A 288,358-nucleotide genomic window follows, 5' to 3' on the forward strand; every position below is an offset into this window, starting at 1 on the left:
TGGGATTGAGAGAGATTGAATATGTTCGTAAACATGCCAGCCAGCTGGTCTGCGCATGCTCTGAGGACGCGGCTAGGGATGCCGTCTGAGCCGGCAGCCTTATGAGGGTTAACACGTTTAAATGTCTTACTCACGTCGGCCCTCAGGCTATGGCAGGCAAATGCTCCTTATTTTTAGTCAAGCTCACAGTCCTTGGTAGCGGGCCGCATCGGTGGCACTGTTTGACTGGAAGCAAGACGTCGGTGTCTGAGTCATTGAATTGCGACTCCACTTTGTCTCTATACTGACTTTTCGCTTGTTTTATTACCTTGCGGAGGGAATAACTACACTGTTTGTATTCGGCCATATTCCCAGTCTCCTTTCCATGGTTAAATGCGGTAGTTCGCGCTTTCAGTTTTGCTCAAATGCCGCCATCTATCCATGGTTTCTGGTCAGGGTAGGTTTTAATAGTCACAGTGTGTACAACATCACCAATACACTTCCTTATCTCACTCACCGAATCAGCATATACGTCAATATTATTCTCTGAGGCTATCTGGAACATGTCCCAGTCTGTGTAATCAAAACAATCTTGAAGCGTGAATTCCGATTGGTCAGACAAACGTTGAATAGTCTGCCTATAGGAAGGGAGGAGCAAAATGGAGTTGTGATAAGATTTGCCCAAAAGGAGGGTGGGGGAGGGCCTTGTATGTATCGCGGAAGTTAGAGTAGCAGTGATCCAGTGTTTTACCAGCGCGAGTACTACAGTCAATATGTTGAGAGAATTTAGGTAGCCTTGTTCTCAAATTTGCTTAGTTAAAATCCCCAACTACAATAACCTGTTAGGGCTAGGGGGCAGCATTGACACGGCTGGATAAAAAACATACCCGATTTAATCTGGTTACCACTCCTACTCAGTAACTAGAATATGCATATACTTATTACATATGGATAGAAAACACCCTAAATTTTCTAAAACTGTTTGAATGGTGTCTGTGAGTATAACAGAACTCAAATGGCAGGTCAAAACCTGAGAGATTCCTTTACAGGAAGTGGCCTGTCTGACCATTTGTTGAACTTCTTTTCCATCTCTATCATTTACTAAGGATCTCTGCTCTAACGTGACACTTCCCACGTCGTCCATAGGCGCTCAGAGCCCGGGAAAAAACAGTGTCGTCATTCCAGCCCCAGGCTGAAACACATTATCGCCTTTCTCAAGTGGCCCATCAAGAGACACTAGCTTATGCGCGTGACCCCGACCGCCCCCGCCTTTGGGATTTTTTCCTCTGTTTGCCGAAAAGGAGATTCCCTGTCGGAATATTATCGCTTTTCTACGAGAAAAATGTCGTAAAAATTGATTTTAAACAGCGATTGACATGCTTCGAAGTACGGTAATGGAATACTTAGAATTTTATTGTCACGAATTGCGCCAAGCGCGCGACACTTCTTTACTATTTCGGATAGTGTCTGGAACGCACGAACAAAACGCCGCTATTCGGATATAACGATGGATTATTTTGGACCAAACCAACATTTGTTATTGAAGTAGCTGTCCTGGGTGTGTATTCTGACGAAGACAACAAAAGGTAATGAAATTTTTATAATAGTAAATATGATTATGGTGAGTGCTAAACTTGCCGGGTGTCTAAATAGCGAGCCCGTAATGCCTGGGCTATGTACTTAGAATATTGCAAAATGTGCTTTCACCAAAAAGCTATTTTAAAATCGGACATATCGAGTGCATAGAGGAGGTCTGTATCTATAATTCTTAAAATAATTGTTATGCTTTTTGTGAACGTTTATCGTGAGTAATTTAGTAAAATGTTAGCGAATTCCCCGGAAGTTTGCGGGGGGTATGCTAGTTCTGAACGTCACATGCTAATGTAAAAAGCTGGTTTTTGATATAAATATGAACTTGATTGAACAAAACATGCATGTATTGTATAACATAATGTCCTAGGGTTGTCATCTGATGAAGATCATCAAAGGTGAGTGCTGCATTTAGCTGTCTTCTGGGTTTTGGTGACATTATATGCTGGCTTGAAAAATGGGTGTCTGATTATTTCTGGCTTGGTACTCTGCTGACATAATCTAATGTTTTGCTTTCGTTGTAAAGCCTTTTTGAAATCGGACAGTGTGGTTAGATTAACGAGAGTCTTATCTTTAAATGGCTGTAAAATAGTCATATGTTTGAGAAATTGAAGTAATAGGATTTTTAAGGTTTTGAAAATCGCGCCACAGGATAGCCGTGGCTGTTACGTAGGTGGGACGAATTCGTCCCGCCTAGCCTAGAGAGGATAAATGCAGTCTCAAGATATATGGTTTCCAGTTTGCATAAAGTCCAGTGAAGTTCCTTGAGGGCCGTCGTGGTATTGGCTTGTGGGGGAATATACACAGCCGTGACAATAACCAAGGAGGATTCCCTTGGAAGATAATACGGTCGGCATTTGATTGTGAGGAATTCTAGGTCAGGTGAACAAAAGGACTTCAGTTCCTGTATGTTGTTACAATTACACCATGAGATGTTAATCATGAAACATACACCCCCACCCTTCTTCTTCATGGAGAGATGTTTATTCCTGTCGGCGCATCTTACAGAGAATCCAGGTGGCTGTACCGACTCCGACAGCATATCGCAAGAGAGACATGTTTCCGTGAAACAGAATATGTTACAATATCGAATGTCTCTCTGGAAAGTAACCCTTGCTCTAATTTAGTCTACCTTGCGACTGGACATTAGCGAGTAATATACTCAGAAGCGGTGGGTGGTGTGCGCATGTCCAAAGTCAGACCAGAAGACCACTCCTTCTGCCTTTTCTCCGGTGCCGTTGCTGTGGGTCAGCCCTCATCATCATGTGGAGGATGAGGGCTGCAGTAGATATCTCAGATAGGGGGGAGTGAGGCTTAAGTGGGTTATATAAATTAGCATCAATCAGTGGGTCTTGCAACGGGTATATGGGGTTTACAGAAGAGTATTGTCACGTCCTGAACATAGTAAGATGTTATTTTCTATGGTAGAGTAGGTCATGGCGTGACGGGGTGTTGTGTTTTTTTTCTATGTTTAGTTCTAGTTTTCTATTTGTGTGTTGTTTTTTTGGGGTTGATCTCCAATTGGAGGCAGCTGGTCCTCGTTGTCTCTAATTGGAGATCATATTTAAGTAGGGATTTTTCTTCCTGGGTTTTGTGGGTTATTATATTTTGAGTAGTGTTTGTTTCTCTCTGCATCACGGTTTGTTGTTTTTGTCAATTCAGTTATTTATGTATCGCAAAGTTTCACGGATTAAATAAAATGTGGAACTACAACCACGCTGCACTTTAGTCTGCTCCCTTCAACAGCCGTGACAAGTATAAAGTGCAGCGATTTGTCCTATAAGGAGCATTGGTACTTTTAGCCAACGTACAATCACTGGAAAATAAATGGGACAAACTAAAAGCACGTATATCCTACCAACGGGACATTAAAAACTGTAATATCTTAAGTTTCCCTGCATTAAAGTCCCCTCCGCCTCTGGATGAGTGTTTTCTTGTTTGCTTATGGCGGTATACAGCTCATTGAATGCGGTCTTAGTGACAGCATCAGTCTGTGGTGGTATGGAGACAGCTACGAAATATACAGATGAAAACTCTAGGTAGATAGTGTGGTCTACAGCTTATCATGAGATACTCTACCTCGGGCAAGCAAAACCTTGAGACTTCTAACCTCCTCAGATATCGTGCATCAGCTGTTGTTTACAAATATACACAGACCGCCACCCCTTGTCTTACCAGAAGCTGCTGTTCTATCCTGCCGATAGAGTGTATAACCTTGCTCCTTACTTACGCACCTACTTTCACACAAACAGTAGATATCCTACGCACATACATACACACGAACAATAGGTGAGTTGTATCCTTCTCCAGAGTTCTCACCCCTGTGTATCACTACCCAGCCGACAGTTCCATTCCCCCTAGATTAGAGAAACCTTGAAAAGTACTCCCTGTCCTATCATAAGTTTCTCAGAGTTCTAGCCAGATCGAGTCAAACACAGTTTAATTGTTCTCGGTATTTTCTTCGGCACACACATACACACACATTTATCTCCCTCCCAGTCCAACCTAGTTGGACTTATGTTTAATACTTTAATTATTCCTTATACATGCTACTTAACCTCTCTTGGGTATGTGGCACGTGACCGTCCCACCTGCGGGACACACTATTCAACAGCCAGTGAAATAGCAGAGCGCCAAATTCAAAACGACAAAAATCTCATAATTCAAATTTCTCAAACATACATCTTTTATATCCCATTTTAAAGATAAGATTCTCATTAATCCAACCACAATGTCCGATTTCAAAAAGGCTTTACGGCGAAAGCATAATATTAGATTGTGTTAGGACAGCACGTAAACAAGAAAAACCACACAGCCATTTTCCAAGCAAGGAGAGGTGTCACAAAAACCAGAAATACAGCTAAAGTGAATCACTAACCTTTGATGATCATCAGATGGCACTCATAGGACTTCATGTTACACAATAACCCCATTTTACATTGGCGCATGATGTTCAGAAAATTTCTTGCCTCCAAAATTTCCGGTGAATGAGCACATCAATTTACAAAAATACTTATCATAAACGTTGATAAACTTTACAACAGTTATTGAAAGAATTATAGATACACTTCTCCTTAATGCAACCGCTGTGTCAGATTTCAAAATAGCTTTACGGTGAAAGCACATTTTTCAATATTCTGAGTACAGAGCTCAGCCATCAAAGCAAGCTATGCAGTGACCCGCCAAGTTCTGGAGTCAAAAAAAGTCAGAAATAGTATTATAAATCTTCCCTTACCTTTGCTGATCTTCGTCGGAATGCACTCCCAGGTCTCCCACAAGAAATGTTCGTTTTGTTCGCTAAACTCCATATTTATGTCCAAATACCTCCGTTTTGTTCGGGCGTTCAGTCGAGTTATCCAAAAGCGCCATGCTCGTGCATTTTGTTGAAATGATAAGTCCAAAAAGTTATACTACAGTTTGTAGAAACATGTCAAACGATGTATAGCATCAATCTTTAGGATGTTTTTATCATACATCTTCGATAATATTCCAACCGGACAAATCCTTTGTCTTCAGAAAGGAAAAAGAAAGCACCTCACGCTGACGGCCACACGCATGAATGATCTAATGGCACTCTGGTTGAAATGACTGTCATTCCCTTCCAGGTCACAGTAGAAGCCTGTACGTTCTAAAGACTGTTGACATCTAGTGGAAGCCTTAGGAACTTCAAAATGACCCCTAAGTCACTGTAGTTTGAATAGGGAATCAATTAAAAAAACTACAAGCCTCAGATTTTAAACTTTCTGGTTGGATTTTTCTCAGGGTTTTGCCTACCATATGAGTTCTGTTATACACAGACATCATTCAAACAGTTTTAGAAACTTCAGAGTGTTTCTATCCAAATCTACTAATAATATTCACATCCTACCTTCTGAGTCTGAGTAGCAGGCAGTTTAATTTGGGCACGCCTTTCATCCGGACGTCAAAATACTGACCCCTACCCTAGAGAAGATAAACTATAATCCCTAATGGTTATGTTTCAGGGTAGAATTATTTAATCATTATCTTTAAATATATAAATTATTTTATCAAAGCACCAGTGACTTGGTCAATAAAAAAGTTATGATTGACATATTTTCCTTAACATTATTTTGATTAATATATTGATACTATTTCATCCTTCCACAAGATATAGTTCCATCAAAAATCTAGGGTTGCTCCACAAGCTGGCTGGTCGCTTGTTCTATTGGTTTGGTTGCCAGAGATGTGACCCAGTCGTTCAGTCTTTTTTTTCTATATCTATGGGCGTGACCCAGTCATTCGTTCTAAATGTTCCATTGCCATACTGGCTGGCAACGTTCTTATTCCTTGCTTACTAGCTAGCCAACTACGGCTAACTTACAGTCAAGTCAAACAGTACAGGCAGAATATGAACAGTAGCTGCATTGGTTTATGTTGTTTTCTTGTGACATTTATTTTGATACATCCATAACAATGAGCTAATGAGGCATGATTTCGCCTGACATAGAAAATGTGCACTCTCGTTAGGACACTGTTGTTCAGAGGAGCTAGCCAACAACACAGCTAACACCATAACTTCAAACTGAAGCTGGAAAGACTGCAAACTAGCTGCACTTCATTTCGTTTCACAATTTTTTCAATTTACATTTCTTTGTATATATCCATAAAAATGACGCCAGCTGATTCATGATCTTGACTGGCTGAGAAACGCTGCATGCCTCTCCTCCCAACTCCCGACCCCTACACATTCAATACTATGGGACAGTTGGAGATTGAATTTGAATATTAAAACAACGTTGCAAATGTCAGAGAGACAGACAGCAAGGTTTATACAAATCTATGCTGTTGAAAACTACATTTGTCGAATGCTTTTGATATTAGATGCTTTTTATATTGGAGATCAAGTTCATGACTTCCCTGTCTGGGCTAATGAGACAGTGGAACAGTCAGGTGGAACAGAGTAAATAGGCATTTTAACATCATAGATTTACCCAGTGGTAACTTAGATTTAGCTGGTGGTAACTTGTGGAATAGACACCGGCTGGAATGCGCTTTTAACCAATCAGCATTCAGGAGTGCGTAATTCTGGGGAACCTGGCTCTTTCGAACGCCAGGGGGGGAAGAGCGGGAGCATGCGTGACATTACCCCCCCCCCCCTCCCCCCTGTAGGGGCGCCACCCTGCATCCCACCTGGGTGAGCCTGACGGGCCGGCTGTGGCACAGGCGCTGGACAAGCTGGCTGGGCGTAAAATCCTGACGATCCGGCTGAGGCGTGGGAGCCCGATGATCCGGCTGAGGCGTCGCAGCCTGACGAGCCGGCTGGGTGTAAAAACCTGACGGTCTGGCTGAGGCCTGACGTGGGATGGGCGTCTTCCGAGCCAACCGGGGAAAGGAAACCTCTCGAGCCAGCTAGGGCATGGAAGCCCAACAATCCAGCTAAGGCACCCCCGGTTCCATCGGTGGCAGTCCCCGGACCGGACGTCACCACCAACCAAACCGCCAGCACTCCCCGATGTTTAATTTGATGGCTGCGGCATTATGTAAGGACCGATGGAGAAGAGCAGCAGGTACGGGGAGTCAACATTTAATCAGAACAGACATGAAAACAGGACAGAACAGCGTCAGAACCAGGTAATACACAGATGTAAGACAACTAATGCAGCAGCGGGGAATAGAGCTGGAAAACTGACAAATATAAGGGAGGTAATAAACAGGTGATTGAGTCCAGGTGAGTCCAATAATACGCTGATGCATGTGACGAGGGAAGGCAGGTGTTCGTAATGATGGTGGCAGGAGTGTGTAATTTTGAGGAGCCTGGCGCCTTCGAGTGCCAGGGGGGAAGAGCGGGAGCAGGCGTGACACACACACCCCTCTGGCCCTCCCCACCACTCACTCACTCAACAACAGCCTGCCTCACTGCCTGATAGTCAGCAGGAGCAGGTCACAGTGAAATATATATATTTATATATATATATATTTTAAGAGAAATGCCATGGTGGCTGCGGTGCAACTTAGAAGTAGCCCAAAAACCTACAACCAATACATTTTCACCCGCGACAGCGTTTTCAAAGTTGCCCAATAGCACGAAAACCGTGAACATGGCAACCCTGCTTTCTACTTGTCAATGAGTTTGCATGGAGAAATGTGCCTTGAGGGATGACATCAAAGCTTGCAACAAGATGTGTAGTTCTGTATGATAGTAACATTAGAGACTAATTAGCATTTTCTTTTTGGAGGGTAATTACAGGCAAATATAATGATAAAAGTGACTTTGTCCGAGAGAGATTTGCATGGTTATCAAAACGTCACGCCAGGGTATGCCTACATGAAATACAGACCTTATAATTTATGAAGTAGTTCTAAAATCCTGATGGAAAAGTGAATGGGGAAAAAAAAATTGGAACCGTTTCTCGGGTTTACCTTTAGTTTTTATGGCTATTATGACTCATCCTGTGGTACTCGATAGGATTTGATTTCCTCCTTAACTTTATTTAATGGTGACAAGGTGGGAACAAAATGAGGGAAATACTTTTCTTATGAAACACCACCATGCTAGAGTGGCTAAATTCTAATCCTGGGCATTTTGTATCAAGTTCAGCCGATCAGGTTGAAACTATCAGACCAAATGTTCAGTTTCTTTTAAGAGAAACACCTACTGCTTTAGCAGCATCGCATTAATGGAAACCAAGCCTGTTCTTAGGGCAGACCTGGTTGTAGCTAGATATGTTCGAGTCACACTGGGGAAAATGTTTAGCATTTTAGCTAACCCTAACCCAATTCTCCTAACCTGCTGCGTAAATTCTCCTAGGCAGCCAAGAAAAGTCACTTTTTCTAGTCAAAAACTAAGTTAAACTAACAACAGATTAATATATCTCAAATCAGGTAAATATAAATCATAAATGTACGTACCTAATATTTCATGATATACATTCATATTTAATATATTACACAAACGTACATGGAACTCTGTATGTTCTGTCTTTTATACAAATATGTCCAAATCGGCTCTAACACCGGCAAACATGCTCTGAGAACAGACTGTGGCAACCTGATTGGCCGAACACGATACACAATATCCGGGATTAGCATTTAGCCACTTGAGCATAGTGGTGGAAAATAGTCTTTCATAAGGAAAGTATGCATACTTTCCGCATTTATTTCCACCTTCTTGTCATTAAATTAAATAAAGTTAAGGAGGAAATCGAAGCCTCTGCAACCTGAAAGGAGAATGTTTTAGGTTTTTTTCACATATAGTCCTCTTTAAAAGAACCAATTTCAGTTCTCTTTCAAGTGAAGCTCTCTTTGTATTCACATTGCCATTGCCTTTGAATGAGTACTCTTTTGCCAGTTCAATTCACTTATTTTGTGGAACGAGTCCTCTTTGCATTCACATTGCTATGTTATGTTGTCTATAAAGGAACCATGATCTTTTTCCAACATTCACTCAATGTACTGTGGGTTTTTACAAAGTGCAGGACAAGCCACTCCATCAGAATGTGTTATCGGACAGCTAGATATACCTACTTATATTTTGGAATCTAATATATTGCATTTAAGTAAAATATGAGACAATAATTGTAATCAGAAGATACTATTAACATCTACATTTTATTGCTAACAGAATACAAGCAATAGAATAACTGCAGAATAACTTCAAATTGTACACCCGAGGTTGGCTACTGACCCTTTAAGAGATAGATTTTGTACCCTATGTTGTGATTCTCACCAAATAGGTTGTCTTCTCACACTATTCAAACTCCACAATCAATAAACCGCTTATGAAGCTCTCTTAGCCTATAGATCACATATTGCAAACAAACAAACTGAACTAAAAACTCAACACATTTTGGAATTTCTGTGCGTCCTTGACAATCACTAATCAATATCCAAAATCAGCACATATGTTTTCTGGCGAACCTGCACATCATCATCTTGCTTCTTTTGAGGGGTCTGAGTTCATTTGGAGTGTTCACACCGAATAAAAAAAAAAATAAGCAAACTGCACATAGTTAACAATAGTTGGCTGAAAGGGACCAAGTGTGAAAACATCCTTAGGTATGAACCGGTCTATGAAGGATACGAATGTATTGCCTCCTGCATACAATGTTTGGACAGTCTACAACTGGGCAGCCCTGAGTTGAATCGGGTGCGAACCACCATATACTGAGAGAATAGAAGACCTGAAAATATTACAAAATCATTATTTATAATGTTTTTCAGAAACCTTTTCAGACAATGTAAATAATATTCTGCATATTCCTGCACCGACTTGTATCTGGATCGCACCCAATACATCACTCACGGGCTACCGTTGTCAGAGCACAGCTAACCTTGATGTACCATGGTTAGTGTGCTGAGGATAACCAGCCTCTGTCAAAGAGGAATCGAACGTAAGTTTCAAAACAGTATACGCCTTGTTTTATTACCAATGTCGATTGTCGTGAATGGATAAGTAACGCTAGACTGCTCGTCATGGCGAAACTAGGAAAACAGACGTTTCACCCAGCTTGTCTAGATCTCTATCGGCAAGATTTATTATTTATTTTTATTTTTATTTAACCTTTATTTAACCAGGAAGGGCTCATTGGGATTTAAAATCTCTTTTTCAAGAGCGTCCTGGCCAAGATAGGCAGCACCAAGTCATTACAAAAATTACAGACAAACAAAATGAAAAACTATAAGTAATCTAGTAAAAACCATAGAATTCACAAGAGTATAACAAAATCAAAAACAGCAAATTAAAAACATTGACAGGTCAGGGAATCAGTCTCAAGATCATTCATCAGTGAAATAAAAAATACCAATCGGGACAAGTTCTTCCAGTTTAAAAGTATTTTGTAAGGCGTTCCAAGATGATGGCGCAAAGTACATAAAAGCCCTTTTACCAAATTCAGTTCGGACATTTGGAACAGTTAGCAGGATAAAGTCCAGCAAATAAAGAGAGTACCCACCGCATTTCTGACCAATAAAAATGCCCAAATAAAAAGGTAGTAAACCCAAAATGGCTTTGTAAATAAAAGTATACCAGTGACTGAGCCTACGAGTGACTAGACAAGGCCAGCCAACCCTGGTATACAAAATGCAGTGGTGTGTAAGGGTTTTGCAGTTTAAAATAAATCTCAAAGTGTAATGGTAAAGGGTGTCAATTGATCTCAAACACTGAGCGGAAGCATTCATATATAAAATATCCCCATAGTCTAGTAAAGGCATAAATGTAGCTGATACTAGCCTCCTTCTGGCTTCAAAAGAAAAACAGGCCTTATTCCTAAAATAAAATCCTAATTTCAGCTTCAATTGTTTTGTAAGTTGTTGAATATGCAATTTAAAAGAGAGGCCGTCATCAATTAAAATTCCAAGATATTTATATGAGGTTACAACCTCAATCTCCTTGCCCTGACAGGTAGTAATAGGTGAAAGGTGCAGAGGTCTATTTCTTGCTTTAGAAAACACCATTAGTTTAGTTTTGTCAGTATTGAGGATAAGCTTCAATTGACACAAGGTATGTTGAACAGTATAAAAAGCAGTTTGCAAGTTCTGGAAAGCTTTTGTAAGAGACAAGGCACAACAGTAAATAACAGTATCATCAGCATAAAAATGAAGTTGCGCATTTTCTGACATTTTTGTCTAAATCATTTATATAAATAGTGAATAAGAGAGGACCAAGTACAGAGCCTTGGGGCACACCATTAAAGACAGACAATTTAACAGACATAAGCCCATCAAATTGAGTGCACTGAGTTCTATCAGACAGATAGTTAGCAAACCATGCAACTGCATGCTCTGAAAGACCTACACTCGTCAATCTCTGCCTTAGTATAGCATGATCAACTGTATCAAAAACCTTAGAGAGATCAATGAAAAGTGAGACACAGTGCTGTTTTTGTCAAGGGCTTCAGTGATATCATTTAAAACCTTCAAGGCTGCTGTAATTGTGCTATGCTTCTTTCTGAAGCCCGATTGGTACATTGATAAAATAGAGTTAGTAAATAAAAACTCTATTAGCTGTTCACTCACAAGGGTTTCAAGTATTTTCACCAGGGGTGACAGCTTTGAGATTGGCCTATAATTATTTAAAAGAGTTGGATCTCCCCCTTTTAAAAGTGGTAGGACAAATGCTGATTTCCAGATCTTTGGAATGTCATTACATTCCAGGGATAGATTGAACAGATATGTAAGTGGTTCAGCTATGAAATCAGCTGCCAGATTTAAAAAGCAGGGATCCAAAAGATCAGGACCTGCAGGCTTTCTCTGATCTAAGGATTTCAGGGCTTTATGTACCACCTGCACTGAGAATGGCAAAAAGCTAAAAGTTTGACCAGCTCTCACTGGTTCATCCACACAGGGTTGTACAGAGACAGAGGACACTGAATCAAACAGCCTACCAGATGATACAAAGTGCTCATTGAAAAAATTCAGCATTTCGGTTTTGTCAAAGAGCAACAGAGTCCTTCAAAACACATGACGGTAAATCATTAACATTACTGTTACCAGACATAGACTTAATAGCCTTCCAAAACTTTCTAGGTTCATTCAGGTTATCAGTGGTAACAGACATAAAATATTCAGACTTGGCCTTCCTGAGAAGAAAATAACACTTGTTTCATAACTGCCTAAAAACAAGCCAATCAGCATCAGAAGATGATTTCCTTGCTTTAGCCCAGGCTAGATTACAGTTGTGAATAATACAAGACAGCTCAGAAGAAAACCATGGATTATCCCGCCCTTTAACCCTGAACCTGCGGAATGGGGCATGTTTGTTTACTATTTGGAAAAAAACATCATTAAAACCTCTCTAGGGTAGGTGGGACGAAATCGTCCCACACTATTCAACAGCCAGTGACAAATCAGAGCGCCAAATTTAAAACCACAAAATGTCATAATTCAAAGTTCTCAAACATAGGACTATTTTACACCATTTGAAAGATAAGACTCGTTAATCTAACCACATTGTCCGATTTCAAAAAGGCTTTACAGCGAAAGCAAAACATTAGATTATGTCAGGAGAGTACCCTGCCAAAAATAATCACACAGCCATTTTCAAAGCAATATATGTCACAAAAACCAAAACCACAGCTAAATGCAGCACTAACCTTTGATGATCTTCATCAGATGACACTCCTAGGACATTATGTTATACAATACATGCATGTTTTGTTCAATCAAGTTCATATTTATATCAAAAAAACACTTTTTACATTAGCATGTGATGTTCAGAACTAGCATACCCACCGCAAACTTCCGGTGAATTTACTAAATTACTCACGATTAACGTTCACAAAATACATAATTATTTTAAGAATTATAGATACAGAACTCCTTTATGCAATCGCGGTGTCAGATTTTAAAATAGCTTTTCGGCGAAAGCACATTTCGCAATATTCTGAGTATATAGCCCGGCCATCACGGCTAGCTAATTTGACACCCACCAAATTTGGCCCTCACCAAACTCAGATTTACTATAAGAAAAATTAGATTACCTTTGCTGTTCTTCATCAGAATGCACTCCCAGGACTTCTACTTCAACAACAAATGTTGTTTTGGTTCCAAATAATCCATAGTTATATTCAAATACCTCCGTTTTGTTCGTGCGTTCAGGTCAGTATCCAAAGGGCGAGCGCATTTCGTGACAAAAAATGTCAGAATATTCCATTACCGTACTTCGAAGCATGTCAAACGCTGTTTAAAATCAATTTTTATGCGATTTTTCACGTAAAATAGCGATAATATTCCAACCGGGCGACGTTGTATTCATTCAAAGGCTGAAAGAAAAACATGGAGAATTCACATGAACGTGCATCTCCAGTGTCACTGTTCTCAGCCTGACCACTCACAAAATCTCCTGCTGTTTTTCGCCCAGAGACAGGAGAGACGTCATTCCACTTTCTGGCACCTTCTGGGAGCCAAAGGAAGCCTTAGAAAATGTCACATTACAGCAGAGATGCTGTACTTTCGATAGAGATGCCACAGAAGGAGAACAAATTGTCAGACAGTGATCTTCCTGTATGGAATCTTCTCAGGTTTTGGCCTGCCATATGAGTTCTGTTATACTCACAGACACCATTCAAACAGTTTTAGAAACTTTAGAGTGTTTTCTATCCAAATGCATATTCTCGTTTCTGGGCAAGAGTAGTAACCAGTTTAAATCGGGTACGTTTTTTATCCGGCCGTGCAAGTACTGCCCCCTAGCCCCAACAGGTTAAAGAATTTCCAGTCAGTTTCCACATCAGGGATAAGCTCAGTCTTGCTCCAGTCAAAATAAAACAAATCATGAAAGAAAGCCTGCTCATTTAAATACCTCAAATTTCTCTTACGAATAAAACGTGGGTTAGTCTTAGGAACCTTAGTATTTCTAACAGCAACAACAGCACAGTGGTCACTTAAATCATTACAAAAAACACCAACCGCAGAATATTTATGTGGAACATTTGTCAATATCAAATCAATCAGGGTGGATTTATCTGGGCATTTAAGATTTGGGCGAGTGGGTGATTTAATCAACTGGGTAAGATTCATAGAATTACAAAAAACATTTAAATCATCAGACACACAATCAGAGTGGTCCAGAGGATTGAATAGACAAGCTAGCCTTATAATGGACTAAAGGTGCCTTACGTTACTCCTTATAGTCCAAGGACCTTACATGTTCTGTTTAGAGGCGAATTGGCTCTGGCAGCCAAAGAAGTCAAATACTCCATCTTCCATCACATGAATCAATTCTCAATTGTGGTTAGGCTAGGCAGCCAATAGTGGCTGCTAGCTAGATCTATACTATCGTCTATGGATGTGCATTCCCGGTGTTGCGCTGGAAAGCTCCCCCCTGCCTATAACCCCCCCCCCTTCGTGTGAAAGCGCACCTACTCAATTCTTCATTGCTGCAACTTGCTTGCTAGTTGAGATTTCTGATCATGTTCGGCTGTATTTTTTATGTCGGTTTGATAGCGGGGAGGCACTAGTAATGTCGGCAGTTTTTGGTTTGGCTATTTGTTTCAAGTGTATTAGTCTATAAGTAAATCTCTTTGCCAAAATTCGTCATCTCTCCCCTGTCTTATTCAACTACTAGTTGTTCTGAAATGTTTATTGCTTGCCTACATTTTCAAATCAAATCAAATTCGATTAGTCACATGCGCCGAATACAACAGGTGTAGACCTTACAGTGAAATGCTTACTTACGAGCCCCTAACCAACAATGCAGTTTCAAAAACTACAGATAAGAAGAAGAGATAAAAGTAACAAGTAATTAAAGAGCAGCAGTGAAATAACAATAGCGAGACTATATTCAGGGGGGTACTGATACAGAGTCTATGTGCGGGGGCACCGGTTACTTGAGGTAGTATGTACATGTAGGTAGAGTTATTAAAGTGACTATGCATAGATGACAGAGAGTAGCAGTGGTGTAAAGATGGGGTGAGGTGGGAGGAGGGGGGCGCACTGCAAATAGTCTGGGTAGCCATTTGACTAGATGTTCAGGAGTCTTATGGCTTGGTGGTAGAAGATGTTTAGAAGCCTCTTGGACCTAGACTTGGCGCTCCGGTACCGCTTGCCATGCGGTAGCAGAGAGAACAGTTTATGACAAGGGTGGCTGGAGTCTTTGACAATTTTTAGGGCCTTCCTCTGACGCCTGGTATAGAGGTCCTGGATGGCAGGAAGCTTGGCCCCGGTGATGTACTGGGCCATTCTCACTACCCTCTGTAGTGCCTTGTGGTCGGACACCGAGCAGTTGCCATACCAGGCGGTGATGCAACCCGTCAGGATGCTCTCGATGGTGCAGCTGTAAAACCTTTTGAGGATCTGAGGACCCATGCCAAATCTTTTCAATCTCCTGAGGTTTTGTCGTGCCCTCTTCGCGACTGTCTTGGTGTGCTTGGACCATGTTAGTTTGTTGGTGATGTGGACACCAAGGAACTTGAAGCTCTCAACCTGATCTACTGCAGCCCCAACGATGAGAATGGGGGTGTGCTCGGTCCTCTTTTTTCTGTAGTCCACAATCATCTCCTTTGTCTTGATCACATTGAGGGAGAGGTTGATGTCCTGGCACCACACGGCCAGGTCTCTGACCTCCTCCCTATATGCTGTCTCGTTGTTGTCGGTGATCAGGCCTACTGTACCACTGTTGTGTCATCGGCAAATTTAATGATGGTGTTGGAGTCGTGCCTGGCCGTGCAGTCATGAGTGAACAGGGAGTACAGGAGGGGACTGAGCACTCACCCCTGAGGGGCCCCTTTGTTGAGGATCAGAGTGAAGGATGTGTTGTTACCTATCCTTTACCACCTGGGGTCCGGCCCATCAAATTGGAGTGGGTCTAGGGTTTCTGGGATGATGGTGTTGAGGTGAGCCATTACCAGCTTTTCAAGGCACTCATGGCTACAGACTGGTCATCTGGTCCTGCAACATTGTGAATGTCGCAGCATCCTTCACTCTGAATGTCGAGCTAGACCCATCTCCCATCTGAAGAGGTCCATCAGCCAGTTCTTGGGCATCAATACCTAATTTGCCAATTGGCCTGGACCTTTTTACTGCCGACATGGAGTCCCACCGATCCATCACGACTGGTCTGCAGACGTAACCGTCCGAGGGGGTTTCAACAGGCTCTTCCGTTGCGACGTTAAATGCAAGTAAGACTAAATGCATGCTCTTTTTGTTTGATTTGACCGATTGCTGCCCACACCCTCCTGCCCGACTAGCATCACTACTCTGGATGGTTCTGACTTAGAATATGTGGACAACTACAAATACCTAGGTGTCTGGTTAGACTGTAAACTCTCCTTCCAGACTCACATTAAGCATCTCCAATCCCAAATTAAATCTAGAATTGGCTTTCTATTTCGCAACAAAGCATCCTTCATTCATTTCTGCCAAACATACCCTCGTAAAACTGACTATCCTACCGATCCTTGAATTCGGTGATGTCATTTACAAAATAGCCTCCAACACTCTACTCAGGAAACTGGATGTAGTCTATCACAGTGCCATCCGTTTTATCACCAAAGCCCCATATACTACCCACCACTGCAACCTGAATGCTCTCGTTGACTGGCCCTTACCATATATTCGTTGCCAAACCCATTGGCTCCAGGTCATCTATAAGTCTATGCTAGGTAAAGCCCCACCGTATCTCAGCTCACTGGTCACCATAGCAACACCCACCCGTCGCACGTGCAAAAATCACTGAAGCTGGAGTCTTATATCTCCCTCTCTAACTTTAAGCATCAGCTGTCAGAGCAGCTTACCGATCACTGTACCTGTACACAGCCAATCTGTAAATACCACACCCAACTACCTCATCCCCATATTGTTACTTATCCTCTTGCTCCTTTGCACCCCAGTATCTCTACTTGCACATCATCATCTGCACATCTATCACTCCAGTGTTAATGCTAAATTGTAATTATTTTGCCTCCATGGCCCTACTCTTCTACATTTGCACACACTGTACACATAATTTTCTATTGTGTTATTGACTGTATGTTTGTTTATGTGTAACTGTGTTGTTGTTTTTGTCGCACTGCTTTGCTTTATCTTGGCCAGGTTGCAGTTGTAAATGAGAACTTGTTCTCAACTGGCCTACCTGGTTAAATAAAGGTGAAATAAAAATAAACCAAAAAAGTATCTGATCATCAATGAATTTGAGAAAAAGCCATTTGTTTTTTTTAACACAGCAACTGCATATCATCAGTTAGGCCTATATGCACTTGCAACTTTTGTTCATTTGGGAAAGTATCATTTTCAAGTTTATTTAATTTAATGATATTGTATTTAAAAATAGATTTGCGTTGACTGTGATTAGGGCATGGTAATATAAGAGCAGCTGCTAGGCTAAATTAACAAACTAGGCATGATCCTCAAACCAAAGACTGGCCAAAATTGTGTTTCTAAAACTGAATTCAAAGGCCGTGTAGAATGACTGTATAGCCAGGGATTTTTCTTTTCATTTTTTCATTCTAAGTAATATTTTTATTTATTTGTGCATTGGTTTTCAAGGAGTAGTAATAAATGTCCCAAGGTTCTACTGTACTACACTGTGTAGGCATCATCTGAATAGCCACAAGGGGGAGTTGTATGCTAGTATATCAGAGATGATCTGAACGTGTAACAGGTTTACACTGTCTTTGCGTGTAGCCTTTAGCCCATACACAGTGTATGTCCGGCCATATATGTTTGACCCACTGACTGAACCGGGGAATGTGAATACCCCCAGTGCACATTGACTGCCACCGGTCTATTCTCTATGTCCATTTTCTTATTTTATTACACAAGTATTTATGTTTTTCAGATATCCATAATTTGAACAGGCCAGCATCCTTTTAATTGATAAAAAAAAAATACACAATATATTGGTTTAAATGTCCAGTGAATGTATAGATACAGAGAACTATTATGCATTTTTCATTATAGTGCCATTAGAGAATAGTTGAATACTAATAGTAGATGTGTGTGTGTGGGATGAAAGCAATGAAACTCATTTGACCCTTGCCCCTGTGAGGTGAGGTAAGCTGTACAAATAGCCCAAATGAGGTCATAATCACTTCCCACTACAAGATGACTTAGCCTAAAGGTTCAAGTTCAAGCCTAAAAGTACTACACATCCTAGGAAACAACATGCAAAACAAATTAAAAAATGCTTAAAACTTCAAGAATTGCCTCTGAGATGCAGTCATTTCATTCAATTCAGGAAGTAAACAAAAAAAAGCACTACGGTAAAATAGGACCTATCGCAATGGTTCTCTGCCTCTATACATTGAAATTAACCCCCGACCCTGGTGTGAAGGTCAGAAAAGGGACTGTTCTATAACTGTCCCTGTATTCTCCTCCCTGAATGATGATGGCTCTCTTTCCACTCTCTCTCCCCTCCCTGTCCCTTTGTTCCTCAGCAATGGGTTATATACCAGGATTATATAATGCACCGCCTCCATATTGACTGCCAGTACAGTGTGTAGCTCACTAGCGAGCAGTGTAGAGCGCAACTAGCAAAAAAGCTTTCTTTATAAAAGGACAGTAGACTTCTGTAGCTAACTGAATTCCACACACATAATTCTTCGAACAGCAGCAGCAGTGTTCTAACTCAAGCCATGCCACCAGTAAAGCTTGAGGTATCAGGTAAGGTTATTCTCCTCTTTAATGGTTAATCCTATATATTGTTATTTGCTTTATCCATAACCTACAGCTACATATTACTTTTGTATCCAGGCTACAGCTGAATATGACCGTTTTTCCTTAAGCTACAGCTGTTGGCATATTAGTTGTTTCATAGTCTACATATTCCTGCATATTATAGCTGCATGTGATTGCTGTTTCCTAGGTTACATATTACTGCATATTATAGCTGCATGTGATTGCTGTTTCCTAGGTTACATATTACTGCATATTATAGCTGCATTTTACTGTTGTTTCCTAGGCTACATATTACTGCTTATTATATGTGCATTTTACTGTTGTTTCCTATGCTATATTACTGCATATTATAGCTGCATGTGACTGTTGTTTCCCTCTGTGTGGGTGTGTATCCTGTCCTTACTAAAAACAGTTGGCAAATACAAATGGTAGTCTGGAATAGCCTGTTTGACTGAAAGATAAGACATGTTGGTCATAGAGACTATAATAATGCTGGCTGTAAAGTATGTTTACTTTCTTGTTTGCAATGGGAGCATACAGTGCCTTCAGAAAGTATTTATTTTTTCACATTTTGTTGATTTACAGCCTGCATTTTAAATTGATTAAATTGGAATTGTGTGTCACTGGCCGACACACAATACCCCACAATGTCAAAGTGGAATTATGTTTTTCTATTTTTTTCTTTTTACAAATTCATTAATAACGAAAAGCTGAAATGTCTCGAGTCAATAAGTATTCAACCACTTTGTTTTGACAAGCCTTAATAACCTCAGGAGTAAAAAATATGATTAACAAGTCACATAAGTTGCATAGACTCATTCTGTGTGCAATAATTGTTTTTAACATGATTTCTGAATGACTGCCTCATCTCTATACCCCACACATACAATTATCTGTAAGTTCCCTCGGTCGAGCAGTGAATTTCAAACACAAATTCAACCACAAAGACCAGGGAGGTGTTGCAATGCCTCGCAAAGAAGGGTACCTAGTGGTAGAAGGGTATGAATAAAAAGGTATACCTTGAATATCCCTTTGTGCATGGTGAAGTTATTAATTACTCATTGGAATGGTGTATCAAAACACCCAGTCACTACAAAGATACAGGGATCCTTCCTAATTCAGTTGCTGGAAAGGAAGGAAACCACACAGGGATATCACTATGAGGCCAATGGTGACTTTAAAACAGTTAGAGTTTAATGGCTGTGATAGGAGAAAACTGAGAATGGATCAACAACATTGTAGTTACTCCACAATATTAACCTAATTGACAGAGTGAAAACAAGGAAGCCTGTACAAAATACAAATATTCCAGAACATGCATCCTGTTTGCAACAAGGCACTAAAATAATACTGCATAAAATGTGGCAAAGCAAATCAATTGTCCTAAATACAAAGTGTTTTGTTTGTGGCAAATTCAATACAACACATTACTGAGTTCCACTCTCCATATTTTCAAGCATAGTGGGTGCTGCATCATGTTATTGGTACGCTTGTAATCGTTAAGGACTGAAGAGTTTTTCAGGATGAAAAATATAAGGAATGGAGCTAAGCACAAGCAAAATCCTAGAGGAAAACCTGGTTCAGTCTGCTTTCCACCAGACACTGGGAGATGAATTCACCTTTCAGCAGGTCAATAACCTAAAACACAAGTCCAAATCTACACTGGAGTTGTTTACCAAGAAGACAGTGAATGTACCAGAGTGGCCAAGTCACTGTTTTGACCTCAATCTGCTTGAAAATGGCTGTCTAGCAATTATCAACAACCACCTTGAAAAATATAGTACAATGCAGGTTTGTAAATCTCTTAGAGATTTACCCAAAAAGACCCAGAATTGTAAATGCTGCCAAATGTGATTCTAACATGTATTGACTCAGGGATGTGAATACTTATGTAAATCAGAGATATCTGTATTTCGTTTTCAATAAACATTCATATCATTTCTAAAAACCTGTTTTCACTGTCATTATGGGGTATTATGTGTACATGTTATTTATTTATTGTTGTATCTATTTTGAATTCAGGCTGTAATGCAAAAGAAATATGGAATAAGTCAAGGGGTATGAATACCTTCTGAAGGATATGTTTTAAACACTGTCTTACGGTATGCCTTAATGCAGAAACATCTGTTGATAGAATAGAATATAGGGACGGGTACATTATAGAAATATTAGAATATCGGAATGGACATTGGTATTCGAAAACTTGTGAGAGAATTCATTTTTGTGCAAAAAAAGTGGTTCTGTGGGTGTCAACAAGTAGGCTGATACTTTATACCCTATTTCATAGCTTAGGCTGTAAAGTCCAATATGTATGTTCAATACATAAAATAGGCTGAATGCTTAATGTGGTTAATTTCGCACTGGTTTTTAGATTCCCAAAATAAGAGCTAAGACGCTAATATTTGTGTTAATCAAATCAAATCTTATTTGTTACATGCGCCGAATACAACAGTGAAATGCTTACCTACAAGCCCTTAACCATCAATGCAGTTTTAAGAAAATACCCCCCATAAAAGTAAGAGATAAAAATAGCAAATAATTAAAGAGCAGCAGTAAATAACAATAGCGGCGCTATAAACAGGGGGTACCGGAACAGAGTCAATGTGCGGGGGCACCGGTGTCGAGGTAATAGGTACATATAGGTAGAGTTATTAAAGTGACAATGCATAGATAATAACAAAGAGTAGCAGCAGCGTAGAAGAGGAAAACTTCAAATAGTCTGGGTAGCCATTTGATTAGCTGTTCATGAGTCTTATGGCTTGGGAGTAGAAGCTGTTTAGAAGCCTCTTGGACCTAGACTTGGCGTTCCGCTACCGCTTGCCATGCGGTAGCAGAGAAAACAGTCTATGACTAGGATGGCTGGAGTCTTTGACAACTTTTAAGGCATTCCTCTGACACCGCCTGGTATAGAGGTCCTGGATGGCAAGAAGCTTGGCCTCGGTGATGTACTGGGCGGTACGCACTACTCTCTGTAGTTCCTTTCCGGTCGGATGCCGAGCAGTTACCATACCAGGCAGTGTTGCAACCCGTCAGGATGCTCTCGATGGTGCAGCTGTAAAACCTTTTGAGGATCTGAGGACCCATGCCAAAACTGTTAAGTCTCCTGAGGGGGAATAGGTTTTATCGTGCACTCTTCACGACTGTCTTGGTGTGCTTGGACCATGTTAGTTTGTTGGTGATGTGGACGCCAAGGAACTTGAAGCTCTCAACCTGCTCCACTACAGCTCGTCGATGAGAATAGGGGCGTGCTTGGTCCTCCTTTTCCTGTAGTCCACAATCATCTCCTTTGTCTTGATCACGTTGAGGGAGAGGATGGTGTCCTTGCACTACACTGTCAGGTCTCTGACCTCCACCCTATAGGCTGTCTCATCGTTGTCGGTGATCAGGCCTACCACTGTTGTGTCATCAGCAAACTTAATAATGGTGTTGGAGTCGTGCCTGGCCGTGGAGTCATGCGTGAACAGGGAGTACAGGAGGTGACTGAGCATGCACCCCTGAGGGGCCCCGTGTTGAGGATCAGCGTGGCGGATGTATTGTTACCTATCCTTACCACCTGGTGGTCCCTCATCAGGAAGTCCAGGATCCAGTTGCAGAGGGAGGTGTTTAGTCCCAGGGTCCTTAGCTTAGTGATGAGCTTTGAGGGCACTATGGTGTTGAACGCTGAGCTGTAATAAATGAACAGCATTCTCACATAGGTGTTCCTTTTGTCCAGGTGTGAAAGAGCAGTGTGGAGTGCAATAGAGATTGTATCATCTGTGGATCTGTTGGCACAGTATGCAAATTGAAATGGGTCTAGGGTTTCTGGGATAATGGTGTTGATGTGAGCCACTACCAGCCTTTCAAAACATTTCATGGCTACAGATATGAGTGCTATGGGTCGGTAGTCATTTACGCAGGTTACCTTAGTGTTCTTGGGCTCAGGGACTATGGTGGTCTGCTTGAAACATGTTGGTATTACAGATTCAGACAGGGAGAGGTTGAAAATGTCAGTGAAGACACTTGCCAGTTGGTCAGCGCATGCTCGGAGTACACGTCCTTGTAATTCGTCTGGTCCTGCGGCATTGTGAATGTTGGCTGTGGAGAGCGTGATCACATAGTCATCCGGAACAGCTGATGCTCTCATGCGTGTTTCAGTGTTACTTGCCTCAAAGCGAGCATAGAAGTTATTTAGCTTGTCTGGTAGGCTCGTGTCACTGGGCAGCTCTCGGCTGTGCTTCCCTTTGTAGTCTGTAATAGTTTGCAAGCCCTGTCACATCCGACGAGCGTTGGAGCCAGTGTAGTACGATTTGATCTTAGTCTTGTATTGATGCTTTGCCTGTTTGATGGTTCGTCGGAGGGCATGGTAGGATATCTTATGAGCTTCCGAGTTAGAGTCCCGAATCCTTGAAAGCAGCAGCTCTAGCCTTTAGCTCAGTGTGAATGTTGCCTGTAATCCATGGCCTCTGGTTGGGATATGTACGTACAGTCACTGTGGGGACAACTTCCTCAATGCATTTTTTGATAAAGCCAGTGACTGATGTGGTGTACTCCTCAATGCCATTGGAAGAATCCCGGAACATTTTCCAGTCTGTGCTAGCAAAACAGTCCTGTAGTTTTACATCTGCTTCATCTGACCACTTTTTTTTATAGACAGAGTCACTGGTGTTCCAGCTTTAATTTTTGCTTGTAAGCAGGAATCAGGAGGATAGAATTATGGTCAGATTTGCCAAATGGAAGGCGAGGGAGAGCTTTATATGTGTCTCTGTGTGTCACGTCCTGACCAGTAAAAGGGGTTGTTTGTTACTGTAGTTTGGTCAGGGCGTGGCAGGGGGTGTTTGTTTTGTGTGTTTCGGGGTTTTTGGTTTATGTTTTCTATTTCTATGTGGGTTTTCTAGTTTTTCTATTTCTATGTTAGTTTTGTGGACGACCTCCAATTAGAAGCAGCTGGTTGTCGTTGCTTGTAATTGTAGGCCATATTTAAGTGGGTTTATTTTCTCTTGTGTTGGTGGGTGGTTCTGTCATAAGTTTCGTCTACTGAGGAGGAAGAAATATCGGACCAATACGCAGCGTGATAAGTGTCCATACTTATACTTTTATTAAAACGTGAACACTGAAACAAAACAAGAAGACAAAAAACAGTCCTGTAAGGTACATAGACTATGCATGGAACAACCACCCACAAACACACTGTGTGATGGGCACTTATTCAAATGGAACATAGGTCTCTAAAATAAACAGATGCTCATTTAAGTTCTGTGTCCATACCTGTTAAGACATCATAGAACCACATCAGTTAAATTAGTGAAAGAATTTCAACATGTTTTTAATTCTTTGTGAATTGCAGTATGCCATTTATTTATTAAAAAAACTTGTTTAAAAACTCAAAAGGATTGTACTCTTTTTATTTTTGTATTTATTTTTTGTAACTCTTTTTTTTATTTTATTTTTTTTTTTTGCCTCAAATGACATACCCAAATCTAACTGCCTGTAGCTCCGGATCTGAAGCAAGGATATGCATATTCTTGATACCATTCGAAACGAAACTCTTTGAAGTTTGTGGAAATGTGAAATTTATGTTGGAGAATATAACACATTAGATCTGGTAAAAGATAATACAAACAAAAAAACATGGGTTCAAAGCTGTTTGCAAAGCTCTCATCAAGACAAAGGGTGGCTACTTTGAAGAATGTAAAATAGATTTTGATTTGTTTAACACTTTTGTTTACTATATGATTCCATATGTGTTATTTCATAGTTTTGATGTCTTCACTATTATTCTACAATGTAGAAAATAGTAAAAAATAAAGAAAAACCCTTGAATGAGTAGGCGTGTCCAAACTTTTGACTGGTATTGTATATCAGGTTTATAACCAGTCTGTAGAGATATTTGATGCAGTTTAGCAATGTTAAAATTTTAACATTTATCTAAAAGTGAAGCTAGGTAATGGCTGCAAGGGTCAGTTGTAACAACTTGTGAGAAAATGTTACAACTAACCCAGAGTAAAACTGGATGTTTTTGGTACGTTTTCTTTTACTTTCAGCATGCCTAGATCCAGTGATGTGAAGTACTTGTCACATTCGTCTGAAGAATGGGACCAAGGCGCAGCGTGTGTATCGTTCCACATTTTATTATAACTGTGAAACTATGCAAGACATACAAATAAACTGCTAAACAAAATAACAAACCGTGACGAAGAGGTGAAACATACACTATCTCAAAACAATCTCCCACAAAACCTAGTAGGAAAAACAACAACTTAAATACACTGCTCAAAAAAATAAAGGGAACACTAAAATAACGCATCCTAGATCTGAATGAATGAAATAATCTTATTAAATACTTTTTCTTTACATAGTTCTATGTGCTGACAACAAAATCACACAAAAATAATCAATGGAAATCCAATTTTGGAGTCACACTCAAAATTAAAGTGGAAAACCACACTACAGGCTGATCCAACTTTGATGTAATGTCCTTAAAACAAGTCAAAATGAGGCTCAGTAGTGTGTGTGGCCTCCACGTGCCTGTATGACCTCCCTACAACGCCTGGGCATGCTCCTGATGAGGTGGCGGATGGTCTCCTGAGGGATCTCCTCCCAGACCTGGACTAAAGCATCCGCCAACTCCTGGACAGTCTGTGGTGCAACGTGGCGTTGGTGGATGGAGCGAGACATGATGTACCAGATGTGCTCAATTGGATTAAGGTCTGGGGAACAGACGGCCAGTCCATAGCATCAATGCCTTCCTCTTGCAGGAACTGCTGACACACTCCAGCCACATGAGGTCTAGCATTGTCTTGCATTAGGAGGAACCCAGGGCCAACCGCACCAGCATATGGTCTCACAAGGGGTCTGAGGATCTCATCTCGGTACCTAATGGCAGTCAGGCTACTTCTGGCGAGCACATGGAGGGCTGTGCGGCCCCCCAAAGAAATGCCACCCCACACCATGACTGACCCACCGCCAAACCGGTCATGCTGGAGGATGTTGCAGGCAGCAGAACGTTCTCCACGACGTCTCCAGACTCTGTCACGTCTGTCACATGTGCTCAGTGTGAACCTGCTTTCATCTGTGAAGAGCACAGGGCGCCAGTGGCGAATTTGCCAATCTTGGTGTTCTCTGGCAAATGCCAAACGTCCTGCACGGTGTTGGGCTGTAAGCACAACCCCACCTGTGGACGTCGGGCCCCCATACCACCCTCATGGAGTCTGTTTCTGACCGTTTGAGCAGACACATGCACATGTGAGGCCTGCTGGAGGTCATTTTGCAGGGCTCTGGCAGTGCTCCTCCTGCTCCTCCTTGCACAAAGGCGGAGGTAGCGGTCCTGCTGATGGGTTGTTGCCCTCCTACGGCCTCCTCCACGTCTCCTGATGTACTGGCCTGTCTCCTGGTAGCGCCTCCATGCTCTGGACACTACGCTGACAGACACAGCAAACCTTCTTGCCACAGCTCGCATTTATGTGCCATCCTGGATGAGCTGCACTACCTGAGCCACTTGTGTGGGTTGTAGACTCCGTCTCATGCTACCACTAGAGTGAAAGCACCGCCAGCATTCAAAAGTGACCAAAACATCAGCCAGGAAGCATAGGAACTGAGAAGTGGTCTGTGGTCACCACCTGCAGAACCACTCCTTTATTGGGGGTGTCTTGCTAATTGCCTATAATTTCCACCTGTTGTCTATTCCATTTGCACAACAGCATGTGAAATGTATTGTCAATCAGTATTGCTTCCTAAGTGGACAGTTTGATTTCACAGAAGTGTGATTGACTTGGAGTTACATTGTGTTGTTTAAGTGTTCCTTTTATTTTTTTGAGCAGTGTATGATCCCCAATTAGAGACAATGATGACCAGCTTCCTCTAATTGGAGATCATCGCATAAAAACTACAGAAATACAGAAACTAGAACCCCACATAGAAATACATAAACTAGACAAAATCCCCTGTCACGCCCTGACCTACTCTACCATAGACAATAAAAGCTTTCTATGGTCAGGACGTGACAGTACTTAAGTAAAAATACGTGAAAGTACTACTTAAGTAGATTTTTTTTGGGGTACTTGACTTGACTTTACTATTTATATTTTGTAGGCTACCATAGTGGAAACAGGGTCTTCATGGATGAGCAGAAGTTGTCAGTATCTCTTTAGGGCATCTGATTTATCAACTGTGCCCACTGTTATGCATCCCACCTCTCCAGCTGCCTCCCAGGCCATCTCTCCAGCTGCCTCCCAGGCCACCTCTCCAGCTGCCTCCCAGGCCACCGCTCCAGCTGCCTCCCAGGCCACCGCTCCAGCTGCCTCCCAGGCCACCGCTCCAGCTGCCTCCCAGGCCACCGCTCCAGCTGCCTCCCAGGCCACCGCTCCAGCTGCCTCCCAGGCCACCGCTCCAGCTGCCTCCCAGGCCACCGCTCCAGCTGCCTCCCAGGCCACACCTCCAGCTGCATTCCAGGCCACCTGTCCAGTCGCTTCACATGTATCAGGCTGTGGCTGGGAAACACCTCATTACTCTTCTGATTTCAACAAAGTTGAAATTACAGCAAGGGGTAGGAAGAGGAGAAAATGGATGCACCCGTCAAGGATGCACTGGAAGAAGAGAATAAAAAGTCAAGCACTCAGAAGGCAAAAATGTACATTGCCCTGCCTAAAAAACAGCTGGATAGAACCAAGCCAAGACAAACCACTCTGAACAACAACAACTGTCCTGCCTAAGAAAAAAGCCAAAACAAAGTACATTGAATCTGAAGATTCAGATTACTCCAACGAGGAAAACTTTTAACTATTCCAAGTCCAAGGAGGTCTGGGTGTAGTGCTGCAAATGCAAGTTATGGGCCCACACACACAGGCACACGCATCATAAAGGTTCAGGTGTTAAGCTTAGTTGTTGTTTGTTTGAGAAATACCATTTAGTGGAGGGGAAATTAATAAACAATGTATTATTTATTATTTCTGTAAAACAAAATGTTAAACAAGGCAATGTTGCTCTCATGGTCTCAAAGGCGTTCAATAATTAGTTGCATGTCATGATTTATGCACTTTTTCAATCTGTTACAATTCACCCCAAATACTGTTACAATTAATCCAGAACGTGGAGTAAATTTTAACACTTCAAATTATATTGGTGAGTGTAGCTTGTGCTTCTAGTTCCATCAGTGCAGTAATATCTAACAAGTAATCTAACAATTCCCCAACATCTACCTATTACACACAAATCTAAAAGGGGTGAATGAGAATATGTACATATAAATATATGGATGAGTGTTGGCCGAGCAGCATAGGCAAGGTGCAATAGATGGTATAGAATACAGTATAAACATATGATATTAGTAATGTAAGCTATGTAAACATTATTAAAGTGGCATTATATAAAGTGGGCGGCATTGTTTAAAGTGACTAGTGATCCATTTATTAAAGTGGCCAGTGATTGGGTCTCTATGTAAGCAGCAGCCTCTCTGTTAGTTAGTGATTGCTGTTTAGCAGTCTGATGGAATTGAGATAGAAGCTGTTTTTCAGTCTCTCGGTCCCAGCTTTGATGCACCTGTACTGACCTCGCCTTCTGGATGGTAGCGTTGTGAACAGGCAGTGGCTCGGGTGGTTGTTGTTCTTGATGAGCTTTTTGGTCTTCCTGTGACATAGGGTGCAATAGTTGTCATGTAGGGCAGGTAGTTTACCCCCGGTGATGCGTTGTGCAGACCGCACCATCCGCCTTGCGGTTGAGGGCGGTGCAGTTGCTGTACCAGGCTGTGATACAGCCCGACAGGATCATCTCGATTGTGCATCTGTAAAAGTTAGTCAGGGTTTTGGGAGACAAGCAACATTTCTTCAGCCTCCTGAGGTTGAAGTGGCACTGTTGTGCCTTCTTCACCACACTGTTTGTGTGGGTGGACCCTTTCAGTTTGTCTGTGATGTGTACTCCGAGGAACTTAACTTTCCACCTTCTTCGATATGGATAGGGAGGTGCACCCTCTGCTGTTTCCTGAAGTCCACGATCATCTCCTTTGTTTTGTTGACGTTGAGTGAGAGGTTGTTTTCCTGACACCACACTCCGAGTGCCCTTACCTCCTCCCTGTAGGCTGTCTCGTCATTGTTGTTAACCTCTTGGGGCTATGTGGGACGCTAGCGTGCCACCCGTGGTGCACCCTATCAACAGCAGGTGCATTTCAAGAGCGGCAAATTTGAAACCAAATAAATGTCAAAATTCAAATTTTTCAAACATACAACTATCTTACACCCTTTGAAAGATAAACATCTCCTTAATCTAACCACGTTGTCCGATTTCAAAAAGGTTTTACGGCGAAAGCATAAAGTTAGATTATGTTAGGAGAGTACATTGACAATAGCTGTGTGTAATGTTTTGTCAATTCAAAGACAGGCGTCACCAAAACCATAAAACCAGCTAAAATGATGCACTAACCTTTTACAATCTCCATCAGATGACACTCCTAGGACATTATGTTAGACAATAAATGCATTTTTAGTTCTATCAAGTTCATATTTATATCCAAAAACAGCGGTTTACTATGGCGTTGATGTTCAGGAAATTGTTTCCCTCCAATAACCGGCAGTCAAGTCAGCACCACAAATTAAATAATTTAAATTAGAAAACATTGGTAAAATATTATATTGTCATTTAAAGAATTATAGATTTACATCTCTTGAACGCAATCAACTTGCCAGATTTAAAAATAACCTTACTGGGAAATCACACTTTGCAATAATCTGAGCACTGCGCCCAGAAAAATACGCTTTGCTATACAGACAAATGGCCATGTTGGAGAGATCTAAAATCGAAAATACTATGTAAATAATCCATTACCTTTGATTCTCTTCATCAGATGTCACTTCCAGGAATCCCAGGTCCATAACGAATGTAGTTTTGTTCAAAAAAGCTCATCATTTATGTCCAAAAAGCTCCGTGTTCTTAGAACATGATCTAAGCCAGCCGGACTTCTCGTCATGAACGAGGGGAAAAAATATATTTACGTTCGTTCAAACATGTCAAACGTTGTATAGCATAAATCATTAGGGCCTTTTTTAACCAGAACATGAATAATATTCAAGGTGGACGAATGCATTCTCTTTTATAACGTATTGGAACGAGGGTACCCAACATGAACTCGCGCGCCAGAGTCTAATCGGCCATCACCGTTCCAAAGCTCTTGTTCGGTCAGATCTCAGTAAAAGACTCAAAACACTTTGTAAAGGCTGGTGACATCTAGTGGAAGCAATAGGAAGTGCCAAAACATTAATCAACCCCTGTGTGTTTCAATGGCATAGGCTTAAAGGTAATTCAACACATCAGGTATCCACTTCCTGTCAGAAAATGTCTCAGGGTTTTGCCTGCCAAATGAGTTCTGTTATACTCACAGACACCATTCAAACAGTTTTAGAAACTTTAGGGTGTTTCCTATCCATATATAATAAGTATATGCCTATTCTAGTTACTGGGTAGGATTAGAAACCAGATTAAATCGGGTACGTTTTTTTATCCAGCCGTGAAAATACTGCCCCCTAGCCCCAACAGGTTAATCAAGCCAACTACTGTTGTGTCTTCTGTAAACTTGACGTTGGAGGCGTGCATGGCCACGCTGTTGTGGGGGAACAGGGAGTACAGGAGGGGCTGAGCACATACCCTTGTGGGGCCCCAGTGTTGAGGGTCAACGAATTGGAGACGTTGTTTCCTACCTTCACCACCTGGGGGTCGGCCCGTCAGAAAGTCCAGGCCCAATTGAAAAGAGTGGGGTTGAGACCCAGGGCCTCCTGCTTGATGATGAGATTGGATGGAAATGTGGTGTTGAATGCTGAGCTATAGTCAATGAACAGCATTCTTACATAGGTATTCCTCTTGTCCAGATGGGATAGGGCAGTGTGATGGCTATTGCATTGTCTGTGGACTTGCTGGGGTGGTATGCAAACTAAAGTGTGTCTAGGATGGCCGGTAAGGTAGAGGTGATATGATCCTTGACTAGTCTCTGAAAAGCACTTCATGATGACAGAAGTGAGTGCTACGGGGTGGTAGTCATTTAGATCAGTTATCTTTGCCTTGTTGGCCATCTTGAAGCATGTGGGGACAGCATACTGGGATAGGCAGCAATTGAATATGTCCTGTAAACACACCAGCCAGCGGGTCTGCACATGCTCTGAGGACATGGCTAGGGATGTCGTCTGGGCCAGCAGCCTTGCGAGGGTTAACACATTTAAATGTTTTACTCACGTCGCACATGGAGAAGGAGAGGGGGGTGGTGCAGTCCTTTTTAGAGGGCCGCGACGGTTGCACTGTATGATCCTGTGGTGGCTAATTTCTCTATTACCAAATGAGGAGAGTTACAAACACAACAGTCTGAGTTAAACTGCATCTTTAATAATTAAGATACTTTTGCAAAAGCACTTTGACCTTCAATAATGCACTATCTCGAATGAACCATTGAAAAAGGTGATTACACAATGGCTACTGAGACATTTTATAGCAACGATCCACCCCTTCAGCGTACATGACGAACAACAGATCCCAGGAACAGTTCACAAAGGTTAAGTTTAGTATGAAAGACATCTATAAAACATAGCAGACAGCAATTGCTATATCAACAGTGTTCATTGTATAGACCGGTGTCTGGTCTCCCTAGAACCGTCCCTCCCTGGTACGGTATAGTACAAAAACACTATCTCATCCAATGGCAAATATCAATTGTCAACTCTAGATACTCCCATCTCAAGTAAACCCCCTCTTGACTCCACTCCTGGACAAGCTCACTGAGGGGAGTGACTTGCGCACAGACATTGTGGAGACAAATAATTGGTTCCCCATTAATCACGCCATCCCTTCACATGGTTTAAGAATAGGTAAAGACACATTCACATATGAAGACAATGTTTCATTCTGTCCTCCTCCCTGTCTGATATTCTGCATAGCAAGAGACATGAAAAAACCAGTCTGACCCCCCAGCTGAGGGAAACGTGCAACTGAAAGACACCAGTCCAAAGAGTCCAAAGGACACTTTCTAATGACTAGTATCTCACATAAGCATATTATACAAATAAAACATCTTAATTATCTATGTTACCCAACTAATTCTGATTCATCCGCTACAATCCTCAAAGCAAATCAAGGCAAAGAAGGTGTTAAGTTTGTCTGGAAGCATGACGTCGGTGTCCGTGATGTGGCTGGTGTTCTGTCTCCTAGAGTTGAACGTACTTTGGTGCGAAAAGTGCAAATCAATCCCAGAACAACAGCAAAGGAACTTGTGAAGATGCTGGAGGAAAAAGGTACAAAACTATCTATAAAGCGAGTCCTATATCGACATAGCCTGAAAGGCCGCTCAGCAAGGAAGAAGCCACTGCTCCAAAACCGCCATAAAAAAGCCAGACTACTGTTGGCAACTGCACATGGGGACAAAGATCATACTTTTTGGAGAAATATCCTCTGGTCTGATTAAACAAAAATAGAACTGTTTGGCCATAATGACCCTCGTTATGTTTGGAGGAAAAAGGGGGAGGCTTGCAAGCCAAAAAAGCACCCCCACAAGCAGTATCATGTTGTGGGGCTGCTTTGCTGCGGGAGGGCCTGGTACACTTCACAAAATAGATTGTGTGATATATTGAAGCAACATGTCAAGACGTCAGTCAGGAAGTTAAAGGTTGGTCGCAAATTGGTCTTCCAAATGGACAATGACCCCAAGCATACTTCCAAAGTTTGGGCAAAATGGCTTAAAGACAACACAGTCAAGGTATTGGAGTGGCCATCACAAAGCCCTGACCTCAATCCCATAGAACATTTGTGGGCAGAACTGTAAAAATGTGTGGGAGCAAGGAGGCTTGCAAACCTGACTCAGTTACACTAGCTCTGTCAGGAGGAATGGGCCAAAATTTACCAAATGTATTGTGGGAAGCTTCTGGAAGGATACCCAAAATGTTTGACTCAAGGCAATGCTACCAAATACTAATTGAGTATATGTAGACTTCAGATCCACTGGGAATGTGATGAAAGAAATAAAAGCTAAAATAAATCATTCTCTCTTCTATTTTTCTGACATTTCACATTCTTAAAATAAAGTGGTGATCCTAACTGAGCTAAGACAGGGAATTTTTAGTAGGATTCAATGTGAAAAACGGAGATTAAATGTATTTGGCAAAGGTGTATGTAAACTTCCGACTTGAACTGTATGTACTGACGAGAGCCTACATCAATGTTCCCTCTAAGCTGTGCTGTGCTGAGTGCGGGCACCCAGTTGTCAGAGACGGCCACACAGCTCCCTGGGACTGCCATGCAGTACACAGAAGAAAAATCAGCCCACTAAGAAGCACGAAATTGAACTTCACTCAGCATTCTAGAGCTTTCCCTTTTAGTTAACACTATTAATGTTTCCCTTTACTATGGCAATTGTGATCAAATCAACACAATTTTAGCCACTTTTAACCCCTGTGCGGCCTCCAGCGAAAAATCATATCGCCATTAGCTAAACAAAATGTAATAATAAAAAAATAAAAAAAAATTCTAATGATATCGTTTTATAGATACACCTCTCCTGAATCGAACCACGTTGTCCGATTTCAAAAAGGCTTTACAGCAAAAGCAAAACATTAGATTATGTTAGAGGAGTATATCGTAAAAGTAGCCACATAGCCATTTTCCGACCAACCACATGCATCACAAATAACCAAAAAACAGCTAAATGCAGCACTAACCTTTGACAATCTTCATCAGATGACACACCTAGGACATCATGTTACACAATACATGCATTATTTTGTTCGATAAAGTTCATATTTATATATAAAAACAGCATTTTACATCAGTGCGTAACGTTGACTAACTATTTTCCCTCAAATGCATCCGATGAAACAGAGCTACAATTTACTAAATTACTATTCTAAAACATTTTTAAAATGTAATATTGTCATTCTAAGATTTATAGATGAATATCTCTTGAAAGCACCTGTAATACCAGATTTAAAATTAACTTTACTGGGTAATCATACTTTGCGATGAAAGGGGATGCGATACTCTGAAAAATAGGCTAACGTTACATGTCAGCGCCATCTTGGAACAATCGCATATCACATCTAGTCTTGTATACTATTGTCAATAATCCCTTACATTTGTTTGTCTTCATCAGAAAGCACTTCCAGGAATCCCAGGTCCACAACAAATGTATTTTCGTTCGAAAAAGTTCATCCATTATATTCCATTAGCTTGTTCTGGTTAGCGCGTCTGAAGGCTGATCCAAATCCTCCGTCGGGCGCGGGACAGCCATTTCGACAAAAAGCATTTTTTTCCCATTTAGGTTCGTTCAAACATGTCAAACGTTGTATAACATAAATCTTCAGGGCCTGTTTCAACAAGAGAGCAAATCAGATTCGAGGGGGACGATTGCATTGTGTTTCAAAACGTTTCGAAAGAGGAGGGTAACCAGGGGCGCCGGCGTCATAATGGTGATGGCCCTCTCCGTGTGACCACGTTCCACAGCGTCTCATTCATTCAATTTTAACAGTAGAAGGCTCAAACCAATTTGTGAAGACTGGGGACATCTAGTGGAAGCAATAGGAAGTGCTCAATGAACCATAGCTCACGGTGTGATTAATAGGCAACGTGATGAAGTTGAGTTCGCAATTCAGAATTCCACTTCCTGTTTCCATCTGTCTCGGGGTTTTGACTGCCATATGAGTTCTGTTATACTCACAGACACCATTCAAACAGTTTTAGAAACTTTAGGGTGTTTTCTATCCACAAGTATTAATTATATGCATATCCTAGCTTCTGAGTTTGAGTAGGAGGCAGTTTAAAATGGGCACAAATTTTTTTCCAAAATCGCTTTAGCGCCCCCTATCCTAGGGGAACGCCAAGAGGTTAATGGAACATACCGAAACAAAACAAACTATGCAAGAGATTTTTCTGTAGACAGAACGCATCGCAGTAGAATTCTATTGCGCATGAATCAGCCCATACTCTACAGACCTGTGAGGCGTAACCAGTCAGAGCTGCAGTATTTTATTTTATATTTTAATTAACCTTTATTTAACTAGGCAAGTCAGTTAAGAACAAATTTTTATTTACAATGATGGCCTACCCAGGCCAAACCCGAACGAAGCTGGGCCAGTTGTGCGCCGCCCTATGGGACTCCCAATCATGGCTGATTGTGATACAGCCTGGAATCAAATCAGGGTCTGTAGTGACACCTCTAGCACTGAGATGAAGTGCCGTAGATCGCTGCGGCACATTTGTTTGATTCTCTTCAATAATGGTATGGGAATAACAACTCTTTTTTTTTTTTTTTTCTTGCAACATACACATTTTTTTCAGTCACCTCAATTAGGTATGAAGGTAAGACCCAGATGCAGACCACGTTGAATAAACATTTGTTTAATATTCCAACGGGGGCAGGCAATAGAACGGCAGGGGTCCGTAAACCAGAGGTGGGGCAACAGTACCAGGCGGCAGGCAGGCTCAGGTAGAGGTCGGTAATCCAGAGGGGGGTAAAGGTACAGGTCGGCAGGGTCAGGCAGAGTGGTCAGGCAGGCGGGCTAGGAGTTAGGACAGGCAACGGTCAAAACCAGCAGGGCGAGAAAAGAGACTGGAAAAAGAAGGAGCTGAGACACAAAATGCTGGTTAACTTGAACAAACAAGACGAACTGGCAACAGACAAACAGAGAACACAGGTATAAATACACAGGGGATAATGGGGAAGAAAGCCGACACCTGGAGGGGGGTGGAGACAATCACAAAGACAGCTGAAACAGGTCAGGGTGTAACAACCTCCTTGTTGGTAGGAAAAGTGGATGAACAGGTTAATGTCAAGCCCTGCATGTTTTTTTCCCCCCAAAGTCTAATGGAATGTAGGCCTACATTTAACTTCACACATTGGCTGCTACTGTAGGCTGAATGATATAACAGCTATTTCCATGTTATTAAAATGTTATGCATTTTCTCCATCGTTTTCGATGGTATACCATGTTAGGTCTACATTATTTTACATTTACATTTTAGTCATTTAGCAGACGCTCTTATCGAGAGCGACTTACAATAGTGAATGCATACATTTCATTTCACGCATTTAAAAAAATAATAATAAATTGTACTGGCCCCCCGTGGGAATCGAACCCACAACCCTGGCATGGCACACACCGTGCTCTACCAACTGAGCCACAGGGAAGACGGTTATGATCAAATAGCCATAGTAGCTTACTTGGCCACTGTTAAAACTAACTTGCAATCTACTGCAAAGTTAGCCTGCAGAGTTCCGTATTACTATCCAAGTCTGTACCCAAACAATTCGAGCTTCTACTTCTAAAAATTCACCTTTCCAGAAACAAGTCTCTCACTGCTGCCGCTCGCTATAGACCTCCCTCTGCCCCCAGCTGTGCCCTCGATACCATATGTGAATTGATTGCGCCCCATCTATCTTCTGAGCTCGTGCTACTAGGTGACCTAAACTGGGACATGCTTAACACCCCGGCCATCCTACAATCTAAGCTTGATGCCCTCAATCTCACACAAATTATCAATGAACCTACCAGGTACAACCCCAAATCTGTAAACATGGGCACCCTCATAGATGTCATCCTAACTAACTCGCCCTCCAAATACACCTCTGCTGTTTTCAATCAAGATCTCAGTGATCACTAACCTCATTGCCTGCATCCGTAATAGGTCTGGGACTAAACGACCACCCCTCATCACTGTCAAACGCTCCCTAAAACACTTCTGCGAGCAGGCCTTTCTAATCGACCTGGCCGGGCTATCCTGGAATGACATTGACCTCATCCCGTCAGTAGATGATGCCTGGCTATTCTTTAAAAGTGCCTTCCTCACCATCTTAAATAAGCATGCCCACTCCAAAAATGTAGAACTAGGAATAGATATAGTCCTTGGTTCACTCCAGACCTGGCTGCCCGTGACCAGCACAAAAACATCCTGTGGCGTTCTGCATTAGCATCGAATAGCCCCCATGATATGCAACTTTTCAGGGAAGTTAGGAGCAAATATACACAGGCAGTTAGGAAAGCTAAGGCTAGCTTTTTCAAACAGAAATTTGCATCCTGTAGTGCTAACTCTGGGACACTGTAAAGTCCATGGAGAATAAGAGCACCTCCTCCCAGCTGTCCACTGCACTGAGGCTAGGAAACACTGTTACCACCAATAAATCCACTATAATTGAGAATTTCAATAAGCATTTCTCTATGGCTGGCCATGCTTTCCACATGGCTACCCCTACCCCGGTCAACTGCCCGGCACCCTCCACAGCAACCCGCCAAAGCCCCCACCATTTCTCCTTCACCCAAATCTAGATAGCTGATGTTATGAAAGAGCTGCAAAATCTGGACCCATACAAATCAGCCGGGCTAGACAATCTGGACCCTCTCTTTCTAAAATGATCTGCCGAAATTGTTGCAACCCCTATTACTAGCCTGTTCAACCTCTCTTTCGTATCGTCTGAGATTCCTAAAGATTGGAAAGCTGCCGCGGTCATCCCCCTCTTCAAAGGGGGGTGACACTCATGACCCAAACTGCTACAGACCTATATCTATCCTACCCTGTCTTTCTAAGGTCTTCGAAAGCCAAGTTAACAAACAGATTACCGACCATTTCGAATCCCACCATACCTTCTCCGCTATGCAATCTGGTTTCAGAGCTGGTCATGGGTGCACCTCAGCCACGCTCAAGGTCCTAAATGACATCATAACCTCCATCGATAAGAGACATTAATGTGCAGCCGTATTCATCGACCTGGCCAAGGCTTTCGACTCTGTCAATCACCACACTCTTATTGGCAGACTCGACAGCCTTGGTTTCTCAAATGATTGCCTCGCCTGGTTTACCAACTACTTCTCTGATAGAGTTCTGTGTGTCAAATCGGAGGGCCTGTTGTTTGGACCTCTGGCAGTCTCTATGGGTGTGCCACAGGGTTCAATTCTCGGGCCAACTCTCTTCTCTGTATACATCAATGATGTTGCTCTTGCTGCTGGTGATTCTCTGATCCACCTCTACGCAGACGACACCATTCTGTATACTTCTGGCCCCTCTTTGGACACTGTGTTAACTAACCTCCAGACGAGCTTCAATGCCATACAACACTCCTTCTTTGGCCTCAAACTGCTCTTAAACGCAAGTAAAACTAAATGCATGCTATTCAATCGATCACTGCCCGCACCTGCTCGCCCGTCCAGCATCACTACTCTGGACAGCTCTGACTTAGAATACGTGGACAACTACAAATACCTGGGTGTCTGTTTATACTGTAAACTCTCCTTCCAGACTCACATTAAGCATCTCCAATCCAAAATTAAATCTAGAATCGGATTCCTATATCACAACAAAGCATCCTTCACTCATGCTGCCAAACATACCCTCGTAAAACTGACCATCCTACCGATCCTCGACTTCGGTGATGTCATCTATAAAATAGCCTCCAACACTCTACTCAACAAACTGGATGCAGTCTATCACAGTGCCATCCGTTTTGTCACCAAAGCCCCATTCACTACCCACCATTGCGACCTGTACACTCTCGTTGGTTGGCCTTCGCTTCATACTCATCGCCAAACCCACTGGCTACAGGTTATCTACAAGTCTCTGCTAGGTAAAGCCCTGCCTTATCTCAGCTCACTGGTCACCATAGGAGCACCCACTCATAGCACGCGCTTTGGTCACCCCCAAAGCCAATTCCTCTTTTGGTCGTCTTTCCTTCCAGTTCTCTGCTGCTAATGACTGGAACGAACTGCAACAATCTCTGAAGCTGGAGACTCATATGTCCCTCACTAGCTTTAAGCACCAGCTGTCAGAGCAGCTCACAGATCACTGTACCTGTACATAGCCCATCTGTAAACAGCCCATCTATCTACCTACCTCATCCCCATACTGTATTTATTTATTTATCTTGCTCCTTTTGCACCCCAGTATCTGTACTTGCACTTTCATCTTCTGCACATCTACCATTCCAGTGTTTAATTGCTATATTGTAATTACTTCGCCACCATGGCCTATTTATTGCCTTAACTTACCTCATTTGCACTCACTGTATATAGACTTTTTGTTTTCTTTTGTTCTACTGTATTATTGACTGTATGTTTTGTTTATTCCATGTGTAACTCTGTGTTGTTGTATGTGTCGAATTGCTATGCTTTATCTTGGCCAGGTCGCAGTTGCAAATGAGAACTTGTTCTCAACTAGCCTACCTGGTTAAAAAGGTGAAGATTAAAAAGGTGAAATAAAAAAATAAATAAAATATAAAACTTCTCTTCCTCTACTGCAACCACAGCCTACATAACACACACAGGTACCGGAGGCGGGACAGACAGTTTCCCCGTGATCATTAACTTTGTGACTGACAGGTGCCTGTCCTGTCAATAGATCACTAGGAGATGCATTTTGTTAATTCAAGCGCAGGGATGGGCAACTCCTGTCCTCGGGGGCCGGAGTGGTGTCACACTTTTTTCTCATCCCAAGCAAACACAGCTGATTTAAACTAATTGCATTCTAAACTGAAGATCATGATTAGTTGATTATTGGATTCTGGTTTGTTAGCTGGGGCTGATACCAACCGGGCCCCTAAGGACTGGAGTTGCCAATCCCTGTTCGAGTGGGAGAGGGCTCGGCTAACTTTTTTTCTGACTTGCGAATTGAAAAGTAGCCTAATTAATTTAAGTGGAAAAATAGGCTTTCTGGCTGAAAATGAGTGTGTGACCTGTATAGCAGACAGAAAGCGCTAGTGGAAAACACTCGTTAACACAAATATTAGCATCTTAGTTCTTATTGTGGTACAGCCGCGAGCTGCCCAGTGACACGAGCCTACCAGACGAGCTAAATCGCTTCTATGCTCGCTTCGAGGCAAGCAACACTGAGGCATGCATGAGAGCATCAGCTGTTCCGGACGACTATGTGATCACGCTCTCTGTAGCCGACGTGAGTAAGACCTTTAAACAGGTCAGCATACACAAGGCTGCGGAGCCAGACGGATTACCAGGACATGTGCTCCGGGCATGTGCTGAGCAACTGGCAGGTGTCTTCACTGACATTTTCAACATGTCCCTGATTGAGTCTGTAATATCAACATGCTTCAAGCAGACCACCATAGTCCCTATGCCCAAGAACACAAAGGCAACCTGCCTAAATGACTACAGACCCGTTGCACCCACGTCCGTAGCCATGAAGTGCTTTGAAAGGCTGGTAATGGCTCACATCAACACCAGTATCGCAGAAGCCCTAGACCCACTCCAATTTGCATACCGCCCAAACAGATCCACAGATGATGCAATCTCTATTGCACTCCACACTGCCCTTTCCCACCTGGACAAAAGGAACACCTATGTGAGAATGCTATTCATTGACTACAGCTCAGCGTTCAACACCATAGTGCCCTCAAAGCTCATCACTAAGCTAAGGAACCTGGGACTAAACACCTCCCTCTGCAACTGGATCCTGGACTTCCTGACGGGCCGCCCCCAGGTGGTGAGGGTAGGTAGCAACACATCTGCCACGCTGATCCTCAACACTGGGGCTCCCCAGGGGTGCGTGCTCAGTCCCCTCCTGTACTCCCTGTTCACCCACGACTGCATGTCCAGGCATGACTCCAACACCATCTTTCAGTTTGGAGACGACACAACAGTGGTAGGCCTGATCAACGACGAGACAGCCTATAGGGAGGAGGTCAGAGACCTGGCCGGGTGGTGCCAGAATAACAACCTATCCCTCAACGTAACCAAGACTAAGGAAATGAATGTGGACTACAGGAAAAGGAGCACCGAGCACGTCCCCATTCTCATCGACGGTAGTAGTGGAGCAGGTTGAGAGCTTCAAATTCCTTGGTGTCCACATCAACAACAAACTAGAATGGTCCAAACACACCAAGACAGTCGTGAAGAGGGCACGACAAAGCCTATTCCCCCTCAGGAAACAAAAAAGATTTGGCATGGGTCCTGAGATCCTCAAAAGGTTCTACAGCTGCAACATCGAGAGCATCCTGACCGGTTGTATCACTGCCTGGTACAGCAATTGCTCGGCCTCCGACCGCAATGCACTTCAGAGGGTAGTGCGTAAGGCCCAGTACATCACTGGGGCAAAGCTGCCTGCCATCCCGAACCTCTACACCAGGCGGTGTCAGAGGAAGGCCCTAAAAATTGTCAAAGACCCCAGCCACCCCAGTCATAGACTGTTCTCTCTACTACCGCATGGCAAGCGGTACCGGAGTGCCAAGTCTAGGACCAAAAGGCTTCTCATCAGTTTTTACCCCCAAGGCATTAGACTCCTGAACAGGTAACCAAATGGTTACCGGGACTATTTGCATTGTGTGCCCCCCCAAACCCTCTTTTACGCTGCTGCTACTCTCTGTTTATCTTATATGCATAGTCACTTTAACTATACATTCATGTACATACTACCTCAATTGGCCCGACCAACCAGCGCTCCCGCACATTGGCTAACCGGGCTATCTGCATTGTGTCCCACCACCCGCCAACCCCTCCTTTTACGCTACTGCTACTCTCTGTTCATCATCTATACATAGTCACTTTAACCATACCTACATGTACATACTACCTCAATAAGCCTGACTAACCGGTGTCTGTATATAGCCTTGCTACTCCTATTTTCAAATTTATTTTTACTGTTGTTTTATTTCTTTACTTACACACACACACACACACACACACACACACATACCTTTTTTTCGCACTATTGGTTAGAGCCTGTAAGTAAGCATTTCGTTGTAAGGTCTGCCCCTGTTGTATTCAGCGCAAGTGACAAATAAACTTTGATTTGATGAAAACAAGTGTGAAGTTAGCAGCATTAAGCATTATTATATATGCATTGACCATACATATTGGACTGTACATTCCTACCCAGTGACACCCACAGAACACAACTATGTAGAGTTTACGCATATTAGCGTCTTAGGTCTTATTAGAGAACTTTAGCTGTAGGAAATCAGCTCACTATACAGCCATTTGAACATATATATTTTACTGTACAGCCTAAGCTAGAGATTGCGCACCCATGAAATGGGGAATCAGCCTACTCAGTGATACCCATAGAACACAGCTGTGAAGAGTTTTCTCAAATATTAGCTTCATAGCACTTATTGTGGGACTTTGAAACTGTTGTGAAATGAGTCACATTCAGCTCATAAGTCAGTCTTCAATGTACTGAAAATGCATTTTCCAATGTGCAGCCTTAGGTATGGTTCTTGGATCCATGAAATAGGGTATCAGTCTACTCAGTGACATCCACATATTACAATTCTGAAGAGTTTACACAAATATTAGCATCGTAGCTCATAATAGGGAACTTTAAGTATGGGAAATCACCTCACTATAGACCTACAGCCTATTGCGCGTATTGACATTCATATTGCAATGTAGAACCTTACCTATGGATCTTGGGTCCATGAAATGGAGTATCAGCCTACTGTTCATGCAGGAACCAATGGGGTGCTCGGGGGGATTCATGCAGGTACCAATGTGATGCTCGGGGGGGGTGGGGGGGGGGGATTCAAGAGGAACAAAAGAGAGCTCAATCTCAGTCGTTTAAGTTTTTTTGCAAGGCAAGCATGAGGCCCCAACAGGATTTGTGAAAGTATTTTGTTGGTGATTTCTCTGGTGGTAAGACTATGCATCTGCTTGGTGTATAAACAGTTCACTGTGACTGAGGCCTTGTGTGGAGAACTAAGATGTATTTACTGAGGTTAATCAGAGCAAAAATCTCTTGCCAAGTCCAAACAGTCTTCATAATTACATTTTATAATTAAGCAATAAAGCACGAGGGGGTGTGGTATATGGCCAATATACCACAGCTAAGGGCTGTTCTTATGCATGACCAACGCGGTGTGCCTCGATATAGCCCTTAACAGTGGTATATTGGCCAACGTAATTAGAGCAGTAAAAATAAATGTTTTGTCATACTTGTGATATACGGTCTGATATACCAGGGCTGTCAGCCAATCAGCATTCAGGGCTCGAACCACCCAGTTTATAATTATAGTACCTAATGAATGTGTGTAAAAGTCATGTGCCTTCACGTGCACCAACCCCTTTAGCATTTATCCCACCTTCTGTGTATACACTGTTTGCTCTATGTTAACATTCTGTTCACCCTCAAACTTTTAATATACTGTGCTGGTGTATATGGAATATGTAGGCAACCGGATGTTCTAGAATATATAGGTGTCAAGGCTCAGTAGAAGACCCAGATGCAGACAGTTTCAAAGTAACAAAAGTTTATTACAAAAACAAGGGGGCAGGCAAACGACAGGTCAATGGCAGACAGAGGTCAGTAATCCAGAGCAGAGTCTGAAAGGTACAGAACGGCAGGCAGGCTCAGGGTCAGGGCAGGCAGAGGTCAGTAATCCAGGGTGGTGTGACAAGGTACAGAACGGCAGGCAAGCTCAGGGTCAGGGCAGGCAGAATGGTCAAAACCTGGAAAACTAGAGAAAGACAGGAGCACAGGGAAAAAATTGCTAGTAGGCTTGACGAAACAAACTAACTGGTAGCAGACAAACAGAGAACACAGGTATAAATACACTTGGGATGATGGGGAAGATGGGCGACACCTGGAGGAGAGTGGAAACAAGCACAAAGACAGGTGAAGTAGATCAGGGTGGGAATCATAGGACAGAGAAGGTGAGACGTGTAGCGAGCATTGGTTTGTGTATCGTGGGACTCACAGCATCTTAGAGGTTCAAGAGATACTTTTATTTTTGTGTCTCATTTTTTTGCAGATGCGACCATTACACCATCTAGTGATGCCAAGCCAAAGCAGCTCAATAAGTGTAACCAGCTAGAGCTGAAGGGTCTGGAGTCTATCGCCCCTCTGGTGCGGTCCGTGGAGGAGACCCCAGAGCCCATCGCCACAGAGGTGTGTGGGACCATCCCAACCTGGATCCGAGGCAGCCTCCTCCGCAACGGCCCAGGGAAGTTTGAGTTCGGAAACCAACAGTAAGTCACACCTTTAGTCACATTTTTAGACCTGCAGTCATTGGACCAATAGAATAAAACAAAAATAAGCACAAGTAGGCTACACATTGGAATAATAAGGATGGGGTTCAGAGACACATCAACACATATCCTTTTTAGCATTTCACCACCAAACGGTTTTACAAGTAACAAACAAATATAAGGACGTTGGGCTGTTCCCAGACCTGTTTGTGCTGTCTTGCCAACTCCTGTAGTGCTATGGACAACAACCATAGGAGTTGGCAAGACAATACAAACAGATCTAGAACCACGTTATACGGATGCATGATGACTCCACCTCCACTTTATTCATGACTAATCGAATCTTTCTTCACTGTCCTTTTCTATCCACTAACCCTGAACCTATCCCTAACCTTTAACCCATTAGAGTCTAAGCCATGTCTAGGGGGGGTTGCTACTAAGCTATATGGAATTGTTTTATGACGGTCGTACCAGGATCATTTTGCTATTTGATTTTGAATTTTAAGACTCCTTGAAGACCCCCTATTATTAGCCCATATGAACACATTGAATAACACATTCACTACATGGAACAACACATAGTCCCTATCTGATATTTTATTTACCAAAACCCTTTTTTTTCACTAAACAGACTCCATATATCCTTCCATACATTTTTGGGATGGGTAATTGGGCAAAACAACCGACATATTCATGAGACTCTGACCTTTACATGGATGGATCATATTAGTTTGTTGCCCAAACAGTTCGGACACTATAGACAGAAGTTGGTAGATCAGCTGTACCGACTTCAGACTAGTCCCACATCAGACGAAGTGTAGAGCAAAACAGAGAACACCATAATATTCATAAGAGTCTCATCTTTCCATAGAGGTGTCATACTAGTTTGTAGGCTAAACAATTCGGATGCTACAAACGATTTTGTGAGAACTGATTTTCAGGATGTCTCTTGGTCTGACAAACACTGATCTAGAGCTGTCACCTTTTTATTTTATTTAACCTTTATTTAACTAAGCAGATGTGGTGGATTGAGACGCATCCAATGCAAAAATACTGATGTCTCTAGCTTAAATTGGCAGATTTTTATGGGGATATTTTTATTATGCTAATTAGATTTATGCAGGGGCGCAGACATCAATCTTAGGGGGTTTTAGCACTTTCCCTTGCCCTTACCTATCCCCACTGTCCTTTATTCTTCAGCTACAACCACTGGTTTGATGGGATGGCCATGCTGCACCAGTTTAAGATTGAGGATGGCAAGGTGACCTATAGGAGTCGCTTCCTGCAGAGTGATGCCTACAAGAAGAACAGCGAGAGGGACCGCATCATGGTGTCAGAGTTCGGCACGGTGGCCATGCCTGACCCCTGCAAGAACTTCTTCCTGCGTTTCCTCTCTCGCTTCGAGATGATAGGTGAGTCAGTCACAGAGATAGTGGAGAGTGGGTGGATATAAACCAAGCAGCTTTACGAATGATATTTTGAGCAACACTTTACAGTTGCACTTACACCTAGTAACAGCATTGTCATTATACATTTCATCATAGTTTTGCAATTTCCTCAAAAATTCTAGCTTTTAGACAAAGACATAACTTACTCAGTGTGTTGTTGTACCATTCAGTGTCTATGTCTTCACTCCTAAAGTAAATGTAGGCTATGCATGCATTGCAGCTCAGGGAGATGTCAGGGTCAATGTACAACAAGTACAGGATGCACACACTATGTCTAAACTGAGTTAACTCCACACCAGACTTCAGAAACTAGACCATGTGGATCATGCAGATATTACGTATACTGTCTAGCCTTCCCTCTGAAGCAGATACTTTTATTTAGTCGACAGTTGCCAACCCATCCCTTACAGGATTAATTGACACATTGTTAAACAAACATTATAATGATTCGTACAATTATTCATCTAGTGTTCTGCGCAGTATGCACCGCATATTAAGAAATTAAAATATCAATACATAATAGTAGATACGGTTATCCAAGCAATAACCATTACCCTCAATCAGCAAAAACAAATAAATACAAATAAATGAAATGGAAGAAGTCATTTAAACCCGGTCTGGCCAAAGGCGAGGATTGAAGTGTGAAAGGTAGGCCTACCTACATGCAAACAATCTATACATATGTGCTCTTTTATGTCTGGAGTTAAGAATTACATGACAGATAGAACACAATGTATATCTACTGATGGTGTTAAATCAGGTTTCCTTTACATTAAGAATATCGACATGTCTGTCAATTTTTTTAACTGCACTTGTATGCCGATGATACTGTTGTGAATGCCTTCGCCCCCACGGTTGACCAGGCTCTATCTGAACTACAAAAATTCTGCCTTCATTGTATTGAAGAATAACATTATTGACCTGAAGATAGCACTGAATGCAGGTAACACTAAGTATATGTTGTTCATATTGATCGTGACTGTGCTATAAATAGCTGGTCATTTGCATAGTTAAAAAGCATATTGATGAGTTAGTTAAGAAAGTGGTGAAGAAAAGTGCTTCTTCTATAGAAATAGGTCCTGCTTCTCACTAAATAGTAGAAAGCAGATTATTCAGTCAACGTTCCTATCGGTCCTAGACTATGGCGACATTATCTATATGAACGCAGCTGCCACTTCATTAAAGCTGTTAGATGCAGTTTATCATAGCGGACTGCGCTTTATTACGGGTGACAATTTTGGTTGGTCCTCTTTGATGTCACGTAGGTTGATACATTGCTATGTTTTCATTTATAAAGCACTTTTACAAAAAGTCCCACATCAGTACTAAACTTTAGACATACGAGTTACCACACCCGGTCTCAGGGATGGCTTACTCTGGAAATTAATTTGAGTTATGTAGATCAGTTTTTAGATTCCTTGTACATTATTTGTCGAACAATCTTCAAAATGGTACCTCTATGACAATCCAGAAAGCTGATTGAAGACCTTATTACTGATGAATGTATTTGTTTTTATGACTTTGTTTCTTTTTTTCTGCTTGCATTTTGTATATATTATATTTTGATGTGTGTATTTTATATAATTTATGTAATTCAGGGCTATATAATAATGGACTGCCGTTTATCTTTGCTTATTCGAGCTGTTATTGCCATAATATGGATTTGGTCTTTTACCAAATAGGGCCATCTTCTGTATACCAACCCTACCTTGTCACAACACTACTCATTGGCACAAACGCACTAAAAAGGAAAGAAATTCCACAAATTAACTTTTAACAAGGACACATGTTATTTAAAATGCAATCCAGGCAACTACCTCATGAAGTTGGTTGAGAGAATACCAAGAGTGTGCAAAGCTGTCATCAAGGCAAAGGGTGGCTACTTTGAAGAATCTCAAATATAAAATATACTTTAATTTGTTTAACATGTTTTTGGTTACTACATGATTCCATACGCTTTATTTAATAGTTTTGATGTCTTCACTATCATTCTACAATGTAGAAAATAGTAAAAATAAAGAAAAACCCTTGAATGAGTGGGTGTGTCCAAACTTTTGACGTGTACTCATACATACATACATACATACATACATACATACATACATACATACATACATACATACATACATACATACATACATACATATAAACTCAGCAAAAAAAGAAACATCCCTTTTTCAGGACCCTGTCTTTCAAAGATAATTCGTAAAAATTCAAATAACTTCACAGATCTTCATTGTAAAGGGTTTAAAGACTGTTTCCCATGCTTTGTCACACCCTGATCGTAGAGAGCCTTTTTATTTCTCTATTTGGTTAGGTCAGGGTGTGATTTGGGTGGGTATTCTAGATTATGTAAACATCTCACAGAAAGAACTGGCAAATCTGGTGCAGTCCATGAGGAGAAGATGCACTGCAGGACTTAATACAGGTGGTGGCCACACCAGATACTGACTGTTACTTTTGATTTTGACCCCCACCTTTGTTCAGGGACACATTATTCCATTTCTGTTGGTCACATGTCTGTGGAACTTGTTCAGTTTATGTCTCAGGTGTTGAATCTTGATATGTTCATACAAATATTTACACATGTTAAGTTTGCTGAAAATAAATGCAGTTGACAGTGCGAAGACGTACATTTTTTTGCTGAGTTTATATACAGTTGAATTCGGAGGTTTACATACACTTAGGTTGGAGTCATTAAAACTCGTTTTTCAACCACTCCACACATTTCTTGTTAACAAACTACAGTTTTGGCAAGTCGGTTCGGACATCACTTTGTGCATGACACAAGTCATTTTTCCAACAATTGTTTACAGACAGATTATTTCACTTAGAACTCACTGTATCACAATTCTAGTGGGTCAGAAATTTACATACACTAAGTTGACTGTGCCTTTAAACAGCTTGGAAAATTCCAGAAAATGATGTCATGGCTTTAGAAGCTTCTGATAGGCTTACTGACATAATTTGAGTCAATTGGAGGTGTACCTGTGGATGTATTTCAAGGCCTACCTTCAAACTCAGTGCCTCTTTGCTTGACCACATGGGAAAATCAAAAGAAATCGGCCAAGACCTCCACAAGACCTCCCCAAGTCTGATTCATCCTTGGGAGCAATTTCCATATGCCTGAAGGTACCACGTTTATCTGTACAAACAATAGTACGCAAGTATAAACACCATGGGACCACACAGCGTCATACTGCTCAGGAAGGAGACGTGTTCTGTCTCCTAGAGATGAATGTTCTTTGGTGAGAAAAGTGCAAATCAATCCCAGAACAACAGCAAAGGACTTTGTAAAGATGCTGGAGGAAACCGGTACAAAAGTATCTATATCCACAGTAAAATGAGTCCTATATCGACATAACCTGAAAGACCGCTCAGCAAGGAAGAAGCCACTGCTCCAAAACTGCCATAAAAAAGCCAGAATACGGTTTGCAACTGCTCATGGGGACAAAGATCGTGCTTTTTGGAGAAATGTCTTCTGGTCTGATGAAACAAAAATAGAACTGTTTGGCCATAATGACCATCGCTATGTTTGGAGGACAAAAAGGGAGGCTTGCAAGCCCAAGAACACCATCCCAACCGTGAAGCACGGGGGTGGCAGCATCATGTTGTGGGGGTGCTTTGCTGCAGGAGGGACTGGTGCACTTCACAAAACAGATGGCATCATGAGGAAGAAAAATAATGTGGATATATTGAAGCAACATCTCAAGACATCAGTCAGGAAGTTAAAGCTTGGTCGCAAATGGGTCTTCCAAATGGACAATGACCCCAAACATACTTCCAAAGTTGTGGCAAAATGACTTAAGGACAACAAAGTCAAGGTATTGGAGTGGCCAGCACAAAGCCCTGACCTCAACCCTACATACATTTTTTGGGCAGAACTGAAAAAGCGTGTACGAGCAAGGAAGCCTACAAACCTGACTCAGTTACACCAGCTCTGTCAGGAGGAATGGTCCAAAATTCACCCAACTTATTGTGGGAAGCTTGTGGAAGGCTACCCAAAACATTTGACTCAAGTTTAACAATTTAAAGGCAATGCTACCAAATACTAATTGAGAGTATGTAAACTTCTGACCCATTGGGAATGTGATGAAATAAAGAAAATCTGAAATAAATCATTCTCTCTGCTATTATTCTGACATTTCACATTCTTAAAATAAAGTGGTGATCCTAACTGACCTAAAACAGGGGATTTTTACTAGGATTAGATGACAGGAATTGTGAAAAACTGAGTTTAAATGTATTTGGCTAAGGTGTATGTAAACTTCCAGATTCAACTGTCTATATACATATACATACAGTACATACATTCATGCATATACATATCTTTAAAAAAAATCCTTTATTATTTTCCACTAACCCTACCACCCCTCCCCTAATTGGACTAAACTAATGACCAACAACAATTACGCTTCTACTTCCAGCATACCATATATCTTTTACAGACACAATCTGTTTTACAATAGTTATATTTTGTTTGTTTTTAGTCTTGTCCTTCCTCTATCCTCAACCTCTCTAATCTATTTCTGATGTCCATCCAGTTTGATTATTATTTGGCATATATTTTTAACTGTGTTGTTTCACAAAAGGTCTGAACTTATATACATTTTACGGACACAGTATATTTTACACGAGTTCTTGTTGTTATTAGTACCACCCTTCAGCTCCATTCAACCCCTCCCATCTATCTCTTATTAACACCATCCATTTCGGATTTCTATATGCCATATATTTTTCAACTGTGCTGTGATGTTTCACAAAATATCTGAACCAAAATATCTGAACCTTTATTACAGATTGTAATTAAAGATAAACATTATTGCTAAAATTATTATTATATTATTGATCGATTGACTATGACTTTTCAAATCACCCAGTAGTGCTACAATATCTGCAGAGTTGGCTCCAAGTAAATGTTGCAATTCTTCAGCCATTCCTGGACCTGTGACCAAAAACAAGCCACATCAAATCAAATGTTATTGGTCACAAACACATGGTTAGCAGATGTTAATGTGAGTGTAGCGAAATGCTTGTGCTTCTAGTTCCGACCATGCAGTAATATCTAACAAGTAATCTAACAATTTCACAACAACTACCTTATACACACAAGTGTAAAGGAATGAATAAGAATATGTCCATATAAATATATGGATGAGCGATGGCAGAATGGGATAGGCAAGATGCAGTAGATGGTATAGAGTACAGTATATACATATGAGATGAGTAATGTAGGGTATGTAAACATTATACAAAGTGGCATTGCTTAAAGTGACTAGTGATACATTTATTACATCCAATTTTTAATTATTAAAGTGGATAGAGATTTGAGTCAGTATGTTGTCAGCAGTCACTCAATGTTAGTGATGGCTGTTTACCAGTCTGATGGCCTTGAAATAGAAACTGTTTTTCAGTCTCTCGGTCCCAGCTTTGATGTACCTGTACTGGCCTCACCTTCTGGATGATAGCTGGGTGAACAGGCAGTGGCTCGGGTGGTTGTTGTCCTTGATGATCTTTTTGGCCTTCCTGTGACATCGGGTGGTGTAGGTGTCATGGAGGGCAGGTAGTTTGCCCTCGGTGATGTGTTGTGCAGACCTCACTACCATCTGGAGAGCCTTGTGGTTGTGGGTGGAGCAGTTGCCGTACCAGGTGGTGATACAGCCCGACAGGATGCTCTCGATTGTGCATCTGTAAAAGTTTGTGAGTGTTTTTGGAGACAAGCCACATTTCTTCAGCCTCCTGAGGTTGAAGAGGCGCTGTTGCGTGTGGGTGGACCATTTCTGTGTGGGTGGACCATTTCAGTTTGTCCGTGATGTATATGCCGAGGAACTTAACTTTCCACCTTCTCCACTACTGTCCCGTTGATGTGGATAGGTGGGTGCTCCCTCTGCTGATTCCTGAAGTCCACGATCATCTCCTTTGTTTTGTTGACGTTGAGTGTGAGGTTTCCTGACACCACACTCTGAGGGCCCTCACCTCCTCCCTGTAGGCCGTCTCATCGTTGTTGGTAATCAGGCCTACCACTGTAGTGTCGTCTGCAAACTTGATGATTGAGTTGGAGGCGTGCATGGCCACGCAGTCATGGGTGAACAGGGAGTACAGGAGAGGGCTGAGAATGCACCCTTATGGGGCCCCAGTGTTGAGGATCAGCGGAGTGAAGATGTTGTATCATTCCCTCACCACCTGGGGGCGGCCCGTCAGAAAGTCCAGGACCCAGTTGCACAGGGTGGAGTGGAGTTTGGAGGGTACTATGGTGTTAAATGCTGAGCTGTAGTCGATGAACAGCATTCTTACATACGTATTCCTCTTGTCCAGATGGGTTAGGGCAGTGTGCAGTGTGATTGCGATTGCGTCGTCTGTGGACCTATTGGGGCGGTACGCAAATTGTAGTGGGTCTAGAGTGTCAGGTAGGGTGGAGGTGATATGATCCTTGACTAGTCTCTCAACGCACTTCATGATGACCAAAGTGAGTGCTACAGGGCGATAGTCATTTAGCTCAATTACCTTAGCTTTCTTGGGAACAGGAATGGTGGCCCTCTTGAAGCATGTGGGAACAGCAGACTGGGATAGGGATTGATTGAATATGTCCGTAAACACACCAGCCAGCTGGTCTGCGCATGCTCTGAGGAAGTGGCTAGGGATGCCGTTTGTTCCGGCAGCCGTGTGAGGGTTAACACGTTTAAATGTTTTACTCACGTTGGCTGCGGTGAAGGAGAGTCCGCAGGTTTTGGTAGCGGGCCATGTCGGTGCCACTGTATTGTCCTCAAAGCGAGCAAAGAAGTTGTTTAGTTTGTCTGGGAGCAAGACATCGGGATTCGCGACGGGGCTGGTTTGGACATTACTAAAATAAATGATCTAACGACTCTGTCTATTCGCAGCAAGAATCACTCTATAGATGGTAAGGTTGTATCCCTCATATATATATATATAACATTCAATTGTTTGCAAGAATTTTGTATAATAATTTACATTGAATTCTCAGTTTTGAATCCGGTGTTGTTTTGCGTATCAGTTCTTAAACCATGTGCCATGAAATCGGTACATCGAAAATATCTTCCCAACTATTTTGCAATCTATATGTCACAGCTGTACATTTGTTTTATCCTTAAATTGAACTGGTATACTTTTTTATATATCACAATTTTCTTGAACCAATTTTGTTCTTTAATGCAGGGCCGAAAGACAAGTTCTTTACTTTTCCCCCCTTCCACTTGCCTCTTTCATTTTTGTCATTTTTTTTTGCCATTTTTGGTTGTGATTTTGGGTAGAGCAAACATTTCCATATATTTTTGTTGGCTGCATGTGTGACATAACTCCACCAGTCCTATTTATGATATAATTTACAAGAAGAAGAAGCTGGATATGGAGGTCCTGGGCTGGCATGGCTGACATGGTTACACGTGGTCTGCGATTGTGAGGCCAGTTGGACCTAAATTCTCTCAAACAACGTTGGAGGTGACTTATGGTAGAGAAATGAACATTCAGTTTTCTGGCAACAGCTCTGGTGGACATTCCTGCAGTGAGCATGCCAATTGCACAAAACTTGAAACATCTGTGGCATTGTGTTGTGTGACAAAATTGCACATTTTAGAGTGGCCTTTTATTGTCCCCAGCATAAGGTGCACCTGTGTAATGATTATACTGTTTAATCAGCTTCTTAATATGCCACACCTGTCAGGTGAATGTATTATCTTGGCAAAGGAGAAATGCTCACTAACAGCAATGTGAACATATCTGTGCATAACATTTGAGAGAAATAAGCTATTTGTGCATATGGAACCGTTCTGGGATCTTTTATTTCAGCTCATGAAACATGGGACCAAAACTTTACATGTTGTGTTTATATTTTTGTTCAGTATATATATCTGCCATTTCCATTACACAAGTCACAATTATATTTTCTGTGACATTGCATTGAATAAACCTGGAGCAATGTAAAGCTGCCTATTGTCAATGTTGCAGTGCCATTTCATGGTGTAATCTTAAAATTATCCCTGTGGAGATTAAGTCAGTTCCAGTGTGGTTTGTAGATTCTGCTGATCTTTTCTGTTTAATAACAGTGAGGAATGTGACAAAGGACTTTATTCAAGATCTGGTTTTTATAAGACTATTTCAGAGAAAGTAAACTCAATGCAATGAGATGTGCCTCTTCAAACTAACTCAAGCTGGTCTAATGCCCGGGAAACTATGTTGAGGCCTCAGGGGCTTGGCTACAGTCAAAGGTTATGTAACATTTAAACAGGGGGATTGGAGGAAAGAAAGGAGGCTTTTCCTCTCAAGGGTTTGCAAGCCGCAACAGGAGTCTTTGCAAGCAACACAACATCGCAAGAAATATAACTTTGCCAGAAATGACTGTTTGCATGCAACTTTAAACTTGAATTGACCATGCAAGCCATGCACAGGCTATAATCATTTACCAAGGTTTATAAAGAGCTTGTCCAAAAATCTAATAAGTTATTCACCCATTCCTTTTGTGCACGTCTAAATCAGAAAATAAAATTAAGAAATATCAACAGCAACAAGATGCAGTTGCCCCCATCGAAATAGAATGATATATATTTCTGTTCTCTCCCTGCAGAGGCAACAGACAATGCCAGTGTTAGCTTTGTAAAGTACAAGGGAGACTGCTTTGTCAGCACTGAGACCAACTACATGTACAGGGTGGACCCAGAGAGCCTGGAGACACAGAATAAGGTGCAGTGATGCCATAAGAGAAGACAGCCAAAGAAACAATGAGCTCAGTGAGCAGACACATTTTACAATCATACCCTTGCACAAATGTACTGACTTATGTAAATGATGCCCTGTTTGAAATATACATTGATTGTTAGTGCCCAGACACCTGACATATTGGTATCTGCTGTGTACTTTATCTGACCTGTTCTACTACAGGTGGACTGGACAAAGTTTATTGCTGTGAATATGGCCACTGCGCATCCCCACACTGAACCAGACGGCACTACATACAACATGGGCAACTCTTATGGCAGAAAAGGTCAGTCTACATAGAAGCTCCACATGCTCCTAATTTGAAAAATGTAGGAGCATCATGGAAAATCATATTAAATGGTAAGAATTGCCAGCAATTACAAATTATAGGGTTAAGGAGCACCATGAAATGGTATTTTTGAGATTGAGATGTAGCCTACATATATATAATCTCCTAGAGAAGCTCTCCCTTTTCTCTACCGATAAAACTGGCTTCTAGCAAACAGGTGTGGCCAATTTGCCGCAAGCTCATATTTTCACATGCAAATGAGTTAAAATTACTGCCAAAGTTTGCATAATTTGTGGCAACTTGTCAACTTCTGGCAAACAATTCTGGGAAAATTGTGGCCAACATTCTGTTAACTGCAAACTCAGTGACAATATGAACATGAGTTTAGGTTTTTGGTTACTGTGTGATAACATTGACATCTACATAAGCCAAACAACTTTAAATGAAATGACTTCAGAGAAAAAAAAATGAACATACTAAATGTGCTAAACAAGTATTCAATGTCTTTAACAGATCAAAATAAATCCAATACAACTTGAAATCATCAGCATGGTAATGAAGAAAATAGCAGACTGGATATTTCCCAAATAAATGGTTTAATCTTTTTATGTAGGAACAACATTTACATGAGAGAAATGTTAACACTATGGGGATGTTGACCTCTGTCACGGCTGTCAAAAGGAGAGGTCCAAGGTGCAGCGTGTGTGTAGTTCCACATATTTATTTACTCTGTGAAACTATGCAATACATCAAACTGAATAGACAAAACAACAAACCGTGACGCAGAGGAGAAACGAACACTACTCAAAAATAATCACCCACAAAACCCAGGTAGAAAAACCCCTACTTAAGTATGATCTCCAATTAGAGACAACGAGGACCAGCTGCCTCTAATTGGAGATCATCCCAAACAAACCAACATAGAAATAGAAAAACTAGAACCTAACACCATAGAAATAGAACACATAGAATAAACCCCCCTGTCACGCCCTGACCTACTCTACCATAGCAATAGATTAACCAATGGAAGTTTTAAATAACTAACAGTTTAATAATTAAAAAAACTAAAACTAAATCAAACCCAGTTCATTCAGAACTATTGCCTTTTTGAGTAGACTTTGGAGATGACGACCCTGTGGAAATCTTTCGTCCAAACTTTGTTGAATGCATGCACTGAAACAATTAGGATACTCAAAACAATTTATATTTTGGCATCTAAAAAGTTAGAAATCGGGTTATGCCTAATATGGCAATTCATATCACTTTTCCTAAATGGGTTATTGTTACTCAAAAAAGTGCTGGTTTAAAAATAACCAGCGCTGGGTCAATATTAATATTGGACAAACACAGCATTGGGTTAACCTTGTCACATATGACTTCCAAATATCTCTAGCGGTCGGCACAGTATGAGTTTGTTATGCACGTGATGTCAGAATGTGCTCACTGTTCCAAAATGTGAACGTTACTCAACAGGACAGCCCTCAAAATAAGGCATGCTGCCTGCTTTGTTTATAGGCTGTTTTAACTTGTCAATTTCAAATTATTTTCTAACAAGTTTTATTTTCTAACAACAGTTTGAATTGAGGTGTGTTCCACCTCATTAATTCACATAAAATTAGGCCATTTCATATTTTTTAGGCATTACTGAGGCGGACAAACTTCCCCAAGCACTTCCCCCTTGTTTCTGCAGATCAAGCATGCAGACATTTGCCCATCTCCAGTCAGAACAGGACCTGCACAAACTTTTTCACATTTTCTGGCTGGTGCCCACTTCGCCTTCATTGTTGTTTTCATTACTACATGATAATAACTTTGGACATTTGTGTTTTTCTATCAAAGTAAGTGCCTTATTATGTTATAATACTTTATGTATGTTGTGTTATGTTGTTTCTACTGTAGCTCACTATGTATGGAGCATAATATATTTCTGTATATTCTTCGCGGACATGCGAGGTAACATTGTTAATTTCATAACCTTTATGGTGTTATACTCAATTGTGCTTATGTAGCTAGCTACATTCTTCCATTAGCTCTGTAAAACAATGCTAATTGTGTCAGAAGTATTAGCTTGTGTTTTCATATGTTTTGGTTTTTTTGGCCTGTTAAGCATTGCTCTGTTCTGCCCTGCCCCTTTGTGGAGCTCAACAGTTACTGTTTCTTATTGTAATATAACTAATTTTTGTGATTTTGTCAATGCAATTTATAATTTTTATAGCAGTGTTATGTTACTTCTTTGAAATATTGTTTTATTGCTATATCCTGATATTGTATTCTAATGACTTATAATTCCTCTTTATTCTGTACTTTCAGAAACCACACACACAAACTGTATTGAACATTATTTGCCAATATCATAACTGGAATGGACATCTATCGAACTGAAGATTGAGGCCAGCTTGTGTATGCTATCGTTGTCACGTCCTGACCAGTATAGGGGTTATTTGTGATTGTAGTTTGGTCAGGACGTGGCAGAGGGTATTTTTTTTATGTGGTTCGGGGTGGTGGTTTGTTTAGAAGGGTGTTTGATTTATTATTTCCGGGTTATATTCTATGTTTTTGTATTTCTATGTTCTTTCTAGTTTAGTATTTTCTATGTTAGGTATTGGGTGTTGGACTCTCAATTGGAGGCAGGTGTTTGTAGTTTCCTTTGATTGAGAGTCCTATAATTAGGGATGTGTTTTGTTTGTTAATTGTGGGTAGTTGTTTTTGCATTGCGTTGGTGTAGCCTGCAAAACTGTTTCCTGTCGTTTCTTTGTTTATTGTTTTTTGGTGTTCACATTTAATAAATTATAATGTTGAGCACGCAACCCGCTGCGCCTTGGTCCTCTCTTCACGAAGACAGCCGTTACAAGCGTACACTCCTTAACATTATTACTGGATGAAAACACAGCAAGATCACATATAGGAAAATAGGTAATAATATTGGTGGCGGTTAAACAAAAAAACTTGTTTTACTAGATGAAAATAAACTGCAAGAAAAGACTGACAACTTATGAATATGCATAACCCATATTCATCCATAACTCTTTTCACATGTACCAACAAACGGGTGCGATCGTTCTACATTGGTCCCTGCAGTGTACGCTCAAACCGGTCTGATTTATTTAGAACGTCCAGCATTTGAGCTGGCCACACTGTTTTTTCACAGAAACATTTTGCACAAAAACAGTCCTTACAAAGTTATGTCCTGAATGTGAACAGTTTATTTTTTCTATGCAATGTTCAGACATTCACAGAAGTAACTACAGCATAACACAATCATCCAAACCGGAAAATGTAGGCTGTGTTTGTCCTAGCACTAACTGAGGAAAAATTGATGTAACACAAGCGATCATATTTAGATAACTCTCGACTGACAGAAACTACAATATGAACTAGCTAATCGCAATTAGTATTTAAATTAATCACATCACGAGTGAGCTCACCATTGATAAAAATAATTCAGTTAAACACTTTCTAGAAATCAAAAGTTATCCGAAGATGGGAAGTTTGTGCTTGACGCCATGTTTGTTTTTTCACTTCAACCAAAGATAAAAAGAAAATACAAGATTAGTTTGGTCTGTTTGCAGTATGCATGTTGAAGGGGGTGTGTCGTCTACTTTCATTCCCATCCCATCATTCACTTCCAGAAGTTTACTCTGTGAACCCTCCCTCACCACATTTTGTTATGAAATCTTTGTCCGACCGACGTTTACGTAAAACCCAGAATGCATTGTATGTCAACAAACATGGCTCCGCACATAACTGGAATTAGCTTAGCTCATCATAATCAGTACAACCTTCAAAAGAATGTTTGACAAACATAATGTGTTCATTACAATGTATGCAAGAATCAGAATGCATGATTCGTCACCAGAACTTGAAATCCCAGTGGGTCAGAAGTTTACATACACGAAGTTGACTGTGCCTTGAAACAGCTTGGAAAATTACAGAAAATGCTGTCATGGCTTTAGAAGCTTCTGATAGGCTTATTGACATAATTTGAGTCAATTGGAGGTGTACCTGTGGATGTGTTTCAAGGCCTATCTTCAAACGCAGTGCCTCTTTGCTTGACATCATGGGAAAATCAAAAGAAATCAGCCAAGACCTCAGAAAAAGAAAGTCTGGTTCATGCTTGGGAGCCATTTCCAAACGCCTGAAGGTACCACGTTCATCTGTACAAACAATAGTACGCAAGTATAAACACCATGGGACCATGCAGCCGTCATACCGCTCAGGAAGGAGACGTGTTCTGTCTCCTAGAGATGAACGTTCTTTGGTGCGAAAAGTGCAAATCAATACCAGAACAACAGCAAAGGACCTTGTAAAGATGCTGGAGGAAACAGGTACAAAGGTATTTATATCCATAGTCAAATGAGTCCTATATCATCTTAAAAGGCCGCTCAGCAAGGAAGAAGCCACTGCTCCAAATCCACCATAAAAAAAGCCAGACTACGGTTTGCAACTGCACATGGTGACAAAGATCGTACTTTTTGCAGAAATGTCCTCTAGTCTGATGAAACAAAAATAGAATTGTTTGGTCATAATGACCATTGCTATGTTTGGAGGAGAAAGGGGGAGACTTGCAAGCCGAAGAACACCATCCCAACCGTGATGCACGGGAGTGGCAGCATCATGTTGTGGGGGTGCTTTGCTGCAGGAGAGACTCATGCACTTCACAAAATAGATGGCATCATGAGGCAGGAAAATGATGTGGATATATTGAAGCAACATCTCAAGACATCAGTCAGGAAGTTAAAGCTTGGTGGCAAATGGGTCTTCCAAATGGACAATGACCCCAAGCAGTTGTGGCAAAATGGCTTATGGACAACGAAGTCAAGGTATTGGAGTGGCCAGCACAAAACCCTGACCTCAGTTCCATAGAAAATGTGTGGGCAGAACTGAAAAAGCGTGTGCGAGCAAGGAGGCCTACAAACCTGACTCAGTTACACCAGCTCTGTCAGGAGGAATGGGCCAAATTTCACCTTGTGGAAGCTTGTGGAAGGCTAATTAAAACATTTGACCAAGTTAAACAATTTAAAGGCAATGCTACCAAATACTAATTGAGTGTATGTAAACTTCTGACCCACTGGGAATGTGATGAAATAAATAAAAGCTGAAATAAATCATTCTCCCAACTATTATTCTGACATTTCACATTCTTAAAATAAAGTGGTGATCCTAACTGACCTAAGACAGGGAATTTGTACTAGGAATTGTGTAAAACTGAGATTAAATGTACTTGGCTAAGTTGTATGTAAACTTCCTACTTCAACTGTATGCACACGGGTAGAGTTATTAAAGTGACTTATGCATAGATAAGAGGTTAGCTATTTCATTAGATGTTCAGTACGCTTATGGCTTGGGGGTAGAAGCTGTTTAGAAGCCTCTTGGACCTAGACTTGGCGCTCCGGTACTGCTTGCCTTGCGGTAGCAGAGAGAAGAGTCTATGCCTAGGGTGGCTGGAGTCTTTGACAATTTTTAGCGCCTTCCTCTGACAAAGCCTGGTATAGAGGTCCTGAATGGCAGGAAGCTTGGCCCCAGTGATGTACTGGGCCGTACGTACTACTCTATGTTGTGCCTTGCGGTCAGAGGCCGAGCAGTTGCCATAGCAGGCAGTGATTCAACCAGTCAGGATGCTCTTGATGGTGCAACTGTAGAACCTTTTGATGATCTGAGGACCTAATCCAAATATTTTCAGTCTCCTGAGGGGGAATAGGTTTTGTCGTGCCCTCTTCACGACTGTCTTGGTGTGCTTGGACCATGTTAGTTTGTTGGTGCGTGAACACCAAGGAACTTGAATCTCTCGACCTGCTATATAATAATGGTCTACATCTGGGTCAAGTTAAACATTGTTACACAGAACAAGTGTAAAATATTAAATTTGAAGGTCACTCTACTAAGGACATGCACTAACAACATTTCTTAATAACTATTCAATTCATAAAGCACTTTTCACAATCACGCACACACCCACATAACCAAGAATGGAAAACATTCGGAAAGTATTCAGACCCCTTCACTTTTTCCACATTTTGTTACGTTACAGCCTTACTCTAAAGTGGATTAATATATATATATATAATAATTTAATTCATTTAACATTTAATTGAATCCATTTTATAATATAAGGCTTTAACGTAAAAAAATGTTTGAAAATGGAAGGGGTCTGAATACTTTCCAAATGCACTGTATGTGCGAGCTGTTGGCTAGAGCGCATGGGCATATTTGTTATATAACGTAGCAGTTTGTGACAAAACCATCAGTACAGTTGAAAATGCAATGGAAACCCATTGAACTTGTTTTTTGGGGGGGATTTAACGACAAAAGTTATTTTTACGTGCACTACTTCATCACGCTCACACAGCCTTTTATCCGCAAAAAGTCTGTTTGCTGGAAACATCTCCGATGGGAAGATGCGCATATAGTTTAATGCAGATTTTAGAATATTCGGATGAAAATCTGTCACAAATTGGATGGAAACCTACCTAATGTCTTGGAGTGTGCAGTTATGAGAAACAGATTTTGGGAATGCTGTTCCTTCGTTCAAGTATTACAAAATGCTATCATCTAATTTCCCATCACTCTCTCTATGCCTAGTCACTATTTAAACGTACAGGCTAAGTAAGTCAATGGAGGACTTTCTGGTCTCATTGATGCTGGATCAGAATGTCTTCCTGCCTATCTTGTACTGGTGTTGGGAGGACCACTGGAAGATATCTTAAAGCGATGTCACATGTATCTGGAGAGAAGAATGTTTAGTGAATATCTTTATTGTTTCAGGCTAAAAATAAATGAGCATCTGCGGCACCACCAGCAGGGTCATTTCAAACTATACCTGCACTTCGGAAAGAATATCTGGGCCTGCTTCTCTCTGGGCTGGCAAAGGAACGTTTTTTTGTCCTTGAAGACCGAGTGAGTTTTCCCGAGCAGTCCAGTTTTGAAAGGTAGAAGTCATGAGCAATCTGTAGTAAAGTAGACAATTACATTTTTATGGTAATATTTTATTTTACTTTAAAAAAAAATACAAAAAAATAGACAACTTAACATTTAAAACTGCACATATCCACAAACATTAATGACGTCGCACTTGCTCAGATTCACATGTTCCCACCGTATTTACACACAATGCTGTTTCTAATGCTTGTGAGACTGCCCCATATGACTTCAAATTGTGTTATATTGTAGCCAGACAAACAATTACTTCTCCATTGCAGTTAATCAATGGTCTGGCTAACACCTAATTCTTGAAGTCCTCTTGACTTCAGAGTCTGAAATGGCTCTTTGATATTGTCGGCACCATGCGTTGATAATAAAGGGGGCTGTGCTTTTATTGGTTGGCTCTCCTCACTCAATCACCCACAGCCACACACAGCCCCTGAGCGCTGCCCCCTTCTATGACTTTCAAATCAAAACAATAAGAGGTCTCAACCCAGAGGAAAAAAATACATTTGAGAGAACCAATCAAATCCCGCCCAATCATTTATTAGCGAAAAATGCATTAAAACCCCCTTGAGTCGATTGACGCATCGGTGGGTCAATCTACGTAACATAATAAAAAAATCCAACTAAATCAGTCAGATTAAGCTAGAGATACTGTATATACAAAAGTATGTGGACACCCCTTCAAATTAGTGGATTCTGCTATTTCAGCCACACTCTTTGCTGACAGGTGTATAAAATCGAGGACGCCACCATGCAATCTCAATAGTCTAACATTGGCAGTAGAATGCCCTTACTGAAAATCTCAGTGACTTTCAACGTGGCACCGTCATAGGATGCCACCTTTATCTTGTGATCAAGCCATCAATGTTTTGTGATTACTGGTGTCGTAAAAATATTAGCTAACAGGTTAGCAATTAGTATGTTTGACATTTCAGTGGAAATACTATTACTATAAGCTTTTTGATAAGCGCTTCAGCAAAAAATATACCTCCCGTATTGTCGGCATACGTTCCCCAGTTTTGGGCCACTTTACTATTTTGTTCAATTACAAGGTATATCCATTTAATTTTGTTCAAAAAAGAGACACCACCCTCGTATCCAAAGTGTTTACTAGACAGTTGACTAGATGGCTAGCCTTCCAATATAAAAAAAAATACGTGCCTGTCAACTTTTCATTGTCTAGCCCGGTGCGCCCTCCTGTAGACTCTTAAAAATGGTTCTTCACCAACATCTTCTTCAGTGTTGTAACCAAATAATGTCATGAGACGGAGTCTACAACCCACACAAGTGGCTCAGGTAGTGCAGCTCATCCAGGATGGCACATCAATGCGAGCTGTGGCAAGAAGGTTTGCTGTGTCTGTCAGCGTAGTGTCCAGAGCATGGAGGCGCTACCAGGAGACAGGCCAGTACATCAGGAGACATGGAGGAGGCCGTAGGAGGGCAACAACCCAGCAGCAGGACCGCTACCTCCGCCTTTGTGCAAGGAGGAGCAGGTGGAGCACTGCCAGAGCCCTGCAAAATGACCTCCAGCAGGCCACAAATGTGCATGTGTCTGCTATCAGTGTGCATTCGGCAACACTCATAGCTTCCTTCAGCCCAGTGATCAGAGTCTCAATGTACTTGTTGCAATCCACAACACTGGAGTCGTCCAAGACATTGTGGAACATCACATCCACTGGTAGCTGAGGGATCCTACCAAACATGAGAAAGAATGGAGCATAGCCCGTAGTCTCATGAACAGTGGCATTGTAGGCAAATGTCAATGACTAGATTTGTTAAGGCCAATGTTCTTTGATTTTCAGGGGTAGCCTCCTGAGCATGCTGCCTAAAGTCCTGTTGAAGCGTTCAGTCGCTCCATTCCCCATTGGGTGATATGCCGGGGTTCTTGACTTTTGGACACCAGAGAGCTTAAACAGTTCTGCTATTAGCTCGCTGTCAAAATTCACACCCGGATCAGTATGGATCCTTGCAGCAAATCCGTAGACACAGAAGACATGATCCCACAGTTTATGAACTACTTGCTTGGCTGTCTGGTTTCTGCATAGCCATGCATGGGCAAGTTTAGTGAAGTGGTCAGTCACCACTAGAACATAAACTGAGCTCTTCTTACTGTCTTCCGATGTCCAAAAATCCAAACACACCAACTCCATGGGAGAGCAGGTTTTGATGCTCTCTAATGGGGCTCTAGCCACTGGCTCTGGAGTCTTTGCTATAATGCATCTCTGGCAGCAGCGCGCATACTCCTTGATGTCTCTCTCCATTGCAGGCCAGAAAAACCTCTGTCTGGCCAGGGCTAGAGTTCTAGCTTGGCCTTGATGTCCTGCAAGGGCGTGAATGCCGGTCATTGCTTTGAGTCTCAACACCTCTGGTAAGACATACTGGAACTTTCTCTGGTTTTTGTGACTCTCCTTAACCTCTCTAGGCTAGGCGGGACGAATTCGTCCCACCTACGTAACAGCCACTGCCAGCCTGTGGCGCGATTTTCAAAACCTTAAAAATCCTATTACTTCAATTTCTCAAACATATGACTATTTTACAGCCATTTAAAGACAAGACTCTCGTTAATCTAACCACACTGTCCGATTTCAAAAAGGCTTTACAACGAAAGCAAAACATTAGATTATGTCAGCAGAGTACCAAGCCAGAAATAATCAGACACCCATTTTTCAAGCCAGCATATAATGTCACCAAAACCCAGAAGACAGCTAAATGCAGCACTCACCTTTGATGATCTTCATCAGATGACAACCCTAGGACATTATGTTATACAATACATGCATGTTTTGTTCAATCAAGTTCATATTTATATCAAAAAACAGCTTTTTACATTAGCATGTGACGTTCAGAACTAGCATACCCCCCGCAAACTTCCGGGGAATTCGCTAATATTTTACTAAATTACTCACGATAAACGTTCACAAAAAGCATAACAATTATTTTAAGAATTATAGATACAGACCTCCTCTATGCACTCGATATGTCCGATTTTAAAATAGCTTTTTGGTGAAAGCACATTTTGCAATATTCTAAGTACATAGCCCAGGCATCACGGGCTCGCTATTTAGACACCCGGCAAGTTTAGCACTCACCATAATCATATTTACTATTATAAAAGTTTGATTACCTTTTGTTGTCTTCGTCAGAATGCACACCCAGGACTGCTACTTCAATAACAAATGTTGGTTTGGTCCAAAATAATCCATCGTTATATCCGAATAGCGGCGTTTTGTTCGTGCGTTCCAGACACTATCCGAAATAGTAAAGAAGTGTCGCGCGCATGGCGCAATTCGTGACAATAAAATTCTAAGTATTCCATTACCGTACTTCGAAGCATGTCAACCGCTGTTTAAAATCAATTTTTACGACATTTTTCTCGTAGAAAAGCGATAATATTCCGACAGGGAATCTCCTTTTCGGCAAACAGAGGAAAAAATCCCAAAGGCGGGGGCAGACGGGGTCATGCGCATAAGCCCAGTGTCCCTTGATCGGCCACTTGAGAAAGGCGATAATGTGTTTCAGCCTGGGGCTGGAATGACGACATTCTGTTTTTTCCCGGGCTCTGAGCGCCTATGGACGACGTGGGAAGTGTCACGTTAGAGCAGAGATCCTTAGTAAATGATAGAGATGGAAAAGAAGTTCAAGAAATGGTCAGACAGGCCACTTCCTGTAAAGGAATCTCTCAGGTTTTGACCTGCCATTTGAGTTCTGTTATACTCACAGACACCATTCAAACAGTTTTAGAAAATTGAGGGTGTTTTCTATCCATATGTAATAAGTATATGCATATTCTAGTTACTGGGTAGAAGTGGTAACCAGATTAAATCGGGTATGTTTTTTATCCAGCCGTGTCAATACTGCCCCCTATCCTAAACAGGTTAATGACACGATACAGAACTCCCTCTCTTAGGTTCAAGCGGTCCCACCGCTTCATCAGCAACAACAATTTAGAAGAAACAGCACATCGGTCTCGCCTAGTGGGCCGTTTCTTATTGAAGATGAAAGGGATGACCTTGGAAATCGCAGAGTCTTGCAGCTGGAGATCCCAAAGTTCCTCATACAAGAGTTCAGGCTAAGTGCCAATACCAAGAGAAAGCAGCTGTTGGAACCAAGATGGATTGCTTGCATCGCTGTTGAACATTCCCAGTCAATATGTAGCTGACATATGGCTTTCACTTCAGCAGTGGTCAAGGAGGTTATCTCCTGAGGATAAAAGCCTGCAGGAAGGCATCTTGGACACATCATCATTTAGCATCCCAACAGCCTCAGACAGAAGTGCTTGGTAAGACTCCCTCATCAGTCTCTGCGCAACAGTCACTGCAAAGGGGTCACAGCTCAGTGCATGTTCTTGCTTCAAATCGAAGTTGTACTGGGCCAGCTTGGCAACACATCTTTGCTCACAAGCGTCTAGCTTAGGTTTTGTCATGAGGTACGTTAATGGGTTACTATCTGTCCAGAACGTGAACTCATGCCCCTTAAGCCAGTGACTGAATTTCTCACACACGCTCCATTTCAGCACTAGAAATTCAAGTCTGTGTGCCGGATACCTTGCTCACAAATGCTATGGACCTTGCTTTATCTTCACCTTCAGGCACTTGACAAAGCACAGCCCCGAGACCATCCAAAGAAGCGTCAGTGAAGAGAATGAACAGCCTCTCAAAATCAGGGTGAGCTAGCACGACACAATTCAGAAGAACATCCTTCAGCTTCTGGAATGCAACGACACACTCCTCAGTCCAATCGGACATCGCCATTTCTTGGGTGCTAGATTGAGGTTGTTGGCACTAAGATGGCTAAACACAACTTCAAGTCGCTGCAGAGCCAGTTCCTCGGTGGGTGCAAAGACCAAGTCATCCAGTTAACAAAGGAGATTTGAGTAATGTAGGTCCCCAAATATTCTTAACATAATTCTCAGGAAAGAGGCTGGGCTGTTACAGACCCTGTGGCATGCAATTATACTCATAAAGTCCCATTGGTTTGGTAAAGGCTGTGTACTTTTGTTCTCTTCATGAACTTCATGAACATGTTATACAATCCTGAGATCAAGTCCATGGTGCTGAAAAATGCCCCGCCACAATCTGCTTGATGAGGAAGGGGATGAGCGTCCTTTCCAGTTCGTGCATTCATCCACCTGAAGTCAGTCACTAAACCTCAGACTTCTGTCTTTCTTCCATACCATGACTAAAGGGGAGACATACTCACTAACCAACTTGCATATAAGGACTACTTCCTCCATATCTGTTAACACCTTCCTCAGCTTCAGGTAATGAGCAGGCAGAACCCTTCTTTATGGTAGGCAGAAGGGTCTGTCATCAACCAAGTGGATATGGTGAACATAAACCCTGGCTCCTCCGCAGTCCAGATTATGTCTTGAGAAGATGTTTTCATATTTTGTGATGGCATTTACAAGTTTCTCCTTCCACTGGTCAGTCACGTGGCATCCATCAATGTCTATGTCTCCTAATCCTAGTTCAGACAGTCTTTGTTTCAGGTTGTGGCAGCCATGGTCATCCTGCTTCTGTTCCATTGGGGCTTTTCCCCACCTCATGAAGGCCCTGAAAGATCGTTGCATCCTCAACAGCCAAGCATGTAGACACATCGGCCAGCTTCATGTTATGTCTTAGAATGAGATGTTTATCTGAACAGTTTACTACCTTTAAAGGGACCCAGCCATCTCCCCACATCAAATCAAATGGTATTGTTCACACACATGGTTAGAAGATGTTAATGCGAGTGTAGCGAAATGCTTGTGCTTCTAGTTCCAACAGTGCAGTAATATTTAACAAGTAATCTAACAATTCCCAACAACTACATAATACACACAAATCTAAAAAGTAATCTAACAATTCCCCAACAACAACTTTATACTCACATATCTAAAAGGGTGAATGAAAATATGTACATATAAATATATGGATGAGCGATGGCCGAGCGGCACAGGTGCAGAAGGTATTAAATACAGTATATACATGTCAAATGTAAGATATGTAGACATTATTAAAGTGGCATTATTTAGAGTGGCATTGTTGAAAGTGACTAGTGATCCATTTATTAAAATGTCCAGTGATCGGGTCTCAATGTGGGCAGTAGCCTCTCTGAGTTAGTGATTGCTGTTTAGCAGTCTGATGGCCTTGAGATATTGAGAAACAGCTTCTCTCTCGGTCCCAACTTTAACATACGTGTGCTGACCTCGCCTTCTGGATGATAGCGGTGTGAACAGGCAGTGGCTCGGGTGGTTGTTGTCCTTGATGATCTTTTTGGTCTTCCTGTGACATCGGGTGCTGTAGGTATCATGGAGGGCAGGTAGTTTGCCCCCGGTGATGCATTGTGCAGACCGCACCATCCGCCTTTCAGTTGTGGGTGGTGCAGTTGCTGTCCCAGGCTGTGATACAGCCCGACAGGATGCTCTTGATTGTGCATCTGTAAAAGTTAATCAGGGTTTTGGGAGACAAGCAACATTTCTTCAGCCTCCTGAGGTTGAAGAGGCGCTGTTGCGCCTTCTTCACCACACTGTCTGTATGGGTGGACCATTTCAGTATGTCTGTGATGTGTACGCCCAGGAACTTAAAACGTTCCACCTTCTCCACTGCTAACCCTTCAATGTGGATGGGAGGTGCTCCCCCTGTTGTTTCTTGAAGCCCACAATCATCTCCTTTGTTTTGTTGATTTTGAGGTTGTTTTCCTGACACCACACTCGGGGTGCCCTCACCCCCTCCCTGTAGGCCCCAGGCCCCATTGTTGAGGGTCAGTGAAGTGGAGATGTTGTTTCCTACCTTCACCACCTGGTAGCGGCCCACCAGAAAGTCCAGGACCCAGTTGACCACGGAGGGGTTGAGACCCAGGGCCTCCAGCTTGATGATGAGCTTGGAGGGTACTATGGTGTTGAATGCTGAGCTGTAGTCGATGAACAGCATTCTTACATAGGTATTATTTTTGTCCAGATGGGATTGGGCAGTGTGCAGTGCAATGGCGATTGCGTTGGGGCGGTTTGCAAACTGAAGTGCATCTAGGGTAGCCGGTATGGTGGCGGTGATATGGTCCTTGACTCTCAAAGCACTTCATGATAACAGAAGTTAGTGCTACGGGGCGGTAGACATTTAGTTCAGTTATCTTTGCCTTCTTGGGTACAGGAACAATGGTAGCCATCTTGAAGCATCTGGGAACAACAGACAGGGATAGGGAGCGATTAAATATGTCCGTAAACACACCAGCCAAGTGGTCTGCGCATGCTCTGAGGACGCGGCTAGGGATGCCATCTGGGCCAGCAGCCTTACGAGGGTTAACATGTTTAAATGTTTTACTCATGTCAGCCACTGAGAAGGAAAGGGGAGGGCTGCAGACTTTGTTAGCGAGCCGCGACGATGGCACTGTATTATCCTCAAAGCAGGCAAAGAAGATGTTTAGTTTGTTTGGAATCATGACATCGGTATCCGTGACGTGGCTGTTTTTGATTTTGTAGTCCGTGATTTCCTGTAGACCCTGCCATATAAGTCTCGTGTCTGAACAGTTGAATTGCAACTTCACCTTGTCCTTGTACCAGCATTTCACTTGTTTGATTGCCTTGCAGAGGGAATAACTACACTGTTTATATTCAGCCATATCGCCAGACCTCTTTCCATGGTTAAATGCGGTGGATCGCAATTTCAGTTTTTCGCTAATGCCGCCATCCATCCATGGTTTCTGGTTAGGGTAGGTTTTAATAGTCACAGTGGTTATGACATCTCCAATGCACTTATTTATAAACACACTCACCAAGTCAGCGTATAGGTCGATGTTGTTCTCTGAGGCTGACCGGAACATATTCCAGTCCTCGTGATCAAAACAATCTTGGAGCATGGCTTCCGATTGGTCAGTCCAGCGTTGAATGGTTCTCGTCACTGGTATACATTCTTTTTGAGTTTCTGCCTATAAGCCGGGACGAGCAAGATGGCGTCGTGGTCGGATTTGCCAAAGGGAGGGCGGTGGAGGGCTTTGTATGCATCGCTGAGGTTAGTTAATATGCTGCTTACATTTTGGTAAAAACTTTTTACTTATTTTTTTAAAAACCTTCTTCCTAGGTTTTGGCCTTTCTAGGGAGTTTTTCCTAGCCACCGTGCTTCTACACCTGCATTGCTTGCTGTTTGGGGTTTTAGGCTGGGTTTCTGTGCAGTTCTTTGAGATATCAGCTGATGTAAGAAGGGCTATATAAATACATTTGATTTGATTTGAGGTAACATTGATCTCAAATTTCCTTTGTTAAAATCCCCAGCTACAATGAATGCAGCCTCCGGGTATATAGTTTTCAGTTTACATAGAGTCCAGTGAAGTTCCTTGAGGGCCATCTTGGTGTTCGCTTGAGGAGGGGGGGGGGGGGTGTGTAACTGACAATAATTATTTTGGTAGGTAGAATGGCCGGCATTTGATTGTAAGGAATTCAAGGTCAGGTGAGCAGAAGGATTTGAGTTCCTGTGTGTTGTTATGATCGCACCATCAGTTCTTAATCATAAAGCATGCAACCCCACCCTTCCTCTTCCCAGAGAGGTGTTTATCTCTGTCGGCGTGATGTATGGAGAAGCCCGGTGGCTGGACCGATTCCGACAACATATCCCGAGAGAGCCATGTTTATTTGAAACAGAGAATGTTACAGTCTCTGATGTCACTCTGGAAGGCAACTCTTGCTCAAATTTCGTCTACCTTGTTGTCAAGAGACTAGCCATTGGCGAGTAGTATACTCAGGAGTGGTGAGCGATGTTTCCGTTTACGAAGCCTGACCAGAAGAGACCCGTCCAAAGAGAGGATCTGCTTCGGGAAAGTCGTATTCCTGGTCGTAATTTTGGTAAGTTGACTCTGCTCTTATATCCAATAGCTCTTCCCGGCTATATGTAATAAGACGTAAGATATCCTGGGGTAACAATGTAAGAAGTAATACATAAAAAATTAAACACTGCATAGTTTCCTAAGAATGCGAAGCGAGGTGACCATCTCTGTTGGCGCCATCTTAATCTCTGCTCTATGCTGTCATGAGCGTAATAACTCTACCCACAAGTATGTTTCCCGGCATGACCTTTGACCTGGTAGGCTCGACTATTACAGTGCTGCCTGGAGACAATGCCACATTTTTAGGTAATTTACCCCAAACTAAGTGTTCAGTCTTCGGAAATATAGTCACAGCTTGAGTGAGCTTCACGGTCTAAATCTTGCCATCAACTTCCTCTCCCTTCCTTCTTGTGACACACTGGTGAGTGAGTCTGGCCATCAATGTTGTTGACTAGCTTCCAGTATTTGTCTGTGCCCTTCATCTCATCCAATATATGCTTGATGACATTCGATCCCAGTAGAAGATCATCACGCTGTCCAGGAACAAATAGGGTGGGCAATTTAACATCAATCCCATAGATTTGCATCTCCAAATCATAGAAATACTTTGGTGAGGCCTTCTTCCCCCCACAACCCACTAACACTAACTCTTTAGGAGGCTGATAATGCTGAGGAAAGGCACTTGCTTCCAAAAGTCTCTGCTCAGCATGTTCACTCAATGTACAGGCCATAAACCCAGTGTCAATCATACCCTTAAAACCTCTTACATCTAGACGTTCCGCTAGCGGAACACCTGCTCCAATATCCAATTATAGGCGTGGCGCGAATGACAAATTCCTCAAAAATACAAAAACTTCAATTTTTCAAACATATGACTATTTCACAGCATTTTAAAGACAAGACTCTCCTTTATCTAACCACACTGTCCGATTTCAAAAAGGCTTTACAGCGAAAGCAAAACATTAAATTATGACAGCAGAGTACCAAGCCAGAAATAATCAGACACCCATTTTTCAAGCTAGCATAATGTCACAAAAACCCAGAAGACAGCTAAATGCAGCACTAACCTTTGATGATCTTCATCAGATGACACACCTAGGACATTATGTTATACAATACATGCATGTTTTGTTCAATCAAGTTCATATTTATATCAAAAAACAGCTTTTTACATTAGCATGTGACGTTCAGAACTAGCATACTTCCTGGGAATTTGCTAACAATTTACTAAATTACTCACGATAAACGTTCACAAAAAGCATAACAATTATTTTAAGAATTATAGATACAGAACTCCTCTATGCACTCGATATGTCCGATTTTAAAATAGCTTTTTGGTGAAAGCACATTTTGCAATATTCTAAGTACATAGCCCAGCCATCACGGGCTAGCTATTTAGACACCCGGCAAGTTTAGCACTCACCAATATCAGATTTACTATTATAAAAGTTTGATTACCTTTTGTTGTCTTCGACAGAATGCACTCCCAGGACTGCTACTTTAATAACAAATGTTGGTTTGGTCCAAAATAATCCATCGTTATATCCGAATAGCGCCGTTTTGTTCGTGCGTCCCAGACACTATCCGAAATGGTAAATCAGGGTCGCGCGCATTGCGCAATTCGTGACAAAAAAAATCTAAATATTCCATTACCGTACTTCGAAGCATGTCAACCGCTGTTTAAAATCCATTTTTATACAATTTTTCTCGTAAAAAAAGCGATAATATTCCGACCGGGAATGTCCATTTAGCTAAACAGAGGAAAGAAAACAAAGCTTTCGGTCGACGCGGGCACGAGCCTGAGTCTCACAGTACTGTAACCAGCCACTACCCAAACACGCTACTTTGTTTCAGCCAGAGCCTGCAAAGCCACGATTCAGCATTTTGCCGCCTTCTGAGAGCCTATGGCAGCCGTAGGAAGTGTCACGGGACAGCTAAGATCCTCACTCTTCAATAAACAGAGACAAGAAGAACGACACCTTGTCAGACAGGCCACTTCCTGCATGAAATCTTCTCAGCTTTTTGCCTGCCATATGAGTTCTGTTATACTCACAGACACCATTCAAACAGTTTTAGAAACTTTAGGGTGTTTTCTATCCAATAATTATATGCATATTCTAGTTACTGGGCAGGAGTAGTAACCAGATTAAATCGGGTACGTTTTTAATCCAGCTGTGAAAATACTGCCCCCTAGCCATAACAGTTAAGCTGCACTTTCCCATGTACAGACACAGAGGTGTAAAACAAATCTGAAAAAGCCTCAACCTCTTGTGAACCTAACATAACAATTTTCTCTCCTTTCGCATCAGAGCACAACATCTCATATGTTTTCTCGAGATCATCGGATTCTTTCTTAGGGGCAGACAGTTGAACACCCACATCCCCCCCTTCACCTGTAGGCGTGTCAGTTTAACGGTTGCTGATGTGGTGGGTTTCTCTGCTGCTGTGTTAGGTGTCTCTCACAGCCAGGATTGGCATAGCGTTCCCCCTGTTATGGACAATTTGATTTACAATGATCTGGGGAAAGCATCAGTGGCACAGGTTATCATGTCTACAGTGCATCAGTGGAGTGATCTGTTGAGCCACAAACCCTCCATTCCCTACACCTGAAGGGCTGAGAGGGGAAAGATGGCACCTTCCTCTTCAAATATATTCTCATCAACTCATCCCATTCATGAATGGAGAATTTGTCTGTACCATCTCCTCTATATGTAGGAAGTTCCTTCACGTCTGATTGAATGATGAACTTCATTTTACTGAGGTCTACATATCCTGCTGACTCTGAGTGATGATCCTGCTGACTCTGAGTGATGATTTTCTCCGTAATTACTGGTGGCTCATGAGTGCTGGATCTGCCACTTTGTATTTCTTTCCTAATGGAGCTCCCTATTTCCTGGGTTAGCTGAGTGACCAGCTCTGCTTAAACATCTTCAAGGGCTTTGATTAAGACTATATGAATGGCTTTCATCAGATTTTTTTGTGGAGCAAAACATGGGGTGGATCTACAGTGGTTCCTCCTTTAAAAGTTTGAGCTTACACTGCAGGACTTAGAGGTACCCAGCGTCATGGCTTCATTGCTCCAGACCACCACAAGGGGGAGTTGGAGCACTCATTATGCATTTTGGTTCCCAAGGTTTTTATATGACCAACCATATTGAACGAATTTGATGCGGAGCAACCCCTACCTGCTGACTTTCTTGAGCAAAGGTGGCTGACAAAACATTACGGGGAGGGAAATGTAAGTAGTTATAATGTCATAATGAGTCAAGCAAAAAATGTACAATTGAGAGGAATATGTTAGTTAATGTAGAGACTAACGATTGTGCATATTTTTTTGTCATTAACTTAATTTATGAAAATCGCTATTTCGCAAGTTTTTTTTCTGCCATATCCAATACCAGGTGTATCAAACTCCATTCTGTGAATGATGCTGTCTGCATGTATGTATTACAATTATAGAATTCAACAGTGTTTACCACTACTGCTTCTGGGACATCAATGATTACACATTGTAACTATCCAATTGACTAGAAACATGATTTTGTGATTCATATATACAGAATAAAAAATAGTACATCCTGCGAATGACGCGTGGAAGAGAGCGAGGAATGAGATGGGAGTAACAATCCAGACTATTTGCTCTGAGACCTGCATAATAATGTAATGAAACAAACATATATGTGGTTCGAATTCAGGCTGTATCACATCCAACCGTGATTGGGAGTGCCATAGAGCGGCGCACAATTGGCCCAGCGGATTTGGCCGGGGTAGGCCTTCATTGGCCGGGGTAGGCTGGTGCTGAAAATATAGTTAGCTTGTTATGCAAGTGTTGTACACCAACAGATGGAGAAAACCTACACCAGTCGAGCAATTCATTTCAACATTAATTGAAATTGGCGGCAGGTAGCCTAGCGGTTAGAATATTGGACTAGTAACCAAAAGGTTGCAAGATCGAAACCCCAAGCTGACAAGGTAAAAATCTGTCATTCTGCCCCTGAACAAGGCAAAAACCCACTGTTTCTAGGCCATCATTGAAAATAAGAATTTGTTCTTAATTAACCTACTTGCCTAGTTAAATAAAGGTAAACCACTAATATTATGTTAAAATTTCTGTTGGTGAACACACTTCTATGTTAGTTAACCATAAACAGCACCCTCAATACATCAACAGGAAAGAAAATACACTGCAGTTCCGCTTTAGGCCACAAGGCGAGATGAGTACCTCAATGATGTAAACAGAGTCTATAGAGCAGCAGCTCCGCGGTGATTGAGCTGACGTCAATCAACGATGAATCCAGGTCTAGAAGGCACCAATGTAACTTGTGCTATACTGCACCGCTGTAACTCTGCGTTGAGTGTGATTGATTGAGACTATAGACGTGGACTTCGGATATCAGGTTGTTTATAGAATCAGAATTCTCTCTCTGCATCCAAAAGAAAAGACAAAACATTTGTAGAGCACAAATATGTTCTGCCAGTTGTCGCCTCTTTCTCTCATAGTGAATCAAAATTATTTTATAATACAAAAATGACTACAACCTCTCCTTATAATGTACCAGCACATAACATACATTTTACATCGATAAAACCACATACCTGCATCCAAAAGATAAGACAAAACATTTGTAGAGCATAAATATGTTCTGCCAATTGTCACCTCTTTCTATAACATAGACACACAATACAAAGGACTGGGATCATTCGAGGAGCTAGCCATCGTTCGCACATACAATACCTTAGCTAGCTAGTAACCGCATGATGAATTCAGAATGTTAATATCATCCTAAAAAGTACAATTACAATTGCATTTTGACAATACCATCCACTTATGAGTAAACTCTAAATATACAACACTATTCATAACAAAACACTGTGTCATGACATTGTGCTTAAAGGAATCTAACTTTTCTGAAGACGACAGAAAAAGGGTGCATACCTCAGTGCATCAAAATTATTTGAGCATGAGCACAGAGGACAAAATGCAAGTACACACTCCCCTATTCCCAGGACGCAGGCATGAATAATAACACATCAACATGCTATAATAATATATGAACCTGGTGAAATTCAAAGTATTTTAACAACTGTTACATTAGCAAGCTAGCTAACGTTACCACAGCCAGAGATATTAGTACAGATTTTTTTATTTCACCTTTATTTAACCAGGTAGGCTAGTTGAGAACAAGTTGTCATTTGCAACTGCGACCTGGCCAAGATAAAGCATGGCAATTCGACACATACAGCAACAGAGTTACACATGGAATAAACAAAACATACAGTCAATCCCATAGATTGGATAAGCTCTGGATAAGAGCGTCTGCTAAATGACTTAAATGTTATATGTAAATAATACACTAGAACAAAAGAAAACAAAAAGTCTATATGCAGTGAGTGCAAATGAGATAAGTTAAGGCAATAAATAGGCCATGGTGCCGAAGTAATTACAATATAGCAATTAAACACTGGAATGGTAGATGTGCAGAAGATTAATGTTCAAGTAGAGATACTGGGGTGCAAAGGAGCAAGATAAATAAATGAATAAATACAGTATGGAGATGAGGTAGGCTGTTTACAGATGGGCTATGTACAGGTGCAGTGCAAATGTTTAGCTAGCTACCATAACTATGATTGGACAAAATAAAGTTAGCTGTTTTTCACTGGTCAGTCACTCAGTCACACTAGAACTAGAATATTTTAAATATTCAGAACCCAACCTCAATAACCCAGCACCAACAACCCAACCTTTCTATATTAGCAGAAAACAATTGACCCAATGCTTGCAACCAAGCAATTGGGTCATCCAAACAACCCAACATGTTTTACATGTACCTTACATCTCAAATCTATGCATGGAAGAAGTCTTGACTTGTCTGGTGTACACATTTCTCTGTCCTCAGTTTGATTGAAGGCCTCAATCTGTATGTTTGCCTTGTAGCTAACCGATTGCAAACTAGAAAGAGTGAAGGAACAACACATTATTAAAATAAGCTAGCTACTAGTTTAAAACAATGAAATATCTAATTGTTACAAACAATGAATGTATGGGCTGCATTTATGAGAATTCATGCATTTAATTACCTTATCAATCTTGAAGACGATACATTCATTGTGCAAAAAAAGTGTTATGAGTGAGTTTACCACAAACATATTTCCAGGGTGTTGATGCATTCTCCTCCCAACACAGCGTCTTCCAACACCAAAGGAAGGGTATCCATCTGCTAAAGTAAAGTTTTGCTTTGATGTCAAATATACTCATATTGTTGCTAGCTAGCTAGCTGTTGTGCAAGCATGACACTAGCATATTGACATGCATATTGCTATTAAATTGCAAAAATATGATAGCTAACATTAGCTAGCTAAGCACTAGCGAGTCAGTCAGTGGCGTTGACAGATAGAAAATTGTATCAACAATGTAACACTCGTCGTTGAAGGGGGACCAAAACGCAGCGGGTAAAGTGCTCATCCTCTTATTTATTAAAGAAAATACTTAATCAACACAAAACAAACGACGAAAACAGTCCAGTAAGGTGCATAGACTATACTAGAAACACCCACCCAAAAACCCCAGTGGAAACAAACACAACTAAATATGGCCTCCAATTAGAGACAACAACAACCAGCTGCCTCTAATTGGAGGTCATTGACAAAACTCACATAGAACTAGAAAAGCTAGATAAACATAGAAATAAGAAAACTAGAACCTAAACCCACAATACCCAACCACACAAAACAAACACCCCATGCCACGCCCTGACCAACTACAATGACAAATAACCCATTTTACTGGCCAGGACGTGACAAACAAAATATGCTTCACTCTATCCCATAAAACATGACATTGCTAACTAGGCATCATAAAGATAATTTGTTTATTAGGAAGTTTAATTAATATGTTAGACACTCACCGGAGAACTTTAGTAGGTACTGTAGCTAGCTAGATAGCTTTGTTTCCATTTTACAATCATTTATTCTAATTCCGTTGATTGGTCTTCTTTGTTCGGAATAACTGTACGGTATGTGCATTCCGCCACTTACTGTCCACACATGTTCTATGGGATTGAAGTCAGGGCTTTGTGATGACCACTCCAATACCTTGACTTTGTTGTCCTTAAGCCATTTTGCCACAACTTTGGAAGTATGCTTGAGGTCATTGTCCATTTGGAAGACCCATTTGTGACCAAGCTTTAACTTCCTGACTGATGTCTTGAGATGTTGCTTCAATATATCCACATAATTTTCCATTCTCATGATGCCATCTATTTTGTAAAGTGCACCAGTCCCTCCTGCAGAAAAGCACCCCCACAGCATGATGCTGCCACCCCCGTGCTTCACAGTTGGGATGGTGACTTGGGCTTGCAAGCCTCCCCCTTTTTCCTCCAAACATAACAATGGTCATTATGGCCAAACAGTTCTATTTTTGTTTCATCAGACCAGAGGACATTTCTCCAAAAAGTACAATCTTTGTCCCCATGTGCATTTGCAAATCGTAGTCTTGCTTTTTTATGGTGATTTTGGAGCAGTGGCTTCTTCCTTGCTGAACGGCCTTTCAGGTTATGTCGATATAGGACTCGTTTTACTGTGAATATAGATACTTTTGTACTTGTTTCCTCCAGCATCTTCACAAGGTCCTTTGCTGTTGTTCTGGGATTGATTTGTACTTTTCGCACCAAAGTAAGTTCATCTCTAGGAGACAGAAAGCATCTCCTTCCTGAGCGGTGTGATGGCTGCATGGTCCCATGGTGTTTATACTTGTGTACTATTGTTTTGTACAGATGAACGTGGTACCTTCAGGAGTTGGTAAATTACTCCCAAGGATGAACCAGACTTGTGGAGCTCTACAGTTTTTGTTCTGAGATCTTGGCTGATTTCTTTAGATTTTTCTATGATGTCAAGCAAAGACGCACTGAGTTTGAAGGTAGGCCTTGAAATACATCCACAGGTACACTTCCACTTGGCTCAAATTATGTCAATTAGCCTATCAGAAGCTTCTAAAGCCATGACATAATTTTCTGGAATTTTACAAGCTGTTTAAGGGCACAGTCAACTTAGTGTGTGCAAACTTCTGACCCACTGGAATTGTGATACAGTGAATTATAAGTGAAATAATCTCTCTGTAAACAATTGTTGGAAAAATTACTTGTCATTCACAAAGTAGATGTCCTAACCGACTTGCCAAAACTATAGTTTGTTAACAAGAAATTTGTGGAGTGGTTGAAAAACGAGTTTTAATGACTCCAACCTAAGTGTATGTAAACTTCCAACTTCAACTGTACATTCACATCCATAACAACTATCAATAATGACATTTAAATTAAACTAAATCAGCTTGCTTTTCTAACAACATTCTAATCAGATCCCTACACAGGCTCAGAAGGATCCTGTGAGGGTGGGACATTTTCTGGCGACAGTTGTCCTTGCAGTGCTTCTGCCATGTCTTGGCGTTTTGGAGGCCCAAAAACTTCTTGGCTGCAAATATAATTTTATTTATTTATTTATTTATTTAACCTTTATTTAACCAGGTAGGCAAGTTGAGAACAATTTCTCATTTACAATTGCGACCTGGCCAAGATAAAGCAAAGCAGTTAGACAACATACAACAACACAGAGTTACACATGGAGTAAAACAAACATACAGTCAATAATACAGTAGAAAAATAAGTCTATATACAATGTGAGCAAATGAGGTGAGATAAGGGAGGTAAAGGCAAAAAAGGCCATGGTGGCAAAGTAAATACAATATAGCAGATAAAACACTGGAATGGTCGATTTGTAGTAGAAGAAAGTGCAAAGTAGAAATAAATAATGGGGTGCAAAGGAGAAAAATAAATACAGTAGGGGAAGAGGTAGTTGTTTGGGCTAAATTATAGATGGGCTATGTACAGGTGCAGTGATCTGTGAGCTGCTCTGACAGCTGGTGCTTAAAGCTAGTGAGGGAGATGGGTGTTTCCAGTTTCAGAGATTTTTGTAGTTCGTTCCAGTCATTGGCAGCAGAGAACTGGAAGGAGAGATGGCCAAAGGAGGAATTGGCTTTGGGGGTGACCAGAGAGATAGTATACCTGCTGGAGCGCGTGCTACAGGTGGGTGCTGCTATGGTGACCAGTGAGCGGAGATAAGGGGGGACTTTACCTAGCAGGGTCTTGTAGATGACTTGGAGCCAGTGGGTTTGGCGACGATTATGAAGCGAAGGCCAGCCAACAAGAGCGTACAGGTTGCAGTGGTGGGTAGTATATGGGGTTTTGGTGACAAAACGGATGGCACTGTGATAGACTGCATCCAGTTTGTTGAGTAGGGTATTGGAGGCTATTTTGTAAATGACATCGCCGAAGTCGATAATGATGTCCTTCTTGGACAATTGTGTAATACAAATAATAACTGTGGCTATGAATGCCAAAAAATCCACCTTTTTCACAATCAGTGTATCCAGACGTATAACATTTGCAACTGGTTGCGGTGCATCCACCGCCATATCTTCTTCAGCACTGTGGCCTCTTTCACCTTCAACTCAATCTCTCTTCACCGCCTTCAACTTTCTTCACGGCCTCCAACTCTCTTCATCACCTCCAACTCTCTTCACCGCCTGATGTGTTCACCAGAAACGGCTTCTGGTAAACCTAGTGGCAATAAATGTTGCTGCCACAGGTTTGCCACAGATACAAATAGATTCTTGAGAGAATTGTCTGCCAGAAAAAAATCACTGGTGAACTGTTTGCAACTAGAGGCAATAAATATTATAGTTGCAAAAGGTATTCCGCAGATTCACGACTAGTGGCAAAAGTTGGCAAACTTATTTTGTGGAACACTATTTAGTTTGCAGCAAATTTCCCACAAACTTGTGGGAAGTTTCCAGCAACAAATTCATTTTTGTGAAGGAGCAACTAAATGTTGTGTGATTTTTTTTTTTTTGTAGTTGCACTGGTGCTCCCAAATAAAAAATCCAGGTAGCACAGCAAAATATTTATGAGCATATGCGACCAAAATTGTAGGACTGTAGAGCCGTGATGGGGTTTTCATCAAGCTCACTGTAAGGGGCACTTCACCACTTCTTAACTTTGACAATATAGGAGGTCATTTTCTTAGGACCTTTTCTTCAGACTGTTTTCACGTATGTAGACACTGGTATGGTGCAGGAGACATAAAATGTTGAAGTGTCCCTTTAATGAAAATATTGTAATATACATATTATTGCACCTTAAACCTCAGTGTGACTTAAGACAGAATTAAGTGTGGATTTAAACCGGTAAGATATATTTTGCAAGCTTTATTTACATTTTGCCTATCTCAAATGGGTGAGGGGGTAACTATCTTCCTCAAACATACCAAGCTGTCATGACAACCCTATAGACAATAGTGGTTTTCGTGTTGAACAATGAGCACACACTGGTTGTTAATTTCCGACAACATATTATTTACTGTAATCTCTGTGAGATACTTATATACAACAAATTAATTGTATTTATATACACGTATTTCTTGTTTAAATACAAGTGTGTGTTTTACGTGGCTCTGACACAATATCACAGGGTGACAGGTTGTGTAGAAAGTGTTCCTGTGAGTGTAGGTGATTATTTATTGCATGCACCAGTGTTGTGACACAGTATTACAACACTGTGAGAGGTTGTGTACTAACTATGTCCCTGTCATTTTAGGTGCCTTGTATAACATAATCAAAGTGCCCCCTATGAAGAACAATCCTGAGGAAACCCTGGAGGGGGCAAAAGTGCTCTGCTCTATTGTCCCTGCAGACAAGGCCAGGCCCTCGTACTACCACAGCTTCGGTAAACCTATCAAACACGTGCAATACCTATGCAATTAGACCCAAAACAAAATCATGCCTGTGTCCCAAATAGCACCCTTGTCCCTTTATAGTGCACTTATTTTTACCAGGGCTGGTCAGAAGTAGTGCACTATACAAGATAAAGGGTGCAATTTGGGATGCACCCATTACTTAATGTTGCTGTACGTCTTTATCATATCCGTAAGGAACAATATGTACCCTGACATTAGTGTCTCATTTTAACTTGTGAGGGGGGGTGATGCTATTTTATTTAGAATTTTAGGATCCCGTTAGGTATCAAAATAAAATGTATTTTTTTAAAAGTCCATAGAAATGCATTGAATAACACTATCATAAATGGCAAAAAGGACATTCAAAAAATGTGAAATAAGAAACAAGGTTTTGAAGTGTCTGTCCTAAATCTAGGAGATATAAAATAAAACTTTGTAAATATATGTATGCATTTTTTTGACACATTGATTAGTCTTTCATGGCTTGGAAAGAAAGACTTTCATTACGCCAATACATCCCATCAAAGCCCCACAGATTTGGAGTCAGGTTTTTTGTTTTATGTGACCATCTGACAGGATATGAACAGGACCTGATCTACACCTGCACCACCACAGATAAGCCATTTTGAGGGTCTTGGCATATCTGGATCAGTGATGATCACCATGCTGCAGCCTTACCTCAGAAAGGGGCATACTGTATTTGTGGACAACTAGTACAGCAGCCCTACACTTTTACAGTAACTTTTGAGGGAGAACACATGGGCCTGTGGCACAGTGAGATCCAACAGGAAGGGGATTCCACTATTCAAAAAAATGAAAAAGAGCAAGGGGGAGGTGACGTTCCAAATGAACGGGGAGATGATGGCAGTGAAAGGGCATAACAAACGCGATGTCCATGTTCTGTCCACTGTGCAGACCTCCAAAATGTCGAACACAGGAAAACTGAACTATGTCACCTGACAGAAGAAAATTAAGCCAGAATGTGTCTTGGAGTACAACAAGAAGATGGGAGCAGTTGACAAAGTGGACATGCAGAAGTGTTTTGTTGAGTGTGCCAGAAAATACCTAAAAAAGTACAAGATGCTATTTTTCCACCTAATAGACATAGTCCTACTCAACAGCTACATTGTCCACTGGCAGGTCACAGAACAGGTGATCTCATACCAGCTGTTCAGGATAAACCTGATGCGGCAGCTCCTTGAAGACCACCACACTCCTCGTTGTCCGTCTGCTGGGGACCGGCCTGTCTGTGACAATCCTCTACGCCTCACTGAACACCGCTTTCCTAGCAATGTCCCTCAGACCACCCTGCAAGGAAAAAGCACAAGGAGGCATTGCAAGGTCTGTCTAACATCAACCCGATGACAGAAACAAAGGAAGTTGACCAAGTAAATGTCTGAACCATGTGACAGCCTTGTGTGCAGTTCCTTGCTTTGTCGAGTACCACACCCTGAAGCATTACTAGGTGGAAAATATTTTTGGGGACTCCTGGGTTCTATTTCTGAAATAAAACAGAACAAAAGTATGTAATCAACAATTGTGAAATGTATTGAAATGTATGACTTTATGTATTTTATGTGAGGGGGGATTGGAGAAATGTTCTTAAAAAAAGACAAAAAAAAGATAGAAATGTAATATATGGGTGTTTACTTTGTTTGACTCCTGGGCTCCATTTCTGAAATAAAACAGAAAAGGAAAAGTACGTAATCAACTTTTGTTATTCCTTGATTTGTAATGCATTCTTGCAATTATGTTTTATCATTTTGCCAAATAGTTGTTGGCTAGGGAAAATATGATTTGATTATTTCAATAAAATAATATCTTCCTTAGCAAACAACCTTTAGCCTAACCTGTAGACTAAAGAGAATGATTTGAGTTGTTACATTACATCGAGTTGTCCTAGAAATATACTGTATAGTTAGTAATACTTGAAGTTCATACAAATGTAACCACGTTTTGGAAGGAGAGCGATAACTGGTCCACCCACGTAACAGTCAGCCCATAGATGGCGCCAAAGCATAAACCTATATAATCCTGTTTAGCGCCATAGTTTAATATATCTACAACACCGCTTCCCTCATGCCAAGGTCTCTGCATACATTATAGCTGATTACACGCACGCACCATTCAATCTGATCAATCTGTTTACATGACTTTGTCCTCATTCTCCTCTGTCTCAACCAGTCTAAAACCTATCTAAGCCATAATACTCATCGCATTTGATGAGAAATATATTCCTTGCTTGGTGACAAGGCAGGCATCTGTAGGCTACATGTTCAGTGGTGATAATACATTGACATGGTTACGAATTGAAGCCACCGCTGTAGACTAGTTTTTCCAGGAGAGAATAAATGATACAATTTTTTTTTAATTAACAAAACTTTTTTAGGGTCCCAGCGTATCCCAGCCTTAGCCATGGTCGACATATGTAATATATGCTCATACCCTGCTCTCACTTTGTTTGTTCGCCACTATTGTGTCAAATACACCAGATTTAGCGCCTCAGGTTTCCCGCCCTATCTCACATGCGCAGCCCCTCAGACAGGCTAATACTAGAGCCTTTTTCAGATGATAATACAAGTAATATAGATTATAATAATTATAAACTAGGTGGTTCGAGCCCTAAATGCTGATTGGATGACAGCCATGGTATATCAGACCGTATACCACGGGTATGACTAAACATTTATTTGTACTGCTCTAATTACGTTGGTAACCAGTTTATAATAGTAATACGGCATCTTTGGGGTTTGTGGTATTTGGCCAATTAACCACGGCTAAGGGCTGTGTCCAGGCACTCCATGATGCGTTGTGCATAAGAACAGCCCTTAGCCGTGGTATATTGGACATATACCACACCCCCTCGTGCCTTATTGCTTAATTATACAATTATCAATAATACTATACAGTAGATACTCGCTGCTACTACTACAGGAATAATGTTTTATTAAGCCTCATATGAAGTAGACATTGTGGTGTCGATACAATGAGGAGTGTAGAGAATAGTGTCAAAATGCAACAATCTAATTCTAGAACAGCAGCATAGAATTCTGGAAACGCGTGCAAAAATAACTCACGATGTAAGGGCCGTTATTAATATTTAGAACTTAAGCGTTAAAAGGTTAACGCTCCCTGTACCCATGTACACACAATCTCACAATGTCACTACACAACCCTATCTCAGCAATGACAATCATTGTGAAAATGCCTTGTGTGGTTACAGGTATATGTACTGTATATCTTCCTCTCTTTCTGTAGCTAAAAAAATTCTGGAAGTGATTTGAATAGAAAAATATAAAAACCTTCAATTCAAATTGACCCCAACCCTGATGAAAACAATGTATTTGACATATATTTTCCCTTTTTCCTGTAGCAATGTCAGAGAACTATGTGGTGTTCATAGAGCAGCCTATCAAGATGGACCTACTGAAGATTGTCACAGCCAAGCTGAGGGGAAAGGGGATCAGTGAGGGGGTCTACTGGGACCCCAAACAAGATACTGTCTTCCACCTGGTAGACAAACACAAGGGACAGGTGGACAGGACAAGGCTTTTAAAGGCCTTTAAAATGCAAATAAATAACAAACGTGGTTCTATTACAAAGCCCTGAAGCCCAAAGCAAAAAAAATATACAAACGTAGAGTTTGAATTCTCTCGTTTGAACATCTTAGTATCTCGTTTGAATTACTTAGTTAAAAAAAAAGCCTACAAAAAATGTCACAATTCCTAAGTCGTTTCAACTACTTATCTCATTTGAACTACTTAATTGTTCTTTTGTCTAATTAGGCCTCATTCGTTATGCAGCTTGTCAGACCGTGCAAAGTTGCTGCACCCATTCATTCACTGATTCCATCCAGTGATATGATTATTCATTGTGTTTTTTGATAGCCTAAAGCAGGCCTGCTTTTGAATGCCAGAGCATGTAAGTGGGAGAGTGTGGAGTGAGTAGCAGAGCATAAATCGAGCATTTAACTTCTATGGGCTACGTGGGACGCTAGCATCCCACCTGCGGGACACAGCCAGTGAAATAACAGGGCGGCAAATTAAAAAACAACAAAATGTCATAATTCAACTTTCTCAAACATACAACTATTTTACACCATTTTAAAGATGCACTTCTCCTTGATGTAACCACATTGTCTGATTTCAAAAAGGCTTTACAGCGAAAGCAAAACATTAGATTCTGTTAGGAGAGTACATAGCCAAAAACAATCACACAGCCATTTTCCAAGCAAGCATATATGTCACAAAACCCAAAACACAGCTAAATGAAGCACTAACCTTTGATGATCTTCATCAGATGACACTCCTAGGACATTGTGTTATACAATACATGCATGTTTTGTTCAATGAAGTTCATATTTATATCCAAAAACAGCTTTTTACATTGGCATGTGATGTTCAGAACATGCATTCCCACCCAAAACTTCCGGTGAATTTACTAAATTACTCATCATAAACATTGACAATATACATAACAATTATTTTAAGAATTATAGATACAGAACTCCTTTATGCAATCGCTGTGTCAGATTTTAAAATAGCTTTTCGGCGAAAGCACATTTTGCAATATTCTGAGTACATAGCTCAGTCATCACGGCTAGCTATTTTGACACCCGCCAAGTTCGGCGCACACTAAACTCAGAATTACTATTAGAAAAATTGTATTATCTTTGCTGATCTTTGTCAGAATGCACTCCCAGGACTGCTACTTCCACAAGAAATTGTGTTTTTGTTCCAAATAATCCAAATAATCCATAGTTATGTCCAAATACCTCCGTTCTGTTCGTGCGTTCAGGTCACTATCCAAAGGGGCGAGCACATTGAGACAAAAAAACCAAAATGTTCCATTACCGTACTTAGAAGCATGTCAAACGCTGTTTAAAATCATTATTTTTCTCGTAAAATAGCGATAATATTCCAACCGCACAATAGTGTATTCATTCAAAGAGGAAAAGAAAAAATAGTGTGCTCACGTGAATGCACATATCCAATCTCTTTGTCACCAGGCAGACCAATGACAAACTGAGCTACTATACTCTGCCCAGAGACAGAAGACGCCTCAATCTGCTTTCTGAAGGCTTTAGAGAGCCAATGGAAGCCTTAGAAAATGCTACGTAACCCCACAGATACTGTAGTTTCGATAGAAAATCAAAAGAAGAACTACAAATTCTCAGACAGGCCACTTCCTGCTTGGAATTTTCTCAGGTTTTTGCCTGCCATATGAGTTCTGTTATACTCACAGACACCATTCAAACATTTTTAGAAACTTCAGAGTGTTTTCTATCCAAATCTACTAATAATATGCATATTCTCGTTTCTGGGCAAGAGTGGTAACCAGTTTATATCGGTACGTTTTTTCATCCGGCCGTGAAAATACTGCCCCCTATCCCAAACAGGTAAAAAAAAAAGTTCATCTATAAGCTCTGGTCGTGCTCTGCCTAGTTATTTTCCTTTCCGTTCCTCACTATTCTTAATCACTATTCTTTTTCTTACTGTGACCCCACCAACAGTAGCCTATATCTTGTGTATATTCCACTTTCTAAAAGTAGGATATGTAGTTTCTATTTTGAAGGACTTCAAATGTATTAACAGATATTTTAGGTTGGCAATACATATGCTACATTTTTTAATTATTGGAATAAAAACAATATAAATAAATGTAATTAAGCTAAAATATCAGAAATAAATCATAAATAACAAAGGCCAGTATTAGATTCTTTTCATAAATAACAGTGAATAAATATTCTCAAACTGCAGTGTTCAAATGAATTGCGCACCCCCGTGTGTGGATGCAATTTCTCCACATAAAATCATATTTCCTACAGCATTTTTTACAATTTCATTGGAGAAAGAAAACCAAAAATGAATGTACATTTTACAGTAGCCTATCTAAAACATATGTTAATACATTTGATGTCCTTCAAAATAGAAACTATCCTAATGTTAGAAAGTAGAATATCAACTAGATATACATTAGGCCATTGTGGGTGGGGTCACATTAATTAAAAGAACGGTGATAAAAGAAATAAAAAATGCTAGGCAGAGCATGCCCAGAGCTTGTGGCTGAGCAGTACCAGAGTGAAATTGGAGCAGGAGAGAAGGCTCACACCATTTTTAAATCTGCTTGAATAATGCTCTGCTCATCGTTACACACTCGTCCACTTGCATGCTCTGGTGTTCAAAAGCAGCCCTGCTTTAGGCTATCAAAGAACTGTCAATGAATAATCATTTCAATGGATGGAATCAGTGAATGAATGGCTGCATCAACAATTACACGATCTGACAAGATTCATAACATATTAGGCCTAATTAGACAAAAGAACGATTACAATACAGTGAAAAAGTATTTTCCCCCTTTCTAATTTTCTCTACTTTTGCATATTTTTGATACTGAATGTCATCAGTTCTTCAACCAAAACCTGATATTAGGTGAAGGGAACCTGCGTGAACAAATAACACAACAATTACATACTTATTTAATTCATTTCATAAAAAAAGTTATGCAACACCCAATGCCCCTATATGACAAATAATTGCCCCCTTACACTCAATCACACTAACACCACCATTCTTGACCGTTGTTGTAAGGTTCTTACTGTGGAGTGCAGTGTTTGGTTTTTGCCAGGCATAATGGGACCCATGACATCCAAAAAGTTATTATTTTGTCTCATCTGTCCATAGAACATTATTCCAAGAGTCTTGATGATCATCCAGGTGCATCCTGGCAAACTTTGGTCAACCTTTTGGATGAGATGGGTCCCATTATGTATGGCAAAAACCAAACAAGAACCTCATACCAAAGGTCAAGGATGGTTTGGGGATGCTTTGCTGCCTCAGGACCTGGACAACTTGCCTTAATAAAAGGAATCATGAATTCAGCTCTGTATCAGATAATTCTACAGGAGAATGTCAGGCCATTCATCTGTGAGCTGAAGCTGAAGCACAGCTGGATGATGCAGCAAGACAATGATCCAAAACACACAATCAAGTCGACATGAAAATGGTTAAAAAGCAACAAATTTGAAGTTTTGGAATGGCCCAGTCATTAGTCCAGACCTAATATCAATTGAGATGTGGCAGGACTTGAAATGAGCAGTTCATGCTTGAAAACACAGAAATGTCACTGAGTTAAAGGAGTTCCGCACGCAAGAGTGGGACAAAATTTCTCCACAGCGTTATGAGAAATGTTTATCTTGTCAGGGTGGCAGGTAGTCTAGTGGTTAGATCATTGGACTTGCAACCAAAAGGCTGCTAGATTGAATCCCTGAGCTGACAAGGTAAAAATCTGTCGTTCTGTCCCTGAACAAGGCAGTTCACCCACTATTCCCAGGCCGTCATTGTAAATAAGAAATTGTTCTTAACTGAGTTGCCTGGTTAAATAAAATAAAAAAATCTACAACTACATCCCAACCAAAGGTGGCACAACCAGTTATTGAGTGTAAGGGGCAATTACTTATTCACACAGGGGAATTGGGTGTTGCATAACCTTGTGACTTAAATAAATAAAAAATCATGCATTATTTTTTGTTGTTATTTGTAAACTCAGGTTCCCATTATCTAATATATGGTTTTGGTTGAAGATCTGATAACATTCAGTATCAAACACATGCAAAAATAGAGAAAATCAGAGAGGGGGCAAATACTTTTTCACGGCACTGTAAGTCGCTCAAACAAGATAATAAGTAATTCAAACAATTTATCATCTTGTTTGAACGACTTGAACAACATTTGAACGACTTTGAATGACATTTGTATTTTTACTAAGCCATTAAAACGAGATACTAAGTCGTTCAAATGAGATACTATGTCATTTGAAGAGACACTAATTCGTTCAAACAAGATACAAAGTCGTTCAAACGAGAATTCCAAGAGTCTGCATTTATTTTATTTTATTTTTTGGCCTTGGGCTTTGGTATTTTTCATATGGAAAGATAATTGCTTCACTGTATGGGAAGTACACAAGCGCTAATCTTTGATACAGTATCATAATTTGTTTAATCTATCATAAAAGTAGCACATAGCAGTCATGTTCACCAGTGAGTAATACACTGAATCAGTGATACAGTAGTAACTAAGCTACTTACTAAATTGCTAAATGACCAGTAAATTATCTATTTATTTTATCTAAACTTTGTCCCACATTCTATTATCTCCACTAGACCAACTCAGTGAAGTTATTTGTCCTGCTCTCTCTCCTCTAGACCAGCTCAGTAAAGTTCCACACAAAGGCTCTGTCAGTGTTCCACCAGATCAATGCTTTTGAGGAAGACGGCTTCCTGATGCTGGACATGTGTTGCTCTGATAACGGAGAGGCCATCAACAACTATCTCATCCAGAACCTACGCAAGTCAGGGGAGGCTCTCGATCAGGTCAGCATGGAAATATAGTGCCTTAAGAAAGTATTCACATCCATTGACTTTTTCCACATTTTGTTGTTACAGCCTGAATTTAAAATGTATTCAATTGAGATGCTTTGTTACAGGCTTACATACAATAAATACCCCATAATGTCAAAGTGGATTTAATTTTAGATACATTTTTTTACAAATTAATAAAAAATGTAAAGGTGAAATGTCTTCAGTCAACAACTATTCAACCCCTTTGTTATGGCAAGCATAAAAAGTTGGAGTAAAGTCACAAAATAAGATGAATGGACTCTATGTGCAAGAAGGGCACCTATTGGAAGGGCACTTATTGGTAGATGGGTAAACATGTAACATGTAAAAAAAAAAGCAGACATTGAATATCCCTTTGAATGTGGTAAAGTTATTAATTACACTTTAGATGGAGTATCAATACACCAGTCACTACAAATATACAGGCGTCCTTCCTAACTCAGTTTCCGGAGAGGAAGGAAACTGCTCAGGGATACCACGAGGCCAATGGTGACTTTAAAACAGAGTGTAATGGATGTGATAGGAGAAAACTGAGGATAGATCAACAACATTGTAGTCACTCCACAATACTAACCTAATTGACAGAGTGAAAATAAGGAACCCTGTAAAGCAGGTATTCCCAAACTGGGGTACTGGGTTACGCTCAATGCCGTCGGGGGTACGCCAAATAAAAATGTGATTCACATTTTTCAACAGTACATTTATATTTTCCAACAGGGCTACACATTTGGGTGAAGTAGTTTTCTCACCTGAGTAGCCTCGTTTCACTGCCAAAAATAATATTAAAACATCTAGTGTAGCTGACCATATAAGACGTTCCCTGGGTGCCCAGCGAAATAACAACACAATGTCAAATACAGTTAGCCTAGTCAAATAATTAACATCCAATCACATTAACCATTAGTCTCTCATGGGAAACCTTCACTCTTGCGCAGACATTTAGAAACGAAACATGACCATTTGAAAAATAAGCTACGTGAGTTTTTTGAGCGAGAATAAAGACGATTTTTGAGTAGTAAGACATGTATAAAAGCAACAGATACCATTAATAAGTGTCTTATATGGTGAGCTACCGTGTGGCTAGGACAGGCAAGCCCCATACTGTTGTGGAGGACTTAATTCTTCCTGCTGCTGCGAATATGGCTGGGACAATGCTGTGGGAAAACGCCCCAAAAAACTATACAGACAATGCCTTCATGAAACAACACTGTTTCACGACGCATTAGTGACATGGCAGGAGATGTTTTGAATCAATTACTGCTTCGCATACAAGCCAGTGAATGATATGCTTTACAGCTGGATGAGTCAACAGCTCCCGGTATATGTCCGTTACGTTTATGGGGAGTCCATTAAGGAAGACATCCTCTTCTGCAAACCACTGGAAACCAGGACAACATGAAAGGATATTGTTTAAGTACTGGAAAGCTTTGTGACATCAAATGGACTTTGGTGGTTAAGATATGTTGGTATCTGTACTGATGGTGCAAAAGCCATGACAGGGAGATATAATGGAAAGGTAACACACGTGCAAGCAGTTGCTCCCAACGCCACTTGGGTACACTACAGCATCAACCGAGAGGCTCATGCTGCCAAGGGAATGCCTGACAGCTTGAAAGATGTTTTGGACACTACAGTGAAAATGGTTAACTTTGGTAAAGCAAGGCCCCTGAACTCGAGTATTTTCTGCATTATGCAATGATACTGGCAGCGACCATGTAACGCTTTTACAACGTACAGAAGTGAGCTGGTTATCAAGGGGCAAAGTATTGACACATTTTTTTAAATTGAAAGACAAGCTTAAAGTTTTCTGACGACCATAATTTTCACTTGTCTGACCGCTTGCATGATGACGAGTTTCTCACACGACTGGTCTATCTGGGTGATGTTATTTTCTCATCTGAATGATCTGAATCTAGGATTACAGGGACTCTCCACAACTATATTTAATGTGCGGGACAAAATTGAGGCTATGATTAAGAAGTTGGAGCTCTTTTCTGTCTGCATTAACAAGGACAACACACAGGTCTTTCCATCATTGTATGATTTTTGTGTGCAAATGAACTACGGACTATGTCAAATGTGATATAGCGAAGCACCTGAGTGAGCTGGGTACATAATTGCGCAGGTACTTTCCCGAAATGGACGACACAAACAACTTGTTATCCATTTCATGCCCTGCCTCCAGTTCACGTACCGATATCTGAACAAGAGAGCCTCATCGAAATTGCAAAAAGCGGTTCTGTGAAAATTGAATTTAATCAGAAGCCACTGCCAGATTTCTAGATAGGGCTGCGCTCAGAGTTTCTTGCCTTGGCAAATCGAGCTGTTAATACATCTAGACGTTCCGCTAGCGGAACACCTGCTCCAATATCCAATGATAGGCGTGGCGCGAATTACAAATTCCTCAAAAATACAAAAACTTCAATTTTTCAAACATATGAATATTTTACAGCATTTTAAAGACAAGACTCTCCTTTAACTAACCACACTGTCCGATTTCAAAAAGGCTTTACAGCGAAAGCAAAACATTAGATTATGTCAGCAGAGTACCCAGCCAGAAATAATCAGACACCCATTTTTCAAGCTAGCATATAATGTCACAAAAAACAAAACCACAGCTAAATGCAGCACTAACCTTTGATGATCTTCATCAGATGACACACCTAGGACATTATGTTATACAATACATGCATGTTTTGTTCAATCAAGTTCATATTTATATCAAAAACCGCTGTTTAAAATCAATTTTTATGCCATTTTTCTAGTTAAAAAGCGATAATATTCCGACCGGGAAAGCGTGTATACGTACAAAGAGAGAGAAAATAAAAGCATGGGATCCCCTCGTGCACGAGCCTGAGTTTCATAGTACTGTGACCGGCCACTATCCAAACGCGCTACTTTTTTTCAGCCAGAGCCTGCAAAGCCACGATTCAGCTTTTTGCCGCCTTCTGAGAGCCCATGGGAGCCGTAGGAAGTGTCACGTAACAGCAGAGATCCCCTGTATTGGATAGAGATAATCAAGAAGGGCAAGAAATGGTCAGACAGGGTACTTCCTGTACAGAATCTTCTCAGGTTTTGGCCTGCCAAATGAGTTCTGTTATACTCACAGACACCATTCAAACAGTTTTAGAAACTTTGGAGTGTTTTCTATCCAAAGCTAATAATTATATGCATATTCTAGTTTCTGGGCAGGAGTAATAATCAGATTAAATCGGGTACGTTTTTTATCCGGCCGTGAAAATACTGCCCCCTAGCCATAACAGGTTAAGACACTGATGCCCTTTGCAACCACATACCTATGTGAGACTGGATTCTCGGCCCTCACTAGCATGAAAACTAAATACAGGCACAGACTGTGTGTGGAAAATGATTTAAGACTGAGACTCTCTCCAATACAAGCCATCCTTTTTGCTAGAGGTGCTAAAGTAATACTGCAAAACGATAAACCTTTTGTCATGAATACAAGGTGTTATGTTTGGGGCAATCCAATAAAACACATTACTGAGTGCCACTCTCCATATTTTCAAGCATAGTGGTGGCTGCATCATGTTATGGGTATGCTTTTAATCAGTGGTGGATCTAGCTTATATGGCTCCCTGGGCAAAACCCCCTTCAGCACCCCCCCATCCCCTCCTCAAAAAAAGCACCATTCTGCACTAACTCATTTTTATTCAGACATTTGGAACAATGCAAATAAATAATCATAACATTTAAAACTATATAAATATAAAAATATATACAAAAATAAGACTCATAAATATAAAAAATAACAAAAACAAATAGAAACAAATTGTAGTTAATAAATACAAATAAACCATTTAATCAAATGATTACACAATTACCCCATTGCTAACAAAAGACACACAAATAAAACTAAATTGCACAAATCCTATCACACAATACACAAATAGAATAACACACTTATAAAGTGTTGAAGAACTATTGTACATTGAACATATAATATAAAATATAGAACACAACATGCAACAATTTCAAGGATTTTACTGAGTTAAAGTTTATAAAAGGACTTCAGTCATTTGAAATGAATTCATTAGGCCCTAATCTATGGATTTCACATGACTGGGAATACAGATAAGCATCCATTGGTCACAGATAGGGTAGGGGTGCGGATCAGAAAACCAGTCAGTATCTGGTGTGACCACCATTTGCCTCATGCATGGAGTTGATCAGGCTGTTGATTGTGACCTGTGGAATGTTGTCCCACTCCTCTTCAATGGCTGTGCGAAGATGCTGGATATTGTTTGGAACTGGAACATGCTGTCATACATGTCGATACAAAGCATTCCAAATGTGCTCAATGGGTGACATGTCTGGTGAGTAAGCAGGCAATGGAAGAACTAGGACATTTTCAGCTTCCAGGAATTGTTTACTGATCCTTGTGACATGGGGAAGTGTATTATCATGCTGAAACATGAGGTGATGGCGGCGGATGAATGGCACGACAATGAGCCTCAGGATCTCGTCACAGTATCTCTGTGCAATCACATTTCCATCGATAAAGATGCAATTGTGTTTGTTATCCGTAGCTTATGCCTGCCCATACCATAACACCACAGCCCCCATGGGGCACTGTGTTCACAATGGTTCTCCTATGGGGACAGCCAAAGAACCCTTTTAGGTTCTAGATAGCACCTTTTTTTGAATAGGGTACACACACACACACTAACGCATGCATGCACGAACACATGCAAACACACACAACACACAGAAACCTAAACACAGAAACTCAAAACACACCCATTGATACCACACATTTATACTGTGACATTGTGATGTTTTGATGTTCACGTGCGCTGTATTTGTTCCTTAGGTGTACAACACCATGTACAGAGCATTCCCTCGGCGCTTTGTTCTGCCCCTCAATGTGACCAACAACACACCGACAGGTGTGAACCTCAACACACGTCCCGCCAGCTCTGCCACTTCTTTCAAAACAGCCATAGATAAGGTATGCTGAAAATGTGCAAGTTTCTATCTATATGTCTTGATGTTAGTGATATTTTGGTATGTTGGAAATGTCCATGTTTCTGTATGTGTTGTTGTTAGTGCTAGTTAGGTATTTTAGAAATGTGCGTGTTTCTGTACTCTGTGTCTTTGTTTTTCTGTGTTCTTTGTGTGAGAAAGATATGGCCAGGGGGATGAGTTTTCTTCACCTTTTGTTCGTGTGAGAACGATCAGGGTGGGGCGGAGTTACTGTACTTAACTGTCAACGTATTTTATTTTTGTATATGTTTTCGACCTTCTCAAGTGTGACAACAAAATAAGTGTTTGTGGAGAGTTCCAGTGTACTTATTATCGTACTGTGGTGATTGTAGTGCAACCTATCTAGATGCTCTGGAACCTTTCCCCTGCCAAGTCTGGTTGTTGATGACAGTTTTTTGAAACATGATAGTGGTTCTCAACATTACAGTTGTAAGTTTGGACTTATTCCATGTATTATACAATGGGGGGAAAAAAGTATTTGATCCCCTGCTGATTTTGTACGTTTGCCCACTTACAAAGAAATGATCAGTCTATAATTTTAATAGTAGGTTTATTTGAACAGTGAGAGACAGAATAACAACAACAAAATCCAGAAAAACACATGTCAAAAATGTTAGAAAATGCTTTGCATTTTAATGAGGGAAATAAGTATTTGACCCCTCTTCAAAACATGACTTAGTACTTCGTGGCAAAACCCTTGTTGGCAATCACAGAGGTCAGACATTTCTTGTAGTTGGCCACCAGGTTTGCACACATCTCAGGAGGGATTTTGTCCCACTCCTCTTTGCAGATCTTCTCCAAGTCATTAAGGTTTTAAGGCTGATGTTTGGCAACTCGAACCTTCAGCTCCCTCCACAGATGTTCTATGGGATTAAGGTCTGGAGACTGGCTAGGCCACTCCAGGACCTTAATGTGCTTCTTCTTGAGCCACTCCTTTGTTGCCTTGGCCATGTGTTTTGGGTCATTGTCATGTTGGAATACCCATCCACGGCCCATTTTCAATGCCCTGGCTGAGGGAAGGAGGTTCTCACCCAAGATTTGACGTTACATGGCCTCGTCCATCGTCCCTTTGATGAGGTGAAGTTGTCCTGTCCCCTTAGCAGAACCCCCCCCCCCCCCCCCCCCAAAAGCATAATGTTTCCACCTCCGTGTTTGACAGTGGAGATGGTGTTCTTGGGGTCATAGGCAGCATTCCTCCTCCTCCAAACACAGCAAGTTGAGTTGATGTCAAAGAGCTGCATTTTGGTCTCATCTGACCACAACACTTTCACCAGTTGTCCTCTGAGTCATTCAGATGTTCACTGGCAAACTTCAGACGGGCATGTATATGTATTCTTGAGCAGGGCAACCTTGCGGGCGCTGCAGGATTTCAGTCCTTCACGGCGTAGTGTGTTACCAATTGTTTTCTTGGTGACTATGGTCCCAGCTGCCTTGAGATCATTGACAAGATCCTCCCGTGTAGTTCTGGGCTGATTCCTCACCGTTCTCATGATCGTTACAACTCCACGAGGTGAGATCTTGCATGGAGCCCCAGGCCGAGGGATATTGACAGTTCTTTTGTGTTTCTTCCATTTGCAAATAATCACACCAAATGTTGTCACCTTCTCACCAAACTGCTTGGCGATGGTCTTGTAGCCCATTCCAGCCTTGTGTAGGTCTACAATCTTGTCCCGGACATCCTTGGAGAGCTCTTTGGTCTTGGCCATGGTGGAGAGTTTGGAATCTGATTGATTGATTGCGTCTGTGGACAGGTGTCTTTTTTACAGGTAACAAGCTGTGGTTAGGAGCATTCCTTTTAAGAGTGTGCTCCTAATCTCAAAACGTATTTCCCTCATTAAAATGCAAATCAATTTATAACATTTTTGACATGCGTTTTTCTGGATATTTTTGTAGTTATTCTGTCTCTCACTGTTCAAATAAACCTACCATTAAAATTATAGACTGGTAATTTATTTGTCAGTGGGCAAACGTACAAAATCAACAGGGGATCAAATACTTTTCCCCCCACTGTAGCTCCATAACATATATGACCTACAGACAAACAAATATATATATATATCAGTACCAGTCAAAAGTTTGGACACACATACTCATTCAAGGGTTTTTCTTTATTTTTACAGATTTCTACATTGTAGAATAATAGTGAAGATATCAAAATTATGAAATTATACATATGGAATCATGTAGTAACCAAAAAAGTTTTAATTTTAGATTCTTCAGAGTAGTCACCCTTTGCCTTGATGACAGCTTTGCACACTCTTGCCTGTCCCTTAGTAAACTTATGGAAAAATAGTGTTTGACCAGATACAATGCTATTTCACAGTAAACAAATTGACAACATACTTTCAGCACGCATATAGGGAAGGACACTCAACAAGCACGGCACTTACACAAATGACTGATGATTGGCTGAGAGAAATCGATGACAAAATGATTGTTGGGGATGTCTTGTTAGACTTCAGTGCAGCTTTGACATTATCGATCATAGTCTCCTGCTGGAAAAACGTAAGTGTTTTGGCTTTACTTGTCTAACAGAACACAGAGGGTGTTCTTTAATGGAAGCCTCTCATTTATATTCCAGATTGAATGGTTATGGGTCTAAATAAATAAATGCTATAGCCTACCGCCATTGCGCACGTTCACTCTTTCAAATTACCTGTGAGTTCTATTGGGCTGCTGTTTTTAACATTCAGCAAAAAAAGAGCTTGCATCCCTCTTCGCATAGTCTTTTGGTATGAGAAAGGAGAGTTTTCTAAGTAGAGGCCTGAGGAGCACAGGTGTTAATAATTTATTATAATTTATCTGTTTCTCTGAGTTATTTATCCCAGGAAAAGGGAGTGGTTTTGGGCGGTAAATCTCGGTAACCAGGTTCCTGCCATTCAACCCTAGTATGGAGACAGTTATGATATACAGGTAACTGCCAAAATAAAGGATACACCAATATAACGTTTCTTAATGGGGCGTTGGGCCACCACGAGCCACCAGAACATCTTCAATGCACCTATATGTATGGTATAGATGTGTCTGGAACTCTATTGAAGGGATGCAACGCCATTCTTTCAAGATTAATAATGACCACATTTGGTGTTTTGCTGATGGTGGTGGAAAACGCTGTCTCAGGCGCCACTCCAGAATCTCCCATAAAGTGTTCAATTGGGTTGAGATCAGATCCCTATACTATGAATCAGGTTTGAGGAGTTAGTACAACTCGGGATAACCGGTACCACAAAAGTTGCTTTTAGCGAGGTACATTTCTATGGCAACAAAACCTTCGGAACTAACCTGCTTTGGGTAGGCTAACTCAAGGCTAACTCCATTTATCCTGAATCAAGTATCACCTGCTCTTTTCATGACAGACTGGCCAGGTGAATGCTATGATACCAGTTGAAGCTCGCATCCGCTACAAGACCATGGTGCTTGCCTACGGAGCCGTGAGGGGAACGGCACCTCCGTACCTCCAGGCTCTGATCAGTCCCTACACCCAAACGAGGGCACTGCGCTCATCCACCTCTGGCCTGCTGGCCCCCCTACCTCTGAGGAAGCACAGTTCCCGCTCAGCCCAGTCAAAACTGTTCGCTGCTCTGGCACCCCTATGGTGGAACAAGCTCCCTCACGACGCCAGGACAGCGGAGTCAATCACCACCTTCCGGAGACACCTGAAACCCCACCTCTTTAAGGAATACCTAGGATAGGTTAAAGTAATCCTTCTAACCCCCCCCCAAAAAAGATATAGATGTACTATTGTAAAGTGGTTGTTCCACTGGATATCATAAGGTGAATGCACCAATTTGTAAGTCGCTCTGGATAAGAGCGTCTGCTAAATGACTTAAATGTAAATGTATGATCCCTTATTGATGTCACCTGTTAAATCCACTTCAATCAGTGTGGATGAAGGGGAGGAGACAGATAAAATAAGGGTTTTTAAGCCTTGAGACATGGATTGTGTATGTGTGCCATTAAGAGAGTGAATGGGCAAGACAAAATATTGTGCTTTTGAACAGGGTATGGTAGCAGGTGCCAAGCGTACTGGTTTGTGTGTGTCAAGAACTGCAATGCTGCTGGGTTTTTCACGCTCAACAGTTTCCCATTTGTATCAACATTGGTCCACCACCCAAAGGACACCCAGCCAACTTGACACAACTTTGGGAAGTTCTCCACACCCCAAATAATTGAGGCTGTTGTGGTCAAAAGGGGTCCAACTCAATATTAGGAAGGTGTTCCTAATGTTTGTAAACGCAGTTTATAATCCATAGATGGCAGTTCCGTTTCAAGTCAAGACTTGCAACCATTGCTAGTGTACAGTCAAATTGCCTGGGTTAGAGTTTCCAAAACCCTTCTATGGATTATATGTCTATGGCCACAACACAACAAGCTGTTCCACAGATAGAAGGAGCAATAGGAAAATAAATGTGCTTGCGCATTGATAAGCACATCAAAGACTGCATTAATGATAAGCAATAAAATAAAGACGAAACATCTAAAAGCTTATTTCACACCATAGCCTGCTGAAATTGCAAAAATATTGCACTGACTCACCCATGAATTAATTGTCTCAATGAAGAGTCCGGAGTTCGACTAGCCACGTGTGACATGCACGCGCAGGTACAAGCCTGCTAAAGTTAGTGGCAGGCGGGCGAGCAATATCCACTGTCATAATGCGGATTAAGCCTGACCTGGAATGTGAAGCTAACTGAAGTGGTCTAGCTTTATAAAAGCCTGAGTAGATCTAGCTTGCTCGTAGTACACAACTCTGGCGACTGAGACACACACGCTTTAAACCCCCTGTTCTCCTTTGAGACCCCTCTTTCAAAGTCACTGAGTACATTTACATGCACACTAATAATTCTATATGAAACTGATTATGGCAGCCAGCAGATAATACAATAGTGTCAGCTTTCTTTAAATCATTGAAGGGAATCAAGTTTCCGGCTTTTACCTATTATCAACTCTTGTTCAGCTTGGTCTCTTTGTGTCCTGGTCAGGTGGTGTGCCAGTTTGAGGATCTCCATGGAGAGGACCTTTATGAGTATGGAGGTCTGGAGTTCCCCCAGATCAACTACAGCAAGTTCAACACGCGGCCCTATCGCTACTTCTACGGCTGTGGCTTCAGACACCTGGTGGGAGACTCACTCCTCAAGATTGACCTGGAGGGAAAGAAAGTCAAGGTGAGTTTTGTAACAAAAGTAATGCTACTCTGTCACAGAGAGTTTCTTTTGGACAAATTCAGGTATGTTTATCCTCGTTTTGTTCCAGTCACTTCTGTTTAAGAAATGTTTTAACAAAATCGGCGGAATGAATATACCTCTGATCACCCGTAAACACAGTTCAGTTTCATAGCAGCCATGTTGTATACGTTATGCACCCTCCTCCTTTCACTTGTGGAGTTCAAATCACAACACATCAGCTGTATGTGACCAGGCAAAAAAAAACTTTCCAAGCCAAACTCCTACACACAGCCTACATCGTTGTTACCATATTAGCTAACGTAACGTCATAGTCAGCATAGCTAATAGAACTAACGCGTTAGTAAACCCACTACAATCATGCTGTAACGTTACAGTGTACAGTAAGTAAGCAGTTACACTGCCCGGCCCCGGTGACAATAAATTAGTAAAACGAAAAGCTTACCTTGACTTGAAATAGTTTGTGTTGTGTTGGATAATAATAGCCAGCTAGCTAACACAGCATCCCTCTGTTTGAGCAGGGTGTTTCAGTAAGCTAAACTAGCTAGCTGCATTTGCTAGCTAAGTGAGTGAAACTGAAAAAAATACTCTGTATTTCTCTTGCTTCTCCTTCATTTAGGAAGAAATGAATTTCTTCAACTGTTTTTCTTTCTCTCACTTTGAGTCAACTACTCACATTTGATGCACTGCAGTGCTAGCTAGCTGTAGCTTATGCTTTTGGTACTAGATTAATTCTCTGATCCTTTGATTTGGTGGACAACATGTCAGTTCATGCTACAAGAGCTCTGATAGGTTGGAGGACGTCTTCCGGAGGTTGTCATAATTACTGTGTAAGTCTATGGAAGGGGGTGAAAACCATGAGCCTCCTAGGTTTTGTAAAGAATGTACCCAGAGGAGGAAGGAAGCTGTCTGTCCTCCGGCTACACCATGGTGCTATCCTACAGAGTGCTGTTGAGGCTACTGTAGACCTTCATTGCAAAATAGTGTGATTATATTTAGTATAGTTTTATCTAGAAAAGGCTAACTTTAATGTTTTACAATTTACATTTTTCATGAAATTCACTGAGGATGGTCCTCCCCTTCCTCCTCTAAGGAGCCTCCACTGCATTGAAGCTGGGTCGGAATATCTTCCTGCCCATCGTGTAGACTGTTGTTGGGAGGACCAATGGCAGAAGTCTTAAAGCGATGTCACCTTGTGTATCTGGAGAGAAGAATGTTAAGTGAATGACTTGATTGTTTCAGTCAAAACATGAATTGGCATCTGAGGCACCAACAGCATGGAAATTTCAAACTATACCTGCACTTCGAAGCGAAGATCTTGGGCTTGCTTCTCTCAGTTTTTTGTCCTTGAAGACCATGATCCAGTCATCAGTGAGTTTCCCCAAGCAGTCCGGGTTTGAAATGTAATCCTGAGCAATCTGTAGTAAAGCAGACAAACAATTAATTAAGTATTTAACAATCAAAAACATAATTGACAAAAACAATTGACGACTTAGCATTTACCAACATTAATGACATCACACTTGCTCAGATCCACATGTTCTCACCGTATCCACACACAATCCTTTTTCTAATGTTTTGGAGACTCTGCCCCATATGACTTCAAATTGTGTTATGTTGTAGCCAGACAAACAAGTACTTTTCCATTGCAGTTAATCAATGGTTTAGCTAACACCTAACTCTTTAAGTCCTCCTGACTTACAGTGCCATCGGAAAGTTTGAAGACCCCTTGACTTTTTCCACATTTTGTTATGTTACAACCTTATTCTAAAATTGATTAAATTGCTTTTTTCCCTCATCAATCTACACATAACACCCCATAATGACATAGCAAAAACAGGTTTTTAGAAATGTTTGCAAAAGTATTAAAAATAAAAAACAGAACATTTACATATGTTTTCAGACCCTTTACTCAGTACTTTGTTGAAGCACCTTTGGCAGCGATTACAGCATCGAGTCTTAGGTATGACGCTACAAGCTTGGCACACCTGTATTTGGGGAGTTTCCCCCATTCTTCTCAGCAGATCCTCTCAAGCTCTGTCAGGTTGGATGGGGAGCGTTGCTGCACAGCTATTTTCAGGTCTCTCCAGAGATGTTCGGTCGGGTTCAAGTCCGGCCTCTGGCTGGGCCACTCAAGAACTTTCAGAGACTTGTCCCGAAGCCACTCCTGCATTATCTTAGCTATGTGCTTAGGGTTGTTGTCCTGTTGGAAGGTGAACCTTAGCCCCAGTCTGAGGTCCTGAGTGCTCTGGAACAGGTTTTCATAAGGGATCTCACTGTACTTTGCTCTGTTCATCTTTCCCTCGATCCTTACTAGTTTCCCAGTCCCTGCCATTGAAAAACATACCATGATTCTGCCACCACCATGCTTCACGGTAGGGATGGTGCCAGGTTTGCTCCAGACGTGACTCTTGGCATTCAGGCCAAGGAGTTCAATCTTGGTTTCATCAGACCAGATAATCTTGTTTTTCATGGTCTGAGAGTCCAATAGGTGCCTTTTGGCAAACTCCAAGCAGGCTGTCATGTGCCTTTTACTGAGACGTGGCTTCCGTCTGGCAACTAACATAAAGGCCTGATTGGTGGAGTGCTGCAGAGATGGTTGTCATTCTGGAAGGTTCTCCCATCTCCACAGATGAACTCGGGAGCTCTTTCAGAGTGACCATCGGGTTCTTGGTCACCTCCTTGATCAAGGCCCTTCTCTCCCTATTGCTCAGTTTGACTGGGCGGCCAGCTCTAGGAAGAATCTTGGTGGTTCTAAAATTCTTCCATTTAAGAATGATGGAGGAAACTGTGTTCTTTGAGACTTTCAATGCTGCAGACATTTTATGGTACCCTTCCGCAGATCTTTGCCTCGACACAATCCTGTCTCGGAGCTCTACGGACAATTCCTTCGACCTCATGGTTTGGGTATTGCTCTGACATGCACTGTCAACTGTGGGACCTTATATAGACAGGTGTGTGCCTTTCCAAATCATGTCAAATCAATTGCATTTACCAGGTGGATTTACAGGTGGACTCCAATTTGTAGAAAAATCTCAAGGATGATCAATGGAAACAGGATGCACCTGAGCTCAATTTGGAGTCTCATAGCAAACCAAATAAAATTGTATTGGTCACATACACATGGTTAGCAGATGTTCTTGCGAGTGTAGCGAAATGCATGTGCTTCTAGTTCCAACAGTGCAGCAATATCTAACATGTAATCTAACAATTCCACAACAACTACCTAATACACACAAATCTAAGTAAAGGAATGGAATAAGAGAATATATATATATATATATATATATATATATATATATATATATATATATATATATATATATATATATATATATATATATATATATATATGGATGAGCAATGACAGAGCAGCATAGGCAAGATGGAAACAGATGGTATAAAATGCAGTATATATAGTACATATGAGATGAGTGATGCAAGATATGTAAACATTATTAAAGTGGCCAATGATTTGTAGTCTGTATGTAGGCAGCAACCTCTCTGTTTTAGTGATGGCTATTTAACGGTCTGATGGCCTTGAGATAGAAGCTGTTTTTCAGTCTCTCGGTCTCAGCTTTGATGCACCTGTACTGACCTCGCCTTCTGGATGGTAGCAGGGGGAACAGGCAGTGGCTCAGGTGGTTGTTGTCCTTGATGATCTTTTTGGCCTTCCTGTGACATTGGGTGCTGTAGGTTTCCTGGAGGGAAGGTAGTTTGCCCCTGGTGATGTGTTGTTCAGACCGCACCACCATCTGCAGAGCCTTGCGGTTGTGGGAGGTGCAGTTGCTGTACCAGGCGGTGATACAGCCCGAAAGGATGCTCTCAATTGTGCATCTGTAAACATTTCTGAGGGTTTTAGGTGACAAGCCAAATTTCTTCAGCTCCTGAGGTTGAAGAAGCGCTGTTGCGCCACTGTCTGTGTGGGTGGACCATTTCAGTTTGTCCAGCATGTGTACACCGAGGAACTTAACTTTCCACCTTCTCCACTGATGTCCCATCGGTGTAAATAGGGGGGTGCTCCCTCTGCTGTTTCCTGTAGTCCACATTCATCTCCTTTGTTTTCTTGACGTTGAGTCAGAGGTTGTTTTCCTGACACCACACTCCGAGGGCCCTCCCCTCCTCCCTGTTGGCTGTTTTGTCGTTATTGGTAATCAAGCCTACTACTGTTGTGTTGTCTGCAAACTTGATGATTGAGTTGGAGGCGTGCATGGCCACTCAGTCATGGGTGAACAGGGAGTACAGGAGGAGGCTGAGCATGCACACTTGTGGGGCCCCAGTGTTGAGGATCAGCGAAGTGGAGATGTTGTTTCCTTTCTTCACCACCTGGGGGTGGCCATCAGGAAGTCCATGATCCAATTGCACAGGGCGGGGATGAGACCCAGGGCCTTAAGCATAATGTTGAGCTGGAGAGTACTATGGTGTTGAATGCTGAGCTATAGTCAATGAACAGCATTCTTACATAGGTATTCCTCTTGTCCAGATGGGATAGGGCAGTGTGATGGCTATAGCATCAACTGTGGACCTATTGGGGCGGTAACCAAATTGAAGTGGGTCTAAGGTGACAGGCAAGGTGGAGGTGATATGATCCTTGACTAGTCTCTCAAAGCACTTCATGATGACAGAAGTGAGTGCTACGGGGCGGTAGTCATTTAGTTCTGTTACCTTTGCCTTCTTGGGAACAGGAACAATGGTAGCCATCTTGAAGCATGTGGGGACAGCATACTGGGATAGCGAGAGATTGAATATGTCCGTAAACACACCAGCCAGCTGTACTGTTCATGCTCTGAGGACGCAGCTAGGGATGCTGTATGGGCCGCCAGCCTTGCGAGGGACAACACGTGTAAATGTCTTACTCACGTCGGCCACGGAGAAGGAGAGCCCACAGTGCCTGGTGCGGGCTGCGTCGGTGGCACTGTATTATCCTCAAAGCAGGCAAAGAAGGTGTTTAGTTTGTCTAGAAGCGTGACGCCGGTGTCCGTGACGTGGCTGGTTTTCATGTTGTAGTCTGTGATTGTCTTTAGACCCTGCCACATGCATCTCTTGTCTGAGCTGTTGAATAGCGACTCTACTTTGTCTCTATACTGACAGCTTGTTTTATTGCCTTGCAGAGGGAATAACTACCCTGTTTGTATTCGTCCATATTCCCAGTCACCTTTCCATGGTTAAATGCAGTGGTTCGCGCTTTCAGTTTTGCGTGAATGCTGCCATCTCTCCATGGTATCTGGTTAGGGTAGGTTTTAATAGTCACGGTAGGTACAACATCTCCAATACACTTCCTTATTAACTCACTCACCGAATCAGCATATACATCGATATTATTCTCTGAGGCTACCTGGAACATGTCCCAGTCCGCGTGATCAAAACAATCTTGAAGCGTGGATACTGATTGGTCAGACCTGCATTGAATCTTCCTTAGCACGTGTACATCCTGTCTGAGTTTCTGCCTATAGGAAGGGAGGAGCAAAATGGTGTTGTGGTCTGATTTTCCAAAAGGAGGGCGGGGGAGGGCCTTGTATGCATCGTGGACGTTAGAGTAGCAGTGATCCAACGTTTTACCAGCGCGAGTGCTACAGTTAATATGCTGATAGAATTTAGGTAGCCTTGTTCTCAAATTTGCTTTGTTAAAATCCCCAGCTACAATAAATGCAGCCTCAGGATAAATGGTTTAGTTTGCATAAAGTCCAGTAAAGTTCTTTGAGGGCCGTCGTGGAATCGGCTTGAGGGGGGATATACATGGCTCTGACTTTAACTGAGGAGAATTCCCATGGGAGATAATACGGTCGGCATTTGATTATGAGGAATTATAGGTCAGTTGAGGTCCAGTATGTTGTTACAATTACACCATGAGACATTAATCATGAAACATACACCCCCGTCCTTCTTCTTCCCGGAGAGATGTTTATTCCTGTTGGTGCGACACACAAAGAATTCAGGTTGCTCTACCGCCTTCGACAGCATATCCCGAGAGAGCCATGTTTCTGTGAAACAGAGTATGTTACAATCCCTGATGTCTCTCTGGAAAGCAACCCTTTTGTCTAACTTTGTCTACCTAATTTTGTCAACCTTGTTATCTAGAGACTGGACATTTGCAAGTAATATACTCAGAAGCGATGCGTGGAGTGCACGACTCCGAAGACTGACCAGAAGACCGCTCTGTCTACCTCTTCTCCGGCAGCGTTTTGGGTCAGTCTCTAGAATCAGTTCAAACGCCCTGGGTGGTTCGGACAAAGGATCCGCTTTGGGAAAGGCGTATTCCTGGTCGTAGTGCTGGTAAGTTGACGTTGCTCTGATATCCAAAAATTCTTCCCGGCTGTATGTAATAACACTTAAGATTTTCTGGGCTAATAATGTAAGATATAATTATTTTTTTTAACTAAATGCTGCAAAGTTTCCTAAATGACTAGAAGTGATGGAGCCCTCTCTGTTGGCCACCAAAGGTTCTGAATACTTATGTAAATAAGGTATTTCTGTTTTTTATTTTTAATACATTTCAAACATTTGTAAAAACTTTTTTTCGCTTTGTCATTATTTGGTATTGTGTGTAGCTTGATGAGGATTTTTAATTTTTTATCCATTTTAGAATAAGGTCGTAAAGTAACAAAATGTGGAAAAAGTCAAGGAGTCTGAATACTTTCAGAAAGCACTGTAGCGCCACTATTCCTATTCATAATAATATTAATAAATATACAATTATTTAAAAAAATGTAAATCAATCAATATATTTCAGTTTAACAATAATATTTGTTGTAATATTTGTTCTGTCTTTTCTGTAGAATAAAATGTAAATTGTAACCAGCTTTGTATGGCTTGTTTAAGAAAGGGTGATACTTTGAACAAAGTTTATTTTCAATTAATCAGAAATGAGAAGTTGTATTCTGTGTAAATGCAAAAAGGCCACATTTTTTACCAAGTAGGGGCACATTTTAGTAATCTACTGCACAACCTGTTTGGGTTTAAATGTAATTTATGTATGAGTGAAGTTTTTAGTGAGAGGTTTAATGCTTTAATATTTACATTTCAGTCCCCAAAACTCAGATTCATTATACAATTAGGCATGGTTCATTTTATCTAGCTTTGCTGCTAATTCTTTGTGGCTATCTAGCTAGCTAACAGTAGTAACTAGCCAGTTAACGTTAGCCCTATTGACTTACTATGGGCTTGCGAGCTACGCACACTACAGGGAGTATTGAAGGCAGATAAACATGCCATAATTAACACAGTGTTTATGTATTAATGTATCAAGAGAAAATATTGTAGACAGGCAACATATGAGATGTGAATGGGCAGCATTTCATTCCGAAGTCGTAGTTTATTTTCTCTCACTTCAGCTCAAATAATGGCTGCCATTGATTTCAAGAAATGTTGTGTAATTTTTTTTAGATGGTTGCATCATATTTCTGTGCATACTCGCCGTTGAAGCTTGCATCGATACATGCTACAAACGAGTATGTGTCCGAGAAATGCCCCTCTCTGCTCCATTTTGCATACTTTGATTTGGACTCTGACCCTCCCATGTTTCAATTTGCGTGTGGTCTCAGAGCGCAGTAGTATGCAGAGCGCAGTAGTAAGCATTTTGAGAAACACCCCCAAGTGCTTGTCTGCAAAGTTTGATAATGTAGTGCTGATCAATTCCATTCGAGATGTGTAACCATTTGTTTTCCTCAGCATGGCTCATGTCCTCATGGTAAGGGATCTTTTCCCGAATCCAGCTTGGATAAGCTCCAACTCTTTTGCTGGTGAGGGGGTAGTCTCTGAATTCCTGTTCAATAGGTTCACATTGAAACTAAAAGGCCTCCAGGCGTTTGCAGCTCTTCCAGGTGTCCAATAGGCATTTTGAAATCTCCTGCTGCCCTGCTGCTGCTGGACCTGAGCTGTATCCTGACTCAGAGTTTGTGTCAGCCCATTGTTAAAACTCTATTCTGCTGATACAATACTGGCATACTCCTCTTTCTGTTGAACACGAATTACAATGATTATTAAAAACATATGAATATACCCAGTGGGGAACCGTCAGGGCCCTCTACGAACTCAGAGGGCCTAAGGACAGTTACAAATCTGTATATATTTTTTTTATATTATAATTTGTAATTTTGTTTTCATTGATTTAATATTTTTTTGTCTTAATTGTATTCATCTTCCTATTGAATTTCTTCAGTTTGTGTTGGAAAAAGAAGGGACTACCAAATAATCTCTCTTTGGTAGTCTCTTGGTAGAAATAATCTAGCTGGGCTCAACGCTCATTGGCTAGGCCCTCAAGCTTTGAATAGAAGGCACCAGCCAACGTCATTGACATTGACTTCAATTAGAGCAGAATTTTGGAATGACAATAGAATCAACCAATCACAAATTGTCTTGTAAAAGGTGGCACAATTGTAGGATGCCTCAATGCCCTCTAGAGGCCTTAAGTATACGTCACTAATTCAGATCCAATAGCGAGCCTTATCTTGTTTTCTCATGCTTGAGCCTAGCTAGCTGGCTAGCTTTTTGTAGTAAGTGTATGTAATGATGGCGATGGCAACTTCAGAGAAAGTAATAGAGGACGATGTGGTGGCTAAATTTTTAGCATCGCCCTTTTCAAGACTAACTTTTAATGAAAAGTTAAATCTTGGACAGACCAGGAGACCAACTCCTGCACTGCCTGGTTTGGTGCAACAAGGAAAGAGTGTTGAAAGGCATTTTCAAGTTAATAATTATGAGAGCTATCCATGGATAACCAGCTGTGAGCTGACAAAAAAGCTTTACTGTTGGAATTGCCAACTCTTCAGCACCGATAATAGCTCAACCTGGACAACTGGTTTCAGAGATTTTGCCTGTTTGACAAAGTCAGCACTTCGACACCAAAACTCAGCTTAACACCTGCAAGCTACAGTGAGATTAAAAACATTTGGGGAAACAAGAGTAGACCTTCTTCTTAACGAGCAGCGGCGCAATGAGACACTTGCTCACAATGATAAAGTCAGGCACAACAGGGATATTCTAAAGCACCTTGTGTTTTTAGTTGTTTTTTAGGCAAGTAAGAATTGGCATTCAGAGGACATGATGAGTATAAAGAATCAGCTAATAAGGGAAACTACTTGGAAATACTGGATTTCTTGGCTGAGTATGACAGCACATTAAACTGCCATTCGGCTACGGCTACCATGTTCACAGGCACTTCCAGCTAAATCCAAAATGACCCAATACACGTGGTCACAAATGTAATGACAGATGTCATGAAGAAAGAATTGAAGAAAACCCCCTTTGTAACCATCATGGTTGATGAGACGACAGACATCAGCAATGTAGCCCATATGTCTTATGTGTTGCGCTAAACTACCAATGGTGGTGTGAAGGAAAGGTTTTTCAAATTTGAAGATGTAACGAGGATAAACAGGCAGAAGCTGTTGCTGCCCGAATTATCAGCTTGTTAGTGAAGTGTGAATGCACAGCCAAAGTTGTGACACAGTGTTAAGATGGGGCCGCAGTCATGGCCTCTGGTAAACGGAGTACAAGCCTAGGTGAAAGAAACTATCCTGCAAGCTCTGTTCATTCATTGCTATGCGCACACTCTTAATCTGGTGGAGTCACAAGGTGCTGTTAAACTAAAAGAATGTAATAATTTTTTTCTCATCTTGGTGGCCTAGCAGCGTTTTTCTCAAGATCTGTCAAATGAACAAAATGAACAAAACGGATGAAATATGCCAGCGAAGACTACCCAGAGTGCCGCCAACACGATGGAACTTCCTCACGCTTAATTAATTTGCACTGTGTACGAAAAAAAGGCGGAACTCATTGAACTCTCTAAATACATAGACCATCACTATGACTTTGATGAAGACACCGTTCACAGCGCAGATGGATACATGATGCACCTGACAAGCTTCGAGTTCTGCTTCCTGCATTCTACTCCATATTTGCATACTCCGACGTGCTATTTGGAATATTGCAGAACAGGGAGTTTGACATGCAGTTCTGCTTGTCCAGGGTGGACGACTTCTGCAACACCACAGAGAGGGAAAAAGGAACATTTGATTCCATCTATGAGGACACTGTGAGTGAGACCGGAGTTCCAAGGGGGCGCAGGACACATATGCAAGGAGAAGTTCGTGGGCGGTACCAACAGCTACGCAGTGCGATCATCAACAACGTTATCACTCAGCATGAAAGGCTCTTGTTCCTTGCCCTCCTTGACCCACAACAGTTCCCAATATATAGGGAAATGCCAAACTTTCCAAACGCTGCGTTCTCAAGTCTCGAGGAAAGATATGGCCCTAGTTTTGATTTGCCCTGGCTTAAAACACCGTTATGTACTCAATGTCTGACTTCGAGGGTAAGAGCCCGGATGATCTGTTCCACTTTCTCCAGCAGAAGAGACTAATTGATAGAATGCACCAATTGTATTTGTTTCCCCTGTCTAGTTTTGAACATTCCGGTGTCCACTGCATCAGTAGAAAGAAAAATGTTCTGCACTAAAAAGAATCAAGACATATTCCACGAACACCCCTGGACATGCCCGACTGTCAGCCCTGGCTTTGATCTCAATCGAAATATAATTAATTTAAAATAATTTAAAATCAAAAGACAAGCTACAGTTGAAGTCGGGAGTTTACATACACTTAGGTTGGAGTCATTAAAACTCATTTTTCAACCATTCCACAAATTTCTTGTTAACAAACTATAGTTTTGGCAAGTCAGTTTTAAAACATCTACTTTGTGCATGACACAAGTAATTTTTCCAACAATTGTTTGAAGACAGATTATTTCACTTATAATTCACTGTATCACAATTCCAGTGGTTCATAAATTTACATACTAAGTTGACTGTGCCTTTAAAACTTCTTATGGATCAAATCCCGTTAGAGGGATCGATTTGACAACATCCGGTGAAATGGCAGAGCGCCAAATTGAAAATAAATTATTTGAAATATTTAACCTTCATACAATCACAAGTGCAATACATCAAAATAAAGCTTAAATTCTTGTTAATCCAGCCACCATGTCAGATTTCAAAAAGGCTTAACGGCGAAAGCAAACCATGCTATTATCTGAGGACAGCACCCAATCAAACAAACACATGACAATCATATTTCAACCCGCCAGGCGCGACACAAAACTCAGAAATAACGATATAATTCATGCCTTTCCTTTGAAGATCTTCTTCTGTTGGCACTCCAATATGTCCCATAAACATCACAAATGGTCATTTTGTTCGATTAATTCCGTCGTTATATTCCCAAAATGTCCATATATTTGGCGCTTTGATTCAGAAAAAGACCGGTTCCAACTCGCCCAAAATGACTACAAATGATGTAATAAGTTACCTGTAATCTTGGTGCAAACATTTCAAACAACTTTCCTAATCCAACTTTAGGTATTTTAAAACGTAAATAATCGATAAAATTTAAGACGGGATAAACTGTGTTCAATAGCAGATAAAATCAAAGTGGAGCGAGCTTCAGGTCGGCGCCCCAAACAAAAAAGTACACTTGGCTCTACTCTCTGAAAGGAAAGGGCTACTTCTTCATTACTCAAAAGAAAAACATCAACCAATTTCTAAAGACTGTTGACATCTAGTGGAAGCCATAGGAACTGCAAGAATATTTCTATTAAAACGGGCTTGCCATAGAAGCCTAATGGAAAAAAGATTGACCTCAAAAAACAAATTCCCTGGATGGATTGTGCTCGGGGTTTCGCCTGCCAAATCAGTTCTGTTATACTCAGACATTATTCAAAAAGTTTTAGAAACTTCAGAGTGTTTTGGAAAATCAAAAGAAATCAGCCAAGACCTCAGAAAACAATTGTAGACCTCCACAAGTCTGGGTCATCCTTGGGAGCAATTTCCAAACGCCTGAAGGTACCACGTTTATCTGTATAAACAATAGTATGCAAGTATAAACACCATGGGACCACGCAGCCATCATACCGCTCAGGAAGGAGACGCGTTCTGTCTCCTAGAGATGAACGTACTGTGGTGTGAAAAGTGCAAATCAATCCCAGAACAACAGCAAAGGACCTTGTGAAGCTGCCGGAGGAAACAGGTACAAAAATATCGATATCCACAGTAAAACGAGTCCTATATCGACATAACCTGAAAGGCCACTCAGCAAAGAAGAAGCCACTGCTCCAAAACCGCCATAAAAAAAACTACGGTTTGCAACTGCACATGGGGACAAAGATCGTACTTTTTGGAGAAATGTCCTCTGGTCTGATGAAACAAAAATAGAGCTGTTTGGCCATAATGATCGTTATGTTTGGAGGAAAAAGGGGGAGGCTTGCAAGCCGAAGAACACCATCCCAACCGTGAAGCATGCAGCATCATGTTGTGGGGGTGCTTTTTTGCAGGAAGGAATGGTGCACTTCACAAAATAGATGGCATCATGAGGCAGGAAAATTATGTGGATATATTGAAGCAACATCTCAAGACATCAGTCAGGAAGTTAAAGCTTGGTCGCAAATGGGTCTTCCAAATGGACAATGACCTCAAGCATACTTCCAAAGTTGTTGCAAAATGGCATAAGGACAATGAAGTCAAGGTATTGGAGTGGCCATCACAAAGCCCTGACCTCAATCCTATAGAAAATGTGTGGGCATAACTGAAAAAGCGTGTGCGAGCAAGGAGCCTACAAATCTGACTCAGTAACACCAGCTCTGACTGGAGGAATGGGCCAAAATTCACCCAACTTATTTTGGGAAGCTTGTGGAAGGCTACCTGAAATGTTTGACCCAAGTTAAACAATTTAAAGGCAATGCTACTGTTAGGTTCTTATTTTTCAGAGTAAATAACCCACGTACACTAGAGAAGATTTAACCAAGTTGAATTCTTCCCAAAGTTGCTGTACCGCTGTAATCAGACATCCCAACATTTGTCCCATCCAGATATTTATATCCCACTTAAGACACTTCTCCTGTCCTCTCCAATCCTTACATTTTATGGTTCTACGGGAAGAAGGTAACCAGATAATAAACCCTGATTTCTCACTTAAGGGGAACTGACCTCACCCCTCATTTGCTGACCTCAACCCCTCCTTCATCTAATCAAGAGAGGTACATCTTTCTCCCCTGTATCAACACGTTGCTCTCCTCTCCTCCATCAAACACATTCCAAAGCCTTCTGGCTTTCCACAGAGAACCCTTAACTTTCTCCTTTAATTCTATGCTTCTTCTCTGTCATTTATTTCATATCTCAATGTTCAAAATGTTGAACCCAATGTGATGAAATGAATATGGGAATGTGATGAAATGAATAAAAGCTGAAATAAATCATTCTCTCTACTCTTATTCTGATATTTCACATTCTTAAAATAAAGTGGTGATCCTACCTGACCTAAGACAGGGGATTTTTACTAGGATTAAATGTCAGGAATTGTGAAAAACTGAGTTTAAATGTATTTGGCTAAGCTGTTTGTAAACTTCCGACTTCAACTGTATATGAACCTGCCATTGCCCATTTCATACAGAAGGACAGGAGAATGGACTTCGTTTTTATATGATAATCATAATGGTGAGTGGACTTTTTGTTTTCATCTACAGCTTTGTTTTTGTTGCTATGTCATTCATATCATTTTGAATACAATGTGTAAAATATTATTTCAACTTTATATCACTGGTTGTGTGGTAAAAACAAAGGTAATGATGTTGCTATTGGAAGTACTGGGCACATGACATTTTGTGTTGTGGTGCATTTTTTTTTATTGTTGCATGCTGGAGATAGAATACAGCACAACTTTTTTCTCTCTGACAATGTGTGTAGTTGTGTTTGAATTTATTCCGCCACTATTTGAGTGACTGTTTGTTTTGGCAAATGTTTATTTTCTTCTAACGTGGTTCCTGCTATCGATATTTGCAACTGTTGTGTACGTGTGCTGCTTCTGTGAGCCACAGCCGAGGCGTTTGAATCTGTCATCAAAGAATTGCTTCTCCTACATAGGTCTGCAAAAGAAAGGTCTTAAGTCATGCTCTGTATGCACAGGCATCCGAGTTCTCTATCTATATGTATGACGTCAGATATTTTTCCGCAACTGAGGGACTAGCTCCAATAGTCACAGTTCACCACTGGATATACCCTGAACTGGGCTAGGTTGCCCGTGGCCCTGTTAATGACATGATGTACCTGCTAGCCTAGCTAACTGACGTTACTTTTCCAGGGCAGCCAACTTTTGAAGATGGCTTGGAGTGAGATGTTCCATTTTGAATGTCATTGGCTCCACCCCTTCAATACAGCCTATTCTCATGACTTAGAAAAATGCATATTTTCAAAGACACAAGTTGGCATATCAGATTTCAAATAGCCTAATTAATTAATAACCTTTTTTTATGACTGTTTTTCTTTCTGCTGGCATTTTGTATTTATATTTTGAATTCACAGCTCATCTGAAAAAAAGAGCCCTTGGTCTCAGTATGACTCACTGATTTAATAAAGATTTAATAAAAAATGGGATTTGCTAAGCAAACTTTCCATTCTAAATCTTCAACCTTGTTCTTCTTCTGAACGCTACTCCTTAAGTAAAGATTGCACCGGAGGGGATGAATGTCGTCTTATCGGCTCTTGTTCATAACTTGTTTTGTACATAATGTTAATGCTACCGCCTCTTATGACCGAAAAGAGCTTCTGGACATCAGTACTGCGATTACTCACCTCAGTTTAGACAAAGAGTTTTTCTTCAATGAGTCGGACGGGAGGGATATACTACAGACACCCGACCAGGCCCAGATTCCCGTCATTCGCTGGAGAAGGAAACTGAGATTTTGCGGAAAAAGATCAGGGTGCCATGTGAGGATCAGGCGAAGAGTGGCTAATCTGCCTTTGCCTTCCATTCTGCTAGCTAATGTTCAATCGCTGGAAAATATATGGGATGAACTGAAAGCACGTATATCCTACCAACGCCACATTAAAAACTGTAATATCTTATGTTTCACCGAGTCGTGGCTGAAAGACGACATTAAGAGCATACAGTTGGCGGGTTATACACTCTATCGGCAGGATAGAACTGCAGCCTCTGGTAAGACATGGGGCGGGGGCCTATGTATATATGTAAACAACAGCTGGTGCACGATATATAAGGAAGTCTCCGGATCTTTCTGGCCCGAGGTAGAGTATCTCATGATAAGCTGTAGACCACACTATCTACCTAGAGAGTTTTAATCTGTATTTTTTGTAGCTGTCTTCATACCACCACAGACCGATGCTGGCACTGAAACCACACTCAATTAGCTGTATACCGCCATAAGCAAACAGGAAAACGCTCATCCAGAGGCGGTGCTCCTAGTGGCCGGGGACTTTAATTGCAGGGCAATTTAAATTAGTTTTACCTAATTTCTATCAGCATGTTAAATGTGCAACCAGAGGGAAAAAAAAAATTCTAGACCACCTTTACTTTACACACAGAGATGCGTACAAAGCTCTCCCTCGTCCTCCATTTGGCAAATCTGACCATAATTCTATCCTCCTGATTCCTGCTTATAAACAAAAACTAAAGCAGGAAGCACCAGTGACTCGGCCTATAAAAAAGAAAGTGGTCAGATGAAGCAGATGCTGAAGTACAGGACTGTTTTACTAGCACAGACTGGAATATGTTCCGGGATTCTTCCGATGGCTTTGAGGAGTACAACACATCAGTCACTGGCTTATCAATAATTGCATAGAAGATGTCATCCCCACAGTGACTGTACACACATACCTTAACCAGAAGCCATGGATTACAGGCTACATTTGCACTGAGCTAAAGGGTAGAGCTGCCGCTTTCAAGGAGCGGGACTTATAAGAAATTCCGCTATGCCCTCCGACGAACCATGACAGGCAAAGCGTCAATACAGGACTAAGATCGAATCATACTACACCGGCTCCGATGCTCGTCGGCTGTGGCAGGGCTTGCAAACTATTACAGACTACAAAGGGAAGCACAGCCGCGAGCTGCCCAGTGACGCGAGCCTACCAAATGAGCTAAATAACTTATATGCTCGCGTCGAGGCAAGTAACACTGAAACATGCATGAGAGCAACAGCTGTTCCGGACGACTGTGTGATCACGCTCTCTACAGCCGATGTGAGTAAGACCTTTAAACAGGTCAACATTCACAAGTCTGCAGGGCCAGACAGATTACCAGGACGTGTACTCTGTGCATGCGCTGACCAACTGGCAAGTGTATTCTTTGATATACCAACATGTTAAAAGCAGACCACCATAGTCCCTGTGCCCACGAACACTAAGGCAACCTGCCTGAATGACTATCGACCCATAGCACTCACATCTGTAGCCATGAAATGCTTTGAAACGCACATCAACACCATTATCCCAGAAACCGTAGACCCACTCAAATTTGCGTACCGCATCAAAAGATCCACAGATGATGCAATCTCTATTGCACTCTACACTGCCCTTTCACACCTGAACAAAAGGAACACCTTTGTAAGAATGCTATTCATTGACTACAGCTCAGCGTTCCACACCATAGTGTCCTCAATGCTCATCACTAAGCTAAGGACTCTGAGACTAAACCCCTCGCTCTGCAACTGGATCCTGGACTTCCACCCCCGGTTGGTAAGGGTAGGTAACAACACATCCACCACACTGGTCCTCAACACCGGGGCCCCTCAGGGGTGCGTGCTCAGTCCCCTCCTGTACTTCCTGTTCACTCATTACTGCACGACTCCAACACAATCATTAAGTTTTCTGATGACAACAGTGGTAGGCCTGATCACCGACAACGATGAGACAGCCTATAGGGAGGAGGTCAGAGACCTGACCGTGTGGTGCAAGGACAACAACCTCTCCCTCAACGTGATCAAGACAAAGGAGATTCTGGACTACAGGAAAAGGAGGACCAAGCACGCCCCCATTCTCAATGACGGGGCTGTAGTGGAGCAGGTTGAGAGCTTCAAGTTCCTTGGCATCCACATCACCGACAAACTAACATGGTCCAAGAACACCAAGACAGTCTTGAAGAGTGCACGACCAAAACCTGTTCCCCCTCAGGAGACTGAAAAGATTTGGCATGGGTCCTCAAATCCTCAAAAGGTTTTACAGCTGCACCATAGAGAGCATCCTGACAGGTTGCATCACTGCCTTATATGACAACTGCTCGGCCTCCGACCGCAAGGTACCACAGAGGGTAGTGTATGGCCCAGTACATCACCAGGGCCAAGCTTCCTGCCATCCAGGACCTCTATACAAGGCGATGTCAGAGGAAGGCCTTAAAAATTGTCAAAGACTCCAGCCACGCTAGTCATAGACTGTTCTGAGCGTTTGCATCTTTGTATACTACTATGCTACTTAAATCTGGCGTTTCAAATTGTATTCTGATAAAAAGGTACAAATCAAATTGTATTGGTCACATGCACATGGTTAGCAGATGTTAATGCAAGTGTAGCGAAATGCTTGTGCTTCTAGTTCCGACCATGCAGTAATATCTAACAAGTAATTTAATTATTTCACAACAACTACCTTTTACACACAAGTGTAAAGGAATGAATAAGAGTATGCACATATAAATATATGGATGAGCGATGACTGAACGGCATAGGCAAGATGCAGTAGATGGTATAGACTACAGTATATACATATGAGATGAGTAATGTAGGGTATGAAAACATTATATAAAGTGGCATTGTTTGAAGTGACTAGTGATACATTTATTACATCCTATTTTTAATTATTAAAGTGGCTAGAGATTTGAGACAGTATGTTGGCAGCAGCCACTCATTGTTAGTGATGGCTGTTTAACAGTCTGATGGCCTTGAGATAGAAGATGTTGTTCAGTCTCTCGGTCCCAGCTTTGATGCACCTGTACTGACCTCGCCTTCTGGATGATAGCGGGGTGAACAGGCAGTGGCTCGGGTGGTTGTTGTCCTTGATGATCCTTTTGGCCTTCCTGTGACATCGGGTGGTGTAGGTGTCCTGGAGGGCAGGTAGTTTGCCTCTGGTGATGCGTTGTGCAGACCTCACTACCCTCTGGAGAGCCTTACCGTTGTGGGCGGAGCAGTTGCCGTACCAGGCGGTGATACAGCCCAACAGAATGCTCTTGATTGTGCGTTTGTGAGTGTTTTTGGTGACAAGCCAAATTTCTTCAGCCTCCTGGAGGTTGAAGAGGCGCTGTTGCGCCTTCTTCACCATACTGTCTGTGTGGGTGGACCATTTCCGTTTGTCCATGATGTGTACACCGAGGAACTTAAAACTTTCCACCTTCTCCACTACTGTCCCATCGATGTGGATAGGGGGTGCTCCCTCTGCTGTTTCCTGAAGTCCATGATCATCTCCCTTGTTATGTTGACGTTGAGTTTGAGGTTATTTTCCTGACACCACACTCCAAGGGCCCTCACCTCCTCCCTGTAGGCCATCTCGTCATTGTTGGTAATCAAGCCTACCACTGTAGTGTCGTCTGCAAACTTGATGATTGAGTTGGAGGCGTGCATGGCCACGCAGTCATGGGTGAACAGGGAGTACAGGAGAGGGCTGAGCACGCACCCTTGTGGGGCCCCAGTGTTGAGGATCAGCGGGGTGGAGATGTTGTTTCCTACCCTCACCACCTGGGGCATCCCGTCAGAAAGTCCAGGACCCAGTTGCACAGGGCGGGGTCGAGACCCAGGGTCTTGAGCTTAATGACAAGTTTGGAGGGTACTATGGGGTTAAATGCTGAGCTGTTTCAGTAACCGCGTCATCATTTTCTGTAACTTTTTTGCAAACATCTGCCATTTTCACCACTAACCCAACAAGTTAGACAAAAAGTTAGAGGGAATGAAATCTTCCCATACTTCTCTGCATTTCAAATCCGAAAATGGATTAGGAATAATCTTTAGCAATCAGTAGATAGAGATGTTTTAGTAACCCATCAACTGCTCTCTTTCTAGCTGCAGTAAGTCATGTCAGAAGCTCGGATATTAATTATTTACCAACAACAGCTGCAAATTCTAATAAAACGACAATGTTTTGAAGTTAACTTTCCTTGCTTTGTCTAACAACAATATCATGTAAGTTCTGTGGGTCAGAGTGCAGTATTTAGTTAGTATTAAAGCAAAAACGTACTGTATGTTAGCAAACATCTAGCCCACATCTGGCCTGATTCCGGCATTCCAGATCTAAAACTGCTGGCCCGGGTCTGGCTGCTGGATCAGGCCCGAGTCAGGTAGTAAAATTATATTAAATATTATATTAAAGGTAGTCATATTGCAGCTATCAACTGAACCATGAACAATAGACATGACATTTTCTCATTTTAAAGTTTTATTTAAATAGATGAAATTGATTTGGTGTCTGTGTCATCCCTCAACAGTAGAATGGATGTATCCAAATAAATGTCACTAGAAAACTGCTTAAACAAATACAAATGCCGCATCTTTGATATTCTACAGTGCATTCGGAAAGTATTCAGACCCCTTGACTTTTTACACATTTTGTTACGTTAGCCTTATTCTAAAAAAATGTTTCCCTCATCAATCTAAAATTTGCACATTTAGATTAAAAAAACAGATGCCTTAGGTTTTCAGACCCCTTGCTATGAGGCTCTAAATTAAGCTCGGGTGCATCCTTTTTCCATTGATAATCATTGAGATGTTTGTAAAACTTGATTGGAGTCTTCCTGTGGTAAAATCAATTGATTGGACATGATTTGGAAAGGCACACATCTGTCTATATAAGGTCCCACAGTTGACAGTGCACGTCAGAGCAAAACCAAGCCATGAGGTCGAAGGAATTGTCCATAGAGTTCCGAGACAGGATTGTGTCGAGGCACAGATTTTTGGGAAGGGTACCACAAAATGTCTGCAGAATTGAAGGTCCCCAAGAACACAGCAGTCTCCCCAAGAACATAGTTTGAAACCACCAATACTCTTCCTAGAACTGGCCGCTCGACCAAACTGAGCAACTGGGGGAGAAGAGCCTTGGTCAGGGAGGTGACCAAGAACCAGATGGTCACTCTGACAGAGCTCCAAAGTTCCTCTGTGGCGATGGGAGAGCCTTCCAGAAGGACAACCAACTCTGTAGCACTCCACCAATCAGGGCTTTATGGTAAAGTGGCCAGATGGAAGCCACTCCTCAGAGTTTGCCAAAAGGCACCTAAAGACTGTCAGACCATCAGAAACTTGATTCTATGGTCTGATTGAACTCTTTGGCCTGAATACCAAGCGTTACGTCTGGAGGACGGTGAAGCATGGTGGTGGCAGCATCATGTTGTGGGACTATTTTTCAGCAGCAGGGACTGGGAGTAGTCCTGATCGAGGCAAAGATTAACGCAGCAAAGTACATGAAAACCTGCTCCAGAGCGCTCAGGAGCTCAGACCGGGGCGAAGGTTCACCTTCCAACAGGACAACAACCCTAAGCACACAGCCAAGACAGACGTGGCTTCGGGACAAGTCTCTGAATGTCCTTGAGTGGCCCAGCTAGAGCCCGGACTTGAACCTGGTCAAACAGCTATGGAGAGACCTGAAAATAGCTGTGCAGCAACACTCCCCATCCAACCGGATAGAGTTTGAGAGGATCTGCATTCATGAATGGTTGAAATTCCACAACTTCAGGTGTGCCATGCTTGTAATGTTATACTCAAGGCTGTAATCACAGCCAAAGATGCTGCAACAAAGTACTGAGTAAAGGGTCTGAATAGTTGCGTGAATGTGATATACACTGCTCAAAAATATAAAGGGAACACTTAAACAACACATCCTAGATCTGAATGAAAGAAATAATCTTATTAAATACTTTTTTCTTTACATAGTTGAATGTACTGACAACAAAATCACACAAAAATAATCAATGGAAATCCAATTTATCAACCCATGGAGGTCTGGATTTGGAGTCACACTCAAAATTAAAGTGGAAAACCACACTACAGGCTGATCCAACTTTGATGTAATGTCCTTAAAACAAGTCAAAATGAGGCTCAGTAGTGTGTGTGGCCTCCACGTGCCTGTATGACCTCCCTACAATGCCTGGGCATGCTCCTGATGAGGTGGCGGATGGTCTCCTGAGGGATCTCCTCCCAGACCTGGACTAAAGCAGCCGCCAACTCCTAGACAGTCTGTGGTGCAACGTGGCGTTGGTGGATGGAGCGAGACATGATGTCCCAGATGTGCTCAATTGGATTCAGGTCTGGGGAACGGGCGGGCCAGTCCATAGCATCAATGCCTTCCTCTTGCAGGAACTGCTGACACACTCCAGCCACATGAGGTCTAGCATTGTCTTGCATTAGGAGGAACCCAGGGCCAACCGCACCAGCATATGGTCTCACAAGGGGTCTGAGGATCTCATCTCGGTACCTAATGGCAGTGAGGCTACCTCTGGCGAGCACATGGAGGGCTGTGCGGCCCCCCAAAGAAATGCCCACCCACACCATGACTGACCCACCGCCAAACCGGTCTTGCTGGAGGATGTTGCAGGCAGCAGAACGTTCTCCACGGCGTCTCCAGACTGTCACGTCTGTCACATGTGCTCAGTGTGAACCTGCTTTCATCTGTGAAGAGCACAGGGCGCCAGTGGCGAATTTGCCAATCTTGGTGTTCTCTGGCAAATGCCAAACGTCCTGCACGGTGTTGGGCTGTAAGCACAACCCCCACCTGTGGACGTCGGGCCCTCATACCACCCTCATGGAGTCTGTTTCTGACCGTTTGAGCAGACACATGCACATTTGTGGCCTGCTGGAGGTCATTTTGCAGGGCTCTGGCAGTGCTCCTCCTGCTCCTCCTTGCACAAAGGTAGCGGTCCTGCTGCTGGGTTGTTGCCCTCCTACGGCCTCCTCCACGTCTCCTGATGTACTGGCCTGTCTCCTGGTAGCACCTCCATGCTCTGGACACTACACTGACAGACACAGCAAACCTTCTTGCCACAGCTCGCATTGATGTGCCATCCTGGATGAGCTGCACTACCTGAGCCACTTGTGTGGGTTGTAGACTCCGTCTCATGCTACCACTAGAGTGAAAGCACCGCCAGCATTCAAAAGTGACCAAAACATCAGCCAGGAAGCATAGGAACTGAGAAGTTGTCTGTGGTTACCACCTGCAGAACCACTCCTTTATTGGGGGTGTCTTGCTAATTGCCTATAATTTCCACCTGTTGTCTATTCCATTTGCACAACAGCATGTGAAATTTATTGTCAATCAGTGTTGCTTCCTAAGTGGACAGTTTGATTTCACAGAAGTGTGATTGACTTGGAGTTACATTGTGTTGTTTAAGTGTTCCCTTTATTTTTTGGAGCAGTATATAAAAAAACTGAATTATATACATTTGCAAAAATTCCCAAAAGCCTGTTATTGCTTTGTCATTATTGGGTATTGTGTGTAGATTGATAAAAATTTGAATTTTATCAACTTTAGAATATGGCTGTAATGTAGCAAAATGTGGAAAAGGTCAAGGTGTCTGAATACTTTCCGAATGCAGAGTTGAATTGACTGTATCAGCCACAGATGGCTAGCTAGCAAGCAAGGGATAAGAACATTGCCAGGCTGCATAGCAATCAAACAAATAAAATTAACAATCAGTCCACTTCTCTAGCAACTTAACTAACAACCAGGTGAGAGTGGAAGGATGAAATGGTATCAATTTGTTTCTCCTGACAGCACCTTTTGAATAATAGAAAAAAAAGACCGAAAGAAGTTGTTGCAACAATCATTCAGATTTGACACCACACAAAAATCATAGGAATCACAGCCCAGACCTCAAATGGGAAGCACATCAACACATCACAATAACCAGAGGTTTTCTATTTCCGCACTGAGTCAAACAGATCAAAATATGTGGCTGTTGTAGCGCCATCGTGTGGTCAATCTAAATCTGCTTGCATGTGTTGAGTCTTGACAGGGTTAAGAACGTGTTTACCAAGTTTGGTTACAATACAAATGTCTGTCTGATTTATATGCATTTATGTGCCAGACCATACCCACATTAATGTTTATTGGTCAGTTGTTTGACATACTAGTCTGGAAAATATTGCATTGAAAGACATTTATCCATAGATGCCATATTTCAAGTTTCATCCAGATCGGCCCTGTGGCTCCGGAGGAGATGTCATTTAAGTGTTTTTCAGAAATTCAAATTGGCAGAAAATCCATCATGGCAGACTTTGTGGGTCCATGAGGCAAATGTGTTCCTTGTGTGAACAGGGAACTATGTACAAAATTTCACAATTCTAGGTCAGGGATGGGCAACTCTGGGCCGCAGACCGCAAAGGCCTGGGATCAATTTCCCTGAGAATAGAACTATTTTCTGTGATCTATTGTCAGAATATGTCATAGAATTATTATTCGTAATTCTATGGCCAGGCCACTGGCTCTCTCACACCAGACTCTCATCTCGTGCCCCTGCCCAGTATTCATGGGTACAGATCTCAGAAAATAAACATACGGTCCATGCAATTCAGCATCCTTTGGACGTCCCTACCCCATTGTTAAAATGGTTAAGGTTAGGTAAGGGATTTGGTTTTGTGTAAGATTACGGTAAGACTTAAGGTTAGGGTTATGGTTTAGGGTAGGGATGTCCCAAGGATCTGTGTTAGCACTGACCATTAACATATAGGAGCTATGGATGCAAGGACTTAAAGTTTGAACCATGTTTTGAGTCTATACAGTGTTTTCAGTTAAACAAGCCTATATTTGGTTCTGATGGGGAAGAACAGTTAAACTAAGCTCGACAAGAATGTATAACTTATTTTCTTCAAGACTCAATGGCCTAGTGAAAGTCTACACACCCCTAAACAGTTTTCACATTTGAGATTGACTCCTTTACTGTCCGGCCACACCAGCTCAGGTTCAGGGTGCCAGCCTTCAAATTCACATTTTGAGTATTTGGCGCACAGTGGTGGAAGGTGGAGACAGTCCATCAGAGAGGCTGAGGTTGGAGAGACAGAATCTGCTCGTAGGGAGAAAAACAAGAAGACATACAATACCGGTCAAAGTTTTTAGAACAGCTACTCATTCAAGGGTTTTTCTTATTTTTACTATTATTCTACATTGTAAATACATATATTTTATATTTGAGATTCTTCAAATAGACACCCTTTAACTTGATGACAGCTTTGCACACTCTTTGCATTTTCTCAACCAGCTTCATGAGGTAGTCACCTGGAATGCATTTACATTAACAGGTGTGCCTCCTTAAAAGTTCATTTGTGTAATTTCTTAATGGGTTTGAGCCAAACAGTTGTGTTGTGACAGGGTAGGGGGTATACAGAAGATATTTGGTAAAAGACCAAGTCCATATTATGGCAAGAACAGCTCAAATAGGCAAAGAGAAACGACAGTCCATCATTACTTTAAGACATAAAGGTCAGTCAATATGGAAAATTTCAAGAACTATGAAAGTTTCTTCAAGTTTAGTCGCAAAAACCATCAAGTGATATGATGAAACTGGCTCACATGAGGGCCGCCACAGGAATGGAAGACCTAGAGTTACCTCTACTGCAGAGGATAACCTCTTACATCTAGACGTTCCGCTAGTGGAACACCTGCTCCAATATCCAATGATAGGCGTGGCGCGAATTACAAATTCCTCAAAAATACAAAAACTTCAATTTTTCAAACATATGACTATTTCACAGCATTTTAAAGACAAGACTCTCCTTTATCTAACCACAATGTCCGATTTCAAAAAGGCTTTACAGCGAAAGCAAAACATTAGATTATATCAGCAGAGTACCAAGCCAGAAATAATCAGACACCCATTTTTCAAGCTAGCATATAATGTCACAAAAACCCAGAAGACAGCTAAATGCAGCACTAACCTTTGATGATCTTCATCAGATGACACACCTAGGACATTATGTTATACAATACATGCATGTTTTGTTCAATCAAGTTCATATTTATATCAAAAAACTGCTTTTTACATTAGCATGTGACGTTCAGAACTAGCATACCCCCCGCAAACTTACGGGGAATTTGCTAACAATTTACTAAATTACTCACGATAAACGTTCACAAAAAGCATAACAATTATTTTAAGAATTATAGATACAGAACTCCTCTATGCACTCGATATGTCCGATTTTAAAATAACTTTTTGGTGAAAGCACATTTTGCAATATTCTAAGTACATAGCCCAGGCATCACGGGCTAGCTATTTAGACACCCGGCAAGTTTAGCACTCACCAATATCAGATTTACTATTATAAAAGTTTGATTACCTTTTGTTGTCTTCGTCAGAATGCACTCCCAGGACTGCTACTTCAATAACAAATGTTGGTTTGGTCCAAAATAATCCATCGTTATATCCGAATAGCGGCGTTTTGTTCGTGCGTCCCAGACACTATCCGAATGGTAAAGAAGGGTCAAGCGCATGGCGCAATTCGTGACAAAAAAAATCTAAATATTCCATTACCGTACTTCGAAGCATGTCAACCGCTGTTTAAAATCCATTTTTATGCCATTTTTCTCATAAAAAAGCGATAATATTCCGACCGGGAATGTCCATTTAGCTAAACAGAGGAAAGAAAACAAAGCTTTCGGTCGACGCGGGCACGAGCGTGAGTCTCACAGTACTGTAACCAGCCACTACCCAAACGCGCTACTTTGTTTCAGCCGAGCCTGCAAAGCCACGATTCAGCGTTTTGCCGCCTTCTGAGAACCTATGGCAGCCGTAGGAAGTGTCACAGGACAGCTAAGATCCTCACTCTTCAATAAACAGAGACAATAAGAACGACACCTTGTCAGACAGGCCACTTCCTGCATGAAATCTTCTCAGGTTTTTGCCTGCCATATGAGTTCTGTTATACTCACAGACACCATTCAAACCGTTTTAGAAACTTTAGGGTGTTTTCTATCCAAAGCCAATAATTATATGCATATTCTAGTTACTGGGCAGGAATAGTAACCAGATTAAATCGGGTACGTTTTTTTATCCAGCCGTGAAAATACTGCCCCCTAGCCATAACAGGATACGTTTATTAGTTACCAGCCTCAGAAATTGAAGCCCAAATAAATGATTCACATAGTTCAACTGTTCAGACGAGACTGTGTGAATCAGGCCTTCATGGTCGAATTGCAGCAAAGAAACCACTACCAAAGGACCACAATAATAAGAAGAGACTTGCTTGGGCCAAGAAACATGAGCAATAGACATTATACCGGTGGAAATTTGTCCGTTGGTCTGGAGTCCAAATTGGAGATTTTTGGTTCCAACCGCCATGCCTTTGTGAGATGCTGTGTGCGTGAACGGATGATCTCTGCATATGCATTTCCCACTGTAAAGCATGCAAAACGCCATCCCATCTGGTTTGTGCTTAGCTATAGGTTGTTTTTCAACTGGACAATGACCCAACACCCCTCCAGACTGTGTAAGGGCTATTTTACCAAGAAGGAGAGTGATGGAGTGCTGCTTCAGATGACCTGGCCTCTACAATCCCCTAACCTCAACCAAATTGAGATGGTTTGGGATGAGTCGGACCGCAGAGTGAAGGAAAAGCAGCCAACATGTGCTCAGAATATGTGGGAACTCCTTCAAGACTATTGTAAAAGCATTCCAGGTGAAACTAGTTGAGAGAATGCCAAGAGTGTGCAAAGCTGTCATCAAGGCAAAGGATGGCTGTTTGAAGAATCTCAAATATAAAATATATTTTGATTTGTTTAACACTTTTTGGGTTACTACATGATTCCATATGTGTTATTTCATAGTTTTGAATTCTTCACAATTATTTTACAATGTAGAAAATAGTAACATTGAACATTAAAACCCTTGAATGAGTAGGTGTTCTAAAACTTTTGGCAGGTAGTGTATATTGTAGAACACATCAGTTTACATAGAGTTCAAGTGAAGAATGTGGTCACCTGGAAACTAATCATTCAACCTGGGGGAGGCAGGTAGCCTAGTGGTTAGAGCGTTGGCCTTGTAACCGAAAAGTTGCAAGATCGATACCCTGAGCTGACAAGGTGAAAATCTGTTGTTCTGCCCATTAACAAGGCAGTTAACCCACTGTTCCTAGGATGTAATTTAAAATAAGAATTTGTTCTAAACTGACTTGCCTAGTTAAATAAAGGTAAAAAAAACCTATAGGATCTTTTACGTTATTATTAGTGGAAAGTTCAAATGTATTTTGGATCTTATCCCAGTATTGGGATTTATTGTCAAGAGACCATGGCGGGAAATTCAAAACTGCAAGAATCTAATAATTTCAATTTCTCAAGCAATCAACTATTTTTCACCATTTGAAAGATAAACATCTCCTAAATCCAACCACATTGTCCGATTTCAAAGAGGCTTTACGGCGAAAGCATAAAGTTAGGTTATGTTAGGAGAGTACATCGAAAATAGCTGTGTGTAATGTTTTGTCAATTCAAAGACAGGCGTCACCAAAAGCAGATAACCAGCTAAAATTATGCACTAACCTTTGACAATCTTCCTCAGATGACACTCCTAGGACATTATGTTATACAATACATGCATTTTTTGTTCCATCAAGTTCATATTTATATCCAAAAACAGCATTTTATAGTAGCGGTGAAATTCAGAATTTTTTTCCCCTCAAATGCTTCCGGTGAATCAACGTTACAATTTACAAAATTACTATTCGAAAACATTGGTAAATTATAATATTGTCATTCAAAGAATTATAGTTTAACATTTCGTAAATGCTACTGCATTGCCAGATTTCAAAATAACTTTACTGGGAAATCACACTTTGCAATAAACGGGGTGCTGTGCTAAGAACAATAGGCTAGGATATACAGGTTAGCACCATCTAATATCAATAATACTATTGTCAATAATCCCTTACCTTTGATTATCTTCATCCATTGGCACTTCCAGGAATCCCAGGTCCACAACAAATGTGGTTTCTTTCGACAAAGTTCATAATTTATGTCCAAATAACTCCAAGTTTTTCCATGTTGTTAGCGCTTCGGTAGGCTCCTCAAAAGTAGGGCGGGGGGGGGGGGGAAGTCACGACGAAAAGTAAAAAAAATAATCTATTTACGTTCGTTCAAACATGTCAAACGTTGTTTAGCATCAATCTTTAGGACCATTTTTAACGTGAAACATCAGTAATGTTTCAACCCGACCTCTCCTGTGTCTTGAAAAACGTTATTGAAAAATGTCTCAACTCACATGAATGCGCAGGTGCGGGCAATAATGAAGTGACGACATCCCAGGGACGTCAACTTCTCTTCCTTGTCATCCGGGTCTCTGTTCATCATAGACGCTTCAAACAACTTTATAAAGATCGTTGACATCTAGTGGAAGCCGTAGGAAGTGCGAAATGAATCCTTTGTCACTGTGTGATCTATTAGCAATGACTCGAAAAATAGTACAGCCACAAAATTCTCATTTCCTGGTTGTAATTTTTGCCTGCCAAATGAGTTTTGTTATACTTACAGACACCATTCAAACAGTTTTAGAAAATTCAGTGTTTTCTATTCAACTCTGTTAATAATATGCATATCCTAGCTTCTGAGTTGGTGTAGGAGGCAGTTAAAAATGGGCACATATTTTTTTTTTAATTCTCAATACTGCCCCCTATCCCCAACAGGTTAAATCAGAATGGATGGACTGTAATTGTTTTTCAACAAATAACATGTTAGTATGAGTGATAACAGATACGTTTCTGTCTGTGAACAGTAAGTATTTAGGGCATGATGGTGGAAGGTGGATACAGTCCGTCAGAGAGGCTGAGGGTGGGGATAGTCTGCTGGCAAGTAGACTAACAAGAAGACATGTATTGTCGAGCACATTGCTTTTTACATGGGGTTCAAGTAAGGAATGGGATCAGCTGGAAACTAATCATTCAACCTATAGAATGTTGTTTTACATTATAATTATCTTTTTTTATAGATTTGATTTTCAATGAAAGAAGACTGGAGCTGATTGACCCATTGACTGTATAGGGTCAGCCATGAATAGTTTCGCAAAACTAACTACATCCAAATAATGCAGGTAGCTAACGTTACACAGAACCACTGGGACCGTATATAAAAAAAGCTTCCATATTATACATGAAATGAAATAAACCATCATTTCATCTTGGAGTGCTCTTTGCCATCTCCACTTGAGACCAGTTGGGGTCGCGCAAGTCCTTTGTGACTACTGGACATAGCTAGCTAACTGTGACTGTTAGCTAGCTAGCTTTGCTAGCTGGGTGATTTTTTTCACGACTTCCACCGAAGTCGGCTCCTCTCCCTGTTCGGGCGGCGTTCGGCGATCGACGTCACAACAACCAGTTGGAAAGTCAGTCCAGCTCGAGCTGCAAAGCAGATGGCTCGAGCAGCAGATGGCTCGAGCAACAGAGGCCACCGCTGCTGGATCATGTGTTTTTGGTATCTTCAGAGGTAATGCTAGCTCCCTATTAAGGATACTTCAGAAAGCATTGATGTTGTCAATTGACGATACATGTACCCTATGCTGCTATTTGTAATGTTGAAAATTACAAGCACAGATTTATAAAACAGACAGTAGCCTATTTTTGACTTGATGTGCGGTCTCAATCTTGAAATAGACTTCATCTATGTTTAGGTTCAGCAAAAATGTGGCATGCATCCTTGTGTTATGACAAAGTTACAATTCATAACTTACCCGCTTTAGATACGCTGTTTTATTTTCTCCTGTCTTCTCAGAATGTGCAGTCAGAACATAGCTACTGTCAAAATGTTCAATGTCTCACAAATATGAGGTGTGCAAAAATAATACGTGACATTAAGCAGACGCTTTTATCCAAAGCGACAGTATACATGCATTCAGTTTCTGTTCGTGGCCCCGGAAATCGAACCCAATCATGACCTTCAATCATGACCTTTCGAGCACCATGATTTTTTCCATTGCCTGTCAAGGTCGTTATTTATTTAGCTATTTTAATAGGCAACAGACTAAATTTGTAACAGTTTAATAGGCTATTGCATTAATTCAACATTCATGGTTGTAGGCTGCATCGCTCCTTTGGCCAGGATTTGCCGTGGGACTAAAATTAATATAATTAGTGTGAGTGGGGTTCCAAACAAAATCAGTAATCAAATCTAGTTCATTTTTAGCATAGATTCTCTAGGGTCCTTCTCCATCTAATAGCATAATAGTTCGAATTTTAGCTTGCAAATTCGAGGAGAAATGATTACATTCATTAAAAAAAAATCTTTCATCACCTGCAGAATAAAAACATCATACCCTACTTCTGAAACAGTTAATCGGGTCAGATATGTTGAGGTGGACTCGGCCCGAGTACCATTAGCCAGAACCCAGAGTAATATGATTCTGCCGGACTTGGGAAGAGCTCGGCCTGTATGAAGCCCCCCGAGTCCGAGTCGATTCCGAGTCCCCAGAGTCTCAAACGGAATAGGCCCAAACCCAGCGTGTTGAATGGGATGTTTATCACACTTCAAATTTGCCATAAGGGAGCAGTGTTGCCAAGGCTACTGTTGTTTAGCAACGCTTGACTCTCAGGAGAGAATATCTGTGTTCGAATACCCATACTAACATATTGTATACTACATACTTAATGAGTATATACTATAAGTTCATTTTAGTATACTGTAAACGAACGTATCATTTCAGTTGAGCGTACTAGCGCTACACTTGTAGTTAGTATGAGTATTCGAACACAGCTAATGTCTTCCTAGCTCCACAAATTCCCATGATTTGTGAATCTGTTTCTAACTGAACGGCAATCGCCAAGATTTTGAATGCTTCCCCAGTCTGGGCGACCAAGAATGACAAAGAGAAGATTTCTAATGCTCACTAGGTTTGTCCTCCTTCTCAGGATCATGCTCCGTGCTTTAAATAACTCAACTGGATAGTTTGCCTGTCTCTAAAGAGGAGGGCGGGCTGTACCCCACTGATTGGATGAAGCAGATTAGGAATGGCTTCTACCAATAAAAAGTTACAGTTGTTTGTCAGAGTTTAGAGTGACAAAAAATGGCTAGCTAATGTATTCTAACAGCTCTGTATCATCATTGGGCAGCCCAAACGGAGCCTTTGCTAAGGGTACTCACAGACGCAAGAGAGCAAAAATTATGACAAGGGTGAAGAGGGACCACAATTACTGACCACAAGCACACAACTGAACCACACAACTACAGACCACAAGCACACAACTACTGTCCACAGCCACACAACTACTGAACAAAACTACTGACCACAATTATTGACCAAACCACACAACTTCTAACCACACAACTATTGATCACATTTTGTGACCACAACCACACAACTTCTGACCACACATCAAATCACCATAACGACTGGCCACCACAACTACTGACCACAACCACCTGGCCACAACGACTGACCACAACCACACAACTTCTGACCACACAACTACTGACCATTCAACTGCAGACAACACTTCTGACGACTCAACTTCTGACTACTCAACTACTGACCACAACCACACAACTTCTGACCACATCCACAAAACTGCTGACCACATCTAGTGACCACAACCACACAACTTCTGACCACACAACTGCTGACAACACATCGAATCACCATAACTACTGACCGCCACAACTACTGACCACCCAACCACTGACAACAACTACTGACCACTGCTGAAGATAACTACAGACCACAAATACTAACCACAACTACTGATCACAACCACACAACTACTACTCTGGTCTGCCCAGGCTTTGGTCCAGCTCAGGTACTGGGTGTAGCTAGCTACAATAGCTCTGGCTCGCACTAGCGCTGGTCTAGCTCTGGTCTGTGCTATAAATTATAACTACTCAAATGTGCATAAGTTCGCATATAATCGCAACAATAATTTATCCTTTCAAACTTTGACAGGTTCATGCTATCCTAACTTCAAATTCTTTAAAACGTTGATAAACTATATCAAATGTATTTATAAAGCCCTTTTTACATCAGCAGATTTCCCAAAGTGTTTATACAGAAACCCAGCCTAAAACCCCAAACAGCAAGCAATGCAGATGTAGAGGCACGTGGCTGGGAAAAACGCCCTACAAAGGCAAGAACCTAGGAAGAAACCTAGAGAGGAATGAGGCTCTGAGGGGTGGCCAATCCTTTTCTGGCTGTGCCTGGTGGAGAGTATATATTTGCATAAATTAGAATAATATATCTCACCAACAGTTACTCTTGAACCGTTCAACCTAGATACACCAAACTAAGTTTCACATGTTTAAGGCTATCCTAAATTCTAAATCCTTAACATGTATTCATTTCAAGCCATTGGGGAAGAGAGGTGGAGTGCTAATCTGACATATGGAATTGTTTTAAGATAGCTGTAACGGCCGTCTGAAAGAGTCGACCAAGGCGCAGTGTGGTTAGTGCTCATCATGAAATTTATTTGAATGAACACTGAATCAAAAAACCAAAGTGCAACAGCTAAACAGTTCTGTCAGGTAACAAATGACTAAACAGAAAATAAGCACCCACAAAACCCAAAGGAAAACAGGCTGCCTAAGTATGGCTCCCAATCAGCAACAACGATATACAGCTGTCCCTGATTGAGAGTCATACCCGGCCGAAACAAAGAAATACCAAACAGAAAAAGGGACATAGAATGCCCACCCCAACTCACGCCCTGACCAACCAAAATAGAGACATAAAAGGATCTAAGGTCAGGGCGTGACAGTACCCCCCCCCCCAAAGGTGCAGACCCCACTCCACCGCTGGCTCACCCCACTTTAATGGCTCCCCTAGAGCGTGGTCTCTTGCCGCCGACCACGGACTGGGGACCCTCGCAGCGGGCCCCGGACTGGAAGGCGACTCTGGCTGCGCCCGGCTGGCGGGCGACTCTGGCTGCGCCCGGCTGGCGGGCGACTCTGGCTGCGCCCGGCTGGCGGGCGACTCTGGCTGCGCCCGGCTGGCGGGCGACTCTGGCTGCGCCCGGCTGGCGGGCGACTCTGGCTGCGCCCGGCTGGCGGGCGACTCTGGCTGCGCCCGGCTGGCGGGCGACTCTGGCTCAGGGCTGAGGAGTGTCTCTGCAGGCTCCGGACTGTGGGCCGTCTCTGCAGGCTCCGGACTGTGGGCCGTCTCTGCAGGCTCCGGACTGTGGGCCGTCTCTGCAGGCTCCGGACTGTGGGCCGTCTCTGCAGGCTCCGGACTGTGGGCCGTCTCTGCAGGCTCCGGACTGTGGGCCGTCTCTGCAGGCTCCGGACTGTGGGCCGTCTCTGCAGGCTCCGGACTGTGGGCCGTCTCTGCAGGCTCCGGACTGTCGCCGGAAGCTCTGGACGGGGAACTGTCGCCGGAAGCTCTGGATGGGGACTGCGCACTGAAGGCCTGATGCATGGGGCTGGCCTTGGAGGCGCCAGACTATTTACACGCACCACAGTGCTAGCCCGAGGAGCAGGAGCAGGATGTACTGGACTGGGCTGACGCACTGAAGGCCTGGTGCGTGGTGATGGCACTGGAGGTACCAGACTGGAGACCCGCACCTCAAGGCTAGTGCGAGGAGCAGGAACAGGACTGTGGGGTCGCACTGGAGATCTGGTGCGTAGGCTTGTTACCCATCTTCCAGGCTGAATAGCCAACCTAGCCCGGCGCGGGCGGAGCGCAGGCACAGGACGGACTGATTCATCCCAGCACTCCGGAGACACAGTACGCAGTGCCGGCGCAGGATAACCTGGACCGAGACAGCGCACCGGAGACCAGACGCGCTGAGCTGGAACACTCTGTCCCGGCTCAATGCCCACTCTCGCCCGGCAGATGTTAGGAGCTGGGATGTAGCGCACCGGGCTCTCAAAGTGTACTGGGGACACCGTGCGCTCTACCGCATAACACGGTGCCTGACCAGTACTACGATGCCTCCTGTAAGCACGGGAAGTTGGCTCAGTATTCCATCCTGACTCAGGCCAACTTCTCGTGTGCCCCCCCCAAAAAAAAATTGGGGGCTGCCTCTCGGGCTCCCCTAGCTCCCGTAACTTGTCCTCCCAGAATCTTCGCTCCTTCTGCCAAGTCCATTCGTCAACCCGATGCTCCAATCCACGCTGCTTGGTCTTCTTATGGTGGGTGGTTCTGTAACGGCCGTCTGAAAGAGTAGACCAAGGCGCAGCGTGGTTAGTGCTCATCATGACATTTATTTGAATGAACACTGAATCAAAAAACCAAAGTGCAACAGCTAAACAGTTCTGTCAGGTAACAAATGACTAAACAGAAAATAAGCACCCACAAAAGCCAAAGGAAAACAGGCAGCCTAAGTATGGCTCCCAATCAGCAACAACAATATACAGCTGTCCCTGATTGAGAGTCATACCCGACCGAAACAAAGAAATACCAAACATAGAAAAAAGGACATAGAATTCCAACCCCAACTCACGCCCTGACCAACCAAAATAGAGACATAAAAGGATCTCTAAGGTCAGGGCGTGACAATAGCTAAATGATCCAGTATGACTATTTGATTTAGAATTTTAAGACCCCTTAAGGTATCCCCAAAAAATACATAATTTGAAAAAATATTGATTTTGGCCTTTAATACTAAAGCCTATAGAAGCGCATCGAATAACACATTCATGAATGTCAAAAAGGACATGCAAAAATAAATCATAAGAAACAAAGTTTGGAAGTGTCTGTCCTAAATTAAGGAGATATAAAAAACTCTGGAAATATATACATACACTACCGTTCAAAAGTTTGGGGTCACTTAGAAATGTCCTTGTTTTCCATGAAAGCATATGTGAAATTAGTTGCAAAATGAATAGGAAATATAGTCAAGACGTTGATAAGGTTATAAATAATGATTTTTAATTGAAATAATAATTGTGTCCTTCAAACTTTGCTTTCGTCAAAGAATCCTCCATTTGCAGCAATTACAGCTTGCAGACCTTTGGCATTCTAGTTCAAATCAAATGTATTTATAAAGCCCTTCTTACATCAGCTGATGTCACAAAGTGCTGTACAGAAACCCAGACTAAAACCCCAAACCGCAAGCAATGCAGGTGTAGAAGCACGGTGGCTAGGAAAAACTCCCTAGAAAGGCCAGAACCTAGGAAGAAACCTACAAAAGAACCAGGCTATGAGGGGTAGCCAGTCCTCTTCTGGCTGTGCCGGGTGGAGATTATAACAGAACATGGCCAAGATGTTCAAAGGTTCATAGATGACCAGCATGGTCAAATAATAATAATCACAGTGGTTGTCGAGGGTGCAACAGGTCAGCACCTCAGGAGTAAATGTCAGTTAGCTTTTCATAGACGATCATTCAGAGTAGCTCTACTGCTCCTACTGTCTCTAGAGAGTTGAAAACAGCAGGTTTGGGATAGGTAGCAAGTCCGGTGAAAAGGTCAGGGTTCGATAGCCGCATGCAGAACAGTTGAAACTGGAGCAGGACTCCAATGCCTCCACCATGCTACAGCATCTTTAAATTTTTTCTGCATCTCACGAATGTTCTTCTTTGTGATCCGAACACCTCAAAGTTAGATTATTCTGTCCATAACACTTTTTTCCAATCTTCCTCTGTCCAGTGTGTCTGTTCTTTTGCCCATCTTAATCTTTTATTTTTAACTAGACACTCTAATGTACTTGTCCTCTTGCTCAGGTGTGCACCGGGGCCTCCCACTCCTCTTTCTATTCTGGTTAGAGCCAGTTTGCGCTGCTCTGTTAAGCGAGTAGTACACAGCGTTGTACGAGATCTTCAGTTTCTTGGCAATTTCTCGCATGGAATAGCCTTCATTTCTCAAAACAAGAATATACTGATGAGTTTCAGAAGGAAGTTTTTTGTTTCTGGCCATTTTGAGCCTGTAATCGAACCCACAAATGATGATGCTCCAGATACTCAACTAGTATAAAGAAGGCCAGTTTTATTGCTTCTTGATTCAGAACAACAGTTTTCAGCTGTGCTAACATAATTGCAAAAGGGTTTTCTAATGATCAATTAGCCTTTTAAATTGGTAAACTTGGATTAGCTAACACAACGTGCATTTGGAACACAGGAGTGATGGTTGCTGATAATGGGCCTCTGTACGCCTACGTAGATATTCCATGAAAAAATCAGCCGTTTCCAGCTGCAATAGTCATTGACAACACTAACAATGTCTACACTGTATTTCTGATCAATTTTATGTTATTTTAATGGACACAAAATGTGCTTTTCTTTCAAAACAAGGACCCCAAAATGACCCCAAACTTTTGAACAGTAGTGTATATATACACAGTACCAGTCAAAAGTTTGGACACTCATTCAAGGATTTTTATTTTATTTTTACTATTTTCTACATTGTAGAATAATAGTGAAGCCATCAAAACTATGAAATAACAATGGGCCCTTTACTTTTTCTGTATTAGCGGACAGATATAGCAGTATATAGCACAGGATTGAAATCAATGCGTGTGAGTGTGTAAAGAGGGTCAAATACGTGTCTCACAGCCAGTGTGTGAGAGTTGGCAGCACTGCTTTCTGATATCAGTTGATGATAGAACTTAGACAAGTTGTAAATGCAACAAGTACTAATATTGTATCATATAATATCCTTCACAGCTTTTCAAGATAAAAAAATCTGAGATATTTATGGTCTTTTTACATGTATTTTCGAGGCAATTTATACAGGGAATGTGTATTAAACCCATATAAACTGAATTTAAAATCAAATTTACATTTTTTTAGGTTAACTATAATTCTAATACACAATTTCTGATACATCACATGCCTTACTTTTATTTTCCTGCATAAGTAAAAGTAGGAAATGCATCACCTATGCGTTCCTGCCATAAATTTAAATTAGATTCATTTTTGGATTTCTCACTGACCAAGATGGCTGCCAGTTTAGCCCCATTATTGAACTTTGAGGGTTTATGACCAATCCCCTCTTGGCATTTTAATTTGATCTCTATGGTTTAAGCATTGTTGTGGACTTAGAACATCCAATTTGGTTTTGTTTCTATTAAAAAAGTGTGATTACGAGAGTGACAATCTGAAAAAAATCCCAAACCTGGAAAAACAAAACTGACAAACAGTAATTTGGCAGAAAAAATAAGATGTAATTGTGCCTTATGTGTTCCTCTCTGGGAAGACTGAGTTTATCGTTGCATGTCATGATAAACCTTAAACGCAGACCAAAGAGCCCAATTATCACGGGTGTCGTAGGGTGTAGACCAAAACGCAACGGGAAAATGTATACTCATCTTCTTTTTATTTAGTGAAGAAGGAAAAACACAAACAACGTATACAAAAAACAAACGAACTAGACAGTCTCGTCAGGCATACAGCAAAACAAGAAACAATCTCCCACAAAATCCCATGACAAACACATTCCTATTTATAGGACCTTCAATCAGAGGCAACGATAGACACCTGCCTCCAACTGAAGGCCCCAACACCAATTAGCTAAACATAGAAATACAAACAACTAGACTGAACATAGAAATAAACTAACATAGAACAATAACCAAAACCCTGGACTAATAAATCAAATACCCCTCTACATACACAACCACCCCGAACCATATAAACCAAATACCCCCTCTACATGAACACATACACACCCTGAACCACATAAAACAAATACCCCCTGCCACGTCCTGACCAAACTATAAGAACAAATAACCTCTTTAGTGGTCAGGACGTGACACCAACTCTCTGTCTATTGTGGTTTGGGAAGTTAGGAGTAATGAGACTAATAAAATGTATATTATGAACTTGTTGTTCTCTTTCTTTTCAAAGATTGACCATGTTTACTTTTTGGGGTCCCACTTTGCATCCCTGCTTTCTCTGTCTCAAGGTGTGGTACCAGAAGGGTTTGTTCCCCTCAGAGCCTGTGTTCGTTCCCTCGCCGGAGGCCGTGGAGGAGGACGATGGGGTCATCCTGTCCGTGGTGGTCACGCCCACTGAGGTAAAGGTTATGGGTCATTATATCGCACACATGACTAGCGAAATTATAAAATATGATCTTACAGTGTTAGGCTTTCACAAGGAAATTCAGAGAAGCAGATTGTAATTTTGTTGTGCATAGAATGAAGTCATGAGTGCATTCTGATGTGTGGTCTGTAGCAAATTTTCCTCACAATAAAACAAACAGGTTGTTCTGTTCAGGACAACCCAGGTATAACATCATGTCATCTTGTAACTGTACATGAAAGGTAGTCATCATAAACGTTACATGACTTTTATGATATGGAAATGTATAGTTCACATTTGGACTCATGCTTGTATCATCAAATCTGTATTTATTATAATCCTCAACATTTTATCTTCCAAAATGCACAGAGTCCTTGTAATTTACAGCATTTTCCTCACTCAGACAACAAAATTCAGGCCAACCGATATGGGAATTTAGGGAGGCAAAAGTCACCAATTACCAATATATCTACCGATTTATATTACTTTTTTAGAAATGGAATGAAACACAAACTGTCTTTATTACACAATGTGCTCCAAACGATCATTTATTAACTAAATATTCAAATTGATATTCAAATTTTACATGATAACCACCAAAAAGCAACTATAGTGCCTTCAGAACGTATTCAGGTCCTTGACCTTTTCCACATTTTGTTGTGTTACAGCCGGAGAGGTTGTGTCACTGGCCTACATACAATACCCCATAATGTTGTAGTGCGATTCTGATTTTAAAAATGTTTTACAAATTAATGTCTTGAGTCAGTAAGTATTCAACCCCTTTGTGACAGCAAGCCTTAATACGTTCAGGAGTAGAAATGCGCTTAAGTCACATAATAGGTTGCATGGACTCACATTGTGTGCACTTATAGTGTTTAACATGATTTTTGAATGACTACTTCATCTCTGTATCCCACACATACAATTATCTGTAAGGTCTGTCAGTTGAGCAGTGATTTGCAAACACAGATTCACCCACAAAGACCAGGGAGATTTTACAATGCCTCGCAGAGAAGGGCACCTAATAGTAGATGGATAAAAATAAAAAAAAAGCTGACATTGAATATCCCTTTGAGCATGGTGAAGTTATTAATTACACTTTGGAGGGTGTATCAATACACCCAGTCACTACAAAGATACAGGTGTCCTTCTTAACTCCGTTGCTGGAGAGGAATGAAACCGTTCAGGGATTTCACCATGAAACCAATGTTGACTTTAAAACAGAGTTTAATGGCTGTGATAGGAGAAAAATTAGGATGGATCAACAACATTGTAGTAGTTATTTCACAATATCAACCTAAATGACACAGTGAAAAGGAGGAAGCCTGTACAGAATACAAATATATTTGCAATAAGGAACTAAAGTAAAACCGCTAAAAATGTGACAAAGAAAATAACTTCATGTCCTGAATAGAAAGTGTTATGTTTGGGGCAAATCCAACACAACATGTCACTGAGTACCACTCTTCATATTTTCAATCATGGTGGTGGCTGCATCATGGTTATGGGAATGATTATCATCAGCAAGAACAAGGGAGTTTTTCAGGATAAAAATAAAAGGAATAGAGCTACGCACAGACAAAATTCTAGAGGATATTCCTTGTTCAGTCTGCTTTCCAACAGACACTGGGAGACAAATTCACCTTTCAGCAGGACCATAACCATACACTGGAGTTGCTTACCAAGATGACATTGAATGTTCCTGAGTGGCCTAGTTAGAATATTGACTTAAATTGGCTTGAAAATCTAACCAACTTGACAGCGCTTGAGGAATTAAAAAAATAATAAAATGCAAATATTGTACAATCCAGGTGTGCAAAGCTCTTAGAGACTTGCCGATAAAGACTCACAGTTGTAATCGCTGCCAAAGCTGATTCTAACATGTATTGACTCAGGGGTGTGAATACATATGTAAATTAGATGTCTTTATTTAATATAATACATTTGCAAAAATGTCTAACAAAACATTTTTTCACTTTGTCATTATGGGGTATTGTGTGGAGATGGGTGAGATCTATTCAATCCATTTTGAATTGAAGCTGTAACAATACAATGTGGAATAAGAATTCACTTTATATATAAATACAAAACCCTTGTTCAGTTTACCTTCTTAGACACATGTTTAAGTTGTACCTATTTTTGGCAGTGGATAAGAATGCAGAAGTGTTTATGCTGAAGCACCACAAGCACACTAATAAACAAGAAGGGCTGAATGAATTAAACTTTGTCTCAAAGTAAATCTGAAACTGCACCAAGTTCAAACTATGCAGTAACATTCAGTTCCCAATGTCACCACTAGATGTCAGTATCATCATTTTTATTGAGTAGATTCACTACTGTGCTTTACAACAGTCAAAGGTCATGTAAAGAAACACTTTATGGCAACCTTGCAACAACAGCTTGTTATGACAAGCACAGGCTAACTGTTCATTATAAAAATGTTTTCTAACTGAAATCATAGTGTAAATTACACTGTTATTCAATACAAAATGTATTTGCTATATATTTCTTATATATAGTGCTGTGAAGTGGAGACTGAGTTCTGACATCATGCAAAGCATGTTACTGTACAGCCGCTGCGTTCAATTTAGGTGCTTTTCATTGTCCAAATCTGCCATTTTATTTTATCCTTATCCGGGTACAAGTGTATAGGGCTACAGAAAATGTGAAAAACATTTAAACAGGGTGGTTTTGACAACCATTGTCAACGTAATTAAAAAAAAAACTTGTCATCAATAATATTCACACAACGAGCGTGTTCAGATTGTTTACCTTTCTCATCCGCTCATTAGGGTCAAATGGCGATATTCACTGGGTTTCAACCTCAGTTATTTTAGACACAAGTTACAGCATTTCAGAAACGTGCCATATGGATATGGTATTAATAGAGATTAATTTGGAATGTTCTACAGTGTTTATGTAGATTAATCTGGAAGGTTCTATCTCTCTGTGCAGGATAAGAGTACATTCCTCCTGGTTCTGGATGCCAAGACATGGGAGGAGCTGGGGAGAGCAGAGGTGCCTGTCAATATTCCCTACGGTTTCCATGGTACCTTCAACACCACTGCCTAGATCAGCATTACTGACATAACAATCACCCATTCCTTCCTTCCTCCATCCCTCCCTCCCTCCCTCAGATTATTTTGTGCCCAATAGAAATTAATGGTAAATAATGTATTGTGTCATTATGGAGTCACTTTTATTGTAAATAAGAATAGAATATGTTTCTAATCACTTCTACGTTATATGTTAAAATGTGGATGCTACCATTATTACAGATAATCCTGAATGAATTGTGAATAATGATGAGTGTGAAAGTTAGATGCAGAAAGAGCATAGCCCCCCAAAAATGATAACCTCCTCTGTTATTGTAACGGTGAGAGGTTAGCATGTCTTTTGTGTGTCTGTAACTTTCTCACTTGTCATTATTTATGATTCATTCAGGATTTTCCATATTCATGGTAGCATCCACAATAATGTACAGTGGAAGTGTTTAGAAACATTCTATTCTTATTTCCAATAAAAGTGACTCCAAAATGACAATACATTATTTACCATTCAAGTCAAGGGGTCTGAATATGCTGTATACACATATTTTACATATACATTTTACACACATGGTACTTTTATATAGCGCAATCACATAATAATAATAATAATAATAATAATAATAGTAATACATTACCAAACACAAGCTCTTTAATCACACATGAATTTTGAACCTTCCTAATCGCATATTATCCACAGATTGTAAGCTAAAGATGAAAACCTTTCCTATGATTATTCTTATATTATTGATTGATTGACAATGGCTTTCCAAATTGCCCAACACTGCTCTTTGTAAGGTTAATGTTAAGTCAATGTTGTGATTGGAAACAAGCTACTGTACATAGGGGCAATACCATAATAAATGATCTCTTCGCAGAAAAATCTACAGTGCTGAGATTGTTGTATGCCCTATTTATACAGCATGAAATTGGTGGCAAGAATTTGGTATAATAATTTTAATTGAAAAAGTCAGTCTTGAATCAAATGTAGTTTTTTTGTATCAGTTCATATACCATGTTTCATGGAATCGGTACATCGAAAATCTCTTCCCATTTATTTTGCAACCTGTATGGCGCAGCGGTCAACATTTTTGCCCTCAAATGAAACTGGTATATTTTTCTATTTATGCCAATCATTTTCAGCCAATTTGTATCTTTAGTATATGGCAGACAAACAAGTTCCAAACATTCTCCCTCTTCCCCTTGCCCTTGGTAATGCTGCAATCAATTGGTTGTAACTTTGGATTGAGCAGACATTCCCATATATTTTTGATAGCTGCATGTGTTACTTAACTCCACTATTTCTATTCATATTATCAATAATACATATAATACTTTTTTTTTCTTCCATAAATAACTTTTTTTTATTAATCAGTATTTTAGTTTAACCATAATATTTGTTCTGTCTTTTCTGGAAGGTAAAATTGAAATTGTAACCAGCTTTGTATGGCTTGTTTATGAAAGGGCACACTTTAAACAAAGTTTAATTTTCAATTAGTCGGAAAAGAGAAGTTGTAATCTGTATAAAGGCAATTTTTGAACAAGGATTAACCTTTGTTAATAACCTACTGGAGAACCATTTCGGTTTTAAGTATAATATATATATGAGTGAAGCTTTTAGTGAGACGTTTAATGCTTTAATATTTAATATTTTTAGCCCCCAAAACGCATATTAATTATTTTGTCTGGTTTAGCGTTCCAAATTAAGTGAAATATTTTTTGCTCATATGATTTTTTTTTTTACATTTTACTAATGGCAATGCCATGAGTAAGTAAACTGTGATAGGACCAAAGAGTTAATAAATGTGATTTTTCCATAAAGAGACAAGTATTTACCTCTCCATGGTTGCAGAATCCTATCTATTTTTGCAAACTTTCTTTTGAAATTGGTTGTGATAAGTTAATTTATATTTTTTGAGATATGAATACCAAGTATGTCTACTTCACCTTCCTCCCATTTTATTGGTAAACTACAAGATAGTGTAAACAATGACTTTTAACGATCCAATGCGTTATATTGTACACTTGTCATAATTAGGTTTTAGTCCAGAGAGGCTAGAAAAGTGATCTAGATCTTCAATGAGACTGTGCAGGGATCCAGATTGCAGACTTAAGAAAAAAACTTGAGTCATTGGCATACATTGACACATTTTTGTTTCTAACCCCTTGATGTTTTTGTTGGATCAAATTTTAATAGCTAGCATTTCGATGGCCATAATAAATATATACGGAGACAATGGACAGCCTTTTACTACTCTTAAAAGCTCAATACTTTCTAACCATTATTTACTATTTTACACCTGGGGTTGCTGTACATAACTTTAACCCATTGTATAAGAGATTCACCGAAATTAAAGTAATCCAGGCATTTATATATCAATTATAATTGTACTTATTCAAACTCCTTTTCGAAACCTGCAATTAGGGAGACTAAGTGTGTACATTCACTACAACAAATATCAATGTTCAAGTAACTTCAATCGTTATAGATCAGAATACATCATGCAATTTAGTTTCAAAAAGTTCATAAAACATTAAACAGTTAAGTATTTACAACTTAAGAAGACCATATGGGTGGTGATACCACTTTATTACTTTAAGTATTGAACACTGAAATACTCTGAGTTGGGTTACTCAAATGGTTCTAGGCAACTGGTTTCCACATAAACTAATTGTTAGCAGAACAAATTACTTTTTACAGTGCAGAATCTGATGCCTTACTTTACATTAAGTTACGCATGCATATCCCAAGGGTGCATCTTTAACCACTAACAATATTTTTTATTTTTTGTACATTTTATACAAATGATTTTACTATGTTCTGTGGTACATTTTTTATAAAAAAGTGATACTATAAAAGTTTCTCATTTGTTTTCTGACCTTTATCAGTCATTGATATTATTGATATATAAATTGAATTAAATGTTAGTGATAGTAAAGCCACCAGTGGCCTGGGGTGGTTTAGCTGCTCTAACGGTCTAAACTGCTTCCTCTAGAAAACTATATACCACTGTGTCAGAGCATGAATTGAAATCTGACCAAGTGTTCTTTCAGCACACTCTTCTTGCCTCTCCTGTCTCTCTGTTTCCAAACCAATAAACATAGAAACTCTGTTTTCAGTCCAGTGGGTGTATTATTGTACAGTGCTGAATGTTTTTCCAATCAACCTACATGCATGTCCTATGTAAATAAAAGTAAACATATTTCTTCTAGGCTTCTCAGGTATTATGAGAAGCCTTGAGGGAGTGTTAGTGGTCCAGGTGTAACAGGGTTATAAATGTCACTGTAAGTTGTGACTTTCTCCAAAATGATTTGTTTTTCATGTTACTCATGTGTTATGAGTGATCTCTACTGGCGTAATGCGGTACTGCAGTTCGGTGGTCGCAAAGACCAGGATGTAATCTCCAGATAAAAGGCTCTGCATGATCAATCCAATGTCTGAAGTGGACGTACAGAATTTACTGCGAAAAAGCCTTTGCAGACATCAGGGCTTTCATACGAAGCCTCCGACCACATTTTCAGATCAAGCATAAATTGGCTTTTAATTGAATTTACCATAGAACCCCACAGTGGATGCATCATAATACCCATAAAACCTAGCAGTCAAACATGTAAATGGTCTCAATTATTTTCATAAATGTTTCTCATAGGGGATATTAAAACCACTTCAAACAAGGTGTGTGTTTCATGTAGGCTTTCCTTGGCGTTATATTTTGATAACTGTGTTAAAACCTGTTGGGGCTACAGGTTAGCAATGAACCCCGAGCCGGGATTGCTAACAAGGCTGGAAATTAAAAACATCAAAAATCTAATAATTTCAATTTCTCAAACAATCAACTATTTTACACAATTTAAATGATAAACATCTCCTTAATCTAACCACATTGTTCGATTTTCAAAGAGGCTTTACGGCAAAAGCATAAAGTTAGATTATGTTAGGACAGTACATAGCCACAAAAGTACAAACATCCATTTTCAATTCAAGGTCAGGCGTCACCAAAAGCAGAAACCAGCTTGAATTATGCACTAACTTTTGTCAATCTCCATCAGATGACACTCCTAGGACATTATGTTATACAATACATGCATTTTTTTGTTCCATCAAGTTCATATTTATATCCAAAAACAGCATTTTACAGTAGCGTGAAATTCAGATTTTTTTCTTCTCTGAAATGCTTCCGGTGAACATAACAAAATTACTATTCGAAAACATTGGTAAATTATAATATTGTCATTCAAAGAATAATATATTATCATCTCGTAATTGCTACCGAATGGCCAGATCTCAAAATAACTTTACTGGGAAATCACATTTTGCAATAAACGGGGTGCTATGCTAAGAACAACAGGCTATGCTATACAGTTAGCATCATCTAAAATCGATAATAACATTGTAAATACCCCCTTACCTTTGATTATCTCCATCAGAAGGCAGGATCCCAGGTCCGGAAGGCATTCCAGGTCCGGAACAAATGTGGTTTCTTTTGACAAAGTTCATAATTTATGTCCAAATAACACCAAGTACTTAGCGTTCATTATGCTCCCACAAAACGTGGTTGGGGGCTGGTAAAATCACGCCGAAAAGCTAAAAAAAACTAGTAAATAATCTATTTATGTTCGTTCAAACATGTCAAATGTTGTTTAGCATTAATCTTTTGGTCCATTTTTAACGTTAAACATCAGTAATATTTTCACACAACCTATCCTATGTCTAGATAAAAAATGATGACAAACTCACGTTTCTCAGATTTATGCGCAGGCGCAAAAAAATGAAGTGATGACATGTCAACTTCCTTGGATTCTAATTTGCTCTCTGTTTATCATAGACGCTTCAAACAACTTTATAAAGATCGTTGACATCTAGTGGAAGCCGTAGGTGTTGCGAAATGAATCCTTTCTCACTATGGTATCTATAAAACAATGACACTAAATAGTACAGTCACAAAATTCACATTTTTTTGGATCTCTTTTTCACAGGTTTTTGCCTGCAATATGAGTTTTGTTATACTTACAGACACCATTCAAACTGTTTTAGAAAATTCAGAGTGTTTTCTATCCGAATGTTAATAATGTTAATAATATGCATATCCTAGCTTCTGAGTTGGTGTAGGAGGCAGTTAAAAATGGGCACATATTTTTTTCAAAATGTCTCAATACTGCCCCCGAGCCCCAACAGGTTTTAATCTCTCTTGGACAAGAATACTTTTATCGATATATTCGGCTCTACAGTGGCTTGCGAAAGTATTCACCCCCTTGACTTTTTTCTATTTTGTTGCTTTACAACCTGGAATGAAAATTGTAAAAAATATTATATATTTGATTTACACAACATGCCTACCACTTTTAAGATGCAAAATATTTTTTATTGTGAAATAAGACAAAAAAACAGAAAACTTGAGAGTGCAGAGCTATTAGTGTTTTCCTTGATGGCCAAAAAGCTCAATTTTAGTCTCATCTGACCAGAGTACCTTCTTCCATATGTTTGGGTAGTCTCCCACATGCCTTTTGGCTAACACCAATGGCTTTTTTCTGGCCTCTCTTCCGTAAAGCCCAGCTCTGTGGAGTGTACGGCTTAAAGTGGTCCTATGGACAGATACTCCAATCTCCGCTGTGGAGGATTGCAGCTCCTTCAGTGTTATCTTTGGTTTATTTGTTGCCGCTCTGATTAATGCCCTCCTTGCCTGATCTGTGAGTTTTGGTGGGCAGCCCTCTCTTGACAGGTTTTATTGAGGTGCCATATTCTTTCCATTTTTGAATAATGGATTTAATGGTGCTCCGTTGGATGTTGAAAGTTTCATATATTTTTTTTATAACCCAACCCTGATCTGTACTTCTCCACAACTTTGTCCCTGACCTGTTTGGCGAGCTCCTTGGTCTTCATGGTGCCGCATGCTTGGTGGTGCGCCTTGCTTAGTGGTGTTGCAGACTCTGGGGCCTTTTAGAACAGGTGTATATATACTGAGATCAAGTGACAGATCATGTGACACTTAGATTGCACACAGGTGGACTTTATTTAACCAATTATGTGACTTCTGAAGGTAATTGGTTGCACCAGGTCTTATTTAGGGGCTTTATAGCACAGGTGGTGAATACATATACACGCACCACTTTTCCGTTTTTTATTTTTGCGAATTTTTAAAACATGTTATTTTCTTTTCATTTCATTTCACCAATTTGGACTATTTTGTGTATGTCCATTACATGAAATCCAAATAAAAATACATTTAAATTACAGATTGTAATGCAGCATAGAAGGAAAAACGGCAAGGGGGATAAATACTTTTGCAAGGCACTGTATTAACTCTCCGATTTGAAAATGCTAATTAGCGTAAGTAGTAGACATCATGCATGTAGACATCATGCATGACTACAAATCCCTGCAAGCTCCTGCACATCTTTGCTGTCAGCTAACTAGCTACTATCTACCTTGATTGAAAAAGAAAGATACTGAGCATTTTCATTTGTTCCATATTTGATTTAACTAATTTTTGTTGTCTTATTTATGCATTTGGTCTGGTACAGAATACTATCCTAGTAGCAGTCAGATATTTGCAATGAATACTAGGATAGCTTGTTGCAAAGAAGCTAGCTAGCTAGTTACAATAGCTACTTACCGAGATGATGTTAGCAACATACCCTTATTTTACCAGATCGTCTTCTCCTTCAGCCAATCGTCTATATTTAATCCCTTATAATTTCTGCCAACTATATGAACAATGTGAAATCTACAGTACCAGTCAAAAGTTTGGACACACCTACTCATTCAATGGTTTTTCTTTATTTTGAATATTTTCGACATTGTAGAATAATAGTGAAGACATGAAAACTATGAAATAACACATAGTAACCAAATAAGTGTTAAATCAAAATATATTTTATTTGAGTTTCTTCAAAGTAGCCACCATTTGCTTTGATGACAGCTTTACACACTCTTGGCATTCTCTCAACCAGCTTCACCTGGAATGCTAAATGATTCCATATGAGTTATTTCATAGTTTGATGTCTTCACTATTATTCTACAATGTAGAAAATTGTAAAAATAAAGAAAATCCTGCAGCATTGAAGGTCCCCAAGAACACAGTGGCCTCTATCATTCTTAAAAGGAAGAAGTTTGGAACCAACAAGTCTCTTCCTAGAACTGGCGGCCCGGCCAAACTGAGCAATCGGGGGAGAAGGGCCTTGGTCAGGGAGGTGACCAAGAACCCAATGGTCAATAGAAGGGAGGACCTTCCAGGAGGACAACCATCTCTGCAGCACTCCACCAATCAGGCCTTTATTGTAGAGTGGCCAGACGGAAGTACAGAGGAAAACCTGCTCCAGAGCGCTCAGGACCTCAGACTGGGGAGAAGGTTCACCTTCCAACAGGACAATGACCCTAAGCACACTGTCAACACAATGCAGGAGTGGCTTCGGGACAAGTCTCTGAATGTCCTTGAGTGGCCCAGGCAGAGCCTGGACTTGAACCCAATCGAACATCTCTGGAGAGACCTGAAAATAGCTGTGCTGCGACGCTCCCCATCCAACCTGACCGAGCTTGAGAGGATCTGCAGAGAAGAATGGGAGAACCTCCCAAATACAGGTGTGCCAAGCTTGTAGCGTCATACTCAAGAAGACTCGAGGCTGTAATCACTGCCAACTCCACATCAACAAAGTACTGAGTAAAGGGTCTGAATATTTATGTAAATGTGATATTTCACTTTTATTTTTTATACATTTACACAAAAATCGAAATTATTATTTTTTATTTTGGCCAGCAATTTTTGGGATCCTCACGCTGCTACCTGTGCACACTGAGAGCTAGTGCTCATGTGATGTTCCGTATTAAACCCAATGCAACTCAGATATAGACTGTTCATGAATCAGCCTATGTGAACGTGAGTAGATTAGATTACCTTGAAAACAAGTTGGACCTCTTGTGTCCAGTTCTTATTATACCTCAGTGGGTTAGACTGGCCATAGCCAGGTGCACGTCGGGTCAGCTTAATGTTTATATAGCAGGTTAAGCGAAGTAATGTAGCTGGTTTGGAGAATTAACATAGAAAATTAGGATAACTAACGTGGCAGGTTAGGAGAATGAGGTTAAGGTTAGGAAAAGGGTTAAGGATAAAATGCATAGTAGGTTAGGATGATTCATGTGGAAGGTTAGGAGAATGAAGTTAGGGTTAGGGTTAGCTTAGTCTCATATTTCCATAATCACGTCTTTGTCACACCTTCTGTCATGCCCTGATCTGTTTCACCTGTTCCTGTGATTGTCTCCACCCCCTCCAGGTGTTGCTTATTTTGCCCAGTCTACTTATCCCTGTGTTTCCTGTCTCTCTGTGCCAGTTTGTCTTGTATGTTTAGTCAAGTCAGTTCCCGTACTCCTTTTTGCTATTCTCCTTTTTCGACTCCTCCTGGTTTGAACCTTGCCTGTTTCTGGACTCTGTACCATTCTGCCTGCCTTGACCACGAGTCTGTCTGCCACTCTGTACCTCCTGGACGCTGATCTGGTTTGGACCTTTTGCCTCTCCACGAACATTCTCTTGCCTACCCCTTTAGATTATTAAACATTGTAAGACTCCAACCCTCTGCCTCTTGTGTCTGCATCTGGGTCTCGCCTTGTGCCTTGATAGTATGAACTGGCCACGGCAGACCCAGCAGACTTGGACCAGCTCCGCCACGCTGTCTCCCTGCCACCATTCGGAGACATGAGGAGTTGGTACATGGCCTTTTGGAAGGTGTCAGGTCCTTGACGGAACACCACGACCATGGGTTAAAGGCTATTATGGAGCAAATCGGGGAGTTAGCTCAGAGGCTACCTGCCACCTCTGAAAAACCACAATAACCCAGTAATTTTTCCCCTATCTGTGGTGAGTATGTACAGCCTATCCCGGCTGCATGTGTCAGATCATTTCATTCTTTCGGGATATTAATACTGAGTATGTCCACATCACTGTTAGACCATTGTAAATCAAATGAAATTGTATTTTATTTGTCACATACACATATTAATGTGAGAGTAGCGAAATGCTTGTGCTTCTAGTTCTGACAGCGCAGTAATATCTAATAAGTAATCCAACAATTCCCCAACAACTGCCTAAAACATACAAATCTAAAGGGGTGAATGAGAATATGTACATGTAAGTCTATGAATGAGCGATGGCCGAGTGGCATCGGCAAGGTGCAAAAGATGGTATAAAATACAGTTGAGGTCGGAAGTTTACATGCACCTTAGCCAAATGCATTTAAACTCAATTTTCCACAATTCCTGATATTTAATCCTAGTAAAAAGTCCCTGTCTTAGGTCAGTTAGGATCACCACTTTATTTTAAGAATGTGAAATGTCAGAATAATAGTAGAGAATTATTTATTTCAGCTTTTATTCATTTCATCACATTCCCAGTGGGTCAGAAGTTTACATACACTCAATTAGTACTTGGTAGCATTGCCTTTAAATTGTTTAACTTGGGTCAAACATTTCAGTTAGCCTTCCACAAGCTTCCCACAATAAGTTGGGTGAATTTTGGCCCATTCCTCCTGACAGAGCAGGTGTAACTGAGTCAGGTTTGTAGGCCTCCTTGCTCACACACGCTTTTTCAGTTCTACCCATACATTTTCTGTAGGATTGAGGTCAGGGCTTTGTGATGGCCACTCCAATACCTTGACTTTGTTGTCTTTAAGCCATTTTGCAAGTATGTTATTGTCAATTTGGAAGACCCATTGGACAAATATTTAACTTCCTGACTGATGCCGCTTCAATATATCCACATCATTTTCCTGCCTCATGATGCCATCTATCTTGTGAAGTGGACCAGTCCCTCCTGCAGCAAAGCACCCCACAACATGATGCTGCCACCCCCGTGCTTCACGGTTGGGATGGTGTTCCTCGGCTTGCAAGACTCCCCCCTTTTCCTCCAAACATTACGATGGTCATTATGGCCAAACAGTTCTATTTTTGTTTCATCAGACCAGAGGACATTTCTCCAAAAAGTACAATCTTTGTCCCCATGTGCAGTTGCAAATCGTAGTCTGGCTTTTTTATGGCAGTTTTGGAGCAGTGGCTTCTTCCTTACTGAGCGGCCTTTCATGTTATGTCGATATAGGACTCGTTTTACTGTGGATATAGATAATTTTGCACCAGTTTCCTCCAGCATCTTCACAGGGTCCTTTGCTGTTCTGGGATTTATTTGCACTTTTTGCACCAAAGTACGTTCCTCTCTAGGAGACAGAATGCATCTCCTTCCTGAGCGATATGATGGCTGCGTGGTCCCATGGTGTTTATACTTGCGTACTATTGTTTGTACAGATGAACGTGGTACTTTCAGCCGTTTGGAAATTGCTCCCAAGGATGAACCAGACTTGTAGAGGTCTACACTTTTTTTTCTGAGGTCTTGGCTGATGTATTTTTATTTTACCATAATGTCAAGCAAAGAGGCACTGAGTTTGAAGGTAGGCCTTGAAATACATCCACAGGTACATATCCAATTGACTCAAATGATGTCAATTAGCCTATCAGAAGCTTCTAAAGCCATGACATAATTTTCTTGAATTTTACAAGCTGTATAAAGGCACAGTCAACTAAGTGTATGGAAACTTCTGACCCACTAGAATTGTGATACAGTGAAATAATCTGTAACAATTGTTCGAAAGATTACTTGGATCATGCACAAAAGTAGATGTCCTAACCGACTTGCCAAAATTATAGTTTGTTAAACAAGAAATTTGTGGAGTGTTTGAAAAATTAGTTTTAATGACTCCAACCTAAGTGTATGTAAACTTTCGACTTCAACTGTATATGCCAATTATTTGATGGTCCGACCGCCTTCTGTCCCCTATCAACACTTTTTAAACTTTTGATGCCAGCAAGAATGACATAAGAAAGTAGTCAAGATGACTAGGTTGATTGAGCCTCTGCCATGTACAGTGGGGAGAACAAGTGTTTGATATACTGCATGTAGAGGTCTGTAATTTTTATCATAGGTACACTTCAACTCTGAGAGACGGAATCTAAAACAAAAATCCTGAAAATCACATTGTGTGATTTTTAAGTAATTAATTTGCTTTTTACATATATATATGTATATAAAAAGGCAAATTAATTACTTAAAAATCATACAATGTGATTTTCAGAATTTTTATATATAATTTTTTTTTTCACCTAGGATTATAGCGGCTAACGTCCCCTGAACGCACAGCCGCTAATCCGCGGCCTGCTAGCTAGCTAAAGCACATTGGACTGCTGGCTTAAGAGGCCCTTCGGACATATTTCTTTGGCCACTATACATATTTTGCCAATTGGCCTGGTTTACCACACGGAGCCCTGCTGATCCGTCCGCTGATGTAACTGCACGAGGAGGCCACAACAGGCTTTCCTCCATCGTGTCGCCCCTCTAAGGCCTTTCTGTTAGCCCGCCGCTAGCTGCCTGATGCCACGCACTGGACTCTTATGATCACCCGGCTACGCATGCCTCTCCCTAGCATCACCATGCCTTGTCCATTGCTGTTTTGGTTTGTAACTATTGTTTTATTTCACTGTAGAGCCTCTAGCACTGCTCAAAACGCCTCGGCTAACAATTTAGTTCCACCTCCCACACACGCAGTGACATCACCTGGTTTAAATGCTATTTCTAGAGACAATATCTCTTTCATTATCACTATATGCACAGGTTTATCCCCACTGTATTCACATCCTACTATACCTTTGTCTGTACATTATGCCTTGAATATATTCTACCGTGCCCAGAAATCTGCTCCTTTTACTCTCTGTTCTGAACGTGCTAGGCGTTCAGTTCTGTTAGCCTTTAGCTGTACCCTTATCCTACTCCTCCTCTGTTCCTCTGGTGATGTAGAGGTTAATCCAGGCCCTGCAGTGTCTAGCTCCACTCCCATCCCCCAGGCTCTCTCATTTGTTGACTTCTGCAACCGTAAAAGCCTTGGTTTCATGCATGTTAACATTAGAAGCCTCCTCCCTAGAACTGCCAAAGGGGGTGGTGTTGCAATCTACTGCAAAGATAACCTGCAGAGTTCTGTCTTACTATTCAGGTCTGTACCCAAACAATTCGAGCTCCTACTTCTAAAAATTAACCTTTCCAGAAACAAGTATCTCACCGTTGCCGCTTGCTATAGACCACCCTCTGCCCTCAGCTGTGCCCTCGACGCCATATGTGATTTGATTGCCCCCCATCTATCTTCTGAGCTCGTGCTGCTAGGTGACCTAAACTGGGAACATGCTTAACACCCCGGCCATCCTACAATCTAAGCTTGATGCCCTCAACCTCACACAAATTATCAATGAACCTACCAGATATAACCACAAATCCGTAAACACGGGCACCCTCATAGATATCATCCTAACTAACTCGCCCTCCAAATACACCTCTGCTGTCTTCAACCAAGATCTCAGCGATCACTGCCTCATGGCCTGCATCCGTAATGGGTCTGCGATCAAACGACCACCCCTCATCACTGTCAAACGCTCCCTAAAACACTTCTGCGAGCAGGCCTTTCTAATCAACCTAGCCGGGGTATCCTGGAATGACATCAACCTCATCCCGACAGTAGAGGATGCCTGGTTGTTCTTTAAAAGTGCCTTCCTCACTATCTTAAATAAGCATGCCCCATTCAAAAAAATGTAGAACCAGGAATAGATATAGCCCTTGGTTCACTCCAGACCTGTCTGCCCTTGACCAGCACAAAAACATCCTTTGGTGTTCTGCATTAGCATCGAATAGCCCCCGTGATATGCAACTTTTCAGGGAAGTTATGAACCAATATTCACAGGCAGTTAGGAAAGCTAAGGCTAGCTTTTTTAAACAGAAATTTGCATCCGGCAGTACAAACTCCAAAAAGTTCTGGGACACTGTAAAGTCCATGGAGAATAAGAGCCCCTCCCAGCTATCCACTGCTCTGAGGCTAGGAAACACTGTTACAACTGATTAAATCCACTATAATTGAGAATTTCAATAAGCATTTCTCTACGGCTTGCCATGCTTTCCACCTGGCTACCCATACCCCAGTCAACTGCCCGGCACCCTCCACAGCAACCCGCCCAAGCCCCCACCATTTCTCCTTCACCCATATCCAGATAGATGATGTTCTGAAAGAGCTGCAAAATCTGGACCCCTACAAATCAGCCGGGCTAGACAATCTGGACCCTCTCTTTCTAAAATTACAGTGGGGGGAAAAAAGTATTTGATCCCCTGCTGATTTGATATGTTTGCCCACTGATAAAGAAAGGATCAGTCTATAATTTTAATGGTAGGTTTATTTGAACAGTGAGAGACAGAATATGAACAAAAATATCCAGAAAAACACATGTCAAAAATGTTATAAATTGATTTGCATCTTAATGAGGGAAATAAGTATTTGACCCCCTCTCAATCAGAAAGATTTCTGGCTCCCAGGTGTCTTTTATACAGGTAACGAGCTGAGATTAGGAGCACACTCTTAAAGGGAGTGCTCCTAACCGCAGCTTGTTACCTGTAAAAAAGACACATGTCCACAGAAGCAATCAATCAATCAGATTCCAAGCTCTCCACCATGGCCAAGACCAAAGAGCTCTCCAAGGATGTCAGGGACAAGATTGTAGACCTACACAAGGCTGGTGTCACAACTGTCGTGGAAGAGAGAATGGGACCAAGGCGCAGCGGGTTGCGTGCTCGACATATTTATTATAACAATGAGAACACCACGGAAAAACAATAAACAAACTAACGACAGGAACAGAGAAGCATGTACAACAAAAGCAGTGCTATCAAAAAACTACCCACAAGTGACAAACAAAACACACACCTATTTATAGGACTCCCAATCAGAGGCAACTAGAAACACCTGCCTCCAATTGAGAGTCCAGCACCCAACCTACACAAAGAAAAACTACCCTAGAACATACACATAGAAATACAAACATAGACCAGTGACCAAAAAAACCCGTAATACATAAATAAACTACCCTCTGCCACGTCCTGACCAAACTACAATAACCAAATATCCTCTCTACTGGTCAGGACGTGACAGCTGGAATGGGCTACAAGACCATCGCCAAGCAGCTTAGTGAGAAGTTGACAACATTTGGTGCGATTATTCGCAAATGGAAGAAACACAAAAGAACCGTCAATATCCCTCTGCCTGGGGCTCCATGCAAGATCTCACCTCGTGGGGTTGCAATGATCATGAGAACGCTGAGGAATCAGCCCAGAACTACACGGCAGGATCTTGTCAATCATCTCAAGGCAGCTGGGACCATAGTCACCAAGAAAACAATTGGTAACACACTACGCCGTGAAGGACTGAAATCCTGCAGCGCCCACAAGGTCCCCTGCTCAAGAATACATATACATGCCCGTCTGAAGTTTGCCAGTGAACATCTGAATGACTCAGAGGACAACTGGTGAAAGTGTTGTGGTCAGATGAGACCAAAATGGAGCTCTTTGGCATCAACTCAACTCGCCGTGTTTGGAGGAGGAGGAATGCAGCCTATGACCCTAAGAACACCATCCCCACCGTCAGACATGGAGGTGGAAACATTATGCTTTGTGGGTGTTTTTCTGCTAAGGGGACAGGACAACTTCACTGTATCAAAGGGACGATGGACGGGGCCATGTACCGTCAAATCTTGGGTGAGAACCTCCTTCCCTCAGCCAGGGCATTGAAAATGGGTCGTGGATGGGTATTCCAGCATGACAATGACCCAAAACACACAGCCAAGGCAACAAAGGAGTGGCTCAAGAAGAAGCACATTAAGGTCCTGGAGTGGCCTAGCCAGTCTGCAGACCTTAATCCCATAGAAAATCTGTGGAAGGAGCTGAAGGTTTGAGTTGCCAAACGTCAGCCTCGAAACCTTAATGACTTGGAGAAGATCTGCAAAGAGGAGTTGGACAAAATCCTTCCTCAGATGTGTGCAAACCTGGTGGCCAACTACAAGAAACGTCTGACCTCTGATTGCCAACAAGGGTTTTGCCACCAAGTACTAAATGCATATCATTTTATAACATTTTTGACATGTGTTTTTCAGGATTTTTTTGTTGTTATTCTGTCTCTCACTGTTCAAATAAACCTACCATTAAAATTATAGACTGATCATTTCTTTGTCAGTGGGCAAACGTACAAAATCAGCAGGGGATCAAATACTTTTTTCCCTCACTGTACGTGGATAACTACCAATACCTGGGTGTCTGGCTAGACTGTAAACTCTCCTTCCAGACTCATATTAAGCATCTCCAATCCAAAATGAAATCTAGAATCGGCTTCCTATTTCGCAACAAAGCATCCTTCACTCATGCTGCCAAACATACCCTTGTAAAACTGACCATCCTACCGATCCTCGACTTCGGCGACGTCATCTATAAAATAGCCTCCAACACTCTACTCAACAAACTGGATGCAGTCTATCACAGTGCCACCCGTTTTGTCACCAAAGCCCCATACACTACCCACCATTGCGACCTATACGCTCTAGTTGGCTGGCCCTCACTTCATACTCGTCGCCAAACCCATTAGCTACAGGTTATCTACAAGTCTCTGCTAGGTAAAGCCCCGCCTTATCTCAGCTCGCTGGTCACCATAGCAGCACCCACTAGTAGCACGTGCTCCAGCACGCATATCTCACTGGTCACCCCCAAAGTCAATTCCTCTTTTGGTCGCCTTTCCTTCCAGTCCTCTGCTGCCAATGACTGGAACGAACTGCAAAAATCTCTGAAGCTGGAGATTCCCATCTCCCTCACTAGCTTTAAGCACCAGCTGTCAGATCAGCTCACAGATCACTGCACCTGTTCATAGCCCATCTGAATACAGCCCATCTATCTACCTCATCCCATAATTTATTTATTCTGCTCCTTTTGAACCCCAGTATCTCTACTTGCACATCCATCTTTTGCACATCTACCATTCCAGTGTTAATTGCCATATTGTAATTACTTTGCCACCATGGCCTATTTATTGCCTTAATTCCCTTATCCTCTATGGGACCGGCGGGACGAATTCGTCCCACCTACGTAACAGCCACTGCCATCCTGTGGCGCGATTTTCAAAATCTTCAAAATCATATTACTTCAATTTCTCAAACATATGACTATTTTACAGCCATTTAAAGATAAGACTCTCGTTAATCTAACCACACTGTCCGATTTCAAAAAGGCTTTACAACGAAAGCAAAACATTAGATTATGTCAGCAGAGTACCAAGCCAGAAATAATCAGACACCCATTTTTCAAGCCAGCATATAATGTCACCAAAACCCAGAAGACAGCTAAATGCAGCACTCACCTTTGATGATCTTCATCAGATGACAACCCTAGGACATTATGTTATACAATACATGCATGTTTTGTTCAATCAAGTTCATATTTATATCAAAAACCAGCTTTTTACATTAGCATGTGACGTTCAGAACTAGCATACCCCCCGCAAACTTACGGGGAATTCGCTAACATTTTACTAAATTACTCACGATAAACGTTCACAAAAAGCATAACAATTATTTTAAGAATTATAGATACAGACCTCCTCTATGCACTCGATATGTCCGATTTTAAAATAGCTTTTTGGTGAAAGCACATTTTGCAATATTCTAAGTACATAGCCCAGGCATCACGGGCTCGCTATTTAGACACCCGGCAAGTTTAGCACTCACCATAATCATATTTACTATTATAAAAATGTCATTACCTTTTGTTGTCTTCGTCAGAATGCACACCCAGGACGTCTACTTCAATAACAAATGTTGGTTTGGTCCAAAATAATCCATCGTTATATCCGAATAGCGGCGTTTTGTTCGTGCGTTCCAGACACTATCCGAAATAGTAAAGAAGTGTCGCGCGCTTGGCGCAATTCCTGACAATAAAATTCAAAGTATTCCATTGCCGTACGTCGAAGCATGTCAACCACTGTTTAAAATCAATTTTTACGTCATTTTTCTCGTAGAAAAGCGATAATATTCCGACAGGGAATCTCCTTTTCGGCAAACAGAGGAAAAAATCCCAAAGGCGGGGGCGGTCGGGGTCACGCGCATAAGCTAGTGTCTCTTGATGGGCCACTTGAGAAAGGCGATAATGTGTTTCAGCCTGGGGCTGGAATGACGACATTCTCTTTTTTCCCGGGCTCTGAGAGCCTATGGACGACGTGGGAAGTGTCACGTTAGAGCAGAGATCCTTAGTAAATGATAGAGATGGCAAAGAAGTTCCAGAAATGGTCAGACAGGCCACTTCCTGTAAAGGAATCTCTCAGGTTTTGACCTGCCATTTGAGTTCTGTTATACTCACAGACATCATTCATACAGTTTTAGAAAATGTAGGGTGTTTTCTATCCATATGTAATAAGTATATGCATATTCTAGTTACTGAGTAGGAGTGGTAACCAGATTAAATCGGGTATGTTTTTTATCCAGCCGTGTCAATGCTGCCTCCTAGCCCTATATTTTACCTAATTTGCACTCACTGTATATAGACTTTTTTTCTTTTTTCTACTGTATTATTGACTGTATGTTTTGTTTATTCCATGTGTAACTCTGTGTTGTATGTGTCTAACTGCTATGCTTTATCTTGGCCAGGTCGCAATTGCAAATGAGAACGTGTTCTCAACTAGCCTACCTGGTTAAATGAAGGTAAAATAAAATAAAAATCAAGGTTCTCATTAGCAGCATTGAGAAATTCCTTGTATATTATGCTCACCCATCTGGGGGCTTTGGTTTTGTAGGACCAACCCTGCCAGGCAGGCTCAGAATCTTGAGGAAGCAGAGTTGCTTTAGTGGGTCTCTGAAAAAGAAAATAAAGCATAGGGTCGACTCGGGCACGCGCCTAAGCCCATAGCCCATCGTTCAGCTTTTTCCCGGGCTCTGAGAGCCTATGGGAGCCGTAGGAAGTGTCACATTACAGCAAAGATCCTCAGTCTTCAATAAAAAGAGCCAAGATGAAACACAACTTCTCAGACAGGCCACTTCCTGCATGGAATCTTCTCAGGTTTTGGCCTGCCATATGAGTTCTGTTATACTCACAGACACCATTCAAACAGTTTTAGAAACTTTAGGGTGTTTTCTATCCAAAGCCAATAATTATATGCATATTCTAGTTACTGGGCAGGAGTAGTAACCAGATTAAATCGGGTACGTTTTTTATCCGGCCGTGTCAATACTGCCCCCTAGCCCTAACAGGTTAATAGTAGGTCATCAATTTTATTTTCCAATGATTGCACGTTAGCAAGAAGAACAGATGGCAGTGGGAGTTTACTCGCTTACCTACGGATTCTTGGAAGGCTGCCCGATCTGCGGCCCCTTTTCCAGCGTCTTTTCTTCACGAAAAAGGCGTGGATCTGTGCCTGTTCCAGTGGAAGCAGAATATCCTTGTCAGACTCATTAAAATAAAACGTTTCTTCCAGTCTGCGGTGAGTAATTGCTTTTCTGATGTCCAGACGTTATTTTTGGTCATAAGAGATGGTAGCAGCAACAGTTTCAACACCGTTTTGGTGGTTGTGGAGACATTTTCCAAATCCTGCTGTTTCAACTTTCTCTCTGGTATCTCTACTGCTCTCCAGGTTGCTGAGTCGCTATTTCAGCAGGTCTTCTGGAATTATTGCCTTTCGGAGGACATTGTCTCTGACCGTGGCCCCAAATTCACATCACGGGTATGGAGAGCCTTTATGGAGAAGCTCCATAACCAGATTAAATCGGTTACATTTTTTTATCCGGCCGTGTAAATACTGCCCCCTATCCCCAACAGGTTAACTTCCTGACTGATGTCTTGAGATGTTGCTTCAATATGTCCACGTCATTTTCCTTCCTCATAATGCCATCTATTTTGTAAATTGCACCAGTCCCTCATGCAGCAAAGCACCCCCACAACATGATGCTGCCACCCCCGTGCTTCACTATTGGGATGGTGTTCTTCAACTTGCAAGCCTCCCCCTTTTTCTTCCAAACATAATGATGGTCATTATGGCCAAACAATTCTATTTTTGTTTCATCAGACCAGAGGACATTTCTCCAAAAAGTATAATCTTTGTCCCCAAGTGCAGTTGCAAACCGTAGTTTGGCTTTTTTATGGCGGTTTTGGAACAGTGGCTTCTTCCTTGCTGAGCGGCCTTTCAGGTTATGTCAATATAGGACATAGTCAAAGATATAGATGTACTATTGCAAAGTGGTTGTTCCACTGGATATCATAAGGTGAATGCACCAATTTGTAAGTCGCTCTGGATAAGAGCGTCTGCTAAATGACGTAAATGTAAATGTAAAGACGATGAGTGATCACAGCATTTCCACAAATTAAGCCATAGACAATACATCTTAAGCATTGAGGACAGCATTTTGTTGACAACATGGTGGTTTACATTATGTCTACTGTGTGTAAATGATAGAAGAATCTTACTCCAGCTGTAGGTCCATTTGAGTGTGTGTGGTCACTTAGGCCTGCACACCAACCAGTACTGGGAGTCTGGGAGCATTGGAGACTTGGGATGCTTGCATTTTTGGGGTGTAAATACAGATGAATACATTGACAAAAGTCTCCTTGGCCGAGAGAGATTTACACAGATATCAATACGTCACGCCAGGGTAAGCCTACACGGAACACAGACCTTATTTGAAGTGTTTCTAAAATCCACAATGGATAAAATGTATGGTGGAAAAACATTTCCATGTTTGACCGCTAGGTTTTATGGGTATTATGACTCATACTGTCAGGCTCAATTGCGAGTGTACCCATGAGTCAGTGGAGGCTGGTGGGACGAGCTATAGGAGGACGAGCCCATTGAAATGGCTGGAATGGAATACATGGGTTTCCATATGTTTGATACTATTCCATTTATTCCATTCCAGCCATTACAATGAGCAGTCCTCCTATAGCTCCTCCCACCAGCCTCCTCTGCCAGGAGTTTACCAGTCAAATTGCTAGTCAAGCCTGTTCTTTTCATTCAATTTTTTTGTGTGCTGGTGCTGCATTGTGGGGGGCGTTGCCTAAGTAACCGAAGGCTCATTTGCTACAACAACTTGCTGGCTTTAGGAAGGAGCAACAACGTTTCATCACATTGTTAAGTCCATGTTATGGTATAAACTGACTCAACCACACAAATGCCCGGACGTCCCATCGTTATTCAGTCAAATGTATGGCATTCCTGACAGGGAGACGTGTCCATCATGCATGATGATGTATACAGGTAAGATAGTCTAGCGTTAGCTAGCTACATTTTCAGATATTACACTTTTCTAATTTGGACAGAAAGTGGTTTCACTTCAAGCTAAAGTGTACTGTTAGCTAACGTTAGCTGGCTGGCTCCCTAGCTGACGTTATTATTCGTTTTCCAGAACTGTTTGCTTTTCTAGTTAGAGCCTAATGTTAGGCATTGTTGGCACTTTGTTCATTGTTGGCACTTGTTTCATTGTTGTTTATCTAGCTAACGTTAGCTGGCTGGCTCGTTAGATAACGTTACATGACGTGTGTAAAACACCCATTGAATACGGCTGGTGTCAGAAAATGTCTGCAAAAAAACCATAATGAAATTGTTGCCAGCAGAGCTGGTTAGGCTGTTTTCATCTTATCCAGAGGTAAATAAATAATCGGTCAGAGCATCAAGTGTGCGCTCCAAGAGCGAAATGAGATGGGTGGGGCTAAAGCTTAAGAGGGTGGGAATGGTGCTGAATGGATGTAGACAAAGAAGAGCTCTTCACTAGATACCAAAACATTCAAAGGCGATTTTCTCAAAAGTGAGTTTACAAGTTGACCAACTTTCAAAGCAGAATTACTTACCCATTGTTCCTCAAATGCAGTGTATGATATTTCATTTTGTAGCTCTGAGTCTCAACTTTTATCCAATGTAAAAAACACCATTTCACATTTTGCTACATAAGACCGAATCCAGGTCAGAGTCACAAATGGACTTCATCCATAACCATTGGTTGTTTACACAGTTATATGGTACTTACATGGTAATTGTGCCAGCCCTCCATAGTGCAGCTTCTAATTAGTTCACAATGTTCCACAATAACAGGAGAGAGACATTTGATATTTTCTGATTGTATCACATCTCTAGCGTTCATTGCACACAGAGTCAGGGTATATGCAACAGTTTGGCTCGTTGCGAACTAATTTGCCAGAATTTTACGTAATTATGACATAACATTGAAGGTTGTGCAATGTAACAGGAATATTTAGACTTAGGGATTCCACCCGTTAGATAAAATACGGAACGGTTCCGTATTTCACTGAAAGAAAAAAATGTTTGTTTTCGAGATGATAGTTTCCGGATTCGACCATATTAATAACCTAAGGCTCGTATTTCTGTGTGTTTATTATACACTGCTCAAAAAAATAAAGGGAACACTAAAATAACACATCCTAGATCTGAATGAATGAAATAATCTTATTAAATACTTTTTTCTTTACATAGTTGAATGTGCTGACAACAAAATCACACAAAAATAATCAATGGAAATCCAATTTATCAACCCATGGTGGTCTGGATTTGGAGTCACACTCAAAATTAAAGTGGAAAACCACACTACAGGCTGATCCAACTTTGATGTAATGTCCTTAAAACAAGTCAAAATGAGGCTCAGTAGTGTGTGTGGCCTCCACGTGCCTGTATGGCCTCCTACAACGCCTGGGCATGCTCCTGATGAGGTGGCGGATGGTCTCCTGAGGGATCTCCTCCCAGACCTGGACTAAAGCATCCGCCAACTCCTGGACAGTCTGTGGTCCAACGTGGCGTTGGTGGATGGAGCGAGACATGATGTCCCAGATGTGCTCAATTGGATTCAGGTCTGGGGAACGGGCGGGCCAGTCCATAGCATCAATGCCTTCCTCTTGCAGGAACTGCTGACACACTCCAGCCACATGAGGTCTAGCATTGTCTTGCATTAGGAGGGACCCAGGGCCAACCACACCAGCATATGGTCTCACAAGGGGTCTGAGGATCTCATCTCGGTACCTAATGGCAGTCAGGCTACCTCTGGCGAGCACATGGAGGGCTGTGCGGCCCCCCAAAGAAATGCCACCCCACACCATGACTGACCCACCGCCAAACCGGTCATGCTGGAGGATGTTGCAGGCAGCAGAACGTTCTCCACGGCGTCTCCAGACTGTCACGTCTGTCACATGTGCTCAGTGTGAACCTGCTTTCATCTGTGAAGAGCACAGGGCGCCAGTGGCGAATTTGCCAATCTTGGTGTTCTCTGGCAAATGCCAAACGTCCTGCACGGTGTTGGGCTGTAAGCACAACCCCCACCTGTGGACGTCGGGCCCTCATACCACCCTCATGGAGTCTGTTTCTGACCGTTTGAGCAGACACATGCACATTTGTGGCCTGCTGGAGGTCGTTTTGCAGAGCTCTGGCAGTGCTCCTCCTGCTCCTCCTTGCACAAAGGCGGAGGTAGCGGTCCTGCTGCTGGGTTGTTGGCCTCCTACGGCATCCTCCACGTCTCCTGATGTACTGGCCTGTCTCCTGGTAGCGCCTCCATGCTCTGGACACTACGCTGACAGACACAGCAAACCTTCTTGCCACAGCTCGCATTGATGTGCCATCCTGGATGAGCTGCACTACCTGAGCCACTTGTGTGGGTTGTAGACTCCGTCTAATGCTACCACTAGAGTGAAAGCACCGCCAGCATTCAAAAGTGACCAAAACATCAGCCAGGAAGCATAGGAACTGAGAAGTGGTCTGTGGTTACCACCTGCAGAACCACTCCTTTATTGGGGGTGTCTTGCTAATTGCCTATAATTTCCACCTGTTGTCTATTCCATTTGCACAACAGCATGTGAAATGTATTGTCAATCAGTGTTGCTTCCTAAGTGGACAGTTGGATTTCACAGAAGTGTGATTGACTTGGAGTTACATTGTGTTGTTTAAGTGTTCCCTTTATTTTTTTGAGCAGTATATTATAATTAAGTCTATGATTTGATAGAGCAGTCTGACTGAGCGGTGGTAGGCACCAGCAGGCTCGTAACCATTCATTCAAACAGCACTTTCGTGCGTTTTGCCAGCAGCCCTTCGCTGTGCTTCAAGCATTGCGCTGTTTATGACTTCAACCCGGGTGGGTATAATTTTTGAAACGTTCCAACAGGAATCTATTCCAAAAACTTCGTAAATAACAAGGTTGCCAAAAAACAACGCATACAAAGTTGTATAGCGGCAGAATAAGATACCGGGTAGGGAGCGGTCTTTTTCATTGCGTTTTTCACTCATCACGTTTATTCCAAAAAATGTCTGTCCTCACTCTGGTTGCCTATGGACAAACATTAAGAATAAGCTACTTGGTGAGTTGATGCCTATTCGGCAGCTAGTTAGCTAGGTTTGTATGCGTTGCTACTTTGTATGCATTGTTGGTTGGCAACCTTTTACTTTATGTTTTTTGGAACAGATTCCTTTTGGAACGTTCCACAAATTATACCCACCCCTTCAAGCCTATCAACTCCCAAGATGAGGCTGGTGTAACCGATGTGAAATGGCTAGCTAGTTAGCGGGGTGCACGCTAATAGCGTTTCAAACGTCACTCGCTCTGAGACTTGGAGTAGTTGTTCCCCTTCCTCTACATGGGTAACGCTGCTTCGAGGGTGGCTGTTGTTGATGTGTTCCTTGTTCGAGCCAGGTAGGAGCGTATAGACAGAAATAGTCCTATAATAACTACAACCTAAAACTTCTTACCTGGGAATATTTAAGACTCATGTTAAACGTCACCACCAGCTTTCATATGTTCCCATGTTTTGAGCAAGGCACTTAAACGTTAGCTTTCTTACATGGCACATATTGCACTTTTACTTTCTTCTCCAACACTTTGTTTTGCATTATTTAAACCAAATTGAACACGTTTCATTATTTATTTGAGGCTAAATAGATTTTATTGATGTATTATATTAAGTTAAAATAAGTGTTCATTCAGTATTGTTGTAATTGTCATTATAATAAAAAAAATAATAATAATAATAATTAAAAAAAAATAAAAACAATTCAATAAAAAAAAAAAATATATATATATATATATAAAAAGAAAATAATATATTATTTATATAAATACAAATAAAAAAAATCGTCCGATTAATTGGTATCGACTTTTTTGGGTCCTCCAATAATCAATATCGGCGTTGAAAAATCATAATCGGTCGACCTCTAACACAGACTACATATATGAGAGAAAATCTAGTACTTACTGGTATCAAATAAAGTGGGCGAAGATCCTGAACATGTGGTCAAAGAATTCTTTCTTATAGCGCTACAGATCTCAGGTGATACTGTCGACAAAATTAAACTAACATTTCGTAAAGAGGACAGAGATATGAGCGCCCAATCGTTGCCAAATTTGCGTTCTTTGAAGATAAAAATAATGACTAAAAGCCTGGGTAAAAGATTCGCTGGCACAAAAATAGGCATGAATGTTCAGTTCCCGAAGGAAATTACAGAACGGTACAAAGTTCTGAACCACTCTTCAAGGTGAATAGATTAAAGGGAAACGTGTAGCTCTTAGTCGATAAACTGTATATTGATAACCAATTGTTCCGAGACACCAAGACTACTCCATGGCTATTTTAAATATTACAAAGTTGCCATAGAGGAGTTGAATAATGGAACACCCAATACTATCCATGGTAGGGATTGTAATAGAAAAAAAACTAGGAAAACAATAAAATACAACAATTGATAAAGAAATAAACTACAAATTCACTATACCATTGTAAAATAATTAGTATTCAACTTCCTATTTATAGTATTAATAAATAGATAAGACAGAATTAGAAGAAGGATTAATTATTTATATAATACATCTTCAAATATATGGAATACAAAAGTACTCAAAAGCCAGAAATTAGGTAGGAATCAACATGTTCGGGATAAAACACAGCAAACAGAGGACATAGATGGCACAGTATGTGAGTATGTGCAAGTGTAATGTGATGGAAGGTGGGGGGGGGGGGGGGGGTTGTGTTTGGAAAAGTGTGGAGATAAGTGAGTGAAAAATGAAAATGGTTATAAATGCCAGAGGCCATATCTATCTGTGAGGAGGAGTTGTGACAGAGAGCTTTCAATTTTGTGCAGATATGGGATATACAAAATATTGTTTATTTATTTATTGTCTTATCATGATAGAACAGTCCCCAACCCTTGAAACATGGACACTGGGAGTCGAGAAGCAGGTGGTAAGTTTAATATAACAAAGAACATGGAACGATACAACTTAGGACTAGCGTCTTGACATGAAACACGAAACAATACTGCCTGGGGAAAGAATATAAGCGAGTGTAAGATAAAGGGGAGGTAAAGAGTGAGGTAATGGAGTCCAGGTGTGCCTCATGATGAAGCGCAGTTGGGCGTAATGATTGATGCCAGGTCCGCATAATGATTGTTGCCAGGGCCAGTGGTTAGTAAACCGGCGACGTTGAACATCGGAGGGGAGGAGCGGAAATAGAGGTGACAGTACCCTCACCCTGACGCGCGGCTCCAGCCGCAGGACGACACTGGCCAGAGGTGCGGGCCGGACGGTTCCACCGGAACCCAACACTGCTCCTCTGGGCCGTACCCCTCCCAGTCCACCAGGTCCTGGAGCCGACCCCCATGACGTCAGTAGTCCAGTAGGGATCTGACGGCATAGGCGGGACCTCCCTTGGTGTCCAGGGGGGCGTCTTAGGGGACAGCATTAGTCAGGGGGATCAGGAACCACCGGCCTGAGAAGACAGACATGAAAAGAAGGTGAGATACGGTAGTCACTGGGAAGCTGTAACCTATAAGTCACCTTGTTGACCCTCCGGAGAACCATGAATGGCCCCACAAACCGAGGGCTCAGCTTCTTGCAGGGCAGGCGGAGTGGGAGGTTCCTGGTGGAGAGCCAGACACGATCCCCAGGATGGAACACTGGAGTCTCACTGCGGTGGCCGTCTGCCTGCTCCTTCTGAAGGTGGACAGCACGCTAGAGTCCCAAACTTCTTCTGCGCGCCTCAACCACTCAACCACCACAGGAGCTTCAGTCTGTTCTGGGGTCCACAGAGCCAGGGCCGGCTGAAAACCTAGAACACACTGGAAGGGAGTCAGCCCGGTGGAGGAGTGACTTAAATTCTGGGCGCACTCCACCCATGGAAGGAAATCGGGCCCACTCTCCCTGCTGGGCCTGGCAGTGACTCCTCCCCAGCTCCTGATTCACCCTCTCCACCTGCCCATTAGACTGAGGCCTATACCCGGAAGTAAGGCTGACCAAGACCCCAAGCTTCTCCATAAAGGCTCTCCATACCCGTGATGTGAATTTGGGGCCACGGTCAGAGACAATGTCCTCCGAAAGGCAATAATTCCAGAAGACCTGCTGAAATAGCGACTCAGCAACCTGGAGAGCAGTAGAGATACCAGAGAGAAAGTTGAAACAGCAGGATTTGGAAAATGTCTCCACAACCACCAAAACGGTGTTGAAACTGTTGCTGCTACCATCTCTTATGACCAAAAATAACATCTGGACATCAGAAAAGCAATTACTCACCGCAGACTGGAAGAAACGTTTTATTTTAATGAGTCTGACAAGGATATTCTGCTTCCACTGGAACAGGCACAGATCCACGCCTTTTTCGTGAAGAAAAGACGCCGGAAAAGGGGCCGCAGATCGGGCAGCCTTCCAAGAATCCGTAGGTAAGCGAGTAAACTCCCACTGCCATCTGTTCTTCTTGCTAACGTGCAATCATTGGAAAATAAAATTGATGACCTACTATTAACCTGTTAGGGCTAGGGGGCAGTATTGACACGGCCGGATAAAAAACTGTACCCGATTTAATCTGGTTACTACTCCTGCCCAGTAACTAGAATATGCATATAATTATTGGCTTTGGATAGAAAACACCCTAAAGTTTCTAAAACTGTTTGAATGGTGTCTGTGAGTATAACAGAACTCATATGGCAGGCAAAAACCTGAGAAGATTCCATACAGGAAGTGACCTGTCTGACAAGTTCTTGTTCATCTTGGCTCTTTTTATTGAAGACTGAGGATCTTTGCTGTAACGTGACACTTCCTACGGCTCCCATAGGCTCTCAGAACCCGGGAAAAAGCTGAATGATATCAAGGCAGCCCCAGGCTGAAACACATTATCGCCTTTGGTAAGTGGCCGATCAGAGGACAATGGGCTTAGGTGCGTGCACGAGTCGACCCCATGCTTTATTTTCTTTCATCTTTTTACCTAAACGCAGATTCCCGGTCGGAATATTATCGCTTTTTTACGAGAAAAATGGCATAAAAAATTATTTTAAACAGCGGTTGACATGCTTCGAAGTACGGTATTGGAATATTTCGATTTTTTTTGTCACGAAATGCGTCGTGCTCGTCACCCTTCTTTACCATTCGGATAGTGTCTTGAACGCACGAACAAAACAGAGGATATTTGGATATAACTATGGATTATTTGGGACCAAACCAACATTTGTTATTGAAGTAGAAGTCCTGGGAGTGCATTCTGACGAAGAACACCAATGGTAATAAAAATGTTCTTATAGTAAATCTGACTTTGGTGAGTGCTAAACTTGCTGGGTGTCTAAATAGCTAGCCCTGTGATGCCGGGCTATCTACTCAGAATATTGCAAAATGTGCTTTCACCGAAAAGCTATTTTAAAATCGGACATATCGAGTGCATAGAGGAGTTCTGTATCTATAATTCTTAAAATCATTGTTATGCTTTTTGTGAACGTTTATCGTGAGTAATTTAGTACATTTTTTGTAAATTCACCGGAAGTTTGCGGGGGTATGCTAGTTCTGAACGTCACATGCTAATGTAAAAAGCTGGTTTTTGATATAAATATGAACTTGATTGAACAAAACAAGCATGCATTGTATAACATAATGTCCTAGGTGTGTCACCTGATGAAGATCATCAAAGGTTAGTGCTGCATTTAGCTGTGGTTTGGGTTTTTGTGACATTATATGCTAGCTTGAAAAATCAGACAGTGTGGTTAGATTAACGAGAGTCTTGTCTTTAAAATAGTCATATGTTTGAGAAATTGAAGTAATAGCATTTCTAAGGTATTTGAATAACGCGCCACAGGATTCCACTGGCTGTTACGTAGGTGGGACGATTTCGTCCCGCCGACCCTAGAGAGGTTAAAGCTTGGTCGCAAATGGGTCTTCCAAATGGACATTGACCCCAAGCATACTTCCACATTTGTGGCAAAATGGCTTAAGGACAACAAAGTCAAGAGTGGAGGAGAGAAGAAAATGTGCGTTTAAAAAGTTGTTGTTTTTTGCTATTCCAACTTTTATTACGGTGACCGCGGTCATTTGGCTGGCCAATTACCGCAATGCAAAATTCCATGACCATCACAGCCCTACCTTGATAGCTATATGATCACACAGAAGTGTTGTATTTTATCTTGGGGTTTTGATTGAACACTTTTGTAAAACTATACGAATCACATTGTAACTTGTAGCCTTCTGAAAGTATTCACACCCCTTGATTTTTTCCACATTTTGTTGTGTTACAGCCTATATTTAAAATGGATTACATTGAGATTTGTGTCACTGGACTACACACAATACCCCATAATGTCAAAGAGGTCTTTTGTTTTTAGATTTTTACAAATTAATAAAACATGAAATCTGAAATGCCTTGAGTCAATAAGTATTCAACCTCTTTGTTATGGTAAACCTAAATAAGTTCAAGAGTAAAAATTTGCTTAAAACCAATTGAAGTATCAAAAAAAAAAAAAAATATTTGATGAAAAATTGTATTTGGCCTTAGTGCTATTAGCCCATACAAACACAATGAATAACAAATTCATTGCATGGAACAACATATAGTCTCCCCAAAATAATCTAAAGGAAGTTTGTTCTTAAGTGTCTATATCTGAGAGATATAAGAAAGATCATGAAATATTCTTATTATAAATAAAAACAATTATGTGTATTTAACCCCTTATTTTTGTCAATAAACAGTCTCCATATATACTGCCATAATAAAAAATTGGACTGGTACCGGGAGACCTTCAGACGAGTCTTCGTGAGCGTCTCACCTTTACACAGAGGGGTCATATTAGTGTATAGCCCAAACTGTTCGGACGCTAGAGACAGAAGTTGTCAGATCACCTATACCGACTTCAGTTGAGAACTCAATTGTTAACTCAATTGTGTTCATGAGAGCCTCATGTTTTCATCGAGGAGTCATAATAGTTTTGTAGGCCAAACCGTTCGGATGCTACAGCTGATTTTGTGAGAAGACCTATTTTCAGAGTGTCTCATGGTCTGACAAACACTAGCTCTAGCTCTGTCAACTTTCACAACAGATGCGGAAGTGTTGCATAGGCAGATGTGATTGATTGAGATGCATCCAATAGGGATTTTTTTATTATGCTAATTCGATTTCCGTGGGGGCGTGGACATCGACCTTAGGGGGTTAAAATTCGAAATAAAAACAGCAAAATGAGCCTTGGTATGACCTTCTTAAAACAATTCCATATAGTTTAATAGTACTCCACTCTCACCTGGCTTAGACAGGGCTTAGACTCTTATTGGTTAAAGTCACCTGAGTGGTTTCCTTCCTCTCTGGCAAATGAGTTCAGAAGGATGCCTGCATCTTTGTAGTGACTGGGTGTATTGATACACCATCCAAAGTGTAATTAACAACTTCACCATGCTCTAAGGGATATTCAATGTCTGCTATCTACCATTATGTGCCTTTCTTTGCAAGGCATTGGAATACCTCCCTGGTTTTTGTGGTTGAATCTGTGTTTGAAATCCACTGCTCAACTGAGAAACGTACAGATAATTGTATATGTGGGGTACAGGGATGAGGTAATTCAGAAATAATGTATTGCATAAAGAGTGAGTCCATGCAACTTACTTTGTGACTTGCTAAAACAGTTACAGAGTTGAATTGCTGTTGTAGGAGAAAACTGAGGATGGACCAAAAATATTGTACATACTCTACAATACTAAACTAGGTGACAAAAAGAAAAGAAGGAAGCCTGTACATTAAAAAAATATATATAAAAAACATTGTGGGGAATAAAAGAAATGGAATAGCTAAGCACAGGCAAAATCCTAGAGGACAACCTGGTTCAGTTTGCTTTCCAACAGACTCTGGGAGACAAATTCACCTTTTAGCAGAACAATAACCTAAAACACAATGACAAATATACACTGGAGTTGCTTACCAAAATGACATTGAATGTTCCTGAGTGGCCTAGTTACAGTTTTGATTTAAATCGGCTTGAAAATCTATGGCAAGACTTGAAAATGTCTCTCTAGCAATGATCAACTTACCCAGAAAGACTCACAGCTGTAATCGCTGCCAAAGGTGATTCTATATTGACTCAGGGCTGTGAATACTTATGTAAATGAGATATTTCTGTATTTCATTTTCAATAAATGTATAAAAATTTGTAAAAACATGTTTTTACTTAGGCATTATGGGTATTGTGTGTAAATGGATGATAAAAAAAAAATATGCTTATTCCATTTTGAATTCAGGCTGTAACAAAAGAAGATGTGGAATAAGTCAAGGGGTATGAATACTTTCTGAAGGCACTGCATATTAAATTGTAACTTATGCTATGGTTTTGAGAACAATATCATAGGTTTACTATTGTATCTCCTTCATAAAGCTTAGTTTATTTTACTATTGCTGGAGATCCTGTACATAACTGCAGTTACCAAGAGCATTTCAACAAGACACTATTAGATGTTCAATGTTTCTTTTGAAAAAATATTTTTAAAGGAATAGTTTCACCAGATTAAAACAAAAGGGTTGACCTTAAAATGAGGGACAGACTCATTAAATGAATCACTAATATTAAATAAATAATCTTCAGGAATTACTTTGTCAAAACAACAAAGTAACTTGGGGTTTACAATTATGGTAAAAACTTGGAGAAATGTAGGGGTTCAGTGCACAGAATTTTGCCACATTAGCGAGTCTATATTCAGGCACCACAGGCTGAAAAAAAAATGATGCATCTACCTATCAATTTTGAGATTTGTTGGTATTTTGGTCTATTAATATTAGTCTTTCCTAACATTAAAAATTAAACATTTAAAAAACTTGATTAAAAAAACATTTTCTTTAGTTTATCATATGGTCATCAACATTTGAATGAATTTAAACACTTTAAAATGGACATAAATCAATCATTTCAAAGCTCACTACATAAAATTACACATAATTTACAAGCCATTTTCATAGTGTTACATACTAAACTATATTTAGTAACTTAATTTTAAGAGATGGTGATTGGGTCTAAATAGGCATTTGTGGTTTGGTAGTCTAAATTCAGTGTACTTGTCTTTAATGCCATTTCCCGAAAGTCTCTTCCCACACACCAACTCATTTTTTCTCAGCTTCAGAAGCATCTGCATTCACCAAATGTTGTGTTGTCTTAACAAAATGTAACCAAAATATTTAGGCTGATTTCAACCAGTCCTGAAAAATGGATTTGTGCAATTTGCAAATATGGGCATATTTAATATATTTTCTTTATAAAAACATTTCTGATATGTGTTATACAAATATGCAAATGAGGCGATTAACATATTTCAGCATAATTTTTTATAAAAAAAATATTATAATTGTGTTTACATTCAACTAGTAAAGGGAGAGTGTGATTTGATTAAGGGGGGGAAAACAATGAGGGTGTGGTGCCTGGTCTTACTTTAACAGTCTTTTGAAATTTAATATTGGTGCACAATTTCAACTTATAATATCAAAGGCACTCTTTTCGTGGAATCACCCAGGACTGAAGAGTCAGTCTCCTCTATTCTGTATTTGTTTCCATTTCTACACAGTGCTTTTCTTTTTTCCCTGGTTATTTTCTGTCACCCATATATCAGAATGCAGGCTACAAACACAGACAGACAGACAAACAGACACAGAGTGTTGGGATGAGTCCGAACTGAGCCTTGGTAGCACACTGTCATCTATCTACATCATCAAAGATAGAGTGACAGACAGACAGAGACAGAAAGGTGCTGTTGTTGACTACGGGCAAAAACGTTGCCTATCTTTTTCCCCCTACATTCACAACTTCCATACTCAATCAACTCATTATAAATACCAATCAAAGACTCCAGCCACCCTAGTCATTGACTGTTCTCTCTGCTACCGCATGGCAAGATATACCGAAGAGTCAAGTCCAGGTCCAAGAGGCTTCTAAACAGCTTCTCCCCCAGCCATAAGACTCCTGAACATCAAATCAAATGGCTACCCAGACTATTTGCATTGCCCCCCCCCCCCCCCCCCCCCTTTACATTGCTGCTATTCTCTGTTTTTATCTATGCATAGTCATTTTAATAACTATCTACATGTACATATTACCTCAATTACCTCGACTAACTGGTGCCGCCGCACATTGACTCTGTACCGGTATCCCCTGTATATAGCCTCGCTATTCGTATTTTACTGCTGCTCTTTTATTACTTATTCTTAATGTTTTTTATTTGTTTTATTTTTAATTGTAATTTGTTATTTGTTATTTTCTTTTTTTTAAACTGCATTGTTGGTTAGGGCTTGTAAGTAAGCATTTCACTGTAAGGTCTACACCTGTTGTATTCGGCGCATGTGACAAATGAAATGAGATTTGATTTTGATTTGAAAAACACTTATGGCAACTCATTACTTCATGAAACCTGCTTATATCTGTGCTAACATGCGTCCTTTCTCCTGATCCACATTCTGATTGTGCTCACATTTTTGGACACAATCAGAATGTGGACAAGATCAAGACAAAAGACCCATGTTAGCATCTAACCCATGTTTGAATCTAAGCTCAGGATCCTACAGTAAAAAATATGAATTACCACAGTGTGATTCACTGTATAGCCAGTAGAGGTCAGGGTGAGTGAGCAGATGTGCAGGGTTGATGTCCGTAGTGTGGAGAAGATCATTCAGTGCCTGTAAGTCTGACTATAAAGTATGAAACTTTATTCTCTCATGTATGAGAAAAAAAGTTGATAAAGAAAGTAGGCTCAACGTACAGATGCCCCGTACTAGATGGTGTTGAGAGAGAGAGAGAAATAAATAAATAAATAAATAATTAATAATAAAAGGAAGCAGCATAGCAGAATAAGGTTCAGGATCTGGCGGTAAAGCATGCAGGAGGTGAGGCGGGAGGTAACCACAGCTATGTGTGTGTGTTTGTGCCCTGCAAATCCCCCCCAAACACCTGCACTGGGAGCCCCCCCTGCCGTCTTACCACCACCTCACACACACACACACACACACACACACACACACACACACACACACACACACACACACACACACACACGTCTCACCACACAGGACAGAAGCACATGTCCACAGAGGAGAGAACAAAAGAAGAGAGAAAAAGGATTGAACGATTTCTCTCGTTTACCTCATCGCTAGTTTAAGCTCTGGAACACAACCACTTAAGAACCAAAGCTCTAAATCTAGCTGATAACGCTGGCTGCATCCTTTCTGCCAAATAAGCACATTCACTGTTATCTGCCATTCAAACTTTGGGGAGTGCTATAGAAATGTGCCTAGACTGTAGCTTCTTAGAACAGAGCACACCCATTGGTATGACTGTTATTACAAATAATAAACATTTATTCTTTGTTTAGAGTGATTATATTGCTGTTATGCTACTATATGATTTTATTACACATACAGTATACTGGCATAAAAATAATTTCTAGCAAGACTGAATAATGTACAACATTTGTAACGTAATTTTACAAGTACATATAGTCCTGTTCTGTATATGGGGAAGGAATAGTCAGGTGATCTTACTGAGACAGGCACATGTGACCTCATGGCCTTGACCCTGATATCTAAAATTCCACCCTTGACCTTTCAGACAGTGAGAGCTGTATCTGTCTCACATAAGGGGTGTTGCCGTGGTGATGCAGAGGTGGACAAAACACACAAAACGACTTAGGAGTAATAGGAGTACATCTACACTCTTGGAAGAAAAAGGTATATCTAGAACCTAAAAGGTTCCAGAACCATTTCCATAGTGGGTTCTACATGGAACCAAAGAAGGTTCTTTAAAAGGGTTGGCACAGCCAAAGAACCCTTTTAGGAACCCCTTTTCTAAGGACTCATGTCTCTCTGTAAGAGGGTAGCTTTGGGAATGAGCAGCACTCACTCCAAGGTCAATATCACTATCATTATGTAACTTTACGAAAATCAAGAAAATCAAGAAAAATAGAACAGGACCAGCTTGATGAGAGTTATATAAAATGGCAATAAAATGCTTCTTAGACTCTGTAAGTAGAGGAGGGATCTGTAATATACACACAGGCAGTTTCATGTATTTTCAAACTGCAAACAGGGCATGATGAGTACATTTACACTTACAACTCTAAGTTTAAAAAAGGATACAAGTCTGTGATATATTGTTACTATCCAGGCCTTAGTGACAGACAAGGTTGAGAGTGAGGTCTTCATCACACTGAGAGCTATAGCCTACCAACTGGTCTTGTAGCCAGTTGGCCCTGAGGTGTATTCTGTTGGAAGGAATTGTCCATGGACATAGACCAGAGCTAAGCTACACAGAGGGATGTGGATGTGGGCTCAGAGATGAAGGTGCCAAACCCAAAGAACTTTGAGTATAAATTGAACTTTTCTAAATAAGGTTGATGAATAATCAAGGAAGTATTTCGACCCCATGTGCCTCCTTTCTCGTTTAGGCAAAGGAATCTGGATATGGCCATGCAGCGCTGTCAGTGCGATGACACGAAAGATGTAATTACTCACAAAGCACATGACCTCCTAATGCACATGATTTGATATCTGTGTCTCTTTGTGCAGCAGAGACTCACGACTAAGCTCATGTGAGGATCCCAGCCATGACACAGTATAGTAGTGTGTGTGTGTAGGCGTGCGTGCCTGCGGTGCACATATGTGTGTATCAGCGTCCGTGTGCCTACATGTGTTAGCTCTTTTGGAAGTACATAAACCCAGGTTCTCCACAAACACTCGGGAACATGGACAGACATCCAAACACACCTACACTTACAAACTGTAGATACACACATATGTACACCCATAGGCCAAGGCACACTGTACATACATGCATGCACTCCTAAAACATCCCATGCATACGCTTGCATGTACTCACACACACACCCACACCATCCCTCCCTACCGCAGTCTTTTCAATACATCTAGTCTCTGATTCACTATAACACATAAAACATGTCTGACATATTAATCAGGTCTGCATGTGCGGGCTGCTCTGCTCCACTGTCCTACTGATGCTGGGGAAGGCTCTCATTGGGCCGTTGAACGCTTCCTGGTGGCCAATGAGAGAAGGCTGCGCCTCTCCTCTCCTAGCAACAATAATCCTTTTCTCTGCAAGTGGTGCAGTGAGCAAACCGACACCCATAATATTACCACATGAATAATGGCAACTTAACAGCTTTGTAGCGGGGGGCAGGGAAGGAATGAGCTTCTCTTTTTCCTCCCTCCCTCCCCTACTGGACTCTCCCTGTCTCTCTCTCAATCTCTCTTCCTCTCTCTCTCCATCTTGGCTGCCTCTATGTCTCAGTCCAAGTGCATTCAGTTGACTCCTGTTTCAGCGTCTTAAAGGAGCAGCACCGCATATTCAAATTTGGGCTGCACCAGAGGTAATGGGTAACTTGTGGGTAATGGTCTGCACTCGTTGACCCGATGGTGCTGCACCGCCATGGGGCCTCTCTCGGGAGGAGGAGAGGGGATGGAGGGGAAGAGGGGGAGGAGGAGGGAAGGAGAGAGGGAAGAGGGTGGAAGGAGGAAAGAGGAATGCTGAAACGCGGCGCAGGGAAGGCTACCACTTCCCTGAGATAACGTATGGCCAGACAGCCAGCACTGCTGGAGAAAGAGGGAGGAGGGCAGTAGGCTCTCTCTCAATACACAGTCAACATCACAGGCTCATTCCACTTCTCATGCAGGGTTGTATGATTTGTAATATTGATCTCAAAACATGCCCTGGTGGATAAACACACTGTAATCCCAAAGGCATTTTTAACTCAAATACTTCTAGTAAGTTGAACTCAAAGTCAATGAAAAGTCATCTTGAATGATAGGGCAACATTTTGATTTCCGCCTAAATAGACATACTCAAACGTAAAAATTGTTCATGAATTGGCCATAAACAATAACTGGTCCTGTTGCATAGTTTTAGAAATGTCTAGAACTCACCTGTCTGGTAAAAATGGTTATCAATTGCTGAGGTGTACTCACTTTTGAGGACAGAAACTCAAACATAGTACAAATATTATGAAAATATGAAAAATCAAATCATAAATGATGTTTTTCCTATTCAACAAAAGTGAATTTAATTACTGTAAAATAAATATGATCATACTTAGTGACAGTTCAATATTGGCACTATTTCATATAACTGACGACAGGGAATTTTCTCCTCAATGTCCACTGAGTGGCACAGAAACACAATTTAAATGTGTGCAGACTCATTACAACTTCAGCTTTAAGCAGGAGGGGATTTTGTCTGTCTGTGACCAGTTCTATGAAATTATTTAGTATTTTTTCATGTTGAGAGCTTAAAATCCGGCTGAGAATATCACAGCAAGATGAAACCACAATGGCTGGATTCGTTAGGTTAGACTGTCACAATTAATTTGCCGTCTCCTAGACTGGGCTCACTCGCTCAGAGATAATGTATTATTTCTCTGGATAGGCCAGAAATTGTGACACGTCACTCCCTATGCAAATATGGGGTCTGAAACCTGACACCTCAAGTCTGCACTGCTGAGAGAGCTGAAACAGAGAGCAGACAGATGAGGATTTTTGGAACTATAAGGCACGGGACCCTACGGCGTTCAGAGCGCTTTGTACACCAAAATGTGGGGACTTACATGTTTATGTGGAACTGACTCAAAACTAAATGAGAAGTCACATCAACATTTTTTTAAAGTTATGATAACAAATTGAGTTTTTTTTCCCAGCATGCACTACGGCAGGTAGATTTTAAAAAAATCATTTTTAACATCTGTGTTTTTGCATGTACATTGAGTGATTGATTAATCTTATGCTACACAAAGATAAATAACATATGTTTTTTTAACAAATCCAATCATTTAGTTCGATTTTTTTGCACCCGTGCGTCAATCTAAGTAACATAACATTTTTTGCATGGGCTGCGTCTCAATCCACTGCATCCACCTATGTCGGCCTTCTGTGTCTGCAGTGAAAGGTGGCCGACCTACAGCAGTGTTTGTCAGACCTTGAGACATCCCGAATATAGATCTTCTCAGGTCTGTATCGTCCGAATAGTTTGGCCTACAAACTACACTGCTCAAAAAAATAAAGGGAACACTTAACCTGTTGGGTCTAGGGGGCAGCATTTGCACGTCTGGATAAAAAAAATGTACCCGATTTAATCTGGTTACTAATCCTACCCAGTAACTAGAATATGCATATACTTATTATATATGGATAGAAAACACTCTAAAGTTTCCAAAACTGTTTGAATGGTGTCTGTGAGTATAACAGAACTCATTTGGCAGGCAAAACCCTGAGACATTTTCTGACAGGAAGTGGATACCTGATGTGTTGTATTGACTTTAAACCTATCCCATTGAAAAACACAGGGGTTTAGGAATATTTTGGCACTTCCTATTGCTTCCACTAGATGTCACCAGCCTTTACAAAGTGTTTTGAGTCTTCTGGAGGGAGATCTGACCGAACAAGAGCCATGGAACGGTGATGTCCCATTAGACACCTGGCGCGCTACTTCATGTTGGGTACCCTCGTTCCAATACGTTATGAAAGAGTATGCATTCGTCCACCTTGAATATTATTCATGTTCTGGTTAAAAAAGGCCCTAATGATTTATGCTATACAACGTTTGACATGTTTGAACGAACGGAAATATATTTTTTCCCCTCGTTCATGACGAGAAGTCCGGCTGGCTTACATCATGTGCTAACGAGACGGAGATTTTTGGACATAAATGATGAGCTTTTTTGAACAAAACTACATTCGTTATGGACCTGTGATACCTGGAAGTGACATCTGATGAAGAGAATCAAAGGTAATGGATTATTTACATAGTATTTTCGATTTTAGATCTCCCCAACATGACGTCTAGTCTGTATCGCAACGCGTATATTTCTGGGCGCAGTGCTCAGATTATTGCAAAGTGTGATTTCCCAGTAAGGTTATTTTTAAATCTGGCAAGTTGATTGCGTTCAAGAGATGTAAATCTATAATTCTTTAAATGACAATATAATATTTTAACAATGTTTTCTAATTTTAATTATTTAATTTGTGACGCTGACTTGACTGCCGGTTATTGGAGGGAAACGATTTCCTCAACATCAATGCCATAGTAAAACGCTGTTTTTGGATATAAAAATGAACTTGATAGAACTAAAAATGCATGCATTGTCTAACATAATGTCCTAGGAGTGTCATCTGATGGAGATTGTAAAAGGTTAGTGCATCATTTTAGCTGGTTTTATGGTTTTGGTGACCCTGTCTTTGACTTGACAAAACATTACACACAACTCTTGTAAATGTACTGTCCTAACATACTCTAAATTTATGCTTTCGCCGTAAAACCTTTTTGAAATCGTAAAACGTGGTTAGATTAAGGAGATGTTTATCTTTCAAATGGTGTAACATAGTTGTATTTTTGAAAAATTTGAATTTTGACATTTATTTGGATTCAAATTTGCCGCTCTTGAAATGCACCTGCTGTTGATGGAGTGCACCACGGGTGGCACGCTAGCGTCCCACCTAGCCCCAAGAGGTTAAACAACACATCCTAGATCTGAATGAAAGAAATAATCTTATTAAATACATTTTTCTTTACAGAGTTGAATGTGCTGACAACAAAATCACACAAAAATAATCAATGGAAATCCAATTTATCAACCCATGGAGGTCTGGATTTGGAGTCACACTCAAAATTAAAGTGGAAAACCGCACTACAGGCTGATCCAACTTTGATGTAATGTCCTTAAAACAAGTCAAAATGAGGCTCAGTAGTGTGTGTGGCCTCCACGTGCCTGTATGACCTCCCTACAACGCCTGGGCATGCTCCTGATGAGGTGGCGGATGGTCTCCTGAGGGATCTCCTCCCAGACCTGGACTAAAGCATCCGCCAACTCCTGGACAGTCTGTGGTGCAACGTGGCGTTGGTGGATGGAGCGAGACATGATGTCCCAGATGTGCTCAATTGATTCAGGTCTGGGGAACGGGCGGGCCAGTCCATAGCATCAATGCCTTCCTCTTGCAGGAACTGCTGACACACTCCAGCCACATGAGGTCTAGCATTGTCTTGCATTAGGAGGAACCCAGGGCCAACCGCACCAGCATATGATCTCACAAGGGGTCTGAGGATCTCATCTCGGTACCTAATGGCAGTCAGGCTACCTCTGGCGAGCACATGGAGGACTGTGCGGCCCCCCAAAGAAATGCCACCCCACACCATGACTGACCCACCGCCAAACCGGTCATGATGGAGGATGTTGCAGGCAGCAGAACGTTCTCCACGGTGTCTCCAGACTCTGTCACATCTGTCACATGCTCAGTGTGAACCTGCTTTCATCTGTGAAGAGCACAGGGCGCCAGTGGCGAATTTGCCAATCTTGGTGTTCTCTGGCAAATGCCAAACGTCCTGCACGGTGTTGGGCTGTAAGCACAACCCCCACATGTGAACGTTGTGCCCTCATACCACCCTCATTGAGTCTGTTTCTGACCGTTTGAGCAGACACATGCACATTTGTGGCCTGCTGGAGGTCATTTTCCAGGGCCCTGGCAGTGCTCCTCCTGCTCCTCCTTGCACAAAGGCGGAGGTAGCGGTCCTGCTGCTGGGTTGTTGCCCTCCTACGGCCTCCTCCAGGTCTCCTGATGTACTGGCCTGTCTCCTGGTAGCGCCTCCATGCTCTGGACACTACGCTGACAGACACAGCAAACCTTCTTGCCACAGCTCGCATTGATGTGCCATCCTGGATGAGCTGCACTACCTGAGCCACTTGTGTGGGTTGTAGACTCCGTCTCATGCTACCACTAGAGTGAAAGCACCGTCAGCATTCAAAAGTGACCAAAACATCAGCCAGGAATCATAGGAACTGAGAAGTGGTCTGTGGTCCCCACCTGCAGAACCACTCCTTTATTGTATTGGGGGTGTCTTGCTAATTGCCTATAATTTCCACCTGTTGTCTATTCCATTTGCACAACAGCATGTGAAATTTATTGACAATCAGTGTTGCTTCCTTAGTGGACAGTTTGATTTCACAGAAATGTGATTGACTTGGAGTTACATTGTGTTGTTTAAGTGTTCCCTTTATTTTTTTGAGCAGTATATTATGACCACTCTCGCGAACACAATGGTGTTCTCCATTTTGCTCTACAACTCGTCTGCCTGCCTGCCTGTCTCCCTCTGTGACTGGGGAGAGTTAGACTCTTGTTGGATGCCTGCCTTGGCCTATAGTACCAGGGGTCTGTCATGTCTTTTGGCTGGTAAGTCAACGAGCACCAATCACTGTTAATGTGACAGCACTCAGCAAGTCGTTGTCACCTCTTTCATGCCCCTGTGTGTGAAGCTGTGTTGTATTCCATGAGTCTCATACTGTACTGTACTGTGAACTGCCAAACACCCCACAGGACCAGAGACAAGCTATCCCTCACATGCAGTCACAACCCACACTCTAGGCTAGCTTTTCTGCTGGTGGGATCTCTGCTGGTGCTTTGCTGTGTGTACTACAATACTACCATGTGGTATTATCTGGCTCTGCTAATACACATACTGTATACAGTACTGTATACAATATGTATATTGCTATACTGTTAATTTAGTATAAAACTATCTGTGTTTTGAGAATGGACACAGTGTAACCTACATACAGTGAGAACTTGAACTTGGTGTTTGCTGAGCTATGACCCTCAGTGTCAATGACGATTTATTGGTACAAAGACTGCATTGAGGGGCCAGTCTTATTGGTCTGGAATAAGAGCACAATGTAGTCTTATAGACGTCTGACAAAGCCTCATACACTAGACATCAGTAACTCACCTCTGTCCCCCATACCCACTATTGTCTGTGCTTTCACCTCTGCTCTCCCTCTTTCTTCTCCCCCTCTCTTTCTCTGATCAGTGGACATGCCCGAATGCCCATACTAGTGTCCTAAATAGTAGGCTGTTTGAGTATATGAAGAAAAAAAAAGTTTTATAGTATGTGACATTTCGATAATCAAGTATACTTTAAATGCCCGGATGTCATACCCATTTCAGCTTTGACAACAGCTGATAAATTAGATATGGGGATGATATTTCCGAAATCAACAAAAAGTGGGAAACAACGCAGTTACCCATGACGGTATGCGAAAATAGAACGTTTAGTAGTATGCAACATTTCAAAAATCGAGTATGGTGAGTATAACATCCTGCCATTTAAGCCAGGATGTTATATTCATTTCGGATCTTTATCTAATAGAATTCAAAGCACACTTTTCAACAATGCATTGGAAGAGGTGGGATAGGCTCTAGTTCTCTTCAAGTAGCCAAACAACAAAATTAGGCTAGTTAATTGGGAAGATGCCCAAAGCTTCTGTGGTGGTGTTAAAATCACAGGAGGTAGGTGGCACCATAATTGGGGAGGATGGGCTCGTGGTAATGGCTGGAGCGGAATCAGTGGAATGGCATCAAATACATCAAACATATGGTATCCATTCCAGACATTATTATGAGCCGTTCTCCCCTCAGTAGCCTCCGCTGGTTCAAATGTAGGCTAAATAGTTTCTGTTTTCCTTAAAATTATCACGAGTATTGCATTATATGCTACATCATATGCTACAGGACAACAACCTCTCCCTCAATGTGAGCAAGACAAAGGAGCTGATCATGGACTACAGGAAAAGTCGGGCCTAACAGGCCCCCATTAACATCGACGGGGCTGTAGTGGAGCGGGTCGAGAGTTTCAAGTTCCTTGGTGTCCACATCACCAATGAACTATCATGTTCCAAACCCTCCCAGACATTCGTGAAGAGGGCACGACAACGCCTTATCCCCCTCAGGAGAGACTGCTGAACAATTAATCAAATGGCCACCAGACTATTTATATTGACCCCCCCTCCCTCTATTTGTTTTGTACACTGCTGCTACTCGCTATGCATAGTTTTTATTTTTTACTTTAGTTTATTTGGTAAATATTTTCTTAACTCTTCTTGAACTGCACTGTTCGTTAAAGGGGCTTGTAAGTAAGCATTTCACGGTAAGGTCTACAATTGTTGTATTTGGCGCATGTGACAAATAAAGTGACAAATAAAGTTTGATTCGATTTTGATCTGTCACATCTGTTTCACCTGTCTTTGTGCTTGTCTCCACCGCCCTCCAGGTGTTGCCCATCTTCCCATTGTCCCCAGTGTACTTATAGCTGTGATCTCGTTCGTTTTGTATCGTCAAGTCTACCAGCGTTTTCCCTGTGCTCCTGTCTTTCTCTAGTTTCTGTTTTCTAGCTTTCCCGGGAACTACAGACTTGCTCATTGCCATGACCATCCGGATCGATCAGTGGCATTGGGAACGTAGGAAGGAGAAGAGGTCCAATTCCACTTGCCTACCCAAGGATTACAAGGATTCTACCCGAGTTCCCCCGATTGTCTCCGAAGTCTGCCGATTCACCTCGTCCCGAGCCGATGCAACTAGGCAGAGCTAGGCTGTCCCCAGCCGAACGTCTACACCAGCTTCTCACAGAGAGTTTCCTGTGTTGTGGAACTGCTGGTCATTTTGTGTCCTCCTGTCCACAAAAAGACCAGGCTCACGGGTAGTGGCGAGTACTCTGGTGGGCCATACAGAACTTTTCCTCTCCCCTTTCTCACACCCCTTTTCATGCCATCCTACTGTGGGGGAACCAGTCGAAATTTCTCTGGTTGTCTGAGCTGGGCATCCCCACTCAGCCCCTCTCCATTCTCATGGACGTTAGAGTGCTGGATGGGTGCATTATAGGCCGTTGCGGCTGTGGCATATTGCATACTTTTTACTAAATGCCATGTGCTAAATAGTATGTGACAAGGAGTAAATAGTATGCAGTTTAAGTATGTTGTACACTAGTATGGGTATCCGGACACTGACATTGGTGACACAACCTTGAGAATGAGTCACTCACTCCATCTGTCACACTACTTGCCCTGTGAAAACAAGGAGAGAAGAAAGATAGAACTAGCAGGATAACAGGTTTAAAATGAATCAGGATGTATATCTTGTGACTGGGACACTTTTGTGGTAGCATGCAGAAATAGTTTGGGAAGTGGAATCCAGTGAATCTGGGTTATCAACTGAAGGAACAAAATTATTAAAACACAAGGCTAATTTAGTCCTAGTCTATTGGCAGTGAGTCAAGACAAGTAAGAAGATGCATTGTCTTTTATGTGCGTTCCCTTCCTCCTCCCTCACCTAGCCCCCCCTCCCTGTCTCTTCACCTTGCCACGCCCCTCCTCCCTCTCACCTTACCCCTCCTCCCTCCTCCCTCTCTCCTCTCCCCTTCTCCCTCTCTCCTTACCTCGCCTCGCCTTTTGTCCATTGCAGTATACCTGGCCTGCCCGCCACCCGCCGCTCAACCTTAGCTGACCCCCAGCCTCTCACCCTTCCTCTTCCCTCCCTGCCCGTGCTCTGCCCTCCTCCAACCTCTGGAGGAATTCTGCCGTTGGGGTTTTTAATATTCCACGGCCCTGCGTGCCCTCAGATTTGGCTGCGCGGCGTTAACACAAGCTGACACCACAGATTAGCCGCAGACATCATGAATGCCGCGTCCCTTTTGTGCTACGTGGAGCCAGGCCAAAAGAGCCCGGGTCAGTTGGATAGACCAGCTTAGAAGACCTCAGAACAAATACAGCCCTCCTTAACCAGCACCAGGGAGGGTCTCTTTGGGGCCATGGTCAAAAGTAATGCACTAAATAGGGAATAGGGTGCCATTTGGGAAGCAATCCCGGTGAATGCCAGACTGACTACACCCTCCACTGGTGAAGCCATAATACAGTCATTTTACATAAAGGCAGGAGGAAAACTAACTCTGGTATATACACAGGACAAGGTGTTCAAGTTCATGGAAGTATCTTGAGAAGGTACAATCTTCTACCCAACAATGCTTTTACCCCACATAAACCATGGCGGTATGGTCAGACTTCAGACAAAAAATTGTTCTCAAAATGCAGACATTTCTCCATCTGCATGTTTCTCTGCCCAGAGTGGTGTGAAAATGTGGTCAAGTGGCGTACCCTGTTCTGTCTCTAATCCCTGATCTAGAGAGGGCAGGGGAGGCTTACAGGGGTATGGGGCAGCATGGGAACCCCTTAATTGAAGGGTGGGAAACCCCGCTGGGCCTGAAGCATGGAACTCAGACACGTGGCATTCTGTTGGTGGTCAGGGTTGCCGTGGTTACTCAGAAAACTTACCTTGATCCCTCAACCACTGGATTCTTGGCTGTTGTTGGAATACGTGACTGGGCGGTAGCGTGGGTGTGTGTATGTGTGTGAAAAAACGGTTGGCTGGTATGCCCTCACTCGTCTGAGTGGTCGGCCTTCACCTGCTAGTACACTTATGCTGACTTTGACTTGGGTTCTGACCCAACAAGATGTCCGATACGAACAAGGTGAATGCGTCTCCTTTCAGGGTTTTTATTCCCCCCCAATAATAAACCCACTGCAATTTACAGGTAGATGCACACACTACATTCCAGAGCATTCGTAATAATGTTTACACTAATAGTCCTACAGATAAAGTTATGACTTCACTCATTAAACAAATACTCACTGGCCTGAGTGGGCGGGTGTAGTTTCCAGACGCCTGTTTCCAAAAACTCTGATTGGTTGGAGATAGCAAGGCTATCCTTGTAAACCAAAATGTGTCTAATTGGTCGGCCTAAAGTGGTCAGGACATTGTGGCATGGTTGCCTGGAGGTTTTGTCTAGTTCCCGGTTTGTCCCGGGGCCGTCCTCGCCGACATTTTTAGGACGTTCTTGAGATGTTGTGTCACGGTCCCCTGGAGATTTTGTCTAGTTCATGGTTTGTCACAGGGATGTCTCCGAGGACGTTTTCAGGATGTTCCTGGGATGTTGTTTCATGGTCCCCGGAGGTTTTCTGGAGGTGAAAGAATCACACAGCTGTTTAGGCGAGGTGCTGGCAAGCAGAGTAGAACACTTGAAAAAGAAAAGGAGAGCCTCACACTAGGAGCTCAGATGGAATAATTTAATAACCAACGTTTCAACAGACAAGCTGTCTTCATCAGGGTATAATGACAAACACGTCGGGTCACCAATTTATATAGTTTAGAAGGACACACAGGTGTCTGTAATCAAGGCTGGGTGTGGCTTGATGTCATTGGTTGATTTACAGATATAAATAGAACATATAAAAGCATGAATGGAAAACAAACAATCATAGATACAATTTGGCCCTGGAGGCTTTGTCTTGTTCCTGGTTTGTCCGGTGATGTTCCTGAGGACGATTTTAGGACGTTCTGGGAATGTTGTGTCAAGGTCCCCTGGAGTTTTTTGTTTAGTACCCGGCTGATTCTACCTAAGGCACGGGCACCCTATTTTCATTACACATCACCCCTTGTTAATTTGCCAAGCCCATCAAGGCCCTGATTGGTGAACCACTGATCCATTCACAGGTCTTTGTCTGTTGGCAATGTTAGGGACACCAGACACACACAAAAAGTACTTTTAACCTTTTCATGCGTGAGTTCCAAAAATCTCTAACGGTCCCCCAGCACGAGTTTTTTTTAAAAATGTGTGATGTCAGAATGCGCACGCTGTTCCAAAATTGTATTGATATGCAACAGGACAGTTAACCCACACTGCCCTTGCTAATGTAAGACGAGGATTAACTCCATGAGTCAGACAAACTTCTCGCTTCGATGAGAGCCCAAACACTCCTCCAGTGTTTTCCCAGGTCAAGTATTCAGACATTTGGCATCTCCAGTCAGAACAAAACCTGCCCAAACTTTTTCCCCCTGGTGCATTTTCCATCTGGCGCCAGCGTTGCCTTTATTGTTGTTTTCCTTACTAATAATTACATTGTGTGCATTCCTATCTGTAACGGCTGTCTTCGTGAAGAGAGGACCAAGGCGCAGCAGGTTGCGTGCTCATCATTATATTTATTTTAAATAAAGACTGTGAACACGGAAAAACAATAAACCAAGAAACGACGACAGGAAACAGTTTAGCAGGCTATACACATAACAGCAGTGCTAAAGACAACTACCCACAATTAACAAACAAAACACATCCATTTATATATATGACTCTCAATCAAAGGCAACTACAAACACCTGCCTTCAATTGAGAGTCCAACACCCAATTACCTAACATAGAAATTTACTAAACTAGAAAGAACATAGAAATACAAAAACATAAAACATAACCCAAAACCCGGAAATAATAAATCAAACACCCTTCTAAACAAACCACCACCCCGAACCACATAAAACAAATACCCTCTGCCACGTCCTGACCAAACTACAATCACAAATAACCCCTATACTGGTCAGGACGTGACACTATCAGAGATAGTTAACTTCTCTAGGGCCGGCGGGACGAAATCGTTCCACCTACGTAACAGCCAGTGGAATCCTGTGGCGCGTTATTCAAATACCTTAGAAATGCTATTACTTCAATTTCTCAAACATATGACTATTTTACACCATTTTAAAGACAAGACTCTCATTAATCTAACCACACTGTCCGATTTCAAAAAGGCTTTACAACGAAAGCAAAACATTAGATTATGTCAGCAGAGTACCCAGCCAGAAATAATCAGACACCCATTTTTCAAGCTAGCATATAATGTCACAAAAACCCAGAAGACAGCTAAATGCAGCACTAACCTTTGATGATCTTCATCAGATGACAAACCTAGGACATTATGTTATACAATACATGGATGTTTTGTTCAATCAAGTTCATATTTATATCAAAAAACAGCTTTTTACATTAGCATGTGACGTTCAGAACTAGCATACCCCCCCGCAAACTTCCGGTGAATTTACTAAATTACTCACGATAAACGTTCACAAAAAGCATAACAATTATTTTAAGAATTATAGATACAGAACTCCTCTATGCACTCGATATGTCCGATTTTAAAATAGCTTTTCGGTGAAAGCACATTTTGCAATATTCTCAGTAGATAGCCCGGCATCACAGGGCTAGCTATTTAGACACCCAGCAAGTGTAGCACTCACCAAAGTCAGATTTACTATAAGAAAAATGTTATTACCTTTGGTGTTCTTCGTCAGAATGCACTCCCAGGACTTCTACTTCAATAACAAATGTTGGTTTGGTCCCAAATAATCCATTGTTATATCCAAATAGCGGCGTTTTGTTCGTGCGTTCAAGACACTATCCGAAAGGGTAAAGAAGGGTGACGAGCATGGCGCATTTCGTGACAAAAAACGTCTAAATATTCCATTACCGTACTTTGAAGCATGTCAACCGCTGTTTAAAATCCATTTTTATGCCATTTTTCTCGTAAAAAAGCGATAATATTCTGACCGGGAATCTGCATTTAGGTAAACAGACGAAAGAAAATAAAGCATGGGGTCGACTCGGGCACGCGCCTAAGCCCATTGTCCTCTGATCGGCCACTTGCCAAAAGCGTAAATGTGTTTCAGCCTGGGGCTGCCTCGATATCATTCAGCTTTTCCCGGGCTCTGAGAGCCTATGGGAGCCGTAGGAAGTGTCACGTAACAGCAAAGATCCTCAGTCTTCAATAAAAAGAGCCAAATTGAACAACAACTTGTCAGACAGGCCACTTCCTGTATGGAATCTTCTCAGGTTTTTGCCTGCCATATGAGTTCTGTTATACTCACAGACACCATTCAAACAGTTTTAGAAACTTTAGGGTGTTTTCTATCCAAAGCCAATAATTATATGCATATTCTAGTTACTGGGCAGGAGTAGTAACCAGATTAAATCGGGTACGTTTTTTATCCGGCCGTGTCAATACTGCCCCCTACCCCCAACAGGTTAAGCACACACTCACACACACTTTGGTTACATACAATGGATCTTGATTGGATTGATAATTGGACTTGGAATAGCAGTAGTGAACTGTTGTGGTTCTATATGGCAAAGATATGCACAGCATACAAACAGTATTAGTAAGATGTTTTAACTCCGCAATATAAATAGGTTATATACATGAAATAATGGCATATGGCATTACAGTTATAGCACAACTATAAAGGGCTATAAACAGAGCAGCATAAACATTAACCTAAACATTCACATATCGCTGAAGAGAGATAAACTTATTACTGAGATAGACAAGAGAAGATTTATGACTCCCTCTGACCTGGTGCAGCTCTGAATCTGCCAGGCTGAGATCTTATCAGATCTGCCTGGGTGTAACAGAGTCATAAATCACTCTGTGCATGCAAGCTCCCGAGATCCATCATTGAAACTTTTTTCGAAGCTTCCAGAAGTTCGCACATGATAGCGCAATAAAACACTCTAGCAAAGGCCACTATGAAAAGCACTGCGGTAGCCTGCACATATACAAGTCTGGTACTGGTACTTAATGAATTATAATCGCACAGCACTGCGGTAGTGTGCACATATGAAAGGCTGGTACTGGTGCTTAATTATAATTGCACATATATAATAAACCAGCTACAATTTACAGGTAGATGTACGCACAACATTCCAGAGCATTCTTAATAATGTTCACACTAACAATCCTTAGAATAAAGTTACTCCTTCACTCCTCAGACTACGATTAGTCTCTGGCCTGAGTGAGCTGGTGCTGTGTCCAGATGTACATTTCCAAGCGCTCTGATTGGTTGGGATAGCAGGGCTATTATGGGTGAGTGACAACTAAGGTAGGCTGAGGAGCTAAACGAATGGGACAAAAGTATGTGGACACCACTTCAAATTAGTGGATTTGCCTATATCAGCCACACCCGTTGCTGACAGGTGTATAAAATTGAGCACATGGCCATGCAATCTCCATAGACAAACATTGGCAGTAGAATGGTCTTACTGAAGAACTCAAAGTGGCACCGCCATAGGATGCCACATTTACAACAAGTCAGCTTGTGAAATTCCTGCCCTGCCCCGGTCAACTGTAAGTGCTGTTATTGTGAAGTGGAAAAGCCTAGGATAGACAACTGCTCAGCCGAAAAGTGGTAGGTCACACAAGCTCACATAACGGGGCCGCCGAGTGATGAAAAGCGTAGCGCGTAAAAATTGTCTGTCCTCGGTTGCAACAGTCAATACTGAGTTCCAAACTTCCTCTGGAAGCAATGTCAGCACAAGAACTGTTCGTTGGGAGCTTCATGAAATGGGTTTCCATGGCCGAGCAGCCGGTCACAAGCCTAAGATCACCATGGGCAATGCCAAGAGTGGGCTGGAGTGGTGTTAAGCTTGCCTCCATTGGAAATGGTTTGTCGAGATCGGTGTGGAAAGATCTTGACTGGCCTGCACAGAACCCTGGCCTTAACCCCATCGAACACCTTTGGAATGAATTTCCAACCTCACTAATGCTCTTGTGCTCTTGTGGCTGAATGGAGCAAGTCCCCGCAGCAATGTTCCATCAGGTGGAAAGCCTTCCCAGAAGAGTGGAGGCTGTTTTAGCAGCAAAGGGGGGGATCAACTCCATATTAATGCCCATGATTTTGGAATGAGATGTTCGACAAGCAGGTGTCCATAGACTTTGGTCATGAAGTGTATTGACATCTGTTCATCTGTTGACTCTCTCTTTTTGCACAGGTGTTTATTGTGTATAGAACATCTACAGTACCTGCAAGAGAAACAGAGTTTACCTCTTCATTGTTTTATATGATGCCCTCCTAGACCTGCCACTTCACTGGGCAATTCACTGGCATGGCCTGTCATCATGTATGATTAGACAGAGAGAGGAGACAAGGAGGATGAGGAAGAGAAGAAGGAGGAGGAGGAAATAGGAGGAATCATGTATGGAAGTATAGAGTAACAGGAGAGGAAGAAATGAGGAATTGATGGAAAGGTACAGTAATGAGAGAAAAATGGGTGGGCTTTGAAGTGTTAAAGAGGTGTGGGGAGGGCGGGAATAAGGTAGGGAGGGCGTTGTGAGAACATGGTGTGGGGACGGGGGCGGAGGGGGGGGTGAAGACTGGGGAGGAGGAAGAACGGAAGCGGTTTGCGGATTTTGGAGAGTAATGAAAAGAGAAGGCAATCGAGTTCAACTAGATGAAAGAAGGGGGAGAAAAGAAAGGAAGGAAAAAACGGGGGGAAAGAGGAAAAATAGAATTGAGGGGGCCAGAGAGAGGAAAGAGGAAAGAGAGAACTCAGAGGTGGGAGAGATGGGAGAATGAGAGAGCTGCAATGCAGTGATACGCTCTCTTCCAACCAGCACACAGAAAAACATCCAGGCAGACACAAAACCCAGGCAGTTTGTTGTTCCCTTGAGCTAAATGATTATAACTAGCTAACATTGTCCATAACTGTGTTTAAAAAATAAAAAAAAAGAATTCACCTTTATTTAACCAGGTAGGCCAGTTGAGAACAAGTTCTCATTTACAACTGCGACCTGGCCAAGATAAAGCAAAGCAGTGCAACAAAAACAACAACACAGAGTTACACATGGGATAAACAAACGTACAGTCAATAACACAATATAAAAATTGTATTTACAGATGGGCTGTTTACAGATGGGCTGTGTACAGCTGCAGCGATCGGTAAGCTGCTCTGACAGCTGATGCTTAAAGTTAGTGAGGGAGATATAAGTCTCCAACTTCAGTGATTTTTGCAATTTGTTCCAGTCATTGGCGGCAGAGAACTGGAAGGAAAGGCGGCCAAAGTAGGTGTTGGCTTTGGGGATGACCAGTGAAACATACCTGCTGGAGCGCATGCTACGGGTGGGCGTTGCTATGGTGACCAGTGAGCTGACATAAGGCAGAGCTTTACCTAGCAAAAACTTATAGATGACCTGGAGCCAGTGGGTTTGGTGACGAGTATGTAGCGAGGACCAGCCAACGAGAGCATACAGGTCGCAGTGGTGGGTAGTATATAGGGCTTTGGTGACAAAAGGTCAGTGGCGGTCAGTGCCGTAATATAAGGGAGGACGATAATTATTTTCATGAGAATGGCCTTATTTCTATTATGCCATGTTGGATGACTGTCATTCATATTCCATTCACCCAGTTCAATGTATGGTTGCTACAACCTATGAATGAAAGTTTACAATGTAGGAGCACACAGGTCGAGAGAAAAATTAGAGGTGACAGACTGACACATGGGCAGACAGTGACATTCAATACCGCCATGCACACACTCTTGCCTGCATCTAGCTAATATAGGTTGTTATCCTTAGTCCAACAGTTGCAAACACGTTTCTATTGGACAAATGCAGCTATGTTTATCCCCGTTTTGTTCCATTTGCTTCTATTTAAGAAATATTTTTCAACAGAATCGGCGGAATGAATACACCCCTGACCACACGTAAACACAGTTCACTTTCATAACAGCCACGTTGTATTTCTATGTGCTCTCCTCCTCTCACCTTGTCCCTTGGACTTCAATGCACAGCACATCAGCTGCATGTGACCAGGCGAAAAAACCTTTCCAAGCCAAACCGCTACACACAGCCTATATCATTGTCACCATATTAGCTAAAGTAACATCATAGTCAGCATAGCTAGTAGAATTAACATGTTAGTAAACCCGCTACAATCTTTCAGTAATGTTAGTGTAGTCAGTAAGTAGTTACACCGGTGAGCCCAGGTTGTAATAAATTAGTAAAACCAAAAGCTTACCTTGACTTGGAAGAGTTCAAGTGTTGTGTTGGACAGTCACAGCCAGCTAGCTAACATAGAATTAATCTGTTTGAGCAGGGTGATGCAGTAGGCTAAACTAGCTAGTTGCAATTGCTAGCTAAGTAAGTGAAACTGAATGTGAAAAAATTACGAAATCTCTCTCTCTATTTCTTTTTTGCTTCTCCTTCATTTTGTAAGAACTATAATTCTTCAAAACTGTTCAACTATTGTCTTTCTCTCTCTTTGAGTCAACTACTCACCACATGTTATGCACTGCAGTGCTAGGTAGCTTTAGCTTATGCTTTCAGTACTAGACTAATTCTCTGATCCTTCGATTGGGTGGACAAGTCAGTTCATGCTGAAAGAACTCTGATATGTTGGAGGACGTACTATGGAAGTTGTCATAATTACTGTGTGAGTCTATGGAAAGGGGTGAGAACCATGAGCCTCCTAGGTTTTGTATTGAAGTCAATGTACCCAGAGGAGGACGGAATATGTCTGTCCTCCGACTACACCATGGTGCTACCCTACAGAGTGCTGTTCAGGCTACTGTAGACCTTCTTTGCAAAATAGTGTGTTTTAATCAATTATTTGGTGACGGGATTATATTTATTGTAGTTTTATCTAAAATGGATAATTTTTTCATGTTTTACCATTTTTATTTTTATAAGATTTACTGAGAAGGATGGTCCCTTCCTCCTCTGAGGATCCTCCACTGCATTGAAGCTGGGTCGGAATGTCTTCCTGCCTTTCTTGTAGACTGGTGTTGGGAGGACCACTGGCAGAAGTCTTAACCTGTTAGGGCTAGGGGGCAGTATTGACACGGCTGGATAAAAAACTTACCCGATTTAATCTGGTCACTACTCCTGCCCAGTAACTAGAATATGCATATAATTATTGGCTTTGGATAGAAAACACCCTAAAGTTTCTAAAACTGTTTGAATGGTGTCTGTGAGTATAACAGAACTCCTATGGCAGGCCAAAACCTGAGAAGATTTCAAGCAGGAAGTGGCCTGTCTGAGAAGTAGTGTTTCATCTTGGCTCTTTTTATTGAAGACTCAGGATCTGTGCAATAACGTGACACTTCCTACGTCTTCCATAGGGTCTCAGAGCCCGGGAAAAAGTTGAACGATATCGAGGCAGGCTCTGGCTGAAACACTTTATCGCTTTTGGCAAGTGGCCACTCAGAGTACTATGGGCTTAGGCGCGTGCCCGCTTCGACCGAATGCTTTCTTTTCCTTTGTCTGTTTATCTAAACGCAGATTCCCGGTCGGAATATTATCGCTTTTTTATGAGAAAAATGGCATAAAAATTGATTTTAAACAGCGGTTGACATGCTTCGAAGTACGGTAATGGAATATTTCGAATTCTTTTGTCACGAATTGCGCCATGCTCGTCACCCTTATTTAGCCTTTAGGATAGTGTCTAGAACGCACGAACAAAACGCCGCTGTTTGGATATAACGATGGATTATTTTGGACCAAACCAACATTTGTTATTGAAATAGAAGTCCTGGGAGTTTCATTATCTGTTAATATGCCACATTTATTTATCCTATGGTTCTGACGTGTACACGGAGTACACTGTAAGAACGACCCATGTTCTGAATTCTGTCGCTGTACATTTCAAATGTGCTGAACACACAGCTATATTTACTACAGTACATCCGTCGTCGCTTGCTCATTAATGTCTTAATCGAAATTACGGATTGCCTCTCATCCACTTTTCATCACCTTTTGCCATAGTGAAATCAGAGGGTGCCAAATTCAAAATACAAAATTGTAATATTAAACATTCATGAAAATACAAGTGTCATACATGATCCTTTAGCTTCGAATCTTGGTAATTGAACTGCGTTGACAGATTTCAAAAAGGCTTTACGGCGAAAGCATAGCATTTGATTGTCTGAGGACAGCGCCTCACATTAGCATATTTTCCAAACCAGCCAAATAGCGATAAAATAAATCACTTACTTTTGAAGATCTTCCTCTGTTTGCAATCCTAGGGGTCCCAGCTACACAATGAATGGTCGTTTTGTGTGATAAAGTCCTTCTTTATATCCCAAAAACGCTGTTTAATTGGCTCCATTGAATTCAATAATCCAGTCCTTCAACATGCATACAAAGGATTCCAAAAAGTTACCAGCAAAGTTCATCCAAACGAGTCAAACGATGTTTTTTATTAATCTTCAGGTTGTCTAATATCTAAAGAAATTATAATATTTCAGACGGAGATTACTATGTTCAATAGCAAAGGAAAAGAACGAAGACCGCGCCCACATTCACGTGCGCAAAAAAGACTACTTTTGCCCTGGCACTCAACTTGGAAAGACTACAAATATTTCTTCATTGTTCAAAAGACAAGCTTAAAACTTTGTATAAAGACTGTTGACATCTACGGGAAGCCATAGGAACTGCAATCTGGGAGGCGGAAATTAGATCTTTCAATAGCATTGCATTGGAAGTCATTAGGAACTAAAAAAAAAAACATTTTCCGGATCGATTAACCTCGGGTTTTTGCCTGCTATATCAGTTTTGTTATACTCACAGACATTATTTTAACAGTTTTAGAAACTTCAGTGTTCTCTATCCAATTATACCAATTATATGCATATCTTAGCTTCTGGGCCTGAGTAACAGGCAGTTTACTTTGGGCACATCAGACAGGCGGAAATTCAGGAAACTAGCCTTACTCGCTGAGAGGTTACGCAAATCTGCCATATCAGCTATGTTTTTATGTTTTGTGGCTTTGCTGGCATGTATCCCACTTTTGTTTTTTTGCCCCACCAAGATGTACATGCTAAAATCGCCACTGTAGCTATGTAGCAATGAAATTGTCATCTGCGTTTGGATTTCATGACAAGGTAAAATATTAAGCCAGCTAGCTATGGTTGTTATTTCACTTCTGTGAAGTTGCTATATCTAGCTAATGAGTTCACTAGTTAACCAGTAGCACCTAAGTTAGCTAGCTAGTTGATTTGTCATGACACAAGTTGAAGCTGGAAATCATTTTTGGTGACACACTGGCAGCTATCAGATTTACAGAGAATTGAAATCTGCATTCATTTTGACATGACAAGTTAAATATCAAGCCAGCTAAAACTTTAGTGGAAGATACAGCTGTATAAAATAGCTACTGTGGCCATCGTTTGCTTTGACATCCAGGGGACAAACATGTATCTTGTTTTAAACATGTCTACCCATAGCTACTAATAATGTATTTGTTTATGAATTACAATGCATCCATAATATAGCCTCACATAGCTGATATAGGCTAAGTTCACTCATTTGCCATGATGCTTGATTAGCCTAATTGCTTGACTACAGACTAACTTCCCAATAACACCATGTATTCTTGTAGGCTGACTGTATTAGCCTAGTTTACATTAGGTTTGTTATGTACTGCTTATTGTTCTTCACTTTGCTGTGGGTGGGAGAAATCACTATGTCAGCTGAGACCCTCTCACAGGTGTTTTGTAAGACATAAGTAGAAAGTGAATTGTCTTGGATTCTCTCTTACCTCTCCTTACCTTCTACCTCTGTAGTATCTATGACCAGAGGAAAACTAATGAGAATGATGGCATACTGAAGAAGTTCTGTCCATCTCACCTGTAGTCCAGCTAGTCCAAAACAAACGACACAGCTAAAACACAATGAGTGAAACACACTTTTATTAATATTTTAAATGCTCTGACTCTTTCCTCGTATCTTTTCTCATGTCTGCCCTTCCCATCAGTGACCATGTCTGTCAGTGACCAGTGTGTTACCATGTTATAATTCCAGTGTATAATATAACGGATAATATAATTCCAGTGTAATATTCGCTCTCAATGTCACTCTTTTCCTACTATTTCTCCCTCTCTATTTCTCCATCTCACAGTGAAGGGGGTGAATTTCAATGGCCCTAGGAGTGAGTTTGTGGTCAGTGGCAGCACAGTCGCTGCCACTAACCACAAACTCTGCTTGCATAGTCCAGTTCATGGAGGGAGACATAGGAGTGGTGAGGGAGAGGGAGGGATGGTGGGTGTTAAGATGAATATATGATGATAAAAAGGACCTCGCTGCTTGAGGAAATGGGCGGGCACAAGTAATACCCTGAAATAAAACTATATAGTATCAGTTTCACAGTTTTATTCTCACTCACTAATCTCAATCTGTCACTTCACTCTTCTTCAAATAACAGGTGTGCCTTGTTAAAAGTTAATTTATGGAATTTCTTTCCTTCTTCATGAGTTTGAGCCATTTAGTTGTGTTGTGAAAAGGTAGGGGTGGTATACAGAAGATATCCCTATTTGGAAAAAGACCAAGTCCATTTTATTGCAAGCTCAAATAAGCAAAGAGAAACGACAGTACATCATGACTTTAAGACATGAAGGTAAGTCAATCCGGAACATTTCAAGAACTTTCAACGTTTCTTCAAGTGCAGTCGCAAAAACCATCAAGCGCTTATGATGAAACGGGCTCTCATGAGGACCGCCACAGGAAAGGAAGACCCAGAGTTACCTCTGCTACAGAGGATCAGTTCATTAGAGTTACCAGCCAAATAAATGCTTCACAGAGTTCAAGTAATAGACACATCTCAACATTTACTGTTAGGCCAGCATGGTCAAATTTCTGCAAAGAAACCACTACTAAAGGACACCAATAATAAAAGACTTCCTTGGGCCAAGAAATATGAGCAATGGACATTAGACTGGTGGAAATCTGTCCTTTGGTCTGAAGAGTCCAAATTTGAGATTTTTGGGTCCAACCGCCGTGTGTTTGTGCGATGCAGAGTAGGTGAACGGATGATCTCCGCATGTGTAATTCCCACCGTGAAGCACGGAGGAGGCGTGATGATGTGGGGTGTTTGCTGGTGACACTGTCTGTGATTTATTTAGAATTCAAGGCACACTTAACCAGCATGGCTACCACAGCATTCTGCAGTGATACGCCATCCCATCTGGTTTGCGCTTAGTGGGACTATCATTCGTTTTTCAACAGGACAATGACTCAACACACCTCCAGGCTGTGTAAGGGCTGTTTGACCAAGAAGGAGAGTGATGGAGTGCTGCATCAGATGACCTGGCCTCCACAATCACCCGACCTCAACCCAATTGACATGGTTTGGTATGAGTTGGACCACAGAGTGAAGGAAAAGTAGCCAACAAGTACTCAACATGTGTGGGAACTCCTTCAAGACTGTTGGAAAAGCATTCCAGGTGAAGCTGGTTGAGAGAATGCCAAGAGTGTGCAAATCTGTCATCAAGGTAAAGGGTGATTGCTTTGAAGAATCTCAAATATAAAATATATTTTTTGGTTTTTACTTGATTCCATATATGTTATTTCATAGTTTTGATGTCTTCACTACATTTCTACAATGTAGAAAATAGTAAAAATAAAGAAAAATCCTTGAATGGGTAGGTGTGTCCAAACTTATGACAGGTTCTGTCAAATGACATGTTTTTTTCGAGTATATCTGAAGTATACTATAATATCATTACACCTCAACACACTTAAGGATCTTACCCTTTTTTTCAATTTTCGCCTAAAATGACATGCCCAAATCTAACTGCCTGTAGCTCAGGACCTGAAGCAAGGATATGCATATTCTTGATAGGAAACACTTTGAAGTTTGTGGAAATGTGAAATTAATGTAAGAGACTAAACACATTAGATCTGGTTAAAGATAATTCAAAGAAAAATATGTTTTTTGTTATTGTATTGTTCCACCATCTGGAACAACCGTCTGGGTAGCCATTTTACTAGATATTCAGGAGTCTTATGGCTTGGGGGTAAAAGCTGTTTAGAAGCCTCTTGGACCTAGACTTGATGCTCCGGTACCGCTTTCTGTGTGGTAGCAGAAAGAAGAGTTTATGACTACGGTGGCTGGAGTCTTTAACAATTTTTAGGGCCTTCCTCTGACACCGCCTGGTATAGAGGTCCTGGATGGCAGGAAGCTTGGCCCCAGTGATGTACTGGGCCGTTCGCACTACCCTCTGTAGTGCCTTGTGGTCGGAGGCTGAGCAGTTGCAATACCAGGTAGTGATGCAACCAGTCAGGATGCTCTCGATGGGGCAGCTATAGAACCTTTTGAGGATCTGAGGACCCATGCCAAATCTTTTCAGTCTCCTGGGGGGGGAATAGGTTTTGTCATGGGCGCTTCACGACTGTCATGGTGTGCTTGGACCATGTTAGTTTGTTAGTGACGTCTCAACCTGCTCCACTGAAGCCCCGTCAATGAGAATGGGGGTGTGCTTGGTCCTCTTTTTCCTGTAGTCCACAATCCTCTCCTTTGTCTTGATCACATTGAGGGAGAGGTTGTTGTCCTGGCACCACACGGCCAGGTCTCTGACCTCCTCCCTATAGGCTGTCTCGTTGTTGTCGGTGAACAGGCCTACCACTGTTGTTTCATCGGCAAATTTAACAATGGTGTTGGAGTCGTGCCTGGCCGTGCAGTCATGAGTGAACAGGGAGTACAGGAGGGGGCTGAGCACACACCCCTGAGGGGCCCCTGTGTTGTTGCCTACTCTTACCACCTGGGGGCAGCCCGTCAGGAAGTCCAGGATCCAGTTGCAGAGGGAGGTGTTTAGTCCCAGGGTCCTTAGCTTATTGATGAGCTTTGAGGGCACTATGGTGTTGAACGCTGAGCTATTGTCAATGAATAGCATTCTCACATAGGTGTTCCTTTTGTCCAGGTGGGAAAGGGCAGTGTGGAGTGCAATAAAGACTGCATCATCTGTGGATCTGTTGGGGCAGTATGCAAATTGGAGTAGGTCTAGGGTTTCTGGGATAATGATGTTGATGTGAGCCATGACCAGCCTTTAAAAGCACTTCATGGCTACAGACGTGAGAACTACGGGTCGGTAGTCATTTAGGCAGGTTACCTTAGTGTTCTTGGGCACAGGTACTATGGTGGTCTGCTTAAAACATGTTGGTATTACAGACTCGGACAGGGAGAGGTTGAAAATGTCAGTGAAGACACTTGCTAGTTGGTCAGCACATGCTCGCCGTACAGGTCCTGGTGTTCCGTCTGGCCCTGCAGCCTTGTGAATGTTGACCTGTCTAAAGGTCTTACTCACATCGGCTGTGGAGAGGGTGATCACACAGTCTTCCAGTATAGCTGGTGCTCTCATGCATGTTTCAGTGTTATTTGCCTCGAAGCGAGCATAGAAGTAGTTTAGCTCGTCCGGTAGGCTTGTGTCACTGGGCAGCTCTCGGCTGTGCTTCCCTTTATAGTCTGTAATGGTTTGCAGGCCCTGCCACATCCGACGGGCATCAGAGCTACTCGATCTTAGTCATGTTTGCTTGCAGAATTGAGGGAAGTGGGTTATTTGATAATCCAACTTCTCAGCAGGCAGCCCGCTCTCCGGCCTCTCTTTCTCCGCCTCCTCTTCACGCAGGTCACGGGGCTCTGGGCCTGTTCCCGAGGGAGCCGTATATATCCTCCGCCTCGGACTCGTCATAGTCGTGAAAGATTTGACCGAGACGCATGCTGACAGAAAGATGCATCAATCTCAGTTAAAGCATCCTAGCGAAACTGTGCCTCTCTGTCTCAGTATGTGTAGACCATGTATCTGATGTTGTCTGGACCGAAAGAGTATGGCATGTCATACTATTTCTGGCCAGACAGCATGAGATACATGGGCTACATATAAAGGGGCGCTGTTTTGCTCGCTTGGATGCTTTCTATGGTGATAAACGTTCAGTGGAGAGGAAGAGGCGAAGCAATAAGGCTCTCGCCCAAATCTATCTAGTATAAGCCCAATGCGTTTCTATGGGAATAATATGCAGATCTAAGCTTGTCGCCTCCTTCCTGCCTTTGGGACATGACTACCATTGTTAGGGTGGAGACATTATCGTCTTGTCATTATATACAGATCTATGGTTTAAACCGCTTGTGAATTGGAAAAGAAAGTTGGATGCTGGATTGCCCTAAAGTGAATTTATGTTTAGCCAAAATTATATAATTAATTCAATAAAATCATTCAAAAATCTCCACCAGGGAGCATGACTTAGCCACAGAGGATCACTAGCTTCTGTTAAAAAAATAGCTGTTGATTGTTCCAAATCACAATTGTTTTTGGGAAGCCCTCAATTTTGGTAGTGCGCGTGACTATAGGTCTAGCTGATGAGTTGCAGCTATCAGTGAAAAGCGTCAAAAATATGTGTGAAGATAATGTTTTTTGAGTATAATTTAAAACGTTGAATCAAGATGAAGGGAAGGGAGGTGTGTTGAAGATATGGTGCGTCTTCAGAATGCATGCATACTGTATGTAGGAAAGTGCCGATTTGGGAATGTCTTATTTCTGATTGTCTTAATTAACGCACCATGTACACCACAAATTTTTCATTCGCCTCACACAAGTCAACAAAGTGTATATATTTTTTCTTACGGATGATAGTTCCTCATTATTTGAAAAATATTCCGGCCTCCATAATCACCAAGCCTCAGTGTGAAAGATCTAAATATAATGATCTTATGATCCCATATATCCAGTGGAAACGACATTTCTGTCTCGAGCTCACTGCCGAATGATACTTTGATACAATGTTGAACTTCACTACCAATAGCTCATGTCAAGACAGATGGAAAGGGAGGCAGACAAGCGGAGAAGAGAGATGAATGTGATTGAAAGAACCAGAATTTTCATCAGGATATTTTCTACTGTGTCACGTCCTGACCAGTGAAAGAGGTCATTTGCCATAGTAGATTGGTCAGGGCGTGGCATGAGGGTTTGTTTTGAATGTATTTTGGGTTTTCTGTTTCTATGTGGGTTTGTTCTAGTTGTCATTTTCAATGTGTTGGTTTTCATGATCGGCCGGGTATGGTTTCCAATCAGAGGCAGGTGTCTTTCGTTGTCTCTGATTGGAAGCCATACTTAGGCAGCCTGTTTTTCCTTTGGGGTTGTGGGTAGTTGTTTTCCGTTCTGGTCGTTTTTGTTATTTTGTAGTGTCTTCGTTAAAATTATTGAAAATGAGCACTATCCACGCTGCGTCTTGGTCTCCATTCATCAACCGCTGTGACATACTGTTTTTATTTGTCGGCTTTAGGCCTATGTATTTTACTTAGTTGATGGGCCTACTGCTGCATTGGCCTATAGGCTATCTCTGAGTTACACTACCGCTCAAAAGTTTGGGGTCACTTAGAAATGTCCTTGTTTTTGTCCATTAAAATAACATCAAATTGATCAGAAATACAGTGTAGACATTGTTAATGTTGTAAATTACTATTGCAGCTGGAAACGGCAGATTTTTTTTAATGGAATATCTACATAGGCATACAGAGGCCCATAATCAGCAACCATCACTCCTGTGTTCCAATGGCACGTTGTGTTAGCTAATCCAAGTTCATTTTAAAAGGCAAATTGATCATTAGAAAACCATTTTGCAATTATGTTAGCACAGCTGAAAACTGTTGTTCTAATTAAAGAAGCAATAAAACTGGCCTTCCTTAGACTAGTTGAGTATCTGGAGCATCAGCATTTGTGGGTTCGATTACAGGCTCAAAATGGCCTTCTAGGCAGAGTTGATAAAAAAAAGCCATATCTCAGACTGGGCAACAAAAAAAAAAAAGATGAAGATGGGCAAAAGAACACAGACACAGGAAATCTGCCTAGAAGGCCAGCATCCCGGAGTCGCCTCTTCACAATGGATCACAGTGTATCAATGAGTCCATATGGCAGAGGCTAGTGCTCTCTCCATAGTTGAATTTGATCTTTTAGATTTTTATCATTTTACTTCAGATTTGTATGATTAACCAAATGACAATGATTTTGAGAAACGAACACGTTTTTATTAAAATAAAACTGTTCCATGAAAATGGGTATATATTAATATTCATAACTGGCACGTACAGTGCATTCGGAAAGTATTCAGACCCCTTGACTTTTTCCACATTTTGTTACATTACAGCCTTATTCTAAAATGTAATACATAAATACAAATTCACATCAATCTATACACAATACCCCATAATGACAAATCGAAAACATGTTTTTATATAATTCTGAAAATGTATAAAAAATTTAAAACAGAAATACCTTATTTACATAAGTATTCAGACCCTTTGCTATATGGCTCGAAATTGAGCTCAGGTGCACCCTGTTTCCATTGATCATCCTTGAGATGTTTCTACAACTTGATTGGAGTCCACCTGTGGTAAATTCAATTGATTAGACATGACTTGGAAAGGCACACACCTGTCAATATACTGTCCCACAGTTGGCAGTGCATGTCAGAGCAAAAACCAAGCCATGAGGTCAAAGGAATTGTTCGTAAACGTCCGAGACAGGATTGTGTTGAGGCACATATACAGTGAGGGAAAAAAGTATTTGATCCCCTGCTGATTTTGTACGTTTGCCCACTGACAAAGAAATGATCAGTCTATAATTTTAATGGTAGGTTTATTTGAACAGTGAGAGACAGAATAAAAACAAAAAAGTCCAGAAAAACACATGTCAAAAATGTTATAAATTGATTTGCATTTTAATGAGGGAAATAAGTATTTGACCCCCCTCTCAATCAGAAAGATTTCTGGCTCCCAAGTGTCTTTTATACAGGTAACGATCTGAGATTAGGAGCACACTCTTAAAGGGAGTGCTCCTAATCTCAGCTTGTTACCTGTATAAAAGACACCTGTCCACAGAAGCAATCAATCAATCAGATTCCAAACTCTCCACCATGGCCAAGACCAAAGAGCTCTCCAAGGATGTCAGGGACAAGATTGTAGACCTACACAAGGCTGGAATGGGCTACAAGACCATCGCCAAGCAGCTTGGTGAGAAGGTGACAACAGTTGGTGCGATTATTCGCAAATGGAAGAAACACAAAAGAACTGTCAATCTCTCTCGGCCTGGGGCTCCATGCAAGATCTCACCTCGTAGAGTTGCAATGATCATGAGAACGGTGAGGAATCAGCCCAGAACTACACAGGAGGATCTTGTCAATGATCTCAAGGCAGCTGGGACCATAGTTACCAAGAAAACAATTGATAACACACTACGCCGTGAAGGACTGAAATTCTGCAGCGCCCGCAAGGTCCCCCTGCTCAAGAAAGCACATATACATGCCCGTCTGAAGTTTGCCAATGAACATCTGAAAGATTCAGAGGACAACTGGATGAAAGGGTTGTGGTCAGATGAGACCAAAATGGAGCTCTTTGGCATCAACTCAACTCACTGTGTTTGGAGGAGGAGGAGGAATGCTGCCTATGACCCCAAGAACACCATCCCCACCGTCAAACATGGAGGTGGAAACATTATGCTTTGGGGGTGTTTTCTGCTAAGGAGACAGGACAACTTCACCACATCAATGGGAGAATGGGCATTGAAAATGTGTCTTGGATGGGTATTCCAACATGACAATGACCCAAAACACACAGCCAAGGCAACAAAGGAGTGGCTCAAGAAGAAGCACATTAAGGTCCTGGAGTAGCCTAGCCAGTCTCCAGACTTTAATCCCATAGAAAATCTGTGGAGGGAGCTGAAGGTTCGAGTTGCCAAACGTCAGCCTCGAAACTTTAATGACTTGGAGAAGATCTGCAAAGAGGAGTGGGACAAAATCCTTCCTGAGATGTGTGCAAACCTGGTGGCCAACTACAAGAAACGTCTGACCTCTGTGATTGCCAATAAGGGTTTTGCCACCAAGTACTAAGTCATGTTTTGCAGAGGGGTCAAATACTTATTTCCCTGATTAAAATGCAAATAATTTTATAACATTTTTGACATGCGTTTTTCAGGATGTTTTTGTTGTTATTCTGGCTTTACAAAGGCTTTACAACGAAAGCAAAACATTAGATGTTCAAATAAACCTACCATTAAAATTATCGACTGATAATTTCTTAGTCAGTGGGCAAACATACAAAATCAGCAGGGGATCAAATACTTTTTTTCTCTCACTGTATGGGTAAGGGTAACAAAAATGTTTTCAGCATTGAAGGTCCCCAAGAAAACAGTGCCTCCATCATTCTTAACCTCTATGGGCTAGGATTACAGCCAGTGTAATCCCGTGGCGCGATATTCAAATACCTCAAAAATGCAAAAACTTCAATTTCTCAAACATATGACTATTTTACACCATTTTAAAGACAAGACTCTCGTTAATCTAACCACACTGTCCGATTTCAAAAAGGCTTTACAACGAAAGCAAAACATTAGATTATGTCAGCAGAGTACCCAGCCAGAAATAATCAGACACCCATTTTTCAAGCTAGCATATAATGTCACATAAACCCAAACCACAGCTAATTGCAGCACTAACCTTTGATGATCTTCATCAGATGACAACCCTAGGACATTATGTTATACAATACATGCATGTTTTGTTCAATCAAGTTCATATTTATATCAAAAACCAGCTTTTTACATTAGCATGTGACTAGCATGTGACTAGTCAATACTGCCCCCTAGCCCTAACAGGTTAACCTGTTGGGGCTAGGGGGCAGTATTTTCCCGGCTGGATAAAAAAACGTACCGATTTAATCTGGTTACTAATCCTACCCAGTAACTAGAATATGCATATACTTATTATATATGGATAGAAAACACCCTAAAGTTTCTAAAACTGTTTGAATGGTGTCTGTGAGTATAACAGAACTCATTTGGCAGGCAAAACCCTGAGACATTTTCTGACAGGAAGTGGATACCTGATGTGTTGAATTACCTTTAAGCCTATGCCATTGAAACACACAGGGGTTGATTAATGTTTTGGCACTTCCTATTGCTTCCACTAGATGTCACCAGCCTTTACAAAGTGTTTTGAGTCTTTTACTGTGAGATCTGACCGAACAAGAGCCATGGAACGGTGATGGCCGATTAGACTCTGGCGCGCGAGTTCATGTTGGGTACCCTCGTTCCAATACGTTATAAAAGAGAATGCATTCGTCCACCTTGAATATTATTCATGTTCTGGTTAAAAAAGGCACTAATGATTTATGCTATACAACGTTTGACATGTTTGAACGAACGTAAATATATTTTTTCCCCTCGTTCATGACGAGAAGTCCGGCTGGCTTAGATCATGTGCTAACAACACGGAGCTTTTTGGATATAAATGATGAGCTTTTTTGAACAAAACTACATTCGTTATGGACCTGGGATTCCTGGAAGTGACATCTGATGAAGAGAATCAAAGGTAATGGATTATTTACATAGTATTTTCGATTTTAGATCTCTCCAACATGGCCGTTTGTCTGTATAGCAAAGCATATTTTTCTGGGCGCAGTGCTCAGATTATTGCAAAGTGTGATTTCCCAGTAAGGTTATTTTTAAATCTGGCAAGTTGATTGCGTTCAAGAGATGTAAATCTATAATTCTTTAAATGACAATATAATATTTTACCAATGTTTTCTAATTTTAATTATTTAATTTGTGGTGCTGACTTGACTGCCGGTTATTGGAGGGAAACGATTTCCTCAACATCAATGCCATAGTAAAACGCTGTTTTTGGATATAAATATGAACTTGATAGAACTAAAAATGCATGCATTGTCTAACATAATGTCCTAGGAGTGTCATCTGATGGAGATTGTAAAAGGTTAGTGCATCATTTTAGCTGGTTTTATGGTTTTGGTGACGCCTGGCTTTGAATTGACAAAACATTACACACAGCTATTGTCAATGTACTCTCCTAACATAATCTAACTTTATGCTTTCGCCGTAAAACCTTTTTGAAATCGGACAACGTGGTTAGATTAAGGAGATGTTTATCTTTCAAAGGGTGTAAGATAGTTGTATGTTTGAAAAATTTGAATTTTGACATTTATTTGGTTTCAAATTTGCCGCTCTTGAAATGCACCTGCTGTTGATAGGGTGCACCACGGGTGGCACGCTAGCGTCCCACATAGCCCCAAGAAGTTAACTGGAAGAAGTTTTGAACCCCCAACACTCTTCCTAGAGCTGACTACCCAGCCAAACTGAACAATCGGGGGAGAAGGGCCTTGGTCAGGGAGGTGACCAAGAACCCGATGGTCACTCTGACAGAGCTCCAGAGGTCCTCTGTGGAAATGGGAGAACCTTCTAGAAGGACAACCATCTCTACAGCACTCCACCAATCAGGCCTTTATAGTACAGTGGCCAGACGGAAGTCACTCCTCAGTAAAAGGCACATGACAGCCAGCTTGGGGTTTGACAAAAGGCACCTAAAGGACTCTCAGACCATGAGAAACAAGATTATCTGGTCTGATGAAACCAAGACTGAACTCTTTGGCTTGAATGCCAAGGCTCAAGTCTGGAGGAAACCTGGCACCATCCCTTAGGTGAAGCATGGTGGTGGCAGCATCATCCTGTGGGGATGCAGGTAATGGGAGACTAGTCAGGATCGAGGGAAAGATGAAAAGAGCCAAGTACAGAGATCCTTGATGTAAACCTTTTTCCAAACGCTCAGGACCTCAGACTGGGGCCAAACTTCACCTTCCAACAGGACAACAACCCTAAACACACATCCAAGACAATGCTGGAGTGGCAGACAAGTCTTTGAATGTCCTTGAGTGGCCCAGACAGAGCCCAGACTTGAACCCGATCAAACATCTCTGGAGAGACCTGAAAACAGCTCTGCAGCGAAGAATGGGAGAAACTCCCCAAATACAGGTGTGGCATGCTTGTCACATCATACCCAAGAAGACTCGAGGTTGTAATCACTGCCAAAGGTGCTGCAACAAAGTACTGAGTAATGGGTCTGAATACTTATGTAAATAGGATATTTCCGTTTTTAATTTTTAATACATCTGCACATAATTCAAAAAAACATTTTTTGTTTTTTTATTATGGGTTATTGTATGTAGATTGATGAGGGAAAAACAATCAAATCAATTTCAGAGTAAGGCTGCAACATAACAAAATGTGGAAAAAGTCTAGGGGTCTGAATACTTTCTGAATGCACTGTAGATCGGTATAAATGGTAGGATAAATTGTAAGCTTCTTCAAACTTGAAACTCATGAGCTGGCTATAGTTTTTATTATTTAAAAAATGTGTGCATGTGCGCGCACACACAGGAGATCCGGTGAAGAAATGGGCCTGCCTATGGAAATCAATTGCTCATCTAACTGATTCGTTCTGGCGCAGTGGTCTGGATCATGACATTGTGTGGCCCCACTGCTGAAAACCCCACAGGGCTCAAGGGCCAGGAAGGCATAAGTTACTTATCATTCTACTCATACAAATCTCAACATATAACTAATATCTTACAGTTTTTAACAATTGCTTACACACTAAAAGTGGTAGTTGAGGAACACTCAGTGAAACCATTAACTCTTGTATCTTCAGACCAAGACTGCAAAACTGCAAGCACATTATCTGCTTTACACTCAGTTTGCAATTGTAAAACACACTTTTTGTAAAACACCAAACACAGTTCTCTACATTAGATACATCATTCAAAACTAACAGGTCTTGTGTTTTGTTTGGAAAACACTGCCATTCCAAATGCCACACTCATTAACCGATTACCTACACCCAGTGCTCACGTGTGAAATCACTTACAGCTAATTTCCTCACTTAGAAATCAGAGCTTGAGCACTATAAATAGGCTTCAGGTTGGCTTCTTGGTTTGGACAACAAATGGAGGCCAATTTTGGAGAGAGAGTTAGATGAAGAGGAGTAAGAGTAAGAGGGGGACGAGGAGGAAGAGGACAAGGACGAGAAAGAAGACGAGGAGTAGGAAAAAGAAGAAGAGATAGGCGAACAATCACAGATGAGATCCGGGCCACTTTGGTTGACCATGTGGTCAACCATGGTTGGAGTTTCAGAGGGTCCAGCCTAACTTGAGCCGCTACACTGCAGCAAGTGTCATCCGGACATTTCGAAATGAGAACAGGTAAGTAAACGTACCCTCTATACCATGCTACTGTAATTACAGCACTGCAGCACTTACAGCACTACAGTAACACTTCATTACATACTGAAAAAAATCTTGCACCCTAACCATTCACATCATGTTTTTTCAGAATTGCTAGACAACCCTTCAATGGAGGAAGAAACCGGCTGTTGAGAGCAGAGCAGGAACAACATATAGTGAATATGGTAATTTCAAACAACAGCATACGTTTACGACAACTGCAACACTACATCATGACTGACAACACAACATTCAGTAACATAAATAGCGTGAGTTTATCCACACTTGGCCGTCTCCTGAAACGCCATCAGATTCGTACGAAGCAGCTCTACAGAGTACCATTTGAGCTAAATTCTGACAGAGTGAAACAACTGCGCTATGAATACATACAAGTAAGCTATACTATCCTGTCATTGGTACTGTATTCCAATGCTACATATTGACTGCTCTATGTCTATTCATACTCTCATACAATAATGTTTTGTCTTATCTGTTTCAGAGAGTTATGGAACTAGATGCTGCTGCAGAGCATCATGATTTTGTCTATGTTGATGAGGTCGGCTTTAACCTAGCCAAAACAAGACGCAGGGGAAGAAACCTCATAGGACACCGCGCCATCGTCAATGTCCCTGGACAGCGTGGTGGCAACATCACAATGTGTGCAGCCAGAACGGTGTCCTTCATCATGCAACTCTTGGTCCTTACAATACTGCCCACATTATCACCTTCCTTGACACCCTGCATACTATACTCATTCCCAATGACCAGAGGATTGGGCCAGAACAGTCCAGGTTTGTTGTCATCTGGGACAACGTCAATTGCCACCAGGCTGCTCTGGTCCGCAATTGGTTCATTGACCATCTGCAAGTTTTGATGCTCAACCTGCCACCATATTCTCCATTTCTAAACCCAATAGAAGAGTTATTTTCGCTGTGGCGTTGGAAGGTATACGACATTCTCTTTCTTTCGCTCTCAAACACGTCATGAGGGTGCAGAGGAAGAAACTGATGATTCGTGGAGAAAAGAACGGTGGGCCAGACCACGTCCAGTGCATGTCCTCCTGAGCCAAAGTCTACAGCCACCCCCATACCAGTCTACTGCTAGCCAACCCCACCCATGCAAAATACTTGATTGGTTGTTACTAGCCATACTCCACCCCTTTTTTATATTCTTCCTGAAATTAGAACTTTTAGGAGTTGTTTCCTCTGTTTGGATGGATGCTGTCCTATGTTTGGATAATGTTGTCATTCACTCAGAATCACTCAGTTGCCATGCCCACTCATTACATTGGGCCCCTAGGGTGTGTGTGTGTGTGTGAGCGCGCGCGTGTGTTTCACATTTGTCATTAAGAAAAAGAAATATTTCATGTAATTCTTTGAATTACTTTGTAGGTCAATCGTTCTTCATTTTTAATACCTAAAATTGTCAGATATTTTACATCTTTATACTTACAGTATAGCAGGTAATAAGCAGTCAACAAGAAACAATAACTGATTCAAGATAATTGCATGAGCAAGGTAACAAACCTCAGAACAACACTTCTATACATGTATGTTATAATTATAAGATCACTTTTAGAAACTATAGCGGTTGTTAAGAGATTTTATTTCTGGCTAAGGCTGGATTTGAACTTGGGACCTTCGGGTCCACTCTTCCCCTTCTTAAAACACAGGAAAAAACTTAAATGTTTATTATTTTTTCAGCTGCTCTCTCACTCTTTTTCTCTCTCTAATGACAAGGATGTAGATAGATAACAATGGTAACACTTTACCGTAAGTGTGCATTCATTAATATGTAACCAAATAGTAAGTGTATTAGAACATAGTAGTTACATGTAATTACACTGTAATAAGGGTCTAGCGGTATACACTAAAAAGTAAAGGTTCCTGGAGTATCCTTTAGGGGTTCTTCAAATTGAAACTGTGGGGGAACCCCTAAAGGTTCTTCGAAGAACCCTTGAAAAAGGTTCTTCGAAGAACCCCTTATAATGGTTCCTCTAAGAACCTTTTGGGGTTCATTTGTTTAACTACCTTTCCAATATTTTAATAATTATAACAATATTGACAACATGGATTTAAATAACTCATTGTTTATTTAGTGGCACCACAAATGTGAATTCATATTTACAAAACAATTGATCAAACAAAACATGTTACAAAATTGCAACATTTTTGCAGGCATGTCAGACCATTATAAATAATAAATGTACTTTGTATAGTGCTTTTCATTACAATTAATTTGTTTATAAAATAATGTTGTACAACAAAAACAACAAACGTTAAAAATGAATCATAGGTAAACTAACAATATTGTAGACGTGATGCTAAATACAGCTTTTTTTGCTTTTGTGTGTGTGTGTGTCCAACAACCACTTGCCCAACAACCACTTAGTTATGTTAGGAAGTTTGCAAGTTTGCCATCTCTATGACCGGCCCTTGGTAACTTCACCCAACTTCTCTTATCCCCAGAACACAGTAACTTAAGAACATAAGAGTTTTTCTGACATTTTGGGGAAATTTAACTGAGAATAAAAAATACAGCCCTAGCAGAGCCCCAAGTCCCAAGGGGACGTCCTCGAAGGCGTGGATGTTCTCCCCATCAAAGGCCAGCATGATTTCACTCTCATGGTGAAATGGATTTCCGCCGATGTGCAGTAAAGGAGTAGGGAGCGGTAAAATCTGTGTCAACAAAAGAAAGAAAAGATTAATACACATACAATTTTCAAAGAACATAACAAATGTTCAGCTGTAGTTTTATATAAGCATGCACACTTATGTTTATGAAGAAACAGATTATTTGTGCATAGGCATACCTTGCCAAGGACATCACGGGTCCTCATTGAAGAAGTAGAGCAAGAGCAGGATCGCTGCTGTGGTCTCGAGTCCTAGTAAAGTAAAGCAATGATCTTCCTACACTTGTTAATTTTATTACAAAATACATATTTTTTATGTGCTATGTATTGGCTACATTAGAGAAAGGGAAGGAATAAGAGAAAATACCCCTGTGTGCCTCTTCTGCATTGTCCTTCAGGGACTGTCAAAATAGCAGGATGATGTCCTAACCCCTGCCTCGCCTCTCTACCTCTGCTATCATTTTGCCACTAGCCTTGCGGAGTCCTTGAATTTTATTTTTGTCTATATCCATTCCACGGACATGATTCATTCCTGAGAAGATCTGAAAAGATAATTTGCACACATTTGTATGCTAAAAGATTTCAGTTTATATTGACTGCAACAGTTTGTAGGTTAAATGTACACTTCAAATGCAACATATCCTAATATTCTTCTTGATCCCAATTGCATTGTGTCCATGTTCTGTAAGAGAAAGTGTGTCAAAGAATAGTCTTACAAGCATTTAAAAATATATTAGGGGTCACTTCGAAATGTCCTTGTTTTTGAAAGAAAAACATTTTCGTGGTCAATTAAAATAACATAATAAATCAGAAATACAGTGTTGACATTGTTAATGTTGTAAATTACTATTGCAGCTGGAAACGGCTGACTTTTAATGGAATATCTACATAGGCATACAGAGGCCCATTATCAGCAATCATCACTCCTATGTTATATTATTATATTGAAAGGTAGCCCACGACCTTGAACACCCTCTGCTTTTTCAGTCTTTTTTTTCCTGAACTGTAGACATACGTCCATATAACATTATGCACTTAAACATTATATACTTATACGTTGTGTTAGCTAATCCAAGTTTAACATTTAAAAGGCAAATTGATCATTAGAAAACCCTTTTGCAATTACAGTTGAAGTCGGAAGTTTACATACACTTAGGTTGGAGTCATTAAAACTAGTTTTTCAACCACTCCACAAATTTCTTGTTAACAAACTATAGTTTTGGCAAGTCGGTTAGGACATCTACTTTGTGCATGACACAAGTCATTTTTCCAACAGACAGACAGATTGTTTCACTTATAATTCACTGTACCGCAATTCCAGTTGGTCAAAGTTAAAATACACTAAGTTGACTGTGCCTTTAAAAAGCTTGGAAAATTCCCGAAAATTGTTTCATGGCTTTAGAAACTTCTGATAAGCTAATTGACATAATTTGAGTCAATTGGAGGTGTACCTGTGGATGTATTTCAAGGCCTAACTTCAAACTCAGTGCCTCTTCGCTTGAAAACCTAAAGAAATCGGCCAAGACCTCAGAAAAAAAAATTGTAGACCTCCACATGTCTGGTTCATCCTTGGGAGCAATTTCCAAAAACCTGAAGGTACCACATTCATCTGTACAAACAATAGTATGCAAGTATAAACACCATGGGACCACACAGCCATCATACCGCTCAGGAAGGAGACACGTTCTGTCTCCTAGAGATGAACGTACTTTGGTGCGAAAAGTGCAAATCAATCCCAGAAGAACAGCAAAGGATCTTGTGAAGATGATGGAGGAAACAGGTACAAAAGTATCTATATCCACAGTAAAACAAGTCCTATATCGACATAATCTGAAAAGGCCACTCAGCAAGGAAGAAGCCACTGCTCCAAAACCACCATAAAAAAGCCAGACTACGGTTTGCAACTGCACATGGTGACAAAGATCGTACTTTTTGGAGAAATGTCTTCTGGTCTGATGAAACAAAAATAGAACAGTTTGGCCATAATGACCATCGTTATGTTTTGAGGAAAAAGGGGGATGCTTGCAAGCTGAAGAACACCATCCCAACCATGAAGCACGGGGGTGGCAGCATCATGTTGTGGGGGTGCTTTGCTGCAGGAGGGACTGGTGCACTTCACAAAATACATGGCATCATGAGGCAGGAAAATGATGTGGATATATTGAAGCAACATCTCAAGACATCAGCAGGAAGTTAAAGCTTGGTTGCAAATGGGTCTTCCAAATGGACAATCACCCCAAGAATACTTCCAAAGTTGTGGCAAAATAGCCTAAGGACAACAAAGTCAAGGTATTGGAGTGGCCATCACAAAGCCCTGACCTCAATCACATAGAACATTTGTGGATAGAACTGAAAAAGTGTGCACGAGCAAGGAGGCCTACAAACCTGACTCAGTTACACCAGCTCTGTCAGGAGGAATGGGCCAAAATTCACCCAACTTATTGTGGGAAGCTTGTGGAAGGGTACCCGAAATGTTTGACCTAAGTTAAACAATTTAAAGGCAATGCTACCAAATAGTAATTGAGTGTACAGTATGTAAACTTCTGACCCACTGGGAATGTGATGAAAGAAATAAAAGCTGAAATAAATAATAATGTTCTGACATTTCACAGTCTTAAAATAATGTGGTGATCCTAACTGACCTAAGACAGGGAATTTTTACTAGGACTAAATGTCAGGAATTGTGAAAAACTGAATTTAAATGTAATTTGCTAAGGTGTATGTAAACTTCCAACTTCAACTGTACGACCTTAGTTGTAAAACATAGTAATTTTTCTGGAAGAGAGGGGGAGCTGGCCATTTTTTCCCCCTTTTCAATCGTCGGGCCTTTCCGACCTGACATTGGGATTTTCCGTGGGTGTGGGCAATTATTGTTGAATTTCCACTCTATTGTAGTATTGAAAGAACTTTAAATTGAAACTTTTTTTCATTTGTGTTCCATGAATATACATGCCATATGACAGCTTAAGTATGCTAGCTTGCCTTTAAACACACAAAAAGTGTCTAATGTTCGTTGAGTTCAAGGAATATATTATTTAAATGTGTGCAGTGTCATGACACACCTCTGGATTTAGCTGTTTCCTTTTTTCCCCTTCTTCTTCTTCTTCTTTTTTTCATATTCACTGTCAGTGGATGACGAGCCGTCTGAGCTTGAAAAATCTGAGCTATTGTCCGACTCACACATCTTGTCAACGTTGTCCCCTGAAACATAAAAGGAGTTAGTCATATGTTACAGAACAAACCTTTTCCAGTTACACATGAAGATAATTATACTGAACCTGACTGTGCAGTTAGACAAGTCATTTTTTCCCCACATGGTTTGTGTTAAGGTAATTAAACAATAGAGCTATCAAGGCATTGACTTGAATCCCTCCATTTCCCACTCACTGGCACTCACACACATGCTATGGTTTTGTATTGATAAGATTGAATTGATTCCTATACTTAACAGAATCATTGAGGAATTGGATTGTTAACGGTTATTTTTTATTTAAAGACTCTTAAAGGCTCTGGAAAGATAAATGGAGTATCTAGCTTAAACAATGAGCATGTGCCGATGTAAACGCATATCTCCCATAGAATTCCATTCATTGGTAGTTGGGGTATTTAGGGTAGTGAAAGATAGAAATAAAATAAATGGTATCAAAGTGGGTGTTAAGCAGCCCTTAAAGTACTCAGCATCTGCTTGAATTTGAAATTACAAGAGATCGAATTCAGCAGACTTAACAATGGCCAGTTTGGAATGTTGAGGAAATTGAATAGGAGTCTATGGGAGCTTTGGGGTATTAAAAGGTCTGTAGCATAAAAAGTAAAAGTAGTATGAAGAAGAAAAGTCATAGCTAGAAATAGCATGTAACCCTGGACTGAATACAGTGGTGATAATACTTTAAACGGTTTTTAAAGTAGATAGGGAGCACAAGAAAGTGGACGGAAGAGGAATAATAAAATTAAGAATGCGGAATAACAAGTGTTCTTGCTCTCAGCAAGCACGCTTATCATAATACCTCCATTATATTAACTAATTTCCTTTGTGCATGGATGCAGCCAAGCCAATCAGGCAGTAGTCTACACAGGCAGCACATTTCTGCCAAAATGTTATCATGAATGAATGAGTTTGCGTACTTGGGCCTACCCCTTTTGTGATGTGAAATGACACATTCATGACTAGCTGTGCTCATGTCGCATACACATAGTCATATTTGCCTAATTTGAAGCTTACTTACCAAGGTTCTACCTACTAGCTAGCACTTTGCAGTGTCAACATTACAGATTCGTCACATAAACAATATCAAAAAGCCAGCAGAGTCTGGTACTTTTGTCAGGTCAGATATTTAACATTCTCCCCCAAATAATTGTATTGTTGTTTCTACTGGAACCAAAAATGATGATGAATCAAGCAATACTTACCATCTATGGGAGGTACATAATCATCTACAGCAACCACAGTTGGTTCCCATACATCTTACTTAGGGATCTCGACATCTACCAATTCAGTTATGGCATCAATCTCTGCTGATGAGGCCATCTTCTTACATTGTTTGTAAGACATTCTATGGATGAACAAAGAACACATTTTCAGTGTAAACCAAAGTGCTGTTGAAAAATGTCTCTTGCACTCCAAAAGGAACCCATTATAAATGTGTGGGACATACAAACATGGTTTTCAGAATCACTAAGGGTCTAGTGAGCTCTCATCTAAAATGGTACTAAAATGTACGTTTATCTAATTGCAGGTGTTCATTCCCTGCAATATGGCTATTACAAGTGCAACACTGTATAATAAATTAATGCATCAGGTATTATTGTAGGAATGCAAATGTAATTACAGATATTATCACATAGGAGCTATTACTATTTGTCTACATTGTATATCATTTTGGTTGTATTAGGTTATCACTTCTTAAGTAACTCCAATGTTGGTAACAATTTCTATTGGCTCCCAAGTGGTGCAGTGGTCTAAGACACTGCTTCTCAGTGCAAGAGGCATTACTGCAGTACCTGGTTTGAATCCAGGCTGCATCACATCTGGCTGTGATTGGGAGTCCCATAGGGTGGGGCACAATTGGCAAAGCGTCTTCCAGTGTAGGCTGTCATTGTAAATAAGAATTTGTTCTTAACTGACTTGCCTAGTTAAATAAAGGTCACATAATGAGCTGGCTAGAGCCCTTGCATACAACTAGATAGCAAGCTAAAGCAGCCAGCTTGTCTAGCTAACAGTAACTCCCAGCAAATGGTTTGGCTAAGCTATTAATATTAACCTTAGTTAGCTTATTAACTGAGGTTGTTAGGCTAGTGACTTTACATTTGCTTATGAAGAACATCTAAATTAGATCCGGACTATTTGAGTGGGCTTCTATTCGGCTACACATGAAAAAGCTATAGCCAGGCTCCTAGCTAATACTATTATATTGTATTTAGCTAGCTACCTACTGTAGTTAGCTAGCCATCAAAAAGTTAACTGACAGTTGGGTAACCAATGTAAGCTGGCTTGCCTAACAACTGTCAGCAAACTGGCTTATCCTGCTATGGCAACGATTAACATGCCTTTTGCGTCTGTTACATTGTTAGCTAGATAATATAATTTGCAAAATACAACTAGCTAGCTACTGTTTGTGTAAACCAGCTAAATTCCAGCTGTCACTTAGTCCTTAGCTAACGTTAGCTAGCTAGCTATGTTGCTAAAGACAGACTGGGACCGAGAACGAGATGGTCCCACAAAAGGCGCCTCATTTGCACTGAGTTGTCACATGAAATCCACCGATTATCAAGACAAATTCAATTCAAAATCGTAACTACAATAATATCTTACTATTTACTTACCATGGTTGGCCTTGGTCAGCGTTGACTGTCACTGCATTTTGTCCTCGATGACGTTAAACAACATGTGAACAAGTGAACTCTCTTTTTTTTGGTCCAATTTCCAGCTGGATACAAATTTTTACTCTTAAAGTGCGCACCCAAATCCAATACCTGACCCAAGGATTTTTAATTGAAAATAGCTCGTGTGCTAAGTCATATATTGTAGCCAAAAAAACAGCTTAAAAGGTGAAATACCTCCAGAAGAAAGGCCTGCTCAAGGTGTCCTATCAGAAAATGTACTGGCATGTGTGCAAAGATGGATACATATGGTAAGTTAATATTACAACCCGTGACGATTTTAGCATGTAAAGCTTGGTGGGATAAACCAAAAAAAGAGGGATGAATGCCGGAAAAGCAACAACACAACACTAAACAATAGATTAATTTCACTAAAATGGTGACAAACGTTGCCCACAAACTGTTAGGGCCTACACAAAGTTGTCCCAACAGCAGAGTCCCAACAGTACAGCGACAGAATTCAGAACATGGGCCGTTCTTACAGTGTTCTCCCTGTAAACCAAGTCTGAACCATAGGATAAATAAAGGGGGCATATAAGCAGACAATGAAAGCTCTTACAATATTTGATGATGACATTTCTCTAAAACAGGTTATAGGCTACATGTGCACCACCAAGTCAGAACAGTAGGCAAAGTTAAGAGAAGAAAATAGACCAAATTATTAGGGTGGGGCACATGGGCTACTAACAGCTTACTACACAACATACACTAAGTATTACTTTCTTAGCTACAGTATACATATCTCCCTGGCATATTACATAATTTATGCAGAAGCATACAAGACATGTTTGGACTCACCTTGTGCTTTGCTCACTTGAACATGAAGGTGGTGCGGCGGTCCTTCGTGGGCAAATTTTGTCATTAACTTTATTATCAAAGTCTGGCATTCTCTGGATGAATAGTGCTTTCATGACAACTGGGAACTCTGGAAAAAAAACATGGTTGAATCATGATGACGTCAGTGATCTTCAGGTCGGTGCTCTAGAAAGAAGCCCGAGTTCCAGACTTACAATTCCGAGTAGGATGACCGTTCAAAGCGTATTTTCCCAGTCGGAGCTCATTTTTTCCAGAGTTCCCAGTTGTCTTGAACTCACTGAAGTCAGATTTCCCAGTTCAGAGTTAACAGATGTTTTGAGCGTGACAGAAATCATGCTGAATTGACAGCATGGACAATGTTGAATGGTTATCATTTAAAGCTTTGGGAAATGTGGGGCTCAAAACAGGTGGAGCTCTACCCCACCTGCCCTGAATGACGGGTCACCACTGGTTACAACTGGTATTGATTGGTCTAGAGAACTTTGGAAAAGTTTGAAATGAGGAGTACTGTAAGAAATGTTTGAATATGTAAATGTACAGTGAATGAAACTTTCATCTTGAGCTGGTATGTAGCCTAGTTAGCTAGTCTCATAGGTTCTAGGCGTATATACAGTAATCAGTGGAGGCTGGTGGGATGAGTTATAGGAGGACGGACTCATTGTAATGGCTGGAATGGAATTAATGGAACAGAGTTAAACAAGTGGTTTGTAAATGTTTGATAACGTTCCATTAATTTATTCCAGCCATTACAATGAGCCCGTCCTCCCACCAGCCTCCTCTGACATTGACCAATATATTATTTCAAAAGACAGAACACATTTAAAAAAAATTTGCTATGAACATGCATTGAAGACAATATTCTAAGCTTTCCAGTAGACAGTGTCCTTCATAATTGTTTATGTACTGCTCGAGATATGTGATTTCCAGTCTTTCTACAAGGGCCTGCGCTCCTCTGTGTCCAGACTGCATTCCAACTCTGGACAGTCTTCTGGTCAACCTTTCGCCTGCAGTCTACCACTCAAGATGTTTCATGTCTGTCTGGAAAGCTTTTGTTCTGCTATTTCCATCAATGTGGATGTATTCCTACTGCTACTGAAAAAGTTCATTGATATGCTTAACACCCCAGCCGTCCTACATTCTAAGCTAGATGCCCTCAATCTCACACAAATTATCAAGGAACCTACTAGGTACAACCCTAAATCCGTAACAATGGGCACTTAGATATCATCCTGACCAACTTGCCCTCTAAATACACCTCTGCTGTCTTCAACCAGGATCTCAGCAATCATTGCCTGCGTGCGTAATGGTTCCGCGGTCAAACGACCACCCCTCATCACTGTCAAACGCTCCCTAAAACACTTCAGCGAGCAGGCCTTTCTAATCGACCTGGCCTGGGTATTCTGGAAGGATATTGACCTCATCCCGTCAGTAGAGGATGCCTGGTGGCTCTTCAAAAGTGCTTTCCTCTCCATCTTAAATAAGAATGCCCCAATCAAAAAATGTAGAACTAAGAACAGATATAGCCCTTGGTTCACCCCAGACTTTACTGCCCTTAACCAGCACAAAAACATCGTCATTGTCACCACCGATAAATGTAAGATAATCAATCCTTTCAATAAGCATTTTTCTACGGCTGGCCATGCTTTCCACCTGGCTACCACTACCCCGGCCAACATCTCAGCACCCCCTGCAGCAACTTGCCCAAGCCCCCCCCCCCCCCCACCTTCACCCAAATCCAGACAGCTGATGTTCTGAAAGAGCAGCAAAATCTGGATCCCTACAAATCAGCTGGGCTAGACAACCTGGACTCTTTCTATAATTATCCGCCAAAATTGTTGCAACCCCTATTACTAGCCTATCCAAAGATTTGAAAGCTGCCACAGTCATCCCCCTCTTCAAAGGGGGAGACTCTCTAGACCCGAACTGTTATAGACCTATATCCATCCTGCCCTGCCTTTCTAAAATCTTCAAAAGCCAAGTTAATAAACAGATCACCGACCATTTCGAATCCCACCGTACCTTCTCCACAATGCAAACTGGTTTCTGAGCTGGTCATGGGTGCACCTCAGCCACGCTCAAGGTCCATAACGATATCATAACCGCCATCGATAAAAGACAGTACTGTGCAGCCATCTTCATCGACCTGGCCAAGACTTTCGACTCTGTCAATCACCGCATTCTTATCGGCAGATTCAGTAGCCTTGGCTTCTCAAATGACTGCCTCGCCTGGTTCACCAACTACTTCTCAGAAAGAGTTCAATGTGTCAAATCGGAGGGCCTGTTGTCCGGACCTCTGGGAGTCTCTATGGGGGTGCCACAGAGTTCAAATCTCGGGCCGACTCTTTTCTCTGTATATATCAATAATGTCGCTTTTGCTGCTGGTGATTCTCTGATCCACCTCTACACAGACCACACCATTCTGTATACTTCTGGCCCTTCATTGGACACTGTGTTAACTAAAGTTAACTAAAGCTTCAATGCCATACATCTCTCCTTCCGTGGCCTCCAACTGCTCTTAAATGCAAGTAAAACTAAGTGCATACTCTTCAACCGATTGCTGCCCACACCCGCCCGCCTGACTAGCATCACTACTCTGGACGGTTCTGACTTAGAATGTGTGGACAACTACAAATACCTTGGTGTCTGGTTAGACTGTAAACTCTCCTTCCAGACTCACATTAAGCATCTCCAATCCAAAATTAAATCTGGAATCGACTTCCTATTTCGCAACAAAGCCTCCTTCACTCATGCTGCCAAACATACCCTCATAAAACTGACTCTCCTACCAATCCTTGACTTCGGCAATGTCATTTACAAAATAGCCTCCAACACTCTACTCAGCGAACTGGATGTAGTCTATCACAATGCCATCCGTTTTATCACCAAAGCCCCATATACTACCCACCACTGCAACCTCTATGCTGGCCCTCACTACATATCCGTCGCCAAACCCACTGGCTCCGGGTCACCTATAAGTCTTTGCTAGGTAAAGCTCCGCCTTATCTCAGCTCACTGGTTACCATAGCAACACCCACCCGTAGCACATGCTCCAGCAGGTATATTGCACTGGTCATCCCCAAAGCCAACACTTAATTTGGCCGCCTTTCCTTCCAGTTCTCTGCTGCCAATGACTGGAACGAATTGCAAAATTCTATAAAGCTGGAGTCTTTTATCTCCCTCTCTAACTTTAAGCATCAGCTGTCAGAGCAGCTTACCGATCACTGTACCTGTACACAGCCAATCTGTAAATATCACACCCGACTACCTCATCCCCATATTATTACTTACCCTCTTGCTCTTTTGCACCCCAGTATCTCTTCTTGCACATTATCATCTGCACATATATCACTCCAGTATTAATGCTAAGTTGTAATTATTTTCACCTCTATGGCCTATTTATTGCCTACCTCCCTACTCTTTTACATTTGCACACACTGTACATAGATTCTTTCTATTTTTCTTTTGTTTTGTGTTATTGACTGTACGTTTGTTTATGTGTAACACTATGTTGTTGTTTTTGTCGCACTGCTATGCTTTATCTTGGCCAGGTCGCAGTTGTAAATGAGAACTTGTTCTCAACTGCCCTACCTGGTTAAATAAAGGTAAAAAAACAAAAACATGCCTAACCCGGACGACGCTGGGCCAATTGTTCATACTGATTAGACAGTGGCCTAACGGATAAGGCTCTGGACTTCTTAGCCAGGGATTGTGGGTTCAAGTCTCATCTGGGGTGGTTGAAAGCAGTGTGGTGCAGTGGTAGAGTGCTGGGCCCATAACCCAGAGGTTGACGGCTTGAAACCATGTTCTTCAAAAACAGTTTTTACAAGCATTTCGCTACACCACAAGCATTTTGCTACACCTGCAATAACATCTGCTAAACACGTGTATGTGACCAATACATTTTAATTGTGTTCCGCCCTTTGGGACTGCCGATCAAGGCTGGTTGTGGGGTTATTGTCTTGCTGGAAGATCCACTTGTGGCCAAGTTTTTTGGCTAAAATGTCATGGTACTTGGTCAAGTTCATGATGCCTTTGACCTTAATAAGGGCCCCAAGACCAGTGGAAGCACAATTGCCCCATAACATCAAATATCTACAACCATATTTTACAGTAGGTATGAGGTTCTTTTCTCCATATGCATCTTTTTTCTTTTCGACATAGGAATTTTACATGTGTGTTACCAAATTTTTATACCCCAGTGAAACAGGAAGCCATGGAAGGTCACAATACAGTTCCTTAATCTGAGATCAATTAAACAAGAAGAATGTTAACGCAGATTACATTTTGTTTGATTTTATTTATAAGAATCTTTACGGATTAAGGGTGCCAATATATTTTACACCTATATTTTTGAGAGAGAAAATGATTTCTTGTTTAACAAAATCTCTTTCTATGATCAATTGCATTAGTATAAAATAATATAATTGTTCAATAGTTTTGAGTAATATAGCTCAATATTTGTAGTATTTATTTTATACAGTCTTTTTTGCTCATCTTTATCAACGGTGACAAATATTCAATTTTGGACCTGACTATAGAGCTACTGTACATACAATGATTTATATAAACACTGCATTGCTGATGATATGTATTGGCCAGTGAGAGACTTTGAAGGCTCTAGTTGGCCATATTGGCACACCCCAGAAGGAGTAGTCCTCGATAGGAATTAATTGAATTCTACAGTATTTCAATGAACTGTATCATGGACAAAACTACATGTTTTTAAGGATTTTGTTGTTGTAGTGGGGAAAGTAACATTAGAACTTCCAAAACATTAGACTATTTTATATTATATTTGTATATTTAGTTCACATTGCATAATGTGAAAGTATGCGTTAAGCTGTCTGTAATAGAATAAACGTGGCAAAAAAACAATGTAGACATTAATAAATGCATTTCTATTGCTATTGGAGAAGTGGTGGCTTCAAAACAGCACCCATTTAATGTATACACTGAGTGTACAAAACATTAAGAACACCTTCCTAATATTGAGTTGCACTCCATTTTCACCCTCAGAACAGCCTCAATTCGTCTGGGCAGACTCTACAAGGTGTCAAAAGCGTTCCACAGGGATGCTGGCCCATGTTGACCCCAATGATTCCCACAGTTGTGTCAAATTGGCTCAGTGTCCTTTGTGTGGAGGGCCATTCTTGATGCACACGTGAAGAACCCATCAGCGCTGCAGTTCTTGACAGACTAAAACCGGTGCGCCTGACACCTACTACCATACCTCATTCAAAGTCAATATTCAAAGTCACCATCTGAATGGCATACATTCACATCCCATGTCTCAATTGTCTCAAGGCTTAAAAATCATTTAACCCGTCTCCTCCCCTTCATCTACAGTACACTGATTGAAGTGGATTTAATTAGTGACATCAATAAGGGATCATAGCCTTCACCTGGATTCACCTGGTCAGTCTGTCAGGGATACACAACTACTATTTGAGAAGGTCCAGTGACACCGATTTCTTAGGCGGCAAAGGCCTGGAGGGATATCGTCCTTTTTTGGCGCTGTGGTACAGTGTAATGTCACGGTTGTCGTAGGAAGGTGCGGACCAAAGTGCAGCGTGTGTGTCGTTCCACATTTTATTTACACTGTGAAACTATGCAATACATAAACTGAATGACACAAACAACCGTGATGCAGCAGTGAACCATACACTGACTCAAAGATAATCTCCCACAAACTCGGGTGGAAAAAAACCCTACTTAAGTATGATCTCCAATTAGAGACAACGAGGACCAGCTGACTCTAATTGGAGATCATCCCAAACAAAACCAACATAGAAATACAAAACTAGAACATGAACATAGAAATAGAAAACATAGAAAAACACCCCCTGTCACGCCCTGACCTACTCTACCATAGAAAATAACATCTTACTATGGTCAGGACGTGACACGTAATAACAAACATAGTTGTCTACGACTTCGGAAACATGTTGTTATCAAATCAAATCAAATGTATTTATATAGCCCTTCGTACATCAGCTGATATCTCAAAGTGCTGTACAGAAACCCAGCCTAAAACCCCAAACAGCAAGCAATGCATGTGAAAGAAGCACAGTGGCTAGGAAAAACTCCCAAGGAAAAACTCCCTAGAAAGGCCAAAAACCTAGGAAGAAACCTAGAGAGGAACCAGGCTATGAGGGGTGGCCAGTCCTCTTCTGGCTGTGTCGGGTGGATATTATAACAGAACATGGTCAAGATGTTAAAATGTTCATAAATGACCAGCATGGTCAAATAATAATAATCATAGTAGTTGTCGAGGGTGCAGCAAGCACGTCCGGTGAACAGGTCAGGGTTCCATAGCCGCAGGCAGAACAGTTGAAACTGGAGCAGCAGCATGGCCAGGTGGACTGGTGACAGCAAGGAGTCATCATGCCAGGTAGTCCTGAGGCATGGTCCTAGGGCTCAGGTCCTCCGAGAGAAAGAAAGAAAGAGAGAATTAGAGAGAGCATATTTAAATTCACACAGGACACAGGATAAGACAAGAGAAATACTCCAGATGTAACAGACTGACCCTAGCCCCCCGACACATAAACTACTGCAGCATAAATACTGAAGGCTGAGACAGGAGGGATCAGAAGACACTGTGGCCCCATCTGATGATACCCCCGGACAGGGCCAAACAGGCAGGATATAACCCCACCCACTTTGCCAAAGCACAGCCCCCACACCACTAGAGGGATGTCTCCAACCACCAACTTACCGTCCTGAGACAAGGCCGAGTATAGCCCACAAAGATCTCCACCACGGCACAACCCAAGGGGGGGGGGCACCAACCCAGACAGGAAGACCACGTCAGTGACACCAGTAAGCCAGTGACTCAGCCCCTGTAATAGTGTTAGAGGCAGAGAATCCCAGTGGAGAGAGGGGAACCGGCAAGGCAGAGACAGCAAAGACGGTTCGTTGCTCCAGCCTTTCCGTTCACCTTCACACTCCTGGGCCAGACTATACTTAATCATATGACCTACTGAAGAGATAAGTCTTCAGTAAAGACTTAAAGGTTGAGACTGAGTCTGCGTCTCTCACATGGGTAGGCAGACCATTCCATAAAAATGGAGCTCTATAGGAGAAAGCCCTACCTCCAGCCGTTTGCTTAGAAATTCTAGGGACAATTAGGAGGCCTGCGTCTTGTGACCGTAGCGTACGTGTAGGTATGTACGGCAGGACCAAATCGGAAAGATAGGTAGGAGCAAGCCCATGTAATGCTTTGAAATCAGCCCTTGCCTTAACAGGAAGCCAGTGTAGGGAGGCTAGCACTGGAGTGATATGATCACATTTTTTGGTTCTAGTCAGGATTCTAGCAGCCGTATTTAGCACTAACTGAAGTTTGTTTAGTGCTTTATCCGGGTAGCCGGAAAGTAGAGCATTGCAGTAGTCCAGCCTAGAAGTAACAAAAGCATGGATTAATTTTTCTGCATCATTTTTGGACAGAAAGTTTCTGATTTTTGCAATGTTACGTAGATGGAAAAAAGCTGTCCTTGAAACAGTCTTGATATGTTCTTCAAACGAGAGAGATCAGGGTCCAGAGTAACGCCGAGGTCCTTCACATTTTTATTTGAGACGACTGTACAACCATCCAGATTAATTGTCAGATTCAACAGAAGATCTCTTTGTTTCTTGGGACCTAGAACAAGCATCTCTGTTTTGTCCGAGTTTAAAAGTAGAAAGTTTTCAGCCATCCACTTCTTTATGTCTGAAACACAGGCTTCTAGCGAGAGCAGTTTTGGGGCTTCACCATGTTTCATTGAAATGTACAGCTGTGTGTCGTCCGCATAGCAGTGAAATTTAACCTGTTATGGCTAGGGGGCAGTATTGACACGGCTGGATAAAAAACATACCCGATTTAATCTGGTTACCACTCCTACCCAGTAACTAGAATATGCATATACTTATTACATATGGATAGAAAACACCCTAAAGTTTCTAAAACTGTTTGAATGGTGTCTGTGAGTATAACAGAACTCAAATGGCAGGTCAAAACCTGAGAGATTCCTTTACAGGAAGTGGCCTGTCTGACCATTTCTTGAACTTCTTTTCAATCTCTATCTTTTACTAAGGATTTCTGCTCTAACGTGACACTTCCTACGTCGTCCATAGGCGCTCAGAGCCCGGGAAAAACCTGAATGTCGTCATCCCAGCCCCAGGCTGAAACACATTATCGCCTTTCTCAAGTTGCCGATCAAGGGACTCTGGGCTTAGGCGCGTGACCCGACCGCCCCCGCCTTTGTGATTTTTTCCTCTGTTTGCCGAAAAGGAGATTCCCTGTCGGAATATTATCGCTTTTCTACGAGAAAAATGGCGTAAAAATTGATTTTAAACAGCGGTTGACATGCTTCGAAGTACGGTAATGGAATACTTAGAATTTTTTTGTCACGAATTGCGCCATGCGCACGACCCTTCTTTACCATTTCGGATAGTGTCTGGAACGCACGAACAAAACGCCGCTGTTCGGATATAACAATGGATTATTTTGGACCAAACCAACATTTGTTATTGAAGTAGCAGTTCTGGGAGTGCATTCTGACGAAGACAACAAAAGGTAATCAAACTTTTATAATAGTAAATATGATTATGGTGAGTGCTAAACTTGCCGGGTGTCTAAATAGCTAGCCCGTGATGCCTGGGCTATGTACTTAGAATATTGCAAAATGTGCTTTCACCAAAAAGCTATTTTAAAATCGGACATATCGAGTGCATAGAGGAGGTCTGTATCTATAATTCTTAAAATAATTGTTATGCTTTTTGTGAACGTTTATCGTGAGTAATTTAGTAAAATGTTAGCGAATTCCCCGGAAGTTTGCGGGGGGTATGCTGGTTCTGAACGTCACATGCTAATGTAAAAAGCTGTTTTTTGATATAAATATGAACTTGATTGAACAAAACATGCATGTATTGTATAACATAATGTCCTAGGGTTGTCATTTGATGAAGATCATCAAAGGTGAGTGCTGCATTTAGCTGTCTTCTGGGTTTTTGTGACATTATATGCTAGCTTGAAAAAAGGGTGTCTGATTATTTCTGGCTTGGTACTCTGCTGACATAATCTAATGTTTTGCTTTCGTTGTAAAGCTTTTTTGAAATCGGACAGTGTGGTTAGATTAACGAGAGTCTTGTCTTTAAATAGCTGTAAAATAGTCATATGTTTGAGAAATTGAAGTAATAGGATTTTTAAGGTTTTGAAAATCGCGCCACAGGCTTCAAGTGGCTGTTACGTAGGTGGGACGAATTCATCCCGCCTAGCCCATAGAGGTTAACATTATGTTTTCGAATGACATCCCCAAGAGGTAAAATATATAGTGAAAACAATAGTGGTCCTAAAACGGAACCTTGAGGAACACCGAAATGTACAATTGATTTGTCAGAGGACAAACCATTCACAGAGACAAACTGATATCTTTCCGACAGATAAGATCTAAACCAGGCCAGAACTTGTCCATGTAGACCAATTTGGGTTTCCAATCTCTCCAAAAGAATGTGGTGATCGATGGTATCAAAAGCAGCACTAAGATCTAGGAGCACGAGGCCAGGTGCAGAGCCTCGGTCTGACGTCATTAAAAGGTCATTTACCACCTTCACAAGTGCAGTCTCAGTGCTATGATGGGGTCTAAAACCAGACTGAAGCGTTTCGTATACATTGTTTGTCTTCAGGAAGGCAGTGAGTTGCTGCGCAACAGCTTTTTCTAAAAATGTTTAGAGGAATGGAAGATTCGATATAGGCCGATAGTTTTTTTTATAATTTCTGGGTCAAGATTCGGCTTTTTCAAGAGAGGCTTTATTACTGCCACTTTTAGTGAGCTTGGTACACATCCGGTGGATAGAGAGCCGTTTATTATGTTCAACATAGGAGGGCCGAGCACAGGAAGCAGCTCTTTCAGTAGTTTAGTTGGAATAGGGTCCAGTATGCTGCTTGAGGGTTTAGAGGCCATGATTATTTTCATTGTGTCAAGAGATATAGTACTAAAACACTTTACTATTTCCCTTGATCCTAGGTCCTGGCAGAGTTGTGCAGACTCAGGACAATGGAGCTTTGGAGGAATACACAGATTAAAAAAATGTACATTAAATACATTAAATGAGACTATGAACTCAAATTAATTACAACTTATTTTGAATGTAAATGTGCAATATTGCATCAACATTGCTGAAGAACAAAAGTGGTCGCATAGTTTTCTATGCAAAAAGTGTACAATGAACCATTGTACATGGGCCTTCAATAAAAATGTTTTTATTATTATTATAACATAAAGTGCATGTTTTCTTGAGAACAAAGAAGAGTTGAACAAAAATAATAATCTGAATGCACAGAACGTCACTGTGGGTCGTGCAAACGGTGTGAGGGCCACTCTGAGACACTGGTGCAGATGTTCAGTGGTTCACTGGTGCGGTATTTGTTTTTCATAAAGTTCATTGTGGAGAAGGCATATTCACAGCTGTATGTGTGCAACTACCACACATTTTACCCATTATACCAGCGTAGAAGCTTCGTCACCTACATAGGTATTACCAAATCCCTTACCAATTCACATTCCTTGCAGAAAAAACTATTTGCAAACCTTTTAAAACGTCCAGAAAGACAGTGGTTTTAGAAGTGTATTTATACATTAAAAGACATATTGTCTGTGAATGAATGTGGATGAAAGAATTCTGCCAGTGTTTTAATGTCCTAGTTTCATATTATTTTCTCTACCTCCAACTCTATATATCCAAGTGAGCCTATGAGGACCTTGGGGATCAGATTTACCATTATACTCATTGATCAAACGTATAACAGACACTGCTCAAAATGAGTTGTTTGTGATTTCTACACTCAGTTGCCACTTTCTTAGGTTCACCACCCTATTCACAAAAAGAAATTGCTCCTACATACACCAAGTCCAGTGGTCTTGGCTTGCTAGACACTAGAGCATGCAGAGTATGCTTATTCGGGTATTCAGGTATTCTGTTACTGTTTGTTTGAACTTAAGAATGTGCAAAATGACAGCACAGTCTGTGATGGTCTTTGTAACTCAGAAAAGTTCCAAAACAGTTTTTTATTTTTATAATTCCAACACTCAGCTTGTACTGACTGTAATAAACCAACTGGACTTAAAAACTTGAACAGTCTATCTCCTTTTCCAGTTTCAACAACGGTTTGAATTCACGCTGTTCCAGATGCAAAGGGGGTTGTACCTAATAAAGTGACCACTGTATCTATATACTTTCCAGAATGTGTTTTGGGAATACCTGGGTAATTAAACATTTGGCTGTAAGTGTTGAACAGTTGAATCTATTACCTCAGGAAAAAAGCCAGAAAAATTAAATACTGATACTGGAAAATACATTTTGGGAGGTTTAATGTACTTTGATGTAAGTTTGATGTACCTACTGTAGTTATTGTAATTCATGTTACATATATTTCTAAATCCCACATGGTGATCTCATGGAACCTTGCTCTTTTTATGTCTTAGCCATTAGGGGGAGGTGTTATTTTTATTCTGCATTAGGCTTACAGGAAATACATTAAAAAAGGAGGGAATACTCAGACTTACATTAGCTTACAACAAGGTTGACTAAGTGTTTTCAAGGTAAACTTTTGGCTCCAATGGATCATGTAAAGCAGAAAGACGATCTTTTGGGGAACCCTTTGCTACAGGATGTGGGAAGGGGGAAAAGCACAGACAGTGACAGAACAATTTAGTATCCAACTGTGAGGGGCAGATTTTGTCTTTGAAACACAACCTTTAGAACTATGGGTTCCAGAAAGCGTCTTTAAATGTGTCAACAATGCATAAAAATGTGGTCCTCTTTTTTTACAGTCTTCAATGCGAAGCAAGACTGCTCAATGTGTGCTTTGCATCATCCAGAGAAAAATGATGATCATCTGACCAACTGGGTTTGTCTTTGTGTAATATAACAGTAGGCTATGAAAACTCATGTAGTTTCATCCTTCAAGATGTTTAGAAGTATGAAACTTTGTCTTGAAACTTTTTCATCAGGGTTATCCTTGTGTTATTGCTAGGTTTGCACATTTTGGGGAATATTCAGAGGTGGCAACCTTTTGTGGGAATTCATGGGAATATATGGGAATTCACGGAAATATATGCAAATGAATGTTAATACCATTTAAAAGTAGATGTTTTTTGCGTTGGATATATTTACCATATCATATGGAGACAGAAAAATAAACCTTTTACCTTATCATAAGTAGACAAATGGCAAATTATTAAATCCTTCCAATAGAAAAAATATATAATTTAGTTACGAATTGAACATTAATTAAATGAGTTGACTCTTCACATGGGATGATTTCGCTGAACAACAAAAGAAAGGGAATATTGAATGATCCTGTCAGAAGGTGAGTGTAGCTGGTGCATGAAGTCAGGTGCAGGAGAGCAAAATGAGTGAGCAACGTACTTTACTTACAAAATAAAGGCACAAGGTAAACAAATACAGTAGACCAATAACCAACGGTAAACATTACGCACGGGTGAACACAGCACAGAAAAACCAGCCATCATGAACTGAACTGAGCATAGAAATAATCACGCGCAACAAACATGGGGGAAACCGAGGGTTAAATACATGAACAGGGAATTAGAAAATAAAGACAAAACCAATGGAAAATGAAAGATGGATCAGCAATGGCTAGAAGACCGGTGACGTCGACCACCGAACGCTGCCTGAACAAGGAGAGGGACTGACCTCGGTGGAAGTCGTGACAGATCCCCAATGATCCATCGCATCTCCCAAAAACATTTTCAACATACATCTGTAAAATGATAATCTAGAAACTAAAGCTTTGGTTGTCTTCCTCTCAGGCTTCAATGTGTTCTCCCTGGACCTCCTCAATGTCCACCTCTTGAACATCAGACTCTGAGGCCTCACCTTCACTGTCACCTTCCAACCTTGTTGAGGATGGCTCATTGTCAGGCTCAAAAAGCCAAAATTTGCCTGGATGGCCACCATTTTTTCAACTCTTGTATTGGTCAGCCTGTTGCATGCTTTGGTGTGTGTGTTCCCAAACAAGGACCAGTTGCGCTCTGAGGCAGCTGATGTTGGTGGGATTTGGAGGATGATGGAGGCAACAGGGGAAAGAGCCTCAGATCCACAAAGTCCCTTCCACCAGGTGGCTGATGAAATATGTTGGCACGACTGCCATATTGCATCTCCATCCATCCAAGGGCTTTGGGCCTTGCTTGGAAGTGTACTTCGCCAGACTGCCAAGAACCTTGCCCTCATCCAGGCCAAAGTGACGAGACACGGTAGTGATAACACCATAGGCCTTGTTGATCTCTGCACAAGACAGGATGCTCTTTCCAGCGTACTTGGGGTCCAGCATGTATGCTGCGGCATGTATGGGCTTCAGGCAGAAGTCTTCACACTTTTTGATGTATTTCAGAACTGCAGTTTCCTCTGCTTGGAGCAACAGTGAAGTGGGCAGGGCAGTATGGATTTCTTCTCTTACATCTGCAAGCAGAGTCTTAACATCAGACAGGATGGCATTGTCTCCCTCAATCTGTGCAATGGCTACTGCTATAGGTTTCAGGAGTTTCAGGCTGCTTACCACTCTCTCCCAAAATACATAATCCAGGAGAATCCTCTTGATGGGCTGTCCATATCTCCATTTCCTGGAGAGACTCCTTCCCCTCCAGGAAACTGTCAAACATGATGACAACACCACCCCAATGGGTGTTGGTGGGCAGCTTCAATGTGGTGCTCTTATTCTTCTCACTTTGCTTGGTGAGGTAGATTGCTGATATAACTTGATGACCCTTCACATACTTAACCATTTCCTTGGCTCTCTTGTAGTGTTTCCATTGTTTTCAGTGCCATGATGTCATTGAGGAGCAGATTCAATGCATTAGCAGCACAGCCAATGGGTGTGATGTGAGGGTAGGACTCCTCCACTTTAGACCAAGCAGCCTTCATGTTCGCAGAATTGTCTGTCACCAGTGCACATACCGTCTGTGGTCCAAGGCCATTGATGACTGCCTTCAGCTCATCTGGAATGTAGAAACCAGTGTGTCTGTTGTCCCTGGTGTCTGTGCTCTTGTAAAATACTGGTTGAGGGGTGGAGATGATGTAGTTAATAATTCCTTGCCCACAAACGTTCGACCACCCATCAGAGATGATTGCAATACAGTCTGCTTTCTCTATGATTTGCTTGACATTCACTTGAACTCTTTTGAACTCTGCATCCAGCAAATTAGTAGGTAAAGCATGTCTGGTTGGAGGGGTGTATGCTGGGCGAAGAACTTTCAGAAATCTATTCCAATACACATTACCTGTGAGCATCAGAGGTGAACCAGTTACATACACAGCTCGAGCAAGACATTCATCAGCATTTCTCTGACTACGTTCCTCCATTGAGTCAAAAAAACTTCTGATTCCAGGAGGACCATGAGCTGTTGCTATCGGTAAGGTGTCTGATCCATCATTTTCAACTCGAATAGAAGTAGAGGGACTTTTGTCAGAGGTTGTGCGTGCTGAGGGAACTTGGCCAGATTTTAATTTTTTATTTTATTTAATTAACCTTTATTTAACTAGGCAAGTCAGTTAATTAAGAAAAATTATTATTTACAATGATGGGGCTGGGATTAAAAATAAAATTTAAAATAACATATAAATATAGGACAAAACACATATCATGACAAAAGAGACAACACAACACTACATAAAGAGAGACCCAAGACAACACCATAGTAAATGATGATTCTGCATCTTTGTTGCATTCTTCACATATGATTTGGCACAGTATTTGCAAATGTACAAAGCTTTCCCTTCTACATTAGCTGCAGTGAAATGTCTCCACACATCAGATAGTGCCCGTGGCATTTTCCTGTAAAGATTAGAAAACAAATGAGTAAAAAAATAAAAAATAAAATTCCCTGTACAGATAAATAGTTAAGCAGTTAGATTAAACAACTCCGTTGTAAGATAAATGTTTTAAAATGAAACATGTATGGAAACAGGTGAATTACCACTCCTCAGTTAGCAGGCTCAAGCAAGCTAAACCCTGCATGGTAGCAAAACTAGCTAGCAGAAATTGTTATTAACAAGTTAGAAATTATTTAAACACACTTTGCTGTAGGCTACTATTTACTAGTTAACAAAAAATCCTGTATGTCGTATAAAATATATTCACCCCACCCAGTATTGTAATCAAAACTTACCAGAAAGCCTGTAGTCCTTGGCTCAGACAGTGTTGTAGTGTGGGCTCAATAGCATCCCAATAGCATCTCAAGATCTTGAGAATCAGCTGTACAAGTGATGGAAGAGTGCACTGAATATGTGATGAAAGAATGCACTGTGCATGCAGAGGGTTGCAATTCCATTGAATTGGGGATAGTTTAACCAAACTATCCCACAAGACCTAGAATTGCCTTATGTGTATCCCACAAAGAAGGTTCACTGTTATAAGCTAACTTTTTTGATGAATTTAAGCAAAATTCCCCAAATTCCTGGGCTTAACTTCCCATGGAAATGTTCAGGAAAAATTCCGTCCCTTTGCAACCCTTCCGTCCCTTTGCAACCCTCTGCAGTACCCCAATAGTAGTTCCAAAACATTGAAAGAGTTTTCTCAAAAGTGAGTTTACAAGTTGATCAGCTTTCAAAGCAGAATTACTTTCCCATTATTTCCTCAAATGCAGTGTATGATATACCATTTTGTAGCTCTGAGTCTCTACCTTTATCCAATGTAAAAAAACATATTAAAATGTTGCTACTTAAGACTGAATCTAAAGTCACATACAAAGATATTGTTAACTAAGCTCCTTCTATGTCTGATATTAACAGTTGAACCGCGGTCAAATATTTATATTTCTTTCTGCCTTCTTGTCCCAAGGTTCCGGAGAGGATGTTTAGATTGATGTGATTGGGTAAGGCACGGCCACTTGTATTTGCATATAACCACGCAATTGGATTAGACGGGGCACTAGTAGAGGTGGGCATTGCTTTGAGAGAGCGCAAGAAAGAGAGGTTCCTGAGTTAAAGAGCCCGCTGCGCCCGGGTTGATTTTTTAAAGCTGTCTAAAAATAATTAACTTTTATATAACAAAATGCTATGTTATCCGGTCCGGATTGACCTTTCTCCGGGTCCAAAAGCAGGTGTTAATAATGTTTTGTACACTCAGTGTATAATAAATAAGGTCATAATGAAATTTCTAAAAAGTGTCTCATCAAAACAAAATTCTTGCTTGATACATCAAATGCATTCAAAGGGATGCCGTCTATTCTCATGATTCAACAGTAGCCTAACCCGCACATTTCAAAGGGAAATACATTTAGGCCTACGTTTACTTGTAAATGAATTCCATTTGTCTGGTGAACTTCTCAGTGACAGCGTTGTAGAAGTCATAGAATATTTTTTTCTGCATGCACACAGCAGGGCAGCCACCAAAGTAGAATGGTTGTAGAGTAGTTAGTAGCTCCATCTTGTAGAAGCCAAGGCATTGAGTGGCGGGAGAAGCCCCATTCCCATTACGTCCACAAAGCAAAAGTAAATCCAAGATTTGTAAAAGTCTGGGTAAAAAGTATTCATTGGTAATGACATTTCAGACAAGTGGACAGTCCAGTAATCATGTTCAGCCTGCCTGACAGCTGGCAGTGAGGGAGATGATGGTTGCCTTACCTGTCATTAACTCTTCAAACCGTCCAAATAGCAAATTTGTTACATTATTTCAACTAGGAATTTATTTTGAGGTGCAGTAGTAGTGTCCATTTGTCTAGTTGTTTTTGCTAGCTAGCTAGCTTTATTTAGTTCAAGGGATGCAAGCCCCAAAGTATGTAGACATTCCCAAATGTGCAAAGCTTACCCTAGGCAATACCCACACAACATGTTTAGCGAAGCGCAATGCGTAAAATATGAAATCGTCTCAATGCAATGAAGATACTTCTAGCTAGTCAAAGCAGTGCAATGAAGGGACACTAACCCTGTCCATTAACAATGACTGGAGTCAGGAAAGGCAGTGCGCATCATAGATTTTAATTGATTGGAATGGATGGAAAGAAAGGCATGAATACCATGGGCTCTTTCCTGAGGTTCTGAGGCAGTTTTGGCAGATTTGTAGGTTTTGAGCATAAAAACCCCCAGAATTATTGAGAATTTTTTTTTTGCTTTTCACAACAGCTTTATATTATTAGATTATCACAGGGTCATCATTGCCTACCCTGCCTACACTGACTGCATGTCACTGCTTGAACATCAGTATTTATTCACTTGCTAGTAATCACTTCTTTCATAAAAAAAAATCATAAAACAATGGTTAATTACTATTTGTTTTTCAACATTTGTCCATGTGAAATACAGGGATAACCCATTAAATCAGACACATTAACGTTAGGTTTATGATGTTACCAATTCGTGTCTCTATACCTGCAGCTATGGTTGGATTATTTGATGGACAGTTGGTCTTACTGAAAATTGTCTCATTTGCATCCCATATTAGGAGCTTATAAAACCATGTTTATAGAAAAGAGGATGTGTACTGCCTTTCTCTAATGTTTTTTTTCTTGAAGTTTTGCCGAATTGACAAGTTTTCTAACTAGCAAAAAATACAGGAGGAAAGCTCTTCCAGAGAAAAGGCGCTTTGCTCTCTGCATGTGTGAAGGACGTCACGCTGCTTGCTTAGCGAGTACCACATCCTCCCGATTCGGCCCATACCTGGCGCGAACTCGGGACCTCTACTTAGCACATGGTACTTGCTAGCACACGTGACCACCCTCCTGAAGCGTCTTACTCGTCGGTGCCACACTAAAAGCTAGCTAACCGATTGCACAATTGGGGACATTTCAGGCTGAGGAGTAAGTTAGGGAGTATTGGGAGTGTTACTTTTTTCACCGCAACCAGTGATCAGAGTTTACCCAGCTATTGTTTTACCACTACATCACTGGTCAAGACACACACACAGCTGTTGGGGGCTGCAGAAACTCCGCTATGGAGCACAAAATGCAGTAATGACTGCGGTGCAGAATAACTAATTTTCAATGGCAGACAGCACGGAAAGCTTGAGATCAAACGTCAAAATTCATTCAAAGGTTACAGGCCTCGATATTACTGTCCAGCCCAGACCCATGACTTTACTAGCCTAGTGCCTGCTGAGTCCTGGTTAGGTTTACATTCATTTGATAAAAGCTATATAAATACACAGTTTTAAAACAACATATTTTTCACACATGGCGGTATAACATATAACTAATCTGGAACTAACTAACATTAGCGATCTAAACGTGGCTGACTGATGTACGTTTAGATAGCTAATATTAGCTAGCCTTGGCCAACGTTAGCAAAGAAACAGTTAAAATCATATATTGATGGAAACTGTTTCAACAACAACAACAAAAATGACACAAAGTGTGTTAATGGTAATGTACTCACCAAATGCTGAAATTCATGGTTAAATCACCACCGAATCAGACCACAGTGAACCCGAGAAACAAAGATGGTGGATAACCTCAAATTTCAAATTTGAATTCCACATACGGATAGTTTTGAGCATCCACTCGCAAGATATTCAGAGATTTCATTAAAGTTCAGTCAACAATTATTGGTTAATTCACTGGGCAACATTACTCCTTCAGTCAACATCCCAACATCTTCAGAATTTTTCAGTTGAGCTGATGTTGGAAAATGAGCTGAAACAACTAAAAGGCAAAATTACTTTTTACAATACAGTCAAATGTCATTGATGACAGACTGATAGCAGAATTAATGCTTCTTCCAGTTCAGCCTGGTATCAGTTTATAAGCATCACATTGTGTATGTTTTGCAAAAATACCAGTCATGAATCCTCTCAGCATGGTGTAAATTGTGTCACGGTTCAGAATGATTACAATCATCATCGTCTCTCTCCTGCAGGGAATATTATAGTGGCTGACATACCAATAAGCACAGAGCTCTGTGTCTACCAGACATTTTTGGTCAAAAGGCAATGCCATAGTCCCTTCTTTCATTTATTCTGAAATCAGGCAAGGCCAAGAGAGGGTTAGTGGAGAGGAGCCTACCTCCATGGAAATGTCCTCTGATTAGAAGATAAGAAGTGTATTCCAGTGGAAAGGTGCTGTGATGTACGTACCTGCATGGCAAAAGGATTAAGACTAGCACTGAAGGGTGAACACTGTGTGTACTTATCCGTCCGTGCATGTGTGCGTGCGTGTATTTGTCTATCCACCCGTCTGTGAGAACACTGGATTATAAGACACATTGAGTGACCGTGAGTTTAAGGCTTAGACATAGAGGCTGGCAAAACATAAACACACAAGACAAACAGCCACTGAGTACTGAGCTAGATGTGTCCAGATCTGCCTTTATTCCCAACAGAGTGATGGGGCTTTATAATCTGTAGGCTTGAAAAGACAAGAAGCTGACCTGGTGTCGTGGTTATATGATTTGGTGTGAGGTGATGAGATGACTGGTGACGATGATGGGGTGGAGGTAACGTCATGGACTATGGGTGGGTTGGGGGGAGTGAGAGCGATGTGGGGGTGAACTTTATAGAGTGCAGTCACGCTTGAGACAGGTATGATGTGTGTGTGTTGAGACTTGAATGAAGCAGGTAGAGTAGCTACCTTGTGGTATGGTTATGTGAAATTCCAATACATTTTTGCAACATTGACAACATTTGGATTCATGATTTATGCATTGACAGTTTGGAGTGGACAGAGCTGCAGGAGTTGTGACCCGTTTTTGTTGGTTGTTTTGTCATAGTTGTGTCTCGGGGGTATTTTGGGAGGGAATACTGTCACCTCCAGGTAGGTGTTTGTTCCCCTGTGTGCTGAGAGTGTCAGGTTCTTGTCTAGTCCTGGCATTTAAGTCACCACAGACATGTCCATGGGCCTCTAAATGGTTGATCTCCCCCTCTAGGATGGAGAAGCTGTCATCATTAAAGTATGTGGATTCTATTGGGGGAATATAGGTAGCACACATGAGGACATTTTTCTCTGAGACAATTTCCTAATAAATGTTTAGCCAGATGTAAAATGTTCCTGTTTTGACTAATTTAATAGAGTGGGTTAGGACTGCTCTATATCAAATTAGCATACCCCTCTGAGTCTCTTCCCTGTTTCACACATGGTAGACTGGTGGATGGGACTACCAGCTCTCTGTAACCTAGAGGACAACCAGTGAGTCCGTCTCCTCTATACCATGTTTCTTGTAGGATGACAATATCTGTATTTCCAATTTATTTGATGAAGTCTGGGTTTCAGCTTTTTAGGCCAAAGGCAGATGACCTCAGACCTTGAATATTCTAGTATGAGATAGTAAAAGCTTTGTGTTCCATAGTTTCCAGTGTTGTTTTTGTGTGGTTTAGGTTTAGACAATTACAGTAGGTGTGAGCAGAGCATGTTGAGAATCTGATACATAGCTTTTAGGTCGCAGGATGGGGCTTGGGCAGGTGTTTTAGTGGGGGTTGGGCCTGTTGCTCTGCTCACGGTCTGGGAATATGTGCGGCTGTCATGTTGAGGTCCTTGTTGCATGGGCGGGGAGCATGGGTGGGGGGGCAGAAGGGGCAATGTTCTGATCTGGGGGGGCCTATTGTATATCGGTTGTGGCCTGGGTTTGTTTTTTGTGTGAGGGGGACTCGGCTGGTTGCGGTGGGGATATGGCTGGTGATGCTGTGGTCTGGGTGAAGGTACTCTTGGCGTGGGTTCTCTCAGTGTAGATCCTTCAGGAGGGGGTCTCACAGGTCTGGGAGGGTGATTTGCTGGTCTGGGCAGGGAGTCCGTTGATCTGTTGCTCCTGTGTGAGGTGCTAGGCTGCAGTTGAGGGTGATGTCCTTCAGGGTCCTGGCAAAAGTTGTTTGGAGTGTGTGGACTAGCTCTTTAACCTCCACCACCTCTCTCTCCAGCTCTGTGAATTTGTCTCTCTCAACAATGGAGGAGCAGTGCAGTTGTGGGACCTGGGTCTGTTCAGTGCTGGGGGGCTGACTCTCCTCTTGTGGCTTCTCATCTGCAGGGCAGTTTGAGGATGAGGTGTGATCAGACTCACTCAGGATGGCGGAGTCATCACCGAGAGAGAGCTTTTCCTGCTGTGCTCTCTCTTTGATTCCGTAAAAGTCCTGCTGAAAATGCATGAGGATGCCCTGCACCATTACTGTCTAAGACTTGTACATGTTGACAGAGGTTGTGTCAATTTCCTCAGTGTATAGTATTCTGAATTTTCACCCAGGGCCAATACCCTCTCTCTTGACATAGGGGTAGTGTGCTCTTATAGCACTGTGCCATGCCAGGGGATGGTCTTTGTGGAAAATTAAGTTACTTACATTCTCCTCTTTGTAGCAGCCAGCAAATAGTGTCTCTGGATTGTTTTTGAGGAGCTTTTTTTTGTACTTATTGCATGCAGTGTTATTTTTTTATATCCATGGGGCACTGTACTGTGGTCACCTCTGCACAGCAGGAAGCCATGGAGTAGGGAGCTTCAAAGGCCTCTGCATTTGGGTGGGGGAGTCTGTGAAACTCTGCTGCCATAATTGGGCTCAAGAGTTTTCACACATCTCACTTCACACTTCAGTGCTAAGTCAAATCAAATCAAATTTTATTGGTCATATGCACATATTTAGTAGATGTTATTGCGGGTGTAGCGAAATGCTTGTGTTCCTAGCTCCAACAGTGCAGTAGAATCGAACAATTCACAACAATACACAGAAATCTAAAAATAAAACAATGGAATATATAAATATTAGGACGAGCAATGTCGGAGTGGCATTGACTAAAATACAGTAGAATAGAATACAGTATATACATAATAAATGAGTAAAACAGTATGTAAACATTATTAACCTCTCTAGGGCCGGCGGGACGAAATCGTCCCACCTACGTAACAGCCAGTGGAATCCTGTGGCGCTTTATTCAAATACCTTAGAAATGGTATTACTTCAATTTCTCAAACATATGACTATTTTACAGCATTTTAAAGACAAGACTCTCGTTAATCTAACCACACTGTCCGATTTCAAAAAGGCTTTACAACGAAAGCAAAACATTAGATTATGTCAGCAGAGTACCCAGCCAGAAATAATCAGACACCCTTTTTTCAAGCTAGCATATAATGTCACAAAAACCCAGAAGACAGCTAAATGCAGCACTAACCTTTGATGATCTTCATCAGATGACACACCTAGGACATTATGTTATACAATACATGCATGTTTTGTTCAATCAAGTTCATAATTATATCAAAAACCAGCTTTTTACATTAGCATGTGACGTTCAGAACGGCAAACTTCCGGTGAATTTACAAAAAATGTACTAAATTACTCACGATAAACGTTCACAAAAAGCATTACAATTATTTTAAGAATTATAGATACAGAACTCCTCTATGCACTCGATATGTCCGATTTTAAAATAGCTTTTCGGTGAAAGCACATTTTGCAATATTCTCAGTAGATAGCCCGGCATCACAGGGCTAGCTATTTAGACACCCAGCAAGTTTTACACTCACCAAAGTCAGATTTACTATAAGAAAAATGTTATTACCTTTGGTGTTCTTCGTCAGAATGCACTCCCAGGACTTCTACTTCAATAACAAATGTTGGTTTGGTCCCAAATAATCCATTGTTATATCCAAACAGCGGCGTTTTGTTCGTGCGTTCAAGACACTATCCGAAAGGGTAAAGAAGGGTGACGAGCACGGCACATTTCATGACAAAAGAAAATCTAAATATTCCATTACCGTACTTCGAAGCATGTCAACCGCTGTTTAAAATCAATTTTTATGCCATTTTTCTTGTAAAAAAGCGATAATATTCCCCCCGGGAATCTGCGTTTAGGTAAACAGACGAAAGAAAATAAAGCATTCGGTCGACTCGGGCACGCGCCTAAGCCCATAGTACTCTGATCGGCCACTTGCCAAAAGCGATAATGTGTTTCAGCCAGAGGCTGCCTCGATATCGTTCAGCTTTTTCCCGGGCTCTGAGAGCCTATGGGAGCCGTAGGAAGTGTCACGTTAGAGCAAAGATCCTCAGTCTTCAATAAAAAGAGCCCAGATGAAACACAACTTGTCAGACAGGCCACTTCCTGCATGGAATCTTCTCAGGTTTTGGCCTGCCAATTGAGTTCTGTTATACTCACAGACACCATTCAAACAGTTTTAGAAACTTTAGGGTGTTTTCTATCCAAAGCCAATAATTATATGCATATTCTAGTTACTGGGCAGGAGTAGTAACCAGATTAAATCAGGTACGTTTTTTATCCGGCCGTGTCAATACTGCCCCCTAGCCCTAACAGGTTAATCTGAAGTTGCAGCAAGGTCTGTTCTGTCATTGCAGCTTGGTAGCTTAGTAGCCATTTTGTACTTTGATATATATAACAAAATTACCTAGAGATTATTTCCTTTAACTTTTTGGATTCAGAAGTAGCTTCAGACTGAACATTACCAACTCCGTTTTGGGTTGGATGGTATTTCCAGGTTTCTGCTGTGTTTCTTATGCAGGTTTTGGTTTGCTATGAGTTTTTTCTTGATAGTCCTTGGTAGTAAGAATCCTTCCAGGTAATTTTGTCCAAAATCAAGGTTGTAGGTTTGTTATTTGGATTTGGAGTGAAAGTTTTGATGAAGAGGGTAGTATCCTGTATAAGTCCTTGTGAAAAAATCCACTTTGATCTAAACTCAGCAACAAAAGAAACATCCCTTTTTTAGGACCCTGTCTTTCAAAGATAATTTGTAAAAATCCAAATAACTTCACAGATCTTCATTGTAAAGGGTTTAAACACTGTTTCCCATACTTGTTCAATGAACCATAAACAATTAATGAACATGCACCTGTGGAACGGTCGTTAAGACACTAACAGCTTACAGATAGTAGGCAATTAAGGTCACAGTTATGAACACTTAGGACACTAAAGAGGCCTTTCTACTGACTCTGAAAAACGGCAAAAGAAAGATGACCAGGGTCCCTGCTCATCTGCGTCGCAGGACTGAGCGTTACACCGAGGCCGGTACTCTGAAGCGGGATCAATTTGGAGGTGGAGGGTCCATCATGGTCTGGGGCGGTGTGTCACAGCATCATCGGACTGAGCTTGTTGTCATTGCAGGCAATCTCAATGCTGTGCGTTACAGGGAAGACATCCTCTTCCCTCATTTGGTATCCTTCCTGCAGGCTCATCCCGACATGACCCTCCAGCATGACAATGCCACCAGCCATACTGCTCGTTCTGTGCGTGATTTCCTGCAAGGCAGGAGAGCCCAGATCTCAATCCCATTGAGCACGTCTGGGACCTGTTGGATCGGAGGGTGAGGGCTAGGGCCATTCCCCCCAGAAATGTCCGGGAACTTGCAGTTGCCTTGGTGGAAGAGTGGGGTAACATCTTACAGCAAGAACTGGTTAATCTGGTACATGAGGATGAGATGCACTGCAGTACTTAATGCAGCTGGTGACCACACCAGATCCTGACTGTTACTTTTGATTTTAACCCCCCCTCTTTGTTCAGGGATACATTATTCAATTTCTGTTAGTCATTTATGCCTCAGTTGTTGAATCTTGTTATGTTTATACAAATATTTACACATATTAAGTTTTCTGAAAATAAACGCAGTTGACAGTGAGAGGACGTTTCGATCTTTGCGGAGTTTGTTATTCCAACTCTAAATCCGTTTTTTTTTGCAGAAGAACTCAGGAGCGTCTGTCTGTCTGTCTGTCTGTCCGTCCGTCCGTCCGTCCGTCCGTCCGTCCGTCCGTCTCGTCTCTCTCTCACTCTCACTCTCACTCTCACTCTCACTGACTCTCAGTCCCACACACAGTCCCACACTCCCAGCCTGTCTTGGTGCCACACACATTCTGTCTTTTGTTTGGGGTCAGACAGCATTGAAGTTAGATCCTGTGGTGCTACTGAGGAGAATGTTAATGTGGCTCCTCTGGGCCCGCTGGGAGCGAACAGAGCAGAGCGAGTTGAACTATACGAGGGAGTTGTTGTACTTGTCTTTCTTCAAATCAAATCAAAGTTTATTTGTCACGTGCATTGAATACAACAGGTGTAAACTTTACAGTGAAATGCTTACTTACAGGCTCTAACCAATAGTGCAAAAAAGGTAGCGAGGCTACATACTGACACTGGTTAGTCAGGCTGATTGAGGTAGTATGTTAATGTAGATATGGTTAAAGTGGCTATGCATATATGATGAACAGAGAGTAGCAGTAGCGTAAAAGAGGGGTTGGTGGGTGGGACACAATGCAGATAGCCCGGTTAGCCACTGTGCAGGAGCACTGGTTGGTCGGCCCAATTGAGGTAGTATGTACATGAATGTATAGTTAAAGTGACTATGCATACATGATAAACAGAGAGTAGCAGCAGCGTAAAAGGAGGGGTTGGGGTGGGGGGGCACACAATGCGAATAGTCCGGGTAGCCATTTGATTACCTGTTCAGGAGTCTTAAGGCTTGGTGGTAAAAACTGTTGAGAAGCCTTTTTCTCCTAGACTTGGCACTCCGGTACCGCTTGCCATGCGGTAGTAGAGAGAACAGTCTATGACTGGGGTGGCCTGGTGTAGAGGTCCTGGATGGCAGGCAGCTTAGCCCCAGTGATGTACTGGGCCATACGCACTACCCTCTGTAGTGCCTTGCGGTCAGAGGCTGAGCAGTTGCCGTACCAGGCAGTGATGCAACCAGTCAGGATGCTATCGGTGTTGCAGCTGTAGAACCTTTTGAGGATCTCAGGACCCATGCCAAATCTTTTTAGTTCCCTGAGGTGGAATAGGCTTTGTCGTGCCCTCTTCACGACTGCCTTGGTGTGTTTGGACCATTCTAGTTTGTTGTTGATGTGGACACCAAGGAACTTGAAGCTCTCAACCTGCTCCACTACAGCCCCGTCGATGAGAATGGGGACATGCTCGGTGCTCCTTTTCCTGTAGTCCACAATGATCTCCTTAGTCTTGGTTACGTTGAGGGATAGGTTGTTATTCTGGCACCACCCGGCCAGGTCTCTGACTTCCTCCCTATAGGCTGTCTCGTCGTTGTCGGTGATCAGGCCTACCACTGTTGTGTCGTCTGCAAACTTAATGATGGTGTTGGAGTCGTGCCTGGCCATGCAGTCGTGGGTGAACAGGGAGTACAGGAGGGGACTGAGCACGCACCCCTGGGGAGCTCCAGTGTTGCAGATGTGTTGCTGCCTACCCTCACCACCTGGGGGCGACCCGTCAGGAAGTCCAGGATCCAGTTGCAGAGGGAGGTGTTTAGTCCCAGGATTAGCTTAGTGATGAGCTTTGAGGGTACTATGGTGTTGAACGCTGAGCTGTAGTCAATGAATAGCATTCTCACGTAAGTGTTCCTTTTGTCCAGGTGGGAAAGGGCAGTGTGGAGTGCAATAGAGATTGCATCATCTGTGGATATGTTTGGGCGGTATGCAAATTGGAGTGGGTCTAGGGTTTCTGTGATAATGATGTTGATGTGAGCCATTACCAACCTTTCAAAGCACTCCATGGCTACAGACGTGAGTGCTACAGGTCTGTAGTCATTTAGGCAGGTTGCCTTTGCGTTCTTGGGCACAGAGACTATGGTGGTCTGCTTGAAACGTGTTGGTATTACAGACTTAATCAGGGACATGTTGAACATTTCAGTGAAGACACCTGCCAGTTGGTCAGCACATGCCCGGAGCACACGTACTGGTAATCCGTCTGGCCCCGCAGTCTTGTGTATGTTGACCTGTTTAATACTCACGTCGGCTATGGAGAGCATGATCACACAGTCACCTGGAACAGCTGATGCTCTCATGCATGCCTCAGTGTTGCTTGCCTCAAAGCGAGCATAGAAGTCATTTAGCTCGTCTGGTAGGCTTTTGTCACTAGGCAGCTCGCGGCTGTGCTTCCCTTTGTAGTCTGTAATAGTTTGCAAGCCCTGCCACATACGACGAGCGTCGGAGCCGGTGTAGTATGATTCAATCTTAGTCCTGTATTGACGCTTTGCCTGTTTGACGGTTCGTTGCAGGGCGTTGCAGGATTTCTTGTAAGCTTCCAGGTTAGAGTTGATAAAGCCAGTGACTGATGTGGTGTACTCCTCAATGCCATCGGAAGAATCCCAGAACATGTTCCAGTCTGTGATAGCAAAACAGTCCTGTAGTTTAGCATCTGTTTCATCTGACCACTTTTTTATAGACCGAGTCACTGGTGCTTCCTGCTTTCATTTTTGCTTGTAAGCAGGAATCAGGAGGATAGAGTTGTGGTCGGATTTACCAAATGGAGGGTGAGGGAGAGCTTTGTACGCATCTCTGTGTGTGGAGTACAGGTGATCTAGATTTTCTTCCCTCTGATTGCACATTTAACATGTTGATGGAAATTTGGTAGAACTGATTTAAGTTTCCCTGCGTTAATAACCTCTTACATCTAGACGTTCCGCTAGCGGAACACCTGCTCCAATATCCAATGATAGGCGTGGCGCGAATTACAAATTCCTCAAAAATACAAAAACTTCCATTTTTCAAACATATGACTATTTCACAGCATTTTAAAGACAAGACTCTCCTTTATCTAACCACACTGTCCGATTTCAAAAAGGCTTTGCAGCGAAAGCAAAACATTAGATTATGTCAGCAGAGTACCAAGCCAGAAATAATCAGACACCCATTTTTCAAGCAAGCATATATGTCACATAAACCCAAACCACAGCTAAATGCAGCACTAACCTTTGATGATCTTCATCAGATGACACTCCTAGGCCATTATGTTATTCAATACATGCATGTTTTGTTCAATCAAGTTCATATTTATGAGAAAAATGGCATAAAAGTTGATTTTAAACAGCGGTTGACATGCTTCGAAGTACGGTAATGGAATATTTAGAAATCTTTTGTCACGAAATGCGCCATGCTCGTGACCCTTATTTACACTTTGGATAGTGTCTTGAACGCACAAACAAAACGCCGCTATTTGGATATAACAATGGATTATTTTGAACCAAACCAACATTTGTTATTGAAGTAGAAGTCCTGGGAGTGCATTCTGACGAAGAACACCAAAGGTAATCAAACTTTTCTAATAGTAAATCGGAGTTTGGTCAGGGCTAAACTTGGTGGGTGTCTAAATAGCTAGCCGTGATGGCTGGGCTATCTACTCAGAATATTGCAAAATGTGCTTTCACCGAAAAGCTATTTTAAAATCGGAGACCTCGATTGCACAAAGGAGTTCTGTATCTATAATTCTTAAAATAATTGTTATGTTTTATGTGAACGTTTATCGTGAGTAATTTTGTAAATTCACCGGAGGTTTGCGGGGGGTATGCTAGTTCTGAACGTCACATGCTAATGTAAAAAGCTGGTTTTTGATATAAATATGAACTTGATTGAACAAAACATGCATGTATTGTATAACATAATGTCCTAGGTGTGTCATCTGATGAAGATCATCAAAGGTTAGTGCTGCATTTAGCTGTGGTTTTGTTTTTTGTGACATTATATGCTAGCTTGAAAAATGGGTGTCTGATTATTTCTGGCTGGGTACTCTGCTGACATAATCTAATGTTTTGCTTTCGCTGTAAAGCCTTTTTGAAATCGGACAGTGTGGTTAGATAAAGGAGAGTCTTGTCTTTAAAATGCTTTAAAATAGTCATATGTTTGAAAAATTGAAGTTTTTGTATTGTTGAGGAATTTGTAATTCGCGCCACGCCTATCATTGGATATTGGAGCAGGTGTTCCGCTAGCGGAACGTCTAGACCTGTTGGGGCTAGGGGGCAGTATTGAGAATTTTGAAAAAAATGTGTGCCCATTTTTAACTACCTCCTACACTAACTCAGAAGCTAGGATATGCATATTATTAACCTCTTACATCTAGACGTTCCGCTAGCGGAACACCTGCTCCAATATCCAATGATGGGCGTGGCGCGAAATACAAACTCCTCTAAAATACAAAAACTTCAATTTTTCAAACATATGACTATTTCACAGCATTTTAAAGATAAGACTCTCCTTTATCTAACCACACTGTCCGATTTCAAAAAGGCTTTACAACGAAAGCAAAACATTAGATTATGTCAGCAGAGTACCAAGCCAGAAATAATCAGACACCCATTTTTCAAGCTAGCATATAATGTCACAAAAACCCAGAAGACAGCTAAATGCAGCACTAACCTTTTATGATCTTCATCAGATGACAACCCTAGGACATTATTTTATACAATACATGCATGTTTTGTTCAATCAAGTTCATATTTATATCAAAAAACAGCTTTTTACATTAGCATGTGACGTTCAGAACTAGCATACCCCCCGCAAACTTCCGGGGAATTCGCTAACATTTTACTAAATTACTCACGATAAACGTTCACAAAAAGCATAACAATTATTTTAAGAATTATAGATACAGAACTCCTCTATGCACTCGATATGTCCGATTTTAAAATAGCTTTTTGGTGAAAGCACTTTTTGCAATATTCTAAGTACATAGCCCAGGCATCACGGGCTAGCTATTTAGACACCCGGCAAGTTTAGCACTCACCAATATCAGCTTTACTATTATAAAAGTTTCATTACCTTTTGTTGTCTTCGTCAGAATGCACTCCCAGGACTGCTACTTCAATAACAAATGTTGGTTTGGTCCAAAATAATCCATCGTTATATCCGAATAGCGGCGTTTTGTTCGTGCGTTCCAGACACTATCCGAAATGGTAAAGAAGGGTCGCGCGCATGGCGCAATTCGTGTCAAAAAAATTCTAAATATTCCATTACCGTACTTCGAAGCATGTCAACCGCTGTTTAAAATCAATTTTTAGGCCATTTTTCTCGTAGAAAAGCGATAATATTCCGACAGGGAATCTCCTTTTCGGCAAACAGAGGAAAAAATCACAAAGGCGGGGGCGGTCGGGTCACGCGCCTAAGCCCAGAGTCCCTTGATCGGCCACTTGAGAAAGGCGATAATGTGTTTCAGCCTGGGGCTGGGATGACGACATTCTGTTTTTTCCCGGGCTCTGAGCGCCTATGGACGACGTAGGAAGTGTCACGTTAGAGCAGAGATCCTTAGTAAAAGATAGAGATGGAAAAGAAGTTCAAGAAATGGTCAGACAGGCCACTTCCTGTAAAGGAATCTCTCAGGTTTTGACCTGCCATTTGAGTTCTGTTATACTCACAGACACCATTCAAACAGTTTTAGAAACTTTAGGGTGTTTTCTATCCATATGTAATAAGTATATGCATATTCTAGTTACTGGGTAGGAGTGGTAACCAGATTAAATCGGGTATGTTTTTTATCCAGCCGTGAAAATACTGCCCCCTAGCCATAACAGGTTAACATATTTGGATAGAAAACACTGAATTTTCTAAAACTGTTTGAATGGTGTCTGTAAGTATAACAGAACTCATATGGCATTCAAAACCCTGAGACAAATTCTGACAGGATGTGGATATCTGATGTGTTGAATTGCTTTTAAGCCTATGCCATTGAAACACACAGGGACATATTAATCATTGAGCACTTCCTACGCCATCCACTAGATGTCACCCGTCTTTACAAAGTGGTTTGAGTCTTCTACTGTGAAAACTGACCGAACAAGAGACTTGGAATGTTGGTCATAAGCTGATGGCCAATACTACTCTGGCGCGCGAGTGCATGTTTGGGTACTCTCGTTCCAATACGTTTTAAAAGAGAATGCAATCGTCCGCCTTGAATATTATTGAAGTTCTGATTGAAAAAGGCCCTAATGATTTATGCTATACAACGTTTGACATGTTTGAACGAACGTAAATATTTTTTTTTCCCTCTTTGATGAAGACAAGTCCGGCGGGCAACGTTCATGTTTTTGAGTAGCCTACAGGACGCGCTAACAACACGGAGCTTTTTGGACATAAATTATGAGCTTTTTCGAACAAAATTACATTTGTTATGGACCTGGTACTCCTGGAAGTGCCTTCTGATGAAGATAATCAAAGGTAAGGGAATATTTACATAGTATTTTGGATTTTAGATCTCTCCAACATGGCGCTTAGTCTGTATCGCCAAGCCTATTTTTCTGAGGACAGGACCTCGTTTATTGCAAAGTGTGATTTCCCAGTAAAGTTCTTTTTAAATCTGGCAATGCGGTTGCGTTCACGAGATGTTAATCTATAATTCTTTGAATGACAATATAATATTTTACCAATGGTTTCGAATAGTAATTATTTAATTTGTTGTGCTGATTGACTGGCGGTATTGGAGGGAAAATATTTCCTCAACATCAACGCCATTGTAAAATGCTGTTTTTGGATATAAATATGAACTTGATAGAACAAAAAATGCATGTATTGTCTAACATAATGTCCTAGGAGTGTCATCTGATGAAGATTGTCAAAGGTTAGTGCATAATTTTAGCTGGTTTTCTGCTTTTGGTGACGCCCGTCTTTGCATTGACAAAACATTACACACAGCTATTTTCAATGTACTGTCCTAACATAATCTAACTTTATGCTTTCGCCGTAAAGCCTTTTTGAAATCGGACGTGGTTAGATTAAGGAGATGTTTATCTTTCAAAGGGTGTAAGATAATTCAAATTTCTCAAACATATAACTATGACATTTAACCTCTATGGGCTAGGTGGGACGCAAGCGTCCCACCCGTGGTGCACTCCATCAACAGCAGGTGCATTTCAAGAGCGGCAAATTTGAATCCAAATAAATGTCAAAATTCAAATTTTTCAAACATACAACTATTTTACACCCTTTGAAAGATAAACATCTCCTTAATCTAACCACGTTTTACGATTTCAAAAAGGTTTTACGGCGAAAGCATAAATTTAGAGTATGTTAGGACAGTACATTTACAAGAGTTGTGTGTAATGTTTTGTCAATTCAAAGACAGGGTCACCAAAACCATAAAACCAGCTAAGATGATGCACTAACCTTTTACAATCTCCATCAGATGACACTCCTAGGACATTATGTTAGACAATGCATGCATTTTTAGTTCTATCAAGTTCATATTTATATCCAAAAACAGCGTTTTACTATGGCATTGATGTTGAGGAAATCGTTTCCCTCCAATAACCGGCAGTCAAGTCAGTACCACAAATTAAATAATTAAAATTAGAAAACATTGGTAAAATATTATATTGTCATTTAAAGAATTATAGATTTACATCTCTTGAACGCAATCAACTTGCCAGATTTAAAAATAACCTTACTGGGAAATCACACTTTGCAATAATCTGAGCACTGCGCCCAGAAAAATACGCGTTGCGATACAGACTAGACGTCATGTTGGGGAGATCTAAAATCGAAAATACTATGTAAATAATCCATTACCTTTGATTCTCTTCATCAGATGTCACTTCCAGGTATCACAGGTCCATAACGAATGTAGTTTTGTTCAAAAAAGCTCATCATTTATGTCCAAAAATCTCCGTCTTGTTAGCACATGATCTAAGCCAGCCGGACTTCTCGTCATGAACGAGGGGAAAAAATATATTTCCGTTCGTTCAAACATGTCAAACGTTGTATAGCATAAATCATTAGGGCCTTTTTTAACCAGAACATGAATAATATTCAAGGTGGACGAATGCATTCTCTTTTATAACGTATTGGAACGAGGGTACCCAACATGAACCCGCGCGCCAGGTGTCTAATGGGCCATCATCGTTCCATGGCTCTTGTTCGGTCAGATCTCCCTCCAGAAGACTCAAAACACTTTGTAAAGGCTGGTGACATCTAGTGGAAGCAATAGGAAGTGCCAAAATATTCCTCAGCCCCTGTGTTTTTCAATGGCATAGGTTTAAAGGTAATACAACACATCAGGTATCCACTTCCTGTCAGAAAATGTCTCAGGGTTTTGCCTGCCAAATGAGTTCTGTTATACTCACAGACACCATTCAAACAGTTTTAGAAACTTTAGAGTGTTTTCTATCCATATATAATAAGTATATGCATATTCTAGTTACTGGGTAGGATTAGTAACCAGATTAAATCGGGTACATTTTTTTTATCCAGCCGTGCAAATACTGCCCCCTAGCCCTAACAGGTTAATTGTTTTCAAATTTGGAGCTCTTGATATTTCACCTGCTGTTGATAGGGTGTACCAGGGGTGGGACGCTTGCATCCCACCTAGCCCATAGAAGTTAAAATGGTGTAAAATAGTTGTATGTTTGAGAAATTTGAATTATGACATTTTGTTGTTTTGAATTTGCCGCCCTGATATTTCACTGGCTGTGTCCCGCAGGTGGCGTCCCACATAGCCCATAGAAGTTAAAGGATTGCTGTAGATTGTGAGTTATCCTTATACATATTTTTTATTATTATGAAAAGGGGGCATTATGTTTTCAATATTGGTCAGGTATATCAGGAGAATATCTGCAAAATAAATTTAGTTTATATTCATGTTTGGGTCTTGTCTAGGACTGTTGCCGGTGATTGTCAAGCAAATAACTGCCGGTCTCATGGTAATTCATGGTAATTGACCGTTAATTAACATTAACACATTTAGCATCTCCTGTCTTCCACGCATAGCCTACAAGCCACTGATGCAGACCTTTGGAACATCTACGTTTTAAAAGTCTAATAAATCCATGTAATATTGCCTACACTATCACAATGAAGCCATTATTTATTTTAGACAGGTCTAAAGAAACATGATATGAAGAAAATGTAGTCTATTTCAGAAGAACAGAACATTATATTCTGAGTTGTCCTCATATTAGGCCCTGATCTGGCTATGCTATATGGCTGTGAACTACACTAGTTCATTTAGCAGACAAGATTTGCTTAGAATTCCGTGGCATTATTTTATAGAATGAAGAATACAATTGAACATAGCTGAATAAAATAGAAAGGATATTTTCTCCAAACGATTTGAGTGAGTGCACACATGCGGGCGGCGGCTATTCTGTTTTGAGCAGTTAACAAAGAAACCAACTTCCTGTGTATGTATGCCAGTTAGGCTAAAATTGTCACCCATCAGACTATTCTTGATTTAATCTTGTTTTTAAATATCCTAAATAATATGTGTGAAATAATTTTTTATTTAGAATGGACCATTATCATCCACCTGTCAGAATCGGGGCTGGGGGAGAAAAAAGTCTATTCACTTAAATAGCGAATGGAGGACGCTTTTCCCGTGGTTCATTTTCATGCCAGCCAGGGAGGCTATACTCCTGTTGTAAAGAGAAGAAATGTGATTCATATTAGGAAAGTTGTTAAATAAATATAGTAGCCCTAGCCGATGGAAATTTGATGGGATCCTTCTCTTTTTAATGGGATCCTTCTCTTTTTAAGAGGCCATCACTGTTTTCTCGAGCAATTGCATAGTCTATAGAAATGTTCCGCAACATGAGCTCATGGGCTCTCATGAAGTGTTTGATTAGATTTTCAATTACATTTGCATTGGTGTCACAGTGATTAGAGGGACAATAGAGTGCTGAGTACCAGGCAGTTAGCAAGTCTTCTAGGCTACTAATGACCATCAGCAGCATCAGAGCTTGGAGAATCCTAATTACTGTGACTAAACAGTCACGTGGAATTTGACTGCCATCATGACTCATGACTGCTGGTGTGGCAGTAATATGGTCACCGTAACAGCCCTAGTCCTGTCTAATTCTCAGTGAGAATTTTTTAACAGTATTTCAAATTTATTCTTGGGTGATCTCTGTTTTTTATTTTTATTTTTTGTCTGCTGATAGTTGCTTCAGAGTTATGTCTAAGAAGGTTATAGGATCTGTCCCACTTACTGTTTAATTCTGATTTATAGACATATTCATGGCAATGTTTAAAATTGTAATTCATCACATTGTTGTTTCTAATTACCACTTTTGTATCTTCATCTTTTAAAATTATAACTGGTTTAGCATGTATTCGTTTTGTGAGAGATGCAAGGTATTTACCAGGTTTATTTGCCATTTAGAAGTATGGTTTATTTGAGATGAACCTTAGTTGTTGGCTCTCTTCAGAAGTAAAATATCGTATTCCTGCTTAAATTCAGTAATTGTAAAGATTATTATTTGGAAAAAGCCCATGAACAATTTATTTTTATTTAATATAATTTCTAAATAAGATTTAACTTTTGCAGAGTATGAGATTATCATTCCCCTAATGTACACTTTAAAGGCATCCAAAATTACATTGGTGGTCTGCTTTTCTCTGTCCTCTTTGTCTATATTTGTAATGGTAAAACATTTTTAAAATAGTTTACGTATTTAAAACAATTCAGGGCCAGAATATGCGTCCTGTTCAATCTCCAAATTCTATCGCTAAATGTATTTTCTATTAGTGTAATTAAGCATGATAACGGAAAATGATCCGATATCACTATATCATGAATTTTTTATCCTGTAAATTATTGAGTGCATTTTATATAATAATAGTTCCTGTCTAGATTTGATCTAATATAGCTTGAATTCTATTTAAAAACACCAAGTTTGCCCCTGGTGGGATATACAATGAAATCTATATGTATTTTACACCAACTTTAAAAACAAGCTTCTTTGTCCATATGCTGGCATATAAGGGAAATGGTGTATTATTATTTACCCATATGCCTACACCTCTGCTGTTACTACAGTAGGTAGCAGCATGGACCATTATCATGCACCCGTCGGAATCGTGGCAAGGGGACACCCAGCTCCTCTTTAAATGTTTAATTTCTCCTTTTTTATGCAACTCTTGCAAAAAAAAACACATCTGCTGACAATCTCTTTAGGTGTTTGAGAATCATATGCTTTTTTTTCCCCCATCATGGAGCCCGTGGACATTCCATGTGATAAGTTGAATTGTTTTGGTGTTTACTTGTATAGAATCAAACTTAACGTTTTCTGTTCCATCTATCATTGAAGAGCCAAGTAAAACATTTGAACAGACATAACATATGACTCGTTTCAGGAACTTCACAGAGCCATTTGAATGTAAACTTTAAAAAAATACAAAAATGCATTTTTTGGCAGAAATGCCATCTGGAACATGTGAACTTTCATGTTCCTTAAAGATACACCTCTCCTTAAAACCTCTTGGGGCTATGTGGGACGCTAGCGTGCCACCCGTGGTGCACCCTATCAACAGCAGGTGCATTTCAAGTGCGGCAAATTTGAAACCAAATAAATGTCAAAATTCAAATTTTTCAAACATACAACTATCTTACACCCTTTGAAAGATAAACATCTCCTTAATCTAACCACGTTGTCCGATTTCAAAAAGGTTTTACGGCGAAAGCATAAAGTTAGATTATGTTAGGAGAGTACATTGACAATAGCTGTGTGTAATGTTTTGTCAATTCAAAGACAGGCGTCACCAAAACCATAAAATCAGCTAAAGTTATGCACTAACCTTTGACAATCTCCATCAGATGACACTCCTAGGACATTATGTTAGACAATACATGCATTTTTAGTTCTATCAAGTTCATATTTATATCCAAAAACAGCGTTTTACTATGGCGTTGATGTTCAGGAAATCGTTTCCCTCCAATAACCGGCAGTCAAGTCAGCACAACAAATTAAATAATTCATATTAGAAAACATTGGTAAAATATTATATTGTCATTTAGAGAATTATAGATTTACATCTCTTGAACGCAATCGACTTGCCAGATTTAAAAATAACCTTACTGGGAAATCACACTTTGCAATAATCTGAGCACTGCGCCCAGAAAAATACGCTTTGCAATACAGACTAACCGCCATGTTGGAGAGATCTAAAATCGAAAATACTATGTAAATAATCCATTACCTTTGATTCTCTTCATCAGATGTCATTTCCAGGAATCCCAGGTCCATAACGAATGTAGTTTTGTTCAAAAAAGCTCATCATTTATGTCCAAAAAGCTCCGTGTTGTTAGCACATGATCTAAGCCCGCCGGACTTCACGTCATGAACGAGGGGAAAAAATATATTTACGTTCGTTCAAACATGTCAAACGTTGTATAGCATAAATCATTAGTGCCTTTTTTAACCAGAACATGAATAATATTCAAGGTGGACGAATGCATTCTCTTTTAAAACGTATTGGAACGAGGGTACCCAACATGACCTCGCGCGCCAGAGTCTAATCGGCCATCACCGTTCCAAGGCTCTTGTTCGGTCAGATCTCACAGTAGAAGACTCAAAACACTTTGTAAAGGCTGGTGACATCTAGTGGAAGCCCCTGTGTGTTTCAATGGCATAGGCTTAAAGGTAATTCAACACATCAGGTATCCACTTCCTGTCAGAATCTGTCTCAGGGTTTTGCCTGCCAAATGAGTTCTGTTACCCTCTCTGGGCTAGGCGGGACGAATTCGTCCCACCTACGTAACAGCCATTTGAATCCTGTGGCGCGATTTTCAAAACCTTTGAAATGCTATTACTTCAATTTCTCAAACATATGACTATTTTACAGCTATTTAAAGACAAGACTCTCGTTAATCTAACCACACTGTCTGATTTCAAAAAGGCTTTACAACGAAAGCAAAACATTAGATTATGTCAGCAGAGTACCAAGCCAGAAATAATCAGACACCCATTTTTCAAGCTAGCATATAATGTCACAAAAACCCAGAAGACAGCTAAATGCAGCACTAACCTTTGATGATCTTCATCAGATGACAACCCTAGGACATTATGTTATACAATACATGCATGTTTTGTTCAATCAAGTTCATATTTATATCAAAAACCAGCTTTTTACAAAGTAAAGTACTAAATTACTCACGATAAACGTTCACAAAAAACATAACAATTATTTTAAGAATTATAGATACAGAACTCCTTTATGCACTCGCTATGTCCGATTTTAAAATAGCTTTTCGGTGAAAGCACATTTTGCAATATTCTGAGTAGATAGCCCGGCCATCACAGGCTAGCTATTTTGACACCCACAAAGTGTGGTACTCACCAAACTCCGATTTACTATTAGAAAAGTTTGATTACCTTTGCTGTTCTTCGTCAGAATGCACTCCCAGGACTTCTACTTCAATAACAAATGTTGGTTTGGTCCCAAATAATCATTAGTTATATCCAAATAGCGGCGTTTTGTTCGTGCGTTCAAGACACTATCCAAAGGGTAAAGAAGGGTGACGCGCCTGACGCGTTTCGTGACAAAGAAATTCTAAATATTCCATTACCGTACTTCGAAGCATGTCAACCGCTGTTTAAAATCAATTTTTATGCTATTTTTCTTGTAAAAAAGCGATAATATTCCGACCGGGAGTCGTTGTTTTCGTTCAAAGAGAGAGAAAGTAAACATGGTGTCGGCTCGTGCACGCGCCTCCAGTCTCATTGTCCTCATTGTATCCAAATGCGCTAATGTTTTTCAGCCATGGGCTGCAAAGCCACCATTCATCGTTCTGGCGCCTTCTGAGAGCCTATGGGAGCGTTTGAAAATGTCACGTTATGCCAGAGATCCCCTGTTTTGGTTAGAGATGATCAAGAAGGCCATGAAATGGTCAGAGAGAGCGCTTCCTGTTTGGAATCTTCTCAGGTTTTGGCCTGCCAAATGAGTTCTGTTATACTCACAGACAACATTCAAACAGTTTTAGAAACTTTAGGGTGTTTTCTATCCAAATCAAACAATTATATGCATATTCTAGTTACTGGGCAGGAGTAGTAACCAGATTAAATCGGTACGTTTTTTATCCGGCCGTGCAAATACTGCCCCCTATCCCCAACAGGTTAACCAATAGCTTTTTTTCTGGCCACTCTTCCATAAAGCCCAGCTCTGGAGTGTACGGCTTAAAGTGGTCCTATGGACAGATATTCCAATCTCTGCTGTGGAGCTTTGCAGCGCCTTGAGTGTTATCTTTGGTCTCTTTGTTGCCTCTATGATTAATGCCCTCCTTGCCTGGTCCATGAGATTTGGTGGGTGGATCTCTCTTGGCAGGTTTGTTGTGGTGCCATATTCTTTCCATTTTTTAATAGTGGATTTAATGGTGCTCCATGGGATATTCAAAGTTTCGGATATTTTTTATAACCCAACCCTGATCTGTACTTCTCCACAACTTTATTCCTGACCTGTTTGGAGAGCTCCTTGGTCTTCATGGTGCCACTTGCTTTGTGGTGTCCCTTGCTTAGTGGTGTTGCAGACTCTGGGGCCTTTCAGTATATATACTGAGATCATGTGACAGATCATGTGACACTTAAATAAAGTCCATCTGTGTGCAATCTAACTAATGTCACTTCTGAAGGTAATTGGTTGCACCAGATCTTATTTAGGGATGCCATAGCAAAGGGGGTGAATACATATGCATGCACCACTTTTCCATTTAGAATTTTTTGAAACAAGTTATTTTAATTTCACTTCACCAATTTGGACTATTTTGTGTATGCCCATTACATGAAATCAAAATAAAAATAGATTCATATTACAGGTTGTAATGCAACAAAATAGGAAAAACGCCAAGGAGGATGAATACTTTTGCAAGGCACTGTAAGTGACAAAAAATACATGAAGATAACTTTATTCCATTACTCAACAATATGAAAGCAAATTTAATTGAAATGGAATAATCTTCCCATAAATCTTTCAGGTAGAAAAAAACCTCTTTAGAATGGCATTGCTGACAAAGTTTTGTATTTGTTTTCTTTAAAATGTGCTAAAGAGGAAAAATTGGTACATATTAAAGATATGCATCCTCATCCCCAGAATCTTTTTAAATGTCTATTTTCAAATGAAAACGCGAAGAACATTACCAACTTCATAGTCAAGAACACATTAACTATATGAAAGAAAATGAACATTTTACAAGAACCAATATCACTTCCTGGAGACACAACCTCATGGAACAATCCATCGGATAGCTTTTCATAATTCATCGATAAATTGGCACACATGGAAAACTAAAGGCATAGAAACTGTAAATTACTTGGTGATAGGAAATACATGTATTTCCTTGACAACTTTAGAAAGCAAGTTTGGGTTAACCAATGTACAGTAAACAAAAATAGAAACGCAACATGTAAAGTGTTGGTTCCATGTTTTATGAGCTGAAATCAAAGATCCCAGAAATGTTCCATTAGCGCAAAAAGCTTATTTCTCTAAAGTTTTGTGCACAAATTTGTTTACATCCCTGTTAGTGACCATTTCTCATTTGCCAAGATAATTCATCCACCTGACAGCTGTGGCATATCAAGAAACTGATTAAAAAGCACAATCATTACATAGGTGCACCTTGTGCTGGGGACAATAAAAGACTAGAGCTGTTGCCAGATAATTGATAATTTCTCAAGCATCTGCCTCCAAGTTTTTTTTAGAGAATTTGGATAGGATATAAATATATCTATCTATCTATCTATCTATCTATCTATCTATCTATCTATCTATCTATCTATCTATCTATCTATCTATCTATCTATCTATCTATCTATCTATCTATCTATCTATCTATCTATCTAGTACCAGTCAAATGTTTGGACACACCTACTCATTCCAGGATTTCTTTATTTTCACAATTTTCTACATTGTAGAATAATAGTGAAGACATCCACACTATGAAATAACATTTACATTTACGTCATTTAGCAGACGCTCTTATCCAGAGCGACTTACAAATTGGTGCATTCACCTTATGATATCCAGTGGAACAACCACTTTACAATAGTACATCTATATCTTTTTTTGGGGGGGGGGGGGGTGTTAGAAGGATTACTTTATCCTATCCCAGGTATTCCTTAAAGAGGTGGGGTTTCAGGTGTCTCCGGAAGGTGGTGATTGACTCCGCTGTCCTGGCGTCGTGAGGGAGCTTGTTCCACCATTGGGGTGCCAGAGCAGCGAACAGTTTTGACTGGGCTGAGCGGGAACTGTGCTTCCGCAGAGGTAGGAAGGCGAGCAGGCCAGAGGTGGATGAACACAGTGCCCTTCTTTGGGTGTAGGGACTGATCAGAGCCTGAAGGTACGGAGGTGCCGTTCCCCTCACAGCTCAGTAGGCAAGCACCATGGTCTTGTAGCAGATGCGAGCTTCAACTGGAAGCCAGTGGAGTGTGGGATGACGTGAGAGAACTTGGGAAGGTTGAACACCAGACGGGCTGCGGCATTCTGGATGAGTTGTAGGGGTTTAATGGCACAGGCAGGGAGCCCCGCCAGCAGCGAGTTGCAGTAATCCAGACGGGAGATGACAAGTGCCTGGATTAGGACCTGCGCCGCTTCCTGTGTGAGGCAGGGTCGTACTCTGCGAATGTTGTAGAGCATGAACCTACAGGATTGGGTCACCGCCTTGATGGTAGCGGAGAACGACAGGGTGTTGTCCAGGGTCACGCCAAGGCTCTTAGCACTCTGGGAGGAGGACACAATGGAGTTGTCAACCGTGATGGCGAGATCATGGAACGGGCAGTCCTTCCCCGGGAGGAAGAGCAGCTCCGTCTTGCCGAGGTTCAGCTTGAGGTAGTGATCCGTCATCCACACTGATATGTCTGCCAGACATGCAGAGATGCGATTCGCCACCTGGTTATCAGAAGGGGGAAAGGAGAAGATTAATTGTGTGTCGTCTGTGTAGCAATGATAGGAGAGACCGTGGGAGGATATGACAGAGCCAAGTGACCTGGTGTATAGCGAGAATAGGAGAGGGCCTAGAACTGAGCCCTGGGGGACACCAGTGGTGAGAGCACGTGGTGCGGAGACGGATTCTCGCCACGCCACCTGGTAGGAGCGACCTGGCAGGTAGGACGCAATCCAAGAGTGAGCCGCGCCAGAGATGCCCAACTCGGAGAGGGTGGAGAGGAGGATCTGATGGTTCACAGTATCAAAGGCAGCAGATAGGTCTAGAAGGACGAGAGCAGAGGAGAGAGAGTTAGCTTTAGCAGTGCGGAAAGCCTCCGTGACACAGAGAAGAGCAGTCTCAGTTGAATGACCAGTCTTGAAACCTGACTGATTTGGATCAAGAAGGTCATTCTGAGAGAGATAGCAAGAGAGCTGGCCAAGGACGGCACGCTCAAGAGTTTTGGAGAGAAAAGAAAGAAAGAAGGGATACTGGTCTGTAGTTGTTGACATCAGAGGGATCGAGTGTAGGTTTTTTCAGAAGGGGTGCAACTCTCGCTCTCTTGAAGACGGAAGGGACGTAGCCAGTGGTCAAGGATGAGTTGATGAGCAAGGTGAGGTAGGGGAGAAGGTCTCCGGAAATGGTCTGGAGAAGAGAGGAGAGGATGGGGTCAAGCGGGCAAGTTGTTGGGCGGTCGGCCATCACAAGTCGCAAGATTTCATCTGGAGAGAGAGGGGAGAAATAGGTCAAAGCATAGGGTAGGGAAACGTGAGCAGGACCAGCGGTGTCGTTTGACTTAACAAACAAGGATCGAATGTCGTCAACCTTCTTTTCAAAATGGTTGACAAAGTCATCCGCAGAGAGGGAGGAGGGGGGGGAGGAGGCAAAGAGCTTCCTAGGGTTAGAGGCAGATGCTTGGAATTTAGAGTGGTAGAAAGTGGCTTTAGCAGCAGAAACAGGGGAAGAAAATGTAGAGAGGAGGGAGTGAAAAGATGCCAGGTCTGCAGGGAGGCTAGTTTTCCTCCATTTCCGCTCGGCTGCCCGGAGCCCTGTTCTGTGAGCTCGCAATGAGTCGTCAAGCCACGGAGCAGGAGGGGAGGACCGAGCCGGCCGGGAGAATATGGGACATAGAGAGTCAAAGGATGCAGTAAGGGAGGAGAGGAGGGTTGAGGAAGCAGAATCAGGAGATTGGTTGGAGAAGGATAGAGCAGAGGGAAGAGATGATAGGATGGAAGAGGAGAGAGTAGCAGGAGAGAGAGAGCGAAGGTCGCGACGGCGCAATACCATCTGAGTAGGGGCAGAGTGAGTAGTGTTGGAGGAGAGCGAGAGGGAAAAGGATACAAGGTAGTGGTCAGAGACTTGGAGGGGAGTTGCAGTGAGATTAGTAGAAGAACAGCATCTAGTAAAGATGAGGTCAAGCGTATTGCCTGCCTTGTGAGTAGGGGGGGGACGGTGAGAGGGTGAGGTCAAAAGAGGAGAGGAGTGGAAAGAAGGAGGCAGAGAGAAATGAGTCAAAGGTAGACGTAGGGAGGTTAACCTCTCTGGGCTAGGCGGGACGAATTCGTCCCACCTACGTAACAGCCACTTGAAGCCTGTGGCACGATTTTCAAAACCTTAAAAATCCTATTACTTCAATTTCTCAAACATATGACTAGCGTCCCACCTAGCCCATAGAGGTTAAAGACAAGACTCTCGTTAATCTAACCACACTGTCCGATTTCAAAAAGGCTTTACAACGAAAGCAAAACATTAGATTATGTCAGCAGAGTACCAACCCAGAAGACAGCTAAATGCAGCACTAACCTTTGATGATCTTCATCAGATGACAACCCTAGGACATTATGTTATACAATACATGCATGTTTTGTTCAATCAAGTTCATATTTATATAAAAAAACAGCTTTTTACATTAGCATGTGACGTTCAGAACTAGCATACCCCCCGCAAACTTCCGGGGAATTCGCTAACATTTTACTAAATTACTCACGATAAACGTTCACAAAAAGCATAACAATTATTTTAAGAATTATAGATACAGACCTCCTCTATGCACTCGATATGTCCGATTTTAAAATAGCTTTTTGGTGAAAGCACATTTTGCAATATTCTAAGTACATAGCCCAGGCATCACGGGCTAGCTATTTAGACACCCGGCAAGATTAGCCTTCACCAAAATCCTATTTCCTATAAGAAAAATGTTCTTACCTTTCCTGTTCTTCGTCAGAATGCACTCCCAGGACTTCTACTTCAATAACAAATGGAATGGAATCTGCATGGAATCTTCAGGTTTTGGCCTGCCATATGAGTTCTGTTATACTCACAGACACCATTCAAACAGTTTTAGAAACTTTAGGGTGTTTTCTATCCAAAGCCAATAATTATATGCATATTCTAGTTACTGGGCAGGAGTAGTAACCAGATTAAATCGGGTACGTTTTTTATCCAGCCGTGTCAATACTGCCCCCTAGCCCTAACAGGTTAACCTGTCTGGGAACGTGGGACGCTTGCCCTAGTCAACAGCCAGTGGAATTGCGTCGCGCGAAATACAAAACCTCATAAATGCTATAACTTCAATTTCTCAAACATATGACTATTTTACACCATTTTATAGATACACCTCTCCTGAATCGAACCACGTTGTCCAATTTCAAAAAGGCTTTACAGCAGAAGCAAAACATTAGATTATGTTAGGAGAGTACCCTGCCCCAAAAAATCACACTGCCATTTTCAAAGCAACTAGCATGCATCACAAATACCCAAAACACAGCTAAATGCAGCACTAACCTTTGACAATCTTCATGAAATGACACTCCTAGGACATCATGTTACACAATACATGCATTTTTTGTTCGATAAAGTTCATATTTATATATAAAAACAGCATTTTACATCGGCGCGTGACGTTCAGAAAATATTTTCCCTCAAATGCTTCCGGTGATCAGCGCTACAATTTACAAAATTACTATTCAAAAACGTTGTTAAAATGTAATATTGTCATTCAAAGAATTATAGATTAACATCTCGTGAATGCAACCGCATTGCCAGATTTAAAAATAACTTTACTAGGAAGTCACACTTTGCAATAAACGACGTGGTATGCTCAGAAAAATAGGCTAGGCGATACATGTTAGCGCCATCTTGGAACCATCTAAAATCAAATATACTATTGTAAATATTCCCTTACCATTGATTATCTTCATTAGAAGGCACTTCCAGGAATCCCAGGTCCACAACAAATGTAGTTTTGTTCGAAAAAGTTAATAATTTATGTCCCAATAGTTCCTTCTTGTTAGCGCGTTCCGAAGGCTACTCATAATGTATTGAAGCGTGCGGGACTTGTTGTCACGAATGTGCAAAAAATATATATTTACGTTCGTTCAAACATGTCAAACGTTGTATAACATAAATCTTTAGGGCCTTTTTCAACCAGAGCTTCAATAATATTCAAGGCGGATGATTGCATTGTCTTACTAAACGTTTCGGAACAAAAGGGTTCTCATGGGCGCCTGCGTCATAGTAGTAATGGCCCTCCCCCTGTGACCAACTTCCCAAGCCTCTCTTTGGGTCAGTTCCTACCATAGAAGACTCAAACCACTTTGTAAAGACTGTTGACATCTAGTGGAAGCCTTAGGAAGTGCTAAATGATTAATAAGTCCCTGTGTGTTTCAATGGCAAAGGCTTGAAGTGATTCCACACATCAGATTTCCACTTCCTGTTAGGATTTGTCTCCGGGTTTTGACTGCCATATGAGTTCTGTTATACTCACAGACACCATTCAAACAGTTTTAGAAACTTTAGAGTGTTTTCTATCCAAATCAACTAATTATATGCATATTCTAGTTACTGAGCAGGAGTAGTAACCAGATTAAATCGGGTACGTTTTTTATCCGGCCGTGCAAATACTGCCCCCTATCCCCAATAGGTTTTAAGGGGTATTGTGGGTAAAATGTTTTTAATCCATTTTAGAATATGGCTGTAAAGTAAGAAAATGTGGAAAAAGTTGAGGGGTCTGAATACTTTCCGAATGAACTGTATATATCCGTTCTAGTTAGCTACTGTAGCTAGCTTATTGTTTCAATGCATCTTCTAATTGTGAAATTACATGACACGAAAGACACTTGCCTAAAGGGGTTTCTCGATGTCGTCCTAGCTGGTTAGGCTTGTCAGCTCTAGTGGGCTAGCTAGCTAGCTAGTTGGCACTAAGTCAATTTTAGCCTAAATGAAAAGTTAAATAAATAAATAACCATCAAGCTTTTTTATACATAGGCTGGCTAGTTAGCAGAAAACACTCTTGCCTCTTAACACTTGTTATCTAACATATTTGTACTGGCCATAATTTTAAGCTGTTAGCTGGGATATAAACATTAGGATGAACTGTCACTCCAAAACCGGTTGACCAATAGAGACGCATCGTCTACGCCTCCCTCTAAACCCAGCCTACACAGAATGAATCTGTTAAAACTTTGCAAAAAAAAATGTCAGGCAAAAAGGAAAGGGTTTCATTGCAATCGCGTTATCATAGAAAATTATTCATTTGTTCTTGCCTTTCAAAATTATTTTCTGGCGAAATTATTTATTTTGCTCTCTATACATGTTTTGCTTTCAATATCATTATTTTTGTTAACAATAATAAGAATTTTGTTCTCAAATTCAGAAGGTTTGCTTGATATTAAAGGCCCAAAGGTAAGTCCATACTAGGAGGGATTGGATAGATTTAGCTAAAAGAGGAATAGTGGTAAAACACTGTCAGTTGCCTTTAGATTCAGTATGTAGGCCAAATGTTATGTAAGGATGGGGAGAGAGGGGGGGGAAAGAGGGAGAGAGAGACTGCTTTTAGGGAAGACAGAGAAGTGTTTGTGTGCGTGTGTGTGTTTGTAGGTATTTCTAGATTTTGGGAAGATATCAATTACATACTCATCGCGTCCTCTCTCTTCGTCTCCTTTTCAACACCCATTGGATGAGAAAGCCAGAGGTTCCTTCCCAGGGAGATCATTCTAGATTGACATCGAAATTGGATGTCGATCCATGTCCTGAGGACATGGGGAAATGCCTTCAAAACTAGCCACTAGGGGCAGCACTATTACCATCAAGTAGGTGTGGATGTTGTGGACAGGGACGGAGGATATGTCAATCACATGACTCTGGATCAGAAGGTTATGTGTTCAATCCCAATGGTGGACATGATTTTTTGTTTTAACTCTATCCCAAACCTTAGCCCTTACCTTAATCAATCGGCATGAGTACCTAAACTTAACCCTTAACCTCGAAATTTGACGAATTTTGAGAAATTGAACGATACAGAGCAGTAGTTTGAAATTTGATGTTTGGAGCAACTTCGAAATTGATGTTTAGAGAAACGTGGATGAACGAGATGGTGAGAGCTTGTTGCCCTCCCCTCTGACCTTCTTCTCCAATGGGTTTTGAGGAGGAGAGAAGACACGAGGAGTATACAATTGAGAATCTCCCTATGAAAGTGTTTCTCTAGACCTAAAGGGAGTGACAGTGCGGTTCTCCTTCTTCTGGCTCTGTCATCCACTGCTTCTGTCTGGAACACATACAACTGTCTGCATGGATGTGATCAAACAAGCCTGTGATTGGCACACTGATGAGTCATATCTGATCAAACAGCCGTCTGATTGTCTCACAGCTGGTGGTACTGGGGCATAGACAGACTCCAGTGACCTGAAAAGAAAAGCGCTGTCAAAATGGCTGTGCTTGTAAAACACAAAGCACCAAACAATCATTAATGTGCATCAACCAAAACGTCAGATTTAAGACGTTCAAATAACAAACAACTAAAGTAAGAAATTCATTATAGGAGACAATTGTCAATTTTCAAAAACAGCAGATTGAAGTCCAGTTCAAACAGTAAACAGATAGATACAGTATACAGTACAGTGCAGACACAAATAGATACGGCCTCTAGAGACTTACTGCAGAGAGAGACACAGTGGATGCATCTCAAATGGCACCCTATTTCATATAAAGTGCAGTACTTTGGACTGGAGCCCAATGGGCCCTGGTCAAAAGTAGTGCACTAAATAGGGAATAGGGTGCCAATTATGACGCATATTTATACAGTGATTCACGTTCATAGTGGTTTCTGTTTCTCTATCACTTACTGGTTGCATCCTGTTAGTGCACTACCTTTGACCAGGGCCCATAGGTAATAAGGTGACATTTGGGAAGCCATTATAGAGTCTCACAAAGCATGAAACATGCTGCACTCAGCAATTGAAGTGTGACTTTACTTTATATTGACAGACAACCACCCACTAACAAGCTTACTCCAATTCAAACCCAGTTTCATTTTGAACTGTGACAGAATGAAATATTTGATCATGTTTTTTCCCCGGGACTAAATAAAGGACATCATATACGTACATCCTACTTAGCGCATAGTAACTCAGTACATACTAACTCAGTACATTCAGAAAGTATTCAGACCCCTTGACTTTTTACACATTTTATGTTACAGCCTTATTCTAACATTGATAAAAACAGATTTTTCCTCATTAATCTAAACACATTACCCCATGGTGATGTGGTGGACAGGCGCCTGCAGGCTGACTTCAGTCATCAGTTGAACAGTGTTTCCTCTGACACATTGGTGCAGCTGGCTTCTGGGCTAAGCGAGCGGGTGTTAACAAGCACGGCTTGGCGGGTCATGTTTCGGAGGATGCATGACTCGACCTTCGCCTCTCCCGAGCCCGTTGGGGAGTTGCAGCGATGAGACAAGATTGATACGCCCCCCCCCCCCAAAAAAAATAACTGCTCCAGAGTGTTCAGGACTTCAGACTGGGGCGAAGGTTGACCTTCCAACAGGTTGAGTGGCTTCGGGACAATATCCTTAAGTGGCCCAGCCAGAGCCCGGATTTCAACCCAATCTATCATCCTGGGAGAGACCTTAAAATAGCTGAGCAGTGACACTCCCCATTCAACCTGACAGAGCTTGAGAGGATCTGCAGAGAAGAATGGGAGGAACTCGCCAAATACAGGTGTGCCAACCTTGTAGCGTCATACCCAAGAAGTCTCGAGGCTGTAATCATTACCAATGGTGCTTCAACAAAGTACTGAGTAAACAGTCTAAAAACTTATTTTTAATAGATTTGCAAAAATGTATAAAAACCTGTTTTTGCTTTGTCATTATGGGGTATTTTGTGTAGATTGAAGGATGGCTTTTTTATCCATCTTAAAATAAGGCTGTAACATAACAAAATGTGGAAAAAGTCAAGGGGTCTGAATACTTACCGTATGCACTGTACATCGACAAATTAGAGAGTGTCATAGACACAGACTTACTCAGTATATATTACATTAATTTAGAGTTAGGTAAACTTGGATTTTTCAGTAAGGACATATACAGGATACTACCCTCCACAACATAACCTTCACTCCAAACCTACAACCTGATTTTGGACAAAATTACCTGGAAGGATTCCTACTACCAACAATTCTTATTTCCAAGGTCTACATACAAATGCACTGGCAAACCAACGACCAACAAAAGAAGCACAAGAAACCTGAAAACACCATCCAACCTTGAACTGAGTGAGTAATGTTTAGTTTGAAGCTACTTTTAAAGCCATGAAGAAAAATAAATTACAATTATATATTTTACTTCATAAGGACTGAATGTTACATTGAGGCTACCAAGCTTGCTCGGACAGAACAGATCCGGCTGCAACTTCAATTAGCACTGAGGTGTGAAGTGAGAGGTGCCAAAGCCCTTGAGCCCAACAATGGCAGGAGAGTTTCACAGCCTCCCCCCACCCAAAGTCCTTTGAATCCCCCTCCATCTGTGCAGAGGTCCTTACAATATAGTACCACCTGGATTCATCTCTATTTTGAACTGATATGCATCCAGAACACTTCAATTGTAAATTACCTCAATAAGAAACAATATTGTTGCTATCAGAAGATATCCTCCTCGCAATCTCCAAAATACAACAGCCACAGGACAACTTTGTTTGGACGTCGTAAAGGACCATTCGCCTAAATTGAAGAGACATCACTAGCTAACAATCTTTTCCACGTGGAAAAAAACGGGGGACAGAGACTTGCTAGCTATGTTAGCAAGCTATCTAGGATTTTCTACAAGCATTCTGCCCCCCCGAAAAAAGCTTCTCCCAAGTGGGTGTGACACCTACTCCCGTTGCCTGTTGCACTGCTGCTTGGATTCCACTTGGCAATATGTTCACCGTCTGCCATGGCCTGTCTCCCCCTGTCTGGTACAGGTACCCCCGGCACACTCCTCCCTTTCTCCCGAGCTTTTGCTCGCCTCCTGCACACATTAACTGTTGGGGCGAGTGACTCAAAACTTACAATGGCTAGCCCCAAGATGTTATATTTTTTCTTGTGCTTCATGCTATTTGCCTCATGACCCCTGCGTGCTATGTTGACTATGAACTTGCTTGTTTACCTGACCGTGGGACAGAAAATGTTTGTTCCCACACTTGGGACTCTGTTGGTTACACGGACTCTTGGCCTCCCATCCTATTCCAACCACCTCTAGCCGGCTTTGTATTCATGTTACCTGATGAAATTGCTGTACAATATGATTTTGTTGCCATCTGATGCACACTTAAATGTGCATCACCTGTCCCATCTACAGTTGCTATCCCCAATTCTGACTTCTGCTCTGATATCTGCTTCGCTGATTTCTGCTCTTGTAAAAGCCTGGGTTTTCTGCATGTTAACACTAGAAGCTTATTACCTAAAATTGATCAATTGAAAGTGTGGGTTCACAGCTACAATCCAGACGTATTGGTCATTACTGAGACGTGGAAACGGATGTTTAACCTTTCTGGTTGTTACTTTTTTCAGCAAGACAGATCTACAAAGGTGGTGGAGAGGCAATCTTTACTAAGGAAGACCTTCAGTGCCCGGTTGTCTCCACCAAGTCGGTCCCCAAACAATTTGATTTGCTGGTTTTATGCATTAAACTTTAAAATAGCTCTTTGTTGACTTTTGCTGGGTGTTATCGTCCACCAAGTCCTAAAGCAATGGGACTCCCTAAATCTTTCTCAGATTATTACCAATCCTAGAAGGTATGACTCCAAACACCCAGAAAAGGCTACTCTCCTTGATGTTATCCTCACAAATATTCCAGATAAGTATCAGTCTGATGTTTTCTGTAACGACCTTAGTGATCACTGTTTTACAGCCTCTGTTCATAATGGCTGCTCAATGAAACGACCAGTCCTTATTTGTCATAGATCCTTGCTAAAAAACTTGAATGAGCAAGCCTTCCTTCATGACCTGGCCTCTGTAAATTGGCATAGAATCAGCTTGATCCCATCTGTCAAATATATGTTTCAGTGGTATTGATAACAAACACGTAAAGAAAATTAGAAAATTAGAATTACAAAACAGGTTCAGCCCATGGTTCGGATTGGATCTGGCAGTTACTCCACCTCAAGAATTTTTTGACGAAAGGCTCGGCACACGCTTACTCTGGCTGACTGGTTCAGGAAAATTAGAAATAAGTGCACTCAGGCTATCCAGAAGGCTAAAGTTAGTTACTTTAACCTCTTAGTGACCCCTTAACCTGTCTGGGCTAGGGGGCCGGATGAAAAACGTACCCAATTTAAGCAGGTTGCTACTCTGGCCCAGAAACTAGAATATGCATATTATTAGTAGATTTGGATAGAAAACACTCTGAAGTTTCTAAAACTGTTTGAATGGTGTCTGTGAGTATAACAGAACTCATATGGCAGGCAAAAACCTGACAAAATTCCAAGCAGGATTTGTAGTTCTTCTTTTGATTCTCTATTGAAACTACAGTGTCTGTGGGGGATGTTTTTTTTTTTGTCAATTATACATGTATGAAAGTATTAAATGTGCCAAATCACAGCAAACATCCAATAGATGGTGAGCGCGCTCCCCCGTGAATTTTCTTATTGCAAATGTAACACAAGTCAAGACCCAAGAGTCAAATTTTGAAAAAATGAATTTCTTTTCGAAAACTTATCACCCCCTTAAAAAAGTGCTTTCTGGACCGTTTTTCGAAATTCTTTCAATTTTTTTTGGTCAATTACACATGTATAAGAACTGTATGAACATACTTTTGACATTTTATTGACATAATTTTTCTTCTTCTTTTTGCTTGTACATAAGGCACATGTTTTGTCCATTTGCAATATGATTTCATAGGAAGTCAAAAGTGACATAATTTTTTATTTTTTTTGCCAAATGCCATCAGAAATGTCCAAATGAAATGTCCAATAATTTTTTGGTCAATTATACATGTTTGAAAGTATTGAATGTGCCAAATCACAGCAAATATCCAATAGATGGCAAGCGCGCTCCACCGTGAATTTTCTTATTGCAAATGTAACACAAGTAAAAACCCAAGAGTCAAATGTTGAAAAAAAATGAATTTTTTTTCGAAAACTTATCACTCCCTTAAAAAAGTGCTTTCTGGACCGTTTTTCGAAATTCTTTCGATTTCTTTGTCAATTACACATGTATAAGAACTGTATGAACATACTTTTGACATATTTTATTGACATCATTTTTTTGCTTGTACTTAAGGTTTTGTCCATTTGCAATATGATTTCATAGGAAGTCAAAAGTCGAAGTCAAAAGTAACTTTTTTTTCCTTTTTTTTTTCGCCAAATGCCATTAGAAATGTCAAAATGAAATATCCAATTATTTTTTGTCAATTATACATGTATTGAATGTGCCAAATCAGGATGTTTGTCCATTTGCCATGTACGATCATAGGAAGTTGGTTTCCAAACCCAAAAGTCAGTGAACCATGTCCAAATGGCATTTATACTGCCCAAATGATATATAGCCCTATGTTAAGCCATGAATCAACCTAGATGGTCTATTTGTCATGTATGATGAGGGAGAAGTGGGACTCTGTTGTTTTTTAACGATTTTATGAAAAACGTCCAAAATGACCATTACCATTACGGATTTGACATGCTCAAAAATACAGCAGAATGCAAAATTGACTGGCCCGATGAACTCGAGATGGCCGGGCAGTGCTAGTGGTTCCTCTCCATCGCTCGATGGTGACATGAGAGAAGTGGGTCTCCATCAGTCAATTACACATCATTCTGACACCAAACTGATACCATCTGACACCAAACTATCACATATATCAGAGCAGGCCCATAATTCAAAGCGCCTTCAGATTAAACCATTAAAAAAATGTAAAACATGTAGTTACGTTCTAGCTGCGGGTCCAGCTCTGACTTTATGTGTAGACCTAGCTGAGGCAACCCCGAATCCCAAGTTTCAGCTCGATAGATCCTTTGGAGCCCGAGCAGCGACCTTAACCTGTTGGGGCTAGGGGGCAGTATTTTCACGGCTGGATAAAAAAACGTACCCGATTTAATCTGGTTACTAATCCTACCCAGTAACTACAATATGCATATACTTATTATATATGGATAGAAAACACCCTAAAGTTTCTAAAACTGTTTGAATGGTGTCTGTGAGTATAACAGAACTCAAATGGCAGGCCAAAACCTGAGAAGATTCCATGCAGGAAGTGGCCTGTCTGAGAAGTTGTGTTTCATCTTGGCTCTTTTTATTGAAGACTGCGGATCTTTGCTCTAACGTGACACTTCCTACGGCTCCCATAGGCTCTCAGAGCCCGGGAAAAAGCTGAACGATATCGAGGCAGCCTCTGGCTGAAACACATTATCGGTTTTGGCAAGTGGCCGATCAGAGTACTATGGGCTTAGGCGCGTGCCCGAGTCGACCGAATGCTTTATTTTCTTTCGTCTGTTTACCTAAACGCAGATTCCCGGTCGGAATATTATCGCTTTTTATGAGAAAAATGGCATAAAAATAGATTTTAAACAGCGGTTGACATGCTTCGAAGTACGGTAATGGAATATTTAGATTTTTTTGTCACGAATTGCGCCATGCTCGTCACCCTTATTTACCCTTTCGGATAGTGTCTTGAACGCACGAACAAAACGCCGCTGTTTGGATATAACTATGGATTATTTTGAACCAAACCAACATTTGTTATTGACGTAGAAGTCCTGGGAGTGCATTCTGACGAAGACAGCAAAGGTAATAACATTTTTCTTATAGTAAATCTGACTTTGGTGAGTGCTACATTTGCTGGGTGTCTAAATAGCTAGCCCTGTGATGCCGGGCTATCTACTTAGAATATTGCAAAATGTGCTTTCACCGAAAAGCTATTTTAAAATCGGACATATCGAGTGCATAGAGGAGTTCGGTATCTATAATTCTTAAAATAATTGTTATGCTTTTTGTGAACGTTTATCGTGAGTAATTTAGTAAATTCACCGGCAGTGTTTGGTGGGAATGCTAGTCACATGCTAGTCACATGCTAATGTAAAAAGCTGTTTTTTGATATAAATATGAACTTGATTGAACAAAACATGCATGTATTGTATAACATAATGTCCTAGGGTTGTCATCTGATGAAGATCATCAAAGGTTAGTGCTACATTTAGCTGTGGTTTGGGTTTATGTGACATTATATGCTAGCTTGAAAAATGGGTGTCTGATTATTTCTGGCTGGGTACTCTGCTGACATAATCTAATGTTTTGCTTTCGTTGTAAAGCCTTTTTGAAATCGGACAGTGTGGTTAGATTAACGAGAGTCTTATCTTTAAAATGGTGTAAAATAGTCATATGTTTGAGAAATTGAAGGTTTTGCATTTCTAAGGTTTTTGAATAACGCGCCACGGGATTGCACTGGCTGTTACGTAGGTGGGACGATTTGGTGCCACCTAGCCCAGAGAGGTTAACAATGTTTTCGAATAGTAATTTTGTAAATTGTAGCGCTGATCATCGGAAGCATTTGAGGGAAAAGATTTTCTGAACGTCATGCGCCGATGTAAAATGCTGTTTTTACATATAAATATTAACTTTATCGAACAAAAAATGCATGTGTTCTGTAACATGATGTCCTAGGAGTGTCATCTGATGAAGGTTGTCAAAGGTTAGTGCTGCATTTAGCTGTGTTCTGGGTATTTGTGATGCATGCTAGTTGCTTTGAAAATGGCTGTGTGATTATTTCTGGCTGGGTACTCTGCTGACATAATCTAATGTTTTGCGTTTGCTGTAAAGCCTTTTTGAAATCGGACAACGTGGTTCGATTCAGGAGGGGTGTAAAACGGTGTAAAATAGTCATATGTTTGAGAAATTGAAGTTATAGCATTTATGAGGTTTTGCATTTAGCGCGACGCGATTCCACTGGCTGTTGATTAGGGTGGGACGCAAGCGTCCCACTGGCCCAGACAGGTTAAGGCAAACATTGAAAAAAAGGGTCAGATCGTTAAGAGGTTTAAAGGTCCCCAAAGCACACACATCCCTGGGTCGCTCTTCTTTTCAGTTCGCTGCTGCTAGCGACTGGAACGAGCTGCAAAAAACACTCGAACTGGACAGTTTTATCTCCATCTCTTCATTCAAGACTCAGTCATGGACACGCTTACTGACAGTTGTGGCTGCTTCGCATGATGTATTGTTGTCTCTACCTTCTTGCCCATTGTGCTGTTGTCTGTGCCCAATAATGTTTGTACCATGTTTTATGGTGCTACAATGTTGTGCTGCTTCCATTTTGTGTTGCTACCATGCTATGTTGTTGTCTTAGGTCTCTCTATGTAGTGTTGTGGTGTCTCTCTTTTCGTGATGTTTGTTTTGTCTTAAATATTTTATTTTTAAATCCCAGCCCCCGTCCCAGCAGGAGGCCTTTTGCCTTTTTATAGGCCGTCATTGAAAATAAGAATTTGTTCTTAACTGACTTGCCTAGTTAAATAAAGGTTAAATAAAATAAACATTTAAAAACTCACATTGGTATGTGTGTATACTGTGAACAGAATGAGTGCATTAGTGCTTCTTTCTTTGAAACATTGTATTTTATACGTTCAATACATGACAGTAACAAACATTTTGTAAGGCTACATACCACATGATCTAAATTGTATACAGGTCATAGAGTACATGAATGAGGCTGACTTAAAATACAGCGCATTAGGAAAGATACCCCATAATGACAAAAGCAAAAACCCTTTGCTATGAGACAGAACATTTAGCTCAGGTGCATCCTGTTTCCATTGATCATCCTTAAGATGTTCCTACAACTTGATTGGAGTTCACCTGTGGTAAATTCAATTGATTGGACATGATGAGAGGAACTGCAGAGAAGAATGGGAGAAACTCCCCAAATACAGGTGTGCCAAGCTTATAGCGTCATATCCAAGAAGACTTGAGGCTGTAATCGCTGCCAAAGGTGCTTCAATAAAGTACCGAGTAAAGTGTCTGAATACTTATGTAAATGTTATATCTAAGATTTGTATTTTTAATACATTTTCAATCATTTCTGAAAACCTGTTTTTGCTTGACACCTTGCTTTGCGTATAATACAACTTGTTTTTCAAGAAAATACATATACAAAGCAACACACTGTACCACACATTTAAATATGACCAATCATGCATATCATTTGAGTATAAGCATGTACAAACATAAACTATGTTTGATATCATGCGTGTCTATTTGGGGTATATTTAGAGACAGTTTTTGTTTATGGAAGTATATTATGTGGAGTGTGTTGCTATGCGTGTGATGCACTATAGTGAAATAGATGTATTGTACAATGGGTGCCAGTCCTGAACATATGGTGAAACAGTAGAGAGCCTGCCAAGGAGAGTCATCAGTCTACCCTTGCTGCTGTGATGCCCGCCTCACACCCCTCCACTCATATATATATACACACACACACACACACACACACACACACACACACACACACACACACACACACACACACACACACACACACACACACACACACACACACACACACACACACACACACACACTCACTTAACCCAATGGTACACACACGCACACACAACATTGTGACTCACAACACACATTCTCACAGAATATAAACCGGCAGACAATCAGGGACAGACTGTAGTATATTATACATCTTCAATGGGAACTACCAGTTGCCAGGGTTGGCAGCGATAAATAGTACCGTCGAGCTGCGCTCCTCAGTCACATCTCTCTGGCATTTTGCGAGGGGAGTGTATGATGATGGTGCACCTTAGAGTGTGAGGGGTTTCGAGTAGACAGAACCGCAGACAGTATTGTGGTAAAATACATATTATGTAGGATCTTAAATTGAACCAGTTTTCTACAGAAGGAAGTGAATCCTGCAACAACAGGAAATGTTAATTATTATATGCTAAATGACATATGTGGATAAAAATGTGTACAAATTTGTAGGGGTTGATACATTTTTTGTAAGGGGAAATCACATCTGAAATTTCTAATTGGAAATGGGGGGCAGAGGGCAGGTCAGTAGGGAGTTCGGCAGGGTGGTTGGCAAGGGCAGAGGACTGAGGGCAGGGGAGGACAGGGACAGGGACAGGGAGTGGCATTGTGGGTATTAATGGCAGCGGATGCGGAATTGTGTCGCCAACTCTAATAATGAGGGCAGGGGAAGACAGGGAGCCTGAGAGGCAGTGCCCAGCACCACGTGTAGGTAAGGGGTAATGGCACCAACTGAGGCATGGCGTCGCCAATTCCAATACTGCCGATTCGGAGCCAGAATAGATGATCCTGTCTTGTCCTGCATGGGGCACCTGAGTATCAAGCTTTGAGCACCACAGTCAGCGGGACGGGAGGGAGCCCTGTGTCTGTCCACCGCTGTTACCTTCGATTGGGCCAGGGCAGGCAGGCAGGCTGACAGGGCGGGTAAAGCAGCGTCAGCCCCCAGAAGACAGAGCTGTGTCCCGAATGCCACCATATTCCCTATATAGGGCACTAATTTTGGCCCATAAGGCACTGGCTGTGGTAGGGTGCCCTTTGGCACACAGACAAGGAGGGGAAGGCGGCACTGGCAGAACAATTGAGCTGGCTGAGCTGCCAGGCAGACGGAGAGAGATCAGAGCTGCAACATTACTGCAGTGATAAGGGGGAGGGGGAGAAGAAGGTAGCTTGACAGACGTGTCTTCTCACTCACTCACTCAGTGATGTAGCTAGCTAACTATCAAGCGAAATGGACTGAAACAGAGCTTTGTATTTATCTTAATATCCAACTGTGAGAGCCAATCAGTCCTAGATGCATTCTTCTGTGTTGGAAGACTTGTTGAACTGTGCTTCCACATGAAATGGCATGCTGTTGCATTGCAGACTAGAGAGATAAAGCTAGATTCACAGTCACACAGAGGAGCCAAAGCGACTACATTTTTACATATAAGTGACCCCGGGAATCGAACCTACAATCATTGCATTGCAAGTGCCATGCTCTACCAACAAGCCATACAGCACCACACTACCACCCAGAGAAAGGACCAGGAGATCGTTTCAGGTTCCTTCACATTGAGGATCAGTGGGCACTATACTGAGATCGTGCCACATATACTAGACCACATGGGAAGCGTGAAGAAACTAGGACACATGAGGACACACACAGACAAAAATAGACAAATGCTTAGACAAACCCGAGAGTTGAGAGGCAGTCAATGTTAGAGACATGCAGGTTTGTCAAAGTTTAGGCTTTTTCTCATAAAACGAGTGGAAAAGGGGAAATGTTCTTTATTGAGACTGTTACAATGAGAATAGGTCACGTTACTATCCAGAGGTTTAAACAATTCATACATTTAATTTGCCCTCACTGTTACTGATATTTGATGTCTTAATGCTAATATAACCATATAGTCATTTAGGGTATTTGTTAGAAAACGCATTACAGAAACATTTCATAACGCGCGGGAAGGGGGGGTGGGGGTGGCGCAGTGCTCGTAGATACTGGTTGATCGGTAGTGCTGGCTTTTATGGATGGGCAGCCATTTTAGAAACGCTGCAAGAGACTAGGACAGGGGGGGGGGGGGCAGAGCAGGGGCATCAATTGGGTATACCTTAGCTCAATATCAACAATTTAAAATAGATTACTAAAATCATTCCAATCACGATTAACAGGCAAATGCAGTTTCGTGGTATCAGCGGACTGACTTTAGGACCATGAATACGCCTGAGAGCAGAAGCTTATCGACGCAGCTGCAGAGAATAGTGTGAGGTAAAGATGGCTGTAGTAGTTGGCTTTGGCTAGTTAGCTGCTGTTTGATTTGACATTAAACTAAACTAGAGTTTTAATCCCGGTGCTGAGCTAGTGTGTAGCAGATAATTCTTGTATGATGAGTTTGTAGAATGTCAAGTCCCTTATTGACTGACCTGAATGAAGCTACAGCAACAAGGTGATAATGGCTGGAGTAAATTTAGCTTGTTTTTGCTGTACTCCAAATTCTGTTTTAGAGGTTTGAAATTGTGTAGAAATGCAGTATTTGAGCTTCAATTTGGGAAAATTTGGCATCCCACGATACGTTAATCAGTCACTACTCTACCACATCCTACTACACACACACACACACACACACACAGACACACAGCTCCTTACCAAGTAACACAACTACAGTATCGTGGGACAAGCACACACAACTGGAACACTAAATATCTCACGCTTTCTCCCGACGTACACTATTTCTGTCTATGGTTTACTGACACAAACACACCATCTTACACACCCAGTAACATGCAGTGTATTTCGCTGAAGCAACCATTTGATGACACACAATAACAGGATGTTATTTCAAACCAAAGGTGGTTGGCATGGTTGTTGGTATGGAACCACCTTACAGTAGGACATAACGTACTGTGGACATTTTTACGATTTATGTTAAATATAATAAATGGAAAAGGATCCAATTTAAGGGAAAGTTCCACCTTCAAAAGAACATACTCCATCGCTGTTTTTATCAAGTTCAGCATACAGTCTACACAATATGATGCAATCACACCATGAAGAACACTATAGAAAATCACAGCTCTCATTTTCACTTACTCACTCACACAGCATACTCTAGAGAATACACTTACAACATAAACATCTGCCCAGACTGAGCCCTATATATCACAGTTTATAGCCACCCAGCAGAGAAATCACAGACACAAGCACACATGCACACACACAGAGATTTGAGTGAATTTGAGCTCCGAGGTTGGCTGACGAAGGTTTCCATGAGGTCAAACACAGGTGTACCGAGCAGTCAGGACCACGCTCTCACCAGTACTTTGTGCTGCTCTCAAACTGAGGCCACAGGCCCATAGTATTGATAAATTGATGGAAGGGGATGAGAGAAAGTGCGGGAGAGAGGGAGGATGGCTAGGACAAGCGGACAAGTGGACAAGCGGACAAGTGGAAATCGTTGCGCTGTGGTGTAAGTCTCTTCCCTGGTTTTTCCTTCTCTCTTTCCCGCCATCCCTCCATCCCTCTATCCCTCCATCCCGGTCAGTCACATGTCCCTCAGGCCTACATTCCACTGTGCTACAGTAAGCTACTTCCCCAACCCTGCGCTTCCTTCTCTCTTCCTTTCCTCCCTACTCCTCTCCTCCCTCTATTTCTCCTACAGACTGAACATTACCTCAATATATTAACTATGTCTAACATTTCCCTCATTCTCTGCCTCTCCCTTTATTTCTCAGATGAGGCAAGCGTTTCTCTTCCTCCTGCCTGAGGTGAGAAAAAAAGCGATCTCTCGCTTTCTGTCACTAGCGTGGTGTCTATTCTCCACCGCCAGCCAAAAAACTCATTTATTTTCAGAAAATGCTATTTTCCGGAGATGTGTGAGCACCCCTCGCAGCTCCCGAGAACCCAACCCGTGCACATCACAGGAAAAAGTCACAAGTTAGGGTCTCAGGGATTGAGAGAGGTACAGATTCAGTAAGGCTCATCTATCCAAGCAAGGAGGAGAGAAAGATAGGACATCAGCACGTTGCTTTAACTGAAACACACAGACAATGTCCCTCTAGCTGTCCCCCTAGCTTTGTGCTGGAGTACAGAAGACTATCACTGTCTCACTGTGTCAGTGTTATGGCATACAACAAGTGCAACATTCAGTCAGGGCACACACACAACACACGGCCCCATGCCCCCATATATCTATCACACATTGCAATACATACACACACAAACACGCACACAACCATGCACGAAATACCACAACACACAAATGTAGCACATAGAAATATACACAAATCCACACATTCAAAAAGTACAGGCACACACACAAGTATGACCACACACATACAGCACACACGCGCACACACACGAGATCGAGTACACAGTCACACAACTGCAATGACCAGTCGCATGCACTGACACACACACCCGTGCACACACATCAATTTGTAACACAGTGTCCAAAAGAAAGCTTAAGCTCCAGGCTATGACAGCCATAATATTACAACGCCAATCTTTGATCTCCATCACAGCCATCAACAATTAAGAGAGCCTCCACAAATTGAAAAATTCAACAATGCCACACACATACAGCACATGCGTGAGTGGGAACACACACACACACACACACACACACACACACACACACACACACACACACACACACACACACACACACACACACACACAATGGGAGCCAGACCAGAAAGGCTGCGGCAGACTGCTAGCGCCATCACACCTAAAACGGATCGCCAGGATCCAGCGGCCATGAAAGCCAATCTCCATTACCAACAGTAAATAACTTTCCTTCATATGAGAGCTCTGTGCCCCATATTTTACCTTCCACACATAGCAGACCTCAGAGATATAGACAGGCAGCATCCGCCGGGAACATGACTATTCGCTATAGTGACATTACACAGAGCTTATGGTAGACCTAATACAGTAAAGGCAGCATCTCGAATAAGGGCTGTCTGTCAGGAAGAGTAGGAGGGCGATGGGAGAGAGGAAGAAAGGAAGAGAGGGAACTCAAACTCACCGTTCTAGTCATGGTTGCTGAGGCTGCCGCAGTCTGATCTGTGTCTGAGCGAGAGACAGAAAGAGAGCACGAGACAGAGGGGTAAAATGAGGAGAAAGACAGAGAAGTGAGAAAGACAAAGGAGAGAGAAGGGAAGAGGAAAGAGAAAGCAAAAAAGAGAGAGATATCTTAGTCAGTGGACATTGTTGCAGCAGCGGGGTGATCCTGCGGGCTATCGTAGTGTGTGAGACTGCTCCAGTCAGACTGCTGTCTGGACGTCTGCTGCTCAGACATGCAAGACTCCACCATGTGGAGAAAGAGAGAGAGGGCGAGAGAGAGAGAATTTCAGAGATAGATGGAGATAGAGAGAAAATGAGACAGAACGGGCATGAGAACGAGTGAGAGAGAGAACGAGAAAAGGGGAGAAAGGGTGAAGAAGTAGAGGAAGCAACAGGCAGAGTCAGAGAGTGACAATGAAAATGTGAGAGAAAAAAGAGGGATCATTCTAAAAAGAGCTTATGTGATGAGAGACAAGAATGAGAATCAGAGAGGAGGCACATGCCAGCGTGGAAAAAAAAGGAACAAGCATTGAGAGAAACAAATTCAGCAGGAGATCAATAGGCCTGTGGGACTAAGTGCTGACTGTCAAGAAAGAGAGAGAAGCGAGAAAGAAGAAAGAGACAGGGCCATGATGCCAGCATACCTGACATCTGCCAGAGTAACAACGTGCACATACTAAATACTTACCAAACATGCATTTACACACAGGAGCGCACACATACAGTAGAAGCGCGCGCACACACACACACACATTTGCACTGTAAACCCATTACCCTTTCTCTCCCCTTCTCCCGGTGTGTCCTAATCTTGCACATGTGAACCACTGCCTCATGTGTCCAATGGCCAAGAGAGAAAACAAGCGGAAGCCTGCCGTGTCATCTGATCCAATTGACAGACAGACAGACAGACAGACAGACAGACAGACAGACAGACAGACAGACAGACAGACAGACAGACAGACAGACAGACAGACAGACAGACAGACAGACAGACAGACAGACAGTGAAAATAAATGTAAATAAACAAAGACATAATGGATTGATAGGAAAGAATGCGTCAACCAACGCCTGTTGCTAGGCTAGTCCCTCTACCCTATACCCACGCTCCTCTCCGCGGCTAGCTCTTATCCACGGCTAGCTCCTCTACATGGCTGGCTCCTCTCCACAGCTAGCTTCTCTCCACGGCTAGCTCCTCTACATGGCTCGCTCCTCTCCACAGCTAGCTCCTCTCCACGGCTAGCTCCTCTACATGGCTGGCTCCTCTCCACGGCTAGCTCCTCTACATGGCTGGCTCCTCTCCACAGCTAGCTCCTCTCCACGGCTGGCTCCTCTCCACAGCTAGCTTCTCTCCACGGCTGGCTCACTCTGCTCTGCTGGGGAACATTAACCCATGTTCTCTTTTCTCTCTCTCTCTCTCCCTCTCTTTTTATCTGTCTGCCTATCTGGCTTTCTCTTTCTCTCTGTATCTCTTTCTTTCTCTTTCTCTCCCTCTTCTTCTGTCTCCCTTTCTCTCATCTCGTTTTCTTTCTCTGTCTCTCATTTCGTTTCTTTCTCTTTCCCTCCTCTCCCTCTAGCTGTCTCAGAATGGCAGTCTACTGAGTGAGTCTCCAGGGCAGAAGAAAGTAAACTCTGTGCCTTGCCTTCCCTCGCTGTCTGCCTGCTCTGCCTGCCCAATCCTGTGCCTGCCTGTCTGCGCTCCTTGCCTGTCCGCCCTGCCTACCTGCCCTCCCTGCCCTACTCCTCCCTTTTAGAGACAGCATCCGACAGCAGCAGCAGGACAGGGCTGGACAGAGAAATAAATATAATCCATTCATTTCCTCCCACAGCTGAAATCAGTTAGACCCAGAGGCCCGCTAACAGAGAGGGAGGAGAGACACACAGACAGAGAAAGAGAGAAGGAAGGAGAGAGCACGGAAGAGGGACGAAGGAAGGGAATGAGAGAGGGACAGAGAACGACAATCGCTTCTCGCCTTACAATGTCCCGTTTTCATGCTCCTTTTCTGTCCAAATAAAAAAATCTGAATCCGTTTCTGGTCAGCATGTCCGGCATTCTCTCCTCTCCCATTCCCTCTTAGCGCTGTTCCTGTCTCTCGATCCCTCTCTGTGCAACTGGGTAATAGAGAGTGTGTTTCATGAAGGGAGGGAACTAGAGAGAGAATAGGGAGAGAGGGAGGGAGCAAGGGAGAGAGGGAGGGAGCAAGAGAGAGAATAGGGAGAGAGGGAGGGAGTGAGCAAGAGCAGGCGAGGGAACGGAGTGAATGAGTTCATGCAGACTCAGAGAAAGAGAGAGTGAGAGAGAGAGAGAGAGAGAAAGAGAGAGAGAGAGAGAGAGAGAGAGGGGGAAAGAAAGATATAAACTATTTTATGTGATGTGCCTGTCTAAATATCTTATCAACATGAGCTTAGGACCGGTAAATGTTTTAATTTAAACAGGAGATGAAAAGAGAGAGACGGAGAGAGGAAAGAGAGAAATGCAGCGACAGGGACTGCTGAGGGACGACATGCAGAGGGCACAAATCAATGACAGCAGAATCAATGTCCACATTCTCTCTCTCTCTCACGCTACCTTGTTACTTCTCTTATTTTCCATTGAATATATCAATATCCATAACAAAAAGCTAATAATGGAAACAGTTATAGCATAGTATAACATGATAGTGTCTAGCCTAGACATGAGGTGATAGGTAAATACTTTTTTTTCTCATAACATACTCACTTTATCTCACATTCTCTTGCAGATTCATTAGGTAGAGCCTAGCTGTGTCCACCCTTAGAGATAACAATTTCTATGTGCTTTCATACTAAGCAATCAGTCCATTCCTATGTGTTTCCATACTAAGCCAATCCTTCACTGTGTCACAGACAGACATCACATGCTCTGTGTGCTCATCATCACATCACATGCAGCTGCAGGAGTCCACAGTTGGTCTGGTGCTCAAATCATCTTTGTATTGCAGAGAGAGAATCCCTGTATTTTTCTTTCTCTAACCACCCCTTATCACTGTCACCTTGAGCCACTCTCATCCATCAGCCCGCACAAGCACACACACACAGCCAGCTAATATTAGACGCTCCACACCACAGCAGCCACAGTATATTGACAGCCATTTACTAACACCCAGAAAGGGTAAGTGAGAGCGTGAGAGACAGGGAAAAACGCAAACACTAACAAGCACACACACACACAATAAGAGACACACACGCACACTCACTGACAAAATATGTTGTTATATTCCCTCCTGTTTTTTGAGCACAGAGGGAGACGATCGTAAATTGTGACAGAGTAAGTCAGCGGGGTTAATGTACATTCCTACCTCCCCCTCATTGTACACCCCCCTTCCCCTCCCCCGTCTAGGAGCTGTGAACTTTTCACCTCTCCCCTCAGTCTCCCCCTCCCCCAACCCTTACCCCCCCACCTCAACCGGTGGCCTTGGGACAGAGAACAAAGAGTTAGAGCGGAAACCCTCTCTCATCGTCACACCACTCCCCAATCCACCCCGGCACACACCACTTCATACCACTACCACCTCGAACCAACATGGGGCGTCCGCTGGTTCACTTTGGCCTGGCTGCCTGCTGCCCAGGGAAATGGGAGGGAGACCATAGAGAATGAGAGAGGCCTCTAGTGGCCAAAAGGCCATTTTTGCATGGGCAGAGCCATTGAGGGATTCCACCATGCCTCCGCCATGTTAAAGTAGTCAAAGTAGTCAGCTGGATGGGGATTCCTATGGGTTGTAGTATCAATGGCGCTGCCCAGGCTGTCACAAATGCTATAATGGCAGAAATATATAGATGAGTCTGCTATCTATCTCTGTAAAGTTATTGGGTTGGGTGGACCAGACAAGCCTAACAAGGCCAGTCCAAGCTAATGGAGTACGAAACCGAACTGTGAGATTCAGAGCTGTCCGATGGATTTTTAAAATGTCGCTCTGGTCTGTGGTCTGCATTTGTTTAGCAATGCAGTATCAACCTTGGTGTCAGTGTATCACAAGGTGCTTATGTTTACACAGTGCAAGCCAATTGACTGATGGCAAGAATGTATCAAATGTGGCATCAAACAGAGATATTGCTTAGTGAAAATTAACCCCTCACCTACTTAAAATTGCACTCCAGTATGTGTCACTGAACTCACAGTAAAGACATGTCTAGAAGAGTCACATTCCCACTCAGGAGATAACAGAGCTATTGTTAGATAGATGACACTAACATATTATGGCATCTGAAGAGTAAACCTATAACCATCCAAATTGGAATCCCAACAAATATAGACTGAACTTGTTGAACGTTCCTGCATTTTGTAATAAACCTCAGCTCATTATAGAAAAAAGTTGGTGTAGTGGTAGAGATTACAGAACTAAATATTGGTCGCTTTCTGCTCAACAAGGCAAATGGGGAATGGTAGGTTAAGCCTTCAGAAATGATGGTAGTGTTCATATTCATTATAAAGATTTTTTAATGTACAGTTTACATTATTCAGTGAGTTGAGTGAGTTTGGAGGTCTGTCTGTGGTCCTGTGTGAGTCAGTTGATAAGAACGTTATCCTAGCAATTCCAGGATTGCACATTCAATTCACACTGTGGCCACAAAAGCTTGGGACTGTAAGGTTCTATCTGCAAAAATATGATTCTGAGATAATTTACTTTAAATTTCCAAACCCTCATTGGTTTGAATGGTGTCAGCAATTTTTTATCATGTATTGTTTTGAACTTAACAACCCGAATGTGGGTATTTCGAGTACTATATAGGTAGAGAACATTGAATAGAGCACAACATTTACAGTGCTGTTACTCTCTGTTTACCATATATGCATAGTCACTTTAACTATACTGTACATTCATGTACATACTACCTCAATTAGCCCGACTAACCGGTGCCCTCGCACATTGGCTACCCGGACTACCTACCAACCCCCCAACCCCCCTAGCCTTCCCTGTAGCTCAGTTGGTAGAGCATGGTGTTTGCAATGCCAGGGTTGTGGGTTCGATTCCCACGGGGGGCCAGCACAGAATTTTTTTTTAAAAAATGTATGAAATGTATGCATTCACTACTGTAAGTCGCTCTGGATAAGAGCGTCTGCTAAAATGACTTAAAAAATAAATAAAAAATAAAATAAAAAAAATACCCTCTTTTACGCCACTGCTACTCTCTGTTTATCATATATGCATAGTCACTTTAACCATACCTACATGTACATACTACCTCAATTAGCCCGACTATAGCCTCGCTACTGTTATAGCCTCGCCACTGTTATTATTCACTGTCTTTTTACTGTTGATTTCTATTTCCTTACTTATCTATTGTTCACTTGATACCTATTTTTTACTTAAAAATTGCACTGTTGGTTAGGGCCTGTAAGTAAGAATTTCACTGTAAGGTCTACACCTGTATTTGTATTTGGCACATGTGACAAACTTTGATTTGATGTGAAATGTTGACAAATGCTGATAGAATCTTATAGTCCCAAGCACTGTCACATAGAGTAGGCCAGAAGGCTAAACTGAAAAACCTTAACTGCAACTTAATCCTACATTAAATTAAACTTAAAATGTACCAAATAAAATGATGGCGGACCTGCATAAGCACTTCTGTGCAAGGGCGTTCATTTACATGATGATTCCGAAAGAAACCAGTACTGCCACAAAAGTATACATTATGGGGACAGCAGTGCAGTCCCATTAACAGCTCAATGAAAAGGCCCTCTTGAATTGAGAGTCTCCTTTTGTAGGGGGAAGCCCCTCCCTTAAGAACATACCAAACATACAAATCAAGCCATTACAAACATCAAAGCGTACATTTTCCACTCAGCTAAACATTTTATGAATTATCTTCATTGTACCTTTGCAATAGGTTTAGCATAATTGAATATAGCACAATATATAACACATTTATATAACCCCACCACTACTGACATGGTGTCTTCCAATCCGCCCATACACATGAACGCGCAATTCTGGACAGGCACTACAAAGCCAGCACGATTGCCGTAGCTAGGGTCTTTATTCCAGCATACCCGGAAGCTACAGAGATGGAGAGAATGGAAGAGAAACAAACTAAGCGCTCATCCAAAACATTGATAAGTACAATAAACGTCCCTTAAATTAAACATGAAAGCGTATGTGTGTGTGTTCCTTATACCATAACAAACTGTTACTGAAGGGAGGTAAGAATGTGTGTAATGCATGAACTGAGATCGCTAGGTTAACGCGTGAGTCGACCCACATTGCTAACGGAGCAGGGAGGGAGAGGTTATGTGTGTGTGTGGGTGTGTTTTATCTTACCAAAGGCTGCCCGCAGCCGGTGACGGACACGCTGGTGTTGTAGTAGGGGTTACAGACATAAATATTAGTCACCTTCTGTTCAGCAAGGCATATGGGAAATGATAGGTTAAGCCTAAAGAAATTGATGTTCATAGTCATCAAATGTGATTTAATGTGCAGTTCACATTATTCAATCAGTTGAGTGAGCTTGTAGGTCTGTCGTGGCCCTGTGAGTCAGTTGGTAAGAACGTTATACTAGCAATCCCAAGGTTGCGTGTTCGATTCCCACTGGGGCCTCGAGTGCTTGGGATGTTAAGGATCTATTTGCAAAAATAGGATTCTGAGATCATTTATTTTATTAAAGTCCTGAACCCTCATTGTTTTGAATGGTGTCAGCAATTTCTATCTTGTATTATTTTGAACTTAACACGAATTTGGGTATTTAGAGAACTGTATAGGTAAAGAATATTGAACATAACAAGGCTGTCTAACTAAATTTGCATATAGAACCTTATAGTCCCAAGCTCTCTATACTAAAAATGGATACCCTCACTACTGTAAGTCGATTTGGATAAAAGCGTCTGCTAATCATCATTTATACATTAATATTAAGTAAGATGATATTGTTCTCTGTGATGTACAGTAATGAAAGTTGTCTGGAGGTTTTGATCCCAGCATGCAGCAGAGTCTTTATCGCACAGCTGTGAAGCGAGGGACCATGATGTAATTTTGGTAAAGAGGTGAAGGAAGAAGTGAATCTGAACTTTGTACATAATTGGATACAGATTGTTGTGTTCTTCCCCCAGCTGCCTGCGGCCCTACTGTTCTCTACTCTATGGTTTTCCCCTAGTGGAATCTCTTTCATTACCACGTCCCTCCCACAAGCCTCGCTGCTCACTCCCTGGCGTGTTCATACATGTGCTAGTCTTAGTCTGCTGTCGTCCTCTCTTTTACTGTACTCTGTCTCACGCTCTTTTTTTTCAGTTTTTAAAAGTACGATATCTCACACCCTCACAAACACAACAGAATTCAAAACAAGTTAGTTGAATGTTAATTATTAGACTGTTCTTAATGTAGATGAGTTGTTCATTTCCAAGCTGTATTGGGAATAGAGGATACATCTGTTTCTTTGACAGGTGTCCTTAAACTGACATAAGTCAAATTTAATAAAAATATTGAGCGATTGCGCAACAGCCCAATCATAATGTCATATTGAAATGGAATTGTAAATACTGTATAGATTGACATATGGTAACATTAAACCCTGCTCTAACATTAGTGTACACAGTAAATAATCTGTAAAAAAATCACAAAATGCAATTTATGACTGAAAAACACATGAATACTAATACCCATGTTGACAGCAGTTTTTCATTGTTTTTTTTCAGCAGTTTCCAGCAGATGATGATTGGTGTTTCCTCAGGGAAAGCTAGGAGGCTGTACAGTTATCTCCTGTGATGTCACTCTGAACTATACAACCTACTACCTCAACCTGTGGGAACACTGCCTGCATTAGGGGGTGGGCAGAAAAAAACTTGTACCGGTCCAAAAAATGTGTACCGCATTATACATTTGGGGGTGAGGGGTACAGAGGTGTAGTGGGGGGGGGGCAGCAGTAGTTTAGAATATGGCTGGGTAGATGTGTGAGGTAAAAAGGCAGGGAATATGAGTACAGTTGGAGTTTGAGCTGGATATGGCTGGGGGTGTTAGCTGTGGTGAGTAGGGCAGGAGACTGGGTTTTTGAGATGAGATTTGGGATAAGGCTGTGGTGGGGGTAGCAAAAAGGGTTAAAGTGAGGATTAGGAATATGACAGGCTTGGGAATAGGGATGGAAAATCTCATGCAGGAGCCCAATAGAAGTATGTCACTAGTACAATAAGGTTGTCCTAAGGGTGGGGCACCACTGGATGTTATCCTTTAACCATTTAACCTTTCACCTCAAGTACCTCTCTCCCCACCCTGCCCCAGCCCTGCCTCTCCATAAGGTTATCACATATCGTCCTGATACGGTATTCCAATACCTTTCCTACAGCCTATCTGTACTGTATACTCATAGGTCAGAGAGGGGTGCTGTGATGGCCACACAGACACATACCTATAGACACGAGCTTGTGCGGCCAGTCACCACAAGTTCGGATCTACGGGTTTGTGGCAGCTGGCAAGTTCTCTTCTGGGACTAAACATGATGAGGAATAGTCTTGTCTAAACTAGGAAACATGTTAATGATAACGTTATCATTTATAATCCATTGTCGGGAGTCCTTCTGTGTCTGACAGAGGCTGACAGAGGACAATAAGGAAACATAGAATACCAGAATGCCTCCTAAAGGTCATGTGTCATCATTTGAGAAAATGTGTCTCCTGTATAGTATACAACTGTCTCTTGTATAGTTCTATAATCTCTATATCCACTCTATCTGCTGGACATCTAGGAGGTGAAAACCCACTGAAGGACAGTCTTCGCGCACACAACATGGCGCTTCACGACACAAAACACAACACGACATGGCATGGCAAGACACAACGCATTAACAAAACATCACACTATGGCACAAAACAAAATCAATTGTCAGTAATAAAAAATGAAAGAATTCCTCACTAACAAAAGAGCAATACAAATTCTGTCAACATCGTTTAGGAATGTACACTTCCCCCAAACACGTAAGCCCCCATGCCATCTTTGTAAGTTTTAAATCATCACTGTATGACTAATAAATCACTGTGTGTTCATTTCATGGAAATAACTCCAAATATATGTTTTATTATTTATTTCCCTGAGCCTCCTTTGGCCCTTGAAATGCTCAGTCTGATCATGTGGGTGTTAGGAAACGAACGTTAAGATATTTACATACACAGCCCTGATTGGCTGATAGGATGGTCTAGAGACCACCCTTTTACACAGGTGAACAGTCATTGGTCTATTATAATTAGATCACATTGTGACGTCATGATGTGGGCCAAAACTTTTCATCCCACCTGAACAGGTTGAATTCCAGGATTCTTTTTCCGACAAGCTCATACACAAAAAGGGTATTATCATACTTTCTACAATTTCAGATTGTTATTTAGACCTCATAGTGTGGAAATCTAATCTAAAAAATACAGGAAATCACGTATTTAAATGCAATGCCCCTTTAAAATCTCATGGTAATTCCTCATTCATTTCTTGTCATTTTTTGCACTTTGTCTTTAGCAAAAAATGTACTACAGTGAAGGACAATTGTTAGAATCATTCATACACAAATTGAAATGATCCCTCAAGTTTTTTTTTTAATGTTTATTTAACTAGGCAAGTCAAGAAATGTAGGAAAGCGCATGGAAACCTTGCCTGAATACAGGTTCAGACTAATATGATTGTGGTGGTTGACAATAAGATAATGGGCCTATCCTTGAGTATATATTGAGGTTTCAAACTTTTGTCCAGAAAAAATATATTGAAGCAAGATTTTCTATTCTTTATCAAATGTTACCTTCAATAACAAGCCGAGGTTGATACACTGCACTACTGTTCCGTTTGACAACCGAACGAGACCTTCCAAATCTGTCCGTCTGAAATGTATTATATACCACTTATCAGTTGAGAAAAGATTGGAGAGCTACTGTAATATGGCACAATGAAGTGGACAAGACACATGACTGTCATATGTGCATGGCGTTGTATAACCCTTATATGACTCATGTACTTTTGCCTCTCAATATCAAAATCTGAAAGGGAGGAGAGAGAATAGTACGTTGGTTATTACAATGCCTTATTGCATTTCATGTTAGCGTATATTCATTATTTTCAAGAGGTAGCCCGGAAAAAAATAATTCAGGTGTCCACCATTAGTATCCGGGATAAACAATAAATATTTCATTTCAGATATGTCTGCCCATCTTCCTGATTTCTGAATTGTAATATAAAAATTGACCTATACAGACTTTGCAAATAATATCTGTTACCACTTAAAATGTCAGGGTGTGAGTACATTTGTTGAAGAAATACTGCAATGCAGAATTGCAACAACAAAAAAACGAGTTAGAATGGATTTAAATCTGGCCATAGCTCTTATATAAAGACAATTTAATAACTGCTATAGAGAAAGTCACCCCAGGGGATAGTGCAGAAGGTATAATTAAACAATGAATAAGACAACAGTCAAATGAAAGGTCACATGAATTAACAGTAAATCAATGAACTCAATGAGTTCTGCTGAGCCACCTTGTCACTCTAATCCCTACAGAAACACAGCACACCTCTTGAGTAAGGTGTGTAACAGAAATGATAGACCGTGTGACATTCGACTACAAATTGAAAAGGTCATTCAATTGTCATAGCAAACTGTAAATCGTAACAAAACAAAACATGGCTCTGAAAGATGTTTTTGATTTGAAAATAGCATGTTTCGTTTATGTACATCACTACACTATCTTTCAGAACAATCACTGTCAAATATTTTTCACAAGCTGAG

At 41.4% G+C, this 288,358-nt stretch overlaps 1 protein-coding gene and 1 long non-coding RNA gene across 6 annotated transcripts; one reads left to right on the forward strand and one right to left on the reverse strand.

The window, feature by feature from the left end:
• Window positions 1–18,409: 18,409 nt before the first annotated feature.
• On the forward strand, window positions 18,410–142,899 carry bco2a (beta-carotene oxygenase 2a). Of its 5 annotated transcripts, NM_001279080.1 has the most exon segments (13): window positions 18,519–18,624; window positions 43,319–43,535; window positions 44,736–44,947; window positions 53,562–53,677; window positions 53,876–53,978; window positions 80,345–80,473; window positions 83,857–84,017; window positions 88,687–88,854; window positions 93,713–93,850; window positions 98,868–99,050; window positions 136,618–136,728; window positions 139,689–139,783; window positions 139,786–139,830. In NM_001279080.1, coding segments are annotated over 13 exon segments (1,695 nt in total). In that variant the 5' UTR covers window positions 18,519–18,596; the 3' UTR covers window positions 139,820–139,830.
• Window positions 142,900–184,261: 41,362 nt separating this feature from the next.
• Window positions 184,262–216,149, reverse strand: LOC106602998 (uncharacterized). Its single transcript, XR_001328338.3, has 4 exons — window positions 215,657–216,149; window positions 214,244–214,386; window positions 212,899–213,037; window positions 184,262–184,733 (listed from the first exon to the last, which is right to left on the reverse strand). It is a non-coding gene; the product is annotated as an uncharacterized LOC106602998 (long non-coding RNA).
• Window positions 216,150–288,358: the final 72,209 nt, after the last annotated feature.

Source organism: Salmo salar, chromosome 04 (genome assembly GCF_965601325.2).
Source record: "Salmo salar chromosome 04, fSalSal1, whole genome shotgun sequence".
NCBI lineage: Eukaryota > Metazoa > Chordata > Actinopteri > Salmoniformes > Salmonidae > Salmo > Salmo salar.

What these genes read in the sequence shown, in the direction of transcription:
- bco2a (XM_014195690.3), top strand. Translation starts at nt 18,597, where the DNA reads ATGCCACCAGTAAAGCTTGAGGTATCAG. An exon ending in AGTAAAGCTTGAGGTATCAG is followed by an intron (nt 18,625 to 43,318) that starts GTAAGGTTATTC and finishes ATTTTTTTGCAG; the next exon opens with ATGCGACCATTACACCATCT. An exon ending in CTCTCGCTTCGAGATGATAG is followed by an intron (nt 44,948 to 53,561) that starts GTGAGTCAGTCA and finishes CTCTCCCTGCAG; the next exon opens with AGGCAACAGACAATGCCAGT.